We start from the raw sequence: 244,479 nt of genomic DNA, 5'->3' as shown, positions 1-244,479 counted from the left end.
AGAAGAGGCTTTTGATCTCTTAAAGGCCTGTTTCAAGGTGACCCATGGACGGCGGGTTTTTATTCTGACGCTATGCAGATCAAACGAGTCTGCGGAGGGGGTTCTTCAATTGAGTCTTGGCCATCCAGGGTGATGCTGGATGCAGTGATCTGTGCTCAGTGGAAAGCAAAAGGCAGAGCTGTGTCACTATCCCGGCGAAGTAATCTGACTTTTCACAAACGCTTACGGAATGAACAACTGGTCTAGGAGTAAAGTTTATCTGGCAGAGTTCATGCCAGATCGAGGCGAATACGCAGTCCTGAACGGTATACTCCAGCCATGTCGAGCTGCGCGGTTCATAGTGATCTGTACTGGAAGCCAACGCAGAGCGCACATAAGTTATGGACAGCTTGGGAACAAATGGGGTATATTCTCTTTTGTTTATCCGTATTCTAGTTGCCAAAAACCCATCCATCATATGCGCAAGACCACGCATTGCAACAGTTGCCCAACTTCGCCCGGCAGAGACGCGCAAAACCTCTCTCCCTCAGTGACACCACAACCTCACAGCCTTATCCTTTCCACCACTGCCAACGCGCTGCCCGTCTCTGGGACTCCAGTCAACGGCATACACCTCATCCTGATGCCCCGGAAGGTCTACAGCCAGCTTGTGCGTCGCCATGGACCACACCTTGAGCGTGGTATCCTTTGACGCCGTCACAAGCAGCCGCGAGTCGGCGGAAAAGGCGCACTGGTACACGGGCGCGACGTGTCCGCGTAGCGTGTTGATGAACTTGCCGTCCCTTGCGCTCCAGAGTTTGGTATGGTTATCCCAGCCGGCGCTGGCGATGAGGGTGCCATCCGGGGAGAAGGTAACGTGGTTGACCTGCTTCTGGTGACCCAGCATGCGCGCCACGGGCTTGGTGCCCTGTGACGGGTCCCAGAGATACATTGTGAAGTCGTCGCTAGCCGATACGATGCGCTCAGCCACCTTGCCCTGGATCTTGGCGGCCTTCTCGAAGCGTTCCTTAGCCTTGGCGCAGCGAGCCTCCTCCGTCTCCGGTGTGGGCGTGTGGTCGAAGAAGCCCGTTCTCAGGGCAAAGTCGGAGGAGAGGGCGAGGTGGTTCACCCAGTGAGCGTGCGAGGAGAGCGTGTGCACGAGAGTGCCCTTAACTGAGTCCCAAACCTTGACCGTCTTGTCGTGGCTGCCCGTGTAGACAAGCCCAGTGCCGCCCCATTTCACGCAGCTGACGCTGCTCTTGTGGCCCGAAAGGACGTGCTCCGTCCGCCCCGTGTTGACGACCCAGATGCGCACCGTCGCGTCCTTGCTGGCGGATGCCAGGCGCGGAGTGCCGTCGCGCCAGAGGTGGTAGGGTTCCCAGGCGATTCCAGTGACCCATTTCGCGTGGCCCGTCAGGGGTTGGCCGACAGCGACGCCTTTATCTGGGTCCCAGAGGCGGACAGTCTTGTCCATGCTGCCTGTCGCTAGGCGGCGACCGTCGGCGGACCACGCCACACAGAGCACCCAGCCGGTGTGGCCCGAGAGTGTGAACTTCGGAGTGCCCGTCTCTGTATCCCATATGCGCGCCGTCTTGTCGCCGCCGCCCGTTGCTAACCTCTTGCTAGTCTCGGGGGAGAACTGGGCTGAGAGGATGGCTTCGCCGTGACCTGGGATCCGATGGGCCATGCGGGTAACGGCTTGCACCTTGAATACGGCCTGTGGCTCGGCACTGAGAGTAACTGTTGTCTCGAAGGGGTTTGCGACGCCATGGCTGCGGAGGAGCTCGAGGAGGTTGGTGGGGTATTGGTCGACGATGATGTCTGTATCGGGGATGTGGATTCGGAACTTGTACGGGAGGAAGTCTTCTCTGTCCTGTCTTGGGCGTTAGATAAAGGCAGTATACGGCATTATTAATGAGAAAGATATGGCTGACCTTTCCTTGCAAGGTGTTGAGAAGGAGAGTCAAGTTCTTCTCAGAAGCGTCCGCGAGGGGCACCTCGATCACCTCAGCCAGCTGCTGTCCGTCGCCATCAACGAAGCGGGCCTTGAAGGAGCCCTCAAGGCCCGGGGCCATCGCTGTGACATCTTGCTGTGTCTGTGTCTTCTCGAGCGTCTCGCGCTTTTGACGCTTCGAGGGCGGGGGAAGTACCGTCGCCATGGTTGTTGCGTCGGTTGACCGCCTGCTCGAAGATTGTCCTTTTTTTTTTGGTCTTTGAAATTGTCAGAAATATTTCGACTACAGCGATGCGGGATGGTGGGGCAGAAATTTTGATGTGCAGACGGGACGGTGGACCAGGGACCATCGGTCAAAAATTGCCCGTGGTTGCGACGCCCCCACTACAACGGCCTAAAAAATGTCATCGCTAGCATTTGCAAGTGGAGAAACAATATGTTGTCTGTTAGTGCGGGCATTGATAAGATAAAAATGACCCCCAGTTCAGACGATGAACAAACTCCGAGAGCCATCCTGGCAGCTCTCTCCCGGAACTGTGCTTTTTCAGCGAGAAGAAAAATAAGTATGTCCGGGTCAGCTTGCTACGCTGGTATCCTTATGAACGCCATGCCCCATTTCCTCCGTCCGGTAGGGTATGTCGTAACCCTCTTACACATTACACACACACTGAGCCCTTCTCAAACTCATCATACACACTCTCTCCTCATCTTCTCCCAACGATCAACGGTACAAACGGCCACTATCTTCCCATGTGAAGGCTGGGGTCGAGGGTCTGGTCCATGGCTGTCTTCTTCGGCCGGCCACGCCTCTTTGAGCCCGGAGCCGACGAGGCACCTGCAGCTCCCTTTGACATTGCATTATTCGTAGGAGTCGCCGTGTACTGGTGGAACACTTGCGGCTGACCTTGAGCCGATTGCATGCCAAATTGGGGCACAGGAATGGGCGTCTGTTGGACAGCGTTCTGCTGCTGGAAGGTGTTAAGGTGCTGCCCGCGCATCTGCATCGTCCTCTGGTTGCGCTCCTCAATCTCCGCTTGCCGGTCTCTATACTGTGCGTGCTCGTCGTGGGTTGTCTGCTCAAACGGGTGCTTAGGCATACCAGCCATGCCATCCCGGGACATTTGGTTCATCTGCTGCTGAACCCGGTTGTGGTTATGGCCGTGATTGTGGCCAAGATTATGATTCTGTACTTGTTGCTGCTGGTGCTGTTGGGGATGTTGTTGATATTGTTGATGCTGCACTTGCTGATGCTGCTGCTGTTGCTGCGGTTGAGGGGGCTGCTGTTGTTGGTGCTGTTGCTGTTGCTGCGGCGGTGGTTGCGGCAGTTGTTGCTGTGGTGCCTGCTGCTGCTGCTGCTGCTGCTGCTGCGGTTGTTGTGTGCTTTGCGATTTGCGTCGACTTTCTTCAATCTCCTGATGCTTCTTTTCCTGCCGAGCCTGTCTTTCTTGTCTCTGCATATCCTCGTTCTCAACGGCGTATATGGCTGCGATTCGCAGTTGCATCTGGGCTAGTATTCCCAGGCGTTCAGGTTTCGACATCTTGCGATATTCGGACTTGAAGTTGTGAAAGGTCTCGCCGGTAAGTCGCATCGTATTGGGAGCGGCTCCCACCATAAGGAGAAGGGCGGCTGTTGTAGGATCTGGCGCCGGACCAGAGCTCTGTACTTCTGGGACTATGAGGGTTAGTGTGGAACGACGGATGGCAACGACGGAGACAAACCAATTGATACGTCCTGGGCGACGTCGGCATCTCCTTCTGCATCGGCATCCTCCTCATCCGTCGGCGGGTCAGGCGTGCGCGCCTCATGATTGTGTTCGCTGCATATGATGGTCAAGATCCATTTCCCCAGCGTCTTACGATTGACGGCTTTGGCCTTCCAAGGGCAATTGGTCTTCTTGGTGGATGTCTTCAGCTGCGTCGCTGTGCATTTGTAAGGCTGGCCACCACGATCGCAGACGAGATCACATCTGACGACCTCGCTGCCTTTTTCGTAGGTGCCACCGACTTTGTTTCGATGGGTACGTGACTTGACGACCTTGTACCCATCTTTTTGCATGCGCGTCTTCAGCGCCGCGAAGAGCTCGTCGAACGAGGCATATTCCTCGGTGCCGTCGCTGCGATCGCGGGCGCCCAGGATGCCAAACATGTTGACGGCGGGGCGGGGCGACTAAACACCAATGTCGCGATGGCTTCAAAAGCCTGGTCCCGGATCCGTGTCAGTTGAGAAGGGCGATTCGAGTCGTGGTGTCGCGGCGCGACGCGGTTCGGCTTCCTGTGCGGATTGGTTTTCCAAGCCTGTCGCAAACTCTTCCTGACGTGTTGGGGCCGTGGGGATGACGACTTGACTCCACCGGTCGACATCGCATTACCTTTGTGGCTGTGCACCCGTTGAATTTGTGGCTAGTGCATGTGGCTTCACTCTTCTCGGCCGGGACAACCCCGGCTCGTCCGTGTAAGTCAGGCAAGAGCTGTTGCCCGTTGCTGCGGTTTTGGTTCGAGGTCCCTCAATCATTCGCAACGACATCCCATCTGTCTTTTTCGAATGTAGCCGACTCACATTTGTTCTGTCTAACCTCAAACCTCACCTCCCACCACTGTAGTCGACCAGACATCCACCGGATTGCGTCACCGCCAACATCCCGGCTGGTGTAGTCCACGTAACCACAAGATGGATGCTCGATACTTGCGGCCCTCGAGACCTTCGACTGGCTACATGACCACTCCTTCTCAGACACCAGCACCATACAGAGGGGCGTCTCCTTACTTCCCCCAAATAATTCCAAGAACGGGCACAAGCTCAGCAAATCCGAGAGTCGGAGGCTCCTGCACGGCTACGCCGACGCCATCTTCAGCGGAAGACCCTGTCTCAAGTTCTTACTACACCTCAAGCTACGACTATGGTACTGATCCCAGTGGTACTATATCAAGATCCCGTACCACCCGGCCGAGCACTTCCCACACTAGTCGCTCGTCGCGAACCCCTTTTCTGCCCAACAGCGCCAAACACACCATTGTGTGCGCGCTGAGCGAGGCTCGCGGGATAACTCCTGCTGTTGGAATTGTGTTTTTCAACGTTGATACCGGGGAAGCCATTCTTAGCCAAATTTCCGACAACAGGTTCTTCGTTCGAACCCTTCACAAACTTCAGATCATGGAGCCAACTCATCTCTTAATCGTCAGCTCGTGCTGCCCCCCCAATCCCAAGTCGAGGCTCTACAGCCACATCGAGGAACATATGCCGGATCCGAAAATCACATCCCTTGATAGGAAGTACTGGTCAGAGATGGATGGGCTCAATCGCATTCAAACATTCGCGTTCCGTGAAGACGCAGAAGCTGTGAAGGTTGCCATTGAAGGCAGCTTTTATGCAACCTGCTCGTTTGCCGCGGTAGGAGCATCCTCAGGAAGCCATACCAGTGTGATAACTAACGTGTTTTAAAGGCTATGAGCTTCTTGGAGACCGAGTTCTCTGTGCGTGTTGTCCCACATTCTCTTCGCATTCGCTACCAACCCTCGGAAGATACCATGATGATTGATGTATCTGCCATCATGTCTCTCGAGATCCTACAAAATCGACGCCAAGCGAAGTCTAACGACAGCCTTTACGGTGTTCTGAAGCATACACTGACACCAATGGGCGGCCGAGTACTTCGAAGTAATCTACTGCAGCCGTCTACTCTCAAAGAGTCATACCTTGAGCCAAGGTATGCTGCCTTGGAGGAACTTCTTGCAAATCAAGACATGTTTGCAGAGGCTCGAACAGGTTTGACTATCCCATCTCCTCGCAGTCAGCAATTTGCTGATATTGTGCAGCTTTGAAGGCTTTTCCTGATGTCGAGAGCATGCTGACCAAGGTACCGAACCGAACCACAATAACACCTGGCCCCTGCAAGGCCCTGCTAACTGGGATAGCTCGTCATCATCCCTAACAAACCGTCCGTCGAGGCTTCAGAAAGAGCAATCAACCATATTCTTATGGTCAAGACATTTATAGATGCCGTTCCACCAGTATTCCAGGCGCTGGGCCCTGCCACGTGCCCCCTTCTCACCAAGATCAGAGATCTCTGCCGGCCAGAGTTGACTGCAGCCGTCAGAAAGCTTGTGTACCAGAATATCCATGAGGACGTCCACTACGTCAAAAGCGCTCTGGATCTACGAAATCAAAGAACTTTTGCGGTCAAAGCAAGTGAATGCTGGACAATGTTGCCGAAGGTTGGCTAATAATGCAGCAGCCTGGAATCAACGGGCTTCTCGATGTTGCCAGACAAGCCTACAAGGAAAATACCGATGACGTCCATAAACATGTCGAAGAGCTGAATCGTAATTGAGTTGAATCTCCACCACAATCCACTCCTCACTCTAACGAAAACCGCAGGCGAGTACGGCATCGAAGCTATCCTACGGTTCGACAACGGGCGCAAGTACAGCCTTCGAATGCGAGCGGTGGATTTCGAGGATCGGGCTGTACCTGCGGTGCTTGTCAACCAGACCATGAAGGGACGCTACATTGAATGTCTCACAATGCATCTCAAGAAACTGAACCAGAGAATCACCGACTCTGTTGCCGAGGTGGTCATGCTGAGTGACAAGGTTATTCAGGATCTCATAGACAGCATTCGAACCCAATTGCAGCCCCTCTACCGCGTCTGCGATTCAATCGCACTACTCGACATGATTGCATCATTTGCACACACAAGTTCGACGTACGATTGGAGGAGACCGGAGATATCAGATACTCTGGCGCTTAAAGCTGCTCGACATCCCATCATGGACAAGGTTTGGCCCATCCACTGGTTGCCCTGACGCATGCTGATCGTAAACAGACTCTGAAGGGTGGCTTCGTACCGAATGATTATTACGCTGCCGAGGAGCATCGTTTCCAGATTGTGACCGGATGCAACATGAGTGGGAAAAGCACTTACATCAAGAGCGTCTCTCTGCTTCAGATCATGGCACAAATTGGCTGCTTCGTGCCGGTTGAATACGCCAGTTTTCCCATCGTCCACAATATATTTGCTCGGGTGACCACTGACGATAATGTTGAGTCCAACATGTCAAGCTTCTCGCTCGAGATGAGAGAGATGGCTTTCATCCTTAGGTATATGCTTTTGACGCAGGAGACCTTCCAATACTGACATGCCTAAGCAATGTCACCCACAAGAGCATCGTCATCATCGATGAGCTAGGTCGAGCCACAAGCACCCGAGATGGACTTGCCATCGCGATCGCCATAGCCGAAGCCCTTATACAGAGCCGTGCCATTGTGTGGTTTGCAACTCACTTCACAGAGCTTGGTAGATCCCTTAGCACAATCCCTTGACTTAGCCCCAGGTGGATCTGGTCCGGAGCTGACTCAAAATGCCTTAGCCGACGTCCTAGCCGATCGCCCCGGAGTACTGAATCTTCGTCTCGTCACGCAGGTTTCGACGACGGACAATAATGTACCCAGGTTGACTATGATGTACAAAGTTGAGTCGGGAAAGACTGAGGAGTTGCTCTATGGCATCACTCTTGCGAAGGCCCTGGCATTTCCTAAACGGTTTCTTGAGGTTGCCGAGGAAGTCGCAGTATCTCTGCACAAACGAAGGGAACAGAATAAGCAGTCTTCTCAAGCGAGGAAGATGCTCAACCGACGCAAGCTAATACTCAATCTTCACGAACAGCTCAAACAGGTGAAAAATTCAGAAATGGGCGATTCATCGATGAGAAGCTACTTGATACGTCTCCGAGAGGAGTTCGTCTTGCGAATGGAGGCCATCGAGAGCGCTGGTAATCAAAGCAGCAGCAACACTAGTGAGGCTCTCGGAGACGAGGTGGAAGGAGGGGACGGAGAGTTCGATGACGAAGATGTCTTTGACACTGTTGATGCCGAGTCACTTTGGAGCAGCTGAGTGGAATACTTGAGGAAAAGTGATCTGAAGATGACTTTTGAAGCAAGATGGTGCTTTCATTGCTAGCTGGTGTTATAGTCATGGACTCGGCCGCCTACTTGCTGATGTTCATGACACAAACGTGTATCGTAGTTCACTTCTTCTGACAGGAACACAACAGATATAGTGAGAGGTCTGGTTCGCTCAGTAATTGATTTCGGTACCTCATTGAGCTTCTGGCATGTTCTATTCAAGAATGCGTACGAAGAGCCACGAGTACAATTGGTTCCGTATTGCTCTGAAAATGTGTATTCAAGCTTCTGGTGCGTAGAAGGAGCAAGATGCATCATCCCAGTGCTCTTGGATTGATGCCATTCGCAATTTCTACGGATTGAGCCTGGATTGAATCACCTAGGCAAGAAGCACCTACCGCTCTTTCTGATAGGGGCTTTGCCAAACAAACAGAAGGCGCCAATCACCTTTGAGCCTTGCATCTTTCCCTCGCCGCAACCTCCACGGTACCTCCCCGTCCACCCACCTCGCCGCGTCTATTCCGCTTCAGCGTTTTCTTTCATCAATCCACTTCACGCGCTGCCTTGCGGCCATTACCTTCACATATCCCGTTCAGATCTCACCTCTGAACTCGATTTTCTTGTGCACCGTACTACACACCGGCGGCCTTTTGCGCGCTATGCTTAGCCCGCCTCGCGAAGGTGGCGAAGAGGCCATGGAGGAGCCCGACCTCCCATCGTGAGTCCACACAAAATCTCCATTTATCTCCACCTCGCTGACGTCTCATAGCCTTTGGGAGACGAAGGAGAATGCCGATATTCTTCTCACAATGGGTGCCAGCCAATGGGAGCTTCATGACCAGGTGGTACGCGGAAAAAGCGGCCTGATCGACCACATCCTAGAAATGGTTCCGATGGTAAGCTCCTGTGCAATATATCGTCTCGCGAGGTCGATCATAACCTCTGAAGTGGCGTTGACTGCTAACGAACGTCTCTAGAAAGAAGGGATGAGAAAAATCCCGCTGAAGGAGCGCATGTTCCCCTATTCTGCTCTGAACACAGTCTTGAAGTACTTCTACTTTGGAGGTGAGTGATTCCTTCGGCTGTAGGAAGTTGGAGTGTGCTGACCATCAGCAGAAAGCCTGATCACGGAAAAGGATGAAGTGATAGACCTCCTCTCTTTGTACGAGGTTTCCGCGACACTCGCCATTCTACCGCTACAGGAGAGGATTGCTTTCCAGACAGGCAACTTGCTTGGCGAGATCCTCTCCGGTAATACCGACAGAATGGGAGACTTCTACATCGTCGTAGAGGTCATCGTTGCCGAGCAGGACAACTCGTGGGTATTCATGCACGAGGAGATGCAGCGAGCACTCGGCCTCTATCTTCTCAAGCTACTTCAACAGGACACCTTCGTGGACCTCACCAAACAGAACCCAGCATTCTGTTTGGAGGTTCTTTCCACTGCTGTTGATCGCATCGAGATACTCGAAGACGCTGCAAAGGAGGCAATCGATGTGGAGGACGCGAGTAACGTTGGCACCCAAGCTGTGGTTGAACAAAGCAGTGGCGTTTCGAGACGTTATGGTAGGTACCTGGCCATCAGTGACCAATGCCGCTTTTATTAACACAATGAAGTCGATGCAGGGGCACAATCAGATATTCCGATGCCGCACACTCCGAAAAAGTCCATCCTTAAGGCTACATGCAATGATGACCAGCTTACATGCTCTGTCGATGAGACGACTCCTCGGCCCAGAAAGCGCGAATCGGGCACGGAGATCACATATCGACTGGATGAACCCAACCGCTCTTCGCAGTCTATCCCTAGATTGGCCGGCACGGCCGGAACGGAGAACACTTCCAGCTCGACCTCCAAAGATGCCAGATGTGAGTACTTCCCCGCCATTTGCTACTTCTGATTCGATGTTCACAAGACTTGGATTTCTTTGCGCACATTTCGCGGGCTAATCGTGAGAAAGTGACACAAATTCCGCAAGACTTCAAGTTCGACTTTGAAGCGAAGATCGTCATGACCGAGGCTACCTCAACGAGTGCCAACCAGAACCAAGCACCCAGTCTTTCAGAGACGCTGAGGATGAACACTGCAAACGGGGCTGCCCCGCATATTCGCCCTCGATCTTCCGCATCACAAGTATCGACTCACTGGGAGTCTTGCAGTGAGGGCGATCAAAGAGCCGTCCCAGTCACCAGGACGAGCGAACCCACTGCTCCATCTGCCTCTGTCGAGCCTCTATCGCGCGTTGATGCAGCGCTGGAGGCTCAATCCCAAGATAAGAAGACACAAGCGAGCTGCGGAAACAAGAAAGGCGTAAGATTGGGGAGTCCGTCCTTGAATTCCTCCAGCCATATCCAAGGGGGAGACCTACCAACTCCTACGCCCCAAGGCTCTAGTACCTTTCCGACTAAGCAGACTGCTGTTTCCGCCATCTGTGAGCGGTCTAGTCGCTCATACACCTTCAACAGCGACAGCTTCCCCCAAGGCCTCCAGTTCTCTGGTGGACCGCAGCGAGAGCAGTCCAACGACTCTAGCAGCAAGGCTACTCCTAGCCACACGCAGGGGGGAAAGACAGCTGTTACGGGAGTAGTCGAAAGAGAGCGAAGAGAATACGTGTTGAGCGGGTCTGATGTCTTACAGACCAAGGGGACAACTGCTCCCGCCGTTCCCGAGCGGTCAAGTCGCTCATACACATTCAACAGCGAAAGCGTACCTCGAAGCTTTCAATTTTCTGGGGTCGCCCAAGGAGAGCACCCCAAAGAGCCAATTTTCAAGGCATCAAGCAGTAGGACAACCAACACAAAAGCCTCTACTAGCTGCGCTCAGCAGAGTTCCTCTTCGTCCTCCCACACCAGAGTGAAGCCGAGCCCTTGGAAAGCCGACAAAGCAACGGCGAAGCAAATAAGAAAAGGCCGGCTGATAGTCGAGCCCCCTGGTGAGTCGCCGAAGCCATTCAGTTTTTGGTGGTGCGTGGTTTTGCTTTGCCAGTGGCTGCTCTATTATCCGAAGGCCGCCTTCTTACCATCACCACAGAAACTTCCTCCAGCTCATCAAGAAACTTCAACCTCGAAGGGGACAATTTGGAGCAATGCTGCAAACCTTCTTGAAGTTGACAGGTCTCCCGAAGTTCCTCAGGGAACTCAGTAATCCAGCGTTATGCGAGTTCTCGGATGGAACCCAGCGTCTCAAGATACTGTATGAGTACTGGATGAGCGAGAGGAATGCTATGAGAGAATGCTTTCGAGCGACGAGGACAGAGGCATCCAGCACGTGTTTATCGGTACAAGGTATAGACTCCCTACAGCACGTCGCAGAGTATAACTGACATCGCCTCAGTACTGAAGGTATCCACCCAAGAAATCTACACTTATGGATCATGTGTCTCTGGACATGATGGTCCACAGGCATTGAAGTCTCAGAGGGCATGGTGGTGGAGGCAGCAAGTGAAATGTAGTAGCAGCCATCACAGAAGTCATGGAATGATACAGACCACCCAATGTCAGGGTAGTCTCGCAGATAGATCAAGACCACGAAGACTGAATGCAATTTACTGTCTTACAATTGAGCCTTCTCCGTCCGGTTACCCTGCTCGTCAAACCAGATCTTGGTACCCTTGATCATAGACTCCTGCAACGCCGCACCGATCTTGACGGCAGCCACCGCCGAAGTCAACTTAATCGGTACAGGCTTATCCTCTAACACGCTCTCGGTAAACTCAATTGCCTCAGTTGTGAAAGCAGCCCTAAACCGATCCCAGTACGTTTGCGGCAGCTCTTGCCGGATGCCTCCCGGCGTGTAAATCTTTACATGGTTCTCCGCAGGCAACAGGTTGACCGACAGCTTGCCCTTGGTACCAATGATTTCCGTAGAGTCCTCCTGGCCCGCGGCCATCATGCGTGAAGCATACAGATACGCTATCCGCCCATCGTAGAACTCGACCGTGCCAACGGCGTTGTCGCGATCATTGTGCTTCCGCAGGTCCGGCTCAACGGCCGTGATGCCGACGGCGTGGACGGACTTGACCTTGGTGGTCTCCTCGTCAAAGAACCAGAGGGCGAGGTCGATGTCGTGGATGCTGCAGTCGACAAAGATGCCGCCCGAGAACTGGGCGTAGGCGACGAAGAAGCCCGAGGGGTCAAGGACGTCGCACGTTTGGCTGCGGAGGATGGCGGGGCGGCCGATGAGGCCTTGTTGCATCTTCGCGTGGGCGTCGCGGTAGGAGGCGTCGAAGCGGCGGGAGAAGCCGCACATTACTTTCAGGTCTGGGCGTTTTGCGGCTGCGTCGACGACGGTTTGTGACTGTGATCGTATTGTTAGTCACACCCGCACATCTTCCAGATCGGACTGTTTAAGAGAGAAAACTTACAACTTCAACAGTGGTACCCAATGGCTTCTCACACAAGACGTGCTTGCCCTTCTCAATGGCCTTGTTGGCCTGCTCTGCGTGAACTGAGGTCGCGGACGCCACGCAGATGGCTTCCAGGTCCTTGTGGGCGAGCATGTCGTCGTAAGATTCGTATACGGTGACGCCGTGGGGGGCAAGGTTCTCGGCGGCCCATTGGCGTTCACCGGCGTCGGGCGAACTGACGGCCACGAGGGTCGCGCGGGGCACGTTCTGGTGGAAGTTGAGGGCGTGGCGCTTGCCCATGCGGCCGAGGCCTGCGACGCCTACTTGGAGCTTCTTGGTCGACATTGTTCTCTCTTTGCGGTGCTGGTGATGGTTTGTGTAGTTATGGGTGGTCGGAGCTGGGTCCGGTGTTCGGGGGTGGTTTTGGTCGCGGAAAGGGTAGTGCAAGGTCTATGTCTATGTCTATTTCTTCTGGTATGCGAATCGAACTGTAGCTGGAACGGTCGTAAGGGTATCAAAGATGGAAGAATGTACGAATAATGGCGGTGACGAGGACCGGTGGGATACTCCTCCTCTCTAGTCTGAGACAACTGACGCAAATGCACAAGCTGGGAGAAATCGAAAGGTACCGAGGACGTCTTAACATAGCTCTACAGACAATCAGGGACCTCTGGTGTCTTATATCCCATAGCTTTTCAAACGGAACCTCACCGTCCTCGGAGCTCTATCGGAAACCATTTCCCGACACGAGTAAAGAGCTCCATCGCGGGGCAGCTCTGACGCTGAGGAGGATACCAATTCATGCCAATTGACCAGTGGAAAGTGGAAGCGCATGTCAGAATCCCACAAAAGCGCACCCAGGAGTCAAGACGCGTCGAGATGCCCACGTGAACTTGCAGCAATGCTGAGTTGTAAGAAAGCTTTGAGGCATCTCGAAACTTGGCTTTGCAACCGGTGTAAGACAGCCCACTTTCCTGATTTTGCGAATAAGGCAGGTGGGGGGTTGGAAATGGACAAAGAAGAGCTTCGCATTGGTTGCTTAGTTTATCGGGGGAAATTTCCCCGATTCTCAATCAGGAGGCTTCAGCAATTTTGTCCGATAATCATGTCCTGCGGCTAGATTACGTGAACGAGACCGAGCTCCGCGTATGAGCTCGCCACCATGCGACTAAGTATGGTACACTACGAATATACCCCATTATCCCAAAGCTAAAGGAAAAGCTACGAAAAACTTGTTGAATGTCTCAGGAACCTGGGGTAGCCGACAAGTGTGCGTTCCAGAACTGGTCATGTCCTGCATGTGTCACAATCTCATGGGCAATATGCAACCCGCATTACGGATACGGGGTAATGTCCGTGTTCATTGAGTCTATCTGATCCTCCGCATTGCCTAGATCCGCTCTGTCGGGATCACCAGATTGCATCCCCGTACTTCCGCCCCCTCCTCTTTCCTTGTCCTTGGTGCCGGCTGGGTTTTCTGGGGTACGGGGTAATGGGGAAGACCAGATGACCGGAGATGAAGTCGTTTTAGTCCCTTCCTGCAGGTGTGTGCATTCCCATACTCGTGGCAGAATTAGCTCTGTGGTCATTGAGTGTCGACCGTCTGCAACAGTAGGCACACGCACAGGCAATTACCGGAATCCTAATCCCGATCTCTCCAGATGGTATGCTGTGACTCAAGACACGTAGGAAACCAACGTGGTATTTCTGCAAGATGCGGTAGGCAATTATGTGGATTTGGCATCTTATCAAGAGTATAGACATAATCAGTCATGAATCGTCCTCCCACCCCCACGCCCTCTTCAAGTGCGACTGTGCCGAAGCAGTGGGCCACATGTGCTCGACATCTGTCTTGACCAAAATATCCAATAGTGCTTTTTGCTCGGCATACTCGACGAACCTGTCCCCGCACGCTGTAACGCCCATACAGGCCGTAAACATGGCTGGTATCGTCTGTTTGTTTGAGAGCGCGGCGCCACAAAGTTCTCGGACTTGCATACGGATGTCGTTCTAGAGCCTCCGTTTTAGCTAAACCTTTAGTAGAGATCATGTAATGGAGAGTTCTTACATCTAGCTTTTTTCGGGCTCGGATTCGGCTGGGTCCTATCTTGGGGATGCTCTCGTCGTGGCACATCAAGAGCGCCCGCGCTAACGCCCCATGTACATTTCCGATTACTGGACCATGTTAGTGGGCTCGTTTGCTATAATCGCGGCAAGTAGAATAAGAGACACATCATCCTAGCCTCAGAGAAGGGGTAATACTAACCGACAGCATGGTTAATGTAAAAGATTTGCGGAAACACCAAGCCCGAAGCAAGATCCGGCTCAGAATACGCAATAGGCAGCCAAGAAAGCGGCCTAGCGCGTAGCCAGTTGTAGTCATACTCGAGCAGCCGCTGGTACTCGCTCTTACGGTTCTCTACCTCGCCAAAACAAAATTGCACCACCTCTGCGCAATGCACGACAATACGGTTCGCCCAGCAATCGTCATCGGCCGGCGAAAAAGAACGGTCGATGAAAAGGTGGTCAAGTTTGACCTTGATCGGCCGCTGCGTCGCAAACGCCATGGTGATTTCCTGCCGGAGCCCCACCCAGAACGAAGCCTGGCGGAGGGAGCTCGGCGGTTCGAGGGCAGATGCGTTTTGCGTGTTCATGAAGAGCTGGATGCCGAGGAGGTGGCCTTCGTGGTCAGTTCCTATGAGCGGGACATCGAGCTCTTCAAGGGTGCGGAGGAGGATCGTCGCCGCAAGAAGGTCATCGTTTGTGAGGGCCGACGAGTCGTTCGAGATTGTGGTGAGGTGTTTGAGGCATTCTTGGTGGTAGCGGTCCGAGGCATAGGGGTCATATTGTTCGTGGAGGCTGAGGTGGCGGGAAGAGAGGGCGAAGATTGCGTTGAGGAGGGTTGGACATGTCGTTGCTCTTCGCGGGACGACGATTGCAAAGTGTCGTCTTGCGTCGCATAGGTCGAACTAAGAGGATATTAGAACAGCCGTAGAGTTGCCAGGTATTAGTCTGAGGCAAATAGCGTGCGACAACTCACCCAAGTGCACATGTACTCTAGATAGTACTTCATCAACCTCACCTCATGAGGCTGCGTAAAAGGAAACACGACATCGTCATGATGCTCAAAGTTGGCCAACCCAAGAGTTGACCCAGATGGAATGGCGCTGTAAACAGAAGGCAGAGTCGTTGGTGTCTGCACCTGCACCTCTCTCCAACTTGCAGCCGGCGTAGAGGCGGGTTGGCTGTGAGGACTCGGAACTAGAAGCCGGGCATCACGGTAATCTCGGCTATGCGAGTCGATGATGGGAACCGGGGATGCGGATGCGGCGTCATCGGGTTGCCGTTGTCCTCGGCGTCGTTGTTGTTCTTGGTCCACTAACAGCGCGGATGATGATGATGAGCCAGGATCAGGATGTATCGCTGGCAGCCGTACCCGCTGACCCTCCACCGGTGCGAGCGGCGGCTGCAGTGCTGCCGGTGGATGGAGTTGCGATTGCGCTTGTAGTTGCGGCGGCGGGCTGCCGTGTTCAGACCAATAAAGAGCCTCAAGTTCCTGGGTTTCATCGACAAAGTGTACTATGTGACCGAGTTAGGCAATTTTGGCAGAAAAGAAATTGATGTCGGGATAAGCTTCGTTCCAAGAGGATTCCAAACAAGGCATTTCTCGCCGTTTTTGCTCGTAGATCTCCTCCTCATTTTCCCCAACTTCTCCAACTTGCAAGGTCTTGGAGGTGGGACTGTGAACTTACATCGCCGCGGATAGGGCACCCACGTCTGCTCCGTAGCGCTCGGCGTCCTAAATCAGCGAGACAAAACCCATAGTAAGCGATCAGCGTTCCCGCAAAAAAATCAGTACAATATGGCGCATTACGGAGTCTAGAGTTGCAGATTCGTTCCCGTGACGAAAACGAAATGGGGGTACGACGTATTGTAGTGGTAGACGGGGCGGGCGAGGCCATTATCTCGGTTCCGCTTTGCGTACATCTTGACTCTTGCTTCGCCAATGTCGCAACTCGCACATCGTGTAGTGTGGTTCGCAATTGGGCGGGGAACGACTGGGGTGCCATAGAGCCAAGTACAAGCTTGCCAGAGTTGATGGCAGAGATAGAGAAATTTGGCCGTCACTTACTCAGTGGCATGCTTGAATCGAATTGCGGGGGCCGGAACGCACTCCTTGCCAGTTGCTCTGCATCGAATACATGATCTCAAGTAGACGTCGGGCCGAGAAGAAGACAGAGACTCATCGTCATCTGTGCTCCACGCGCATTTGAGATGTTGCTTTTTGCAAGTCTATCATTCATGTTTATTAGCTTTGGAGTTGAGTATGCCCGTCAACGTGGGGACAGTGGGAGTCGGGATGGGATGCAAAGTCCGACAGACAGGCAGTCCAGTTTGATCATCTCATCCCACATATTCCACATCGCCAACCCCAGATTTCTAAGTAAGCAACAATTCCACAGCTTCTGATTGCTTAGGCGAAATCTGGGGTAGAACACGGATCACGGAGGGTCGGGCTTGGGTGTCAGACTCTGGGGAAACGGGGTGAAGAGCCAAAGCGAACAGGGCCGACTTACCAGACATGTCGCGGACATGATTTGACTCCCACCTCTTTCAGTCTCTTTTCATCCTGCCTTGTCGCAGTTTCGTGGAATTGAGACGATCACGACGATGTAGGGAAGTTGGGGGATAAAAGCATTTCCTCCTTGGTGAATTCAGGAAATCTGTGCATCGGGCCGAACTGCTTGAGACTCTGAAAGAGGAAGAAAACTCCTAGCCTCTCACCCTAGGCCTTACAGCTGTCGGTGAGGCTCCTTCGGTTCAAATTTCCACGTCAACCATGTCCCCGGCCTTCTCCTCCTAGCCTATGACGAAAGTGTTAATGCAGGTTGGAAATGGCCCCTGACTCGTGTTGGGGAGAGGCCACCCCCTGGTCTGCCAGCCCCCATCCAAATCCATAGAGGCTCGGCACTGCAAATCCACGGCCAGATTCCGGAGTATTCTGGTATTTCGAGACATAGCGTACAGACACCCCACCTAACCCGTCAATTCCCCACGGGCAACTCATGTGCGAGAATCTTCTGACAGACGGCCCCTGTACTGCGTGGAAACCGCGTTCTTATCAGCTTGGAAGTGCCAGAAGCACGCAGAAGACTGTAATCATGTGCAGTCTGTATCTTGACCTCTTCGACGCTCTTCCATAGTCCCACCCAGGCGCTCCGTGCTCGATTGTCGAACGGTGTCTGGAAGGGCGCACATCGTCTGTTGAGTTCTGTCATCGAACCTGATCTCGAACACGTCTTCAATTCCTCGCAAACACCCCCAAAACTCCAACTGCCAAGTTCTCCAAATACCGTGGGGCTGACGAGGGCGGGCATAACCCCGGCCGTATTCTATCTCTCGCTGGTTCGTCGTCAGTGCCTGAATTCGTCCTCTCTGCCGGACTGATGGCCGAGGGGTGCCCCATGCTCTCTGTGTCTGTCTCTCTTCCTTCCTCCCCCGTATTTGGTGTAGCGTGAGTCGTGATTGGCGTCTCCGTACAAGGAACGCTGGAAGCCTGACACGGTTTCCCCAATATCCCCAGAAAACCCATCTTTGAAGCACACCCCGCGATTTAGCGGCTCCTCCACGTCCATTCTTGACCAACTAGCATCCGGCCATTGGTCGTGGTACTCGTGGCGGCTATTGTGCGCAAGCGTATCCGTAGCGTTCCTCTTCCCCGTCCCGTCCTCTCCTCTTTCCCCCCGTGCCCACCCTCGTCACTCATCAAGGCTCGGCGTAAACAAGTATCTACGGCTTTCCAAAGGTGTGGATCCCCCCAACCGTGCCCCTAGACCGTCAATGAACTTACCTGACGGGCGTAGTCGGGATGGCTTGGCCATGGGCCAGGCGGTGGCCCGAAAGTCTCAGAGTTCTATAAAGACGACGTTGCGTGCCATGTTTGACGTTGATCTCGACTCCCTCTCGTGCGACTCAGGCGGGTTCGACCAAAGCTTCTTCCTTCTTCTTCAGTGATACCCCTTCCGATTTCTTCTTATATTTCAGTCTCATCAGACTGAACCGGTCTGTCGGATTCGTGTAACCTAACCTCGCCCCTGGCTCATCCAGTGCAACCCCAGTTCTTCAACTTCACGGCTCAGTCCAAGTGAGTTCATCCCAAAGACTCTTTTACACCAGCTTAGTCACGAACCTGTTTCACCACACCTCATTCACACAACAAACATTGAAAACCTTGTAAATCTCACCTTAAACTGACATTTAACAACAACAGCTCAAAGATGGGTGCCCGATCAACCTCCGCCTCCGAGGTGGAGAAATCATCAACCAACTATCCAGGCGTCTCTACCGAACAACAAGAGACTGTCCTCTCTGATGCCTCCCTCGAGCCCTACGGACCCTCTGGCTTCAGGGGAATCTTCGCATCCCACTATGTAGCTCTCTGCGCCGCCTTCTCAGCCATCGGTGGTCTCCTTTTTGGTTACGATCAGGGTGTTATCTCGGTCACCCTGGTCATGGACCAGTTCCTCGAGCGCTTCCCTGAGGTCTCTGACCACGCTGCTGGCTCTGGCTTCAAGAAGGGTCTCATGACTGCCATGATCACTTTGGGCGCCTTCATTGGTGCCATGAACCAGGGTTGGCTTGCCGACATGATTTCCCGAAAGCGCTCCATCATGGTTGCTGTTGTTATCTTCACTATTGGTTCCTCTATCCAGACTGCGGCTGTCAACTACGATATGCTGGTTGGAGGTCGTTTCATCGGTGGTTTGGGCATTGGCATGTAAGTTTTATCAACCTTTCCCTTTATGAACGTCTCAAATACTCATACTTTTAGGCTTTCCATGGTCGTTCCTCTTTACATCTCCGAAATCTCGCCTCCCGAAATTCGCGGCTCGCTCCTCGTCTTCGAACAGCTCTCCATCGTCTTCGGCATCGTCGTAGCATTCTGGATCACCTACGGCACAAAAGACATTCCCAACCACTGGTCTTGGCAGCTTCCCTTCCTCATTCAGATTCTCCCCGGTCTCTTGCTCGGATTCGGTGCCATCTTCCTCCCCTACTCCCCTCGCTGGTTGGCATCAAAGGGCCGCGAAGAAGAGGCCCTCTTCAACCTCGCAAAGCTCCGAGTTCTCCCCGAAACCGACCCGCGCGTTCGCCGTGAATGGATGGAGATTGTTTCCGAGGCTCGCTTCCAGGCTTCAATTCTTGCTGAGCGCCATCCTACCCTCGTCGGAGGCGGTAGCATTGCCAGCACTATCAAGCTCGAGTTTGTTGCTTGGGGCGATTGCTTCAAGAAGGGATGCCTGAGACGTACGCACGTTGGTGCTGGCCTCATGTTCTTCCAGCAGTAAGTTGCAGTGATGAAATCATTGTTTGAAATTTTACTAATAGTTCCACAGATTTGTCGGAATTAACGCCCTGATCTACTATTCACCTACTCTCTTCGCAACAATGGGACTTGACCACAACATGCAACTGATCATGTCCGGTGTTCTCAACTGTGTTCAGTTGGTCGGTGTTATTCCCAGTCTGTGGACCATGGACCGATTCGGACGTAGATCGCTCCTCTTGACGGGTGCCGTGGGCATGACAATCTCGCAAGCCGTCATCGCTATTCTTGTTGGACTGTACTCGAACGACTGGCCCAGCCATACCACTCAGGGCTGGGTCAGTGTGGCTTTCTTGCTGATTTACATGTTTGTCTTTGGCGCAACATGGGGACCTGTGCCCTGGGCATTGCCTTCCGAGGTGTTCCCCTCATCGCTCAGAGCCAAGGGTGTTGCCATCTCTACTTGCTCTAGTAAGTTGAAACTCGCTCTTCGATCACTGACCTCTATGACATTTGCTGACATGTGATCTTCCAGACTGGATCAACAACTTCATCATCGGTCTCGTCACCCCTCCTCTGGTTCAGGGCACCGGTTTCGGCGCATACGTCTTCTTTGCCGCTTTCTGCCTCTTGGCCTTCGTTTGGGTATGGTTCTGTGTTCCGGAGACGAACGGAAAGACTCTTGAACAGATGGACGAGGTGTTTGGTGACCGTACCGGGCTTGATGACGTGGCAAAGAAGAACCAGATCTTCCGGGAGGTTGTGGATGAACAGACCCATGCCACGGTTACTCTGTCAGCTTAGATGCTTCTGAGTTATAGAGAGAGGAAGCAACGATACTTTGTGTAATGATCAGTGGTACTACTTTTGGTACTCAAGAAGAGACCCACCATGCGATGATGTTGAAATCTATCCATGGCTTCTTCGTGTGGAGTGCAAGTTTGCATCGGCGTAAAAGATGGGAAATATGGTTGCATATGTGTGACAGAGCAGGTACATCCGTGCAGAATATCCATTCCACTCGTAAGTGAGTATACCACGGTCTTCCAGATTCTTGAAACATACGCAAGATGATTGCCCCGCTAGACTGGAAAACCAGGCAAGTTTGGCAAACACCTATGTTACTTCACCTGAGTGTCCTTACCCTTCACCTTGAGATGAAATGGCGTCCTGGTCATTCATTTATGACCCCCTTGAGTCGCCAAACTCCCGCAATCCCTCCCAAGTTATACTGGTGATGGCCTAACGATATGACTTCGGTTGTGAGGGCTACTGTTCGGGCCGGTGTTCCGTCACAGTTCGGCTTTACTTTTTCTGATCAAGGAAAACTACTTCTTTTCTTTTCTCGATATTTTGATGCCTTAAGTATTTCATTTGCAGTTTGAATCAAGACCGAGATCGGTAGGCTAATTCTCATTGGATGTCTCAAATGACAAAGATAGAACGAAAGTTGAGTATGTTGGCTTGCTTTAAAACTATAATACAGAGAAGTTTTGATATTGTACAAATGTGCCTTCCGCCTGATAAATCGGACCTGCCGTAGTGACAGCGCCAGGGACGATGTCATAAGTGAGTGGCTCATCTGCTCCTCCTCCGAACCCCTCCGCGCCGCTCCAGTTGCTCCGCTCTACCGTAGACATTGGAGCCTGTTGTGATATTGGTGAAGTGAGCTGGGATGAAGTTGGGGGGCCGAGCATCGGTGTGCTGTGGGTAATGACCTGCCTCGGCGTCGCGTCTTGGAATCCCGGCCAAGCTGGCAATGGTCTCTGAGAGACTGGCGCGTTTGTAGCGAATGAGTACGTCTGCGTCATGGGAGTGCTGTCTGAATAGGACCGTGAATGACCTTGAGTTGATCCCATTCGCTGCCCCATACTGGTGCTTGACGCCATGACTGGTATTTTGGCTCCGGCGTGGCTCGGGTTCGGCTGGCCCCACGTTCCCGATGGGATTCCTCTCTTTCTGGGACCACTGTCGGGGGTTTCCGGTGGATATGAGTGTGTGAGTATGCTTGATGGTAGCGGACTGGAATGAAAGCCTTGGATTCGCTGGCGTAATTCGATGGGGTATCTGTTGAAGAACTTGTTCGTTTGTGAGGGGATGTAGCCAGCTGCACCCTTCCCCAGCAACTTTGCATGCTCTTTCGTGAGCTCTTCGAGGTACGCTCTAGACGATCGGGAAGATTCGACCTCGTTGCCAATCGCCGATAATTGGTACAGACACTTGCTGACGAGTTCTGAAGAAGACGCAAAGGCCTCTGCTGCCATCGGGGAGCTGGAGAAAGAAGGAAGCCCAATCTCGGCTCCTTGGTCTTGGCGGTCGTTGATATAGTGCATGCCGTGGACGTGAATGGTTCCGGCCGTGAAGATGCAAAAAGAGATGAAGGCTGGGAGTTCCAGGAATTTTATCTGCATGGCGTGGTTGATCAACTCAATGATTGCTGTGGCGTGCCGAAAGGCAACTTCCGTAGCCTCGGCCACCCAGTGCTGTTTCATCAGGGCGTCGGTCGGCTCACTGAGGTGCAATGGAAGAAGCGGGCGGTAGACGAGGCAGTGCACCAGGTGGTAGATGATTTGGCACTCGAGCATGGTGTTTGTTTCTGTGCCTCTCGGGTCTTGGTACAGGTACTCCGGGTTGCGGCTGATGTCTGCCGCCCAGAGGTCGAGATCGTGTCGGATCTTATGCCGATGGGCGCACGCTGCTTGCGTTGTTGGATCCGTGACGAGCAGGTATCTGTTGGCGTCGGAGAGGATGTGGGCGACCCGTACCAGTTTCTGTAGCCCGTTGTCTGCGTTGTCTACGCGTTCGCTCGCTGGCTCGCATTCGACTGTCAAGGAGCACTCGTTGTTTGGTGGCCAGCCAGCCGGTGAGGCTTGTCTGGACGACTGCATGGTCGTCTTGACGAGAGCATCGTCGATTAGTGAGGGTCTCTCGAGCCACGTTGACACAAAAACATTCATTACGTAGCACGTCCAGAACAACCTCCTCCTCATCTTGCCTTGCGTATGGTTGTAGTCGTCGTGTTGTTCTGAATTTTGGTACAACTCGAGCGCCAGGACTGTGCCCACAGCTTGAGCTTCAGCCTTTTTATTAGTCCAGTGCGATAAACATGGTCAGAGTCTCTCTATACTCACAAAGCACGCTGTATGCTTTACGGCCGTTTCCCATTGCCGCAAAAGCTGTCACGAGCAACAGCAGAGCTTGGCAGTTCTCGATTGCAGTGTCTCCTACGTCTATGTCTTTGAGAGCCCAGGACGCGTAGGTTTCTGCAGAAACATGACTGCTTGGCCCTCTACCAGGCTGCTCTGAGAACCTAGTTCTATGTCAGGTTTACTTGATATTAGTTTCCCATGGTTTCATAAATACCTTGTGGACACTGCGCAAATAGCGTATAGCAGCGACTTGGGCATCTTGTTGTTTCTCAGCTTCTGTCGGGTGACCTCCTCATCCAGGATACGGTACGGATTGCGGTGGAAATGCATAAAGTAGGTGTCTACCAAGCCTTCTGCATTGATAATGAATGGGAATTCACTAGCTCTTTGTCAATTGGAGAGGTCTTAGGAAAAGTCGATGGATGTGAGATCGTTCTACATACTTATTGGCCCCAAAGCTTCCCTCGTGAAAGGCACTGTAGGGAGAAACATCTGATGATGCAGAGCCACAAGGGTCGGTACTGTTGTTGCTGTAGACATGCAGTTCATTGAAATCGGCTGGAATAGCATCTGAACCAGGCGGAGTCGGGGTCTTGTCGGATTTGAGAAGCTCTTCGAGACCATCGATTCGTTTAATCAAAGCACTTAGCGACTCTTTCTTGGGACCCCTTTTCTTTGGAACACCCTCTAGATTATGGATTAGCTGCTCTGATGCATGGCGACGGTGGCGATGGATGCTGTAGTTTACCATAGAAACATGACCTCTGATAGAGTTGGCAGACTCCACACGCTGGTAACGCTCTGTCGCATTTGATCTGCACGAGTGCGGGACGTCGATCAGAAAACAATCTTATTTACGGCAGTGGAAACAAAATACCTTGCGAACTTGACATGGCTTGCAGTTCATCACACCCCGCGATGTCTTGGTGGTTAGGCTGTCCTGAGGACTCTGCGATTGTTTGGTGCCCGACATGTTTGCACAAGATGTTGTCTGTTGTGCAATGAAGTGATCTCAAGAGCCAAAAAGTGCCAGCAGTCATCCCAATCAAATTCAAGAACGTGCCGACATGGTCGATAATAAGTGTGGCTGATGCTTGGCTTCCAGGCTGGTCCAAAATATCACATCCAGGCTGAATCGAGGGCAATGAAATCCATGGGTCATGTTCCGGCACCAACTTTCCCGGGTGGGACGCTTGTTTTATGAAGCCATGTATTGCCTTCGCGGTATTTTCTCCAAGTAGTTACTCAACCCCCTCGCTGTGATACCAATTGCACATGGGAAACTTCAGATGAGCTTATCCTCTCCCCTGAGCTTTCCTCGTTGAAACTGTCTTCACACCGCGGCCTGGTGGGGGTGGGCTTGGGAAAACAAACATGTTCGCTAGGGCCAGGGACCGCCCAGCACCGCATCGCCGTTCAAAGGTCGGGCCAGATGAAGTAGCCCCCTAGAAGAGCTCCAGAATCAAACGTTACCTTGTATGCAGTAGTGTTGTGTTCAGGACTTCAGAGGGGCTTGCGTCGCTAACCGCTGGGATGGCACAGACATGTCTACCATCTGTGACGACTGACGTCTTGTGACAAGTGGCTAAGTGTCAATCCATCAACTTCAGATGAAGCAGACTGAGACGAGTGTAAGGTGCCTAGTCTATCTACGGAACCATGATGAGGTACCCTTTTTCACGATTTGCGTCTTCTGGGAACCAGCGATGCCCTGGTGTCTGCCATCCCGTTGATTGCCGCGTCACCATGAACGCGGTTAGTGCACATCATCCCTCGGTTGTGCCCAGCAGTTCTTCTCCGCATGTGAGCAGATCATAACAATCGATAGCTAACGAAGTCAAAGTTGACACCGCGCGGGTGGGCAATCTACCGTTTGATAGTTTCACGGTAGATACTGTTGCAACGCCTCGTTGTATGCGGGGCTCAAGCGAAGTCTATGTCGAATTGGTAACCATTCAGAGATAGTTGTTAGTAAGATGAGGGGCAAAAATTACCCACCTAGGTTAGTAGTTAATAAGGGCACTGCTGTTGCTTAGACAAAATGCATCTCAGCCGGACCGATTGCGAGTTGACTCTTTGGTCTTTAGCCATAGCTTTGGTAAATTGCTGCCTGGATGAAGTCTTCTCAACAATCCAACATGACCTGATCTACAACCATGATTCCGTTCCGACGAGCGAGCTTTGGGCCTCTGTGGATCTCCTAAAAAGGTTGATTCACTTGTAGATCACGACCCAACCCTACGGACTGAGGCTTAGAGATCAACAAAAGGTCTTAACTGACAGTATTATTGAATCCGAGCACCAACCACATTGAGGCAGAGGCACCTAGTTTCAGTTCCCGTGTTCTAACACCACCTTGGGCGCGTGCAACCTCATGCTACTCGCACCGAATCTTGGCCCGCCCAAGAGTCAAAAGAAGTCGGTTGTTTCCGCTAACTGCGAAGAGAAGGGCTTCCTGTCAGCTGTCATCCTAAACTCGTGGCAGGTCTGGCGTATCGATTCACGAGACGCTTGGCAGAAAAAGAGTATTGGTCCCGAGGGATCAAATAAGCTTGTTGCAGGCTGAGAGCATGGAAGGTCCATGACCAGATTCATAAACCTGAGACAGGAACGCGGCGATCGGTCTGGGAGCTCCCGGCTATCGACCAGGGGCTCTGTGAGCTGTCTACCAATGTCTTCTCCGTCGGCGTTTTGGGGGGAGAAATTCCGATGTGATCCGGTTTTTGGTAGATTGCCCATTCCACTTGTAGTGTCGCACACTCCACTGTCGTCTCGAGGATTAGGTAAAACATGCTCACTCGCGCACTTGGGATGGCGTTGAGAGGGGAGCGCGGTATTCATTCGGGCACAACGCCCGAATGCGCCTGTGTTCAACGGATAGGCCGCCGGTCTTCGAGCTCCACCGTCGCCGAATATGGGGTATCATTGAAGTATGGACTCCGCCCCCGACCTGCTGTCCCTTCTTGTGCCGGATCATCCGCTTCGCAAGGAGGCCTCTCCGACCGCGCAACTACCTCGATCTACAGCTACCGGACGGTTTAAGACGTCTGGTGCATTCGGCCGAGCCACATTATATTGGCTTAAAATGCACGACTTCTGATGTCGTGCCTTTTGAGCCTGCATGTGGTGTATGCTCATACTAGTCATAAATTGAGCTTCCGGGTCTTTAAAACACCACAACATGGTAGGTGCATGTGTGATACCCCACGCAGTTGATCTATGAGTTTGGGCTGACATTGAGGCGCTCGACCAACCTCCTCGCCTTACTGACACACGCTCGGAACTGTGACCCGACGCAGATACCACATGGAATCAGCTTCTCCGCTTGTCTTCAAGGCTGTCATGTCAGTCCGGTACACTAAGGTATGTCAAGAACATGTTGGGATGAGGACGTTTGACATGCCAGACGCCAGTGCGTCGGGCCAAAAGGTACCGGAGCACTTCACATCGTGACTCCGACTAGTTTCGTCTCTTTTTTATAAGACATCCCACGGCTTGGCAAATTTATCATTTCTTTCTTCCAGCAATTGGGACTTCACGACTCTGATCGCAGAGGCGTTGGTGCTGCATATGGTCACTCAATATTGCCACCATCTCAGTTTCTGGGAAGGAAGGTTGCCATCGACGTTGCTAGCTGCTAGATTGAAGTCTCGACTAAAATGAAGAAGGACTTTAGCGGGTTCTCCCGGCGCCCTAGGGCCTTCAACTACAGGGAAAGAAAAACAGACCTTAGCGTCGCGTCCAGTAGTGTGATCTGCGTCAAAACTTGAGCAAAACTGTACTGGCAAGGGTTCAATCCTCGAGGGTCTTTCGGGCCTTCTCTTGCATCAATGATCATACGATCGTTAACACTTTTTGAAGCGGTTCCATCCTATGAAGAGTCTGTTCGCGGACTCAATATTTGGATGATTGGTTACGACATCAAAGGGCTGATGTTAAAGTTTGCCGCTAACGTCAAGTACCGTGGTGATCGAATGTGGATTCAAGAGAGCCTCACTCAGTGGTTGGCATTGCATGAAACGGCATTACCGATAATCTGCAGCGAGTTCTTACCTGCAGTCCATAGGGGTAGTTATTAGGGTCGTCGGACTCGGACATCGCATAGCGAGATGCGCATAGCGCTGTCCTCTCAACGCTCAGCCTTTCCTAATGTAGTAATTACATGTAAGCTGTCTATTAGAGCTAGCAAGGCAGGTCAACGCAAGCATTCAGCACATACACTTTGATCAAAATAACGCATTCGGGGCCTCGGGCCGAGGTGTTGAAAATTCGCAGATTGAATACACGAGCTCGCAGCTTCACTTAGATGTGAACTGACGATCACCATCTGCTCTTCGGCCTTCACGTTGCACTGCTTACTGCATTGACTTCTTACATGATGAGATTCATGCACTAGGTAGATCGCCAGCTCATCATGGATGAGAGAAAAGGGGAAGCAATAAGTATGAGGTATTTCTTTGGAAATTCGAGCGCCAATAGTAGCAGGGCACACCTCGGAGTTCTAGACCATGTTCACATTCAGTCAAGCTCAAGATTGTAACCAGATTGTTTACTTCTCTGGTTCTCCGGGCTTCGACCGAAAGTCTACTTCGTGTGACTGCGGGTTGCGGCGAAGCCGACGATGGTTCTAGGCTCTATCTTACACATCAAGTGACAGGATCATCAATTATGCCCGTAACGGGAGAGGCGTAAGTAGATTTGACAAAGACAGGAGACTAAACTTAGACCTTAATGTGGTCCGATGGAAGCGTCAGTACCAGCAAGAAACAATAACCCCTCATATGACTCAAGCTTTGTACTCATTTGCCATTCTGAACTTGGCTACATTAACGTCTGAGTCCACCGGACTACAAGCTATGATTCTCGAGAATAGGTCTCCAGAGTAGTGCATTGATTCTGGTTCCAACTGGAGATCGACTCATCCTGTGGCTAGAGGTAGGAACTCAACACAATGTGAGTCGAGCGTGAAGCCAAACCACGAGACGATAAGCACTTTAGCAACAATGGATGCTTCTAGATGCAATACGTACTTAGCGCAACGCGGGAAAAGGCTTAAGTCCGAGACTAAGAAATTGTAACTTGGAGTTTGTCACGCACCAATTACTATCTTCAAAATACCACTAGAAAGACAGATTTCGTGATCTGAACCAAACGTCACGCTGTTACATCAGAACGAGGTCCACCCAGAACAATATTTAGGTTGGAACCACAAGCATAAACAACAGAACACGTAATTGTTGACGTTTATTGCAATGAAAAAAGTGACCATTGCATTAAAATTCACTGCTTCTTACTAGGGTACGAGCGGTGAGCGGCCTTTCTCGCCAACCCACCAGCCAGTCGCTCCCACCATTAACGAGCTCAAATGTAGGATGAGAAGAGAGAGTATGCGTGCGTGTAAAACCTCGATTTATAATTTCAGATTGTTCTTTTGTTTAATCCGTGGAGAAGGACAAGATTTCCAATACTACCGTGAAACTTACCTGAGCGTGTTTGCTGCTTCAGTGATACTGGCCCAGTCAATACTATGGGGTCTACTTCTACGGAGTAGAAGCAGAATGCCACCAAGTCTATAAGGCCTGCAACAAGCTTGCTGTAAGCTTTTCAATAAAAACAAGTGTCTAATTCCTCAGATCTCACATCTTTAGATCATACTTGAGTATTGTTACAGGAAAGTTTGGAAGTCGATCCGATGGAATGTCGTCCGGCTTCCCCACCGGCCTGAAGTCATAGACGGATCCACCTTCCCCGGAGGCATAATACGTACTTCGCCGGAAGCTTCGGCGCGGAGACCCCGCAAGAGCCTTATACAACGGGACTTTGGCCCGTACTTGCCTCCTATGGAGTTTGGTTCACGGCAGATTATGGGTTGTGCGGGATCACAAGCAGTCTCGACCAAACTTTCGAACATTTAAATGCGGGCTATTGCAAATCATGCCGATCTGATGTTGGCCTGAAGATTACAAAGGGAGCATGGGAATCCATCTTTATTGAGCTCATCATGCTTGTAGCCACTGTCTCCAGTATATGCACTCGACGTACTGACAAAGGCATGTAGTTGAAAGATGTAATGGGATGTGTCTGGTCCTAAACGTTGGGCCTCAACATTGGGGAATAAGTTTTGAGCCCTGAGAAATCGAACCTTTCAAGTGAACGATCAAAGCCTTGAAAGTCTCGAATTTCGCAACAAATCGTCGTCATCAGAGGTGGCACCCGATTACCCTGGTTGATGAAACCAAGAGTTGGCTACATCTAACAGAGGGAATTGTTGATTACGAATGCATGGCCAAACATTCGCGTCCAAGACGTAGTGTGAAAAGACTTTTCACCAGCACCTCGGCAGCTTTCCGGCGTAGCGGTGCCACTATCGCGTCGTTGTAAGAAGTTTCATATCAAAGTCCATCTGCATCAGGTTAGAAGAGCAACCGGCAGAGTGGAACCCGTCTCTCAGAGACGACGTCATTTTCAAGATCTGAAGCCAAGACCCTGATCGAACGACCAGGGCCCAAAGAAAACCGTTCACCGTAGGTGTGGCGCTCGCGGCTCACGTTAAGCGGCCCCTCTCAGTCCCCTATCGCGGAAACTACTGCAGACCAATCTCGCGTGATGTTTTGTAGCGACGAAGGGCCGATATGCGCCCGCGCGGCTGACGTGAATTTTGAGGTCAATTTAGACACCTCGCCGCTGCATCACATGATGGTTCTTGTGTGCTTTAGATTGCTAGTGGTCCAAACATTGCAGGAAAGAATGGGAAAGGCTCCATTGTCTCGGAGCAGAACCACAGGACCACAGGTTCGTTTAACGTGTCACACCGTTCTATGACCCGAACCGTCGCCCCTCTTCCTTCTTTCTTCTTAGGTTCTCTATCAACTCCTCATCTCCAGTTTTTTCTTTCAGTGACAGCCAAAGGCTCACCGTGGGCTGCCTCTCAGTGCTCACCTTCAAGCCGGACTCCGACTCCGACGGTACAAAGTACTTCTGTTGCTTTTGACAGGCAGACAAGCCCTGCGTTCTTTTCCAGTTGCTCCCAGGATCTCGATCCACTCCAAGTACAAGAAACTTGGTTTCTCGGTGTGGGGCCGAATGTGCAGAATTTTCCGGCCCGGCGAATCGGCGATGCTATCGGCTTGGCGCTGCCGCCTCCCGTGCTCTGGTCAACAACACAGAAAACACTCAAAATTTGATGCTCGATTTGATCGGTCGGATCGAGTACTACTTACTTGATGAAAAGAGAAGACTTCCTTATTGACCCAGGATATGATTAGTCCCAAGCAAATCCAATATGTCCCGAGGTGGAGTTTTCATTGTGAGTCTTAATCTCCCTTCCAAAACTCACACGAGTTTACCCGATGTGTGAGACTCAGACTCCGACGTTGGATTCCACCGATGGATTTCTGGTCTGCGTATCAATCTTTCTGCCATTGGAGATACATCGTACACGCGCATATGAGGCCCCGGTTTTCCCATGCGCCAGGCATCACTCGTCTGATGTGTGGAGACGAGCGGTACACACAATCCGTCCAAGACGCCAAAGAGAATGCTCAGTCAGGGTCCTGCCTTCTTCGGTTAACGATTTGATGTCCCAAAAGCATGTGCTATTATGAAGATCTCTAGACAAAATTGCAGTGCTAGACGCTGCGTGTACGTTGTACGTCAACAAAGGGGCCTGAAACATAACATGGAAACCACGTTCTGCCAGGGGCCTCGACAGTTGACAACTTTGTCGAACCGAGTAGTTGGTAACGAGATCGGCAGAACTCTGGCCCGTCGTTGAGGCTGCCACCAAGATTAAACGCCTCGAGATGGCATTTGAGACTCTTAGAGAGAGCCTGGAGAGTGATCATCGACCGAGTCTACCAATACGTCAGCGTACATACAGATGCCTGACACAAGATGCAGAAGATTATTGCGCCAAGTAGGTCCAACATCGGCTTCATTGCCCATTTTGCGCAAATGTCAACCAACAGGCTGTTTGCTTGCGGGCCCCCGAGTCAGTTCATTTTGGGTTTGGGGGGAAATTTGACTGGACGTCCGAACCACACAGTCTCTGAGTCCACACAGGCCCGTTTCTCCAGTTCATGCGGGAATGCGGGTGAAAAACGGACTCAACACGAGGATACAAAGGCCCGTCAGTTTTTCCGTTCGTCTTCACCGGGTCTTTGAAGCCTTTCGTCGCCTTTGATTGGTGTTGGTGCGAAGTTTCAGCCGGCTTGCGGTGGGCTTGGCTCGTCTGCTGGTGCGCCTGGCGCGCCTCTTCGGATTGCCCAAATAGGTAATACCGAGCAGATGGAAACTCCTACAGTGTCGACGTCATCCCGAAATACTTGTGTACATGGATAGATCGGGGTTGAAATTCCCACCTTTAGCTCCAACAGACTCCACAGTTAGCCGCAATTGTGCTTGCAAGACTGGAGGCCACAAGAAATGAGGATTCATAATACCAAGGGATAGGCATTGGACAAGCAATTGACAAGAACATTGGCAGAGCTGCCAATGTCCGCGAATCGTCTTGTCAAGGCTTGTGCTTATAGTGCTTATTCTTAGCATCTAGTCAAGCTTTTGAGATTCTAACGACATGTGCTCGGTTCAGCATCTGGTTAATTGCTGACATGGGAATCACGAGTCGGAGAAAAAGACAAAACAAAAACTAAAGTCTAACTTCCAGAAATCAATATAGCCTGAACCAGTACGTCATGTGGTCCACCAATCTCGACGCACCTGGCTACCAACAACTGCCGACATTGACAAATCGCGTGCGAGTATTTTTCAACTTGAAACCTGGTTCTATCGCCTGTTGTCCCCACGACCGCGGGTCCAACTTAATCTGCCAAAGCAGCCAAAGAGAGAGATCACAATGGCTGGACGGGCAGACAACTGGGAGTCAGAATCCGCAGCTGCAAGCGCTCTCAGCGGCTACGATACTACCCTGGCTTCTCAATCCTTCCTCTACCCAAGTCCCGTGTCCTCGGCGCTTCTCGAGGGGGCGGGCGGCGGTGGTCAGCTCAAGGTTGCCGCAGGGTTCGCACAGGGCCCCCTGACTCGCAGACGGCGTCGCTCGGACAGGAATAGTTCCAACTCAAGTCTAACTGAGCCAACGGTATTGGCCCAAGTTTAGATGTGAGATGCACAAAGGCCACTCTTCATTCTCGGGGTACTTTTTCTCTTGCATTACTTATCAGTCTGCTATCAAAGTCTTCAAGGTATGACGTCGTAGTCTCCAGTACTTCTCCATCTAAACTCCACCGATAATGTACGGTTATGGACACAATTGCGGCTCTTTTGGGTACTTGTTGCTCCGCTTTCGCAATGGTGCTGCCTTATCCTTTGGTCAAGCACGGGCGCGATGGCAAAGGTACCATTCTCGCGTCGGTGTCTCTCCGAATTCTGCCGCGCGATGGGACGGAAACTCCACGAGCGTTCGCGTCTCAGAGCGGTGAAGCCACCGTATTGCAACGTCTAGTTATGTACGAACCCGCAAAACTCTTACCCTTCCCGGCGCCGTATTGGCTACAAGCGGCCCCGCGCGTTCCATGACGGCGTCTTGGCCGGGCCTGACGACATGTCACCAACCGTTCTTTGTGTCCTCCCCTTGGGCCCCCATTGTCCACCCCCGTGGAACCGGATGTGGAGTGGTTACCCCCCTCCTCAAGGTCGGAGAATGTCCCCTCCCCTCCAGAGGGATCTTGGATCGTACGGGGATTGGGGGAAATTGGGGCAGCCTTTCGTGGAACGGCTGGGGATTGGCCACTTGGGGTTTTCTGGGTTCGGTGTAAACAGCACCAACGCCAGGGTCCGAGGCTGGCACGAGTAGCCATGTTACCATGTCAGTGCAGGTTCGGGCATGTACTTGCGTCTTGTGGTATGAGCGTGAGTGGTGAGGAGAAAGAAGTAATTCCTGGCGGTCGCGCTGACGTTGCCGATCTTTACCCTGTCGCGGTAGGTTTGGGATTTTCATCTATAAGGTCGACACGCTCGCCATCTCAATTCGCATCTGATCTTCTTGTTGTTACCTCTCATCTCGGCCCAACCCCATTCCCTTCACCAACCGATCTGCGACCTACAGCCCTCGACATTGTTTGGAACACGTCGATCCAATACTGTCCGCTGTGATAGAGTCTTCAACATGGGCAAGCTCAACTACTTCGGCCTCAGAGGCAAGAGCCTTAACTGGGCTATCAGTATTATCGCAGGATGCGATTTCTTGCTTTTCGGATATGGTAGGTTCCAACATCACATCACAGACTTCACTCCGAAGTGATCGAACAACATCGACTTACTTAGCATTCTCATCCAGACCAGGGTGTTACTGGCGGTATTCTCACTCTGCCTGCCTTCCAGTCCCAATTCCCTTCTATCAACCCCGAAGAGACCGGCCTTCTCCCCCACGTCAAGAGTATGCGCTCTACCAACCAGGGTATTGCCGTCGCCTCTTACAACCTTGGCTGCTTCCTTGGTGCCATCATCACTATCTTCATCGGAAACCCTCTTGGTCGCAAGCGCATGATTATCCTCGGTACCGCCATTATGGTCATCGGAGCTGCTCTCCAGGCGTCTGCTTTCTCCATCGAGCACCTCATTATCGGACGTATCATCACTGGTCTTGGAAACGGCGGCAACACATCAACAGTCCCTACCTGGCAATCTGAGACCTGCTCATCGCACAAGCGCGGTAAGCTTGTGATGATCGAGGGTGCTCTCATCAGCGGTGGTATTATGATCTCGTACTGGATCGACCTTGGCATGTCATTCGCTCCCGGCTCCGTCGCATGGCGTTTCCCTCTGGCTCTGCAGATTCTCTTCTGTCTCTTCATCTTGGCCTTTGTCTGGAACCTGCCCGAGTCTCCTCGCTGGTTGATTCTCAAGAACCGCGACCAGGAGGCCAAGGAAGTCATCGCCGCCATCGCCGACCTGCCCGAGGATGATGAATACTGCAAGAACGAGTACATTGTCATGAAGGAGACGGTCGAAGAGATGTCCAAGGGAAGCTTCCGCGACCTCTTCACCATGGACAAGAACCGCAACTTCCACCGTGCCGCGCTCGGCTACGTCAACCAGATGTTCCAGCAGATTTGCGGTATCAACCTCATCACCTACTACGCCGCCGTCATCTACTCCAACCTCGGCATGACCCGCTTCATGGCCCATTTGCTGGCTGCTCTCAACGGTACTGAGTACTTCATTGCTTCTTGGCCTGCGGTCTTCCTCGTTGAGCGTGTCGGTCGCCGTAAGCTCATGCTTTTTGGCGCTGTTGGTCAGGCTGCTACGATGGCTATCCTCGCTGGAGTTAACTCCCAGAGCACCTACGCCTGCCAGATCACTGGTATTGTCTTCCTCTTCGTCTTCAACACCTTCTTCGCCGTTGGCTGGCTCGGCATGACCTGGCTCTACCCCGCCGAGATCGTTCCCCTGCGTATCCGTGCTCCCGCCAATGCTCTCTCCACTTCCGCTAACTGGATCTTTAACTTCATGGTGGGTTCTTATCTGAAGTCTACTTATCATTTCGACGCTAACCTTAGACTTCCAGGTCGTTATGATTACTCCCGTCGCCTTCGACTCCATCAAGCACCACACCTACACCATCTTCGCCATCATCAACGCTATCATTGTCCCCGTCACCTACTTCTTCTTCCCCGAGACCGCCTACCGCTCCCTCGAAGAGATGGACTCCATCTTTGCCAAGGCCTCCCCCGGACTCAAGGGTGCCTTCGATGTCGTCGATGTCGCCCGCAAAGAGCCCCACCGCTACGGCAAGAACGGCGAGCTCCTCATCACCTACGACGACGTCAAGGAGACCGGCCACGCCACCACCCGCGAGAACCGTCGCGAGGGCAGCACCAGCAGTGGTGAGCCCAACGGACTGTGGGCGCGTCAGGACGAGGAGACCCAAAACGTCGAGAAGGAGGAGAAGTCTTAATTGGCGGTTCATTCCCGCGTTCAAAATTGCGCATTTAGTCCCCTGGTCGGGATGAGGAACTCAGCCAGGGTGGCCTAAAACCGATATACCCCATCTCTACGAATTATGTCCTTTGCCGGGCAATTTCCGGCCTTCTCAAATTGGGCACGGATTGATATCCGATGTCATTAATTCCCGTTCTCTTATGAAGTCTGTAGTACTTCGCCTGTTGTTGAGATACCACTAGTTCATCTAGATTCAAGCATAGATACCACAACAAATCATTCAATCATCTAAATACCATGATTCCATGAATCTATGCCTTACCTGCTTTGACCGTGAACACCGTTCGTAAAGCCTCCTGATTGACCCCTGCTGTGTCTCGGGATTAATTATTGCCGTCGACGTCAGCTAGACCATCGCCACTCGAGCAAATTTGGTTCTAGTTTGCCTCCCGGACGTTGCCCGGAGTTGCCAACAGACTAAGGTAGCGCTTACAGCAACTCCCGGATTTGACTCGGAGGCAAAGCCAAACTTTACACTTTTGAATCCAGCAGTGGCCAAGATCCAACTTCACCCGTTCAGCAGACTGGTATTGCCGACTACAGGAATCCGACCATCAAATCAATCAGTCAGCCAGCGCGGAGTGTTGTCCGGCTTCGCGAGCCTCAGACACACTATTTGTTGATGGCTGCCCCCGTAAACTTTACCCCGCATGTCCCCCATGATTTTGCCGTCCCTGTCACCGGAATGCAAAAAAAGGCACCACTGCGACGCAACTGGACGGCCTGGACCAACATAAACCACACCATCTCATCTCTAACCGGGTCCTGACAAGAGCTTTTTTTTGCTTCTTTGCACGGTCTCAGTCCCGGCTTGCCCCAAAAGGAAATCCCGGACAGGAATGCGCAACCGCTCATACGCCGCTTCGGCCTCCCAACATGTATCCGTATGCGGCTGCGTTCCTGAATGAGCCCTTTTGTTGGTTGCATCTTTGCGGCTCCCAGGGGTCCAATCTCTTGCCGATTTTCCGCAACTCTTCATTCGTCTCTCCGGCCCCGGTAACACGCCACCGGAAAACTCTATCTGGGCCTTTTGATCAAGGATCGTGACGAACCCCATGGGGAACCACGTTGACTTGGGCCACCAAGAAACGGGGTTGGCGACGGATGGCGAATCCAGGTACCTTACTTCTGAGCAAGTAAGTCAGGATCCGCACAGGGTGTTCGTTCTAGACTCATGCACGTGAAGTCATTCCTCTTTAGTTTGCCCTTCGCCAGTAAGACCTTCTTAGACTGCTACTTTGTGCCTCTTGAATGAAGATGTACCAGATTGTCGTGGACTGACATGCATGGCATGTATGCCATAGAGGTATGGGAAAAGAGCAGAGAATCGATAAATCTGAACTGTCAATCTTCTACATGTCCTACACTAAAACCACAGGTTTCAAGTCTCTTGTACGCCCAGTGAGGAAGCTCACATGTCCCCAAGATTCCGAGTCTGAATCCTAGCCTTCTCGGCTATTTCATGCGCAGCTTCCAGCTTTTCAATGACTCCGTCAAAATGCGAGCGTCTCCCCACTGTCTCGTCATCCTCGCGAGCGAGCCTCTGAACTTCTTCATCAGTCAACGTGAAGACCCAGTCCGTGGACATTCCCAATAGGGGTCCCTTGGAGAAAGATACGAAATCCTCGACAATATCGTTGGTGATGTATCTGATGAAGGCCTCGAGAGAAAGCTGGAGGACGTGTTAGAAAATTTTGATAGATGTGGGATTGCAAGGAGCTCGGCATACTTCGTAGTAAACTTTGACAACGTCATGCACATCGTTAACCATGTTGCCCTCGATTGAGTGGTGTAACTGATGGAAGAGAATCTTGGAGCTGCTCAGGTCCAGACCTTTGAATGAAGAAAAGCTCGAGCCAATCGCTTTGAGAAGTCGAACAGTCCGTAGAGCCTGCAGCCTTTCGTGAAACCTTGCGTCTGTCGTCTGGAGGTGAGTCTCTCTCTCGCGTCGGCAATGCTCTTTGAGCTCTCGAAGAGCTTTCTGCTTGGCTTCTTGCTGAAAGTGGGTGAGGGCTCGAGCCAGCTCCTCGTACAGAATTTTCGAACAATTTTCATGCGAACAAACATCTTCGAGAATCGAATTAGAAGCCCTTTCTACATCGTCGGCAATATTCTCAATGTGCTGTTCTGCAATCCGTTGCCACTGCTCTGACTGCGCTTTGTAGAGAATCTGGATGACCTCTGTGTTTACCATCCCAGGGAGTTCTGTTGTCTGCCAGATGTGAAGCTGCTCACGGATTTCATCCACGAAAGGCGCGCCGCGGTGGGACTGGAAATTGGTAGGTTGTTGAGCCGGCGGTGCATGTCGCTTCTTTGGCGGTGTTGTCGGTGGCGTAGTAACTTGCTCGTGCCCGGTTGGTGTCGGAACTGTGGCTGGTTGTGGATTTGACAACAAGGTAATGGTGTCGGAGAGCTGGGTCATAGGGTCAACTCCATGGTCTTCAAAGGTGTGCGTATGCCCACGGGCAAGCATTTGACCGGTGAAGCTTTCGTTTGCGCGACGGACCAATCCCCTGACGCGTAGACTGTCCTTGGCCAACGATCCAGGGCTCTTGAGAGTCTTTGTCGCCACTGTGTGGTACTTCTCCACCACATCCCTGATGTATTGCTGACGAAGACTATGGCTTGGGCGAGGTTCCCCTAGACTCTTCCTGCTGTCTTTGGCATCCGAGAGCAACTTCCGGACGGACTCTTGAATCGCGGGAAAGTTTCCTCGAATCTGAGCGCAGAGAAGATTGCCGAGATACTTCTGAAGCTGTACGGAGCCTCGTCGATTCTCTGGGATCCTGTCCCAAGGCGAGCGACTGAAGAGTTTGCGTTCAGCTTCTTTGAAATCAAGCTCTTCATTGTCGGCATCGGATCGATTTCTCACTACAAACCAGCCGTCCTTCATAGATCTTGTAGAGTCTTTGCCATACCCACTGGCAATGTCAATTACCTTGTAAAGGTCAGCAGATTTTCAGCAACGCAATTTTCAGCCGTAACCCACCTCGTTCGGATTCTCCAACCTATCACACTTCGTGAAGACTCCAACAAGACGATGTTTGTCGACAAAATTGCCGGCCATCTTGAAGATCTCTTGAGTAGACAAATCAGCCGTAGCAGCGGCCACACATCTACTGCTCATTAGTCTCGTGAATGGCCGAGTTACGAGCTTCAACTAACATGACAATGTTCGCTGGTTGTCTCATGTACTCCTCGACCATCTGTCTTACACCATGCTCTTCGTCCTCGTTGACATCATGGGCGTAAGAGAAGATGCCAGGTACGTCGAGAATGCTGAAGTGCGATCGGGAAGGGCCGGATAGTTCAATCCGAAGAACTTGAGAAGCAAAGTTCTTCGTTGCATTTCCTTTACCTCTCTTGATTCCCATGTACTCGGTGGTGATCTACAGAGTTTGTAAGAGATAGCGTCATGAGAGAAAGGATTGGCCAGGGCCTACGGTTTCCATGAGCTGCTTAAACTCTTCGACGCCCAGATGATCAGTCACATAAGGCGGAAATTCCTTATACGTGTCATCCGGTGGATAGCCAAACTTGTCGGTAACATCAGGCTCTACGATTGTCACCTTGACGGAGCTACGACTTCCAGGCGCGGTTCTCCGAGACACGATCCTTGTCGCGAAGCGAGTGCAGCACCCAGAACCAACTGGAAAGGGAATGTCGGTCAAGCTCTGGAGTAATGAAGACTTTCCTGTAGATTGACCACCGACAATGACGAGCTGAGATACGGATCAACTTGTAAACTTTGGTCAGGTGTAAGGAGATAGGCTGGTCTTACCTGAGGAATCGCTAGCTCTTGGCTGACTCCACATGATTGAAGCTTGTCAATGGCATCGAACAGGACCCTGCTGCTCTCGCTGTCGAATGGATTCTCGGGAATTACATCAGCTTTGTCTTGATAGTGACCTTTGTCGTAGCATGGAGAGCCGGCTCCTGAGCTGGCGACATAGTCTACCTGCGACTCGGCATCCTGCAAATTGGGGCTGGTCGCGACTGGAGATAGGGGCAAACCTGGCGACTTGCGTTCGAACTCGAACAAGCCAGATGGGATTGAGAGCGTTGATGGTTGAGCCATGCTCAATCGAACAGGGTTATGGTAAAGTTCAAGGGAGTGATAAATTGCGGGTTGATGATAGCGAAAGATGAGAAGAGATACGAAGTTATCGATGCGATGTGAAGACTTGCTGCGCGTAATTATCAAACCGAAACACTGCGGGAACAGAACTCAAAACGAGTTATTCAGAGGCTTTTATACTAATGAAGAGAAAGAGAGCCTCAACTTCCATTCCCCTCTGACTGCCACAATTAGTAGGCCCAGGGATATGATTCTATCGCCAACACTCGGCATTTTGCGCCAACGGATATGACCCGACAAGGCAGATTTATCGCAGGTACGTGGCGTGAAGGCTGTGATCTTGGCATTGTGAGGCAATGTTGAGCAATCGAAGTTGACGTTGGTTGGATCATCAACTCAATTGAGATATAGCGCCCGATTCTGAATGCAGGGGTTGTTTGAAGTCGAATGGCACCATGTTGTTGGTAGCAGGTTGGAACAGGGGCCTTTGAGGAGGCCAGGAACAAACCAATCTAGTTCATCAACTGCATGTACGCTTATCTACCCCAAGAGACCCAAGATAGTGGTTGCGAAACGAGCTGAGCGCGATCCTGGCATCGGCCACGCCGATGTAACCACATTTTGAATGTAGTCAATAGAAATGGGTTCTTACCGCCGTGCCGGGCCGCCTCGGGCTGGACCGCAACGGGCAGGTCACTCCGCGTGGACCGAACCAACAGGACTCTAGAGTGAACTCTGCTGGTAATCCTTGAGGACGGAAATATCGAAACAATTCTCAAAGAGGTTCATGAGACCACATCATGAAACAACCTAGCCTTTCTGGCTACAGTCAACCACATTTTGCTACCAAATTTGGATGCTGGCTAGAAGCAATTCCCGACTAGTAAGGGAGAGTACCTGGCCTCTACATTGGGGCTGAGCCTCTCATCGGTTGATGAAGGGGCCGGCACAGCACAGCTTTGGGAAGTATTGAGATCTTGCAACGTAAGATATGTATGCCCCTGAGTTTCGCTCTTGGTCTAGGAATTGAGATCATCTAGTGACCGTTGGATCAAACACCTTGGGCTTCCTTCCGCGTTACGCCTTCTCCGTGTGCCTTGCGGTCACAACGACCCCGGCCTTTTCGCCGTCCTCAGGCGAAGCCTGAAACATATCCTCCGCCTTGTACTTGCCGAATTTGCGCAGCGGGACCCCCTCGTTGAACATCCGGTCGATCTGTTCGAGAGACTTGCCCTTGCATTCGGGGATGCAGAACCACGTAAAGACCAGCGCCAGGACCAGGATTCCCGCAAAGATGAAACCGACTTTCGAACCTAATCCTGCGCCGGGAGTGTAGAGCAGGTACGGGATGCTGAAGTTGACGAGGAAGTTGGCCAAGACATTGACCATTGACGCCGTTCGTTGAGAGGCGTCACGCAGTCGGAGGGCCGGAATCTCGGTAGTGACGACGTAGTTCAGAGGCGCCCATGCAAAGACGTAGCCGGCGGCAAAGATCGTCAGCATGGCCACGATGCTCGTCTTGACGGCGAATGATGGGTCAGCCACTGTTCCCAGGGAGCCCATAGTTATAATGGCGGCAAATTGCCAGACTGCACCGATCAAGAGAAGAGGTCTAATGAATTGTGAGGTTAGTACATGTATGGCTCGGAAGATACGACAGATACGGTCTGTAGTAGAGATTGACATACCGACGTCCCACGCGATCATTCAGGTAGAGTCCGACGAAGACCATGCAAAGGTTCACGACGGCGTTGATGATAGTCATGGTAAAGGGGTTAACGGTGCCAATGTCCTTGATGAAAATTGCACCGTAGGTAGAGGCAAAAGCCTGCCCGGTCGCCTGCTGGAAGAAGTTCATGGCCATTACGATACCAGTTCTCTTCAGGTTGACACCCTTGAATAGTTCCATATAATTCCCTTGTTCGACTTCCTGTTTCAAAGCGTACTGAAGGGCGGCGAACTGTTTATCGATCTCCGAGTCAGGGATGGTGCCAGCTCGGAGTTTCCTTAAAGAGATTTGGGCTTCTTCGACTCTGTCCTGGGTCAACAGCCAGCGAGGTGACTTAAACGAAAGTTAGTACGTGGAGTGTGTATCGTGAGGAGTTCGTGGTCGGCACAAGCTTACCTCGGGAATGAAGAAGATCAAGCCCATGACGATGACAGGAATAACGTAGAATAAGCCCATCGGAATCCGCCAAGATGCATTGCCCTCCAGGGTGCTAGTTCCTCTACAGATAGAGTTTACAATCAGAGTACCAAACTAAATAGAAAAGTGTCAGTTGATCAAGTTTGTTACCTTAGTACATTGACTGATTATAGAAATCATACCATCAGACTAAATTGGTAAGAGCCGACTGCAAATCCACGAATCTCCGAGGGGACAATCTCAGACTGATACACCGGAACCACAGCGAGTTCCATGCCAACGTAGATGTCTTGTTGCTCAAGTCAGCATTGGGAGTTGCAAGGCCGTGCCAGATCAGACTTACAGTTGAGAATGCGCGCTGCCATGATCTGCTCTCGGGTACTTGAGGTAATCGCGATGGTCGCAGGGATCACGGCCCACGCACTCATTCCAAACATGCACCACCGGCGCCCCCAGCGTGCACTGACGAGACTGCCAATAATGACGCCGGCCGCGAAGCCGATGTAGTTGAGACTGTTGAATAAGGCGAGCCAGCCAGTGGGAAGCTTCCACTTGCCAGTTGTGGGGTTCTGGTCGCCGAACTGGCGCTGGAACGCGTCCATCGCCTGGGTTGTCGAGTAGCCTGCATTATCGAAGCCATAGTTGAAGGTCGAGACGGCGATCACCGTGAAGGCGGCAGCTAGGGTGCCATTGAAGTGTTTAAGGATTCGATTGGGCGCCATCGCGAAAGGGCGACCTCAGAGTTCTTTGTGCGACTGTTCGAATAGCCTCAACTCCTTGCCTCAAGTGACAGGGTGCTTGGGGTAGATTTGGCGATGCATTCTCTGCCCGGTCTTTATGTATTCAGACGCGTTGAAGGAATCAAACTCTACGCCTCGTGGTTATTACGTTACTACGTCGTTCCCTGTCAAGTGGAGCCAGGACTCCCCGTTGATCTGAGCTAATCACCCCTTTCACTGGCAATAGAGTCGTCCGATCAGACGCACGAGACGAACCAACACATGGCGGAGGAGGTTTCCCCAACTTGGGGAACCCACTGGGGAAGCAAGCCGTTCACGGCGCTAGGGATGAATTCCTGGAGGTAAGTGGAGGAATGGAGAAAGCCACGCTGCGACGGAGCGATCCAGCGTACCAGCAAAGAGTCCAGAACGAAAATCTTTTGTGGGTGAGGAACCCGGTGACCGCCCGCTTGGGATTTTGGCGTTCGACTAGGGTGGCCCCGGGGCCCGGAACTCGGGCGGAGGCGAGAAAGTCAAAATCAACGCGGAACTCGGGCGGAAGACATGTCATCTCTTCTTCCCCCGACTTCCCACCTCGTCCCCCGACCTTATGCATCTTCACTCTTTTGATCAGAAAATACTGCGGGTAAGACTCGAACATGGAGACGCCTAATCCATATCGCGCTTCGGGTCGGCCCCGAAAGGGGTTGCAGATATGTTTCCAATGCCGGAACCGCAAGGTAAGTCGCGGTCAACTTGCACCCGGAGTTTCCCTGCCGCGGTCCTTCGGGAAGGGGGTCCCCTAACCCGTAGCCGATAGGTCCGATGTGACGGCGAACCTGGAGGATGCGAGAATTGTCGTCGGCTCAAGTTCCACTGCTCTTTTGCAGCACCTGATCAGTTGCCGGATGCTGCAAATTCTTCCACTCCCAGCAGCAGTGATCCAAGTCATTTGAGGCTAGAGAAGCGTCGTGTGCGCACTGCTTGCATACAATGTCGTGACAAGAAGACAAAGTGCTGCGGCACGCAGCCCTCATGTCGGCGATGCTCTCATCGAGGGGTGGACTGCCGGTACCCAGACGTGTCTAAATCTTCGTCAGCCAGAAATCCAAACTCGGATCTCCGATACCAGCCGCCTGCTACAGTGCGTGGTGGTTCGGAAAACAGCATGGAAAATAGGACTTCGTCCATGAATCGAGATTCCTCCGTTGCGCACTCTCCGGCCTCATCACTTGGGTTGTAAGTTGAGTCTCTTGCAAGCCTAGCAGCTACTTGTGCGCTGAAGTTTACTGAATGATATCCTGTTATGTAGCGAGTTGAACTCGAACAAGACAATCATCAAGCAACACATCGATGCTTTCTTCGACTTTGTCTATCCAATACCCTGCTATGGCTTCATCCATAAGGCAACCTTCTGCCAAAGTTGGGCACAGGACACATACAACCCGCGCCTTCTGAAGGCAATGTGTGGTCTTACAGCCCGCTATATCGCATCAGGGGACAGTAGCCGTCTGCAACAAGCGACAAGATGGATCCAAGAGTCGGAGATGCAGCTCCTTATGCGGCTCAGTGAGCCTTCAATGTCGGATATTGAGGCACTCATGCTCACTACACTGGACCACATCATCGCTCGTCGATTCAGTAAAATGCTAGTATCCGCTTGCCTTGCAGCAAGACTAGCATTCATGATGCGACTCAACTATGAGGATGGTCGCCTGAGCTTCCTTACTCAAGAGCGTCGCCGGCGCCTCATGTGGGGAATCTACACCATGGAGACGCTTTACTCCAGCGGCAGAACAGAATTCACCGGGTGTCCAAAGGAAACAATACATCTCCAACTTCCCTGCCACGAGCGATCTTTTACTCTAGATATTCCTGTAATGACAGAGCCCCTGAAGCCTCCAGAAAATCAATGTTCTTTGGAGCTAGGTCTAATGGCGTACAATATCCGAGTCCTCGACATTAGAGATCGGATACAAAGGTACAGTATCAAGACGTTCTTGCTACCTTGACGATCTACCAGAGCCCCAAGCTAACCAGTCTATCTAGGTTATCGCATACGATCACGCATCATCGGAAGTCATTAGTTGAATGTGTTTCACTCCTCAAAGGACTTGTGGACGAACTCGATGCGCTGCGTCGATCATTACCGCCGCAATTTGCATTCGACAAGAAGAACCTCTTTCTCCGAGCCTATACCCCACAACGTACCCCTTTTGTCATGTTCCATACATGGTGGCATCAGTGCCAATGCGATATGTACAGGTTTACGATACCAGGCTTTCGGGAAGGTCTCCCCGTGGAAGAGTTGCGAACTCTGCCGCAAGATTTGGTCTCTTTCTGCAGAGACAAGTGTCTCCAGCATGCGCTTGCGGTTGCGAACATTATGGCAACAGTGAATGAAATGGGGAAAGACATCTTCATCACAGATCCAGCCCTGGTGATGTGTACTTTCCACTCCGCCCGTGTTATATCGCGACTTGGATCAAGCCAGTTCGGCAACTTACCCAAGGATGTTTTGATATCCAAACTGAAGGCGTGCTCAGATGTTCTGGAGACCCCGGCTGAGATATACCCCACTACCAAGCTCTTGCGAGGTGGGATTGCAGACCTCATACACGATGCAGAGCGCGACTCTGGGGATTCCAGCCCGCTCAGATCAAATTGGGAGGCCGAACAGCCAGGATCCGACAACGAGGTGACCGGGGCTCAACAACCTGGTGTCCAGAGAGGTACGCAAGGCTCGGTAACGGAGGTCTATTCAAAATACAGTGTGACAGACGAGATTCGGAAACTCAAGTTCCAACAAGACGGCGAAGAGGACAGGGAAGAGTACCGGTCAGACGCGCCAGCATTGGAGGTTGGCGCAGATGGTGTCACACCTCAGCAGTTTCTGATGACCGATATGTCAAAGGAACATGGCCCGCAACCATACATGCCGATGCCTCAAGACATGACAGCCAACGGCTTTGGCTTTTCAGAAGCTGGCTTCGGCGCAAGCGCGGCGCCATATGATGTATCGATGACTCTGGGATTTGAGCCGAATTACGGGGAATGTCAACCAGACTTGTTTCTGGATACCTTCATGCCTCTCCAAAACGACTGGAATATGGCCGACTCTGGTTGTTTTTGATCCTTGATAGCAACGATCTCGAGATCTAAAGTCACGAATTCATAACGCCCTCGGCACTACTGGCATCTTTCAGCCGTTTTCAGTGACCTTGGTAGTGGGCTTCATGGAGCTGTCGATGAGAACCTAATACCCTTGAGAGCTTAGAGGCGTTGCGTAGAAACTTTGTCTGAAGTCTTCATATAGCAACGAATACTTAGGAACTGGGTATATGTACATATGGGTAGACCGGCTACACAAGCGTGCCCCTTAACTTAGAGACCATTCCAGAATGTCTCCTTCTCAATCTCAAAGGAGCCATCCAAAATCGCGCCTCCTGCAACAATTGAAGCAGTATACCGCCCTCTTTCACAACACCAACTATTCCTCTTCTCGTCCCAGACTGCGGTGCTATACCTATCGATAGGAATCGAGACGCTTTTTTTCTCGCCTGGCTGCAAAAATACTTTCTCGAATCCCGTGAGTGAGCGGACAGGACGCGAAAATCTTGACTTGGGTGACGTAGTCGAGTAGCTGATGTACAGGCGGGCAACTTCCGCGCCCACCATTCGTCCGGTATTCTCGATGCTAAAGTAAACTCTGGAAGACGATACCTGCATCTCCGAGATCTGGAAGGTAGTGTAACTCAGACCATGACTGGAAGAACTGTCAGCTTACAAGCTCCCCCTCCAATACAGGGGGGTTCAACTTACCCAAAAGGAAATGCAACCTCCATCTTTCTCGCCTCGTACCACCGGTACCCAACAAAGATATCTTCAGAGTAGTAGATCTTACCATTGTCGCTGCCGAATCCAAGGTAAGCAGGGTTGTCTTCGAGCCGAGCAGGGAATGTCATGGGCAGTTTGCCGCTGGGGTTGATGCGTCCAAAGATAACATCCGCTACGGCGTTGCCCGCCTCATTGCCGCCGTACCAGCTGTGAAGCATTGTACTGGCACTATGCCTCCAAGGCAGGCTAATGGGGTTTCCGGCTTGAGTGATCACGATGGTGTTTGGTTGCGCCTCTAGAACAGCTGCGATGAGGTTATTCACTTGTGGCGGCATATTCATCGTGTCTCTGTCTTTGCCTTCCTTCTCCAAGTCCGCCTATAGTAATTATCGTCAGCTTTCTGAGATGCAACAGTCGTTGAGGACTCCTTACGTTTAGTCCGGCAACCACAAAAGTGTACTTGCATCTATTTGCCAGTTCGACGGCCCTCTGGATACCCTCTTCAGGATTAATCTTACGGCAACCACCCAACCGGCACGCACCACCTGGGATCGCTAACAGTGAGCCGCCCTTTACCTTTGATGTTGCAGCACTGCCAGCCTCAACGCGTAGGTGATACCGCTTCCCAGCTGTCATATCATATGTTGCTCGCTTTTCGGCTGAGCCTTTGCCGAAGAACATGCCTCCCGGCGTCTGTTCTGTCGAGTTATTAATGACGAGCTCATCATTGATGAATAGGTCACCAATGCCGTAAGTCGCCAAACCGAATTCGTACGTGCCAGTGTGCTCTGGAACGAAATTTGCACGCATGGACATGAAAAATGTTTCTCCTTTTTGGGGATGCTCGTAGTCCATGAGTTGGTAGGTGGTGTCCGGTATCGTTACACGGTCAAACGCCCTCCGCTGTTTGTTGGTATGTGGTTCGTTAAATAGCTCGATCGTTACACCTTGCCGGCCTTCATCATTGCACACACTGTCCTCTGTGAAAGGCGGTAACAAGATGTGTCCGTATACACCCGGCTCATGGTGTACTTTAGCTGTGGGAGGTAAAGAGTCCCGAATGCCCTTGAGTACAGAACTGGTATAGTATGGCCGAAGACTTGCGCTACCCCCTCCACAAGCAGCTGCGAGCTCAGCATTTGGCCCGATGATGGCCACTTCACTGCAGTCTTCTGGTGATACTGGCAAGAGATTGGCAGAGTTCTTCAACAGCACAACACTTTCGCCTGCCAAACGGCGATTCAGGGTCCTGTCTTCTGGAATATCCCGCATGTTCTCTTCCTTCTCGACACGAGCTAATGCCGCGTCATTGACGAAATGCAAGACTTTTCGCGCTCGCTCGTCTATGGTGTGTTGGTGAACTTTGCCGGAAAAGACTGCGGCAAGGGCTTCTTTCTCTCTGTAACGACTAGGGCCGGGCATCTCGATATCAACGCCAGCGTTGAGCGCCGCCTCACAAGAGTAAGTGCCGTACCTGCATGTGTTAGCTGACACGCTGTGAAACGAAAAGAATTTGAGGCAGCGAGGCTTACCAGTCACTCATGATGAGTCCGTCGAACCCCCACTCTTTCCGCAAGATATCTTGAAGGATCATGGGGTTCTCAGAAACATGCAGGCCGCCAATTTTGTTGTAAGAAGACATTACCACTCTAGGGTTGCTATCTCTCAAAGCGATTTGAAAAGGTAAGAGATAGATCTCTCGGAGTGCTCTATCAGACATACGCACGTCAAGTGACATCTTCTCCGTCTCCTGATCATTAGCCACAAAGTGCTTCAGAGCTGCCAGAGTCCCCCGGGATTGGACGCCCCGGATGATTGCCGCTGCAAGCATCCCACTCAAGTGCGGGTCCTCGGAAAAAGACTCGAATCCACGACCGTTTAGTGGAGAGCGAATGATATTGACCGTTGGCCCAAGCCAGACATGGGCACCCTTAGCGTCGCATTCTTTGGAGAGCAGCTGGCCGGCTTGCTCGATCAGCGCAGCGTTCCACGTTGCTCCCAGGCCACTTCCGCAAGGAATACAAAGCGCGGGCACCGGGTTGAAGAATCGTGAGCCTCTGACGCCATTGGGTCCATCGGTGCATTTGATGGCCGGGACATTGTGCTGGGGAAGAGGGGTGGAGTGCCAAAAGTCGGAGCCTTTACCCATGAGCTGTTAGTACTAGGGACTCAGCTGGATGGGTTTCCTTTTTGGGGGACTCTCACCGGCAAGCAGCGAGACCTTCTCTGCGAGAGTGGCAGTTTCGATGATCCGATCAACATTGACAACCTTTCTTGGAGGAGGTTGCATGTTGGATGAAGGTAACTCGTGGTCTTGGGACACCATGTTCAAGACCAATTGGCAATGATTAAGATAGCATACAATCTAAGGAAGAGTCGAATGAAGAAACTATCGAAATCGAAAGGTGAAGTGAGCTCTCAAAACGAGACCTGAGAGGTATACGGAGAACTACCCGGATACCCGGGCGGCCGTTTCGGATGTCGGGAGCCGGAGCAGTCCGGAAGTCGCCGTATTTGGTGCGAATGTGGAGTGAGCTAAAATGAACTAGGGACATTTTGTAGTAAGAACAGCGCTGAGGGGCATGTAGATTGAACTTGTAATTGCATGTGATTAATAATTACTGCACTAAGATGACAATGTGAGGTCTCAGTCTTTCTCATGAATTCGGTCCACGGTGTTCGAAGAATTGGGCACTAAGACATGACTTACGACTTAAACGGCTCCGTGGCTTCTTATGATACGTAGCTTTGTGAAAATTGTTTTGCCGTCAAGTTATCGATCGCGGCGACTCCTTCAATAATAATTGAACTGTGGATATCTTAACATTCTATGGTAGAATGATGATATTCAACTGACAGAGGACGATGAATTGATAAGACCGTGGCTAGTGTTATGGAACATAAGAGGAGATAGGAAAGTCAGGTGAGTATTATTCATCAGTAGAATCAGTCCATCTACTGTGGTGAATTCATGTACACTATCGGAAAACGTCTATACAGGTGATCCGATACACTGAGCCGTAAAATCAGCCAAAATGAGCAAGAGTTTGGCGATGTCCACCGTTTGCGCTGACAGCAGCTCCGTTGACCCAACGTCCCTCCTCACTCGCAAGGAAACCCACGATGTAGGCGATATCGTCAGTGTTCCCAAGACGTGGACCAACAGTCATATACTCGAGCTGTTTGTCAATGAATTCCGCATGCAATTCCCTCGCCTTGGCCAGCGCATCAGTCTCCGTGGGTCCAACCGCGACGCTGTTGAAAGTGATTCCCTTCTCAGCAGCAAAGGTGTCTGCAAAAGACCTCGTGAAGCTGTCGAGAGCGGCTTTCGTGGCTCCATACGTCATGATAGGGTTCGGGTTGCCCGTTCTGCCAGCAATACTGGAAATGTTGATGACTCGACCACCATACTTGGGGGCATGTTCCATGAAAGCAGTTGTCAGGCTGACCGGGGTGTAGACGTTTGCGATCATAATGTCGTTGAAATCTTTGGCCTGGAGTGTCTTGACGTCCGAGGTGTTGGTAATGTCGGCTAGAATCGCATTGTTGACAAGGATATCAACAGTCGTAACCTTTAGTCCGTTCAAGGCGTCCTTAATGATCTTTGGGGCGATTGTGGGATCTGTTGAATCTGCTTTGATGGCAACGGCGTTCCTGACGCCCAGTTCGCGACATTGTGCGAGGGTATTATCTGCAGCGGCTTTGTTTGCCACGTACGTGATGGCGAGGTTTTCCAAGCCTTTGCGAGCAAAGTGTACGGCAATTCCACTGCCGATTCCTCGAGAGCCTCCGGTGACGATGGCAGTTTTGCCCTTCAAGGACCACGGCTCAGCTGGGGAGGCTGTGCTAGACATTCTTGACTAGTTGGCGATGTGTTATGGCGGGATAAGCTTGATTGTTGGTGGATAACTTGAATAGAACGCGAATGATGTTGGAAGAGACTGTCGTATTCACTTCCCCTAGACTTAAGGGTCCGACGGTTCTCATAAATAGTACGTACGAGGCATGTTCGCGAGTACGAGTGGTTTTAAAATTCAGACGGTGATATCACCGAAGCACAAGTAGGTTTGTCATCTTTGTTCGAGCATGGCGGACCGCGAAGTATGGATCCGGGGTACCTCAAACGTCCGAGCTGTGGACTGACTGCCAAGTCCGCAAGCGTAACGTTGATCGCCAGGGTATTTCTCATTGACTAGTAAAATTATGAGCATTATTCCCACTCAAGAGTATATATTCAATGACATGGATGAGTAATTCAAACCGAGCCAACCAATGTGTTGTCTAGGTACGGTGTAACGGCGCTGTACTTTACGCTTGCTGGAGAGGGAAGCTTTCGTCCGTTCTAATATTTCCCAAAATCGGATGAGTTTTGCGCAACACTTCTACACATGTCCATGGAGGTACCTTTGACCCAAATCTCCACACTTTCTAATCTTGCTATGCAGTCAGACATAGGTCATCTACAACTTTGTTCATTACACTTGTGCGTCAAACGAGACCTTGAGCGTTGGCCGCTTTCGTCGCTAGAAGTATGCATTCTTAGTGACGTTGCTTGCGGAATTCATGCGGACTTGACTAGTCCTAGTTCGATCTATTGAAAGTCGCAATAAGAAATGTTCTACCCAAGGTCACTGATGATTCGATGAACCATGCACAGCAGTCCAGCGGAGTGAGAACCATGCACAACAGTCCAGCGGAGTGATAACGTTGCACAACAACCGAGTTAAATCCACTTGACCTCAGCTCAGAAACATGCGCAATAGGCTATGCCGGCCTATATCCCGAAGACCTTCTCAAGGCCTTTGAGATCTTTGTCTCGGCATTGACCATTGGGATGTATCTCACCGCCACCTATAGTACCTTAGGTAGTACTCGTGACATGTCACTCGGCCCGCGACTTGGTTGGTGAATCGTCTAGCACTCCAGTTCTGCTCAATTTTAATAATTATGGATTACGTCAGTTGCTGATCCGGCCGGTCCAAGACTCGGACGAACAGGGTGGGACACGGAGTTTGCGGAGGTTAGTGCCGGCGCACCTTAGCGGAGCGGGTAGTCAGCTACCCCATGCCGATGACCAGAGTCTCAATCACGATTCAACGTTGTACTTCAGGCACATCCTTCTCCGGGAGGCGCGAGGGCTCCGCTTCGGGCGAAAAGCTGCATTTGATTACCATTCTAGCTGTCGGAGTTTCACGCCCCTATATTTAACAAATGGAAACTACTCAACTATCTGATTGGCCTACCGACTTGATAGGGCGTCCGTGAAAACCAAAGTGCTTCCATTTCGTTAGGGGTAGCACCCGGGCTCCTTGCGTGTTCTATGCCGGTTTCTATAATTATCTTCTAGGTGAAAGCTGCCGTCTTTCAAAATGTCTTCCATATAAACATCTCGATCTAATTCTTCTTCTGGCTGACGCCGAATGTTGTGAGATGCGGCCAATCTAAAAGGTTTCATCAGTAAAACATTTGGCTATTAAAGTTGAAGTGAGACTGAGGGTTTACCGAAAGTCGTTCTGTCCGAATTAACGTGGGAGATCCGCGCTTTCTGTCCCACGCTTAGTGTCTCGCCAACAGCTGACCCAAAGCAGTATCCGTAACGTCCAAAGACAGGGCTGTATTTGGCGCCCTTGTCCACTCGGCGATCTTTATTCAGCTTCTTCCATACCAACCCACGATCGTCGCTCGCAGTCTTGCCAGTGTCATAGTCAACAGTAATGCTTTGGCAGCGATAACAGTTGGCCGTCAGAGGCATCTGGACACCGCCGTCAAAAGTCAACTCGCCCCAAAAGTCCTCTGCAAAGGGACCGCTTGCGCCTTTGACGACGACATTCGGGCGGAACTTTCGAACGTCCATCGTCAAGTCGCCTTCTAGACGAGAAGAGACCTCCGCGGTGGACTCTTCAGTGACAACGAGGTAGTGTGCAAGATCGTTGAAGACAAGACGCTCCTCAGGAAACCGAGCAAACGGGATGAATGACCTGAGACGCTGCGCAAGTCTGGCCTTTCTCAGGCCTCCTTTGCTGTTTGGTGCCAAAGACCCCAGGACAGGCCGTGAGCCATTGCCAATGTAGGCGAGTCTTGCCTCAACCCCGAGGCGCTCCGAGAACCATGTCGCAAGTTCGTCGCCCATATCGTAGGCTTTAGCCTTACTTACGTGAAGGCTTGTGTCAATCACTTCCAGTCTCTCTGTGGTTGGCGATAGGGGGAATCCGATTTCATCAGTAGTGGTGATGTTCGCTTCGTTGATGGATTTGCCATGCTCCGTCCCCCGGCCGTGCCATTTTACTACCACTTCTCCTTGGGTCGCATTTTCTTGCCTTCCATCATGCTCGATCGAAGCCTGAAATAGTGCCATATAGAGGTAGTAGCCGATGAACATTGTCTCATATGTCTTTTTGGATGGGTCGGTTTTATCCCGGATGACCTTTTGCAGGGAAAACGTCCTATCTCCGATCAGGCCGTATTTGCCTAAATGCGCTCGTTGCACCGCGCATCCTCCAAGCCCTTTGATAGGATATATGTATAGCTATGAGATTTTATTAGAATCATTCACATTGACTACTTTACATGGGGGGGCCAAGTTGTACTTGTGTGATTTCTAGGGGTTTGGTCGCTGGTTGTGGTGACCGGGCTAGCCGGATGCCCAAAATAAGAGCTATGATCGAGCAAGCTACGAGAGCAACGGCAGTGCTCATAGTCGTCAGGGGATTGGGCGTCATCTGGACTTCAGCCCATGTCTTATTCGTTGCCGGCTCCATCGTTGACTTGTGTTGAAGAGCTCACTCTCTATTGGGGACGGTTGCTGTCTACTCAAAATTTTGCAGCAATTGGGTTCAAGGCGGATTATGACCGCCCACCGGGTGAGCTTCCGACGCGTTCTTTGATCTGCCAAACAAGGTTTGATCCCGGATAACAGTTACAGCTGTCACACAAAACAGCAAACCGGGGCATTTTAACTGCCGCTAAGCCCCTTGAGGAAACTAGATGGACCAAATCTTGCAAACTTTGGAGCTTCGTCAAGCCAATTCAGCCCGGATCCCATCCGTGCTCTTACCCCTTTTCCCCCGCACAGCTTCCCCATCTACCGAACCCTTCTCGAGCACTTGGGAGGAGGGGCCTTGATACCAGACGGGAATCCGAACCCTGCTGATAGCAAACGACAACATCAGGCTTAGATCTCCACTCGCTCGTCACTATCTGCTATCGCGAACATCGCCGAGAGCCTGCTAGTACCCAATTCGACATTGAGGCAGCCTTATAAAGTATCGAGCTAGCCGTCTCTTGACCGTTGAAGCCCCAAAGATGCCCACAAACAGAGTCAGGGTAGTCGAGGGATCATGTTGGCCCTGCAAGAAGCGGCGCATCAAGTGCGACCTGACAAAGCCCCGGTGCAATCGTTGCGCCAAGATCGGGGCGGATTGCGACTTCAACGCTCGCCGCCTGAAATGGAGCACGCGGCCCACGATCAAGGCTCCGGCCATCTACCAGATCGCCACCAGAGACGCGCAGCTCGCGTCCTGTCTGGCTTCAGACGAACGTCGCGCCCTGGACTACTTCCACCACCGCCTGTGGCCACTTCTCACGACGGCCCCGGAACCTTGCGCAGCCCCAATCTTACAGGCCCTCGAGCATCGAGTCGTACTTCTCGCGGCGTGCGTCATTGCGGATGCGCACCGGGTTCTCCAGGACGGAAGGAACAGCCGCAGTCTTCTCCGCATGAAGCGACTCGAGTGTCTCGCGGCCGTACGTGGTGAGGTCGGCGGCGCTCACATGGTTGATAAGAGTTCACTCATGACCCTGTTGCTCGCTGTGCTCTTACTCTATTTTCACGACGGATACCTTGAGTGCGCTCAGGCGTCTGCCTCAACGTCAAGTCACCACGGGGGCGTCAAGGCAATCATCGACAGTCTCGGAGGCATTCTCCCGGTTCTGGAGACGAGTCATGAATCGATCCACATGCTCCTCTCCGAATTCGCGTCAACAGATCTCACAACTATCATGCTCAAGGGAGGGAAACCCTCGTTCCCTCACGAAATATGGGATACGATTGAGAGGAGATCCGTATGGTGGGGAAGAGACATCCTTGGACGCTCATCCCTGGCCTCAGTTTTTCAGCAAATATCTCGGTTAACAGAGTACCGAGATGCTCTGAACAACGGCACCGAGCAACTATCAATGGAAACTATCCGCAACTTCGAGACGGCCTTGTCTCCGATGTATGCCAGGATCACAGACACATGTTCAGATACTGGAGACGTGGATCCGGATTCGGATGCGAATAACGATTTCACTCTAATTCGTGCCTTTCAGCATACGGCTCTCATCTACATGTATCGAGCCATTTGCGGTCTGCCAGTCTCCCATTCTCTCGTACAGCAGCACGTTTTACCGTGCTTAGAGTGCATCATCGATATGAAACAGCCATCAAAGGTGCTCAATTGTGTCATTTTTCCTTTGCTCGTTGCTGGTGCGCATGTTCAATCTCCAAGACACAGGAAAGCAGTTTTGGGTATACTTCATATTATTCGAGATGAGATGCGGTTTGCTACCTTGCATACTGTCTCTGAGGTCTTGTGTGGTGTATGGAAATCCGCTCGAGAGGACATAACTTGGTCAGAAATGTACTCCGAATTGGCGTCAGATGCCGTCGTGCTATAAATAATTCAATAAGGGAGTTTGGGGCTGAGAATAGGTTATGTGGCTATGAACTTTCAAGATTTCTTTACTCGACCAGTTCACAGTTTGAATCCCATGTTGACGTGCACTGCCTTCGTCTGTGAGTAAGCAGCGAGACCAGCTTCTCCCAGTTCGCGGCCAATGCCACTTTGCTTTACGCCGCCGAATGGAACACGAATATCAGAGTCATTTGAACTGTTGATCCAGACCATTCCGGATTCGAGGCGGGCGGCTACGCGATGGCATCGCTCGATGTCGCGTGAGAACAACGCAGCTCCAAGTCCATATGATGTGTTGTTGGCCAAAGAAACTGCCTCTTCCTCCGTCTTAAATGGTGTGATGGCAACGAAAGGACCAAAAACCTCTTCTTGAAAGATTCTCATGTCTTTCTTCACGTCGGAGAAGACTGTCGGCTCGATGAAGAATCCTTTGCCATCTCCGACATTCTTGTATGGAACCCCACCAGTCACAAGCTTGGCACCTTCATCCTTACCGGCCTGGATGTAGCCGAGAATCTTTTCATATTGGACCTTCGTGATCTGAGGTCCCTGGAATGTGTCGTCGTCGAAGGGATTGCCAACCTTGTTCTCAAGACATATCGCCTTGAACCGTGCAACATAGTCCTGGTAGACATCCTCATGAACTAGGATTCTGGATGTGGATGTGCAGATCTGGCCCTGGTTGCTCATGATGCCAACATGACCCCATTTTGCTGCTTGGTCGAGATCGGCATCGCTGAAGACCACAAGAGGTGACTTTCCGCCGGTCTCTAGCGTAATGTTTTTCAGGTTGACGCTCGCAGACTTCATAATCTGTCTTCCGGTTGCTGTGGAGCCAGTAAAGGCGATTTTATCAACATCGGTATGAGAAACCAGGGCGTTGCCGGCCTCCCTTCCAAGTCCATTGACAATGTTGATAACGCCTGGTGGAAATCCTGCTTCCTTGACCAGAGTCGCAAAGTACAGGACGGAGAGTGGCGTTTGTTCAGCAGGTTTCAAAACCACTGTGTTGCCACACGCCAGTGCCGGACCGAGCTTCCTAGTAGTTGAATTAGTTTGTGCTTTTTTCTTTGAAGAAGCGATTTCACTAACCATGCTGCCATCATGATGGGATAGTTCCACGGAATAATTTGTCCACAAACTCCAATCGGCTGCTTGATTGTGTATGCAAACTTTTGAGGCGTCGTCGGAATGGTCTCGCCATGGATCTTGTCCGCCCAGCCAGCGTAGTAGCGTAACGTTGAAATGGTTTCCGCAACGTCTTCCCCGAGGGCCACGCCATACGGCTTGCCGCCGTTCCACGTCTCGAGCGTGGCTAGAGTCTCTTGATTTGCCTCGACGAGGTCGGCGAGCTTAAACATCAATCTTCCCCGATCCGTAGCAGAGATGTCACCCCAGCCTGAGGCATTGAGAGCTGCTCGTGCTGCCTTCACAGCCTTGTCAACATCTTCGGGTGATGCGGCTTCAACTGCAGCAATCTCAGATTCATCACTATAATATGGTCAGTCTCATGGAATTGGATAGGTGACTTCAACTTCTGATCGTACCTTGGGTTGATGGCAGTGATCTTGGATCCTGAGCTAGCTTTCACGAACTCATTGTTGATGAAGAGCCCTGTAGGCAGGGAGATCTTCGTGCCATTCGGCGCTGTAAGGTCCAAGGTAGCAGCTGACATGGTGATGGAAAGTCCGAAGTGTGTGGGTAAGGGGAAGAAAAACAAGACACAGCGGGTCGAACAAATCAGCGCAGTGCGTCTTGGTTCAAGTCGAAGACGTGAGGCAGCCCGCCCTCTTATCCACGCAAACTGTCAATGCATATCGGACAGACTAGGCAATAAATGGGATCATTTAGTCTCCGCCATCAAAGTGTCCAGACAAGTGGGGAAGCGGATCTGTGAAATTCTGCAGATCGTAAGCGGCTAGCTATCAGACGGAGCCACACTGGCAGCTCGGAGATCCTGAAGCAGACAAAAGATGGACAAGATCCCGTTTCCTGGTCGTATGAGCCCACCGGGTTAACATGTGTACGGATACTTCTCCCCACCTTGGTTACTCCAAGTTGCGCAGCGTCAATTTTAACCATCCCAACGCCGATGAGAGGAGTGCGGGGCCTCCCGCAGGAGCTGTCCGAATTAGGCAACTTTTTTGACCATTGGCGCGGGGTTGTTGAGGTGCAGCAGCACAGGGTGGTCGGATAGCTTGAATCAGAGAGCCGGGAAAGTAGAAGCTCAAATCGGTGATTGCTTAATGTGATTCCAGGTTGCGGATACGAAGCATGAGACATTTTGACCAGTCCCAAGTCGGATCTCGACATCCGAGACGGGCAAGACACCACTACATGTAGTTACGCTCAAGTTGCAGGGTGGTCGCGTAGACCTCAACTTTGGCCGGGGCGGTCCATCACTACCCTGAGAAGGTTTCTCAACCGGAGCAACCAAGCTCAAATTACTTAAACTTACTTCAATTCTGCCAATCAAAATTCCGCCACCAGTGAGCTTAGCTGCGGGATGCGTCACTACTGCATGCGCAGCCGACTTTGTGTCAGGATGAACTTGCGTCTTGGCTTGGACCTTCTACCAAAGACATGGAAACTAACATTATCACTGTCAACTCGCAAGATAAGTCAGAGTATTACTGGTGGCTCATTGAGGTGAAGGTTTGAACTTTCTTTTACACTGTTGGTATTCTACGGCCTAGCCATGATCCCTTGGAGTTGACAAGATGGTCTAAGGGCTGTCTACAGTCACATAGTTACATTTACTTGAAAGTATCAGATTTGAGTGATTTTACAGAATCTCGCTCAGTTTATCAAAGTTAAGGATTCAAGGTGGAAGGCTACACGATGTTGTACTTGGCGACGAATGATGCTCTTAAGACAGATAGCCGACATGGTACATGAAGTACCCAAGATACCGCGCCAATGTTAATTGTGCCTAGACCACAAGGATGGGAAAGTTTCCCTCGAATCCTACATCCACGTCCCCTAGACGGGGATCAATGCTTCAACTTCGATTTCAACTTGCATCCCTTCCAGTCCAAGCTTGCCGATTTGGATGCACGTCCAGATTGGTCTATGATTCGGGAACAGTTTCTTGAATGTCGTCGTCATGACATCGAAACTCGAGTCCATATCAAGATGATAGGAGCGAATCGCGTAAATGTCTTTGAAGTTGAGGCGTGGGTGAACGGCTTGAAGAGCTTTGAGAGCGTTCTCGAATGCAATAGCGATCTGCTTTTCGAGGTCGGTTGTGATATTCCCTTTATCGTCCCAGCCGCCCTGACCCGATGTGCGAACGACGTTTCCGATCTTTACGGCTTGGGAGTAGTGGTATTGCTCAGCGTTGGACTCAGTCCCAGGATAGTTGAAAAATTGGGCAGAGGCCATGTTTGGGACTGTAGAGCGTTGTGATGGGCTCAGTCTGATGTGCTTGAAGAATTTAGGAGCAATATTGGTACATAAGGCTCGTCAGAGGGGCAACAGTACCACAGTTAAGCTACTTATCTACATGAAAGGCAGTCAAGAAGGGCAGCCAAGAGGCTCAAGTAGTTTGCATGCAGCTAGAGCGGGGATTCAAGCCCGGAGCGGGGGGTCTGTATGTTGAAGTAATGCCAAGCTCGTACCGCTTTAGTATTGCAGGATATGCTCTCGGGTTGCCGCTTTCAGATGACCTGCCTTACTCATTGATTGAGGAGCTAGGTGAATCAACACCGAGGGCTGGCTCCAGGGGTGTTACACAGCGTAAGTCTCGAATTGGTCCATCTTGTTACTTCTTTCGGAAGGATGATACTCGTAAAATGAAGGGTACGGCTAGATTTCCGGTTTAACAAAAGTAACAATTCACCTTTTCCTATCTACCTTAGACGCACTCACACAACTCGGCCGAACTACTGCCCGAAACGCAAGGGCTTGCAGTCGTATTCGTGTCTCGCCAAACCGGAGAACCGAGATAATGTCCCTGGCTTACCTCATGACTAGTACTAGAAAGAGAAGATCCTCTTTGGCACTTTGTCGACGTGACTGTCAGAACACTTGAATGTAGGGTAGGATCGTGAAAAACAGAAATATACGCGGGCAATCAAGGTGTCCTCCGCGGCCTACAATAATTAAACAGCGCGGTATTTAACGCTGACAAGTAGTATATGTAGGAAATAGACTTAAGCTTACCTAAGTAGGTGGAACTGCAAGTAGGTTTAACACAAACGCAATATGATCAAAAGATCTCCATTGCATGTGTCTAAAGAGCGAGAATTACTGCATTAAACTCTCCGGAAGACGTGGCTAATTTTATGTCGAGACTCAATGTCCTGAAAGGCTATGCTTTTCTACCATATCCCAGTAATGAGGCGCTGCCATGCGTCGCAACGGTTTCCCTAAGTACATCATGACCAGACACAGTGCCCAGAATGTCACTCCGAGAACAGCTGTGACTATGAAGGCATCGCGAAGACCAATGCTATTAATCATTGGCACTACAGCATAGCTGAAAGCAAAGCCTAGGTACGATTAGCTTTAAACATGACGCAAAGAGGAATGACGGCGTTGATTTACCCATCGTGTTGCGGATGAGGATAGCTGACACGAAGCCCTCGCCAGCAAGGTCCTTGAAGCTGTCAAGGATATATGTGAACGCCATGCTAGTTCCCAAGGGGAGGGTGACAGAGATCAAGGCCAACCCAAAAGCGATACCGACCCAGTGGATTTGGTATGAAGCCCCCACACCGTATAGAATGCAACCGACAGGATGGGCCACGATAGCCAGGAAGCATAACCAAAGACGATGCTCGGGTTCCATTACTCCCCCATGTCGGCGAGCCATCCACACTGACAAAGCATCGCTCGCCCAGCTTGATATCAGACATCCGATCGATACTCCAATCACCGAAGCAAGGTAAAAGAGACCGATGACGTTGGAACCGAAGTTGTATGGTGGGTTGCCGAGAATGAGGGCTAGAGAGCCGCCAACTACGTTGTACCAAGAGAGTATACCCCCAACCAGGATGCCTGCGAAAATGACGGAAGGGAAACGAAGGAGGTAAAATGGCAAAAGAGACTGCTTCAGCTGTTTTGATTTTCGGTCGTCTTGATAACCCCATAGCTTGAATTTCGACCAAAAAGCCTTTTCGAGCGCCACGTTGACGCGGTTCGGTAAAGTTCGTGTCTCGATATCGGAGTTGACACTAGCTGCACCTTCCGCAGGTTGAGGTTTTTGGTCTTCGGACCGCTCGGTGTCGATCGCGCTCTTGTCGCTACCAAAGAGACCCCGCTGCTGATCGGGGATGCCCCGAACATCGGTTTGTGAACTGGGCCTGTAGAACATGGTCTCTTCGAAGAAAAGGAAGGTCAAAATGGTAACTACGCCTCCTATAATGGACAGAATGTACTGGATCCAACGCCAACCCAGGTCTTCGGCGATGAATCCTGTAGCGACTGGGCAGAGGAAGGCACCGCACCACAGTGTCCAACTGTAGATCCCCATGTAGAAGCCTCGTTGGTGGACGAAATACAGGTCGTCAATGATGACTTCGATGAGGGTCTCCATTGGCGAAGAGACAATGCCGATAATAATGCGGTTCACAAAGAACTCGGCTCGAGACTTGACGTAGGCAGTCCAGAGACTGATAAAGGTCATCGTGACCATCGAATAAACGAGGGTCGGACGCCTTCCGTAATTGAGGGCGAAGTTCTGGGTGAGCAGAGTGCCCCAACCGAGGAAGAGAAACATGAGGCCATTGCCGGTGCTAAGGTCTGCTACAGAAATGCCGGTGTCTGCTTCGATCTGCAGGTAGGCGGGAGACAGGCCGGATATGATGGCAGCGCCGAAGAAGCACCATGTCATGACCCAGGAGATGTTGAACGTCTTGCGCTTTCGCGTCCATGAGAGCGGATCGTTCGGATCGCTGCTCGGTTGCGGAACAAGAACGATATTGGTGTGCTCCGAGCCATGCTTCACGTCGAGGACGCCTTGTGTGTCGACTAGCTGCACCGTGCCCGGGATATCGAACGTGATAGTCGTGTGTGTCATGATGGTTGCTGGCACGGCCCATACAGGAGACCATCAAGAGCACCAGCGGTGGCTCGACAATGATATACCAGCCGACCAAAATTCTGCTCTTCTTCTGACGACTGAAAATTCTACACTACCACCTCCTTTTCTGCTGGTTCAAAGCCAACGAGGCGGACTGGTAGGCCATCAAACTGCTGCATGGACCATCGGGCCCTTTTCCAAACTCTGAGGCCTCATCCATGCCGGCGCTAAACCGTACGAGGGTAGGAGATGGTCCAGGACTGCTAGGCCAGCCCCTCGAAGCATGTGCTAGGCGCAGATTAGTAGGCTGAGAATGCCACCTTTCCAAGCAGTCTTATCAATGCGGTATCTAAGTTCTGGAGATTTACTGCCCAAGGAGGCCGTGCACGCGCGAGGATTTCTGCGTCCGACGCAACGTGAAGACACAAGCCGGCCCCGCGAGGCTTCACTTCCGGGGGTTTGAACGTGGGGGGAATGCCTCCACTTGATTCCGCAGACACGGTAAGACGTGCACCTCTAGATAATGCAGGTCCTTTGGTGGACTCGACGTGCCCTGAATGGGGTTACAGATCTGGATGCCAAAGAAATGGTCCAACATGTTTCCGAATTTGGCTATGCCTACTTATCTAGCGACGCTCCGCGGGGTCGATAAGGTGAGATAACCGCATGAACTGGAAATCAGCATCTGTAATCTCTGTGCTAAGTATCCTGTGGTTGGATGGGAAAACGTGCATCATGCGATTTCTCATGGCATGGCATGGGGTATTGCAGCTTCAAGATGCGCGTGACATTGGATGCGAGGTGCGAAGCCATTACTAAAGAATGGAAACATTGGAGTCAAGCAATCAGGCCGGTGATACGATAACAACATGAAATACCGATATATACGTGGCAGTCAACAAGGTTATCACCAATAGTTGACGTCTGTAAAAAAGTGAAGAGAGGACGATTCTAACATGGGTTTCTCTCGCATTAATAAATGGCATCGGTGCAGATAGTAAAATTTGATATTCTGCAAGCTTGGATGCACCAATCAGGGTAAAACTCCAGCACCCGTCCGTATTGTCTTCTCCTCCATATTTCAAATAATCATGTACAATAGCTCCAATAGCTCTGTTCTTAACAAGTACCCGGTACCAATATTAAAACCTCCATATTTTCTCTTAGGCTCTCAATCTTTGACAACGTGCACCGTGACTTTTCAGCGGGATCAAAGTTGATCGAAACGTATGTTTTCCAAAACTTCAATCCACATCGATCACAACCTTCAAAGCTCCATGTTTGGACGCTTCTCCAAAGGTATCGTATGCCTTCTCCATGTCACCAAGGTTGAAGTCTGGAGCTCTTGTTAGTCATACTCTCCACGACAAGTCGCACGGTGCTAAGTAGTAAAAGTCCTTACGGTGAGTAATCAGTTGCGAGGGCTGCAATTTGCCAGACTGTACAAGCTTCAAAAGCATTGGTGTCGTTGTTGTGTCCACAAGTCTGGTCGTGATTGCTGTATGTTGAGTCAGAATTGGCGTCGACGCACGGCTTTGGCCATCCTAAAAGCTCGATTTTTTGAACTCACAAATATTCTTGTCCCAAAGATTTTGAAGGTGAAGGTCAACCTTGGTTCCATGAACTCCCACATTCGCTAGGACACCACCGGGTGCGAGCAAGCTTTGGCAGAGATCAAAGTGGCGGGTATTCCCACAGCTTCAATGACCGAGTCAGCGCCTTTACCCTCAGTCAACTCTTTAACTTTGGCAACAGCATCTGCCTTGGAGCTGTCAATAGTCTCGGTTGCGCCAAATTGCCTTGCGACGTCAAGTCTCTTCGGGTCCATATCGATGGCAATGATTTGAGACGGGGAGTACATCTGGGCAGTAATAATAGCCGCCAGACCAATCGGGCCTGAGCCGACAATAGCGACAGTACCGCCCGGCTGTACCTTTCCGTTCAGCACACCGCATTCGAGTCCTGTCGGAAAGATATCGCTTAACATCACTAGTGAGGAGTCATCGGCGCCGTCCGGGATCGGGTGGAGACTGGACTCGGCGTGGGGAATGCGGACGTACTCGGCCTGAGTGCCGTCAATGGTGTTTCCGAGGATCCACCCGCCCGACGTGCAGTGACTGTACATGCCCCGGCGGCAGTACTCGCACGTGGCGCAGCTGGAGATGCATGAGATGAGGACTCGGTCTCCTTCCTTAAATCGTGTGACCGAAGCCCCCGCTGAGTGGATGATACCTACACCTTCGTGACCCAATGTAGTGCCTGGTTGGCAAGTCGCTACGTCGCCCTTACGAATGTGGAGGTCAGTGCCGCAAATGGTTGTCTTGGTGACTTTGACGATGACATCGGTTGGTTTTGAGATGGTGGGGAGAGGTTTATCCTTCAATGATACTGAGTTTGAACCGTCGTAGACAAGGGCCTTCATTGTTGACAGATGCCTCATCAACAGCGAACCGGCAGGGCTCAAATTTGTGCGAGTGAAGACTGGGGAAAGGCAATTTGCTCGGCTTGAAGACGCCAGCGCAGGCAATGTTGATCTTGAAGCTCGAAGCATAAAAGATTTGGCCGCTCGTGTTGTTGCAGCCATGATGCACGATATCCTTTGATTACTGGCGAGTTAAAATGATCGAATTGAATTATATAATATTTGAGGTCAGACAGGTATAAATCAATCACACAACGAGGGAGTTGGATGATAGCTTGGTAAATATTATTGACAAATAATCCCGAGGTTCTGGACTGGGAATTGTCAGATCATATGAGTGACGAGCAGGCTGTGAGCTTATGGGCTGACGTTCCGTGACGTCTGGGGTCGATGTGGGGATATTGCCTGCAGAAGAGGGGAAGCACCTGATTCTGAGTCTCTGGTTCGTCTCGGCATGCACGGGAACCAGGACCAACTTCACGGAAAGCCTGTTAAATGCTAGAATATTCCCCCGCAATGGACTAACTGGACATCTTCGCTGATCATGGGGGACGATGTTCCCTTGTTGTCGCGTTGGTGACAAGGTACAACATCAGGAGTTGCGGTTCCGCAAAGTCCATGCGGTTCCGCTCCCAACAGGAAGTCATAGCCCTGTTATTCCCCAAAAGGCACAGCTTCCATATATTGTAACGTGATCAGCGTACCACAATTCAAGATTTAGAATAGAGAACTGCGAATTCTAGGCATCTCACGAATGGACTCATATTCACAAAGTCGCCCTGGAGCGAGGTTAGCTGCGTGGCGCCGAGCTGGTTTCCCAGCTGCTTCCTCTCGCGTCACGAATGAATGCGAAAGCAAATCAATGGCCGCAATGGCCCGTTATAGACTAGACCTGTACTTCTAGAGTTCTGAAAGAATCACTCGTCAACATCGAGGAGAGGTCATCGCACCGTTATGGCTGGTGTTAACATCCGCTTGGCATGAGCCAGAGAATTTGGTCTAATATGGCCTTTCATCTGTCGAGGTCTACATCTAATGCAGGCAGATCAATCATTTTCCTGGTGTGGTTCAAAAAGAGGCCGGTAACTCTATCCAATATCACAGGACACTGGGCCTTCATGCTTACTTGCGAGGAGCTGCCTTTGTGAGCCAATCCCGAACTCTTTCAGATGCCAGACGAGGAACGCCCTCGTACTTCTTGTCTTCGTATGTCGCGTCGATTTCTTTCGCCAGGCGCTGAGCCTTGGCAATGGTGATCCTCTTCGCGTTGGTCCAGTGTGTCGTCGAAACAAAGTCATCCGCGTCGTTGACCAGCATTTGGCGCTTTTGGCGCAACTTGGCGTCGTCCGTCTTTTCACCAGCGCAAAGCGCGCAGTTGCACTCGAAGCCCCATGTTGTTACGAGAGCCTTCTGTCTCGCCTCGTAGTTGCTCGATTCATCGTAGCTGTGGAAGATTTCCTCGCCCTTGGCAATTGGTCGCAGCGCACGAAGGACCATCAGGTCGCCGACGTAGTCCTTCTTGGCGTTGGCGATACAGGAGTGGTTGATGTAGGCCGCCCAGACCCAGAGACCGGTGCTTGCGTTCCTCGCGCCCTCCTCTCCGTACTGGCCGCCGGGTCCAAAAGCGTTGCGAGAGACAATATCGTGGATCCGGAAGACGTCGACCACCGGGCCCTCTGGGGTCTCTGACGTCGCCTTGCCCTCACCCTGATAATCTCCGTAAAGATCCAGCACCTTTGCAATCTGCGAAGGATTCCTAAGGAGCTTCTGAGAGATGGCCTTAGTCAGGCCGACGGGTGCCACCCTAATCTTATCGTCTCGGACATCGTAGGTCATCGCAGTCAAAACCTCGCTCTCATGACCCCAGACCACACAGAAAGCCTTCTCAGCCATGATTATCTCGCCAGCAGCGATATCGCAAGTCGCGAACAAGCCTCGGCCTCGCCCCTTACTGTCTTTGACCTCAGTCTTTGCCGTGAAGGTTGCCGCGTCGGCCCGTGGTGAGACTCTGGTGAGATTGGCCCTGATCTTCTGTAGGTCGTATGACCCCTTTTCCTGTTCGCGAAGCCGCATCTCCACCTTGCGCAGGTAGACTGCCGCGCCTCTCTCCGCAGGTGCGAGTTCGTGGGCCTTTTCAAAGTACTTTTTGGCCTCTTCGAAGTGGCCCAGGTTGTAAGCGCCGCTGCCGGCGCGGAAGTAGGCTTTGCTGTCAAGTTCCTTGGACTTCTGATCGTCGGCGCCAATGAGAGAGGCCTTGGCGTCAGCGATGGCTTCGTCTTGTCGGTCCAGAAGTAAATGCGCGTGAGCTCGATTCCGTGCAATGTCTCTTGCGATGTCTGGATTCGTCTTGTGGACAGGCTCTTGCCTGGCAACCTTGAGTCCTTGGCTGTAACTTGTCCGAGTGAGAGGGAGGTCCTTCTTTTGCAGTGCCGCGTTACCCTTGTCCTTGCACTTCTTTGCAATTCCATCCCCCTTGGTTCCATCTTCAACCTCGCCCAAGCTGCCTTTTACGATCTCCTCTCTGATAATGACGAGATCGGAGGGGTGGTCGATCCGCAGAGTAGCCTCGCCCTCTTCCGTCAAGGTGAAATACGGCTCCTTAATGATGAAACGCCGTGCCGATTCGAGAGTGTCTTCGCCGTCTGTTGTCTTATGTAAGACCATTTCCAAACGCTCCGTCTCCTTCTCTTGTTCATCTTGAACAACAGTCCATGAGCGAGCAGCAAGAGCCACCACCGGACAGCGTCTCGCACGTTGCACTGTCAAAGAACGCCCACGGTGATGAGTCTCTATTGTGAGTTCCGAAAATGCCATGGGCTTGAGTTCATCCAGGGATGCGGTGCTTGGGGGGTATGCCTGTCCAACTCCGAGAGCTGGGATTGTGTCCTTCTGACCCTGTCCAGTCATTTGACCCATGTCCATCATGAGTGAGGTACCAGTCGCCTGGCTGACAGTAGCGTGCGCATCCCGAAACACTCTGGCGTTGCCTTTTTGCGTTGAACATTTCTTCTGTGTCTCTTGTACAGTAGTCCGAATCCGCTGAGCCTCTTCTTCGGTCAGCAGGACCGTGTTTCCGCCGTTCTGGTGCGCCATTTTGGGGGACTGCTGTCGGTGCACGACCTTCGCGATGATGCGACTATGACAAGTGCTGGGCGATACAGCTGAAAATAGCAGTAGAGTTGGATATTCTCTTCGTCGTTCGTCGTAGAGAGACGGAAAAACTAGAGGTGCCGGAGCCAACAAGGCCGCAAAGTTAGATCAAGTTCTGTGTGCAGTTATTCCGAGCAAGCTTTAGGGTTCGATCTGCATGACAAAATATACGCATGCCACCTCCGACGTTGTTCCCACCGAAAAACTCAGAAACTAGTCGATTCGCCCAATGATTTCGTGTTTCCACAGACCTTTCCCGTGTCATGCTGCCCACTCATACCCCACCATCCTCAGTGTCGTCACTAGGATATCGTAAATAGAGTTGACGCGGTTAGAGGTTAACCGCAACAGAGATGGTGCCATGAATTGTTTCTTTTCGATACTTGTACTGTTACTCTCAAATACAACCACTTGCTAGCCATGAATATAAGACCAGAGTATCCTTCCGAGTAACATTTCATGAGGAGTACTCATTCCTAACACTTTGACTTACCGTGGCGCATCCTTTCATTGGTGCTCTCTGGGGTGCCAACATGTTGAACCGCCAAGTCTTTGAGGTACAACACTCGATGGCCGCAACCATGTTACTCCCAAGATAAATCAACGTGAAGGGGCCAAATTTCTTCTTGGGCCGGAGCTTACATTCTAACCAATTTAGTGCCCTCGGTGGGTAAACGCGTTCACCATGGCAGTCGGGCGCGAGTTGCACAGGCGTTTGTGATCTACGCGTGTTCCTCCGGCTTCTGCCTATTGGATCTGGCAACTATTCAATCTCTCCCATCGACATCCGCTATTTCATGAACAAATGGGCGTGCAAAATGACAATTTTACACTCTTTCGTTTTCCCTCTCTTTAATGAGGCGCTTTGTTGCAGCACGATTATGAGGAGACTGTCGCTGAAAGTGTCCGCGGAATCCAGGTGCAAGTCGGTGGTGTATTCGTCGTGCAATTTCCAACTTCAAGACTCCTCACGTTGACTTCACTGCACGCAGGATGAAGACGAATTTAACATTACCCATGATACGTGACATGCGATCTCCATTTGATTCAAAAATTGCCGACAACCTCGAGAGCCATCGTGGGATAAAGTGCCCTCCAGGCTTTCCGTCGACTTGCATGCATTCACGTTCATGAGCACACTCACTCGTAAGGGTTCTTTGGGTACCTACTGTTGTAGATTTGACCCATGATGGAATGAGGATCATGTGAGCTCGTGAGTTTTGCTAGGATGGCTCAGGTCGGCGTTGAATCATCGTCATACCCACCTACCTTATCTCAATCGAAGTCACATCAGCCTTGGCCACAGCGCCAATTGTTCCTTCGAAGCCAATTATTACCTCATAATTGTATTTGGCATTACGGCTTGATTGGTTCCAGGAGAAAGCCACCTACTTCTAAAGATGAGGGACTTTGGTAATAACCGGTGTGCCGATGTCAGAAAACGGCGGGTTTAGCATGAAGGCCTTGGTACCGTAGCTTATGCAGGTACGGACACAGCTCCGCTCCAAATCCAACCCCTGGCAAGAGTTGAGGCCAATCCTGACGGTCTAGCCCAAAATTAGCTGCCAATCCAATTCATGCCGTTTTTTCCCATTCTTTCTTGGTGTAACAGGGCGTGTGGTACTCACCCATGCTTCAACGCTGGCTGACGGGTGAACAACACGAGCGGCACAGTATTCTACCTTGGTCAATGGCCGTCTGACAATTTACCGTCGCTCGGGATGACAGTGCAATGCCACATGTATTCAGCCCCCGACATTCTCCTCGTGATCTTCCTCACCGCCCGAAGGCCGTATAAACGCTTGCTTTGTCGGCTGGTAACCTAGGCTGACAGGACCAGGGTCTTCGCTTGTGAGCGGAAATTCATTACGGGGTCAGACAACGGCCAACGGCGCTCTTCGGCCCTATCAAACGGCGCAAATTTCAACCCGCAATCAGCGCCAAGATGGGCTCTGTAGGCAGCCGGGCGGCACAGTGAGAAGCTTGTCCAGATTAATGTTGTTGGGTGCCATTGAGTTAACCCAGATGGGAAACTGGTTGACTTCGATTTCAGCTCGCCCTAGAAAATTCATTTCCTCGCCGGAGTCATCGGGCAAGGGTACCTTTGGTTGCTTGTAGGCATCAGCCCACGATGGATGAAAATGTTGCTTGTCTCCCGATGATAAATAGCTGTTCTGTTCCGGTTGCAAATAATTGCCTACGATCTGTAATTGCATCAATATTTTGAGGCCTCTGTCACTTTCGAAAGCACCAATAAAGCTCAGACCATCGAAAAATCCTCTTACTTCGTCCTTGTTACTGAATCAACATGCGTGTTGCCACCGTCATCTTCGGCGCTTTCGCCGCAACTGTTGCTGCCGCCGGCGACGTCCACCTCCAGCTCCACAAGAGAATCGAACCGACCAAGATCATCAAGGTCCTTGAAGCCCGCGGCACCCCTGAATGTACAAACGCCGTCTACGCCTTCGCCAGTGCCGTCACCGGCAGCGACCCCCTTCCCACGCCGAACTTCGCCCTTCAAGAGTGGGCCGCCACCGCATCCGTTGCCAACGGCACGGTAGACCCATGTAGCACCGTCTCCGTCACAGACTCAATGAGCGCCCAATACACCTCTTGGTCGAACGCCGTCGAGTCATGGCAGACCGCACATATGTCGGAGATGCGAGCCGTGTGGCATGAGTGCACCGATATTCCCATTATCGCGGCCGAGGTCAAGAGCCTTCTGGCCTCTGGAGGCTACTGCAGCACCAAGCTGGCAGCGCTTACCAGCGAGGGTGGGGCGGGAGCGACTGCCACCAGCAAGGGCGCCGCACCGAGAGAGACTGGAATGGCTGTTGCTGCTGCCGCTGCTGCCGGCTTCGTCTATGCTGCTATTCAGTAGCGAGAGCTCGATGCTGTTGGGTGGATGTTGCCATGGTCTGAATATCCGCGAAGCCCTTGGTGTTTGGTGTTGGGAATTGCCAGGATACAACACTTGGAACTTCCCCTGCTAGAATACACGCAGTGTATGGAAAGCCTGCGCTTCATGATGCGCCAATGATATTTGATACCGATAAGCTTTTTAATGATAATGGTTGTTTCCCGTCATATTCTTCGTCATGCCACTGTGTTCTATAGTGATAGTGCGTAACCATTTCGATTTCAACACTCATACAGTCCTTGATTTTCTGTGGGATCCACGGCGCTTCCGAAACTTCTGCCCAGCTTCTAGAATATGGCCAGGGCATTTGGCGGCGATCCTACGAGACAGGAGACATTCATAGGCGCAGAGGTCAAGAAGAAGGAGTACCTTTCTGTCTTTTGGCAGTATGCTGACAGGCGACTGAGATCCCATAGCTCGCCGATGGGCATGCCAAATAGGCTCAAGAAGTAGGGATGGAGAACTGCAGTAAGAGTTAGCCAGTCTCGTTCCGCCATAGTTTCCTTCCAGCTCATCACAATGACGTACCAAGATCAGTCATCTCTGCCAGAGTCCCGTCTGGCTTGACAGGTGGGAATGCCTCAAAGGCATTGGAGTCGCCAGCAACAGCGGCAAAGTGCTTGTTCCAGAACCACTTGGCCGTCTCCTCTGTGCCATGCACGCCGGACAACTTGTACTGTCCCAACTTTGTAAAATCCTCCGGCGTAGGCTTATCTAGGACCTCAGTGATGCCTGTTCTAAGCAAGAAAATATCGCCTTGCTTGAACTCCACGCCTTGATGTTTGGCTACAGCCTCGATGTCTTCGATAGTGATGCGGTAGCCTTTCATGGGATGGTAGTCTATCCCCTTCGCGTCGGCGTATGCCTTGTAGTCGATCAGGACCCCGCGACCCACTACGCCACCCCGCTCATGCCAGTGATCAATGGTTGGCATATTGTTTGTCGCCGTGGACGTCGCCGAAAGTTCTTCTTGTGTTGGCTTGAAGCCGTTATATGCGAGTCCCGTCGGTTGATGCTGCCAGTGGACAAGACTATCCCACTGACTGCTGCCTTGTGTGTTGAACTCCAGCTCGTCGTCCCAACCAATCCCTTGGCTGAGTCCGGCAGATTGCAGCGAGTGCACCTTGTGAATCGATTGCTTGCGTCCTGGGATAGCCAGCTTGTTCATGCTATCCAGAGGCCAACTAAGCACCCTTGTGTTAGCTTCGAACATCTCATTCCGACAACATACACTGATGATGGTGACGTCTCACTTCAACGAAATGGACACGCCATCCTGTATTTCAGCGCCTGCTGCCTTGACAACTGAAGGGGTGAGCAAGTTCAAGGTCCCGAAGAGATCTTTCTTTCCATCCTTGTCGAAAAGTCCCCAGGCACAGCCCTTAGGCATACCCTCGACAGGCGGAAGGTCATCATAGTCAGGAAGATTCAAGTCGTTCGTTTTGACAGAAGCCATGATCTCAAGATGCTTGAAGTTGAGGTCAGCTATAATGGGCGGAAACGTAAGGGATACCTCGAACTCACTTGCAGATATTTCTCGCGAATATGTGATGTGTCGGTCGATGCATACGTTCATTGAAGCAAACACCAAAGCGAACTGGTCTGGCAATGATGCACTAGCCTGGATTATCAGATATCTGGCTCCTCCATAGACCCTTCGCTTCGCTTGAGGGGTAAAGTTAGGGGGTCGAGGTGAACAGGGGGGCGCCAGTAGTGCGATGGGCATGTACGAAAGTGGGTAGAAATGTCAGTCGGTGGTCAGATCGCGGGCCGTCAATTCTTACTCCGTCGTTGCGTCCAATTTGAACGCACGTGGGGATCCAAACTTCAATCCTCGAACAGCGAATACGAGCAGAACGTTGCGCGAGACTGTTCTCCTATTCCCGAATGAAGACTGCAACCTTAGTTAAGTGATTCGCGTACATAGTTACTTACTTACGTACCTCGCCCAGGATTCCGATGGGCTCTCGGATCACTCAATGAATTGACATCAAGAGGGGTAATGTTTTTCTTGTTTTCACCGTACGGGTTGGAGCATCTGGTCCATGACCATGACTATACACCGATCCGCGCCGTATGAATGCAAGCATGAATGAAAAGTTGGTCAATCCGTGCTTCAGACACCGGCCTCAAGCTCATGCACAGACTAACTTACATCTGTCGCCAGCATGTGGTCAACATAGGCTCGGCCATCCCATACCTCGCTGCACTAGATTTGCGTTGACGCAAGCTTATTCCTAACTCTAATATCACATCACTATTAGACTTGTGTCTGAGGATGAGAAGCGCATAAACGTCAATGTCGCCTGTTAATCCTCACCTTATCTATGCTATTGCAGGTCAATTATGACACCGGGCGTGCTGGTTGTGGCACATGGCGGTCGCTCCCGCGTAGTCTAGCGGGAAATACCCGTTCATGGAGTCGTCTGATCGGTTTCGGTCTCGTAGCGGTGGGCCAGTCGCGTTGGAGTCTCGAAACCGAGCGTGCTGCATGGAGCAATGTGCATCGAGTCGTTAGACAATGACACCATAGATACATGATGCAGCAGATGCGCCACTCGCCAGGCCCCAGACGAGACACGCATGTTCATCTCTAACTTCTTGAAGTGTCGACCTATAACAGGACTCTCAGCCACGATAACCCACCAAGACATGCAGGTGGTGTTTGAGGCCAGACCACGCGGAGTTTGTCGCATCTGGCTGTCTTTGGACGACAGCTTCTCCGCAACGGTTACCCATGCAGCGGAGCAGGAGCCGGACCCTTAGAAGCCTGGCGGGTCTATGTAGATCCTGAGATCGTTTTAGTCCGGCAGAGGACAAGATCCACCATCAACTACCGCATCATTCTTTAAGCGACGTTGCTATGTTGCACTAGAAATGCGACGAACGAATACGAATACGTTTTTGCCGATCTGGAGGCACTGGTCCCTCTATTGAAGCGAGTAATGGCTCGTCGGGCTCCTAGTACTCCCCGACTAGCCATAGAATAAAGCTCTAATACGACGACCCGCAAACACGCCCCGGCTCAGAAATATCGTGGTAGGCGGGGATGCTTGGCCCCCTTCTAGGGAACCCCAATGGAGACCAGATGACAAGTGCGAGCATGGAATATGTCACTGGAGCTGTTTGAGGACACCGCTTGGACTGTCCTCAACGGACATGTACCCGCATATTTTGGCGACTCAAAACTAGACGATTCGCCTCCTCGTAGATGTGATAGAGAGGTCACCAAGCAGAATTCATTTACCTCAACTACACCTCAATTCGACCTGCAAGTCAAACGTCAAGATGGCTGCACCTCCACAGATCACGACAGACACCGCGGCCGGGGCTGCCGCGGCCGACTTCATGGCCCTCAACAAGAAGTACACCGAGGAGAAAGAGAAGCGCCAGCGGTCTGACGGCAACGCGCAGTACATCGAGATGGAGATAGATGCGAGGTTCAGCAAGCTGGCCCAAGACCCATGGGTCGATCACGAGAAGCTCAACGCCCAGACGCCGAGCCTCAAGGATGGCGACGAGGTGAAGTTCATCATCCTCGGCGCCGGCTACGGAGGGCTGCTGTTCGCAATTCGATTCATCCAAGCTGGCTTCAAGCCCGAGGATATTCGCCTTGTCGACGCTGCTGGTGGATTTGGCGGCACATGGTACTGGAACCGCTACCCGGGTCTGATGTGCGATGTCGAATCCTACACCTACATGCCGCTTCTCGAGGAAACTGGCTATATTCCGAAGCACCGATACTCATATGGCCACGAGTTGCGAGCCCATGCAGACCGAATGGCAGAGACTTGGGACCTGACGGACAAGGGTGTGTTCCGCTCGCAGATCAAGAGCTACGAGTGGGACGAGGACGCTAAGCGATGGGTCGTGGTTATCGAGCAGGTCCGCGGCCCGAGTGAGTCGCCCATCACGATGACGGTTCGATCACAGTTTGTCGTTCTCGCCAACGGCGTTTTAAACCATCCCAAAGCGGCCAAGAATCTCGAGGCCTTTGAGGGTGACATGTTCCATACTGCACGGTGGAACTATGAAGTCACTGGTGGAAGCCCGGAGGACCTCGAAAACGTCCAGCTCACTGGCCTTGAGGGAAAACGTGTTGGCATCATTGGTACTGGTGCGACCGCCATTCAACTCGTTCCGCAGCTCGCCAAGTGGGCAAAGGAGCTCTACGTCTTCCAAAGAACGCCGTCATCTGTAGATGAGAGAGGCCAGAGGCCTACTGATCCAGAAGAGTGGAAAGAAATTGCGGACGGCCCTGGCTGGCAGAGGCGTCGCCTTGACAACTTCAATACCTTTGTTTCTGGCGGCGACACAGAAGACAACTTGGTAGATGATGGCTGGACGAAGTTGAGAACCTACAAAGGCCTTGTCGGCGCACCACACGAGAAGCCTCTTGGATTAGAAGATATTCCGGGTCATATTGGAAACCTTCTTGCTTTGGATGCACCGAGGTCTGAGAGAATCCGACGACGCGTTGAGGAAATTGTGAAGGACAAGTCAGTTGCTGAGGCTTTGAAGCCATGGTACCCTGCATGGTGCAAGCGACCGACCTTCCATGACGATTACCTCCCGGCGTTCAACCTACCAAACGTCCGCCTTGTTGATACAAACGGCAAGGGAGTCGATCATGCCACCAAGAATTCACTAGTCGTGAACGGTTCAGACTATCCCCTCGACGTTATTGTGCTGAGCACGGGATACAGGCCGCCTGCAGCAGACATGGCCGAGCCATCAAGCAGGTCCAACATGACCATCAAGGGCCGGAACGGCGAGCTCCTGTCGGAGAAGTGGTCGGGCAAAGGCCCGTCTACCCTACATGGCGTCCTCACCAACGGTTTTCCAAACCTGTTCCTGACCGGCCCCTTGCAGATCGGCGCCGCGGCAAACTTTGCTTATGCCCAGGACGTCCTCTCTCAACACTGCGCATACATGGTAGTCGAAGCTATGAAGCGCGCGGGCAAAAGCACCAATAACGTGGTCATAGAGAGCACATTAGAGGGGGAAGAGACATATGTTGGTTTTATTATGCAGCATGCGGCTTGGTTCTCTAGCTTGTCTATATGCACACCTAGCTACATGAACAATGAGGGCGAAAAAGCCTCGCCTGAGGCGCAGATGAAGTTGGCGAGAGGAGCGCCGTTCCCACATGGAATAAATGCCTATGTAAAATTCCTGGAGGAATGGCGGGCCGGTGGCTCGATGAACGGTGTTCAGGTTACAGCATAGCAACAAGTTGTGTTGAAGGGATGTTCTCACAGAAAGGATGGGGAGTTTAAGTAGATGACAATATGTCAATAAATATGCAGAGTACCTTCAGTATACATAGCCTTTCGTCCAGCTTAAGAGAGAAGCTCAAGGAGTATTGTTACCCCTTTCCTAGCAATTGTCCGCCATTTTGCTTGCCGGCGTTACATTGATTGTAAAACAAAAATACGAGCATATTGAGATCTTGCGAACGAGTCTCAACTATGTTTTTATATCATAGACATTACATGTAAGCTTTCTTAGTCGCTCATCACGCAGAAGCGGTGCTAGCTGACCTCTACAGAAAATTTCAAGTTAGATGGGTCCATGTAGTTTTTGAATCCCGTGTAGTTCTTCATATGTCACCTTGGCTAGTCCATCAAATGATCAAATGCTACCATCATTCACTGGCCCAAGTTGAATATTCGGTTGAAGGATTCATGTGGCAGTCATGCCTTGGAACATGCGATACGCGGGGATTGTTATGAGTCCATACCCAACACCGTTGACAAACGATTAGTTTGGGCGCTGATATAGAAGCACTTGGAGAAGAAAGAAGCCCGCCATGGCAACTGAAACTTACTTAGGGGCAAGATAGCCTACGGAGTCTGCAACCGAGTGATTGCTTGATAGCGGCGCTGTTCTCGAGGCCACTTCATCAAATGACAAGACAGCGTGGGAAATCGCTATTGAGAATGGCGAGGAAGATACTGCCAGCTTCCTACTGTTCATTCGAAGGTCGCGTGGAATGAAGGTGCCTGGATGGTACACCTGGCCTGACGAGAGTGAGCTTTTCAGGTTGAAAGAGTAAGAGTTGGCTGAGATGTCTCATAATCAAAACTCAAGCTTTGATGCTTCGTATTCAGAGATTAATTGGATTTTGTATCTAACGACTTTAGAGGTGTGACATTTCCTTGTGCAGCTGGTGCTACGTGTAGCTCCTCGCCACTCGAAGAATCAAACATCCGACCGGTTCTCGATAGAGCTCTAACCGCAACTGGCACCGCGAACGTAAGCGTGATTTTGCTGGCCGCCTGCCGAGTTACCATAAGCAGAACCTTGGTAGCTGCTCAGCAAGCTACAACTTGTGCTACTGCCCTGGTAGAAAGAAGCAGCAACACAAGCCGAGTTTGCAGCACATTTTGAAATGCAATCGCCCAAGCTTGTGGCATCGACATAGCCAAGATAGTCTCCAGAAGCAAGCCTTCCGCAAATGATTTGGAACTTCTTTGAACTCAATGTCCAGCAATAGCCATTGTTTGCGGAGCAAGTTGGGTTGCTGGTCACCGTACCACCGCAAGCTGAGCCAGGGCAGGTTGAACACGTCCCCGGTGAAAAGGAAGTCTGGCATCCAAAGCCACAGAAGTCGTCTCCGGTGTTGCAGTATCCATTTTTTGAGCTGTAAGACGACTTGTAAATGGTCTGACGATGTGAGAAGATAGGAAGAAGTATAGTTGATGACTTACCAACATAACCCGGAAGGACATGTGTAGCCATTGGAGCCACCACAAGTGTTGTCTGGACTTGTCTTAACACCAGTGGATGCAGGCTGCGCTGCTGAGGAAGATGCGGCAGCCCCTCCGCCTGAAGAAGTAGAGCAGGTTCCAAAGGATGACTGACAGCCGGTGCTGCAGTGATCGATAGACGAGCCACAATATCCCCACTGGCTACAACAGTCACCGAAGTTGCTACCTCGACAGGTGTTTCCACCCGTTCCGCCACAGGTTCCATCCTGGCTGACCGTCTTGCCGCCGTTGGTGACGGAGCTACAATCACCAAACTTTGATTGGCAGGAGTTGAGGCAGTGGGCATCTGTGTTCCCGCAATATCCCCACTGGCTGCAACAGGTTCCGAAAGTGCTTCCCTTGCAGGTGTATCCCGCGGTGCCGCCGCAGGTGCCATCCGAGCTGACTTTGCCGTTGGTGCTGGTGCTGCCGCCTCCGCTGCTGCCAGAACTAGTTGTGCATTTGCCGAACTTGGACTGACATCCTGTTCCGCAGTGTGCGTCAGTTGTTCCGCTGGTATACCAGGTCAGCCTTGGTATTTCTTCGCAGTCTTGTCCGTCGTTATGGGGGTTAAAAATTACCACCAGTTGTATTGACTGCAGCATTGAGATCCCGGGCAGGTGTAACTATTGGAACCTCCGCAGGTCTGATCCGGAGAGGTGGCCGCTGCAGCTATTCCCGCCAGGGACAGAAGTCCAACAAGGGAAATTCTAACCATATTTTACAAAGATGACAAAGTATTGATGTTGATTCGCCTTTTGTGAAAGTAAGCCGTAGTCCGCGATAGAGGCTGACAGGTTTGACGCAATATCAACCTGGAGGACACGATACTTAAACCTCAATAAATTTGAAGCAGTCTCTAATTCAAGGTTTTGGTGCTACTTTGGCGGTCATCGCTTGCAGACGTGGCGGTCAAGCGAACATTCTCAGACTCCCCAGAGCAAGACTTTGAGATGAAATTTTGACTTCTAGCCTAACCCCAGTCAGCGCTTCATTCCGTTTCCGGTTATGAAGGATAAGAAACCCGCGACTTCGTGCACCTATCCGAAGAGAGTCAACATGGATTCTTCGGCCGGATCTGTTCAATCTACGTGGCCGGCCCGAGGAGATGGCATGACTATCGTCTCCACGATCGGATCTAGGAAATTAGTGCTACCGCTCACGCCGTTCTAGATTTCCGAGAGTTTGTCTTGCCTTCAACCGGCACTGCGGGGATGTGTGGGTGCAATCTGCTGTCGACTGAAAACGGAAACAGGCATCAATCCAAACGAAATGGCCTCAGTCTAGAATACGTGCCGCAGTAAAAGGAGAGATTCGCGCCCTCTAGGTGATCGAATGGATGTTGCTGTCTGTTGACATCGGGACCATGTAGTGAGCCAGCCAGCTGGGCCCCGCGTGCCTGCGCGCTTCGTCTGATGACAATCAGATGTCTCAAACCTTCGCTGTTGCTTTCTTCGGCTCGGCTACATCCCACCTCCACGCTTTGTGCAAATAAGGTTTGAGATCTCAATGTTAGTGGTGTCCAGCCTCATTTCCAACGTCAATGCCAATTTGGTGAGAATCAAGCGTTTTGTTTCTTTATCCCTTTTGACAATTGAGGGACATCCTCCCCGCCAACAATCCTTCTGAAAATCCAGATACAAACAAGGCACGCTGTAGTTCTCCGGGGACTGTGGCGCGAAGTCTGCATTTTTCAGGGCTCGACGGCGTAATATTGGCCTTCATAGGGCTCAATAGCGCTGGACGGTGCGACGGTGCTCTGGACAGGGCAAACATCTTCAGACCTCAATCCAATCACAGATACTCTCAGTGTCCAATATAGGTCTTCTTCTTATCTATACCATAAAACTGGTACTTCCGCCGTGGAGGATTTGTGCACGGAATGGTTGGATGCATCAGTATCTGCCTATGTGCAGGAATTTTAGTCGCGGGTCGATCGCTGCAGGCGCGTTCTCGTTCAACAATTCAATTCATGCCTCTGCTATGGAGTGTGACTATGCCGAACGCAAGTGACTGCCGCTGTTGTGCGACAAAACGCTCACAGCGGGTCATAAAACGAATTCGATGAGAAACCTCGATATCATTAGGCGATCGTGAGCGTAACAAATGGTCCAAACACACGTCAGGCTCACTAGCAAGCGGAATAGAAACATAGATATAAATCCGGCAGGAGGAGTTCATCAATCGGAAGGGTGGCCGAGTTGGTTATGGCGCCAGGTTAAGGTCAGCTTAACATCTGTTTCCTGGTGGGGCAACCCGCGCGAGTTCGAGTCTCGTCCCTTTCATTTTCAAGTTTTTGACGGGTCTAACAACTCATTGGTCTTCTACCAACAAGGTCCTACTACTCTTGGTCGTTCGTTATTCGAACCTTTTGATTCTAGATAGGTAGAGGGTTCATATCTTCTGCCGTCGAAAAAGTGCAATTGAGCGTTTTAGAGAGAAACTGGTCAGTGTCCAGACGTCTATTTCCATTTGCTTATGGGTGTTTGTTATTATTAGAACTCGACACATCTAAGTTCAGGATTCGCTTCACTTTGGCAGACTTCTATTGCTGCCTAATGTGTCTTATAATGACTGAATAAGTGGCATTCTCGATCTACGGCTGTGCTAAGTCTCCATCAGGGTCTCGGAGACATACAATGCCGCAGTCCTTAAGTATCAGACGCTACCAAGCAGGTTCCGACCCACGTGAGAATTTATTCCTTATGTCAAAAGAATAGAATTGAAGCCCCGTCGAGCAAAACTGTTCCAAGCAGTGAAACAGTAGACCTGCTTGCCAGCGCCAAGCTGCTGCCGTCATCGAGAATGCCCAATGATCCGGTCGGATTTTGAAAGAGAAGGAGGTGACTATTCCGCTCATGTTCAATCGCCAGCAGTCGATACTGTTTCAAGTGTATTTGCCAAGATGGAACGACAACTTGACGGGACCAATCTATTCTGTCAAGCCTCAAGGCTACGCAGGCAATGCATCGACATCACGGTAATTTACAGCCCCGGAAAGTGCACACTGACTCGAACGGTTGCCTGGAAACTAGTTAAGCTGAGTACCGGCATTCTTAGTGGCATTACTTTTCGAAGCGACTTCGGTATTATAATTTCCTGCCCCCTGAGTTCCAAGTTCGAGACACCGACTGCCTGTCCACCAGTCTAAATTCAACTCAGATCGAAAGGCATGTGCTTCTAATATTTTGGCTTGGTTTATGAGCCACCTTCCAAAACTCTTTTTCCACAAAAAGCACCTGGTAGTCCCCCATCGAGTCGTTGTGACGGGTACGATAATGAAACTCTTCTCAGGCTTTTTGGGCCTTGCTCTGGCTCAGTGTACGTTCTTGAACCCCCCAAGTCACACTACACAGCTGACGATTCACCAAGTATCGATGACATCACTTGCTGCGACTGTCCCCGATGATGCCTTTGACTATGTCGTTGTGGGTAGTGGTCCGGGAGGAATCGTCACTGCTGATAAGCTTTCTGCTAGCGGCAAGAATGTCCTTCTGATCGAAAGAGGACCTCCATCTTCTTTCAGATGGGGCGGGAGTGAGTCAATAAAGATAGCTGGGCTAACTACGGCACCAAGCTCTGACAGTTTTGTGTAGGGATGAGAGGGACATGGCTTGAGAATTCCAACCTCACAAGGTTTGACGTTCCCGGGCTTTACGGTTTCATATGGCAAGATAGCGTTGGCATCAAATGCCCAGATGTTGTTCCCATGGCAGGCTGCGTTCTTGGTGGTGGATCCGCCATCAACGCGGGCCTTTGGTTCAAGGTAAGTGTTTCTTTCTCTTTCTCTGATTCAATCTTCGTTGGCTACCGCTGAGACTCCGTAGCCTCAAAGATTGGACTGGGATACACAGTTTCCCCATGGCTGGAAAGCCGAGGACCTGTCTGCTGCCACAGACCGAGCCTTTCAGCGTGTCCCATGGACCAATATCCCTTCCAAAGATGGTATCTTGTACAACCGTGAGGCCAACGACTTAATAACGAAGGGGCTCGTTGAAAACGGATGGACCAGCGTTGAGGCCAACAATGAGCCAGATGCTAAGAGGAGAACCGTCTCTCAATCAGAGTACTTCTTCCAGCATGGTGAGCGAGGTGGGCTCTTGGAAACATACCTTGTGTCAGCAGCAGCTCGCGGTAACTTCAAGCTCTGGACGAACACGCTTGTCACTAGAGTGGAGAGAGGGGGAGAGAGTGTCACTGGTGTGCAAGTAGAGCCTGCTGGTGAGGGCGGTTACAACGGCACCGTCAAACTTGCTGCTGGTGGCCGAGTCATCCTTTCAGCGGGAGTATTTGGCTCAGCCAAGATTCTGTTTCGGAGCGAGTGTTCCCCTCTCAATTCAAGGGCGAGATGACTGCTAACAATCTCGATAGGTGGGATTGGCCCGAAGGATCAACTAGAGGTTGTCCAGACAGCCGAGGGCGACGCCCTCGTCGACTCTGCCCAGTGGATTGATCTTCCAGTCGGTTACAATCTCGACGACCATGTGAACGTAATACTTACTTGAAAGACACCGTCATAGTATAGTGAAATTAATTCTTCTTAGACAAATATTCTCTTCGAGCACCCGGACATAGTCAACTACGACTTCAATAGCGCTTACAACAACCCCATTCCGGATGACGCCGCAGCATACCTATGTGAGATAACAGACTTCCCTGTGCGAGATGGTTTGACTTTCTTGACTAACAGTAATCTTGCAGCCAATCGATCAGGCATACTGACCCAAGCAGCCCCGAACATCAACCCAATCTTCTGGGACGCGGTTCAAGGAGAGGATGGCATCGACAGATGGTTTCAATGGACGAGCTATGTTGGCGGACCACAAAGAGGCAGGAGACACAGTTCGTAGTCATCGCTCTGCTCTCGGATAACCATCGCTGATCGCCACAGATACATCCGGCATGGCAGCTGCCCTAGGACTAGGCAAGACTTCGAGGGGTCGCGTCACAATCAACCCGTTTCTCGTTATGGATGTCAGTGTACTTCCTTACTTCAACGATGAAGGGAACCACGACTTTGAGGCTGTTGTAACTACCGTTAGCGGAGTTGTCAAGGCGATTTCATCCATTCCTGGCGCTACAATGATCAATCCTGCCCCTGGCCAAGACATACGAGACTACGTCCAAAATGTGAGTAAATCATACTTTCCCCTCAGAGTTCGATATGAAAGTAAGCTGAACATATCGTGTGAATAGGTGGCTGTGGATATCGGCCGCACCGCTAATCACTGGGTTGGAACCACCCATCTTGGGACCGACTCTGCTCTCGAAGGTGGTAAATCCGTTGTTGATCTCAACGCACAAGTTTATGGAACGAAGAACTTGCACGTTGTTGACGCAGGGATACTCAATGGGATTTTCACTGCGAATCCGCAAGCTGGAATTGTTGTTGCTGCCGAGAAGGTGGCCGAAGACATCATCAAATTGCATGGATAAACGAGCACCCAGAGTTTTGGAGCGTGTCTACATTTAGCGGTGGTGGAGATTTAAGAGACTCGCACGATTGTTTTAGGTTAAGGTATCCTGGCCTAGTATACAAACCTCGGTAATTCTCTCCTGACAGACAAGCTTTCTGACCCGACGGGCTACTTCTGACTGATTACTTCGTACCTGGATGACACTTCTATATCGTGCCGCGATGATGGCAGTAGTTGACTGTCGACATGGTCTCTGTAGTCGTGAAGAGTTTAAAAAAACGCAATCACGCCCAGTCAAGGATAGCCTCAGCAATTAAGGTTCATCAATCCCTGAAAACTCGTAGCCAGACGCGCAGCTTGTACCCACGTCCGCGTTTCCCCAGGCTTGTCTGGCAGCAGCTTAAGCCCCAGAGGACTCAACCGGATCTCGGCACGAACGTCTGGAGCTTCGAAGTGACATCCTTAGCGCATTGCAATTCATTCCCACGTTCAGATGACCTTCCTGTTTGGTGATCGTTCTTACATTCGTCCCCTAATCTCGGGAGTCGCATTCAGCCGCCCGAACAAGCGCGAAGTCTCTATCCGTACAGCTTACCAAGATCAATGATTCAACGTGTAATTCGTGACCAACCCGAGAATCGATGATCAGGGCTCATCCAGTTGCTAGTGGCCCCGTGCTCTAGAAACAAATTTGGAAGTCTTGATGCCCTTTAGGCACTAGCAGCAGCACTGTCGCTACTGTCGCGGCAGAGTGCGAGTCATAGCTCGACTCGCAAGATTCCTCGCGTTCTGAAGCAGTATGAACCCTGACTCCGTGTGAACTTACGATAGTAAGCAAAACGCGCCGCTTAGGCACATCAAGGGACCCTTGGCTTAATTGGCAGCACCGCATAGTAAAACACTGGGCGAGTTCGTCCAACAAGAGGTTCTCAAACCATCGACTTGCAACTTTGTCAATCATCGCAGCGGCTATGGACAACTTCACGACCATCGCCGAATGCGAGGGGTCTTTCGGCCCCGCTGCAACCATATGCAGCAACCGATTCGACTTCACCCTCCTCTTCGAACAATCTATCCTGAACATTGGCCCGTCAGCTGTGTTGCTTCTGGCTCTTCCTTTCCGGCTTCAGCAGCTTCTTCATCAACGCCGCAAAGTCTTGCGACATCCCTCAAATGTCGCAAAGATCGCCACCTGCATCGTCTTTGGCGGACTTCAAATCGCCTCGCTCGCGCTATGGACGCAAGCACCGTTCTCTAACCGCGTCTCTGTCGCTGCCGCAGTTCTCGGCGTTCTAGATGCCTTGGCCCTCACTCTCCTCAGCCACGCAGAGCATCTCCGATCTATTCGACCATCCACCACGATCTGCGTCTACCTGGCGTTCTCGCTCATCTTTGACGCCGTGCAATGCCGCACGCTATGGCTGCTCCCCGGATTGCACAACCTGGCCAGCGTCTCCAGCGCAGCGCTAGCAATGAAGTTGGCAATGTTTCTTCTAGAAGTTCAAGGCAAACGCACATTCCTCCTCGCTGCTCTGCGCCACTTGAGCCCCGAGGCCACGAGCGGCATCATCAGTCGCGGTTTCTTTTGGTGGCTCAACAGCCTGCTGGGGAAAGGCTTCAAGGCCACCTTGTCTCCTTCAACTCTCTACGACATTGATGATGATATGCGGTCTGAATATCTGCTCCAGAACCTCGATAACGCGTGGAATCAACGGAGAGGGCATGGAAAGCGGGCCTTATTACGCTCGATCTTCAGCACGACGAAGATGGCTTTGCTGGTCACGGCGGTACCCAGACTCGTCTTAGTTGGACTCAAGTTTGCACAACCGTTTCTCATCAACCGAATCATCAAGTACGTCGATGGGGACCGAGGATCTGATTCTAAGTCTGTTGGTTACGGTCTGATAGCTGCGACAGGCTTAGTCTACCTGGGCAACGCGGTGGGTTACAGTAATGCTGCTTGATTGAGGTTCTCTCCACTAATAAGGCTTCTTTTGTGTTAGCTGTCGACAGGTTTTTACCAACACAAGCTCTTCCGTTACATCACGATGATCCGTGGATCTCTGGTTTCTCTCATCATGGCTAATAACCTCGAGCTAGACATAGCGAAAGCTAGCGATCCGTCTGCGTCATTGACTTTGGTCAGTACCGATGTGCGGACCATCTGTAGGTCGTTTGAAACGATCCATGAGGTGTGGGCAAACCCTATAGAGATAGGCATTGCCATATGGCTACTTCAAAGACAGCTTGGTCTCGGAAGCGTGGGGCCGGCTGTTACCATCATAGGTAAGCAACCGTAATCAACTCTAGACCAAAATATGATACTCTTGATCTAACATCGACTTGAGCTTGCACGATTGGAATGGCGAGGTTGTCGAAACTTATGCCTCGAGCTTCGAAGATTTGGAACGAAGAAATCCAAAAGCGAATCACAGTCACTTCGGAAGTTCTTCGTGCAATCAAGGAGACAAAGATGCTGGGAATGGTGGACTTCCTTCAGCGTGCTATCCAAGATCTGAGAGTCGCAGAGTTGCGCAGAGCCAAGCAGTATCGCCGCTTCATCACCTACATGAATATGTTAGGTAAGCTCAAGCCGCTGATCAATCGTTTTACCTCATAAGCTAAGATATGATATCCAGGCAACGCTCCGTCAATGATCGGTCCTGTTGTGACTTTTGGCCTTGCCATCATTGCGCAAAAGATCAATGCTGGGTTGTCACTCTCTATCGCCACGGTATTCACCTCGCTTACCATCATCGACCTGATTGCTGGGCCACTTGCGCAGCTAATTACCTCTGTACCGAGCTTGGTGGCATCTTTGGGAAGTTTCGAGAGGATCCAAGCCTTCCTCGAACAGGGTAGGCCATCAACGGTCACGAATCCTGATTACCTCGAAGCTGCAAATCACTCTCACGACCGTGGCTACACCGAAACTGATCATGGCATAGAAATGGGCACAATGCGACCGAAGACGTCGCTCGAGCCATTTTCCGAACAGAGAGACATTGCGACGGTCCAGAACGGTTCGTTCAGGCTCAAGGTGGACGAAGAGCCTATTCTACATGACATCAACCTCCGCATCGCCCCTTCAACTATGACTATCGTGATTGGCCGAATAGGCTCGGGAAAGACCACCCTCATTCGGGGACTTCTTGGCGAACTACCCACTACCGGATCGGTCAAGACTCTTGAAGGTCCTGTAGCGTACTGTGCTCAGACAACTTGGCTGACGACAGCAACCGTCAAGGAAAACATTCTTGGCGAAACACCGACCGATGAGGACTGGTACGAAAGGGTTGTACATGCTTGTGCTCTCGTACCCGACTTCTCTCAGCTAGCAAACGGAGATCACACAGTGGTAGGAAGCAAAGGCCAATCCCTCAGCGGAGGTCAAAAGCAGCGGGTTGTAAGTTGTACTCCTTCCTCTCGCTGGTAGCTATGCATAATCGCTCACTCGCTTTTATAGGCTCTGGCACGAGCAGTATTCTCGCAAAAGCCTGTTCTCGTTGTTGATGATGCGTTGAGCGGGCTGGACAATGCAACCCAGACTCAGATTTGGGACTGTCTTTTTAGCCCGCGAGGCCTTGTCCGCCAATATGGCGCAACCGTGATCTTGACAACACACTCACGTAAGTGGATACACAGATGCACATCGCAAATTTTCACAAATCAGGCCTTTGACTCACACCGCATGCAGTGAATAATCTCAAATTTGCGGACCAAATCCTCATTTTGGGCGATGACGGGCAGATTGCCAGCCAAGGCAATTTTGACGCTATTCGGGAAAGCGCTTATCTTCAGAGCCTTTCCTTCGAGGATCCGCAGGCCAAAGATGCGAAGGACGCTGAGACCATTTCAGTCGCAAAATCTCGACAGCAAAGTCGACCGCAAACCAAAGGAGTAGAAGCTGAATCAGAGCAGGACCTCTTGAGAAAGGCTGGCGACACTACGCTGTACTGGTACTACCTGAAATCCATTGGTTGGTGGTATGGCTCTGCTGGTGCGATATCCTTGATTCTCGACTGCTTCTTCCGAGTCTTCCCTCGTAAGTCTCTCTTTGAATGCTTGTATCGGCCATGATGTCTAACTTCTGCCAGAAATTTGGCTCAAGATCTGGACGGAAGAGGATGCGAGGGCCGGCTCATCAGACACAGGCTTCTACTTCGGAGTCTACTCTGCTATTTCTGTCGTGGGCTTGTTTGTCATTGGTGTCAATATCTGGTACGTTGCCAAAGCACATTTATGCGACTTAATTAGTCGGACGCCGCTCATAGAAACCGCAGGATCATGTTTGTTTTGATCGTACCTAGGTCTTCTCAAAGCCTGCACTGGACTCTTCTTCAGTCTGTCATGAGGTGGGTCGCACTTTGCTAGGCTGCATTGTACATCGTTCCTTACTATCTTGCAGGGCACCATTGTCATTCTTTGGATCAACAGACACCGGCGACTTGATCAATAGGTAATTATATCAGATTCGTGTTGGAAGCTGTAGGTGCCTAACATTTTACAGATTCAGTCAGGATCTGTCGCACATTGACCGAGATCTTCCTACAGCGTTGTTTATGACATCAATCGGTGAGTGACTCGTCCCGTGTATCAGCTGAAATACGCAGCTGATTCCTCTCAGCTGTTCTCGATTGCCTGGCAGGAGCCGCCCTCATTGTCATTGGTGCCAAGTACCTTGCAGCAGCCATTCCGTTCGCTTTGCTCGCCCTCTACTGCCTACAGGCTTTCTACCTGAGAACTTCTCGCCAGATGCGGTTCCTCGATCTCCAAGCCCAGGCTCCTCTTCTGACCAAGTTGATCGAGACCATCGATGGCTTAGCAACCATCCGCGCCTTTGGCTGGCAGACTGCCTTCCGGGAAACCTCACTTGAACTCTTGGATGAGTCCCAACGGCCGTATTACCTGATGTTCTGCATCCAACGCTGGCTCACTCTGGTTCTCGACATTCTTGTCGGTGCTATTGCAGTTTTTCTGGTCTCGATGGCCATGATGATACCAGACGCGACTAGCACTGGAGCCATTGCCATTGCGCTTTACAATGTGCTCAATTTCAATCAATCTCTGGCCACTTTGATTACCTCTTGGACGGAGCTTGAAACATCGCTAGGAGCAATCTCTCGTTTGCGAACCTTCGTATCTCGAACACCAATTGAACCGACGCCTATAGCTGAAAGACCTGACAATATCCCACGCCAATGGCCTTCTCAGGGTCAGGTTGAGATACAGAATATCACAGTATCTTACTCCGCGGAAACGAGGCCAGTACTCAAGGGAGTCTCGCTTTCTATCCAGCCGGGAGAGAAGGTTGCCATTTGTGGGCGCACAGGTAGTGGCAAATCGACTCTCACACTCGCCGTCTTTAAACTTCTTGGCCTCGATGCAGGCAGGATCCTGATCGACGGCGTCGACATTGGCAATGTTTCGAACGATGTGCTCCGCCGATCGCTTATTGCCATTCCACAGGAGCCGCTTCTCTTCCCAGGAAGCCTGCGTAAGAATCTATTCCCCTTCAGCGACGACTCAAGCGCAGATGAGGTGCCGTCCGATGATGGCCTCATAGATGCCCTGACTAAGGTCTCGCTATGGTCAGCCATCTCCTTGAGTGGTGGTCTCGACACGGATGTCTCCAACCTACCACTGTCCAAGGGCCAAAAGCAGCTGTTGTGTCTGGCCCGGGCCATTGTCAGGAAGAATTCTAGCAGGGTCCTGGTTCTCGATGAAGCCACCAGTGCCGTCGACCAAGAAACCGAAGAAATGATGGCTAGAATCATAGAGACCGAGTTTGTTGATCATACTATCATATCTGTGGTTCACCGTCCTCAGGCCCTCCGTGGCATCGACAAGATTGTCACCTTGCAAGACGGCCGAGTAGCAAGCGTAGGGTCGGCAGAGAACTAGTGAAAACGAGGGCTTGAGAATGCGGGAAAGTTGTATGTAGACAATAAGACAAGTTGGGTCCTTCAGCCAACGGCTGTTCATGTTTTTCTTTTGTCTTGGCTAACGATGGAAATCTGGCAATCAGCTCGTTTGGTTCTCGCGGTGGAACATAGGCCTGGCTCCTGTGTTTGCTATCATTTCTACAGCGGAACTCCTTGGCATTGCGTCTTCGGCACGATCCGCCGGGTGGCCATCCGCCCTGCGATGCCACGGAGGCTTTCTTTCGCATTGACCATCACGATGATGAACCAGGATGTGCAAGGGGGTCTTCAATGTTGATCGCTTTTCTATTTCCCCAGGTTTGCTCAACTGTTTACATCAAGGCTCCCGAGGACCTTAATCCGATGAAGATGACTTGAAGTCTAAGAAAAGGCGTTACTTCTTCACATAACTATGCATAATAATGCCTTCCGAATCCCTTTTATTCACCCCATGAACCTTGCTAACTCGCTAGTTGCTTGCGTACTTGCACACTGATAATCTATCATCTATATTGAGTTTCGTACGAGCTGAAGCCTCATTGTTTTGGGCTGTACTCCATCGTGATTGTCTTCGTTTGTACAATATTGTTTCCTCGCATGATGGCTTTCTCTGATGAATCATCCTCCGTTGGATCGCTCTCGCTATGACCAGTGGCAAAGGTCACCGGCTTATTGGGCCCCATGCTGGCCATCACGGATGCCTCGCCATTGTTGTCGCGATCGAATTGTGAATACTCGACCCTATTCCGAGTTCCATTTGTACCACCGATAGTCATTCGCGATATGGGCTTGCTTCCAGTGCCACCAAGAGTTTTGGTTCCCTCACCATATGTGCTTTCGCCGATGATTTTGGGTGCTACGTGCCGGAAGAACTTGCGCAACGTCGGAAGAGAGGCGCAAATGACGACCAGATTTGCTTCAACGATACTGGGAGACCGATTTGTCAGAGAAGGCAGCTATGAATTTCGAGATTGGGATCAAAGGAGGCCTAGCTTCACTTACATCCATAAACTGGCCCATGAGATGACCCAGCTTTGGTCCATGCTCGTGAGCATAGCTGGCAGAAGAGAAACACGGACGATCGAAGTCACGACTGTCCTATACGCCTTGTAAGCTTCACTAGAACCTTGTTACACGTACCATCATCTTCAAAGATAGCGGCGATGCCAACTTACAGCGACCCGACTGCGAAAATGAAGAATAGCCCAACTTTCTGTCTGGGCGGAATCTGTAGCTTCACGACGATGGGTATCGGAAGCGCAAAAAGTATCAAGTCTGAGATAATATTTGCCGCAGCAGTGGCAATGTATAGTGACGGTCGGTTGATACATGTGCCTTCCGTGATGGTAACGTCCCAGCTCATTGAGATTGGATCACAGGCGAATACCAGAGCAAAGAAAATACCAATGCTGTAGCCGGCAATGATCGCAAGAGAAATCCACACAGCTCGTTTGAACCATCTCTGAGGGGATAGTCGAAAGTAGAATATCAAGAGGGAGACTTTGGCGAAACTTCCACAGAGGGTATAGATGGCGGCGGCGAGAAAAACATCCTGCATTCACGATGACGTTAGTACACCGAGCTAACAAAATATAATCCTGACCTTCAAGAACAGAATGAATAGACTATGAGATTCTGTTCCACTTACCATCATGTATATATTGTACTTTTCGACGGAGATCTCCCATCCGTGGACACCTCCGGACCCATACGCAAACATATCTACCGAGGGCTTGTTAGCAACAACCTAGCCGACCATCTCAGCTTGGCGTATTCACTCACGAACACATAATCCAATGGTAGCGATGGAGGTGAACTATGATACAGTCAGCGAGACTGTTGCCCACAAGTTGATCAAGCTTGTCGACGTTGTGTGGGTGGGCTTGAGGCTGCAAGTTGCGGCAAGTCGCGACCCGGTGTCCGAGATACTGGAACCTACCCAAGCCAGAAGAAGAAAGACTGTCAAGACTGAAAGTTAGTCCACGCAGCTTGCCAAGTTGCTGCTGAGGATCTGATGGAAAGCAAATCGGGTTGATACACCATAGTATAGGAAAGGAATCTCATAGTGCTGTTTGCTGGGTATTCTTACCATCGTCCCACTGTAAACGACCGATCAGGAAGGCTTTCGTGTACAGCCTTTGCGCCATGAGCAGAAGACTCAGAAGGGTACCAAATCCAGCTACATAGTAGGCTTCGGGTACAGCTTGCCGCTGTGGGTTGTCAAAGTCGACCACATAGCCTTCAGGGGGCGGAAGAACCGTGACAACGCCGTTCACCACTGGCATGGCTTGGATACTGCGAGTCGAATGGCCAAAATGCTGATTTTTTGCTGATGTTTGCGGTAAAATGGGTCACTCAACAAAGTCGATCGAATGGCAGGAACACAGTATCATAAGTATGTGGGCGACCGGTGGCTTAAAGGAGATTGCATCCTTCGGGCGAAGGATATTTTCGGACACCATGGTCGTTATGTAACAAACAATATTAGAGTAACTGCAGAAGTATTAGTTTTAGCATGTATCATTCCCGACTCCTTGACACCAGCACTCTTTGCACATCATATCTAGAGTGATTCGCAAGCACGTACACGTTCATGTTAAACCTGTGAGCTATGAAGCGCGGAAGAAGGGAGTTCATGTCCTCGCTCCCCATACTTCCTGATGGAAAAGGCCCTGTTCTTGTTCCACCGTCTTGCAGTCACAAATTTCTCTTGGAACCAACGCCGGAATACCCTTGACTAGCGGTCGGCCAAGACAATTCTGCGCGATATCACTTCATCCGGCATTCTGGCCCGAAGAACAGCACGTAATTGTCGATGTTTCCACTTTTGCCTGTCGCTCAACAAGCCCGGTGACAGGGATGAGTTGTGTTGGAACTAGGGTCTTGTGAAGTTGAGACAAATCCTCCATCCTCTCTTTTGGCGAAGTGCACGAGGGATTTCAGCGACTGCGTGGCGAGAACCGACGGCCAGGTCGTTCGATTACTTGTTTCGAGGCTCAAATGCACTCGCATGAATACGCCTCATGCCTGCAGTTCTTGGCTGCAAGAGGCTGCATCTCAATTTAAAAAGTCTTGGGAGTGAGTTGCAGAATTTTCTCTCACTTGTCACCTGTCGGGACTTGATCTCCGGTCCAACCGCTTCCCGTCCCGCAATGTGAAAGGAAGCTGTGGCAAAGGCACGTTCGATCGATGCTTATTTTGTAAGGTCGCTGGATGAAGAGATATAAGCTGCTGAAGACTCCGGAGAACGAGGTAGCTTCAGCCTTCCGAATGGAGAACACCTATCATACTTTATCCTGGCATAACTTTAGCGCCTTGCATTGTGGTACTGTATCTCATGGCACCCGTACCGTCGATGAGCTACCCCGGATGATGGCGGGGACTAAATCGTTCGATGCGGCCTGCCCCTCGAGATCGGCTCAGTCCGTCGAAACGTGGGTCAGTAAGCATTTTCATCTGGTCCTGGCCGAGGCGATGTTGGTTGCTCGTTGTCGTCGGCGTGATGCCTGTAAGTTGTCAGGGTTTCTAGAAGGATGAGCTTGCGCGGAGGGCGCGGAATCGAATCCCAGTGCCCGGTAGCAAGTCAATTTCTTCCCCGACGGCAAGGCCCAGGATCTTGGGTAGGACAACGGAGCTTCGGTGACTGGGATGGTATTCGGTTACTTCCAACGACATCGAGCAACGTTGTGGAAATACATAGGATGGGAAGAGGGAAAAGAGCAACAGGGGTTGAAATCGCACCAACGATATTCTGTGCTGCCAGACAGGGGAAAGAAGCATGTTTGCCAAGTCTCCAACGCAAGGATTGCAGAAAACTTAGCCACATGCAATGGATACTACCCACCCTTGCCAGAACTGAAGACTGGACCGATAAACATCACATCAATGACAACTGGACGGTGCCAGCCGTGATGAGGGGGTATCTTGTTCTACCTCACTGCATCACGGCAGCAATGTCCCACCTTCATCTCAGTCCTACGTTTGTCCAGGCCCTTTCAAGGATCAATATTCCATTTCGGGCTTGTTACAATCCACCGTGCTGGATTGCAGCACCGAGGTTGCTTCAGTACAGGGTAATATAAGGACAAGCTGACGGCTCATTGTAGAAAGTCTGCTTCCGTGTTCACATCTGTCAGTGCAACCCGCTCGCGTCGGTCTTTTTCGCAAGTCACTCCTTGGCTTTGGTGCTCGGTCTTGCCACCAGACTCTCCACGTCCGTCCTATCAACCGACCTTGGCAATCTTCGATCCGGTCCAGCCTCCATGATGAAGTCTTCTATCATGGCGATGAGCACTGCAGCAGCTTTGTTTGAAGTTGCGTCGGCTGCGACTTGCTACTCGCAGTCAACGGCATGCGTGAGTTCCTCTGGCTACAGACACATCTCCATTGCAAATATTAATCGACGCATCTTGCTGACTTTGACCAGTGCTTGAAATTGAACAAGGCCCCAGGACTCGCTGGCAAGATCTACTTCCCCAACTCAACCGAGTATGTGGAACGTATGGACTCGTACTGGTCCATCACCGCTGCCCTGGACCCTTGGTGTGTCGCACAGCCCTCAACAGCCGAGGATGTCTCAACCATCATCACCACCCTCGCTGCGTCCAACTGCACATTCGGCGTTCGCGGCGGCGGCCACGGCTCCTTCGCTGGATCCAACAGTGTCAACGATGGTGTCACCATCGACTTTGGCTTCTTCAACAGCACCACCTACAACCCTAAAACGAAGATCGCCTCCATCGGACCCGGCGGTCACTGGCAGACTGTCTACGACACTCTCGCCCCGTATGGTGTTGTCGTCACAGGTGGCCGTGCTGGTACCGTCGGAACTGGAGGCTTCATCCTCGGCGGCGGCAACTCCTTCCACTCGGCGTCTCACGGTTTTGCCTGCGACCAAGTTGCCAACTTTGAGGTGGTCCTTGCTGATGGATCCATCGTCAATGCCAATGCCACTTCCAACCCGGATCTGTGGCAAGGTCTCAAGGGAACCGGTGCCAACCTCGGTCTTGTGACCCGCTTCGACATGTACGCCATTGACTTCCCCGACCCAACCAAGCCCGTAGTCTGGGGAGGCAACCTCATCTACGACCTGGAGTCCGGACCCAAAGTCATCGACGCCCTCGTTGAGTTCACAGAGAACGTCCACAAGGATGAGAACAGCTCTTCTATTGTCTACTGGGCTTACCTCCCCCAGCTCGGCGGTATGATCCTCAACGCCGCTATCGAGAACACCTTGGCCGAAGTTGCACCCCCTGCCTTTGACGCCTACTATGCCGCCGGCAACATTACCCAGGACACTACCAAGGTCGACTTAATCTCCATTGTCGCAAACGAACTCGGTTCCGGCCAGCCTGCCGGCTTCCGTAACGCCTGGTTCACTCTCGCATTCGACAACGATGCGAGGGTCATGAACTACGCCGTCGAAAAGTTCTACACCCTCAACGCGGATCTCGAGAAGGCCGTCGGTGCTGACTCGGGCTTCAACACCCTCTGCATGTTCCAGCCCATCACCAAGTCTATCGTCGACAAGGGCATCGCCATGGGTGGCAACAGCATGGGACTGGACCACTACATCACCCGAGGTAACGGCATCATGTTCCTCATTACCTTCGCCGTCAACGGGGCTGAGAATGAGACAATTTCTTTCCCGTACATCCAGGCTTACACGGAGGATGTTGAGGCTTATGCCGCGTCTCTGGACTTGAACTGGGGTTGGATCTTCCTCAACTATGCCCACAAGGTGCAAAATGTCATCTCGTCATACGGTGAGGCTTCCATCGAGAGGCTGAGGGCCGCTTCTACCAAGTATGATCCTACTGGTGTTTTCCAAAACCTGCGTCACTCGGGTTTCAAGATTCCCTTCTAGATGTCCCGTGTGACAGTTGGCGAAAGTAAAAGCCTCCAACATTAGAGACCTTTGATGCAGTTAGCACCTTAATGAACCAGACAATATGTTGGTTACGTAGACTCATAACGTTAAACAACACAACCTCACGCTTTGGATACCTGTCTACATCCCGTGCCCAGCCTGAAAGCTCGAATTTTTAATCATCTCAGCATATCATTGGGAACTTTGACAACACCCAGCATCGAAAGAGTTGGTATAAGGTATAAGCTAGGTGGTATAAAACTCGGAACTGCTAGAAGGAACGCTACGTTTGCTATGTACTCTATTCAGAAAGCGACCTCTATCGAACAAAATCGATCTTGGAAACGAATCCGACTATCAACAGGTGCAGCCACCGCTCAAGGCCACACACGGCAGCCAAGTGCAAAACTCCCAGAAAGACCCATCACCCGCCATGCAAGTACAGCAGTAGCAACCAGCGCAACAACAATCTGGACCCAGACTGCCACCCGCATTGGCACCACTCCTCAAAGGGTCCATCTGTTTTCCAGCCTCGTAAGCGCCGTACACTATTCCGGCACCCGCTCCCGCGGCCGCGACACCCCATAGCCCGTTTTGCATCGAATTCTGGAACCCCTTGACGGCCTTATCCGGTGTGATTTCGGTGAGTCTGTGAGTTGGCGTCTCGAGACTTTCCGTGAACCAGTTGTAGTCTAGAGCACATCCTTCAGGCTTCTGGATGATGCCGCCGAATTTCTTGAGTAGCTCCCGGCAGTCGTCGTATCCCAAGTCCTCGGCTACGATGGATGAGCGCGCGGCAGCCCATTCGGTGTTGACTTCGTCTTTCGTCAACGTCGTCCAGCCTATCTGACAAACGGTATAGTCGCGGGTGTGATAGCCCTTAGCCGGTGTCGAAAGCTTGAGTGCCCTGAGCTTATTCATCTCTTCCTTCAAGGACCATGCAACCACCCTCGCTTCATACACCCGAGCAGGCTCGAACGAACTGGTCTTTTCGCTCTCTGGCACCTTGTTCTTCGGGATACTGCCATTCGGTAGGCGTAGCTCGTACTTTTGGCCGTGCGTAATGATGGCCCAGTGTAAAAGACATCCGTCGTCGACGCGGCGAGAGTACCACACTTGTTCGCCCTTGGTTGTGTCCTGTCCCTGCTTGCCACGAAGGTCCACTTCTTCTTTCAACTTTTTCCTATCTTCTTCTTGTTGCTCTCTAGCCCTCAGGATCTCTGAATTTTTGAACATTGTGTGACGAGTTCGAGTCTTAGTGCAGAGTTATCGAGGCGTGTGGCGTAATGGTCTGTGAGAATTTGACGACGATAACCTCACAAATTGAGTCGGATCGTATGGCAACTTTTACTCTCAATAGATATTGGCATATTACACTCCATAAAATAAGCGTGGGATCCTGGTTTTCAATGCTTCAACGAAGCCGCTGACGGCATAAGCTGCAGCAGTGCAGCGTGTGCCCTGACATCGCCGCGTGGGCTGCGCGGACTGCGCCGCAGATAGCTACCAAGTCTTCCCCATCTCATAGGGCATTTCGCTCTCACGCATTCTCGGATTGGCCAATACCAGCCTACAATCAATGGGATCTTTTTGGGTAGGATCTTTTGTGTCTCTCTTTACCATAAGTAGGGGAGGCGCACCGCCTAAATGGACGACGAAGATGACATCACCCCCTAGTTACGGGAAGATCTTCCCTGCATCGCCTCTGCTAAGCTTTCGGGCGGTTAATGTGGGGCGGCCTAATACAGGTCCCCTTCCTTCGTCCGATCAGCGAAAGACTAAATGATGCTTGTCTGATATGCGCACCATGGGAGACACGTCAAACTACATGTAAGCTTCGCGTGCCACTCAGAGCAGGTGATGGGCCGTCCTCGGGGCGTGATCATTTCGCCTTCTTGATGGCTGGGGCCATCGGAAGACTTGCTCCCTTCAGTCCTGATAATACTGTGGCTCACTGCGCGTAGGTAGTCCTTTGGTCGTACCCTAGAATAGAGCCAAGCAGGCAAGCAAGGTACGCAAATTTGACACGAAGCATTGATTGTAATGCTCACCTCATAATGAGCATGCGACCTATCCAGATATAGGCAGCTGTGCTCTCCACGACCTGACGGAAGAGCTTCGTACTGCCCTCTCGTCTATGGTGTGCCTCTCGACGTCTAGTATTTGGGCCTTATTCTGGAAAGAATACTTGATGCATGGTCTCAAGCCAACGGCGACGGGTATCAGCGAAAGGACATTTCGTCACTTCATCCATAACGTTCTGATTCTCTTCGGGAGAGGGACTTCTTAATCGGTCGATACTTTGGATCCACAGCCATCATCATCCAGTACTCATCGACGGCGTGCAGCGATGGGTCGTAACCCGTTGACAGAGGGAAAAGGTCCACACACAATTTGGCAAACTATCGATATCTAGCCATTGTTCAAAGGTAGCCAGCTTGGAGGAAATTTGACTGCGTATCAAAGCCATCAAATACCCTCGCGCGCTGACGGAATCTCGGAGCAAGATTTCGTAAAAACCACAACACGCTGACCTCGTTCTCAGCTCATAAAGGTCCACCTCACCACTCCAAGAACTAGTTCAGACTGTTTTTCTTTTCTTATGTCCAAAAAAGCTTTGAGGACAGGATCACACAGCTCACGGACGTGGAGCTGTCGCCAAAAAAAAATCCGGCATGCCGCAGCGGGCTGCAAGTAACATCGCCATTACCCAGCCGAGACTCCACATCCAACTAATGGCAACATGGCCGAGTGGTCCAAGGCGATAGACTTGAATTGTTCACGATTCTGACATCTATTATCTTCGGATGCGCAGGTTCGAACCCTGCTGTTGTCGCAAATGTTTTGGTCTGGCAAATTTTCATGACCTTTTTTTTGTATTAATGGCCAGTCCAGTTGAGCGAGGATACCTAGATGACCAGTTATTGTGATTATGGCTTGGCATATCTGAGCTGACAAGTGTGAACCTGGATACAGAATGTACATGCGGCACATCAATGGACCAGCAATCTCATGGTGTAACTCCAGTTCCGCATCATTACAAAAAGCTTAAGCCGTTGCCGAATGTCAATAGATCTCTTGACTATGGCCTCGACAAAGTGTACGAAGCAATTAGCGACCCATTGTAGTTACGTAGCTAGTGTGCATTGAACCTGACATGACCTGGCACTCTTCCCAAAGCCGGAGTGCCCATTGGCATTAAATATTACAACCACGATCCAGAAAACTCCTCGCTCCCAAGTTCGTTCGTTACCTTGACAGACACAACAAAAAGTTAGCTCACAGGGTTCACGTGGCAAGCAGTCACGGGGTAAAGAAAAACAGAAAAGTCAGAAAACATACCACGATCAACAACCATCCGGTCGTTCAGAAAGGCACTGGTCCATGCAGTGATTGCCCACAATAGCACCATACACCTTGCCAGAGACGTAGCTGCGCATGATGTCACGGCAATTATCGTACACAATCTCCGCGGCGGGGACGAGCTCCGCAACGGGCGTCGGCTTGTCAATGAAGGCGGTCCAGCTGACGCAGCACCGCGCCGTCTCGATCTCGAGGCAGTAATCCTGCGGGGTGCCGCGGATCATATCGTTGGCCTTGTCCGTCTTGAGGACCTTGATGAGGCGGTAGCAGATGCTAGCCATGGCCTGGTGGCTCTTGTCGCAGACGAGCTCGTTCTCGCCGCACATGGCGGACGAGGGCTCGCCGGCGTTGTCGTTGGCGGTGCTGTCCTCACCGGCGCCGGCGGTTGTCTGGGTGATGGTGATGTCGGTGTAGTTCTTGCGACCCCAGACGGAGAAGGTGCCGATGTCGTTGGTGTAGAGGTCGAGGACGATGCGCGAGGGGAACTCGGCCTCCATGGCGAATACGGCGTCCGCTTTGGGGAGGAGATGAGGTGGCAGAGCTCTCGCGACCTGCATGCTGGCACTCAGCGCCGTGTTGGCCTCGGGGATGATCATCTTGACGACGGTGCGCTATCGATGATTAGTTGTCTGTGTGTTGCATCTGTTATACTTGATACGCCATGCCATGAGCTTACCTTGCAGGCGAGATTGCCTCGACTTGCTTGTGTGAAGGAAAGGCTATGAAAGAGGGAAAGATAGAGCTCCGAAGGGCAGTCCTTCCGCCGCTAGATTTATACACGCCGTAGGAGGGAAATCTTGTAACCTGTGTGTATGTGTGTGTGCGTGCGTGTGGCTGACAGAAAATTCGGACCCAGGAGGCAGACAGACAGAGGAACGAGAGACCGTGAGGGTAGAGCCCTCGAACCAAAGGAGTGCAGGAGATGAATATCTCGTGTACGGGAAGGACAGGATGCCGTCAAGGTCACGGTTCTTGTAAAAGCATACCAACTGGTAGACCACCCTGCTAGAAAGGAAATGGCCTTTCCGCGGACCGGGGCACGGGGGGTTGAGTTCTTTTCTAGTCAGGCTGTGTAATTGCGGGCTCCGGAATCTGCTCAGCAAGGCCCAAGGCAACGAATGATATGTCATGAATAGTAATGCCGGGAAGGAGCACATGTTGGGACAGTAATCAAATATTGTAAGTGGCTGCATCTTCTGCATTGTACACGAAACTCAATGTGTACTCGCCGCAAAGGTACTATCTGCCCTTGAACCTTCTCTTCCCAACAGAACCTGCCAGCTTTCCGCAATCCGATGGTGTATTGCTGCATATGTGATGCTTTGTGATGGAACCGCTTTCGCGAACGTCGGCGTCCCTCTAGGTTGATATTAGGTTGATATGAGCAGGCACCTGAATTCCAGACCGATAAATTGAGGCTGGAGAGTAGAAACTTAAAGGAGGGGTGTAGGTCAGGGAGCATGCCATAGAGGTAGGCCAATAGGAAGCGAATAGGCCAGAACACACGGCCGTTCAAGTCACTAAAGTATCGAGGCAAAGCAATAAGGTTCGAGGTCTTGACAAACTTGATATCACCCATAGGGTCCTCTGAGCCCGGAGTGGAAGTATCATCCCTATCCATCCACTAACACCGTTCGCCCAACGTGGAAAGCCACTAGATAAACCACACCAAGCAATCTACTTTTCCCTCACCATACAGGGAGGCATACTTCCAAGTCCCAGGCCGAATGATCATCAACATTTCTACGCCAACCACCATCGAATAGCGCCAACATGACCCTCTTATCCAGGGAAACAGACAACAGGTTGAAAGGACCATTATACAAGGTGAGGACGTATAGCCCCTTTAGTACTACAAGCCGCAGCAAATTCGTGAATGACAGAGGGGTATCGCAACTGCAGACCAATGACCGACCAGCTAGTAAAGCAAACAACAGGATTGGTTCACACGCAGAACGGTCACGAACAAGTCAACAACATGGCGAAAAAGCAAACTAAAAGCTAGGAAATCTCTGTTGGGGGAGTCCCGTGTGGAAGTAAGACGAATAGAAGGGGCAACCAAGTCGCAAAACCATCCGAACCCGACGCCCAAGACAAGCCCAGATGTCCAGAGAGGTAACTAAGGCCGCAAAGCATGCAATCGTCGTTCTCGTGATGTCTCACAATCGTATCCGCTATCCGTATGCCTAACATCAAACAAGTCCAAAGAAATATGTGTCATTCGCCCAGGTATCCATCGTGCAGCGTTAAGAGTCCAAGGCGGCGGCAGCGAACGAAGAACGATGAGAGAAGCTCGAGAAAGGGTGAAGCAATAAGACAGTTGAGAGCGCAACTCTCAATTTTTCCTCAAGTGCTCAACTTGAGCCCAGAGGCAATTGGGCCGTCCAGGAGACCCTTGAAACCTTCGATCTACTACAGAGGATGTTAGCCCAGGTGTGTTCTGACACATGATCCATGGATGCTTACCTGAGGAGGGGCACCAGGAGGGCCCTGAGGTCCCGGTGGGCCATGAGGACCCGGAGCACCGAAGTGAGCAGGTCCGTAGGCGCCAGGGCCGGGAGCCGGAGCGAAGTAGTGAGGTGGGGGAGGGGCAGGACGGTAGGGGGTACCAACACCAGAGTTGTTTTGGCTGCGGCCCCAGCTCAGACGGACACGGGAGTTTCCGATAGGGTATCCCTGCATCTGGTTGATGGCCATCTCCGCAGCGTGGCGGTGGACGAATTGGACGAAACCGCAGCCCTTTCCAGGCGGGATCTTGACGTAGGTGATCTCTCCGAATCCTTGGAAGAAGCTTCGGAGCTCATCCTCGGTGACGTAGCCAGACAGGCCACCGACGAAAACGGTCGTGTTGTTGGGATCGGTGAACTGGTTCATCTGCTGACCAGGAGGGTTGTAGGGGGCTCCGTAAGCACCGCCATACTGGGCAGGCGAGGGGACGCCGTAGAAGCCCTGCTGGTGAGGGGGGAGGCCAGGAGCCATCATCTGGTTGCCATGGTGCTGCTGGTAAGGGCCGCCGTGGTTGCTTCTGCTCTCCTTAGTTTCATTGATTCGAAATTTGCTAGGTATGCAGACTTACCGGTTCTTGGGGGTGGCAGTGGAGATACGCATGGGGCGGTTGCCGCAGTAAACTCCCTGCATCTCCACAAGAGCACGCTGCTGGTCCTGCTCGTCGGTGAAACGAACAAATCCGTAGCCACGCGACTGTCCCGACATGGCATCGGTCATGATCTTAGCAGACTTGCAGGAGGGGAATCGCGCCTGGAAGAGAGACACGAGAACGTATTCGTTGACCTCAGGGCCAAGGTCGCCAACGAAGATCGAGTACTCGGGACCACGATCGTCGCGACGGTCGTTGATGCCGCCACCAGAAGCCCAGTTGAGCTTGAAGGCGCGGTTGGAGTTGGGGACGGGGGATCCGTTCAGGGTGAGGGCCTTGCTGGCGGCCTCGGACGAGGTGAACTCGACGAAGCAGTATCCGGCATTTCCTGAAGTCTTGTCACGAATGACCTTGACGTTGACGGGCTCTCCGGTGGCGGTCAAGAAGACACCCTTGATGAAGTTCTCATCCATCCAGGGCTCGAGCTCGCCCATCCTGTTTGTGTCAGTCGAAGCCACACTACATATCATGAAGGGTCACTCACCAGAGAGTGTTCTTATTCGCGTCCTGCTGGATGGGGGCCTGGCCGCCGGGAATCTCTCCGGAACCGTTGTTGCCGGGGAAGGGCATACCGCCAGAGACGGGAGTACCGAAGCCATCGCCGTTAGCGTTGGGAGGGGGGGCACCGTTGCCCTGAGCGGGGTTGTAGGGGTTGATTCCGTCCATTTTGGTGGTGAAATAGTAGTGACAAGTTCAGAACTGTAGCTGTCCGCTTTCAAAAAATGGTTACTGGTTTCGAGAATCGAATCAGAACGACCTGTATTCAGACGCAAAACCTGGACTCCGAAGGGAATTTGGTAAAAAGCGGACTCTCTCTGACGCCTGCACGCCCCGTTGTGAAAACGAAAATTCGAGATGTCGCGGGATGTTCGTGCAAAAATGCTGTAGCCGCCGACTCAAAGAACCGAGCAATGCTTCAAATTCGACTTTTAGGTCTGTTTCGCCGTGGCCAACGTAAACTTTCAACCGTTCGAGAAAAGGTCAGAGGAAGAATCCGAAATGATTGGACCTAGCGAGGGTTAGCGTTCAGATACACATATGGCATCCCGTCAGCACATTGTGAAAAGTTGTAGTCGCAGTCGCAGTCAATCCGCAGTTGTTAATCCAGTGGCTGTGCCCAGGGGTGTATCTGTGTGGTGGTTGAGCGCCTAGTACAAGCGGCGTGTGTCCGACGTGGTCCCAGTTGTATCGCAGCATAGACGTCCCAAGCAATCCTTTTCAACGCAATACTTGAAGGCAAGCGTTGTGTAGAGAGCTTGCAAGCCCTTCAGTCGCATACCTGCTTGCGATTGTGCTGTAGCAGTTCTAGGTACGCGATCCTCGGGTAACTTGTCGAGGCAACTCATGGAGTAGGTAATCAGACCATCTGCCGCTGGCGAGACAGGCCATCTTCTCAGCAATGAGATTCCAGGTGACACAAGACTAGACGTTGCCATCTAGCGTGCTATTTCCTTCGTCATCGGTATGCAAAACTCTGGGGATCCAAACTTCGATCCTCTCCCACTATGTTGTTGCATTTCGGCTGGGCATTGGTCATCAGGACGAAAGAATCATGTCGTACGTCAAGACGACATTGCAAAAGCTCGAAATGAGACCATCCTTCCTTCTCCCAAGGCTGGAGAAAGCTGTGGGACACAGCGCCGCGGGCGAGGTAAGACGGGACTTGCGGAATTTTCGGGTGCCGGGGTGAGGAAGAGCTGGTTGCTGATGGTGCATATTGCTCTTCCTCGTGCGTCTGACGGTGACGACTCGTTGCAGGACACGTCGAGGCTGGAAGGCTTCGGCATTTGGTTGTCGATCTTCAACCACGATCCGGGATGATCCACGATGCATGGAGGGGTTCGGCGATGCGCCCAGAACTGCAATCCCAATCTTTCTCCGACCACCATCCTCCAGAATCGCTCTTGGGGTCAATTCGAGGCGAGGGACGTCGAGGTGCTCAGCAGAGGATTGCCGAGGATGCCGAAGGCCGGATGGTCGGACACGAGCGTACGATTTGCGACTATGGCTGCGGCTGCGGTTGCGTATGCGACGACGAGAATGCGACGGAGGGGAGGAAAGTATGGGCAGAGAGAGGTAGGAAGAGACAGTGAGGTATAGAGAGAACATTGATTACTTACTTTTGGGCGCCAACGAAAAGACTCTTTTTCCGGATGACCAGGAAGAAACGTCGTGCGACTCGTAAGGAGGGTGAGTGAGAGTGGTGAGGAGGAAGAATTACAGAGTAATTTTCGTGTCGAGGGAGGAATTTGGGAATGGGGGGGTTAAACGACGTGGGAGGAACCGGACAAGGAAGTTGCGCGCAGAGATTTTTTTTCGCAGCTGGTGAAGGCCGTGGATCTCGCTCTAGTCAGTGGTGACGTGAGGTGGACAGAAAAACGCGGCAGCTGGAGCAGCACGGATTTCTTTTGCAACAACCAAGACAATCGCTGAAAAGGATGCTTCGATTTTAGCAAAACCCGCAGAGCAACGCAGAGGAGCAGAGCAGATCGCAGAGAGCAGACAGAGATACGACAGAAGAGGCAGAGAGAGGTGCAACTCTAAAGAAAGAGGAAGAAGGAGAAATGGACGATGATGGGGGTAGAGGGGGGAGTGGGAAGAAGAAGGAACCAAGGGAAGGGAAAGTGGAAGGAAAAGGAAGAGAGCAACGGGAGACTACCTTACGAGAAACCACCAGCCAGAGACTCACGCCAGAAGCCAAACGGGGTAGGTAGGCAGGTACCTTCCTTACTCACTGGCGATGGGGGACGCAGGCGCAGACGCAGACTCGGGTAGGTAGAATGTGGATTTTTGGGCGAGGGGGGGAAAGGGAAAGCACGACCTGAACTCTAGGGGTGAGAGGGGTGTGCGAGGCGGAAGGAAGGCAGGCAGGTACCTTCCTGGGTATTGATTGAGTGTGTGCGTGTGTGCGCAAGAACCTAAGGTAAGGTTGTGTGTGTGTGTGTGTGTTTGTGTGTGTGGGTGTGGAAAGAACCTTGGGCCCTTAGGGTGAGCTAGGTAAGGTACCTACCTTGAGGTAAGGTAAGGTAGGAAAGGGCGAGGGCAGGTACGAAAGACAGTGGTGGGAAGTATCTGTAAGTATCTTTTCTTATTTATTTTTTCCCCGACGCACTTGTCTACATGCTTGGCTGTTCTCTCCGTCTGTTTCTCCCGTTTCTTCCGTCTCTGTTTTGCGTGTCTCTGGTGCTGTTGCTGAGGACGGCAAGTGCTGTGACCGGTACCAAAGGCAGCTAGAGGTATGGGTATCTGTCTGTGTGCATGTTGTGCTTTGCATGCCTCCCCAGCTCTTCGGAGCAAGCAGGGCAAGGTACCTCTTAGCTCAGACTCTACTTTTTTGCAAGGTACCGGTGGGAGCAGATAGGTACTTTTCCCAAAGGTAAGGAAGGTATGGAGTCGAGGTTGAGGTGCCTTGAAAGTTGAGGGCAGGTGGAGCATCAGCAGACGAGCCTGTTTCCTTACGTACCTACCTCAACTTAAGCCGCACTTTACTGCGTGTGTACTAGCCGGGTGCATCTCAGCATGCAAGCGCACCGGGTCAATCCAAGTCAGCCGCAGCAGAGAGAACCTAAGAAGCTCAGACTCCAAATCGACGAAGCAGCAAAGTGGACAGGTCTCCATGTGCCATAGGTCCATGGAGGGTTAGAGTGGGTCCGGTGTCGGTGCTGATGCCGTGCGTTGAAGCTGGGAAAGCCGTGGCTGCCACCAGCGAGCTTGAATAGAACGCCGGCAACAGGCGGACTGGCATCGCGTTTCTCAGGTCAGGTACGTGCATCTACGGAAACAGCACGAGGCGCCCCAAGATGACTTTCTTGGTCTCCCCTTATTTGACAAGATCCCCAGAGGAAGGTGTTTGTTTGGCTCCAGGACATTGAATATCTTCATGAGACTTTGTGGTAAGTTCTCTCAGGGTTGGCCTGGGGCATCCACCTCGTGACTCCGGAGCCAGGTGAACGAATGAGAAATGTGGTGTCGTGTGTGTGGGAAGGAATGAAAGGAAGGAAGCCGACAGGTACGGAATACAAGCACAGGTGCAGGCGCAGCTGACAACCCTCGCGGCAAGTGACAACCAACCTTCCTCGCGACAAGTTTTTTATGATCTGGGAAGGAGTTCGCGCTTCCCCTGTTCTTTCTACCTGGCAGGTTAACCTTCAATTCGATATACCGATGCAATGGGTAATAAGCTCCTTCCGTCCGTCCGTTCATGCCCAATTGATGATGAATTGGCGTGTGCCCTGTCCTTCCTACCCTGCCCCGGAAAAAGAGCGAATGAAGAGCGTCCCAATCCAATCCGGTCCAGCTTGTCCAGGTTCTTTGCACCTTGCAACTGGTAACTGTACGAAAAGGCAATGTCCGGGACTACGGGCAACAGATACTCAACCTCGGAGGCTCAGGCTGGCCGGGTCACTGCCAGCGTCAACGTGGACTTGCCCCGACAGGAAAGGTATCCCGGCTCCTGCCCTCGCGTCCCCCCGTCTGCCTGAAAACCTTGTTGTTGCTCATGGGCTCCATCTTTTGCATCCTTTTTGGACTCCGTGACTCCGTCCGGTTTCTTTCGTGGACCTACCTTATTCCGCTTCCCATGCGTCTCTGTATCTTTTTCCCCCCCAGCTGCATACTGTACCGTATTCGCAAGATGTAGATCGTCCCAAAGCAAAACGACAAAAAAAGAGACTTTTCAGTCACTTCTGATGCATGCCGCCGGCTATAGCCAATCTACGATCTTGCACCAAAACGACGGTACCTTAGGCCTCATTAGGGCGAGGTAGGGCAATCCTCCGGGCAGATCATACGGGGGCGGGAGAGACACGCTAAGCGGAAAACGCAGTTGCCCTACGTTGACGCCTCGTCTCGCCTGCCTTACCTTGCCGTGCTTGCCTTAGCTGGAGGGGAGCTCACAGCGCGAATCCCAGTACGTATCGGATCGAGACGCGAAATGGCGTCACGAAAAAGGGAGGAGCAGGGGGGTCACCGGATTGGGGAGGGGCACTTTCCGTGACCCTGCAGCCAGATTGTCGCCTTATCCCTGATGCCTCACCTCGAAATATCGAGGAAGGCACGAAGGAACCTTGGCAACCCAGGTAAGGTAGGTGCCGTGATGCCTCCATATCACACTTTGACACGGCAGTGGACTCTCGATTGAGCATCTGCGCGAAATGCAATACCCAGTCTGCCCAAAATCCATTCTCAACAGATAATACCCATCGTCGCATCAATCAGCCTCCACAAATGCAGCCAGCTTAGTTCATTGGCCTCATTAGCCTTATTCCAGCCACGTCCTCTCTCCACCTTCACGGTCGTCGGAAGCCCCAACCATGCCAGCCTCACCAACGGGAATGCGAGCTGTCCTTCTCTCACTGCGAGGACAATCATCTCAGCCTTTGCTTGCTTTTCCGGTTGAGGCCATGCGAATACACTCGCTATTTGCACCGCATCCAGCCGTATTCAAGCAATGTCGGCCCGGCAATGGTTCGCTTGAAATGCGCCGGCTTAGTCCTTCATTCCAGATGCCGCTCACCGATCGGGCCCTTCCCGCTCGCATGTCTCTCCCTAATCAGTCGCTGGCCGCTGGACGGGCACGAACGACGAAATGGTGGATGCGACAAACACCAAAGAGCGAGCCGCATACAAGACATGGGCCTCCTTTCATTTCTTTTTCCCGTCACTGGCTTCCTTCTACGGGAACCTCCTCGACAACTTCTACATGCGCCGGCCGACGTTGGTCTCGAGGCTTGTTAACTCGCCCCCAAACCTGTCCCAGAGCCAGCGTGACATGTCGTGATATTAACCTTTACAGCAGCTGTCTTCGAGCCTTAATTCGCTGACCGATTGTGCGCGCACCATGTTTCGAAACAGTTCGACGGTGTCAGTTACTGCTCCGATCCAAGGACAGTCCTCGCTCTTGGCCACCCGTTCGCTCCTACAACAGTGCAGAACACTCGGTTCTTCTGTCTGTGCAGCTGCCGCACGACCGTCCTCGTCGCCGAGGAACCCACTCTGCAGTTCTGTAAGCAGGCTTGAAAACCGGTTCCAGCCACGAGATCAACAAGTAACGCGCCAGAGGATTCTGTTCATAGACGGTGGACTTTGGGTTCGCGGCATATGACTCTTTTCTTCCAAGCCGTTACCACAGCCAGCTAGCAGGACCGACACCGAAGATGCCGGCCGAGTAGAGATCCTGGCCGACCGGCCAACCTTGACCATGAAAAGACACGTCAAAAGGCTCTGCTATCGGCAAGTCATGGCTGCCTTGCCTTCCTTGATACCCCCGTCCGGGAGGGGAGATGGTCAAATAGCAGCGTTGACGTTGCACGGTACTTGCACCTCACTTTACGCGATGCCCATCTCCTGAACAGGTTACCCCTGGCTTATGGGTGACGTTGACAGAGGCATTGATTAATTGTTCGTCTACGGATACCGCAGTCGTCAACTCCGAAAGCCCCAGCGGCCAGAACGGCCCCTCCTTTACGAAATCTGTTTAAAGTGCTGTCTCCGCGCCTCATTGACACGCTGGCATTCCGGCAGCTAAGGCACACGTCTCCTTGTCCGGAGCGGACGGCTTCGAGGTTCAACAAGGAGCCGAAGCCACGGGATTTGGACATCGTCTGCCGCTGTGCCGCCTCCACCCTGTCGGCTGATTGCTTAGGCGATGTCCAGTAGTGATGATATTCACGAATTCGAAACGACTGAAAGTCGAACGCGCGCGCGCGCGCCCCACAGATGGTCATCAGGATTATGCGTATCTTGGATTCAGTCCTGTTCGGATCTCTGAAGTTCTCATGAATCCAAAGGTCTGAAGCTGTCGGGCTTGGAGCATTTGTACAGCACCCAGTAGCACCCAGCACGACTCGCATGACTGTGAATTTCGGGTCTCCGTCGCATGCCGACTGACGCTTGTTAGGTACATCATTGGCTTGACAGTATTTTTTCCCTGAGAAATGAAATCATCGGTCGGACCAGGGTGGAAGGGGGTGGCCGCATGAAGGAGAGTTCCCACTGCAACCATGGATCGAGGTGTGGGAAGAGTTACCTAGATCTCTGGATTTTCTCGCCCTTCCCTCTGACTGGTCGCTGTCTCAACGCGCCATGTGGCCCGGCCGTACTCAGAGATGCTATGGGCTTGGATTGGTGGTAAGTCCAAATGACTCCCTTTCCCTCCTTCATTCCCACTCGTGGGCAATGGTATGCTATGCGGGAGCTGTCTATGTTAGTTACCCTGTAGGTCTCGGCCGATAATGGGCATCAAACATCGCCCGCCAATTGATGCCGTAGTCTGCCGTTGCTTGCTCCCGCGGCTCAAGTTGGGGCATGATTCAGCTCGCACTAGCAATCTCCGGCGCAACACCTTGGACCTCGTCTTTTCGAGCCGATTGATGGCACCGTTCCTTGTCGTTCGTGCAGGTCAGCCAGCACACGGATACAAAGCTCGAACCTCTCTCTCAATATCCATTTTCCCATGCGAGTCGTCGAAAGAGCCTTCCTCAGCGATTGCTCAAGACAAGCTTCGAAGAGTATCGTCGTCGCTGAACCATCAACTTATCCCCGCCGCAGTCGTTTAATATCTGCGATGCATCAACAACCATACGAAGACAAGTCCGTCAAAAAAGAATGTCGTTCCATGTACATCATGTCCTTGGAGGACATTAGTCTCGATGCTAGCCCTAGTTGGCGTGTTCCTCCTCCTAGCAGTGACTTGCGTCCTCATCAGCATGAAGACTAGCAGGGTTCGGCATGTCTCAACTGCATGTTATTGCGACGAATCATCAGGGGGCTTTTGCAATTCCACCAGGTTCGTGAATGCATGTTCTCCCTCATCAGGACACGTATAGCATCGTGACCTGCGCGCACATCTTCTAGCAGACAGGACTGGCGCGGGTGGGTGAGACGGGCACCTTGGTCCTCAGAGTACCCCCTCAAAGGCTCGGACCACATTACTTGATGATAGGGCTTCTCGAAGCCAAGCTGATGGGCACCTGACTGCTCACTCGGCCGTGTAGTCATTTCGTCTGATGATCCAGGGTCGCATAGCTCACGCATCATAGAGTACAGACTGCGAAGAAGCAATTTCCCTCCCTTTCTCGCACCCTTCAGTCGCATTCCCCAGCTTTTGGAGAGCTCTACCTACTGCGTACAGACATTGCATACCACAGGCACCCTCTGCCTCGTCCAACTCCTACGTTCCCTCGGTACTGGGCTAATTAGTCCGCAAATACATGGTCCCGGCGCCTACGGATTCAGCGCCTAATAAGCTAAGGAAGCTGAAGGGGCCAGGAATAGCTTGTCGCGGGACTTACGCCCTGACGTTGAGGCACCAGCAGTCTGCCAGCTCGCATTTGTTCGCACAGGATGAACTAGCTTCACACTTTTAACTCTTCTACGGTTGCTTTCGTCTATGGTACCCGACAGGGCGCATGCCTAATGGATCGATGAGCGACAAATTCCGCCCTTGACTCGCGTCTCCAACTTTTGGTCTCATTCTTGGGCGGAACCTGAGGTACTGGTCGTATTCTTTCTTCTTTCCATCCCTCACCGGCTACCCGGCCATTGCGCTCAGGCAATACAGCGGATACCGCTGCTGACTGCTTAAGACGACATCCAAGTATCCGATCGCAGCGCTTAGAATGACACTATCGATGCCAGCTTTTTGCATCAATCAAGGGAACGGGGTTTTTTTTTTGTTCCTACATACAGGCGAAATCAGGTTGAGCGCGTCTGATTTCTCAACGACTTCAGGGACTAGTCGCAACTGGGTGTCATTTGCAGCTCGCCAAACTTTCTGATCGTAACCTCGCCCGTCATAAAGCATGGCAACGTGAAGCCTCATGGACTCGGCAATCTGCCATTGATCGAAACTCAGTACCAAATGCTTTTGGGGGTCGATGAAAAAAAATTATCCCCTAGCCGCCCAACTTCTCTACTACCTACTCAGCTTCAAAAAGGGTTTGCTGGAGTACGTACGGGATACCGATATGGGGTTGGCTTGCAAGCCTGGTAAAGCCTGGAAAATCCGTACCTTCCAACCCACAAACTCTAAAAAATCAGTTTCGGAACAGGAGCTAGTTGGGAAGTAGCGTCTTCGATTAAGTATGGGTGTGTGGGAGTATCGATGTGATGTGATGAGGTACAGGAGGTCTTTGTCATGTGAAGCTGACTCTTTCCATGTTGCGGGGATGGTTTGGCGAGAGGGGAAGGGGAAGATGCAGTGTGATATCAGAAGGACAGATGTGAGTCCTTTTGAGTTTCTGCTACAGCTGCCAATGAGGCTTCTCCAATGGCACCTCACCTTTGTGAGGTGATGAAGGTGTCCTGGGATCATCTCTGTAGAGTTGTAGGACTCTCGGGGTTTCGCTGTGTGCGTTTGGTGGTGGTGAATCGATACCTAGTCGATGTTCGTATTTAGGCCGATCTCGGATCGTTGGAGAAGTGATGGGGTAAGGTAGGTAGACAACGTTGACGCGTCGATGTTGTACTCTATGGTAGGTTGTAATCTTCCCCCGGGGCCCCGGAGCGGGCGCGCTTAGCGGGCGACGGTACCTCACGCCGGCCGCACGGCGCGCATTCCACCAGCCAATACTGCAGACCTGAGCCCAGGAGTGATGTTTGTTCCTTTTGCCGCCAGACTAGATTTTCACTAGGTTTGACAAGCGGTTATCGTTTACCCGGCCGGAAAGGGGGGCGAAAGGCTTTTCTTGAGGTTTGAATGTACATTTGAGGCCTCTTGGGGTCGAGTTCTTTATGGTGGTAAAGTGATCTGCCGGGCGAAAGTCAATCAGACTATTTTTTCTGCAATGACTTTAGCTTAGTCACATCGTGAGCGGGGTTTGTGTCATTGAAGAGCAAGAGTTACCGACTGGCGATATGGTTCATGTAGACCATGGCGGGAGTTTGAGGCTGATTATTGAACCTATCGAGACCGTAGTGATCTAATGAGTTGAGTTCAACTGGAAGGATACTATGAGGTGAATGCTCACAACGATAGGGGGTCCCTCCAAAAGGTAACCACGCACATGCCCGCCAGGAGGTTGTGGTATCGTCTCATGTGGTGTAGCAAAAGCTGCTAGTTATCGAGGTCAAGGGGGTTAACCTGGTACGTACTAGTTGTTCCTCATATTCAGGTTTCGTCTGGGTGTGGTGTGAAGCCGTCGCCTGGGATCGGTAGCTGAGAGTGAAAGACAAGGAAGCTCGGAATTTGCGATTTGTTCCGGGTTGCTGATGTAGACCCGAGTTTGGCCGAATGGTATGTTTGAGAGGTACGATGTCGTTCAATTTTCTACGGAAAAAAGATTGCCTTCAGCGGTCTTTTGTATAGATGTCTTTTTTTCTCTCCTTGGTGTCTGCCAATGTTGATCAGAAATAGGTCATCTAGCAGGAGAATACGTGTGAGTTCGCTGAGAACTATTGGGCTCTTACAATAAGAAGTGGTGGCGTTACATGACGGCAGTGTAATAAAGTAAGTATCAAAATTTTGTCAATGTCTACGTTGTTGTGAGGTCGTCAAGATACCCTTGCCGCTGAAAGGCTCACAAGAATGAGGCATGATGAACGAGCTTCAGAACCTTTCGTTGAAATTGGCGCTCTCATTTTTTACATCCACCAGCAAGAAACTAATGCCAGGCTATTGCGGATCATCCAACTTAAATCCATGATCTAACCGGTCTCTAAAAAGTAGAATGCCGGGCTATGAGGTTTAAGGACCGTAGGTAGTTGTAGAACTTCGGTATGCTGTCAGACACCTCTAGACACCAATGACGCCTGACTACCCATCCAACTCTGATGGGTGATGATTCCAGTAATGGGTTGATTTGTCTTTGATCGCATCAATATAACTCGATGATTGATGGAAACACACACCATGAACCCGATATTGTTCATCAGATCAAACAAACTTCGTGGTTTATCTGACTCTGAATTTAAAACGGGAAACACAACTAAAGGTAGCAAATGGTGGGCTGGAGAATCATTCTATGCAGACGAGTAGTCTGTGCGGTTCAGGCTGAAAGGGGGAAGTTGATGTTATAACAAATTGAAGAACTTGGCTTTCGCGCGCGCGGCTTTATGACTTGTATCAGCAGACAGGTAAGCTTTCAGTGAACTCTGCCAAAGGTCTTCCTGATGGTACGGTTAAATACCCAACTGCACTCATCAGTGCTTACTTCCTCAAGCAAATCTCATGTTAAAACAGATGTTATGAGTTTAGAGTCTTACTATTCTTCGACGTCACTCCAAAGCTTACCCAACATGCCCAAACTTCATCAAAAGCTCAAGGCCATTTTTGTATACTTGGGCTCTTTCTTGAAGTAATCTTACCTATAAGTTCCCAACACTTTCTTGCCATGAAAGATTTTGGAAAAAAGGTCCCGGCTCCAATTTCCTTTGGCTCCAGCGCACGACTTGATTTAGCTTACTGTCGTCCACCTGCAGCAAAGTGCACATATCGAGGCCGCTACCAGTGCAAGCGATGTGACTTGACCAAACGGGTGTTTGACCATTTCTGTGACGAAGAAGTAATAAGGGACACTGAGGCAAGGTATAAAGAGCACCCGTCTGAAGCTTCGTTGCTGGATTTCATAGCACCTTTGTCCTCGCGAGCTGAGGGAGAAGTGGGATAGAATTCCCCTCCCCGTCGGATTTCCGTGATTCGCCTGGGATATACCTCATAGAGACTCCATCCATCTTCCTACTTCGCCTTGTTCGTTATGTCTAAGGTCTAGATCCCACATCACCTCGTCTCGCTCAACGTATACGTTACGGAATCGTATCGTGATAATTAAAGATAGATCAGGCTGGAGGTGAACTTCAGGAGGATAAAGTACACGCATGGTCTGTGTGATTAAGGGAAGACCACCCGGGAGATCCCCACTCCACTTTGCCTGCCTTGTTGATCTCTTACACATCCTGGAAAGAATATTCAACTGCGATGCTGCTGAACTGAAATAGCGAGGGCTTTTGCCTGTTGTGATTAAGAAAGACCAGCTTGTAGGTCTCAACTCACCTTTGTCTTGCTTATCTCTCTAACATACTCAGAAAAAAATCGAAAAAGGACGGTACAGACTTACGATAGCGAGAGCTCTCGCCTTCGATGATTAAGAGAAGGCTGCTTAGGAGAACTGTCCCAACTCCCCTGGACTTTGTTAACCTCTCTAGTCAGAACACTCCTGCGGGGAAACAACTTCATGGATTGCATTTAAACAGGACGGCGCAGAACTAAAAGAGCGAGAGCTCTCGCCTTGTGTGATTAAAAAGACTATTGAGTAGACCCGCCCCCAGCTCCACGTCTCCTTATCTACCTCTCCATGACACGCTGTACGGAACCATAACCTGGCAAGAAAATCAAAATAGGATGGTGCAGAAATTAAACAGCGAGAGCGCTCGCCTTGTGTGACCATACACATTGAAGCTGGGTAGCACCCGCCTTTCCAGTTTGTTTCTGTCTCGGAGTCTCTCGAAAACATCTCCGGCGTTTACTCGCTAAACCGGTTTCGGAGCAAACATTGGCCACATTGTGGCGGAGGTAAGTTGCCGCCCCCAACTGTTTCCCCCCTGTTCCGTTCCGTTTTCTGTGGAATTTCTGGAACCACTCGGACACCAAGCTTAATCAGCTCAGGCAACCGGAAGCAACGTCGACTCTTCCTACAGCACACGTCAGGTACATTTAGATGTACCCCCACATCTCTCTCTCTCCATCATCATCTCTCATCATCAACCCAAATTCGACGCCGCGACAGCTTCTTCAAGATGTCTGGCGAATCTCCCGAGGCCAAGGAGAAGCGCCTTGTGGGGACCGTTCAGATTCGGCTTCTCGAGGCGTCAAACAACGAGGCCAAGCTAACCGAATTGTTGGGCAAGTACCTGTGCGCGCTGCTACTCAAGGCCAAGAGTGACTATCCTGCAGTTCGCACTGAGGTGAGAATTCACCACAAGCTGAATAAAATTCTTTGCGATGCTGATATTTGATTAGGTGATCACATTTGCCGGCAAACTCAAAGGCTTGATCATTCACCCAAGGTATGATTTTCCTCGTCTTCCCCGTCTTCCATGATGTGAGCATGGGCATTGACAGTGTACATAGCATCATTCTCCCAGTTGAAAAGCTCATCGACCAATACCAAGAGGTTGACTCACCTATTCTTCGCGTCTTAGATATTTCCTTCATCCAGCATAGCATTCTGCGTCTCGAGGATTACGATAGACGCCATCTATTCCCCAAAGTGGCAAAGGGCATCTCAACACCCAGCCACGCCGCCACCCAATCATCCATGTTCAATGTTCTCTTGAAGATCATTCCCGATATCCAGGTACCATCACGCGGCAGCGAAGAAGACGCGACCTTGAGAGAAGCTAGTGGTCTTTCCAAAGATGCAGACGCCCTCTTCGTCGCAAGATGGCTGGGTAAAGTGTTGCTCCTCAGAATCCCGGGCGGCTCGAACCCAACTCGACAAGATTTTGAGAGGATGAACCCGGCCCTGCTTGCAGCGGACCTGGACTTCCTGAAGCCCGAGCAGCGCGATACTGCAGCTGCATTCCAGAACATGCAGGCCCTCCGGCGCAAGATTGCTCAGCTCTTGGCCAGCGGTGCGTTCAAAGATGAGGAAAGACTTTTGCCTGCCTTGTCTGCAGCAGCGAGTCCCGACTATCAAGTCTCACAAGCTGGAGAGGACATTCTGAAAAGGATTACAATCGACTTCGAGAAGGCGTCGGTTATAGAGGAGTTGTATAATGCACACGCCCGACTTCCCGCGCCTCACCGAATCAAGATTCTGCCTCTGCTTTCGAAATCGAAGCTCGCCACGACAATGCAGGATAACATCATGAATGTCGTGACGCTCGACTTTGGTACAGAGACTTCCTCCATTGCGCCAGCTCATTTGCAAGCAGCAGGCGGCCTGGAGCGTACCAGACTTCACAAAGCTCTGTTCTACTTCCTCAACTGGTGCGCCAATATCGGACCTACCCAGGCTCCCTTCACCATCGGCCCCAAGTTGATCGACAAGATGCGGACTTACGTTGAAGACCAGGGCTGGCCTGTTTCTCGCACGCTGACGGCAGACGAAGAGAAGCTTCGATCCATGGCTTACGACCTGCTTGGTGTTCTCGGCGCAGGAAGTGCATCCAGCAAACAAGACAAGCTGCACCTCGTCGGTTGGCTCTTCAGATCCATGTCCGAGGACCCGACTGTGGAGGCGGTCTCTGCTATTGAGGGCTCACTTTCGGGACTGACCAGAAGCTTCGACCCCAAGACAGTTAGTGGCGACGGCCGCGGCAGTGGCATGATTAGCCTCATCTCTCTGCTTCTGCACTACATGAATCTCCCCGAGGAAAACCCTGCTGTGCGAAGCGCAAGATTCTCGGCCGTCAAATGGGCGAACCAGACCATTGCATCATGGGATGTGCGAGGCAGATGGATTGATATCCTGGCCATTGCCGGCCGCAAGGCAGAGCGCACAGAGGTCGTCGAGGAAGGCAGAAAGGGCTTGGATCCCTGGACGTACCGGGACGCTGAGGCGCACAAGATGCCGGATTGGATTCAACTCATGACATACTTCTTCTGCGATAATATTTCTGATGAGATCTCAAGTGACGAATGGAGCAGCTCAGCGCCTCCCAAGTTGGACTTTGATGATGACCGCACGATGCAGAACTTCCAAGGCGAAAAGATGATGGCTTATTCTGTCGCCGTCGAGTACGTCAAGAGGGCTCTGTTCGTCGCTGCGCTTCCAGAGTTTCCTCTAGTCCCTGATTGGAGTTCGCAGCTCGATACTCTGGTCCGGAACGACGTTAAGACCCGGGAAACCATCAGAGCCTACTTCCGCTCGGTTGAGCCGGAGTATATTGGTCTCTTCATCAAGATTTGCTTCGATGGTGTTCGTTACCTGAAGAATCTGGATGGAACCGATCGCGTCGTTGAGAGCTGCCTGAAGTCAATGGTTGATGTCGCATCACTCGCACCTGCTGGCACTATCAACTACATCGCCCCCTCGGCATGGGTTCTGCAGAAGTGCATTGCATCTAACAACCGGCACACCCGAGCTGCCGCCGCGCAAGCCGTCGGAATTCTCCTTCCTCACCCCCTTAACAAGGTGGACCTGGCGATTCCCGAGGCGGTCCCCCACCAGACGAGGAACGAGAACATTCAGAAGTTCCTGAGAGATCTTAAGGCGATGATTTGGGGATGGGATAAGCATGTTGGAGCGGTCGCCAACGGCGTTGAAGGAGCCCTACAGGCATTCGGCCACACCTTTTCGAGAGCCGTGTACTACGGTCTTCCTATCCCTATCGATGTTCACCTTCCAGCAAAGATGCTCATGGACAAATCGCGCCACGGCCCGACTTTAGAGAATGCCATCCTCGAATGCTACGGAGAACTTTGGACCGCGGGGCTGTCACAGTACATTCCGGACAACGTTAACAACCTTACGGCGGACTATGTGATTGAGAGACTCACGGAGAACGCGAATGCAGGAAGCGACAAGTCCATCTTTGCTCTTGGCCGCCTTGCCTTGGCGTTCAACGAGCCAAATGAAGAGGCCTCCCCCGAGGACGGCCTGCTGTACCCATCTAGCAAGGCTTCGGGCATCGACAGCGTCCTCAAGAGCCTTTTTGGACTTCACGCAAGAAAGGAGACCGAGATCCAGTTCACCGTCGGCGAGGCCATCACTGCCGCTATTGCCTGCTGGGACTCTGACTTTGTCAAGCTCTCCATGAATGTCGACTGCACCGACGGTCCCTGGAGAAAGGGCAAGCGCAGCCAAAGAATCACCGCCGTGCTCGACAAGCTGTTCCGCGACTGTAAGACGACCAAACCCAGCTTACTCAAGGCCTCCGGCATCTGGCTCTTCTGCGTCGTTCAGTACTGCGGACATCTCGACGAAGTCCAGTCCCGTCTCCGCGAGGCCCAGGCCGCCTTCATGAGACTGCTGAGTGCGCGCGACGAGCTGGTGCAGGAGACGGCCTCCCGTGGTCTGTCCCTGGTGTATGAGAAGGGCGACGAAGGATTGAAGCAGGATCTTGTCAAAGACTTGGTCTCGGCCTTTACCGGGAACACCACGCAGATCAAGGTCGAGGACGAGACGGAGTTGTTCGAGCCCGGCGCTTTGCCTACTGGCGAGGGCAAGTCGGTCACATCCTACAAGGACATTGTCAGTCTGGCAAACGAAGTCGGAGACCAAAGTCTCGTTTACAAGTTCATGTCTCTTGCGACGAACGCTGCGACTTGGTCCACGAGATCCGCGTTTGGTCGCTTCGGTCTCAGCAACATCCTTTCCGAGTCGGAGGTCGATCCTAAGCTGTACCCTAAGCTGTTCCGATACCGCTTCGACCCGAACTCCAACGTCCAGCGATCCATGGACGACATCTGGAAGGCGTTGGTCAAGAACACCAACGAAACGATTGGCGAGCACTTTGACGCCATCATGCAGGATCTCCTGAAGAACGTCCTCGGCAAGGAGTGGCGCGTTCGACAGGCCAGCTGTGGTGCCATCTCCGACCTGATCTCTGGACAGCCTTTCCACAAGTATGAGAAGTATTATGCCGAGATCTGGACTGCGGCACTGAAGGTTCTCGACGATGTCAAGGGATCCGTTAGAGAATCGGCCCTGAAGCTGTGCATGGGTCTGACCAACACTATTGTCCGTCAACTCGAAGAGGGCGGGTCCTCGTCGTCAGCGCAGGCTATGCTGAAGCAAGCTCTTCGTTTCCTCCTCTCGCCCAGCGGTCTTGAGAGCGGTGTCGACGATGTCAAGATGTTCTCGCTCAAGACGATCATCGACATTACCAAGAAGGGTGGCCCCAACCTGAAGCCATTCATTGTTGACTTCATCCCTCCACTCCTGGGCCTTCATAGCACAATCGAGCCAGAACAGATCAATTACGCCTACCAGAAGGTTAGCGAGGATTCACGTGATCAGCTTGATAAGCTCCGAGCTAGATGGGTCAATCAATCGCCAATCTCGGAAGCCATCGACAACTGCCTCCGGCAGCTGGACGCCGATGGGATGAGGCAGCTTGCGCCGAAGCTCGAGGAGATCATCAAGACTGCCATCGGCATGCCTACCAAGATTGCGTGTGCTAGACTAATTGGTGACCTCGTCATGCGTCACGCCGTGGACTTCAAGCCGGTCTCGCCCAAGTTCATGCAGATCATGGAGAAGCAAGCACTCGACCGCAACGACGAAGTCAGCAAGGGCTACGCCAGAGCCGCGGGCTACCTGATGCGGATCGTTCCCGACGCATCCAAGGAGCGGCTCGTCGACAAGTTTACCGAATTCTACTTTGCTAGTGAAGACGAAGCCCGCCGCGCCAAGGTATCTGATGTTGTTCTCGGTGTGTCCAAGCTAGCCCCCGACCACTTCAACGCCTTGGCGGCCAAGTTCATCCCGTTCACCTACATGGGTATGCACGACACCGACGAGTATACCCGAAAGTGCTTCGACGAAGTCTGGAACCAGCACGGCGGCAGCTCCCGCACCGTCGCGCGATACGTTCCCGAGATTGTGGGCTTCATCAAGCGAGGCCTCGAGGCGCCGCGATGGAACCTCCAGCATACCGCCGCCTTCAGTATCGCGAGCATGATCAAGGCCGTCGTCGCCTCCAGCGATGCTACTGGCGGACAAATGTCCGAGGCGAACCTGAAGCTCATCTGGCCCGTTCTCGACAAGGCTCTCGCACTAAAGACTTTCCCCGGAAAGGAGAAGGTTCTCGAGTCATTCCCCCACTTCGTCGGAAAGGGCAAGGCTCTCTGGCAGAATGATTCGACCGTCGCTGCACAGCAGCAGAAGATTGCGATCCGCGAGGCAAAGAGGAACAACGAGGACTACCGCCCGCACGCCTTCAAAGCTCTCTGGCAATTTGCAGAGCAGCGCGACGACCTGGATCTTCTCGAGACCATCTCCACCATTGTTAGTGGACCTCTGGACGACTTTATCGACGAGGACCGGATGGACGTCGACAGCTCCGGCGACGCGACACGCAAGGCGGCGGTCAACGGTATCGAGACTGTCGCGCGGGGATACAACCGCAAGCAAATCAAGGAGAACCCCAGTGCCGTGCTCAAGAAGGTCTTTGAGCTTCTCAAGATGTACCTCGACAATGCCAAGTTCGAGGGTATCAAGCGGGAGGTGTGGTACGAGTCCGTCAGGGACCTGATGGAGGCTGCGCCTGCTCCCAGCACCTCTGCCGGCAACGAGAAGGAGGTCGCCTTGGCGTATCTCCGGAGCCTGGACCCTGAGTCTGTCGACAACGGCACCGAGGCCCAGCGTACGATGCGGGTCCTCGCCATTGGTGGGGTATTCAAGGCCATCCAGCGCGGGGTGTTTGGGGAGGGAGCGGCGGCGGCGGAGGAGAGGAAGGGCTTTGTGGAGATGGTGAAGAAAGCTTTGGGGGCAGAGAGGTCCCTTGAGGTACAAAAGCACCTCAAGGAGATCCTGGCGGAGCTGGAGAAGTAGGTGGGAGAGGAGAAGACCCTTCCCCCTACTTCTCCAGGGAAGACGGATGTTTTTTGGCCGCGTGGCGGCAGGATATGGCTTGTGGGGTGTTGATACCCCCTATATTAGAACTTGCTCTTTACTTGAATGACTGTTCCATGACCCTTACCTTCCTCACAATGTGCTATTGATCTCGTGGAAGTGATTCGTAGGCATACACACGAAAGATACTGAAGAGAGGGCAGAACCAAAGAGACACTCTAGGATGCAACCTTATCGGGGTTATCAATTTAGATTACCTATAGATGGATAACACCAGCCCAGAGTCGCAGGCTGGGGAGATACTTGTGCATCCCCGGTGCTGCTGTCTCGAGGTGTGAGTGAAAAACTCTAATTCATGTCAGACTCCCCCAGCCAGTTACCTTGAATAATTCAACGAACCCCAAAAAGCCTAGATGATGGTTCACCTTGACAGGGCTGCAGGTGGTTATATCCCTACATCCTCTTGCATAGAGTTAAATGAGGTCACAGGTCTCGTCATAAGAACTTGAACTCATTCCAGATGTCACAGGAGATACATCACGCGTTCCAAGGCAAATTTTGCATGGCAGCTTATGAAGCGATTGATTGACCATCTTGACCAAGTCTCAAGGGCTGACCACCAACTTGCGCGAAGGCGGAACTGAGAACGGGGCAACTTGCGGTTACTGAGAGGGCAAAAGTGAAAGCAAAAGCTACATGGTCATCTCTCAATGCCCAAAGGAACAGAAGGTTAAGACAAATTCAATCTAGAGACAGACCTATGCCTTTAGTCAATGTAAGAAAGCCGCAGGTTGCAATGCTCTGCCTGGGATGCTCTTGGAGACAAACAGCTTCATGTGTGGTTGATGACAAGCCACAAGGTCAGCCACATCAGAATGAGGGACCTTGGTGGCCGTGGCGCAGCAAATCACATCATCGCATCAACATTCCGCCATTTCTCCGAGACAGCCCAGAGCAGGAAGGATGGCTCCGAGGCCCAACCGGCGGTTGCGTCACAGAGTTGGACGCCTTGAGGGTGGCACTGGCCCGATAGCAGCACCTGCCCTGCGCTTCCACCCGTCCCTGCACTCAGTAAGGTAAGGTAAGGTACCTTAACACGCGCCGGGACAAGCCCGCAACACCATCCCGTCCTCAGATCAGTGGCGGCGCAAACCAACCAAATCAGCCTTGCCTTTTCCTCCCAACAAGAAAAGCTGAACCTGAAGCTACCGACTTTCTTTCAAGTTGTCTGTTTGGAAATCGCCTTGGACTTCTTCACTTGACGGGGCTAGACAATTCGGACTCAAAGACCAACGCGCCCGACGGTGACCTGCAGCTACCCCTCCGCCCCGTGCCAGACTCCAGTACCTTCGGTTCAAGGTGGGGCAGAGGTGCCATCCGTCTCCCACCTTCAGCGACCCTTCTGCATTCACTCTTCTGACCGCCACCAGAAAAAAAGATATCTTTTGACTGATTGCTGGCCAGTATTAACTGCTGGAGGATATATCACGGAGCCACGCATTAAGCCAAACCCTTTTTTAGCGACCTCAACACCGCCAAGCGCAGACCTTCGCCATGGACGAGGATATCTCCAACTTCGTCGCCATCACGGCAGCCAGCCCGGAGGCCGCTCGCGGCTTCCTGGAGATGACCAACAACAATCTCGAGCAGGCCATTCAGCTGTTCTTCGAGAACCCCGACATTCAGAGCAGTTTCAACCAGCCGCCCGCCACTTCCTCGACAGCGCCGCCAGTGCCCTCGAGCACCCGACCGAATGTTGGACGGCAGGACGAGCGCGGTGTCATTCACATAGATAGTGATGACGATGGCGATACTGCCATGACGGTGGACGATATGGACGATAACTTTGGACACGACGACTCCGAGATCGCGGCAAACGAACAGGTGGCGGCCATTGCCCGAAGTGCCCAAGAGGAAGAGGATGCCGCCATGGCCAAGAGATTACAAGAAGAACTTTACGGTGGTGGCCCTGGAGGTGCTGGTGGCGGCGCTGGAATCGTCGGTGGTCAAGATGATGTCAGATCGCCCATCGCCAGAACCACCGAGACGCTGGTTGGAGGCTACGAAGGTGACGATGGTATGGACATGGACACCATCATCCGGGCACAGATGAGACAGAGAGAAGCCGCCAGGGCAGCTCGAGGTATGTACTGGGCTATGCCTGCTTCCTTGGGTTTGGTATGCTAATATTCTGGACATCAGCTGGCGGTGGAAACCCCTTTGCTCATAACCTGTCTATTTGGGATGATGACAGTCCAGCGGCAGCCCAGCCCGCCCAACCCGCTTCAACGGAAGGCGGCACGCGAGCCCAGAGACTGGCAGAGCTGTTCCGGCCGCCCTACGACATCATGTCCAGACTAGAATGGGACGAGGCAAGGCAGGAGGGTAAGGACGAGAAGAAGTGGATTCTGGTTAACCTCCAGGACATGAGCGACTTCAACTGCCAAGCCCTGAATCGGGATATCTGGAAAGATGCGGCCATCCGGAGACTGTTGGACGATGCTTTCATCTTCCTGCAGTACGACAAGGATGCTATGGCGGCACAACAGTACATCAACTTTTACTTCCACGGCACCGGCCACGAGAACCCAGACAACTACCCGCATGTCGCCATCATCGATCCGAGAACAGGAGAGCAGGTCAAGGTCTGGAGTGGAAGACCGTTCCCCAGCGCATCTGACTTCCACGCGCAGCTGGCCGAATTCCTGGACCGTTATAGCTTGGCGGCGAACAGCAAGAACCCCGTAGTGGACCAAGCAGCGCCCCGCCCCAAGACCGTCGATGTGGACCGAATGACGGAGGATGAAATGTTGGAGATGGCATTGCAAAACAGTCTCGCAGCGTCCAACGGCGGCGGCGGCAGCAGCAGCTCCAAGCCTAAGACGAGCGTATTCGATCCCGATGCGCTCACCAAGTCGGACTCATCCAGCGGTCAAGGCAAGGGCATGTCTCCAGGCGAGGAGGCAGCAGGCAGCATTACACCCCCTGCTGAGCCGGCAGCGGCGCAGAGCGCCTGGGCCAGGATTGCGGGTGACAAGCCGCACACGGAGCCAGAGAACAACCCAGCAACGACAACACGGATACAATTCCGACACCCTACTGGACGAGTTATCCGTCGGTTTAACCTGGAGGACCCTGTCAGACGCATCTACGAGTGGCTCAAGGCCGAACCCCTCGAGGGCAAGGAAGGGGTTGAGGTTGAGCTGAAGCGTATGCCGCAGGGCCAGGACTTGAGTGATGGATTGGACATGACCATCCTGGAGGCCGGGCTCAAAAACGGCACCGTCATGATTGAGTTCATTGAGGACTGAAGCTCGCGACGGTTCCACTCAGCGACTGAAGATTCGGGCGGGAAACGTCGGTTACGGGCAAGGTGCATTTATTGAGCAGGGCCAGGGCCAGGGCATGGCCGATAGAATCGGAACTGGACAGGCGGAAGGAAGCCTTCTTTCAACATTGTTCGTTTGGGCTCTTCTCATACATACCACGATATCCGGCGAGGGCAGGCAGGCATGGAAGGACGCAGTTTATCGAGGGCCACAGGTAGCCAGACAGACAGAGTCAAATAGCGGGCCAGAAGATTCGGACGGCCAACCAACGTAGGTAGACGCTTGTTAACACAGAGACGGCATCAATAGACACGGGAAATGAAAGCAATACTGGTCGCGTTGTGATATAAGTTGGACCCCTGAGACGCGCATTTAGAGAATGACTTGACGCGCGTGTCTCCCTATCGCGTGTAAGGACTATCGCGTGTAAGGAATCGAGTATCAACGTCCAACGATCCAATGCCAATCATGTCCATCCTCTGCTGTAGTGGTGCTGGTGGAAACCCACACTCAGGGCTGAACGGAATCGACGGCACCTTCTTTGCATAGATGTTTCCTGGACAAGGAGGTAGGTAGGTAGGTAGGTAGGTACCTAGACCGTAACCTACCAAAACGGCAAGACGAACCAAAAGAAGAAGCCCACGGAACAAAGATAGGACGACGGTAGATGTCTTGGGCTGAGAGATGTGGGTGTTTCACTAGGCTGGAGCATGAACTATCTTGGGTGTGTGTGTGTGTGTGCTTGGCTCACCTGGGCATCGGTGGTGGCGCCGGTTGGAGGGGAACCAATCAGAGAGGCACGGCGGACGGGTTCCTGGACGGGACGTGTCACTGCATGCGAGATGAATGGAGGGGTGATTGGATGTGGTGGGTTGCTCTCGGTCTATTAGATATGGTGCTAGTGCCTACATTGATATATTGACGGTGGTGTTGTCGATGGTGAGATGGTGAAATGAGAGGTGGGAGATGGGTGTCTGGTTGGCAGCGTTTGAGTCGATTCCGTGAGGTGCAATGCTATTTGATAAGCAGGACGTGATCTGTGCACGCTCGCTTAACGTGGCGATAATGCATTGCGCAGTATTGGATTCCATTGTTTTGGCTGCCAGAGGTCGCTGACATTTTTACTGGACAGGGCCACCTCAAGGACCATACGGATAGCAGGGGGAGACTTGAGGTGGGATGAGGGGAACCTTGGAACTTGTGCCTGGGAGACTCCAATTGACACCAACAGCAGTGGTTGCTGGTGAACCGACCCCTCGGTTACCATTTCAGATCATGGCATAAACAACGGGCAATGCGAGGTCCAATTCCTAGACATCTTCCTGCTTCTGTTTCTACTTTAGCCGTTCCAACCTGCTTTACGGATACCTTGGATACCTTGGATTTCGATACTTCTTTACGTTGGGGCGTCGCATTTCCGTTTAGATTTATTTGAAGAGTCGATCTTACCAAAACAGTCCAAATCTCAAGGTACCTACCTACCTTACCTACCTGGGTATGTACCAAAGTCCAAGCCCCGAACTAAGGTAGCACCAACACCAAGACCTCACCCAAAACATTGACAACATCCCAAGACAACATTGAAGAAAGCGACGACGACGCAAAGACAGCCACACCGCCCGCCCTCTTCTTTGTGGCCTTTCACGCCTTTCAACCGTCCAGAGTCTGCCAGCCTGGTCTTGCTTTGGCTTGGTACCGTCTCTTTTTTACCCCACACTCTGCCTCGTGTGCCCAAACATCAGATTCTCGTCCATCGTTCCTTTGGACCAAAGCACAGGTACCAACCGCAACCCCACGACACTTTCTTTTTTTGCGCGGCTCTTCCTTGCCATACTTTGGAGATTGCCCATCTCTACCCGCACTCCGTAGGTCTCTTGAAAGTCCCCTGCTGCTTAATATGCCTATGGACTTTTATCTAGTCCTACCGTGGCACTGACGTCTTCCCTTCCCTCTGCCTTTGCTTTGGCTCTGCCAATCCACCGACTCGCGAGGAACGCGAATTACTGCGGCCCGCTACAGTGTCTCACCACCACCTCTGGAACTTTTTTTTCTCTCACCCTCACCTACCTGTCTAATTGTTTTCCCCTCCCCTTGTTTACCTCGTCGTTCTGTCTCTGCATCTTGAAGAAAAAGAGAGACGAGACATTAGACACGCGACAAGAGCCCACGTACGATTGACGCCGCCCCCTTGGGAACTAATCACCGTTAGGCTCCGGCCGACTTTGTCTCTAGCACCTTTTTGCTAACCGCTCGCCTTGAACCAGATCGCTTTCTTTCTCTCCTTAGTTTGGGCCTTCAAAACCATCCTTCTTGGGGACCAACTGCGACCACCTAGCCCGGCTTCAATCGCTTCTACCTCAGCTCGACGACAAGCCGTATCCGTCGTCCCCCACCGCCTCTGTCCCTCTCCAGGTCGCTCGCCCTCAACTCTAGGATCCCCCTCTTCAACCAGCTGCCCGCTTCTCGCTGCCCGCTACCCAAGCACGAGGGAAAAAGAGACTTTCCAGCCTGAGAAGTCAGTTTCCCGCCAACCGAACATTTCTCTGCCTGACGACAGCAGGCATCGGATCAGAGACGAACCACCACCGCCCCGACACCGAACTATCGCCAATCCCACTGCGCTGACGAACTTTCGGACCCCTCGCAACCCCGCGATCCTCTCCTCTGCGACGGACGACAGTTGTCGACGGCACAGCCCCCTGTTGTTGCGCGGCGTCAATTGAAAGACCGATTCTTTCTGCAGGGAACACCCCACCCTCCTTTCGCAGTGCTAGATCGCAATCATGGGCGACCGCGATAGGGATATCGAGGAGGGCAATGAGGCACTTGATCCCGAGATGCTCTACACCAAGGAGTACTGCATCGGTATGCGCCGCTGCTTCCGTGCTTGAGGTGGCATGTTGCTAATACGCTGGATTTGTCTAGGTGGAGGAAGCTTTGGCAAGGTCTACAAGGGGTAAGTACCGTCCGGTTCCCTTCCCCTCTCCAGCAAGAAGCACAAGAGGACTGACCGCAACTCGTGCAGAGTCGACAAGCGCACCGGTCACGCTGTAGCCATTAAGATCATCGACATCGAGAGCGCCGAGGACGAGGTAGAAGACATTATCCAGGAAATCGCCATCCTGTCCGAACTGCAGTCTCCCTATGTTACGAAATACTACGGCTCGTATGCCAAGGGGGCAGAGCTATGGATTGTCATGGAGTTTTGTTCCGGCGGAAGTTGCGCAGACCTTATGAAGCCAGGTCTCATTGGCGAAGACTACATTGCCATCGTTATTCGCGAGCTGCTACTTGGTCTCGATTACTTACACACGGACAAGAAGCTGCACCGCGATGTCAAAGGTCGGTTGGTCACTTCGCCGTACGCTCCGACAGCGACAGTCCCCTAAAGCTAACACACGTATGCAGCTGCCAATGTGCTCCTCAGCTCTAACGGGCAAGTCAAACTTGCGGATTTTGGCGTCTCGGGGCAGCTCTCGGCTACCATGACGAAAAAGAACACTTTTGTCGGCACGCCCTTCTGGATGGCCCCAGAGGTTATCAAGCAGTCAGGCTACGATCACAAAGCCGACGTCTGGTCTCTTGGTATCACGGCGCTGGAGCTTGCCAATGGCGAGCCACCCTACGCTGATATCCACCCCATGAAGGTGTTATTTTTGATCCCCAAGAACCCTCCACCACGGCTGGAAGGAAACTTTACAAAAGCATTCAAGGATTTCATCGAGGTGTGTTTGCAGAGAGATCCCAAGGACCGACCTACGGCCAAGGACCTGCTCAAGCATCCCTTTATACGCCGCGCAAAGAAGACGAGCTACCTGACCGAGCTCATCGAGCGCCACAGCCGGTGGGCCGCGACGCACAAGGGTGACGACGATGAAAGTGACCAGGGTGGTGAAGAGTACTACGAGCGCCGGCAGGTCGACGAGGATATGTGGGATTTCGGCACAGTCAGGCTTGTGGGAGATCGTGGCGGCGTCGTTCCTCGTCCCGGACTTGGTGCTCTGGACGAGTCTGCCACCAACGCCAGAGCCGCTAGATCTACGGAAAGCATTGATGATTACGGAGAGCGTTCGAGAGACAGCAGTCCGACCAAGATTCGCGACTTTGGCCGCGACCTCGCCATCGCTTCTGATACCCTCAAGGCTGCTAGTGCCAACACGGGGACCTCTCGACAGGCATCGCCGCAACGGAAGCCAGTGCCGTCAGTCGCGCCCCAGTCGCCAGCCAAGGTGCCTCTTCCAACGTCGCCGGAAAAGTTGCAAAGAGGAGGAGGAGGGGGCCCAGAGACACCACGACCCATCTCTCGATTGATTCCACCTGCCGTCCCAGTCAGTCAATCTCCGGACTACGACCGAGAATTGCAGGTTCAGTTGCAGAAGGACATGGGCTTGATGAGTCTAGGCCCTGTGATCCAGCCCGCCGACTTGCACAACGTCGACGATGCTACACCCCCGCGACCCCCTCTCCATGGGCCTCGGCCAAACAATAACAAGTTTGCACCGATTACTCTTCCGGAAATCCCTCCATACCGCGGCAGCCCGCAGGCGCAACAAACGCCGGTTAGGATACCGAGCCAATCTCCGAATGGGCAATATCGCCAACCGTCTGGTCAGGTGCCACCTCCCCCGCCAAAGGGATACGCGCTGCCATCAAAGACGCAGACACCCACTCCTGAACCCGCGGCCCCTTCATCCTTTCCCCCGCCAGCGCCGTCTAACCCCAACGGGGAGCTAGACGCCTTGAACGATGTCATTTTCCCTGCACTCGAGGAGGCGCTAAAGAGGAGACAAATTAGACTGCAACAGGCATTCCGACCTCAACAGGGTTCGTCTAGCCTCGTGGCCATGAACCAGGTGACTCCAAAGCAGCAACGAGCGGAGGCGGCTCATGAAAAGCTACGGAAGCTCGTATATAAGCTCGCTCATGTGTGCAAAGAGATTGACCACTATGACAAGGCGGAGCCCGTGGGTATGGGTAGGGACGTTGGAACCTTCCTGGAGGGGCTGTTGGAGGAAATCCTCGTCAGGGTTGAACCCCTCGACGAGGAGGATGTTGCGGCGTGAACCGTCTGATGGTCCAGGCGGCTGTGTGTGAGGCGGAACGATGGACAGGGGGGATGCTTGGTGGGGCACCAGTCGAGCACATGCTCGGATGCTCGCGAGTCGTCGCCGCCTGACCGGTGAGGTGGGATGGAAGATGGGAACAAGCTGCCCCGTTGACGACACGACAATACACGGGGTTCTGGAGGATACCTACCGCCCCTATGCGAAAACGAAGAGACTTATTACATACGATGCAAAGGGCCAAAGGGAGGAAAATCGGATTTGTTGGGAATGCTGGAAACGACAAAGATGACAAGACGACAGATATGACATGATGGACAGGACACAAACACATACACACACTTGGCCCGTTACCCTTCTCTTCCTTTGACTCGGGACTGGGAAGGAAACAACGGGTGGCAAGTCCGGGGCTTGAGGAATAGAGGGGATGGGATGCGATGGGAGGGGAAGGGGGAATGATTCACAAGACGCCTATTTCGTTTTCTACAATTCCGCATGTATTATACCCAGCATTTACCAAGAATAGAGTGCGTGCTCTTTCTCTGAGACCCGCCGGGCCACGCCCCCGGAGAAACCGATGCAAGGCTGAAGAGGGAGGATTTTGGTGCACTAAGCCGTGTGGGGAAGAGAGAGGAATGGTATTTGTGTGGTTACTGATCACGGATACTGTTACCCTCGAGTCGAGGGGCTCCTTTTTCTGCCCAGTGGCAGTGGCTGTTCCCGTCTCTTGCTGGGTATGGGTCTATCCGTATGGGAATCGTTAGATGTTGCCGAGGGTTAATACTTTATCATAAGCGAGCGAACCTTGGGCTTTGCCGCTGCTGCAGAGACAAGACAAGGCCTAGGGAGAAAGTCTCGCTCTTTCTTCGGGCCTGTCCTGGTTCTCCTGAAGTTCCTGAAGAGCGCTCGCTTGGGGGAAGGGAGGGCTGAGGGGGAGGGGAAAAGGATAGACCGGTGGATTCGACCGTGGAGTTTATATGGTATACGGACGCCAAGCTCCGTATGTGTGCGGGTGGTGTTGAACCATGACTCTATCTACGACGGACCCATGTCCGGCGCGGCTGAAGAGGATGGAGGGGGGGCCTGTACTCTCGTACGGGGGCCTGGAGAAAGGATAGGTAGGAATCGATCGAATGAGGATAAAAAAGTGCGAGAGGGGAACGAGGAATATGAGTCTTTTGAGGTTTCCGATGGCGGGATTTTTTGGGTGTGCTGTTTGACGCTGTCTGTGTGTCTTTTCTGCTGGGAGAGAAAGGCCCGTGGAATCCTTGTTGGAGGATGAGATTCCGACCAAGTTTACAAGACAGGACAGGGCAGGGCCAGGCTACAAGATATCCGTCCCCGATCTCCAGACTCCATCAAGGTATGTGTGATTTATCTGTACTCCGTACGGATGGATATCCGTAGCGTGAGTATGAAATAAGCTGGCAAGAAAGCAGGTTCGTTCAGCCCAGGTTCGGCCGGCCTTATGTTGGCGCAAACTTGGGAACTTTTGAGTCTTTTGAGAGAAGGTCGCAGCGGCAAATAACCTGAAACCAGACGCGCGCGTGGGGCGGATGGCTGCGGTGCTGGGCAGCCAGGAAACCCTGCGGCGAGTCATGGACCCTGAAAAAATAAATGCCACAATTACAGATACACTAACAACGGCATGCCCAGATTCTGGTGCGAGAGAAGAAGCAGGTGGGAAGAGAGAGGGAAAAGCTGCTAAAGCCCTGAAGGAACGGCATTGACGATGGCTGGCCTTGCTGGGCAGAAACTAGGCCATGGACCTGGGTGTTAGTTCCCACAGATAGCGCTACGGCGTTACCCGTTGCTGGCACCATGATCCCTGGTCACTGGCCTTCTCTTTCTGTCTTTCTACGGATAGACCCAGGCAGACCATGTTCTTCTGAGTCTTCTTCAGGCCAAGTCCGGGGGGGGGCCTCTTCTTGGGACGAGTCAATCGAGTCAATCGTCTGCCCTCCACCCCAGTCTTTCCCTCAAAGTTGGGACGCTGGGCGCTGCAGGACGAGCAACACGGCTTGGCTCTTGGAGGACGGGATCCACCATCTTTTGTATGTGGTCTGTATGGTCTTGTCTGGGTGCGGCTGCGGCTGCGGCTGGGCTGGGCTGGGCTGGCTTACCTACACATTACATAGAATCTGTGAAGAGTTGTAAGTGGCATGGTAGCATGACCCCCCCGGGTCGGCGTGCTGCCGGCGAGATGTTCATGGAGACCGGGACTTTTCCTTTCCCCCCTACTTCCCTCCTCCTGGGCAGCTTTTCTTCACGAGACCGATCCAAGAGGCGAACTCTGGGTGGAGAGGAAGCACGGATCCAAACTGCCGTGGAGGGAGTTTGGGATATGTGACTTCTCTTAAGGCCTGGCTGCGCCGCCCTTCTCTTGTTCGTATGGGAGGAAGGTTTTCGGACTTTCTTTGCAACTTCTTCTCGCTCCTTTTTTGTTTGCTTCTTGCTTCCTACTTTCCTTCTCCCCCCTCTTCCCCCCTCCTCTGAAGATGAGAACGTGTTGATTACGTTTTCTCTCCCTCTCCATCTCTACGAAACCCGAGCAGAAAGAAACTCTACCCCCTCACGCTCATTTTCAGTTCATCTGCTTATACTACTACGCCTTCTCGTGGAGGTAATCTTAATCCTACGGGGGAAGATCGAAGAGCCATCTACTCATCTTTGCCCTTCTCTCTCTGCTGACTGCCCTGGTCCGTCTGGTCTTTCTGTGTTCTCGAAGTTGGTTCCTGTTTCGAAATCCCTTGGAAGAGAAAGAGCGAAGGTTGTCGCCTTACCTCAAACACGTTGCACACCACCACCCATAGCCCAGCTATTACCCGGCAGAGCGTCTTATTACTCTTCCTCTCACATTCACCCACCCCTCCCCTCTTCTACCACATACCACCACCACCCTTCGTCTCATAATCAACCTACTTGCCGACGGACTTTCTCTTCCCTTTTCGAATTCCTTTCCCCGAGCAAACATACCAGCCTTTTGGGGGCCGGAGCCTCAGACTCGTTCCCTTTCGTCATCAAGCATCCCCGCCTTGTACGATCGACGCACTGCGGCTATTTTGAACGATTGTTTACGACTGTTTCGCAACAACAGAGGCTGGTTCTCTCGACTACACATCTTATTATCGAATCGACTTCTGTCCGCTATTCGTATAAACTAGGTCGAGTGTATTTGGGGGAAAACGGAATCAGCTGGATCAGCCATCTCTCCCGGCCTCTCTTACCAGGCTCAGGCCATTCTGAACAACAGCAACCATGAAGACGACGACAACAAAGGCAGTGCTGCTCACGCTGCTCAGCAGCAGTGGCTTCGTGGCAGGCGTCCGGGCCGCGGCGAACCTGTGCTTCTTCCCCGGCGGCGTGCAGAGTCTAGACGTGCCGTGCGATCCCAAGGCCGAGGTCAGCATGTGTTGCGGAAGCGTGAACGCGTGTCTGAGCAACGGGTTGTGCAAGCTTGAGGATACATCGAATAACACGGGTATTGCGTATGCGAGAGGGACGTGTTCGGATCCGACATGGCAGAGTCCGATTTGCCCGCAGCATTGCGTGTTGAGTAAGTCTTTTACAACTCCTTTCCGGGTATACGGGAGAAAAGTTGGTCAGGGAAGACCATGAACCAATACTGGCGAATCCAAGATATGGGTGTGTTTTGATTCAGGAAGGAACAGGAGTACTAACATGAAAACAACAGACCCCGACACGAGGAAAAACAACACGGCATATGACTTTAGATTCAACGGTGTCCAGGTATGGCAATGCGACAGCCAAGGCTTCGGCGTACCGGGCAAGTTCTGCTGCGAATCCGCCGCCGAGAAGACGAGATGCTGCTCCACGCCGCCCGCCATCTTCGGACCCCTCATCGCTGCGACACCCGGCAACGCCGTCGCCGTGCAGACCCTCAACACGGGCGCCAAATCCACGCCCACGCCCTCAGGATCGGGACGCGCCGGTGTCACGGGCGGTAGCAATTACCCCTCGCAGCAGACGCCCGAGATGACGGCCGTGCCGACGATGACGAGCAAGATTCCCGCCACGCCGGGTGGGGCAGAGGCCAGCCAGCCGACGGCGGATACGAATTCCGGTAGCAGTGGAGATAGCGGGCAAAAGGGCATCGGGAACGTGGCTGTCGTGGGACTGGGTGTTGGCGCCAGTGTGGGTGGTGCGCTGCTCGTGGCGGTGGGCGTGATGTGGTACCTCCGCAAGGAGAGGTCTCGTCGGGGACCCGTGGAGCTTGATGGGTCGAGTATCAATGGCGGGTACGGCGGTGGCAGCGGAGTGAGCGATCTGTCGAGGTCCAATACCGGACATACCGGGCGGATCGCGTATGGGGGCATGAATGTTCACAATATGAATCACAACGGGGGCACGGGGACGATTAGCTCCATGGGGACGGGGACGTATAACATGTCGGCGACGCCTGGGATGATGACTGTGAGGAGGGCGAGTAGTGAGTGGGATGGGAGTCCCGGCGGGTTGGGCGGGAATTATCAGATGGCGGAGATTGATGGCAAGGAGGCGATTGTGGTTGCGGAGCCGCAAGGGAGGAAGAAGAGTCTCTATGAGCTGCCGTAGCCCGGTGGTCTTTAGGGATGAAGGCGAAGTGGTTGAGAGATGGAAAGGACCTTGGAGATAGAGGTTTGGCATGAGACGAACCAAACAGAGAGATGGCATTTGTATAAAAAAGATCAATAGGGACGGGATGGTGTATGGCGGTGTGATACCTTGACACTTTTTGATAGCGGAGTGTTTCTTTCCTCACTCCCCCTTTTCTTTTTAGTTAACGGCTCATGAGAAATCAACTTTTATGAACTTTAGACGCCATTCCTTCTTCTCGTTTCTCATCCTATGTGACAGGTGACAGTTTCAACCACCTAGTCAAGACTTGATCTGACGTGACTTAAGCTTATCCCTCATCTATCTGTGATTTACAAGTCTGTCGGATGGGTTGAGAAAACAAGAGCTTGGACGGGGAACGACGACGCTAGCGTGGGAAACAACGATGATGGGCACCAGGGCCCCTTTACTGACAGCAGCACATTACGAGCATCTCAACCTTCATGAAAGACAACAGTAGAAGACACATGGAAGACGCTAATGAAGTGCGGTGGTATGGAGAGGAAAGGAAGGGTGCTGCTACCAGCACTCTGGAACCTGTCATGATCGGAAGCGCATCCGACCGGATCAGCGACCACCCAAACGGTATTATGGTGTGTCGTGAAAGGCCCATCAGAGACTGGAAGGGGGAGGGAGGGAGTGGAAGGAGGTGGTTTACCGGCCTTCTCGATCCGGTCACCAACACGTGCTTGCGCCCTATGGCCTTGTTGTCGGGTAGTACTGTAAGTGGATGTCAACTTCCAAGGAGTGCAGGGGCACACTTGAGGGGCTGAGGGGCTTGAGGGATCGGGGACGTCTTCAGCCGTTGCTTCATGGTAGGGTAGTGATCGGCAGGGGGAGTGCTCTGCGGCTCTCTCGTTTGCGCTTTGATGTGACGTTGGAGGGGATAGAGGTACGGCTGGCCTTGGATTTCACGCGTAAGTACTACTCAGATTTGCTGCAAGGTCAGAGTATCGTTCGGTTGTCTTCCCTCTGGATTTCTTTGTCATAGTCGCTATTACTCCGCGAATTAGACGCGGGGAGAGAAAGGATTGCCTTGGTCTTGTCTTCATACCAGACCCTGGGATACGTCGATCATTCGCCATCTTCCATGCTGGGAACGGGTAAATGATCGAGCAGAAATGCGGAGTAGCGAGAAGAGAGCATAGCAGACTTTGATGTCATAACATTGGCGCGCATTATAGATCAGAGGCCTTGTTGCTCGTACAAGACAGACTCTGGGATGGTGTTCTGAAGGGCGTTTGTCGTGTGTGAGTGGGCGGATTAGACGCAGGGACCTCGATGAGACTCGAGTGAGTGATCGGGGAGGGGATGTCATTGCCGACGGCCCTGTCTTCGTGTGTGAGGAATCGTACAGGGATACAGGGGGTTGAAGGGGATAGAGTTTGCCGCGACGTCTCATGAGGTATGATTGTCCATGACAAGAGAGCGATGGAGTCGGATTTTGCAGCACACATTTATTGCAGTTCTGATTGGTGCGTCTGGGACAGACTCAGTGTACACATCTAGTTGTCTTGGTGAATTTTGGTGGAGGCATTGGTGATGTTGGAATATCCGTATCTAGCTGGCTTGTCGACCACGCTGATCTGCTTTAAATCAGCAACTTTGATGAGCTTGGAGCTACAAAGAAAAGCTCCTGGAAGTTTGACTTGGCGTGTCCTTCTTGACATGTCTTGGAGTTCGGGTGGTGCCTTTCGGATATGGGTGTGAAGGGTGCCGAGAGACGAGATGAGTGGCAAAATGTATGTCTACCCAACACACGCTCATCAATGTAACTTTTAGACAGATTCAGATATCCGAAGAATTCGGCACCAGCGATGGTTGCATTCAATATTCAGCCACAAATCACACGCATCACATAGTCCGAAGAAATCGGACCCGGAAAGAGTACGAAAAAGATTGCATTCGATGATCGAGTTCTTTTGGTTGGACGCAACACGTAATAGCGGACGGATGAGTATAGGTTATATGGAACATTATATGATACGGATCTGCGAGCCCAAGGATAAAAGCCGCAACTGCGAGGACCTTGAGGGTGAAGTAGAACAGGTAATCAGTGAGCCAGGGGAAGCCGGGCGAGAACGGAGTGCGGGAGGACTGCGCCCCCTAGACAACGAACATCCCCGGCCACGCCGGCCCCGGGGTCAACCCACCACCGCACCGGGGCCTTTGAGAAGAAAGTGGGGATGCGGTTCTGTCATCGGCTCGCGTAACTAGTAAGCAGAAGCGTGTGCCCACGACGGACCACTGACTGCCGGAACATCGCTTACTTGAGAACATACATTGCCGATAATGGCTGGTGTGCCTGTGCCGTGTTTCCACTGCGGCGGGCGCAAGATGGGAAGTTTGGGGGCTGATCTTATGTTTCTTGCTTCAGACGTTATAGGGGCCGCCCACATACTATGATACTGCGTGGCGGCAAACGGGGGCCCTTTTTGGGGAGCTACGTGCGGATGGAGATTTTCTGCAAGATTGTCTCTTGACTATGCCGGTACGTGTGTGTGGGGAGGTTGTGTCGCTTCTGGGGGCCGTTTCGAGGGGAGATGGGATGATGCGCTATTCTTGTCAGTCAGTTGCTTCGAGAATATTGAGGAATCTGGGAGCGCATGAGTTTTGGGCTTTTGTGATCTGCTGCACCAGGTGCTTATCTTGCTGATCGGTCATTAGTGGGTGATCATGGTCCTTCTACTCGGTATCGCTGCCGGTAAATCTTTAATTGTAGTCACATGTGCGATTGATCGACGTGATGTTGAATGAAGCATTATACCCTATCGAAAGGGTTCGTAACCAAAGAAAACCGTAATATGAAAGTGCACATGTGACAACTTACACCTTAATGCTTACGTTCATGTTGATCGCTAGCTTTAGCAAGCGGGAAATTTGGCCGAGATTGGGCGTTTGACTTCTTGACTTCCATTTAAATGAGATGTCTATGTGCAGCTACGAAGGCTCTTCATTTAAAGTATTAATAGCAGTGAGAGTTAAGATGAAGTGCGCGGCAGTTGTGGCAGGTATGGCAGTATCGTCCTGCTAGTGACGTGTGGATTTGTCACCTCAAACACGAGAATGCGTATCCTATACGCGTAGTTTTGATCTGATCCAAAATTCTCGATAGAGATTATCTGCCCACAACACGGGTTGTTTGAAGTTCAACAGATCGAGAAGGGGAGCGTGGATGCCGCGGGGAGGCAAAAACTCCCCGAACACGAACGAACCCTTTGATGAACCGCCCCCAACGATATGCATGAAGTTATTGACGAGTGCCAGCCCGTTCCTGGAGTCTAAAGTCTCCTTATAAGGCCAGCAGAGGTATCGAGTCTCTGATGGGCCTTAGTAAGTGATTCAGGGGTTTGCCTGGATGAGTCTAGAAGGACCGTGATATTATGACACCAATTAATGTCCCGTATTCGGCCGGATACATTCTGCACCAATTCTCTGCAACACAGATTCATCTTTGACATACACAGCACTATGACCAACAGAAGAATACCAGATAATTACATAAAGATTACAACTGTATACGCGAAATAGGGGGTTCAATCCTGTAAAGACAGAGAATTGGCTTCCTCCAATTCATGGCTTCGATATCTCATACCCGCACCTGAATGGGTATTCTAGGCCTGAGATGATGAACATACACAAACTGGGTCGTTCGAAGCCACGCTGCCAATGTAAACCACCTCCACAGCCGCAAAAGCGGCCGTCGCCGCGAAAATTTCAGCCTTTTTTGCCCTAGTGAGAAGTGCGAACAAGACTGAGAAAACCATGGTAAGAACAATAACAAGTCCTATTCTATGCACCATGTTCTGCACGAAGTACAAGATGAGGATTGCAAGAGTTGGCTGTGCAGCGGACAGAGTTGCAAGAACGATGTCGCCGAAGCGCGAGATCTTTTCCTCGTTGTAAGTACGCGTATCGTCCAGCCTCACCTTTCCGTTGGACTGGGGGAAATGAATGTTAGTTGAAGTATTCCGGGACACGAAACGCGACAGAGGGAGCTTAGTACAAAATGGATACTGACTGAGCTGTGCTGTCCAATCACTTTGTGATATAAATTGAGAACTTTGCCGCTCATGATCTTAGTAAATCTGTCTATTGCGACCGCTGAGCCCCCAAGACTGAAGGCGTTATCTTGGTTGCTTTGATTTCAAATCATTGCTTCTATGGCTGTTATATCAAGAAGCCCATTTCCTTCTTTGGACTTTTGTAACCATGTTGCGAGAAACTCCCATTCGTCGTTAGACGGCCGAGTCATCTTGCTCAAGAAAGAGGCATGTTGGAGTGCCTGATCTAGACTCCGGGTTAATAGTAGACCATGAAAAGGCAAGAAGGAGTCCTACAGTATTCCTCTAGCTTGTTGCCAATCTCAAGTAGAAGCTCGTACTGTATCGAGTCTGGGTCTTCCGCGTATTGCTTCATCACCCGGAAACTGAATTCGTATTCCTTCCGTATGGGATCTGTGGAGTTTCTGTCCTCTTCTCTGGTATCTTCGAGCTGCTGCTCAAGATCTTGGAGTTCGGACTGAAGTCGAAGGAGATTCATCATACTGAGATGGTTGAATTTTCGAAATATTGCCACCTCGGGTGATCTGGCGAAGAGACCGGCCAGGTTTCCATACCCTCTCTCAGGCAGATAGCCTGGTATCTGAAAGCCGCACCCGATCGGAAAATCATCGATCTGATTCGTATCCATCTTCAACGGACGTACTGCGTATACGATGTAGTCGGTCCTGAAGTCGTGAAGCTCGGCGATAAAAGTGATAGGAACGGCTGCTGACTTAACGAAATTAGAGATATGATAAATAACTCCCAGTCGAGTTGAGTGAGCTCCCCAGGACCCCGCAGTTCAATCGTACCCAAGTTGAATCAGGCTGCATCTGACCGCATATCACGAACAAGTACGGGCGTTCGTGCCAAGGCCAATCTCACGTCACGCCGCATAACCGCAACGAAAGGGGTGGCCACATGACATGCAGGGGCCTGTTTCCACGCGCTCATTAATTCTTGCGTCAGTGTGAAGCCGGCTTAACTTCTAGCCTGGCCCTGATAAATCCAAACTCGCTAGTATCGCTCCCGCAACTTGCAAAATCTTATTGTGCCCTCCACTTTCACATCTCAGTATGGAGCCCTTGGGCGTAGCCGCATCGGTCTATGGGGTCATATCTTCTGTTTCTAATGCTCAAAGTGCTTTGCGGACGGCACTGAGTCTCTCTCGTGGAAATGCCGACGCGCAAAAGAGTTTAAGGCGGCTGGACGACTCGATGACGATGCTCAAGGTCATGTATCTAGAGATTCTGGATCTTAACCCGGGCAATCTCTCCGAGTTAACAGGAGGCGAGCCTGCCACTCATATCCTAAAGCAAATTGGAGAAATTCACCTAGCCGAACTGAATTTCAGTCCCACTTATCCGAATAACAAGGACTTACTGAAAAAGTATGCTAGTCACGTAGCAGAATCAGCTGAAAGACTCGAAAAGGCTTTGCAGCGGCTCAGGGACATTGAACAACTGTAAGTCAAACCTCCGGCCATGGCACTTTGAGAAGGGGTTGACAGGCAACATAGCTTCACGTTGCGACGCATTGAGAAAATTATCATCAAATCCGAAGATCTCTACCTGAGGCGTGATGCGGAGAGTATCAAAACTCAACAAGCGGTAGTTGAGATTGGCCAGGCTCTTTCACTCCTCAAGTCACATATGTTAACGGACGGGAGAACATTGGACAATGGAATTCGACAGACATTGGCCGACATTGGTCAGAAATTGTCAGAAATCAATTGTTTGTGGAGGATGATACTTCGGATCGAAAATTAGACGAGCTACGCGCAGCACTACAATCGGCCATGGGCAGGTCCCAAGGATTTGATCGGAACCAGGTTGTTTTCCCCTTCGTCATACCAAAACAAGGATCTGAGGATGTCATGGCTAGAGTGATACTCGACACTGGCGTCCAGGACAACTGGATCAATACGAGAATACTGAAACGAGCGAATGTGACATACGATGAGGTTGAAGGGGTAGGGAATTACATTGGGGCTGGAGGATCGCACTTCACACCTCTTGGCCAGGTCAAGCTGACTTGGTATTCTGAAAACCAAGCACTAAGCAAGGTCTCGCATTTTCTGGTACATGATAACCTGCCATGTGATGTTATCCTTGGTACAAGTACATTTTAGCAAGCGTGGATGAGCTTCTGGAACCAGCCCTCCCCATAAGAAACACCAACTTAACCAAAGGCCAGTCTTCCCAGTATTACAACGCACTCAAATATGGTTGCTGACACTGAATAGAGGATTATTTCAACCTTCAACGGACTGGGAAGGAACATGGCGCCAAGAATGAGAGAATCATTGCACTCCAGAGAGAGCAGAACAGAGCCGAGAGGGCAAAGAGAAGAGCACGGAAGGCTGATTCTCAAATGTCAACGTCAAGGTTTTCGGCACCGTATATGGAAGCAGAAAGCTCCCACCCTTGGACTCCCGAAGCCTTGTCGAGACGTCAAAGTACGCTTTCTTCGAGGCAGTTGTCGCTCTTAAGCGACAGTCACTCAAACAGGTCGCGACCCTTTCCTTCCACAATGACATTCCATGCGTCCACAGCTCAGGGGTATGCAGTAGATTCTCCCCTAGAAGCTTATTCTTCTGGAGTTTCTTCCAATGCCTCTGTATATGAAGCAGCAGGAGAACTTGGACAAAGTGGGTGAAGCTGAATTTTGGGCATCTGGTTAGAACTTCCATCTGCTAAAACATGTCATTACAATCATCTTTTCTTTGCTTGTGCTGCGTTCTCGTGGTTGAGAATTTCCTAGAATGAGCGGCCTGCCTCAGGGGTTTTACTCTGAAATAGCAGGTTCAGTTGTTGAATAAGATCGGACAAAAAGGTCGGGGGAAATGAGAAGCTACGTTGCCAGGGCGTGACCTCTACTAGCTCATATCCCAATTACCTCGCTGAAAGCAATGGCTACATGTATGTTTGAAGATGAGAAAACATGAGACATGATGACAATCGGGCCTTTAGATGCCCAAACGTTGATAACTCGCACTCAGCCTCGGGACCAGAACTCGTCCAAGAGGTTCGAGAGTGATCTGCATTATCCGTATCAGGCCACAATGTCAAGCTTACACTTTCAAACCTATTCTATACTAAGAGATCGTGAGATCACAAGTTCCCTGCTCACACAATTGCTGAGCGCTCTGCGTCGACCTGATATCGGCCCGCCGCATTGACTAAGGTGGGAGCAATGCCCGAATGGGAACTCCTTGAGGGTTTTTTCGCCAAGAGTTGATACTCAGAGCAGACATGTCAACTTCATACTACATTTCACTACAGAGAATGCCATGGGCAGCTGCGGGAGGCATTCTTGTCGTCCGAGCTAGGCGCTAGAGTGCCCGTGTACCGTGTTTACCGGCAACCGTGGGCTTATCAGCAAAGTTCGGACCAAGGGTTGCCAGGACGCCATCGGATGGTTTAGCACCGGGTTTACGACGTACGAAGAATCAGCAAATATAGATTCGGGATGCTGAGCTTATTTCTCGTCAATATTTGCAAGCAGTTGAAGTTGAGGCAAGAGTATGGTAGTATTAAAATCTAGCTTATAGGGTGAAACCAGAGCATACTCCGGGACCCAAAAAGAGGCAAACAGTTATACCGAAGCAATTGGCAAGCGTCAGCGACTCTTCGAATCATTCTTTGTGCGGGGGAACGAGTAAGTTGGCAACCACATTGTGCTTGGCGTGCTGTTGTGGCGCTTTGATAAAGCTAAGATGGCATCCCGCGGGCTTCCATTGAAGACCCCAAACAAAGCCAGCTTACATTATGGGCCGGGATAGACTTCAACGGTGCCTTGGGTGGGATGTATAATGGCTAAGAATGTTCGGACAATTTCACTCGAGCGTTGGACTTTGGGATGGATCAAACGGGAGGAACTTGGGTCTTGCGCTAGATACCCTACGATTCCTATTGAAGTAAGCCTAGCAGCACTACCGAACTCTAAGATCAACGCGACATACAATAGCACCGAGAATTGGGCATTTCCATTCGTTCCCCCACCTGAAGATCGACAAAGAATCCCCCAGAGCTGGCTGATCGTCAAGCTCTCCAGCTCTCCCCAGAGCGTGCTCACAACGCCTTGCCTAAATCCGCCAAAAACGTCGTCAGGCGTGTTGTCACGGATCCGCTCCAGGACCTTCAATGCCGTTAGCTTCGGACACGTTGTGGCGTGCACACTTTCCACGGTTGGTTCTACTTCTTTTTCTCATTTCAGTCCGAAGTTCCTTTAGATATAAGTAGCTCCGGATCCTGATCCGAAATTGAGATCTTGAACTCTCCAAGTCATCAGCTTCCAACAGACAATCTCGTTCACTCTCTCGCAAGTCTTCAGTCTTTTCTTTCCTACTTAATCATTGATAACAGTACATTCCTAATTTTATAATCACTCACATAATTATCACAATGCGCTCACAGGTTCAGCAACTCGTCTTGGCCGCGGCTCTGCTGCAGTCCGCCGATGCCGCCCCGGCCGGCCTTCTCGACGGTCTTGGAGTCGTAACCCAGCTGCTGGCTCTTCCGACCGACTATGTTTCTAGCTTGACAGGGGTCCTTGGCACGAAGCCCGGAAGCGGCGTCGGCGCCGGAGTTCTCAACGTCGGAGACCTCCAAACGAAGCTCGGGTCGATTTGGAACACGGGCAGCACTGGCGACTTTTACGGAAAACTGCAAAAGCAGATCGGCCAAGGTCTCGTGCCGAACAATCTACTCTCCAGCTTCCAGGGACTTCTCGGCACTGGCCTTCTGGGCAGCTTAGACCTGGCCAACAATGCCAACAAGCTCATTGCTCCTCTGAACGGCATCGATTCGACAAGCAACAATAACCCGGTGAACCCGGCTAAGCCTGTCTACCCCAAGAAAGATGCTTCCGATGCATCATACACCCTCTCCGAGCAGCAGCTTCGCCAGGCCATCTACATCCCCCAGACTTTCACCTACGGCCAAAAGCCTCCTGTTATCTTCATTCCCGGCACTGGTGTCTACGGAGGAGAGACCTTTAGCCCCAACTTGTTGAAGCTCCTCACGAACGTCCCTTACGCAGACCCCGTCTGGCTCAACATTCCCGGCGCTCTCCTTGGCGACGCTCAGGTCAACTCCGAGTACGTCGCCTATGCCATTAATTACATCAACGGCATCAGCAACAAGAACTCGAGCATCATTTCCTGGTCTCAGGGTGGTTTGGACACCCAGTGGGCTTTCACCTTTTGGCCTTCTACCCGCAATGCTGTCGCCAACTTCTTCCCCGTGTCTCCCGACTTCCACGGAACCGTTCTTGCCAACGTCCTTTGCCTTTCACCCGGCAACGGTGCCCTCAACGCTCCCTGCGACCCTTCCGTAATTCAACAGCAATACACCTCCGTCTTCGTTAACACCCTTCGTTCCCGTGGAGGCGCCGACGCCTACGTTCCCACGACAACTTTCTACAGTGCTATTCTCGATGAGGTTGTTGAGCCCCAGCAAGGCACCGCTGCTTCCGCCTACCTGACTGATGCCCGCCGTGTCGGGGTCACCAACATTGAGGTCCAGTCTGTCTGCCCTGGCCGCCCCGCTGGTAGTGTCTACGGCCACGCGACGATGCTCTTCAATCCCCTGACCGCCGCACTGATCAAGGATGTTCTTCAGAAAGGCCCAGGACCCGCCAAGATTAGCAACATCAACCTCAACGACGTTTGCAAGGACTTCATCGCCCCTGGCTTGAATCTCGAGGATGGCATTGCTACTGCTGGTTCAATTGTTGCTGCTGGCATTCGCTTGTTGGCCTACCTCCCGAAGCTCATTGCCGAGCCTACCCTCATGGCCTACGCCCGTTCCTGAGCACTTTTTTGTGTAAACAAGATATATCTTCTGGAGAAGCTATACTTCTCATTACAATGAGTACGCGGTTAATGCGGGTGCTTGGGACGAAGTAATGGAGATGAAGATGAAGATGAAGATGGGAATGAAGTGAATGTAAATCTTCTCTGTAACACTGTAATTAGATGTATAGTTGGGTATATATAGACGTAAGCAGAATAGGTGAATACCGCATTTTCAACCTTGAGGCACTCATTCCACACGTGCATCAACGCCATGTGAATGAAGAAATCTGTGGACTCCATGGCTATTTGAGTCTTGATTGATGTGTGAAGGTATGAATATGATCTGCAAACGATCGATTCTGAAAACCAGAAAGTCCCAGAAGGCAAGATTACATCTTCGCATCTCTCCCAATGCCCGTCTGCCCCACAGCAAATTCCTTTCGCTCGTCCACCGACAACCTCGTCTCGGCTAGCTCACCGGTTTGTGACTGTTCCTCTACAGTTGCCAGTCTGTCGGTCTCTTCGACTGGGACGTGATCTCTGACCACCAGCCACGTCGGATAAACGGCCAAACCTACATCGGTTAGCATCATCTTTAACTTCATAATGGACTGTGCTTGGCTTACCCAGGAGTATAGTGTTGACGGCAAGTGGCACTCGGCCTCCCTTCCACTTCTGTGTGTTCAACCCAAACGAGACGGCCTGAGAAAAGCTCTCCTGACCTCTAAGAATACCGGAGAAGCGAGTGAGCTCGGAGATGTTGTCCGTCTTGGTGGCGAGAAGGTAGTAAAGCCAGCTCTGCAGTGCTTGACGGGCGAAATCCCACAATAAGAGCACAAAGAAACCCTCAGTGAATCCCTTATCTTCCCAGTCGTACGCAGGTGGGTTGCGTGTGTACTTCTCTTGAATGACCCAACCGTAAACCCACGCAATGACGTGCCATACAATGACGTAGTAGAAGCCAATAGTGATGCGTTTCTTTACACTGAATTTCTTGTAGTCGAGGAGGGTGCTAATCAGTTGCGATGAGAGAAGTGTGCCAAAGTTGCTGACGAAACCGATGAGTGCGCGAGCTCTGATACCGAAATAGTAGGCTTGGAAGTTTCCGCTGTACTGGTTGAAGTAGGCAGCCCAGAAGATGGGGAGAAGCAGCAGGATGTCCTTGCGCTTCGATACGCGGAGAAGCTCTCTGAACTCGGCCTTGAACGACTTCTCGGCCTTGATAATGACCTTGCTACCGTCGGATCTTTGGACCTTTTCCGGGGGAGATAGAGCGAGTGCGAGGGGCACGCTAAGACATTGCAGAGCAACGAAGACCAGGTAGGTCTGATATCCAACCTTGCCCTTCTTCTTCGCAGCCGCATCGTTGTTGAGAGCCAAAACAATGGCTCCGCCGACAAGAGGACCACCGGTTCTGAACCAGAGCCAGATGTTCATATACTTGCCACGCTTAGATGGCTCTGGGTATCCCAACGCAACAGCGCCCTCGGAAGCCCAGAACAAGCCGGCAGAAATACCGCAAGCGGCAGCTCCAACAAGAACGAGCCAAACGTTGCCATAACGGTTGTTGGTGTATAGTCCAGCAGAATAAAGTGGGTAGCCAACGGCTCCCAGCAACAGCGTTCTCGAAAGCCCAATGCGGTTCGCGATGGGCCCACCGAATAAGCACAGGAATGCCATGAGTCCGAAGACAAGCGCATTGGCGGCGTTGACGAGGAATGGTTCCTGGGCACCACCTGCACCGAGGGCGTTCATCGCGTTCCACAGACCAGGGGCCATGAAGCCTGGGTGATGTTAGTGATTGTCACTCAGACAGTGCACTTGATTTCGTACCGACTCCTCCGATCACGAAGGCATTGAACAAGGTGCTATGGTACCACACCCGCTTCACTGGTGGGTCAGAGGCCGCATCGTGGACATCCGACGACACGGACTTGGGTGATTCTTCCGCCATCTTCACAGGTTCTTGGACTCAAGGTTGACGAGTTTCATTCGCATAGATTGCTGAGAGCCATCATTGACTTATATGATAGCTCGTGCCTCGGCTACCATCGCCACTTTGGCGATGTTCTAGCCACCTTACGTTAAAAAGTCCCTCCAAATTTTTCCCATAGAATGAACTCCTCATTCTCTACATGAATGACGAATATGCTAGTGCAACGTTGAACCCACCGTTCAAAGGACAACCGTGCAGCTCATTCGGCAGTTGATCATCGAGGTCCACTAAACTCCGCGTGGGTTCCTACCCCTCGGTCGAACTCCGTCGGAAAATTAACCGCAACGGGTAGGTCTATCGCGAATTCGGCTGGGAATAACACGCAAAATCGCCTGTAGATCTCGCGTAGGAACTGGCGTCTTGGCAATGAGAAAAGATGAAAAACAGCTCTGGTTAGAAAGTCGCGCTTATGAGCGGGACATTACTTGTCAAACTAGGGGAAATCTCCCTCTGTAATTCTAACACGTGAATCTAGTGGTTGAAGTCGACTCGAAGCCGAAGCAACAAGGTCCTATATGCCCCTACGAAGCGAGCCTACAACTTGGCTTGAATCCGCTTTGTCTCCTCTTCCTTCCTCTTCAACTCCTTCCACCACTTTTGCTTCAGTGCCAAAACGCCGAAGCCCAGCAATGCCCATTCGTCTTCCCACGCAGGCAACTCATAAGCATCAGTACCCGGTGCAGGAGGTCCGGCAACACCTCGCAGAAACTCGAAATATTCTGAAAAGTCGGGCTTGATTTCGTGAAACTGGGACGTAGGCCCCTTGTACTGCAATCGCTTCACTTCCCACTCGTCCTGCTCTCGCGGAGAAGGCAGACCACCTCCCCGGTTCGCGAAATAGCGAGCCACGGCAACGGCCTGATACTCGTAGACGCGGAACGAGATGGCCGCTTTGACTTGTCCGACGACTGTGAGTGAAGGATTCGCGATGTTAAAGACGTGTTGGTAAAACCCTGAGAGGCGTCCACTCGGCGTCACGGGATCGGGACGCAGAAAAGGGTAGGAAAGTCGATAGCCGGTACCAAAGTGGACTTTCTCGATGCCGTCGACTTCACTTCCGTCCGAGAATTTGACTTTGACGGTGTTTCCTGATCCAACGGATACGCGTGTGATTTGCGGCTTGAGAACGACGTTGGGAAGTTCCCATGCATCCTGGAGAATTTCATTAGAGCCTCGCTGCGAGACGTAAAGGGGCCCAGAAACGATGCTGTGAATTTCGGAGACGGTGTCAGATGCGGAGACGTTGCCGCCGACGACAACGACTTTCTAAACTCTCGCGTTAGTTACATGTATACATTTAATCGACGGAGAAGGATGGAGGTACCTTGCCAACGTAGTCTTCAGGAGACCTGTAAGCCTTTGAGTGCTCAAATCTTTGAGGCAAAGCAGCAAAGGTGTCTTTAAGGCCGTCAATATTCGGCACGAATGGTACGCCGTAGTGCCCGGTGGCCACGACAACAGCATCAAATGTGTCCTGCCACCAGTAATCTCTCTTCTGGCTCTTCAGATAATACTGAGTCTTTCTGAGAGTTAATCGCCATTTTTGGCCCACTTTCTCTACACGCTCGACATGTGTATTGAAAGTGAACAAGTGCGAAAACGGCTCTGCAATCTCTTCGAGGTAGCCTGCGACTTGCGCGTAGGGATGCGTCGGGTTTCTCTTGCCAAAGCGGTTGATAGACGAGGCCGAGTTCACATGAGGAAACGGCTTGTACGTGAATGCCATTACTTGGGAACCGACATTGCTATCCAAGGCAGGATAGAGACCTGTTCGAGCTGTGACGTTCTCAGATGCAGGTGGCAATGACTGTGGTAGCTTGATTGGGATCTCTCGCACAGGCTGTGCCGAGGATGGTGAGAACGGTTCTGGCTGCTCGTCGTAGATCCTGGAGGCGTATGTCAGTATGAGGTCAAGCATTCTATGAAGATGGCATACCATGTGCCACCAATTCCTTCTCTTCTGTCGAATAATTGAATTCTTTCAAAGGCATTCTCCTCGCTCAAGGCCTTCACAGCGGAGATACCAGAAGGCCCAGCACCGATTACTGCAACACTGGAATATCTGGGAGCCATGGTCTGACGTCAAATTTGAGGGTGTCTTTGATTGAAGCTGAGAAACTAAGAAGATTTGTGAGTTTATTGACGGTTCACGCCAAGTGAAGGACATATAGCCACGAAAGTTCTGACGAATTGGTGTTGCATATGACGTGCTTGCACAACACACCGAACAAGACGGAGATAGTGAAAGTCCCACTGAAGGCTTATCGTTGATATTTGACGTGGAATGTCGACTTGCATGCATTTGTCGGGCACCGATTGATAGGAAATGTATCTAAATGGGATTTCGTTTTACGTTGAGATCTGGACCGAGAGTCGAATGGCCTCAAAAGCCAGGATTCCAACTTGCGCATTAACTGGACAATTGAAAGGCGCCTCTTATTCCATAGAACAGAAAATTCAGCTAGCAAATGTTCAACATTGTTTCGCTTCAAACCGTTATCTGAGTGACGTGATTGATGGATGCTTGCCAGCACCACTTTGCGCCATTCTTCCTTGCTATGTCGCGAAAGACCCAAAAGACGGCAACAGAATTATAGGGGCCTTTTCATATCTAAATGATACAGTAAAGTGAATTAGTTAGCAATTTTCCATCAATTACTACATAAAGGCCTATCCAATCAACTCCTCGGCCATCTTCGTGTTCGCATGGCAGGCCTCGTCATGCTGCATCCAAATCAGGTAGACACTTCTTGGTTTACATACTAGAAGATCTTTAGAACATGTTTTATTGTCTTTCCGCAGAATAATGAATGTTGATTGAACAAGAGTCTCGCGAATATCGTCTAGGATTTGCAATTCCTTGGGCACTCAGATGTCAGTGTCTACAGCGGTTGAAGAGAGACTAGATAGACGGCTCGTTGGTGGGAAAGACATGAAGTCTTTACATGACCCAATGAGTGATGTCCTCATAGTTCTATGCAAAATTGCTTTCAGCTGTCAAGCTATCTAGGAACTCGGGGGGGAGGGGGAGCTGTGTGTGTGACCGTGATAGAAGGTACATCTTCACTTGCAATTGTCAAATTAGTGTCAGTTGTCGTCCGGCTCAAGTGAATACAGTATTGAAAAGAACAGAACTAAGAAAGAAACCAAAAAGTTTTGCATGATGCTGAATCACGCGCAAGCCTGCATTGAATGAGATCAACCAGAAGGTGCATTGGAGCTTACAGTGGGCTTCACTCTGGAGAAGCTTTCTGATCATTGCGCTGTTATGTATTATGTGATCCAAATTACTAACAATCAACATAAAGCTCATGGAACTGTATTTTGCACAACGACTTATAGAAACATGCTTGCATGTAATAGGTGTACCCTGGGGACTTAAGCACAAGGCTTAGCCGGACCCTCGACAAGACAAGTCAAGATGCGACTCAAGTTCTCAATTTATGATCGTATCACACACACCTGGAGTTGATGAAATTGAAATCGAGCTTGGTCACATCCTGCTCAACCTCTATCGGGCGCTAAACCAGCAATTCTTGACAATTTGTTGGTGAGATCAGAAATCCAAGGGGCTCTCACGTCATAAAGGCATGAGCAGCAGCAAGATTTAGGCTTGCAATACATAGAGCCTCTGATGGATCATTCTCAAACTCAAAACCAGTACGTCGAGGAATAGGATCCAACCACGAAGCGCTCAACTGTTCCGAAAGGACATGCAGTGAGCCAAAACGAAGGGGCGGCGGCTGCTGGGCCCAGCATCGGCAGCTTTCGGAAAGGCAATGCTCCACCAACACGTGGCAGCCCGAACGGATGTGCCCCGCTCCAGCTCCTGCTACCGGCGTCGACCCGGGCTTGCGGTCTGCGGGGCAAACAGCTGATTCGATTCTTCAACGGCTAAGAGGTCGATGGAGTCTGGGGCGGCGCTGGAGGATCTCCCGTCCGAGTTAGGTACCGAGCCTTGCTTTAGTCCATAGTCTCTCCTGCGAGGCTGTGTGAGATTGAAATTTGATGACCCTTCTGTCTGGGCAACTGAGAGACCTCAAGTGGCGGATCGTCACTGTTTCTACTGTGTAAGTACGTTCCGATGGAGATAAATTGGATAGAGAAACATTACTCATCATTTTGCCAGGTTGTCAAAGTCAAACGCGATCAATGTGACTTATCGTAACCAATTTTTGTACTTATTAGTAGTGAGATTGCTTTCAGTGGCCTCTGCGAGAGAATTTTCGTTGCAGTTGGCTCGTTCACACCTAGGAAGGCTTTCACATGCGTCATTCGTCCCCTGCAGACGCATGTTTTCTGCCCCGATGAACCCCCCCGTCAAATCCTCAAAAAAGGTCCCCGGCTGAACCAAACAAAGAAGCCGAGAGACCAGGGGTACATTCTCAAGGTCACATTGTCACTCCGAATTACTGTCTACGGGATAGGGCCCTTGGTGAAAAGCTGCAGGACTGCGTTGTGCGAGAGAAGGGCGTTGGACGCCGCAAGCCAGTCGGGGAGGCCCGTTGGTTTTGGGCCCAAGTGCCCCTCGGTCTCCCGGCTCCACCCCGGGAAGTTCTCTAGTTTTCATTAGGCAGTTCTGACGGCAAAGACGGGCTCCATAAAAGTCAGGCCACCTCGACCCCATCCGCCTTGAATCATTCCCTCCTTTCTCGGGGCTTCCAGCCGTCACTTGACATGCTTTCGTTTGCGATTTTGCGGTACCTGGACATGGTTGCCGAGCATTCGGATACGCTTGATACGCTTGACCAGCTGTTGCTTTGCTATTCTTCTCTCCTGGTGCTGATGTTGGGGCTATTCAAGGCTCGGGCCAGCGACGAGATCAAGCAGAAGAGTCATAGTTACAACTAACTTACATGAACACCCCCACGTAAGACGGTAAGGTACTTGGCAGGCGGATGTACCACAACAATAATTGTTGCTCGTGTTACTCGGCGTGATCCTTTCCAAGCCCTGTGCCTCCCTCCATGTCGTGGGAGCCAACCAACCCGTCCAAGTCCGAGCGTGCTCGTCGGAGGTCCCACCTAGCCGCCGGGCCGCTGTCGGTGAGGTAATCACCTGGGGAGGTTCCCATTGTCCCAAAAGGGTCTTTCAGGTATCATCCCCGGGTTGCCTCTTGAATAATAATTTCTGCCCGTTTCTTTGCCGTCAATCATCGAACTTCCTCTCCTACACAACACTTTTTTCCCTTTTTCCTTAATCGTTTTCCTTCCTCAATAGATCAATCTGCTCTCTCTTTACGTTTTGTTTACGACAGATCGACCACGTATAGATACAGGCTATTACATCAACAGAATCATACAACCAAGTAAGCCGTGATCATTCCTTACCCAATTTTCGCTCGGGCCAAGATACCCCGCGAAGTCGCAGTCGCATTCGTTGACCGAGCCCGCGTGAATCCAGATTCCGAGCAAACCGAACACTTCACAGCAGAGAAGTGAGAATAAACAACACTCAAAGCACGCATAAACGCCAACGAACAACCCGCCACAATGGTCCTCATCACGCGAGCCATCTCCCCTCACCAACTTCCTCGTCGCTTCGTCGGCACTCGGCTTCCAGGTCTTCGTCCTGTACCCATGGCACGAGCAGCTGTCCCACGACTTTGAGGAGCTTAAGAAGGAACACATCCGCGTTCTCGACTACGTCAAGGGTGTCGACGCCGGCCTGAGAAAGGGACAAGGCGGCGCTCCCGCCGGACAATCTATTCTGGAGAGACTGGGCTACAAATGAGCGGGGTTAATCGCCCTCTTTCAGTAGCCCTCGGACTTTTCCTTCTTTTTTCTTTTTGGGGTTCAATAAGGGTCGGTCGGTCTGTCTATCTGTCCAAGTTGTCTTTCATTTCCACGATTGCATGCGATACTCCCTGAGAGCGAATTTTAAAAGAGCTTAATCCCCCAACTCGCAGCAGCCTTATTTGGTGATAATTTCACAACTTTTCAGACCGTCTAATGAGTCGCCAATCTCTGAGTACTCACATTTGATTGGCAACAACCTCATTCAGATGCTTCTATTGGCGCGATATTCTCGCAGGAGTGAGTAGACGTAATTGAGATGCCTCAAACTCCTATGTTTCAGTCAAGCGATCGAAAGAACCGGAGAAAAGTGCACCTCACTGAATGAGATTGCCCGCCGTAGCAGAACTCACTCAAGCCATCGATCGAACACCACCAAGCATCACGTGGGGCGAGACCCGCTTCACCGCCGGCAGATGCAGCAGCTCCGGAGCCCACTCCGGAACCGCGCCAGCGAATTGACGCGCCGATAAGCGATTCAAGCGACTCGATGCATCACAGATGCCTCACTCAGATACCTTGAGCGATAAGACCTGGAGCGTCATAAAGCTTACCTGGCCCGGATTTGGCTCATTCGGAACGGTCAAGAGGGAGCACACAGCACGTGGTTCTATTGATCTCACCCATCTCCAAGTTTGATGAGCGTGGCTCTCATCTTACACATGCCCAGAAAGCTCTAGCTCGTTTCCAGGAGGCAGGAGTTGGACTGAAGAACAGCACAGTCATTCTTCATTACGATGGGTTCACGAGGCTCATAAAAGCACATGGTGTCTCATTTGATTTCATTCAGCCTGACCAAGCCGTAGTGCTCGCGCAACTTAGCAAGTCTCAGCTACCTGTGCTAGGGTATCGCGAATTCCAGAGTAAAGCATCGGTTTTCATGGGCCTCTCTCCTGTCCTTGCCCTTCCATATCAGCATTGTAATGCCCAAAGTTTCTGCTTCTTCGATCCAGCCCAATTTCGTCACGCGACTTGTAACTCCTCAATTGGCAAATCACTTCGAACGTGTCGCTCAAAGAAATCGCCATCGTGGCAATGCTATGTTGCTCGACTAGGCGTAGCTTTCGGCCTCGGGGGGCCAGGTAGCGACCCAGGCGACGCCGAAGATGAGCAGCCACATGATGAGCCAAGTGGCGTAACGGCCGCCGCTGCCAAAGCCGATAATGCTGCCGACGAGAATGGCGGCGTGAATGAAGGCGGTGACGAGCAGAAAGATGTCGAAGTGCCAGCGACCCTGGGAAAAACCAAAAGCTCATTAGCTGTGGTCCTCTCATCTCACCAGACCCCACCTCATCTCAGAAGAGTACTCACAACCATGACGCCCAGAACCTTACGGCGACCCTCGGCCTGACCGATGACGGCAAGGGCCCAGGCGATGAACAAGAATCCCAGGATTCCAAGAACAATGTCGAGAATCAGACTGACGATCTGATTGTGGATAACATCGTAGACGATGCCGAAGATGGAGATGGCGGTCCGGATACCGAGAATGATGATCATGCAGATACGGCGAAGGAGGACAGCCTTGTCGGAGGTCTTGAGGTTGTACGACTCCCAGGAGAATGCCCAGCAAGTACGCATGTTGGGGCACATGCGGTTCTGAATGCCGCTTTGGCCGGTGGTAGTACCAGCGGCGGCGCCGCCCTGCTGATCGCCGTAGGCCATGATCTCGCTGCTGCTTAGGCCGAGGAGGGGCTCAAGCTCGTCGTCCGTGTCGGATGTGAGGTCGCCGGGCTCGAGGGTGGTACGGTAGGTGATCTCGGGCCAACCGCCAAAGTAGAGAAGAGCAGGATCGGTGCCGGGGGCCGGGGGAAAGATGAGCTGCGAAGGGTGAGGCATGGTGGGCGCTTCTTATATTCTTCTCCCCCATACAGACGGGTAACGGCCGTAAGCGAGATGGGGAGAAAAGAATATTGCCTTGGTGTTTGCGGATGGGGATCCTTGTGCTACGTGGCGTAGCGGAGGTTGTGCGAGGGTGGATGATTTGGGGGTGGTGATGGGTGGAAGAAGAGGATCGTTGGTTTCACTGCAGGGGAGGCTTGCTAGCTTCGCCCAGAAAATCCATGGTGGGTTTGTTTATCATTATTTTTTCTCGATTGGGCGAGAGCTATCATGGTCTTCTTCTTGAATAGGCGGGTGCAATGACTCGAGAGTCCAGTTGCTCTCGCCCTTTGGTGTTGTTGACGATAGCATCACGACTAAGCGATGTCGTGAGTTTTGCGCGGGAGTCGAGTTTTGTTCAAGATGACTTGTGACTGCTCGACGTGGGACTCGGCGGAATAGCAAATACTTCCTTCATTCAGACAAAGAACTCAAGTTTACCAAATGGCTGCAGAGTAAAATGTTTCATGCAGGATCACAGCACCTACAATCTTTACCACAATCATCACAGACAAAGACTTTTTTAATCTGTTCGTTATCTTTGAGAGTTGGACTCGGTGTTGACTTTACCCGTGTAAGCCACGAAACTGCATCCACATGGACAACCACAGACAGCATGGGACCATGGCTCTCCAACAGATTTTAAGCTTAATCCAAGTATCAATAGACAAGCCACCGCGGATCACTTGTTGCCTCTATGAATAGGCACCTGTCTGGCAGCTCATAGTCATGGGTTAGGCGAATAAGGATTGCAACAGCTATGAAAACCCCTCCATCGCGACCCTTGATGTTGAGAATTGGGGTTATGCGACGCTTTGATTTCAGGGGATCGGACCCTCCATTGAGCGGCTTCAGCCCTGTCCACTGTGGAGGCTTGTAATTAGGCAACGGCTTTCGGAAGCTCTGGCGTCTTGGCATACGATCCTCATACCAGGCAAGGTTTGTAATTGCCTACACCAGCCACATCCTGAATCCTTTGAGGAAGGCTTCCGAGAAAATGTTTTCCGGCCTTATAGTGGAAGAGTGCTGCCTAGGTTTTCACAAGTCCTAGAAGGGAACCTGTAACGAAAAGAGAATGAGTCACACAAAGTTCTAGCCCAGGATTACAATCTCGGCGACGGGAATTTGCAGCGCATTCAACAAAAAGCTCTTATGCCCCTGTCACGGAGATGGACTCCGATTGATAGTCTGAATCTGCCTCAATTAGACTTCATCGCGGCCAGGATGTGTCGAGCCAAAGGGGTAAGCCGGCCGACTTCAAAATGCCCAGGATAGGTCCGCACGGGGACAGCCCCCGGTAGACGGCAGCGGGATTCCGGTTCTCATTCCCCGCCCTGCTTCTCGGGGCCCGGAGAGCGTGCTTGCTGAATGCTGATTCCGTTGGATAGTGCTTCTTCTCTTCCGCTGGTTGTAACCCCTTCAAGTTCACAGTGCAGTATAACGACACTGCAGATAAGAACTATTTCGAAAAATGAAGGATGGGTGCGTTCCGTATGTAGAACCTCATATCTTCGGCGAATACTGATATCTGTAAAGTATAGTGTCTTGAATCCATCATCTGAAGGTCTCCGTAGTCAGCAGGTTATTGACTGCCACGGGAGGCATTCACAGACTGGACACGATGCGCCGAATATGGAACGATAAGAGTTACGAAATTCATGAGATTATTCTTTGATAGAAATCTAAAGACGATATATGTGCGAAATGCTTGTTGCTGAAAATCAAACCCTTCTCTGATCCAATGGTATACGTAAGCTCAACCCAAAATAATAACATTCTCCTCCAATTTCTCACAGGCCTCTATGCTGAGGCAGTCTTCTCAATCTGGCTGACGGCCGCCATGGACTCCTTCTCGGAGAGTCTGTCAGTGGACTGAGCTCCGTGGGTGAGACCGGCAATCTCGGTCTTCCTGAACTTGCGTGCCGGAATGCGCTGGTCAAAGAGAATCTCGAGCTCGCCGTAGGTGCGGCCTCTGGGCTCGGGCAGACGGAACCAGGTCCAGACGAAGCAGATGGCGCAGCTGACCGCCCAGAAGAAACCGCTCTTGGCGCCCCAGTTCCACGCAGAAGGGTTCAGCATCAGCGGGGTGAGAATGTTGGTCGTGATGCCAGTGATGTTGTACAAGTTACGCGCAAGCACAACAGTCTTGGTCCTCAGACGGGTCGAGCTGAGTTCGGAGACGAGGGAGTAGCAGACGGGGCCGACGGTGCAGTCGTACATGAAGGTGTAGACGAGGAGCAAGCTGCCGATGGCCCACTGCGCGGCGACGTTGGACTTTCCGGCCAAAGAGGCGAACCCAATGGCTGCCAGGATGGCGCACATGATGCCCTGGCCAGAGAGGTAGAGAGTGCGTCTGCCAAAGTGCTGCATCAGGAACCACGAGAAGACTGTGCCGAGAGCGCCGAGAGCGTACTGGGCCAAGGACATGGTGAATGCGTTCTCCTTGGCCATGCCGGCTTGCTGGTAGAAGTATGTCGAATATCCCATGAATGTCGAGCCGCAAAGAGTCTGGATGGCCCATGTGACACAGACAATCTCGGTGCGGCGAAGATCGGTGCCCTTGAAGCAGTCGATGTAGCTTGTTCCGCTCTGCGCTGCCTTCTCAAGCTCGTTGGTGTGGACCATCATGGAGATAGTCTCGTCGGCGTTGAAGTTTTGCTGCTGGTTGCGGCTGGTGAGGCGGATGAGAGACTTCTTGGCGTCGTCGAGGCGCTCCTTGCGGATGAGCCACCAGGGAGACTCAGGGGCGAAGAAGATGCCGATGATGAGGGGGACGGGCCACATCCACTGAAGGGCAAAGGGAATCTTGTATCCCCACTCGTCGGTACGGCTGATGACACCTCGAAGAACACCGCTGGCAATGAGTTGACCAATAACCCAGCAGAGGTTGACGTAGGTAGTCTGAATAGAGAGTTAGTGATTAGCCCAAAAAGGGATTTGGTGGGAATATTGGGACTCACAAGGTAGGCTCGCAGATGTGTGGGGCAGACTTCGGAGGCGTAGGTGACAGTCAGGGTCTGGAAGATACCCCATGGAATACCAATGAGCATCTCTCCGATCAGGAGCTGGACAAGTGTCTCGGAGAAGAAGATGATGAAGATGAAAGCCGTGACGCCAACAAGGCCACCAATCATGGTCTTGCGGTATCCGAATCTCTCGGCAATGATACCGTTGAGGAACAGACCGGTGATCTCACCAACAAGCGCGCCGTTGCTGAGACCAGCCTGCCACGCCGCAGTCAACTGATAGCTGCCGTCGGGCTGGATTTCACCAAACTTGCGCTGGAAAACGTCGTAGGCGTAGAGGTTGCCGATGAGGGTCTTGTCGAAACCCTCCATGATGACGGCGGTGCTGAAGAAGAGCGACCACATGACGGCCCTGGGGTAAAGCTTGATCGATGCCATGAGGCCCATACTGAGCTCGGCTTCGGTCGCTTTGGCCGCCTCACGGGCGAGCCCGGCGGCGTCGGCATCGGCGATGGACATGCGGCGAGTGGCCTCCGAGTCGATCTGGATGGTCTCGGTCGGCGCCCTGCCCGCGGATGATCCGATGTGCACCATGGTTGCGGTGTACTGGGGTAAAATATGGGGATAGGTAGAGTGTTGATAAACCGGGGTGAATGTGGGTTTGAGCTCGATCTTATAAGATCAGAGCGTGTGTTCTGAGACTCCTGTCAAGGGGAGTCGAAGATGCTCGAGCTTGAATTGTTGTCAATCCCAATGAAGCTGCTGAAGATGATGTTCTGAGGATGTATTGAGACTGGGGATATCAGATCATCTTATATCTTCCCTGGATGTTTGCTCGATCAACCTGATGCTATGCGCCAAGGAGGTGGTGGTGATAGTTCTTCCCGGAGAAGCAAGGTAGTCGATTAAGCGGCGCGGCTTCTCACTGGCTCGCTCAAATTCAATTCCAAGGTGGCGGAAAGAAGGTATGTATGATGTTGACGTTATGGACCATCCGTGTCTTAAGTCGCCGCACTTCAATGCGAGAAGACAGAACCAAAGACCCCAAGGCTTCCTTTTCGCCCGTCCCCCCCTAGCAGTCTAGGACCCAAGGCTTGGAATCCGGGACTAAGGACCACGCTATGCTCCACTTTCTCCGCGACCCATTGGCTCGCGCGGGGAAAGTCGAGGGATGGATGGTCTGGGGTTGGAGATGCAGTGTGGTTGGTACGTGTTTGCTGGTTGGGGATTGACAGCGAGATGTCTCGAACGGCTGGGTCGCATATGGATGTGGATGGGTCAAGTATTGAGAAAGGAAAGGGGTGGGAGGGTCACGGCAAAAGGAGAAAGAAACCCACATCGCACAGAGTACGGGATAGCATTGCTTAGGCGTTAGCGGACACTTCTCGCCTCACCCAAAAGATGAGAAAATCTGTCAGCCCAAAACTCAAAAAGACAAGACCACAGAGTGAGACGGTAGTGCCAGCTGGATGTCTATACTTGCCGTACCGTACACTAGAAGTGTTCGCCGGCGACACCGCGTACATCCCTGCGCACATGTGGCGTACCTGATGCTGCTTCGGGTCAGCGAGCCTTTCCCATCAGGGAGTAGCTTGGCAGAGATCCTGTGCAAGAATCCATGTCTGACGAATGGCGGCGCAGAGAACATTCGGCGTTTCCACCCACCGGCAATTGGGGCGAAGATTTCTGCGAGATTTCGTATGGCGGCTCGGCCAATAGGTCTTTTTACCTGACGTCGCTGAAACTAGGCATCCCTGCCACAAACACTTGCAGATGGGATGACTGTTGCTGTGGGTGTTCTGGGGTTGGCGTTGGTTGCTCCTGTTGGTTCAATTCTCTTTCTTTACGGTCCTGACAGTTGGGGGCTGCGAGTGAGAAGAGAGATCTGGCAGCGATCGACCCCCATCAAGTTATCCCACTATTGCCGTACACTACTGCGTACGTGTGCCGTATCCGTACCAACTCCCAACAGACAAGCGTCTTTCCTTAGCAAACCGCCTGATGATCGAACGGCGAACGGCAGCGTTCTTCCCCGCGTAGCCTCCCGCAGATACATCAACAATATTGCGGGACTTTAGGCGGGGATTGGCGCCAGAGTTCCAGCGATTGGTCCGTACCGTCTTTACGCAACGTTGAAGGTTCGTTGGTCTGGTCTCTGGTCTCTTGTCTGAGTCTCTGGCTGGGGCATGGTGGAGTGAGGAAACTTGGGATTTCGGGAAGAAGGTTGGGCGGGTGAGCGCCCCAGACCGAACGAGTTCCAGGTCCGCGAAACTCAAAAAAGCACTCGGGCGTATCACGCGCGTGCAGAATTTCGCTGAAATTAGGAGCTCCTCTCAACCATTCCCTAATCTTTCTGCCCAATTTTGTTCGGCGCGATCCCGGCCTCACCTGGATTCCTGGGTCATCATCGAGGCCCGACCAAGTCGACAGCTTCTCTCCCCACGGGGGCACTGTGGAACAGCAGGTCGAGTCTGGGGATTGGAACTTGTGGTGGACACAAGATCAAGCAAGCATCCGAGTGAACCAATAAATTCCCTTTCCCACCTGCCACGTTGTCGTCATTGCTCCATGTCGCTTGTGCGACATACCCCCCCGCAGCCTTTCGTGATCATCCCGAGTCTTGGCCCTCCAATCATCTCCAGATGTGGAAACCAAGCTTCACCGGATAGATCTTACACGTGCCTCGTATATCTATGGGCAGTCAGCAGCTGATCGAATCTCCTGCCCAAATCCATCGTATCTATGTGACACGACAGGATACATGATATATCTCGATTTCTTCAGGGCAATGCATAATGCGGCTCTGTCAGATCTATAGTCAGATCTTTAGACAGACAACCGCAAATCTAACCAACCCAGATTTTAAGGCGGATTAGGGCGAACTCACTATCGTGTCAATGAGAAGTGAACCTAGGAAATGACTAGCGATTGAGGCTGACGAAGGCTACCACACAAGACTGCCGACGGGAGTGACAGGGATGGCAGGAGTATCCCGCTGTACGATCCGGATAGGACCATCGCGAGTCACGAGTCACGGCTCCGTTCGATGTGCGCCGTAAGTGGAGCTATAATCGGGTTCGGACCTTAGCACATCGTTACCGCAGCATCAAAACGGGGCAGCACCAAGTGGCCGGGTCCGTCTCATCTCCACTGCTCCGATTATCACATGCTAGGCCCGCCGCCTGTCTTCCGAAGTTTTCGGAACCCTTGAGCCCGGACCCGTTCCCTGGCACACAAGCTCTGCTCCGCATCCGCAACGGAACCGGCGCAAAGAGTAGAATGCCCCGCCATCGGAGACTACAGCAGAGGGTGGCCAGCATAGGCATAGAAATAGCTAAGCCCATATTCCCGTCTGTTCCTGTCGCAACCTCCTCGCCCCTTAAGTACAAACTGTCTGAGGAAAGCCAATTTACCTTTACCATACGCACCCAAGATCATACTATTATCATATTGTTTTGGCTTGGCAGTATAGACGTGTGCCAGAAAACCACACAATGGCTTCATGACTTGGGGTGTGAGAATGAATATTAGAAGTTGAACGCCACAGCCATTTCAAGTACTAAGGTACGGGCAAGTCGGCCTGAGCAGGTTGCACTTCAGTCATGGGCACGGATGGAGCCTACTATGAGCCTGTCGCTGCAATGTTCCACGCTGCGCCATTGAGTGGATACTCCAGAGTTTTCAATAGTAGCAGGAAGTGTGAAAACCAGATTAACAAAAGTTCAATCATTTCGATTTTTATGAATGCCTACGATATACCAGCATCCGGTGTCGCTCTGTGCCGACTATCTAACTATCAACATCAAGACAAGGAGTGGTGAATCCGGCCGTTCTTCGTATTCGTGTCCATGGCTCTGAGAGCGGCACGGACAGGTCAGACCGGCGCTTTTCCTCAATAGGCTCGAAATATGGGTCTCTTTAAGACCAGCAATTTCATCAGGAAGCATGGCAAAGCGAGAAGATGCCTGCAGAAAAGACAGAACATCTCGAGAGGTATCCACAAATTTCAATCAAGATCCTCGATTGAGTGAAGACACGGATCTGCGGGAGCGAACGGGTTGTTGCATCATCTTCGTGATCCACCGTCTTTCCCATTTGGGCAGCGTCGACGAATCAGAGAGACTCCTAAGTAGTGCCCGAGGTGACGGTTCTGACATCCGCAGGGGGGGGGGGGGCAGAGAAGCGCATTCGTATTCGGATTTAACTCACATTAAAGAGCTTATCACGTATTCGTGTCTGGGATCTCAGCCTTCTTTACTTTGTAAGTGATAGAAGCAATACGTTGAATTGATGGATGGAAGTAGCATTGAAGAGAAAAAAACATTTAAAAGCCAGAGAAGACGCTCTTGTTGAGAAGAAAGGACAACAACACCTCGAGAACTACGTCTTCCAATAAGTTCTGCCGGCTTCTCATCAGCTCTAGGCACCGCAAAAACAGTCGTTTCAACTCAATCACAAGTCACCATCATTTGCAAAATTCACCTCGTTTTTCATCACCATGGTTGGAACAATTCCAGAGGAAGGGCAGATGCTCTTAGCCAAAGATGCCACATTTGAGAAGATTCTTCACAAGGGAACGTCCAAAGATGTCGGCATGTCAGCGATGTTGAAGAAGGACTACGAGGCCCAGAAGGCTGCCACAGACGAGTATTTCAGTCATTGGGACAACAAGAGCGCACAAAAAGAAACCAAAGAAGACCGTGATGTACGTCAAAGATTGCTATCTAACTTCCACCCAACTTTGCCTAACTATTGGTGTCACACAGGCTCGTACAGCAGACTACGCTTCTCTTACCCGACAGTAGGCTCTCGAATCTCTCACCAAAAAGTAATTCGATGATCTAACTATTGGCTTTCCAGATACTACAATTTGGCGACCGATTTCTACGAGTATGGCTTCGGCCAGAGCTTCCATTTTGCTCGGCCTTCTGCGGGCGAATCCTTTAAGCAGAGCATCGCAAGACACGAACACTACCTCGCCCATGTCATCGATATCAAGAAGGGTATGAAGGTGCTGGACGTTGGCTGCGGTGTGGGCGGACCTGCTCGGGAGATTGCCAAGTTCACGGGGGCGTACATCACTGGTCTCAACATCAACGAGTACCAGGTGGAACGGGCCACGAGATATGCCGTGAAATCAAAGTTGGATAAGCAGCTCCAATTCGTCCAAGGTGACTTCATGGTATGAAACTTCACTTTCAACAAAACACACCTGCAACCGCCACTGATAACAAATGTTTCACAGAGAATCCCCTTCGAAGACAACACCTTTGACGCGGTCTACGCTATCGAGGCCACAGTCCACGCCCCGTCCCTGCAAGACGTGTACTCCGAAATCTTCAGAGTCCTCAAGCCCGGCGGCGTCTTTGGCGTCTACGAATGGGTCATGACGGAAAAGTACGACAACGAAGATCTCCGTCTGCGCAAGATCCGCATCGACATCGAACAAGGAGACGGCATCGCAAATATGGTCAAGGCATCCGAAGCCGTGCGCGCCTTCCAGGCAGCCGGGTTCGAGATGATCCAAAACGAAGACATGGCCGAACGACCAGATCCGAGCCCGTGGTATTGGCCGTTGGACGCGGGTAGCTGGAGACACGCGCAGACGATGGGCGACTTGCTCTACACCTTCCGCATGACTGGGCTGGGACGGGCGTTCACGCATGGATTCCTTGGACTTATGGAGACTTTGAGACTTGCACCTCCTGGGATGATGAAGATGTCGGACAGCCTTTGTGTTGCCGCTGATGCGCTTGTTCTTGGTGGGAAGGAGAAGATTTTCACACCCATGTACCTGATGGTTGGACGCAAGCCCGCGGAATAAGAGTAGGCATTTGCCAAGTCATATCATTTTCTCACTTCCTCTTGTAGCAAATTTAGACATAGATAGATAGACCTTTTAACTCGGCAAGCTTATAGTACCGACTTTATGGCAAGCTGTGTCAACCTTCTTCCATCCGATAGACGCCATGGGAATGAATGCTTCGAATAGAACCATGGTAGGGAGCAGAGAAAGGCAAGGAGTAGCCAAATAAAGCCAAAAAGGCAAACGCAAAAGTAACTACAGCTTAAGAGAGCAAAAGAATGGACGATCTGGGAATCGAACCCAGGACCTACCGCATGCTAAGCGGTCATTATACCACTAAACCAATCGCCCACGATGATCTAGCCCGGACTTGAACCGGAGACCTTCAGTGTGCTCAGTTCGAGTTGCCTCAAACCTGTTAGACTGACGTGATAACCAACTACACCACCAGACCATTTGAATTATTGAAAGGGTAGACGAGAATTGTGTAATAGGAATCGTTGGAGTGGGGGACAGAGGATGTGTGGGATTTGAGTCGTGAAGCGAGGGAGGCAAGCCCTGGTGGGGCCGTGTCGGCGGGGCGGAGTCTAGACCGGCTGTCGGGCCGGAGCTGAGGTCCCGAAGCAGACGGGTTTGGCCGAAAGGGCTGAAGTGAGACCGTAAGCGCCTTGAAAGCCCCTTGCGTAAAGTTCTCTGCATGTGGGAAGAATGTATGGAACAATTTTTTTCGAGACAATAACCGAGTTGTCTCAAAAGCCTTCGAGACTCTCCTGGAAATCGTTGAGAGATATCATGATTATGGGCTGATAGAGAATCAACCGGATTCTTGAGCTCGACCAGGATGCAGAGAGTGTGGCCCACTTCCTGGAATAACGAGCACGTGAATCAAGAGGAATCGGTTGGCCAGACGCAGTGTCACTCGACAACGTGGTTCATGGAAGAATCTGGACAAGGGCTCCGCGTGGCTTGTATTCCCGAACGCCTCCGAATTCAAAAACGACAGGATGATTGAGTCTGACAGCGTCATCGGAGACTCAGCGCCAGATTCATGAATTTCGCAGGCTGGTTCAGCCTGGGCGTCACGGCATCGCATATGCGCCCTGCATTATGTGCATTTCGTGAGGGGTAATATTTCTCTAGTCTCCGGAGTAATGTTCAAAAGTCTAGGCATCAGACTTCGGACAGCAAGACGCGAACATTACCCTGGGCAATGCAAGAAGTGTGCAAGCTCAATCCGTATATCACTGCTTTCTCCCAGCAATTGAAACTCCACACAAAGGTCGTTGGACCATTCATATGGTTCCCGATCGGGGCCACCTGGAGTCTCTTTTTGACTTCCGGGAAGTCCATAAGCTTATTCCACGGGATGATGGATCTTACCAACGTCACATATTCTTGTTGCATTGAAGCAAGGTTTACCCCATCTTCCGCAGATTAGGCTTTAATATCAGTCAACTGCATTTCCCACCTGTCCCTGCAGCCTGCCCTATCGCACCTGCAGATACCCTCTAATAACCCCCATTACGCACCATCATCTCAGGCAAAATGCTCTCCATTTCGTTTGATTTTCAGCAGATGGAGTCATTCTTGGCTGCGTCCAACACCTTGTCTTTCCCAACAGGCAAATGCTCTGCAACAACCCGTGCCATTTCTGCTGCATCCCATCAAGGCCCGGAGTCTCCATTTTCCACCACTGGCAGCGGAGCGCCATCGCTAGCCGGATCTTGGCATAGCCTTTCCGTGGTTGTGTGACTTGGCCAAGATTCTCGACCTGGTATCTTGAGTGATTATCATTGGTGACGGCTTCTGCAATTTCTGCAAGGCATACAGGGTTCTACGCATGCTCGTGGTAAAATGTTCATGACGTTAATAGAATCGCGGAATAGCTACAGATCCAATGGCTTTGAGGTTCGCGCTCGAGGCTCGGTTCGGGGTATGGAGGGACGTCGATTTCCCACCAGGTCATGAGCTCATAGCTGCAATGGATTGTGTATAAGTAGGACCAGGCACTGACCTTTAAACTTAATGAACCATTCCTGTGGATAACGCGGTTTACCGTCAGTTCTAATCGTTCCTCAGTCTGCGCGGTTCTCTGTTCTTCTTTTCCGGCCCCGGTTCCTTCTCAAGACGATTGCCATCATGAGAGTCAACGTCCCGGTAATTTTGTGCGCCTTCATGGGCTTGTCTACAGCCAATCCCCTCGACTGGCTCGGCCTTGCCTCCTGGGAAGTTGAAGGCTTCGCCAAAGACAACCCAATTGGCAAGACTACAGGAGGCAAAGGAGGCCCAACTGTAACAGTCTCAAGTGTTGCCGAGCTCCAGACCGCGGTGACTGGCAGTGATCCCAAGATCGTGGTCCTGAAGGGCGAATTCGTTTTGCCTGCACGCCTCAATATCGGATCAAACAAGAGCTTGGTTGGCTACAAGAACACAGCACACATTACCGGCAAGGGACTCAATGTCTACAACGCAACCAACGTTATCTTGCAGAATCTAAAGATCAGTCACATCCTGGACAATGACTGCATTACGATCCGTAACTCTACTAGGGTCTGGGTGGACCACAACGAATTCACCTCAGATATCACCAAAGGCCCGGACTTCTATGCAAGTAGATTTTTTCCGCATGGGCTTTCTGATTGAGAATGTTGCTAACTTAACTTCAATGGAACAGGACGGTCAGGTTGATATCATCCGAGCCTCGGACTGGATCACCGTTTCCTGGAACTATTTCCACGATCACTGGAAGTCATCCCTTGTTGGGAACGATGCCACATTCCGCGATCTCGACTTTGGCCATCTTCACGTCACATACCACCACAATTACTGGAAAAACGAAGGCACTCGTGGGCCTGCCGGGCGCTTCGGGCACCAACATATCTACAGCAACCTTTACGAAGACTTCCTCTACCAGGCCATCCACTCTCGCTCCGACAACCAGGTTCTGGTCGAGGGCAATGTCTTCCGTGGAAACACTCGTGAGGCGCTCAGCACTTACGGCCTCGTCATCCCCAATGATTCGCCAAACACTTGTGTCTGTGGTGACGAGGAATTGGATGGCTTTGCTAATCTTGGTGCACGTAAGGATTTACTTGTCCCGTCACTTGTTCGTGTCCATCTTAGGACATGCTAACATGGTAATAGCCAATGACTGGGGAAAAGCTGGTGTCAACATCACCCAAAAGGGTACCTTCTACAAGGCGCCCTACCAATTTAAGCTTACTCCTTTGCCTTTGGTAGCACCCATAGTCAAACTTGGGGCAGGGATTGGCAGGATTTGAAGTACCAGACCCGATAGAGTGAGAGCCATACAAGTACACAGAGTATAATCCAGGAAAATCAGAAAAGATTGTGGTGTGTGGCTGTTATTATGTTGGCGCGGGATCTTGGGTGACAGATCGCATCGATTCGCTTCTTTGAGCTTAGGCGGACGTTTGTGTCATCGCAAGTTGTTATCAGACGGCAACCACAACAGCCACACTAACACCGACTATGGGTGTGGCCAGTGCGACCACATACATTCTCCATGGAACAACAAGCATAGAACTATAGGGAATTGATTTTGTCGAGTATTGACTGATAAGAGCGGCGCTATAGACGCGCCTAGCACAAACGCAAGAGGTGTCACTGCGAAGGACCATGTCTCCAACCCCCAGACTTCACAAGACCATGGAAGCCAGCTCCAAGTCCGAGACGAACCATACCATCTCCCACAAGATTAGAAGCGTAACTTCTCTACATTGTTCAACAAAAAGTTGAAGCTGTCCTGTCTGAAGTCATCATCTATTAAGTCCGCACTCTTGGCCATCATGTGAAGCATTTTGTTCCCGTCTTTCCATTTGGGCCAGTGAATTAACTTCACCTGAGCCTTTCCCGTGCCTCCAGAAGAGTCGTTGGGGTCCAGATTGTAAGCAAAGTTGAAGTAGTACGCCCGCGTCGCCGAAGCAGCGTAGTTCGGCTTGATCCCGTAAAATACCTGGAGAAGGTCCGATCCGTGAAATGTTCCGAGGACAGGAGTACCGTAGTCGTAGCTGGCAAGGTAGCTCCAGGTGTTGACTTCGGGTTGGACTGTTTGAGAGATGTTGAATACAGCTCGACGGGTAAGAGTGAAGACTGTGTCACCTAAAATGGCAGCCAACCTCTTGAATTGGGGTCTCACTTCGTTGAAACCTGCGGTTCTGAACGGCGATCCTTCAGAAGGGCGGGCAGCGTAAGTGCCTACTAGTTCCTTGATTTGCTGTGGGGAGGCATTGTTGAAGTAGAGTTCACCGAGATATTCTTCAACTTCTCGAGTCCTGGTGATATTCGGTTGGAACAAAGCGAAAAGAGTGCCTTCGTCTTCTTGATCTCCTAAAATGAAGGGCACCTTGGGTAACTTCCCAGAAGTTGCGAATACCTCTGGGCTTGACACTATATTCTTCCCATCAGGTCTCGGAAGGTAGGAAAGAGCCACTGAGCTGTAACTCAGAAGGCCTGGTACGGAGTTTGCAGCTTTCCGCATGTCCTAGCCGCATACGTCAGCCATTACCTTCAAAGATAGAGGTAAACGAGATAGTCTTACATCGTAAGAGAGGTCTCGTAGGCACTTCAAACGATCAGGTGCTCCACCACATCCGGCAGCAGACAGGACCGTATCATAAACCTTCGTGGCTTTCGGGGAGTCCATTGGGTCAGTCGGAACAGCAGATCCCGAGTTCATTATGGCGCCGCGGAAGAGGGCTTTGCCATTGCGTGTGATGTTGCCGTTGTAGAGCGAGAGTTGACTGAAGATCGATATAGCACCGGCCGACTCTCCCCAGAGAGTGACCTTGTCCGGGTCGCCACTGGACGTCAAGTAGTCAACATCTTTGATCTCTTCTTTCTGGCTCGTAGGACTTCGAGACTTACCCAAAGCTCGCAATGTTATCTTGGACCCATTCCAGTCCCATCCTTTGGTCCAGAAGACCAGCATTAGAGCTACCCTCCTGCATGAGGTCCTTGCCTGGCATAAATCCCCAAGCACCCACACGATAGTTGACTGCCACGAAAATAAACGGCTTACCCGTAGACATTCCTTCTTCGATGAGTCCAGCTCCGTTGTACATGGAGGTGCTACCTAGTTCGAACCCGCCGCCAAAGATCCAATACATCACCGGTAGCTTATCTCCCTCTTTGGTCCCAGCGGGACGTTGCACATTAATAGTGAGACAGTCCTCTTGCCCAACGGCTAGATTCTTGAGAATGGGTAGATTAAGTACTTTGTCGAGAAGGTCTGGAGGGATGAGAGGCGAGCCAAAATCAGGTTGTAGGATGAACTGCGGGCATGACTCTGGTTGTTCTGTAGTGGCATCGACTTCGCCCATGGTTTCGGTAAGACGTACAGGCGGCTTGAACCTCAACTCCCCGACGGGAGGTTTGGCAAATGGGATTCCATTGAATGATTCAACTTCACCAGCCTTGGCTCCGAGAAACCCCTTCGTTGTGCCTTTCAGGTTTGCTTGAGGTGCCTTGATGGTGACTCGGGGGGTTCCGCCGCCCCCTTGCTGCGGTGCAGCCCATGTCTGAGCACATAGGGAGACGAAGACCAGCGTCGAGATAATCATGATGAGGGGGCAAAATAATGAAAAAACTGAGAAAGGCTCATTCAGTTTGTTCTGAACCTTCAACTAGGACAAGTCCATCAATCCAAATGGGGTTGTGGCGACAGCGTGGGATCGATATATGACGCGAGAGTCATTCTGTCCAAGGCTCGTCTTCGGAATGAATGGAAAGGCAATGACCTCATTACGATCGATGAACCAAGATCCCATCGCTGCCGTCTGGGTTTGTCCAATGAGCTTATTTCCAGATGAACCAGGGAGCGCCGCGCGGGAGGTAGCGATATGGCGGACGCTGTGGGTGATTCTTCGCATCGCATGGCCCGAAACGGAAGTGTTCCTATATTTTGACAGCATGTCAAGGTTGATACTACTTCTTGAATCTCTCAAGAACTGCAGCAAGGAGCTCTCCCTACAGTCGGACCCTATGAGTGGAAGCACGTTTCTTTCCACCCTCGGCAGCGAGATCACATATGATGGGTCGGCAGGTGTCATGCGATTATGCTTTCAGATGGCTGCGACTTGAGATACGACCCTGGATGAATGAGAAGTGTATTGCCAGCGGGGGAAAGAACAGCAAGAGCTCAAATCGGCCTGTTGCCTGCATCGCCTACGTTGGAGGTCATGTTGGTTAGGGTCCGGTCGCCGAATCAGGCAAAAATTCATGTTCTGCGACGGTCTGTGTTGCGAGGATTTGAGGGAGATCAGACGAAGACCGCTTCAGCCAATCTAGGGTCCGAATCTTCATACCTTCGAATTCGTGTTCGGCACCGTAATTCAAGGTAGTACTGGGAGACAGATCTCGGGGAGCGCTGATAGCTTGACCGAAGCTTCGTCGATGTCTTGGAAGAGTCAATCGTTGCCAGCTTCCGGGGAGATGCTGGACAACTTATGCACACTGGATGCTATACAGACTCATTTTGAGGAGGCTAAATGAAAGATCCGATTGGCTCTACTTTAAATATTGTTCAAAGGCTAGCTAGATCCTTCCCCGCGCGGCCGACTTACGCATGTCCCGAGATGGCCTTGGGTTGATACAGTTCCTCAAGGTACTTCTCCTCCTCATCGGTTAGGACTTTTCCATCAGCAGTGATTGCTTGGTCGATTCTCTCAACGCTACTAAAGCCAATGATGGGGCTCGTGATTCGTTTGTTGATCCATGCAAGAGCCACGTGGGACATGGGCCAGTCCCGCTTCTCCGCGATCTCCTGAACTCGCTTGATGATGGTGAGGTCCGGCTCTACTGTTCCATGGCTTCCAGGCTGACCCTCCTTCTCTGTCTTGCTGCGGGAGGTGGAGCCGAAGTCCTTCGGTGGTCGGGCTAGGTGGCCACGGCCTGGTTGATGTCATCGATTAGCATGAGCCGAATCCGGATGTGAAGGTCATTGACTTACAAAGAGGAGCCCATGGAATGAGTCCGACTCCAGTGTCGTCACAGAATCGGTTCATCTCCCTCTCTTCTTCGCGATACAACAGATTGTACTGGTTCTGCATGCTCACGAATTTCGTCCAGCCATTCTTCTCGGCAGTGAACTGCATCTGGGCAAACTGAGTACCCCACATGCTGCTGGCACCGATATACCGAACCTTTCCTGTCTGCACCAAATCATGCAGCGCCTTCATCGTCTCTTCTACGGGTGTTCTGGGATCGAACCTATGGATCTGGAGAAGGTCGATGTACGGGGTGTCCAGCCTCTTCAGTGATGCCTCTACCTGGTTGAAGATAGAAGCTCTGGATAAACCCCATTGGTTCTGGTAGTCCTTCGACTTGTTGATCTCCTCGCGGAAGTTGAAGTGACGAGTCTCTGCAAAGTGAGTAGGTCATCAGCAATGCGACCCATGATTGTCACAGCCTACCAAATAACGTACCAGGCTCTTCGCCGACAGCGAAGAAACACTTGGTCAGAATGACCACCTTCTCGCGGGGGATGTTGTATTTCTTTAGCGCCTTGCCAATCGTCCGCTCGGATGCGCCATTAGAGTATACGTTGGCGGTATCCCAAGTGTTCAATCCCCGATCGTAAGCCGCCTTTAGCAGCGGAAGTGCCTATATCACAGTCTTAGCCACGCTAGTCCATGATCATGGCATATGTGTACCAAGGAAAGTCGGTTCAGTATACCTCATCCTCATCTAGAGCCCAGCCAATGGTGCGTGAGTCTCCAAAACTCATACAGCCAAAGATGGGAACTGAAACACGCAATCCGGACTTTCCGAGCTGGCGGTATTCGACCTTTGTGCTCTCGATGCCTTCCTTCAGGCGTGCTGGGAGCTCCTTAGATGCCATTGTTGCGAGTTGCGCTGAGTACTTGATGAATAAGACGTTGTAAGGGGAAATATGATCTGCTGAGACCGGCTAGCAGGCAATTTGTTGGCGAAATAGATATGGCTGGTTGTAAAGGGTAGAGAGGTGGTCTAAATAGTAGCTAGATTAACGGCGCAAACGTCATCAAGCCCGATCGCGACATACTTTGGAGGGGTCACAGCGCGGGTCAGTGATGGAACCGAAAGGCGAAGAGCTACCCCGCACTGCGCTGATCACTGGCCTACCTCTCAAAGCCCACCAATTGTTGGTGCAGCTTGCTGACCATCAGAGCATTTGTGATTCGGAATTAGCTCTTAAGGTGAGCTTGAGCTGTGGTCAATTATGCAAGGGCAATGCTTTCAATGGCTGACCCGGAGTAAGCTCCTTTACCCCTGATTTGGAGCCGGACTTAGGATACATAAACTCCGCCGCTCTATCATGAAGACTGACAACAGAATATCGCATCTGTCTTGCTGAGGGCTGTGGCTGTTAGTAGAGGCCACACTGTCAAACAAAGTTGAAGGGTTGGTTGTATTGAACGAAGAAGTAACCAACTCTACTTGAAGCACTCCTCAAAAGTTCCCACAAATGGTCCAGCGCCGCTGGGGTCATTGTTGGGTTCACAAGCACCGCGAGCGCTGCAGGTTCCTCTACCATTGTTACAAGCAGCGCCAGCATTGACTTGAGCGTCCTGATTACCACCTCCCAAGATGAAGTCGTCAACTTGAGATCGTGCGTTTCCAGTCTGACATTCTTTGAAGTTACCGACAAATGGGCCAGCGCCGCTCGGGTCGTTATTGGGCTCGCATCGTCCGCCTTTGCAAAACCCTCGGCCATTGTTACAACTTTCTAGAAGCTTCATTAGTTTTGGCTTATTTCAACTTCCATCTACATGGTTCCATGGTTCGCATCGACCACGTGAGTGAAATCAAGCAAGTTAGGCACCAAGTGATAGTCAGTTTTCCTCTTCCAGCGAATGAGGACACCAAAGGGTCGCACTTGCTACAGATAGAAGGCTAAGTACCTACGGGCAAATACCGGGCTCACAAGAAGCGTCAGGCAAGCTGTCAGAGTGATGATCTGCATTTTGAAGGATGAATAGAGGTAGACGAGGTGAGTGGGTATTTGACAATGGATTGTCGAGTAGGTGCTAACGAGATGGTACGAAATATGGCTATGCGATCGTACTTGAAACTGAGATTCTGTACCAGACAGGATGGGAATAATAGAATATAAGTCGAATCGAGGGACGAATGAAACATTTTCTCTTCGTACGAGGGAAGCGACGGCCATATTTAACTCAAGTTTTTGATGCCGGACTTGTCCTTTAGTGGGTTCTTGCAATTCCCTGAACATCCCAATGTTCCAGAACCTTTCCAAATTCGAGGTTGACTTGGGGCATGATTCAGGAGATCTTAGTCTGTCATCCCATTTTTTTCTCGGCGTGATCGCTGTCAACGCGATTCATAGCCTCATTTTACGTATTCGGTATCGTAAAAGGCTCCCTTTGACCTGTCTGACACGTTGCCCCGTCACATAGTCACCTTGTGGGGCTCGGGCGGATTCACGCGATGTTGTAGGTCAGTCTGATCGTCGTTAAAACGACATGCTATGATCCGCCTGTCATGGAGTTTCCAGTATTTTCATTGGACCGTCCATATGAAACCTCCAAAGAAGCTCGTGGAGCTCAAATTAGCTTTGCTACTATGGTTGAAGATACGCTGTTTCAGTGATCAGGAGCTGTTGCACATCGAAACCGCAGCATTCGGACTACTCCGTCGACGATCTCACCTGCAAACAACTACGTGTTAGAATAATGTGCTCAAACCCTCCCACGGCGAATATCATCTCGCTAATGGCATGCGTCGAAATCTGTTTGCCACGACGCGTTGCACCAGCTGAATACACACGAATACCTAATCAGGCCTCGGCTTTTACGACCAAGATTTGTTCTAACGCCCTCAACTGGAAATCCGTTCAATACGAACTGCGTGCAAGAAATGCAGTTCACCTCTTCAAAGAGATACATAGGTTCTGTAAGCTAAGTGATCGTTTTACACCTCAACTCAGGGTAGCAGCGACTGTAAGAATATGAACTTGCCTTTGAACCCGACACAAAGAGTAATAGCAGGGAGACCATCACAGACCTCGACATTTCGGCTTCAACTTTGCCCGTTTTTATCTGCACCTGGACGCCTTTTCGCAAAGCTTTCTAATATATCAAAACACCATAGCTGGTCATTGGACTTCATAGGCCCTGGCCGAAGCGTTGCCATTGCCAGTGCCAGTGGGCAGATGTGCACAAAACTAACGGAAAGCACTTCTCCGTCATACTAGCCCTATCAAAGCTAGGAAACCAGCACTGGGCACATTCTCTCGTCGATGCTGAATTCATGCAGTTGCAATGACAGGCAGAACACGATATGTTTGTTGCCAACACGGCTGCTTCTGAGCTCGAATCTGGCACTGTAGGGAAGTGACGAGAGGTCTGTTGTTGGATCACTTCCTGCTAACATAGACTGGTGAATACGTGGCAAAGGGGCGCCGGCAATGCCCCGGTAGTGCCACGGCAACTCTGCGGAGCCGTAGCGTTGTACTATCCTGGCTCTGGCAACTAGCTACTAGCAACGAGCATTTTACAACCTCTACCACCAGAACAATAAGGTAGAACGGATGTCATATCGTTTATCTCTGCAGCAATTTTTTCAATGCAGAGCTGCATCAATACATGAACGTTGGCATTCGTCACATGGCCCTCAATCGCTGTCCTAGACTAGAAGGCAAAGCTCATTTCGAGAGTACTACTTCATCTATCGTTGGTGTGCCAGCCAGCCAGCCTCCACTTTTCACGAAACCTAATAACTCACCCCCCTTTCTTCCCTGAATTTCCATGCACGCATTTCCATCTCCATCTTCCACCGTGGTTTTTCTTTTGGCCTTTCATATCCACCGGCCAAGATGCCTCCAATCCGGACAGAAAAATCTTCCGCAGCGAAGAAGTCTAGCTTTCTTGCAGCCTTCTTTGTAAAGGTAGACAGGAACGAAGCTCTAGCCCGCGCTATCAAAGTCCAGCCAAAGGCACCAAAGACGCCAGAAGCACCTCAACATGCAGAACCCTCGCCAACCTCACATCGGCCACACCGCCGGCCTCTTCAATGGTCGCAACGCCGACGGACTCGAAGAGCCTACCTGAGGAAGGAGACGGAGTCATCGACTTGGTAACGACGGACAAAGTGGTCTTGCCTGTCATAGTGCCTCAGAGAGTCGCTACTCCCTATGAGCCCCAGCCGTCGAACTCAATAGCATCATCGACCCAGCCGTTGAGACGTCTCAGGCGCCCAGATACTGAGAAGGGTACTAAGAATATTCTTTTCCAAAGCAATCGGGATTGGGGAACGGATCATCTGTACAAACTGGGCTCATCGACAAGACAAATTGTTTTCGGAACCGAAACGCAATTGACACCGTAAGTTAATGTCTCAAGACGCATAGCCCATTCACCCTCGGCCAGATCGGTGATAGAAGAAGTCGAATTTGCTTTCACACTCACCGCACTGCTTGACTCAATAGCATTGCATCGGCTTACCATTCTCCGCAGCGAAATCATCGACGAGCTCATCTCTTTTACCAAAGTTTGTCGTAGCCTGTGGTCCATTGAATTCCTACACTTGGACGATGGCTATCATCCCAATAACCACGCCCGAGACTTGACGGACGACATTATTGTGAGGCTGGCGGCAGCGTGCCCTAATCTTCGTTCTGTCAAATTGCGGGCTGCCACCCAATTGGGCCACAGATCCTTGATTGCATTCTGTCAATATTGTCCAGGATTGAAGCACTTGCAGATAACCGGCGAAGCTGCCAATCAGACATACTTAGTGCACGAAGAATTCTTTGATGAGGTGGCAAGACAGCCTAGCTGGGCTCCTCAGCTCAAGAAGGTTGTGCTCTACGCTCATCGTGACTCTTATCAGGATCGGCTTCACGAACCTTACCTAAAGCACGTACGTGCATTATCCAGGGCGAGACCAAAAATGGTCATAGAGTTCCATGAAATTTTGTTGGACAGGAAGCCGAGATGGACGGATCCAAGGTCTTATCTGAATACGGTCGTCAAGACTGGGTACGTGAAGGGGAGAAAGAGTTATGAGAAATACAGTGAATACACTCCCGACATGTGATGTCCTCGGCACGCCGCTGGTCATAACATGCATTGCAGAAAATCTTCTATCAACCTGTTCTCTAGATCTAACGGTGATTACATGTAAGCTCAATATAGTTTTGAGATAATTGACGTGACAGCGTTGATGCACTCAAGACTTTTGGTCATTGGTGCGGCTATGTCTTTGCTACATGTACCCCCGAAGTCTAGGGTGGGAAGCGAGCAGATATTTCCGACGCTCTTATAGCGCTTTGCGAATGATTATGCTATTCCATCGAGTGCGGAATGGCGTCAGTACATTGACCCTTGCGGTAGTAACCAGTCATCTACTTTATTATTCCATGATAATCCGTTTTAATGCCGTGTTGTTGCCTATCAATGTACTTCATCGAAAAGTTCAATAAGGGATCAGCGTTAGAGAAGACTGGAGTTGCATGTACTGAGGCCATGCCGTAGTTGACGGGATAGCCAGTGAATCCGATCAAAACATCTCATCTTTTACAATGATGCTTGTCTAAACGTCTAACTCCTTGCGACCTGATTTGGGTACAAGTACGGTTGCTTTTGCCAGCGAGACACTTGAGCCCCTGAACGGGAGTTGGGTATTCCTCTAACAAAACGACTAACCACTCTTATCAATCAAGTATTGTCTGTACGCCTTCCACACTGCCAACACGATTCGAGTCACTAGGTCCGGACAGATGGGGATGGTGGCACATCTCAACAACTCATGAGCAGAGTTTGAAGAGAGACTTTATTACTCAACGCCATACGGCAGATTTCACAGTGATAATGATGTTGACCATACGTCTGAGCCGAAGGCATCTGATTACGAGTCCCATTGGAGGACGATTCTCTATCTTGGCTCGAATTACGGATGGCGAGCAAAGGTGAATAGACCCTCTGGATTCTTGCATTGGAATGCCGCTTCTCGCTCCAATTATGATTATCCAAGGCTCAATACTTTCCAAGAAGCATCAAAAGACTCTTCCGCAGAAAGGTGGCGGCCCTCCATGAGCGCCGGTCTCCCTAATTTTATAAACGGCGGAACAATCAGAATCCTGCGTTGGTATCCGAATTAAGAATTGAGTATAGTCACTCGAGAATGGCAGAGAACGATGAGTGTGTTTCTTCTTGGCGAGTTATTCAAAGTAAATGACCACTGTTGATGCAAGTGTTGTATCGAGGCATAACAGCCAAAAGGGCATCCGCTATATTCTGTCAGGAGATACCTTAGTCCTTGATCTAGGCACTTTGCCATACCTCCGACACGCGCAATGAGCCCTCAATTCAAGACATGAACCACCCGTTACTCCTTGTACGGATATGTTGTTTGTTTGTCCTTGCTGCAACTATAGGAATAATCGCCCTCAATCAAGGTGAAATAGGTATCACAGTGAAGTGGCGAACCGAAGTCGAGTACCGTTGATAGCCATGATTGGGTACCTCAACCGATGTTGATAGGCGATGGGTTGGGTTGACTTTGAGCTTGGACACCAGCAATTAGAAATGAGACAGGCCACGCCACTCCTGGTAGGGATGACCGCATGAAACGAAGGAGCCGCCGCCAAAGGGCCTAGCAAGTCAACAAGTCCACATAAGCATCTGACAACCGAAAGTATGGGACGAAGTTAGCCCTGGAAAGAACAGTGCATGTTTTGGATAACCTTATGGGCTACAGCAATATGCGGACCGCTCCAGGCCGCCTTTTGGCTCATGAGAACAAGGTGGTGCGGTAGTTAAAAAGACAAAAGTGACGACGGTTAGACGTCAAGTGTGGCAGAAGATGGGAAGGTGTAGCTTAGTTAATCTTGATCCAAGTAGCAGATCCTCTCTGATCCATGGAGCAGTTTCATCGTATTGACAACTCACACACTCATCATATCTCTCCGCTGGTGATGAGTCCACGACGTAACCACACCTTGGAGCCACAGCTGAGCCACAAATGGCGAAACACAAGCGGCCGCAATGACCTCTGGAGCCCTCGCCATTTCACCGGCGCTTCATGTCCGCTTTAACCACATAGCTCCTGCCACATCAGCCCTATCGCGACGAACGCGGGATCCGCGTGCCATGCCGAACGTGCTTAATAAAGTGCTTTAAATTGGGGCCAAACAGGGAGGATTTGGGCTTTGATAATGATCCACCGGGAGTAAGCCGGTCAAGAGAACAACGAAATTTTGGAAGCCATGCAGAGAGCGCCACAATGACGTCGAAATGCAACGAATACACACGCACAACGAATGGAGAACAGCGGGACAGAGGAGCCAATGCACAAGGGCAAATAAGAGAGAGGCGTAAAACGCGATGCAACGGCGGATGTTGTTGCAAGGCGGTAGAGTCTAGACAAGGGCAGGACCTTTACAGTTACACACGCCCACCGGAGGACAAGTTCTTTATCGAACAATCAGGTGGCCCCGGAGGTGACTCAGCGCGTAAGCCAGGGGTCAAGTCCGTCCGCTGTGTCCGCTGCCCGCGGATTTTCCCTTCCCTCTCCCTCTATCTTAATGTGCTCGGAGCTTTCCAAGGTGATGCTTTTTCCGGCCCGTTGTATTATTAGCTGATGATGGGCTGGCTGCTAGCCCCAGCGCTGGAGCTCCCGTCCTTTTTGAGTGGTCTGGTGATTGTTGACCCCAGTCGGAATCATCGGACATACCTCCGTCCATCCCGAGCAGCGTCACGAGAGATTAGAAAGCAATCCGGTTTGCGGCTCCGTCAGATCTTTCTCCGTTCTTTGACTGGGTGGTTTGCCATTTGGTCATCGATGATTGATCGAATGCCAAATAGACGAGTAAAGAAAATGAGAGTACCGTGTATAAAGGACTTTGGCTCGCCCATCACCTGTCCCCTTTCGCTTCTCCATCATTTTTTGGATGCACACTGTGATACCCAGCTTGCTTGCTTTCCTGCCTCTCCTAATTTCCTCTCTCTTGTCGGTTGTCTAACTTCTCACTTGCGGATTTCAACCACAAGCCCCCCGAAGCCCCTACAGACGCACGTCATCTGTCATCCCACCAGCAGTCATGTCAGCAGCGGCAGCGATTGCGCAACCGCCATCGGCGACAACAATATCTCACGTCGGTGATACGAGTCCCCGTCCCAGTGAGACCTCAGATGACGTCTCAACATTGAAGCCCGTCGCTCAGGCATCGTGGAAGAAGAAGCATGGTCTGCATCTTGGCCGCAGCAATAGTGACCACAACGACAGCGCAAAACATGAAATCAACCGCACAGCATCGCCCAAGCGGTCCAAGACGTTCTGGAAGTCCTTCAAGTACCTCCTCGACTTGACGCCAAAACAAGTTGACGATTTTATGGCATCTTATGTCATTTACAGCCTTGACTGGGCAGATGAGGAGCAAATGGTCAAAACGCTCGGCCCGGATTACAAGACCAAAGTCGGCGACTGCTTGCAAGCTTACTATGGAGTCCTGAATCATCTCTGCGCGCTGGGCGACGTGGAGAAGATGTACATCCCGCCCCTGATGGACAAGAAATCATCCGTTCTCGATAACCAGATGCTGTACGAGGAGTCCATCGCCCAGGATATTGGTCTCAAACCGGGAGACAGGGTCCTCGATCTCGGATGCGGTCGCGGAAGAGTCGCGGCCCACATGGCGGCCGTCACCGGCGCCGTGGTCACCGGTCTCAACATCGACCCGAACCAGGTCGTCCAGGCTAGGGAGTTCACCGAGCAGATGGGTTTGCAAAATAGCTTCACGATTCAGGACATGAACGAGCTGCCGCTGCCCTTTGAGGACAACTCCTTTGATGCATTCTACCAGATACAAGCACTCAGCCTGTGCAAAGACCTCCCGAAACTTTTCAGCGAGCTGCGCCGCGTCCTCAAGCCTGGCGCCAAGATTTCGCTGCTGGATTGGGTTAGCCTACCGGCGTACGATGCGACGAACCCGGAGCACGCGGAGTTGATGCGACGGACAAAGCCGCTGATCGGAGCTGTGGGAACACCGACGCCCGAAACTTTTGCAAAGGCCTTGACAGACGCCGGTTTCGCGATTTTGAAGTCCGACAACGCGAGTATTGATGGATTACAGGCGCCACTCATCGACAAGGCCGACGTCTACTTCCGCAGCCTGCGACAGGTTATTCTTGGTCTGGTCAAGGTTCACCTGTTGCCGCCCCACTTCAAGACGCTCATCAACCGGCTTTGTCTGGATGGGCAGGCCTTTGTCAAGATGGATACCATGCGGTTGGTAACAACAAGTTATAGGATCATTGCGCAGAAGCAATGATTGTTTTTGTATTGCTTGGGGAGTCTGGATGGTTGTTCAAATGGCATGGCGTTGATTTCAGTGCTAGGTTGCTTTGAAAGCGTGGCCTAGGGTGGGTGCACGCTCTCGATGGTCGTTTAGAATACGGAACATACGTCCTTTCGAAACCTAGGCCGTGGATTCATAATAGACCATAAATGGTGAGATATCATAATGAAACTATGACTCATGATGCATTGACTGAGATCACAACATTGAACGGTCATGAAAAACAATTTGAATGGACACTCCATACATGCAGTGTTCCTGAGTGGCGATAAAACTTAAACAACACACCCATGATCAATGAGTTGATAGAAGCGAAAGCTTCGTCAAAATGTGCGCATGGCTGCGTCACCAACATAGCACGATGTGAAGGAACCTAAGAGCTAGACTAACGGGAAGGATGTTACAGTGACTACTGGCTTGGCTCGCTAACACATCGCGTAACACAGCCCCAAACGCATAAGCCGGCCGGAATCAACCCTGACCATTCTGCCTTTGAAGTTCACAATGCCAGACCCCTTTTGGGCTGTCTAGGTACCACTTTACTCATAGATCCCGGATTTAACTTAATGATCGACTCCGTACGTTTCAGTATCAGAAGCTCCAGAGCTAGCAAAGTATCTATGATTAAAGCATAGCCTGGTATTTGATGTTGCCTTCTTTTATAGATCGTGACTTTATCATGTTAGTGTAGCAGACTTTTCTATGACAAGCCCCGGAATCTAGATGTTAGACAAGCTAGCGCCGAGCTAACCAACATCTGCATCAAATTGCTGATCTCGTTCACGAGCCAACCTGACACCCGACCCCAATGTTTGCATTTCATCTACGTTTGGTAGAACGCAAGCATACCTGAAGGCTTTCCTCCACAACTTTCGGTTGGAAGTCAAAAGTCTAATCTTTACCGCCTCATCTTTGGAGGTTCACATTCGAGAGAGTCACGAGATATCAAAGCCAGGTGATACGATATCGACTCGCTTTACCGATTGGAGACGCTTGGTGTTGCCCCGCGGAGAAAAGCCCGGGGATTTCAGCGTGTGGCGGTGTCCTCCCGGGTTCCTGCCGGTACCCGGGACGAGGACTATAACCTCGAACACAACAGACCACCTCCTTTGGGCCGGAATCACTACAAATGTATCCGCGGTGCCTTGTGCCAGATACACAGATTCGGCTGGGTGCTTTGATGCTCTTCATCGAGGTCACATGTCACCTAGAAGTAGTGGTAAATGCCACGATAGTTGCTCAAAGTCCACTGTTCCACTTTACGGGCGCCTAAGAATAGTCATTCTAGACCCAAAGAGATAAGCGAGACAAGGCATTGGATTACTTCCAACTCGTCGCTTTGAGACGCTCAAAATTGCACGGCGTCAGACAAACGTGGAATCGTGAGAAACGGTTGCCTGATACCACGATGACCATGCTGCTTTGGCATAATGTCCGCAACACTGCCAGCCATTACGTTGTCGAATTACAATTTAGCGTGTCTCAGTTCTCGGTGGTTTCGGACTTATTCATTGTACGATGTATGACTATTTCGTTAGAAACTCGCTCTTTCACGCTTCGTACAGACTTTAGGCAATAGCATTGTTTTGGTGGAATTTCGCCTTAAGGTCTATTGCCTGAAGCTCGTTTAATCTCATGGTAAATGACGCGTAAGCTTACAGTCCCATAACTCTGGAACTCGGGAAAGAACCTTGGAGCTGGAACTGTATCTGTATAATCATCCAGTCGGGCTCCAGGCATGAGCTGTGACGGCCCGGCTCGAGAATCCCGAGCGTCCATCAGTTCCGGACCTGGCACTGACTCGGTGATCTGAATAATCCAGGTTGCGAGAGATGGGTTCCCACATTTCGGATTGAAATCATGGTATGCAGCACCATGCCGTGCCTCCTGATGTGGCTGTGCGTTAGCCATCCTAGATCAGCTGAACACCGTTTATTTGCTTCTATGTCGTTTCGATATCATCAGATTTCGTCTCATCGGAGTTGCGCGTGCGATCTCGAGTTTGACCGGAAGATGAGATGTCTTGAGATGGAGACAAAGGCCTTGTTTGCGGTTACACTGCAACGACACGGATCGAAAGGCATGCATCCCTATTGGATTCTCTTTCGATGGTGGGACGAGCTTTGTAGAGGCAAAAGATAATATCGTGTTTGAAAGTTTTCATTCTTGCCACCTCGAGGAACTTTGCTATCGTGTCCAGCGTTTTGGTAGTATCACAGGTCATCAGGGACGATGTCTCCTGAGCACACGATGATTGACGATACTCGGTGATATTGAAGCGTTGCTGAGGGTTTTGAGACTATACGGCCAAAGATAAAAGGGGCAGTGACAAGACCAATTTTCTCACGACCTCTGCCCTTCCACCTCTCAGTCATACAGATTCATCACAGTCGCCAGATAATTATTCTCAAGTTCTTCTTTATCCAAAGGCTTTCGTTCTCGCTTTTAGGCATCACGCTTCCCATTACGCCCCTTCCTCGTCAAACAGGATCTTGACCTCGCCCACAATGCTGACCCTTCTGAGCCTCCTCTGGGCGCTCACCGTTGTACTCGGCGTCGCCCAGGCCTCCCCAACGAACGTCGTCGACGTCGATCTCCCCGAGGCCGCAAAGCCCGCAGCTCCGACGAAGACTTTCATCCTCACTCAGGAGGACGTCGACGCCTACTACGAGGAGACCGGCATGACTGATGTAATGGGAATAAACGGAATGGATGAGGTCTCGCTCTCAGACTTGGATGACCCTCCCGTCTATAACATCACCTGCCCCGACAAATGGCAAGTCTACTATTATAATTGGTGGCCGTAGGACTCCCTGTCTCCTGATCATAATGCTGAATGAGCATACTAAAGCAAACACGTCGCAGTTTACTCAACGCGATGTGCGGCACAGTAGCCAAGATGGGAGGAGCTTGGACGGACGGGCCATGGACTGGCGTCTTCGGCGGTAATCAGGCAAAGATAGACAGAGCTAGAAAAGTCACCTTCGACTGGGCGCAGACGGGTGAGAATTGTCAAGGAAGCTGCGTACAAGTCTTCAGCACTTTACGCAATGCGGGTCCGTGTAAGTGAATTTGTCCCCTAATCAGCTTACTTTGGGTCTTACTACAGCTCCATACGAACAACTAGACGAGCAAAAATACTGACGGTATTTACATAGGTCGCGGCGATGAGTTCTGGATGAAGGAAAAGATCAGCATGGATTACGAGGGCTGCGGAATAGCCAAATTCGAGTATCAGTACCAGCAACAAGCGATACTGGAGAACGGAAGAGGAGAATGTTGGAATACCAAAGACTACCGGCCGACATACCTGCCCGTGAAAGCGATTGTCAAGGATTTCTGCGAACAATCCATCAAGGTGATCCGACAGCAAGGAGCCGATCAGTTCATCAAGGATGTTTCACGGGGCAAGGACGGACTCTATTTCACGAGTTATAACCGCCAGGTCGACGATGCTTTGAACAGGACCAGGCTGTACGATGTCGGCATGATTCACTTCTGGATCAAGCCGAGGAACAATACCATTGCTTGTCCTGCGGGCAAGACCGTTCAAGACATCATTGAGGATAAAGTGGACGGACTCAACGAGGCGCTGTGCCAGCAGCGTATCTTGTCTATTGAGAACATGGACTGTAAGTACCCACTGCGCGCGCGACAGTGAAGACTGAACATTGGCTGATTCTGAGATATACCATAGGTGGAGCTCCTTTGGGCAAAAGCGATGGCGGACGCTTGTTTGCAGACTGTTTCGAATGGGGAGTCGAAGCATCTGGTTACAATGGGATCGACATTCTTGGGTAAGCTGTCGGGAAGGGACTGTACTCGCTTATCTTGTACGGGTTCACGTTCATTGGCAGTGTGAGGGCTGGCTGGACTAGCCGTTGTAATGGTTTGGGGAGGATATCTCCGCGATTTCGCAGCCATAGCAATCTTCGATTGAGAATGCCGGCCATATGCTACATCTCTTTTCTCATTTTGACGAAATTGGATCACGTTGCATGCTCGGATTGATATTGTCGAGACGATGACTGCTGTTCCCATTCTGCTGTTATTCGTGCTGTTGTGAGCGAAGGTCGCGCGCTCGGCCGAATGAAGTCGCATCATCGCAGATACGGCCAGGGAGGTCTAAGACCGACTTGGCGGTATCACAAAATGAGTGGAGAGGTGGGCTGGCGGGGATTTCTCCGGCAAGAATGGGCAGGCGCGGCTCTTTGAAGATGTGAGATAGCCGACATTGACCGAAAGCGCCCGTATGAGAACTAAATGAGATGAAGCCCCAAATGAATCCATGAGGCTTCATATGAGCACTCAATGAGAAGTCAAAGTGAGTTTGATAGCATAGATGAGGATGAGCCAGTAACAACCGGATACAGACACGTGACGTTATGGGGATGCTGTGAGCCCAGATCCGAGGCTCAACCGAGAAGAAAGAGAATATAGGCGCTAAGACCGAAAAGAGCAAGGTGCCCCACGTTTGGTTCCTTCCCTTCCCGAGTGACAGAACTGCTGCACTGGCACGACTGGCTGAACATTGAAGCAGGCGCGGGCACTGCGCAGTCTCTCTTTCCCGCGGATGTCGTCCTCCATTCTTCCGACCGCCCGGAAAAGAATTAAGCGGGTCTGATTGTTCCTTCCAGCCATTCAGACGGCTGGAAACAGCAGAGAACTGGAGACCAGCCACTTACGGAATCCCCATGGTGCCCCACCTGCGCAGGCGTTGGTGAGAAAGAACGGAAAGCACGAAGGCCAGCCGAGAAAGAGCAGGAGCAAAAAAAAAAAAAAAAAAAAAGCCTGCCTCAGTGCCACCTTCGGTCTGTACTTTGACCGTGTACCGTTCCCAGTTACCGTCCCGTCTGTCGCCGTGGTACCTTGCTCTTGCGGCATTTGACAGCCAGCAACTCTGCCTTTCTCGAATTCCACTCTTTTTCTTGAATTCTTCCACTCCCCAACTCCTCCGATCCCGAACAACATCTATTGCTCCGCGAATACCCTCACGAGGCACCAACGACCGTCACGATGCTTTCCCGAGGATCCGCCCGCACTGCGCAGGTACGTTGCCTCTTTTCCAACTCTCAATTGAGTCCCTTTTCTGCTGTGCAAGCCGCGACGTGGTTTTTCTTTTCTCGGTGTGTGTCTGTGCATCGTGATCGCAGAGGCAAGGCTGCGATGTAAGAGGGGGGGAGAAACAACAACAAACACCAAATTGCGACCCAGTCGATAACGCAGAGAACACGACGACGTCAGCCAGGATGGGAGACTAGGAAAGGAATACACGAGAAGCAGACATAGCCACAAGCACACAAAGCACACGGCCATCAGACAATGGCCACACATGGAGCCAGATATGCCACGATAACCCACGGACAAATGGCTAACAATCCTCCCCCACGCAGATTCTGCGCACCGCGCAGCCCGCGCGCGCCTACGCCACGGTCGGCTCTGACATCTTCAAGCCTACCAAGTTTGGCGGCAAGTACACGGTCACGTTGATCCCTGGTGACGGTATCGGTGCCGAGGTCGCCGAGAGCGTCAAGACCATCTTCAAGGCCGACAACGTCCCCATTGAGTGGGAGCAGGTCGAGGTCTCTGGTCTCAACACCACTACCCCCGAGAAGACTGAGGACCTCTTCCGCGAGTCCGTCGCCTCTCTCCGCCGCAACAAGCTCGGCCTCAAGGGTATCCTGCACACTCCCATTGAGCGCTCCGGCCACCAGTCCTTCAACGTCGCCATGCGCCAGGAGCTCGACATCTACGCCTCCATCTCCCTCATCAAGAACATCCCCGGCTACCAGACCCGCCACGAGGGTGTCGATCTCGCCATCATCCGTGAGAACACCGAGGGTGAGTACTCTGGCCTGGAGCACCAGTCTGTCCCCGGTGTCGTCGAGTCCCTTAAGATCATCACCCGCGCCAAGTCTGAGCGCATCGCCAAGTTCGCCTTCAACTTCGCTCTGGCCAACAACCGTAAGAAGGTCACCTGCATTCACAAGGCCAACATCATGAAGTTGGCTGACGGTCTCTTCCGTTCCACCTTCCACCGTGTCGCCAACGACTACCCCACCCTCGAGGTCAACGACATGATTGTCGACAACGCCTCCATGCAGGCTGTTAGCAAGCCCCAGCAGTTCGACGTCATGGTCATGCCTAACCTTTACGGTGGCATTCTGTCCAACATTGGCGCTGCCCTCGTCGGTGGTGCTGGTATCGTCCCCGGCTGCAACATGGGCCGTGATGTTGCTGTCTTCGAGCCCGGTTGCCGTCACGTCGGTCTCGACATCAAGGGCAAGGACCAGGCCAACCCCACTGCCCTGATCCTGTCCGGTGCCATGCTTCTCCGTCACCTTGGCCTCGACGACCACGCCAACCGCATCTCCCAGGCCATCTACGGCGTCATTGCCGAGGGGTAAGTTCTTTCGTATCTCCTAGGATTGTAATGAGAATAGCTGCTAACAACCCAACAGCCAGGTCCGCACCCGTGACATGGGCGGTGAGGCCACCACCCACCAGTTCACCAAGGCCATCCTCGACAAGATGGACACCTTGTAAATACAGCTACAGACACACAAACCACCATCCCTGTAGCTATACGATAAGCCAACCACAGCGGGCGGCTTCCCACCTTCCTCAAAACGACCCCCTATTTACCTACCTTTTTCCCCCGACAACGCGATTAGACTCGAAATGAGGCGAGACTGGGACGGAGATAGATACCACCGACGCGGTCGAATTGCATAAACAAGCGGAGGAAATAGATTTCTGTTTTGGACACTGGGAGGAAGGCTCGGTCTTGCTGGGAGATTGTAGTTGTACCAGTTGTACGTAGCATAGGAGTCACGCAAAGCATATGAGTTCCTTTTTCGTTGTTTGAACAATACCTTACCCAGAACCGCTCGCCCCATGTGCTCTCTTTTATATGTTCCAGGTGACAATTGCCCCGGATTCTAAACTTAGTCCATTATCTGTTGATGACGAATACCCACGCTGCCATTCGACGACGCGTGTCCCCTCAAACCAGTTTCGCATGGTCATCAGGTATCTACTATCACCGACGTTTCTCGGAGTACATATAGCCCTGCGCCGAACGAAACACCATCATTTTCGTGAAGTTCTCAGCCTCGCCTCATGCGTGGGGCATTTGCACGCTGCATCAACGAATCAGCAGCCCTGCTGGCTGCACGTCCTCGGAGGTGAGTTTGTCTTCGGCTCGGAGGGCTGGCGGCGTGCTGACTCGGATAACATCGGCAATCCGAGGTGGTGCTCGGCGGCCGATTTCTCGGCCGTTTGGTTGGTGGGCTATTCGGATTTGCCGAGGTTAACCCTTTTGGATGGTGCTTTCTTCAGTCTTGAAGATGAGTGAAGAATGCGGGTCTAGTTGGGGTAAGAGACAACTTGATTGCTTTTGTTGCTCTTGTTGCAGCAACGAGGAGTGTTTTGGAGGCAATTTAATTGACATTTTTTTTTTAGTCTGGCACTGCAAAAGCGAGAGTTATATGGTGACAGTTTGGGTTGAAGATCAGCTGCAATCGCATAGCGTGACTGTTTGCTCTCCAAGACTGAGAGTTACCTGGTGTCCGACTTGGTTGAGTGGCAATTGCCAAATCAGTGATGGACTGAGTTGCCATTAACAGAGTCAGCCACGCAAACAACAAAGCCGAATCTAGAACGTAGGTAAGTAGTTCAATGATTCCCCCTGTGCGTTTGTGGTCCAAGAAGTTTCTGTTGCTGTCAACAAATTACGAGCGCCTCTACGTCTAGACTCGAATAATTTCACTTTGTTTCATTGAGCTGTGAATACCTCTTACATGCATCCCTGTATGCCTGGTTCTCAGCACATCCGTCTCCAGTCTTTTTCTAACTTTTACTTCATTTCTAAACTATTCATGGATAGATGTAAGAGAAGTAGGGACGGATGGATGAGTAATTCGTGATTACCTCGGAGGAAGATACGTATACATGTATTGAAGCCATTTGGCAGTTGATGGGATAGCAAGCAATACAAGTAGCTTGTATGGCCCATTACCTTCGGAATTCAAAAATTATTCTGAAAGAAGGAACATAACACAATCATCAGGAAAGCCATACTTTGCCGCACCCTCTTGGTAAGCGAGCTGATGATTGACAAACCTCTAGTAGAAAACACAGATGATTGTCAATGCCTGATCTCAGCAGGCTAAGCAAGCCTCGCACACGCGTACTTGGTCAGTATTTCAGCTCTTCCCCATCATTCCCACTAGACAAATTCTCTGTACACATTGAAAGCCTAATAGTGCCAGGACGTATAACTTCCCCATTTGAGTCAACGAGGACAAGATCGATAGTCCGTTCATCTCATGTCTAACAAGCTTAATTTGCTTACCCAAAATAGCAGCTCAGGTCTGACAATCAGCCTCTCGAGGGAGTTACGCATACACGACCGATCTAGCAGCCCGGCTTCTGGGAAGACCCAGATTACGCTCGCAGTGTCTCGTGCCACATCTCGCACCTAGGGGCTCAGTAATCTCTGATGACAATCTGCATCTACCCCGTAGCTATCTAGCCGGGGCGTAAACAGGGGTATGAGGTGATGGATGAGAGACATTTGGGATCTTAAGAGGGGTCGAAGACTCAAAGTTGAGACAGCATGTCATCTCTGACGAGCTTCCCCTTTTTTTTTTTTTTGTGCGACTTGCGATGTTCTCTTTGGATGGGGAGGGTACTTGACTACCTCCTACAGCCCACTCACAGAGTCATACAGCTCTTTACGAGGGTCTGAAGACTCGACCGACGTGCCACCCTTGATTTATCGTCCTCCCATCACAAACCTACTGAACCACATCACCGGATGTTAGAGAAACCCTGAACAGACATCTTGAGGAAATGCAGTCGCCAAAGAAGCAAAACAAGCGCGAATCGCCTCCATATCGCCTCATCTCTACGCTTGAGAAACAGCAAAACAGCCCACACTGGCCTCGAAGCGCCGCGTCAGGGGGGTTTATCATACAGGGTCCGCGGAAGTCAAGCACACAAGTCCCCATTGGCCGAGTTTCAGCCACCCAATTTGTGTAAGCGATTCTTGGGAATCGAAGACGGCCGTAATTCTGGGTCCTCTGGTAGATCTCTGTACGATCGATCGCAGGTGCTCCGCCGGATCAGAAACAGAGACAGAATCATGGGAACCGACATCCAGTCACTTACATGAGCGCGCGATATGTCGGTATCCAGAAACCAGATCTGACAGACTATCCTTGCGATGCAAGGCAGTCTCGACGGAAGCACTACCTGTAACGTCGAATCACACACGCCCTCTTTCCTACGTCTTCGCTGCGTGGGCGCATCTGTCGGCTTTGTTGCACAGAAAAGTAAACGGAGAGCGCATATATCCACCAATCGCGAGCCGAGGGAATCAGTTCAGACTCGGAACATCTCGAAGTATACATGAGATTTACTCCATATCGAGCAGAGCATGCACGTCGCGTGCATCTCAAAAATGACGATGCAGCAATAACCCGTCTTGCAGAGGAGGCCTCGAAGAGCAAAAACCCGAGTTCGCCCTGGAAGGTGAGGGGACGGAACTGGACAGGCGTCTACCCAAGAGCCAACCGCTCAAGAGGCCAAGAGAACACCAAGCTCGCAAGAATTTCCCAACTCGTTACGCCGGCATCAATAGTTTTCCCTTTTTTCTCTCTCAATGTCTCTACCCTAGAATGATTGGATGGTCGGGAACTTTCAAAAGTTGGCATACGGCGAATCAGCACGTCTTGAATTCAGGTGTCTCTGCAGGCAGACGCAATCTCTGATGTCTTATTCGACCTGGGGAACGAGCTGCCGAGAGAAGGGGGGGCCCTGTTCCAAAGATCCGGGACCCGTGTAACCTCGCGGCAGCATCCGCCGTGGCCGGCACACATTGTATGCCATATGGCCTTTACCCTGTTGCAGAGGTCATGCTTTCCAGCGGGCGTTTGCGGTTCTTTTCACTTTCCCCGCTCCAACGGCACAATCCTAAGGAGTTCAATGGTCGGCAGGATGCTCTCTCTGTCCAGGCAGTCATGGAAGAAGAGTTTGTTTGCCTGTCCTCTTGGCGCATGTGCTTCCTTTTTACCCCCTTGCACTACACGTTGCTTACCTACCGGTACCTTCTCGTGGGAGGTTTGCGGATCGGCTCTTCTAGCGTGGGCGTCAGCCATGCGGGAGCAAGGATCAGTCTCACTCTCGAAAATCCTGAGATCCTCTATTACACTCCCCCACCCCTCGCCAACGTCAGGCCCATCGTCGACAAAGATGTAAACAGCGGAACAGGCGCCCATGTCATTCCGGACATCCAGATCCAGTGGCTTGTTTTCTGTGTTACAACAGAACTTGAGTTATCGTTGTCTTGTGATCAAAGAAGTGCGGATGCGGGCCGGGGTTATCCTGTCGAACATTGTTGCGAGTTGCAGTTGGTGGCGTTTTGACTTGGGTGGGAGTTGTTTGCCTGTATTGTCTTCGACACCGTTGGTCCGGACATGGCTTGGAACATCCCTGGCGAAGGATTGTGATGGCTTTATGGGGGGGTAAGCATCGTGGTTGCATATTCGGTCTAGGAAGAAGTCCATTTTGGGTGACATGTTTGGCGGGTCAAAGGCCCGGTAGAAAATGGAGGCAAAGGTGAAAGGAGGAATATCGACAATAGCTTGCTTTTTCTTCTCCTCTGTGGGTGTTGCTATTCCTTCCTTAAAGATGGGTATTCGCTCCTTCTCGAGGAGTGTCATCCGATCTTTTGGGAATTCTCAATATTTACAAAAAGGCTTACTTCAAAATCCAATCTCCAGACTTCACCCCTTCACCTTTCCACTCTTCCACCAACTTCGCCTTTCGACCCACCACCTCCCCTTTCTACCCGACCTATCCATTGTTCGTTAGGGGTTTTGGCACCGACTCTTCTTTACCTTAGTTTTGGCTCATCATCGATCACTCCATTAATATTTTTCCATTCGACCTGAGCGTTACGCCATCTTCGTTCTTGCCTCTTGCCCTCGAACCATGGCTTTTAAGCTCTGCACAGGCATATCGCTTCTACTTGCAATCATTGGCATCAGATATTTGTACCTGGATCTTTCTAATGCATTGAAGATCTTCTTGGCCTCATTCACCTTGCAATGTGTTGTTCTTCTAGGATATAATGCTTTCCTCTATCCTTTTTTTCTCTCACCGCTACGACACCTTCCCGGACCAAAGGTAAGAACGTTCATTCTTGCTCACAGATACAACGGAAGGATCGACACAACCATCAATAGTTACGAAGTATTGCAGGAGCGCTAATTCACGATGCTTATAGGGCGGCCATTTCCTGATCGGTCAGATGCTCAACCAGATCAGAACCCCGGGGCCAGCCGATATATTCATCTCCTGGACAAAGCAGTGGCCCGAAGCGCCTTTCGTGCGCTACCTTTCTATGCTCAATGCTGAGACTCTTATGGTCAACAACCTGGCAGCTTTCAAGGAGGTCCAACAGACCAAGGCATTCTCGTTCCGAAAGTCACAGCTGGCAGCACGCATGTTCTCACCAATCACCGGACATGGACTCATGTTCTCAGAGGGTGAGGAAAGAAAGAAGCAGCGAACCCAGCTGGCTCGTGAGTTCTTCATGCCAAGTTGTTCCAAGCTTCGTTTCTCTCACTGACGTTGCTACACAGGGGCGTTCTCGAATCAAAACACGCGCAAGATGCTACCAGTCTTCCAGCTCAAGGCCAACCAAATGTGCGAAGCAATCTTCCGAGACATGGGTGGAGAAGATGTTAAGCTTGTTGATGGTATGCTACAGTATTTCTCATTTCCGGAACTGTTGCTGACTTCTATCTCAAGTCGAACCCTACGTCCGAAAGGCGACTCTCGACGTCTTTGTCATTGGTTCGATCGGCTGTGATCTTGACGGCATCTCCATCCCTGAAGCCCACTTCTACGACGTGTACGAACGCATCATCCGCCAGCCTCCTTCCGGCCACGTTCTCACCTTCATCGATGGCCATATCCCTGTTCGCTCATGGCTTCCTCTCCCTAGCAACAAGAGATGGCTGAAGGATGTTGCCCTGATTCGGACAATGCTCCTCACCTGTGTTGAGAACCGCCGTGCCGAGATGATTGCCGAGAAGAAGCTTGGTCTCAACGAGAAAATGACTGAGCATCGAGACATCTTAACGTTCATCTTGGAGGACTGCCAGTTCGACGCTACTCAGACCAACTGGACTGACTTGGAGCTCTTGGAATACGTAAGACTATCCGATACTTCAAGTTTCCGATCCTTGCTGACTCAAATTCCACAGATGCTGAACTTCATTGCTGGAGGTATGAATGATAAGAACAGGAACATCCGAAAGGCTTTCGCTGACACTGTGTCATAGGCCACGAAACCACTGGATCCATCACCATGTGGATAGCCCATATTCTTGCGACGGAGCCCAAGGTGCAGGAAAGGCTCAAGCAAGAAGTGCTCGGTCTCTGCGCCGGAAAGCCTCGAGACTGGAATCCGACCTACGAGGAAACCGAGCATTTGGTCTACGTTAACAACTTCCTCAAGGAGATGCTGCGCTTCTACTCCCCTGGTAAGGAAGGCTCATAGAAACTACCCAGGTCAACTTGAATTTTGCTGACAAAAGTCCATGGATAGGAATCTTTCTCCCGCGCGAGGCAGCAGAAGACGTCACCGTCTGCGGAATCTTCGTTCCCAAGGGCACGCAAGTGACTCTCTGCCCGGCCGTAGCACACTTCAATCCTCTAGTATGGGGTGAGACCGCCGACATCTTTGACCCCGACCGCTGGTCCGACGGCCGCGCATCCAAGGACTCGTACGCCATGGAGTCATTTCTCCAGGGCCCGGCTGGCTGCATCGCTAAGAACATGGCTTTGCTGAACGTCAAAAGCGTAATCTTTGCTCTTGTGCGGAATTTCAAGTTCTCGCCACGTCCCGGATATACTGGCGTGGTGGAGCTTGCGAATCCCAACTTTACCCTGCGGCCCAAGGGTAGTATGGGTGTCACGATGGAGAGAGAGACGAGATAAACGGCGCTTATAGAATGCTGCGCTAGAGTCTAGAGGGTGCTGAAGCATGTGTATGCTGGCACCACGTACGATGAGGTCCTCACAACTGGACCATTCTACTATACATAATTTGGACGAGGGGCAAGGTAGATTAGAATTCGCTCGTAAATACACTTAATAGTTATGAACCCAGCACCTTCTTCTATTCTTCTCATGATGCGTCAGCTGGGCTTTATGCTTAAATAATAGTCAGAGAAGCCTCAGGAAGCATCACTATGTGTCTGTTGACAGATGCCTGAAGATCTACCTTAGTCTCCCTTCAGACACATATCACCTGACTGACTCATTCTCATTGAGGATTCAGATTCCTAGCTGTTATACTTTTTCTTTCCGTTCGGAAAGAAGGGGTTTAGACACATCGATCTGGTTGCTCCTGCCTTCTTAGATGATTTTGAAACCCCAATTATACCTGGAAGGCACGTCAAACAATTTCGCTCTCGAACGCCCCTTCCTATACTCGCCTTAGACCTCTACTCGAATCCCCTTCTTACCGCCTGCCTTGGACACCTCGTCTTTTCCCTCCACCACACCTTTCCACCACTTTACGCATTCAGCCCTCTCTGTAATACCCAACCCAAACACCATGATATTTCTCACGGCTACCTACTTACCACTACTGGCATCGCGTGAGAAAAGTTCTTTTGGTTTCCTTCTGTGGTTGCTAATTCTACGTTGTCGTCATCACATGCAACTTTACATCTTTCATCAATACCAGCATCAACACAAAAGATAAGGCCCCAAGTCTGATCAGCGATTCACATCATCGTCATCACAGTAAGACCCCATTTCATTTCTTCATCTCCTGCTTCCCAAAACAATCTGACACATTTAGCACATCTTATCGTTCTCTCCAAACGCTTGTCACAATGGCGGCTTCATCCAAGGTGATGCTTGAGTCTGACTCCGACATGGAGCACAGTGCCCTCAAGATGGCAGCTGCTTCGGAGACTTTCGACCTGCTACAAGGCACGCTTCATGAGAATCACACTGCCTTCCCTATCATGCTCACACTTAATCCTGACGATATTCCCATCTACAAGATCGACATGGGCAAGCCTGCTGAAGAGCGCTACATTGAGCTCGCCAAGGATCTTGCTCCCAAGATAAGAGATGTGAGCCCCCCTCTTTGATGAGGTGATTGAGGCGATCTTTCCTTCAGGTCTGTCTGGTTTTGCCAAAGTCACTTCTCGGTTGACCCTCCGCAAGGTCTTTGACCCTGAGCAGACCAAGGAGATTAAGTCCATCGCTGAGGCTGCTGGCATCCCCGTTCACCAGCTCATGGCCCTCAACACCTTTCTTGACCTGATGCTTGGTTGTACATCAGGAGCTGCCCTGGTAAAGGGTGACTGGAAGCGCAAGGCTGGTGGTGATGATCCTGACCATCTGATGCATTTTCGCACTCTTGAGGTATGGTTTCCCCCCCTACTCTACAAAGAATGTCTGGCACTAACGACTCATCACAGTGGGGTATGGATATCCTGCGTGATATCCTTGTCATCATTGAGTACGTCAACACGAGCAATGGCTCGAATGAGGTGATTGCCAGATCCGTCACCTATGCTGGCTTCGTCGGCATGCTGACTGGGGTCCGGTAAGCTGCCTTTTCCCGTCCATTGCAGATCGGCCTAGGCTAACATCTATCTTAGCAAGGGCCTATCAGTCTCTCTCAACTTCCGCCCAAGCCATTGGTGTGGTTCGGGCTGCCTTCTGAAGCACCGAATTATGGTCCTTTTTGGCTTGCGCGAGTCTGTCCCCTCAATGCTCCGCCGTATCATCCTCAATGAGAATATCTCCATCAAGAATGCCAAGGCCTATGGTACCAAGGGCCCCAACCCCACTGAGGACAGCAGAAAGCTCACTCTCATAACGTCCATCGGCAAGAAGCTTGCCTCTTCCAAGGCGTCGCCCTGCTACCTGACCCTCTGCGATGGAAAACAGGTAGTAAACATCCTCAAGGACCTTCATGGCGGCAAGATCAAGACGAGCAGTGTCTTCCAAATTCAGTGCAACCACGACCCCGACCATCGACACTGTTGTAGCCGCATGACTGTACGCCACGGCGCCGACCCTGTCCAGGCAAAGCTCATGGAATCTGAGGACTGGATCGAGGTGTCTGCGGATCGTCAGAATGCCTTCCACGACAAGTGGATTGAACATGTCCGAGCTATCACCAACGGAAATGACATCACCTGGGCCAAGCAGAATAGTTGCTGCACGGATCTTGAGCTTGATGCCGAGGCTAGCAAATATGGTGAGATACCTGGCGTTGATGAGGCCAAGCTCCGCGAGTGGATCGCTACCTATCCTACCACCAACGAGTCGACTCACTTCATGTGCATAATGGATCCCCTGACTGGTGAGATCCGCTGGATCTCTCGTGGCCCTGACCCTCTCGCAATGTTTGTGTGTGACGACGAATTTTAGTCGTTGGCCCTTATGCAATCAAGAGAGGAAGCGGCTGGAGTTTGCGCCGTAATCTTTCTCTCGTCTGACTGTGCTAGGATAGGAGGATACCAAGGAAATGAGTTATTGTGCTTCCGGGAGGCACCGCATCAACACCTGGTTTTTTTTGTATCTGCACATGAGCACAACAAAAAGCTGGCAGTGTGAGGAAGTGGTATGCATGGGCACAGGGTATGGTCACATAGGAATAGCGACGAGTAACGATGACAAGAGTCATGAGAAAAGAGCATGCCACCAAGAAAGGCCACTCAAGGCTGTGATGATGGGGTGGTGATTAAGAATTGTGCCTTCAGAAAGGCCTTGGTGTAAGTGAAAGGTGCTCGGACTCAACTTAGACGTTGTAGGCGACGCTGGGTGGGGAATACCTGCAGCGTACTTTAGCTTCTTCAGCGCCTTCGCAGAGAGCCAGTACAGCATTGCCCTCCAAGACAAGGAGGAAGGAACGGTGATCCGACACCACAAATCCAACTTCATGATTAGAATCTTGACACTTCCACACACAACGGCCACAAACCACTCCATGTCGACTTCATTCCATCCTAGCTCCTATCGAAACCGAACAGAATGACCGCAGAAATGCCAGCATCAGCACCAGCCCCTCATCTAAACCAGTGCCCAATGACCGACGAAGTCCTCAAGGGCATCTTCGCGTCCGACCAAGACATGTACCCCGCGCCGCTGACATGGGACCGCCTCCGGAGCTGGACGACAGCGGCGCCCGAGCTGGCCACTTGCTTCTACCTCCCTGCCGATGCCGGGGACAACGGCAGCACCCAGACACTGGTCGGCGCCGTCATTGCACTTCCGATCCTCGCGTCTGCTTGGCGCGATTTGCTGACCGGTGAGGTCAAGGAAGTGGATGTGGATGCCGAGACCATGTTCCCTCGCGATGGTGACGAGCGTTCAGAGGTTGGGCTGCATGTCTTTCACGTCGAGAGGTTCGATGTGCCTGAGGCGCGTGGCAAGGTGCGAGGATTCGCCGAGACCTCTATGCGGGCTGTCATAACCGCTGCAGAGAGGAAGGGATGGTCGATCATCGGCTATTCAGGTAAGTAATTCATGGTGGCTGGCTATGCTTGCATTGCAGGTTTTCGATTGACACCCATCCATTCGGGAGAGGCTTATCGATTGATCTGACATTGTGACAGCACTCACAGCGACGCCAGAAGGACGAAGATGCTTTGAGAAAATGGGCTTCGAGGCGACAGGCTACAAGGAGTTCTGGGTTGACGATGGCCGCAAAGGTGTCCAACTGGTTACGATTACAGCGGATACCGCGCCCGAGGAACGCGAAGTGCGAGAACCGGCGACAGTCCGAGGCCACGCGAGGATGCTAGCAAAACACTTGCATCCCGTCACCGATGCTTAGCTGCGGTCTGCCCAAAGATCAAGGGAGGACCCCTGGCCAGCTTTACCGCCGACAAGTTGAGGTTGAGAGCGATCGGAGATTTCGAGACTTCGAGAACAATCAATGAATGATCGACGATGCGGAGGGAGGGGTCTCCCGTTTGAGTACAACGCAAGGAGTGGAATTCAAGCGGAAATTTGGCTTTGAAATCAGAAATCCCATCACAAAGAGAAAGCTGGGTCGAAGCTCCTTGACGCTGGGGCAATTATTCAACCGAACATAGCAACAAGCCAACAATTGCCCCGGACCCCGTTTTCTTTGCCAGAATCCCGTTGCTGTCCATCAACAAAGTGCGAAACGAACCTCGGCTCTCGTCACGTAGCAGACGTGGTCCAGACTCTTTGCGGATACCTACGATTCTACGAATTACCCAGTTGGCAGCAGCACCATACGGTGTACCAAGCCTCGGCCGTCCGCCCCGCGGACCTGGCAACCGGCACGGCTCAAGCGACTACCGATGTTTTCTGCGCTGTTCTTATTTTATCGGGGCCCTCCTCCACCAAAAGGGGCAGCCAGCTCCGGGTGATCGAGCGCCAGAACAATAACGGCATTGAACTTGTGCTTTGTCATCATTGCTTCATTGGTACGGAGTAAAGATTTTCTAGTGGCACGTTTTGGAGAATGGAGAGGCGACTGCAAGGAAGGTTGGGTCAAGACTAGTCAGTGATGAACCTCACCCTGACTCGAGTTCCCTGGGCCGCGGCCATCCCGTTGAATCGCCAATTCTCCAAACCATGAAGAAGGACACAGCAAGGCAGGCCCACCGAACAACAATGGCGGGAGCTGTGCAAGTCAAAGCCCACGACGATTAACGGAACCGATCTTGACCGCAGATCAGGGAATCTGGGAGGCCCTGGTCTCGAACACCTTTATGGTGATATCGATGAGCTTGATTGGACCTCTCAGACACACCGCCTACCCAAGCGATATCTGGTATGTGTTTCCACATCTCAAAGAGGGATATGCCCCGCCATGAACCGCGGCATCTTTCACTGAGAAAGAATGGAGGGGCAAACGGAAAGGAAGAAAAAATCTAGCGCCCTTGTTTGAGTGCTGTTGCTGACAGATCAAAAGGAAGGGTCCGTGGGGGCAACAGCGGCCAAGTCCCGTTTGACAATTCCGCTATCCTCTTTCCAGGAACCACCTCACAGAACACGACCCGATGAGCATGGCCAATGCCGGCGACCCCCGCTGTTGAACAATCTCCACCGGTCGAACAAGCAAAGTGGATGCCCCTCCTGGCAGTCCTTCCATCATGACGTTGCCGTTTCCAATGCCTTCCGTCGCCCCGTGTTTGCTAGAGAGCTGGAGGAAACCTGAACATTGAACCGTTCCAAGCGGACCGCAAGGTCGGACCCGGCGCGGGCCCGATGGACCCTTTGACGGGATTCGTCATGACATGGAGCAGGTGGTCTCTACGTTATATTTAACACCAAGACAATCCCAGATCTTTCAGCTGGAGTTTGAAAGAATCACTCACATATCTTCCCTATATCTATTCACTACTAAATATTACAGTTTCTTGATACCCCGTCACTTGGACACTCACACTTAACACATCTACAATGGCTCCTACTCCCAACAAGTCTTTCATCTTCAAGCAGGTCCCCAAGGGCCTGCCTGTTGCCGGCCAGGACCTCGTCACCGAGGATCGGCCCATCGACCTCGAGCAGGACCTTAACGGCGGCATCCTCATCAAGGTCCTCTACTCTTCCTTCGACCCCTATATGCGCGGCCGCATGCGCCCCGCCGAGGCCGGCAAGTCCTACATCCCTCCCTTCGAGCAGGGCGCCGTTATCGTTTCCTCTATCGTCGCCCGCGTTGAGCGCTCCGACGCCGGCCAGTTCGCCGCCGGTGATCTCGTCACCTCCTTCATGGGCCCTAACGCCGAGTACGCCGCGATCCCCGCCAAGTTCCTTCCCGGCTTCTTCAAGGTCCCCAACACCCACAACGTCGACCTCCCCCTGTTCGTCGGCGCTCTCGGCATGCCCGGTATGACCGCCTACGAGGGCTTCTACGACATCGGCAAGCCCAAGAAGGGTGAAACCATCTTCGTCTCCTCCGCCGCCGGCGCTGTCGGCCAGATTGTCGGCCAGCTCGCCAAGGCTGAGGGCGTCAAGGTCATTGGCTCCGTCGGCAGCGACGAGAAGCTGGACTTCATCCTCAACGAGCTTGGCTTCGACGCCGGCTTCAACTACAAGACCGAGTCCCCTCATGACGCCCTCAAGCGCCTCGCACCCCAGGGTATCGACATGTACTTTGAGAACGTTGGCGGCGATCACCTCGAGGCCGCCCTCGAATCCTTCAACCAGCAGGGCCGCATTATCGGCTGCGGCATGATCTCCGACTACAACACCCCTCGCGAGCAGCAGAAGGGCGTTCGCGGCCTCTTCCACCTCGTCGCTAAGAAGCTCTCCTTCCAGGGCTTCCTCGTCAACCTGTCGCCCGAGAAGTACAAGCCTTTCCAGGAGAAGGTGCAGCCCATGATTGCCAACGGCGAGCTTAAGGTCAAGATCCACCAGACGGATAGCATTGACCAGGCTGCTGAGGGTTTCATTGGTATGCTTACCGGCCAGAACTTTGGCAAGGCTGTCCTGAAGATTGCCCAGGAGTAAGAGAGTCAAGAAGGGATGGATGGAAATATTGCATTGCATAACAGGATGGGAAAAGCATGTTAGATGTATACTATGATGACAATTGATGACCAATGAACCAAAAAATGAAAGTTGTAATGTGACCATGAACTTCCCATCTAATAACAGTTTGACTCTACTTGCGTGCCGCCTCCAATCACCGGAAAGGCCTCGGGCTGCCTTCTTCTCTCAAGCGATGCCGAGCAAGGACACGAGAAACAAGTTGCACATGTTGCTAAATGGCATCGCTTTCATTCACAATGCTGAAGAAATGGCTACGTTGTCAGTCTTCCCCTTACGGCAGATTGCTATCTTACAGCTTGTAAGTTACGTCTGTGAAGGTACATTGTCGATTGCAATTGTGTTTAATTCTAAAAAATGGTATCATACGAAGTACTATATAAATCCAAGCCAGTGCGTATGGCAAGTTTACATCCCATGTTCACCCCATGTCCCATAGATCACTTTCTAAAGAGAGAAATCCGGATCATCGGATCATCCTACCAAACGCCAACAAACCGCGTCGCTAAATCCTAATCCCATGCCCAAGCTGAAGTCTGTGTCTCTGTCTACTCCATCTTAACCTCTACCAAACAGCTTCTTAGCAGTCACACGTCTCGTAGACGAGGGCGTATGCTCATTGGCATCATAGTACCCTCCATAACCATTAGCATGCTGCTGCTCCGAAATCGACGACTGCGAGCGGTGGCTGTACGCATCCGACGCCGCATCCTCAGGTCTCAGCTTCTGGGGGCGAGGAGGCGGGGGAGGTGCCTGGGCCGGCGCGGAAGCCTGTTGTGAGGAAGGAGCTCTGTAGTATTCTTCCTCCTCCCACTGGGACGTGCTGGTGTTTGTCCTAGCGGGCTCGGCGCGCTCCGGTCGCGAGGTCGGAACAGGGGGTGCTTGCGCGGGTGCTTGATGACCGCCGTAGGAGTATCCGTTGGTTGCCGACTCAGTAGACTGTATTCTCGCCGACGGACGCTCTTCACGCTCATCGCGGGAGCGTGTTGAGCGGTGAGTAGTTTCACGGTTGGGGCTAGCGTTGTTGCTGACGGGCTTGCGTGTGGTTGTCTGCTTTGGCTTGTCGTCGTCTGAGTCGGAGCTATTGTCCTCTAGATCACGGTCTTCGTCGGCGTACTGTGAGGCAAAAGTTAGCATAGTTGATTGTGATGAGGGGAAACAGCTGTAGCTTACCATTCTCAACTCCTTGCGCATGGCCAAGCTGGCGCAAATGTCGCGGGCCTCCTCAATCGCAGTCTTCTGCGTCTTGAGCGTCATTCTGCGGTCGCGCGTCTCCTTATTCTCCGCAGCAATGGCTTCAACCGTCTCTGCAGGCATGCCGAGAATCTCAACAGAGTTGAAGATGCTGTACATGCCCTGCAATAAGTGTCTCTCCACTACCTGGGTAATCGTGTTGCGGATGAAGGTCTTGGCTGCAAGCTCGTAGAAGATCAACATCTTCTCGCAGACTTCTTGCGCCTCGGTATATGTAGCGCCATCCTTCGTGGTCTCCATCTGCCACTTGCGAAGACGCTCCTCGTATTCGGGGTCGTACGGCTGAATTTCGAGGTTCATGTCTTGCGTCAGGTGCTCAAGCTCGACCTGTGCGTCCGCCAGCAGCTTCTTCATCTGAACATCGAGGAATTGGTAACGCAGGGGCTCGCGCATGCGCTGAGGCCACGCGAAGTCGATGACCTCACTGAGGAACTCATTGCACACGACACCGAGATTGTCCTTGTGCTCTTGGGCGAGCTTCGGCCAGTTCTCCGAGTAGCTCTGGAAGAGCATGTAGACAGCGCGAGGCTTGGGGTCCATGGGGAATTCGGAACCGCGAATCTGTCGCAGAAGCATCTCGACTTCTCTGCCGACAAATTCTCTCTTACTGCTGTCACTGATGGTAACACCGTCTGCGGTACCGGGAGCAGTGGATGACGAGAAGCCGAATTTGCGACCGTTCTGGCGAATGCGGTGGGAGAACTTCTCGTTCTCCTCGATGGCGCGGGCACGTAAATTCTGAGCGGGTGTGCCGCGAGGATCGGCTGTGGCGCGGAAGAAGTTCTTGCGGGGAGGGTTCTTGTAGAAACCGTAGACTGCGGGGATAACCAGTTCCTTCGAGCTGGAGAAGAGCTCAACGAGCTCGATGCGCATCTCCTCAACGGTATCTTTGCCAGTGCCCATGGACTTGAGCTCTGTGTCGCAGTCGTCGAGCGCCTTCTGGATCTGCTTGCGAAGTGTCTTGACGTGACGGCCAATATGACGTTGCAGCTGAACACTCAGCTTTTGCTTGAGTGCATTGGCACCGCACATAGAGCTGGGAAGAGCACGCCATTTTCCGCGGCCGAAGAACTCCTCCTCACGTTGGCGACGTTCGCGGGCTGAAGGCCAAGGCTGGCCTTGATCGCGGGGACCAGGGTTTAGCAGGACGTACCAGCCGAGCTTGAAGTAGTTTTGCTTGTCTCTGTTCTGGACGAGCTCGATGAACTTGTCTTCCAGGCCGATCGATTCGCACAGATCGGGTTTTGTCAGTACACCGATGGTACGGCTGCCGGATGGGTCGAAGTGGCGTGCCTTTGTGAGAATAGGCGCCTGGACATAATCGGTGTTGCCGCCAACGACAGCAAGGATTATGGTTCGGGAGCTCTTCATGTATCGATCGCAAAGAGTCTCAATCGTCTTGATGTCGTCCATCGACTGGTCATTATTGGCGTTCTTGACGAGACCGGGAAGGTCGACGAGAGTAAGCAGAGGCATGTCGGGACCTCTCTTCTCAACCACCAAAATGTCGCGGGCGGCGAATCTGCCCGGAATGTTCTTGGGGGCAATCATTTCCACCGCAGATCTCATCAGGGACTCGAAGGACATGTCGGTGTCGACGGCGCCGCCAAATTGCTTCAGCCGTTCCTGATCTCTGAAAGGTTTGTTCTTGTCGGGGATGATGGAGACATTGAGACTCGCTTCAGCCGACCTGCGCAGGCGGATTTCGGTTGCGAATCGCGTGCAGGCGCCGGCATCGCGAGGGAATGGAGTGCCAGTGATGGCCTCGAGGACAGAACTCTTTCCCGCCGACTGGTCGCCGACAACGACGATCTGGGGCAGCTTGACATCGTCGAGCTGGGCAAACTGCAGCTTGTCGATGAGCTCGAGAAGGCCGCGCTGCTCATTCGCCATGTCCGCCGTCCCCAGCGCCGAGTCGATATTCGGAGCCATGTCGCGTTCGGGTCTGAGAGAGACGTTAGTTTGGCGGTGATGACTGGTTTCTGGAACCTCGTACAATGATCCCATCACAGTCGGGTCTCGATTTATGTGTGATGTAGGCGATTGCGCAAGGAGAAGTCTTGGACCTCGAGAATAGGGTGCAAGCACAGCACTGGGAAGGGAGAACCTTTTAAAGAGGAGACTACTGTTCGCCCAGCCCAAAGACCAAAGAACAAGCTTATGTGGGATTACGCAGTTACGCAGTGCAAGCCTGCATTGCGGCGCAAGACGTGTCTCGACCGAACATCACATGCCCTCCAGGTGTGAGTGTGTCCAATAGCCATGAAGGTATGCCTGGATCTGGGCTCCAAGTCGTCGCAAAGCCGCGTCGTCAGCCCCCAGTGACGACCTTGGGGCGTGGGGAAAAGGGCAAAGCTTCGCCTACTTCTGCGTCGCCACCGGGGAATACGGCGGTACGGCGACATTAGAGTTGGCATTCCATGGATGTTGCTTGGCTTGAGGCAGCCCAGGTGCCCAGCAAACAAGAGGCGTCCGTTTGGGCCCTTTTTCGCCCGCCTAGGGCAATACGGATACTGCAATTTCGTCTGTCACTCGGCGTCGGATAGCAAAGCCGAGACCAGTCAAGGAGACTGGCAGACTGGATACTGTGGGCTAGAAGACCACCCGGCCTCCGTTATGCAGGGCGAAAAAGACTTTGAACAACAGCGAGAAAGATGAAAGCAATCCCATGTGCGCAAAGCCACCGAACTTTGGGACGGGGACCAACGCGTTTGTGTCGAGGTTGGACGAATGACGTCGGTAGCTCGGCAGTGGCACAGCCTCATTTTCCCTGTCTGGCACGCCCAGAAAGCCCGCCGTGTGAGGTGGGGAGCCATGGAGGCACACTTTTCCTGTCAAGCTTGTTGACTCGGTTGCCGCAAATTCGCATTTCGTCTCGCTTCTTCGCCTGGTCTCGCACTATGCATGACGAGCGTACGCGTCGGAAGGCACTCGAAGCCCCAATCAGAACTCGGGTATGTCCGTCTAGGCCGGTGTGAGAAGGATTTTGAGCCAGCCAACGTGGTGCTAGAGACGACGACGTTTAACGCCAAGATGTTGCTGGTGGTTGATTTTTCGCCACTCGTTGGACTGCAAGGATCTGCCGGTGAAACAATTGGAGTACGGTGGCTGTGCAAAGAAAACTGTGGCTCAGCGGTTTGGTTGCGCAGAGTGAATGATTAGGTAAGTTGCGTTACCCCTCTATGTGGCTGTGCTACGAGCTTTCTGGAAGTGTGGCGAGTGTTCCGGAGATGTGGCTGAAGCTAGGTACTCTCCACCTCCAAGGTCCGCCGAGGCCCTCAAATATCCCGTCATCAACCACTCTTGATATTACTTGCCTGCGGGCCTACGTAGCTACCTGAGGTCCCGTCACGATTTCTATATGATCATCTAGAATTCAGTGCAGATTTAGCCTCACGATTATCCCTCTCTTCAGCAAACATGGTTTGCTGGCCATGCCCCCCAAATTGCAAGGCCACAGGAACGACCGCGTTCAAGCGTTCTCGTGGGTAGCAGAGGACAAGGAAGTATAAGGGAGCGAAGGCTGGGGATGGATTCATGAGAAAAGTCAAAAGTTCAGAATTCGAACTTGTGAGGTTCGAATTCCTATGAATCTCGGTCGTTGTGCCACGTCCTGATTCTAGCGGTTAAATACCGCTCGGCTACTGCGGATGAGTGGACTTAACCATGAAAAATATGCAATCGGAGTCCGCAGGGGGTATTCCCAAACTCAGGCTCTGCTGCATCGGCCGACGAGGTTACGGCGTGTGTGTTGCCAACATGTCCTCGCGGAAAATCCTCCCACTCCATGGCCCGGGTTCCTGCCGCAATCAGTCAGCTTCGCAGCGCTCATTCAAACACGAGGGGCTCGTCAACAAAACTCGAGAGATTCAAGGTCCAATTCAAAACAAAAGTTCAGCATCCGAACCTGCGAGGTTTGAATCCCTATGAAACCTTGTGGGTTTCTACCAGTTGTATACCGCTCGGCTAATGCGGTTGATAATTTTGGAATGAAAGTTGTATTATATACGACCGCATTCCAGCGGATATGAGCAGAATACACATGGGCCATCTTAGTATTTAAAACCCTGTCCAACAAGCTTCTCGCTGAGAGCCCACAACATCTCCGCGTCAACCTTACTCCTAGCCCACGGGTACACCTCCTCCTTCCAAGGATCAGCAACACGACAATCAGTAAGAAACTCCCCATTCTTCTCCTTCAGCTCCGGATCAAACGCGGCAAACACGTGCGTCGCCGCGCCCTGATCCATATCTTTAGGCTGGATATCCCCCATCCCCCACATATACTTGCTTCCCACCACCACATCAGCCTTGCGCAGGGCCTCCAAAAACCCGGGGAAATCGTGCGCCTCGTGTGCGGCAAGGTTCGTGGGGACATACCCCGGGCAGAGACTAAACGCCGTCAAACCCCTCGACGGGCCGCCCAGCCTCTCAGCAAGGGCGATGGAGAAGAGGCTATTGGCCGTCTTGGACTGCCCGTAGGCCATCCACTTGTCGTAGTGGATGCCCTCGTTGAAGTTGTAGTCTGTCCAGCGGACGTGGCCGAGTCTGTGGGCGTTGCTGCTGACGTTGACGACGCGCGGGGAGGAGGGGGAGGCAAGGATCTTGGGCATGATGAGGTTTGTGAAGAGGAAGTGGCCTAGGTGGTTTGTCTGGAACTGGCTTTCGAAGCCGTCTTCTGTGAGGCTGTATGCTGAGGCCATGATACCTGCATTGTTGACGAGGAGATCTATGTGAAGGACGTCTGGCCATGAGTTTACCGTCTCTGCTGCCTTGCGGACGTTGGTGAAGGAGGTGAGGTCTAAAGCTAAAGGCTTGACGTTGATTTCGGGGTGTGCGGCTGCGAGCTCGTCGACGAGGGGCTGGAACTTGGAGGGTGAGCGGCCGGCCAGGATGAACGTGGCTGGTTTGGCTACGGCGACTTGCTGGACGAAGCTGTCGCCGATGCTGCCTGGGGAGACTCCCGTGATGAGTATCGTCTTGCCGGCGATGTGGGGAGCATAGACGGGCACCAGCTCGCTTGCTTTGGTTTCGTTGTTGAAAGAAGGAGCCATGGTATGTTCGTTCTGCGCTGTACTGACGAGTATGGTCGTGCTTAGCTTTTAATACGGAAGAGAGTGCCAGGTATTGCTTACAACTGCCTGGCCACTCGAATGAGATGACGAGAACGCAGGGAGGGCGCCTTTATACCCACCGGTCCTCATTCAATGTCAAAGATGAACACTAAACAAGCACATCAGACGCAAAGCGGCCCGCATTCAGTGTAAGCATGCCTTGTAATGGATAGTCTTCGAATTAGTCCACCCGCCTATTACGACGGATGAGATCGGTGGGCTGCTTCATGTTGCTTCGGGGCTATAACTACCCGTTCTGCTACACGCTAAAGCCTCAAGAATTCGGTACAAATGATGTGGTGCCGGAGATAGGTATACTTTATTGGGGGTTGGGAGTCTTGCTTTTCCTATATGGGAGACCTCAAGCACGGAGTTAACGGTCCTAAGAGATCATACCACCGCCAACAAGCATCGTAAATGGGCTATGTTGGCACTGTCGGTGAAGCTCCTGCGGCACGGGTCATCTTCAATCATCTTGGAACATGCAGACAAAATATGTGGTAATATTGCCTGTTCTGACAACTTGCGGTGGCATCCCGAGAAAACCACAACCTGGAGATAAACCATCCTGTTTCGCAAGCCTCCTCGCTTATACAATTGGGTGACGCTATTTTACCCCAAACGCCCATCTATTCATCCCAGATTCCACCTTTGGAACACCCGAAAATAACATTGACTCAAGCTGTCGACAGACATCTGCTGCTGTCCGGCATTCGGCGCGGCCGGCTCCGCGCTCAGTTCTGCCGGCCGTGCCCGCTACCCCACGTCGCGCCGTTGCTACTCGGAGCCGGTGCGGGGCCCCGCCCGCCGCCGGAAGCCGAGGTCGACGATCGGTAGGCGGCAATGTTGTGAAAGGGCGCCGCCGAAGGAGGGGCCGTCAGCCAGGTGTTGAGATTATCGGAGCCGTTAGGTTGAGTGTGGGTGAATGCGTTTGAGAATTGTCCTTGTCGGGGCCGGGGGATGGTGGTGTATTGAAAGGGGGAATGAGCTTGATTGGAAGACATCTTGGCGGCTTTGGGAGCGGTGGACTTGTGTGCTTTTTTTGCCTTGACCGCGATTGAGATGAGATGTGTGAAATGCAATGAGAGATTGAGCGACCGAATGAAGGGAAAATGGGCTCGACAGGCCAGCTTTTGTATTCATGATCAATGTTCCTCATAACCCTCGCTCCTCACCACCATGAGGAGCGAAGCGAAACGGTCCTCCTCCTCCTCTTCCTCTTCTTCTTCCTCGCCCTCCTCCTCAACGACAAAAATACCAGGGGCTTTTCAGCGGGGTCTTTTGCGGCTGGATTCTAGGTATAGACGGGAAGGAAAAGTCTAGATGTTGTCGCCCATGATGATAGTGAGGTCCGGGAGCCGACGACGATTGCCTCCTATCACCACCTAAAAGTCGCGGGACTGGGCCGCTGCTCAAAAGAACCTTGCAAAATCAAAGGCAAAAGTACGCAGGTACTTTTGACTCCCGAGTACTACTGCAAGGCACGGCCGCTCATCCTTAGTACCAAATTGTCCGTCATATCAGAAGGAGTTTGGACACATGGCAGACAGGCATCGCAAAAAGACCATGACAGAGTGCGAGCGGAAAGAAAGGTTCGATGATCGACCGCCAAAGGTCTGGCACCTTGTCACCGAGTTTGTGCTTGATCCTTCTGGTGTGGACTTTTGCCGCTTGGCCGCCCGTACGGGTCAAATCCCAGCCAACAAGGACCTCGCTTGCAGTGGTCATGCAGAGTACTTTTGCGTGTGGTTTGACTTGATTGGCCGCCTCACCGACGCCGCAGTCCGAGAACACTATATTTCAGAGATGGTCGCTTGCGTGGCAGGTCATGGCTAACAGGTCAGTACGAGCATACTGAGCCAACTGGGCAGCCTTCTTCAGGGTGAGGTGTTGGAGAATCGATCCGCAACTCGTCCTTATGTTGGGACAAAAGCCGGCTGAGCTTCAGTGCAAGAGAGCCGCACAGGCAGCACAGCGCCAAGCGGGGCTTTTTGGTTGGAGAAGATCTCCGGGTATCTATTCTCTCGCTCATCTTCAGGGTTGACAATTCTGTCGTTATCGTAGTCTACCGACATATTGTACACACCGCATGCTTCGCATGTGACATTCGTCAATGTTCCGCTGACGCCATGAGAAGATCAACTCCGCTCCCAGCCAACTGTTCTGAAAACTTCTGCGAGCGCACCCAGAACGGTATCGACGATAGACTTAACGAATCCTTGGCGCTTGCTCTTGCCAGAGGAGTCCCGCAGGGGATCTTCGCTGCCCATCGTAGGCAGAACATTGTCGCTAGCAGACAAGCTCACGAAAAGAGCAAATGGAATGAGCCAAACGCACAGCCCAAAGTATGAGGCGATCTCGGTGAAGCTTGGGACGTCGGGTTGATCGTAGTAGGAGTGCATGTTGGAGTACGATCTTTGCTGCGCGGCAGAGAAGTGGCGGAACCAAAGGTAGTGATTGACGAGGACCAGGACTGGGAAGGGAAACGTTAGTTCTCAAGGGGCATGCATAGAGCAATTGCCCAGCTCTCAAGACGGCGACATACCACAAGAAGCCAGGAACAGAGGATCAGTCAGTCTGACGAAAGGGAACCGGCGCATGTTGCCGAGGTAGACGACATGGGAGACAACTCCCATGAGGGTCAACTTGAACGGGAACCGGTCGACGATGCATAGCAAAAGCTGGAGTACAATGACCGAGTAAATTAACTTTGTAAGAAGGCGCTTCGCAAAGACGGTATGCTCCTCGACAAGCTCCGACAAGTAATACAGACCGGACGCTGGACACAGGCGTGTTAGCAAGAGACCACCCTCAACCTGAATGCCAAGGGAGAGCCGAGATCAAGACGAACCGATGGCGAGGGTCAGAAAGCAGAAGCCCACGATGGAGCCAAGGTAGCCGACCAAAGGTAGAATCCACATGGTGACGGACGTTATATTTATGATATCGTCGTGGTACGTGGCATGAAGTGAAGTGAAGTGAGAAGTGAAAATAGAGAGCGTGTGAAGTTGTTGAATTAGAGGTCTGCCGGGGGGAGGAGGGTTGTGCACAGAAGCTCCCTACATTGTCTCTTGAAGCTATGACGGAGCTGGCCAGGGCGCGTCGTGAAATCCACTTTGCGAAAGCGTGGCCTTTGCGCGTCGAATTAGGTATTACCTAGCGGACACTCGGGGGATTTCTTGATCCGCGGCGGATGAGATAAGCGATCGTTCCATTGGACGCATCGTGGCATCTCCTCGTCTTTGGCCCCACCAACCTGTCCATTCTGCCCGCGCCGGGGGGAAAATATCTTTATCGATAAGACCGCGAATGAAGTTCACAGTCTCCTTATCGATAACTATCCGTGACCCCCCAGTTGCGAATTTTTGAGGATTTCCCATGACACACAATTCACCGCCCAATTCATCGATGCGCCGGCGTGACGACAGACTGCTCTGAAGCAAATATTGAAGGGAGCCTCCATTCACTATTGTCCGAGGTCAATCTTCTATCAGAACACTGCCCAACATGTCGCGCCCTGAGGATACCCTGTAGGCTACAGACCCCCCCTTCAACCCCGCCATGTGCCTCTAGTTGACCAAATCTCTCTGCTCTCAGTGCGGCCGACATCCACTACAATGACTCCGAAGCCCGCAAGTACACGACAAGTTCCCGTATCCAAAACATCCAGGCATCCATGACCCGTCGTGCCCTCGAGCTTCTCGACCTCAAGCAACCCTCCTTCATCCTCGACGTCGGCTGCGGCAGCGGTCTTTCAGGGGAAATCCTCACCGCTGAGGGCCCCGAAGATGGTGGGCCACACACCTGGGTTGGCATGGACGTGTCCCCCTCCATGCTCGACATTGCTCTCCAAAGAGATGTAGAGGGCGATCTACTCCTCGCGGATATCGGACAGGGCGTACCCTTCCGCGCCGGTTCCTTCGACGCAGCTATCAGCATTTCCGCAATCCAATGGCTCTGCAACGCCGAGAGCAGCGATACCTCGCCCGAGGGTCGCCTCACCAGATTCTTCAACGGTCTTTACGCATCATTACGCAGAGGCGGTCGCGCCGTGTGCCAATTCTACCCTAAGAACGACACCCAGCGCAACATGATCACCCAGGCCGCGGTCAAGGCCGGCTTCGGCGCCGGTCTTCTCGAGGATGACCCCGAGACGAAGAACGTCAAGCTCTACCTTGTGCTGACTGTCGGTGGTACCGCGGAGGGTGGTCGCGGAGGCGACATCACAAACGTTGTGGACGGCATGGACAACGTCGATGTCGAGGATGCGAGGAGGAAGGCTAGCCAGCAGAGTGGTAAGGGTGACATCAAGAAGGGAAGCAAGGCGTGGATCGTCAAGAAAAAGGAGCAGATGGAGAGGAAAGGAAAGGTTGTCAAGTCTACCTCAAAGTACACTGGACGCAAGCGCAGAACCGCCTTCTAAGCGGACAGTACTTGGGCGAGTTCTCGGGGATATCGCATGGCATGGCGTTCAGGGTTACAATGGAAAACTTGCTTTTAGAGATCGAAAATCAAATCAGATACCCTCATTTACGTCTCAGAGCCTTTCTGCTTCATCTGGTTCTGTCTTCTTTACGAGTCTTGAGCGTGGAGTGATCAATGGTCTTAGGTCTTGCGAAACAGAAAAGAAAAAGCCATCTGGCCACACCATGAATTGAACAACAGATATAGTAATACCTCAGGAAACTTCACCGAAGTAGACAACAGCTCAAGTATCCAACTGATGATGTGACAGATGACAGATGAGGCGGCATTGGATCCTGTTAACCCTTTCCTCTTCGTCTAATGTTCGAATTTACCAAGGTACCCATCCTAATACAGCTTCCGTGAATATTATCTAAAGCACTTGTTTATTTTCTAAATTCTACCTTACCTTTTCATCCCAACCATGTATTTGATGAGATCTACTCCTCCTTTAATCATTTGTGGGATGAGAACTACGGCAACTGGCAAGTGTAGATAACAGATCAATAGAATTATTTCTGCCGCTCATTTGCGATACCACATTCTCGACTTTCTTCCCTGTCGCATCTTCCGTTGTAATTGCAACATCCCATAGAGCAGCGCCTCGCTCGTCGGCGGGCATCCAGGAACATAGATATCTACCGGCACCAAGCGATCACAACCACGGACTACAGAGTAACTGTAATGGTAATACCCCCCGCCGTTGGCGCAGCTACCCATACTAATGACCCAACGCGGTTCCGGCATCTGATCATAGACCTGGCGGAAAGCGGGCGCCATCTTATTGGTGACGGTACCCGCGACTATCATCACATCTGACTGGCGCGGTGATGCTCGAAACATGAAGCCGAATCGGTCTTGATCGTATCGTGGTCCGGCAATGTGCATCATCTCTACGGCACAGCATGCAAGGCCGAATGTCATTGGGTACATTGATGACTGACGGCCCCAGTTGGCAAGTTTGTCGAGGGTGGTTCTGGTCAGAGAGTACTTAGAAATTACCCATGGGTGATCCATCCGGGACGGGGTTACTTACACGGCATATTCCACCAGAGATTTGGGCTGAGATTGTGTAGGTAGCGCAACTTCGCGACGAGTCGGGCGTGGAGAGACGGATTTCTGGCTGGTAGGAGAAGTTGCAAGGCACCGAACGCTAGCTGGTGGAAGTATCGATCTCTGCGCGACTCCCATGACGCGGGGCACCCGGGCTGCTAGAGTATTTGACATATCGTATGGAAGAGAGGAATTCTTGCCCAAGAGGTAGGAGTGAAGGTCTTTGGAATAAATGGAGGAACGAAAGGGGCACCGGTGCTTCTTAAAGCTCGGGAAGTATGCATGGGTCTCGAGCTCGAATACTCAGGGCCAGAGGGGACCAGCATAGAGAGACTGAAAGAGAAACGGAGGATAAGGCTTTAAGTCTTTACCAGCTACCTACCTTAGTTTCGATGAGATTTCGTAGAGAGCAAGATACTTAACCAACTGCTTAACGAGAGCTTCGGCGGGTGCTTGTCATGCTCTCCATGGTCCAAGTCTTCGCATTTTGGTGAGGTCTCGGTCGAGTTTGCCAGGACCAACGCAAAATATCTTGAAGGAAAATGAGAGACTTCTACAGAAAGAAATAGGCCAATGTAAAATCATGAGATCTCATCAAATTGTTCTTTGATCATGAGCTTGTAGGCCCTTTGCGCAATTTGTTGATCGTGATTGGTCCTCCGTCTAAGTCGAAGCGAAACCCCACATCGGACTCGCGACGAGAACGAAGTGGGACCAACTGATCCGAGCCCGCCTGCCCGGGCCCCGTAAGTCCGTCGTCAGTAACACAACCGCAAAGGCTACCCGACCGCTTCAGTCCTTTCACGGAACACACAATCCGATCATCATAACTCTTTATTCGTTCTGCCAGCTTCTGGTCTCGCCGGTATCGATGCAGCTAGACCCCTCAAGCAGCGACCCCTGACCTTGGTTGCAACCTGCTGAAGCTTGCGTCTGAGCCCCTGTCTCCCAAGTGCCCACCGGAGCTGTGGACGACAGACCTTGGCATGGAAAGCCTTCCTTCCTTGAGACATGGGCCTAAAAGAGCTCATAAAAAGGTTCGAACGGGATGTATTGCCTGTAAGGCGAGGCACGTAAAAGTAGGCGGCCACCCCAAGTCAGGTTGAGCCCATATCTGACTTCTATTCGGGACAGTGTGATGAACGAAGACCCCAATGCAGCCAATGCACCAAGCAAGCTATAGCCTGCAATTTCCCTTTACCAAAACTATATCCTCCAACAGAGGCTACAGCACCAGATCTGTCTCATGGTCTTTCCTTCAGGGGCGGAGCACTTGACCTCAATATGCTTGATCTCGAACTCATACATCACTGGACACTCTTTACCTACGACAGCTTGACAGTCAGCCCCGTAATTAAAACATTCTGGCTTAGGAACGCGGCGAAAATCGGGTTTCGCTGTGACTTTGTCATGCGGAGCTTACTGGCCCTTTCCGCCGTTCATTTGGCACATCTCAATCCGGCGCGAGAAGAAGCACTATTTCAACATGCACTGAAGCACCACAACACATCGACAGCGGCAACTATTGCATCGATCCATCATATAGACCAAGTGGAAGATGTCGTAATGCGAGAAAACCTTTTCCTATACTCAATGTTCATCATGTTTTATAGTACGCATCACCTAACTTCCCTTCTCGACCGATGTGTGGCGCTAATATCTCCGGTACTCCTGTAGTCATCTCGCAGACGGAACACCCCCAAGATGCCTTCTTTGGCCGTCCAAGTCGAAAAGAAACATCATCCCCAGACTGGATGGTGTTCTTCCACGGATCAAGGTCAATCGCGCTGGCGTCAATGGCACTGCATACCACGACCAGTCTAACCCATCCAATAATTGGATACACAATGGGCATGCTCGCAGACCGTGAGAGGACATCAAAAAGGCAATACCTCGGTACTTTACTTGCCCGCATAAAAGAAACTGAGTCGAATGAACATTACGAAACGTATCTGCATGCCGCGGAAGAGCTTGAAGCAACTTTTGCGGTACTGGCCGAGTTCCCAGAAAGCAGAGACATCTTCCACGGGTTCCTTTGGATCAGCAACGTATCGGACCACAGGGGAGATCTGATAGCCTTGATTCAGGGTCGTGATGCGTCACAAGAAGCGTTGGTTGTGTACACATACTTTTGTAAGATCATCCAGAGGCTTCCGGCACGGTGGTGGTCTGAAAAATGGGTCCGGGGGCTGAAGGATGGTGCCTTTGCCTCCCTTGATGAAGAGCATCGAGCTTGGGTCGTTGAGTTACCAAGTTGGACCTGATTCGTCCCCAAGCACACATATTTATTCACTTATCTTGGCCGTCTGGAAGTACCCGTAGACGTACTGGTATGATCTCCATATTCTCCGACGTTGACTCACCCTTTGCGAGCATCCCTGTTGACCCGAATGGTTTGCGGAAAAGCCCTAGCGGGCAGTCGATTGCAACCCCTTGGCATGCAGATGGCACAAGATGGGTAAAGAGCATCGCATTCCCAAAGCCGAGATCTAGGAGAATTAGCATCATGCACTAGGATGAACGAAATAAATCGGCTTTTATTGGAGGACCCCTACGATGGACTTCGCTACGATAGGTGAGGAGGAGTCGAGACAAGGGCCGCCGCTCGGGAAACGGCCCCCGGCTTGGAAACTGGAACCCGAGCTTCGGGAGATCGGCGGGCCGGGCTGCATTACGCAACCGAGCCGGAGCCAGGGGCCGGACTGATATGGTAGAATTGTACTTTTAGGCCGTCGTTCGGCGGACGACTCAAGTTGACCTTATGGCGACAGAAATGAAATAGAAATATCTTTATCGAAGCCTTCGGCATTTGTGCTCGTGGTTCTACCAGCAAGAGTCAGCACACCGAGCTACAATCTCCGTTGCAATATTCCAATCAATACCAGTATTCATCCTATATTTTGGCAGCTACGACAGCTACATCCGTCATCACATTTGCGATGCCTTCAGTCGTGCTATCGCTGCTTGTTTCAGCGGCCGCGGTATACCAGTCAAAACGACAGAAGCTGACCCAAGCTAACCACCTTCTCAGCTGAGTATCTACGGAGTGGCAACGGTCATCTACAATCTCTTCTTCCATCCCTTACGCCGCTATCCGGGGCCTAAGCTATGGGCAGCTACGCCTCTGCCCGCAGCCATCAGCATCCTCCGAGGCACTCCTCACCTAACCATTCTGGAACTGCATAAGCGCTACGGCGACGTCGTTCGCGTGGGACCCAACGAGCTGGCACTTGCGCACGCCGATGCATGGAAAGATGTCTGCGGACATCTTAAGCGCGGACAAGACGAGAATCGGAAAGACCCAAAGTACGGCAACGAAGAAATGGATAAGAGCCTTATCTCGGCATCGCGAGGGAGACACGGGCCCGCACGACGACTTCTGTCTCACGCGTTCTCTGCTCGCGCAATGGCGGAGCAACAGCCCCTGATGGACAGATGGATCAGCCTCTTCATCCAAAGAGTACACGAACACAGCAAAGGTGGAACAGTGGCCATGGATGCCTCCAAGTGGTTCGAGTGGACGACGTTTGATATTATTGGGGATCTGGCTTTTGGAGAACCCTTTGGATGTTTGCAAAACTCCGCCTCGCATCCATGGGTGGATAGCTTCTTCGCGTCTATGAAGATCATTCCGTGGATCCAGGCCATTAGCGACTTTCCTCTCTTCTCCGTGTTGAAACCTCTCTACTTTATCCTCTTTGTTCCCAAGGATGTGTTGAAGCAACGGGCTTTAAGCCAGGTCATGGCCGAGGAGAACCTAAAGAAACGGCTTGCTATTGGAGGTGACCGACCAGACTTTGTTCAAGCTTTGTTGAAAAGCGGCGAGAAACACGTGAGTATCAAGTACATGGTCCTGATATCCTCCGTTTTCTTTCTCACAAACATGATGTATAGGAAATGTCCCCAATCGAGATGAGGGACAACATGGTCCTTCTCACGACAGCCGGCTCCGAGACAACTGCAACTACTCTCGCGGCGACCACATACTTCCTCGGCAAGCATCCCGAAATTCTCTCCAAGCTGAAAGCTGAAGTACGCTCGGCATTCAAGAGCGAGCAAGACATTGATGTCAACAGCGTCCAGAGCCTCCCTTACATGCTTGCTATCCTCAAAGAGTCTATGCGAGTTTATCCTGCTGTCGCTGTTGCCTTGTTGCGTCAGACGCCTCCGAGCGGCGCGCAGATTGCCGGTAACTGGGTAAATGGAGGGGTGAGTCTACCTCTGTGACGACGGGGCTTACTTGAGGTTCACGCTGACGTGGTATGCAGACGACTCTGGGTATCTGGCAGTATGCTGCATATCACGATCCCACCAAGTTTCTTTACCCGGACGCGTTCATCCCGGAGCGTTGGCTGGATGATAAGCGCTTTGATGGCGATCAGAAGAACTTGCATCAGCCGTTTTCTTACGGCCCTCGCAATTGCTTAGGCATGAAGTATGTTTTCTAGTACTTGATCGTGCTCTTTCTCGTCCTGGGACCTTGATCAAGATGGTTACTAACATGATGCGTATCTAGCCTTGCGTTTGCTGAGATGAGATTAATTCTTGCCCGAATCATCTGGAATTTTGACTTGGAGCTGGCGCCAGAGAGTGGATCTTGGGCAGAAGGTCAAAAAGTTTTCTTCTTCTGGGACAAACCTCCCTTGTGGGTGTACTTCAAGCCTCGAAAAGAGCGATAAACCAGTTGGCAGCTTCCTTCGAAACGTCATACGGTAATCGGATAAGTGCTTGAGGAAAGGGATAAAGCTCAAGACCAGTATTATGCCTGGAAGAGGTAAATTTAGCAAGGCCGCGGTATTGTATCCTAGATGGATCAGTTCCGTGCTTCAACTTCGCGTTGGCCAAACTTTCAGTCCGCTTCAATAGTGAAACTCTTTCTGCAGGAGGCCGACAAGAAAAGCATTCCTGTGATGCAAACTACTTTTCCGAGCCCGTGACAGTTGCGTCAACGGGAAAAGTCTAAGAACCATATCCCCTATATATCTAATTGGATTGTCGATTCATGGAAATTACTTGAAGCTAAGTGACTCACTTGCAGAAAGTCTTTGCTATTTTACATAGCACGAAATATCATCCTTACCAACGGCTCCAAGACAGACACCAAATCACAATGAAGCCTCACTCAGTGGTACCTTCATTGTTCCCTCTTTTTCCTCACAGCACATATTCCTGTTGCATGTGCCGGCCCTCTGGCTTACGGCACTTGCCAGGCTGGGTGCGCGGGCTTGGTCACAGCTTGCTATTCCGCTGCTGGCTGTGTCTGGGGTGCCACTGCTGGTAGTGAAAAGCGAGGAAACCATAATTACGCAGGCTAGAGACCAGCCAGAAAGATTCTAATACTTGCAGTTCTTGTTCATCGTCTTAGGCATGGAGAGCACTCGGAAGATTTGCTTCAAAATTTTGAAATTTGTTTTTTCTTTGTATGACTCGAAGTAAGTACGTAGGAGCATTAACATCACGGTGTCATTATTCCATATTATCGAGTACTGGAAACGCCAAGCGTGGACACATGCTTCTGTGCATCCTATACTTTGCTGAAACAGAGTTAGCCATTAAGATACGAATAGGGCCATCCCGGAGCAACTTACTTGAACGCTACTCCCGCGTCACTTGAACTGATACCGGTTTGGATAAAGGTATCAGACCACACCCTATTGTACCTAAGGCGTTGGATGTTAGGTTTTCGTTTATTGTGTATACAGCGACGCTTCAACAGAGAGGACGAACCTGTTGCAGATATAATAAGGGTTGTAGGCACCACGGTTAAATTGAAGAACTCTGTAAAGGAAGACCGAGGCGCATTGATCTTCGGGAAAAAGCTGTTAGACGTAAATTATGGCTTGTGGATGGTTTGAACTTACTTGTGCACTTAGAGAGACACCACTGCTCTATTCCGCTCGTCACCCCTTCACTTGCACTGTCAGAAGTGGCATCGTAGTCGGCACTAGCTACTCCATCCCGCTCCCAAAACCTTAGTAAAGCCTTGGGGAGCATCACTCCATGTAGGTTTTGGCGGTGGGTAAGGCTGTGCAGATGCCGATGAAGAGGGCGCAGCCGAGGTTGCAGCTGGACCAGTGGTCGAAGTCGGAGCTTCTGGGGCAGAGGTGCTGGTAGGAGCTGCAGAGGCAACGGAAGTTGCTTGACACGCACCGGCGCCGCCCGAAGGCGCTGCTTGGCGACGTCTGCCTGCAGAAGATCCAGGGGCCGAACATGCTAGACCACGAGGGTCAATGCCGTTCCAGATGACGGCGGGTTCGCCCTCAACTCTTGAGTATGCGAGAGATTTGACCATCTCCTTGACGTTTGTTGCAACTGAGCCCGGAACCTGGAGACGGGCCTTGTGCTCGTCTTGAGATAGCCAGACTGCAATCACGCCAGCGACTGCAGGCGCGGCTAGGAGTTTAATGTCAGTTAGCAATTCTCCTACAAGTAAAACGTTTGCGAAAATAATTGGCAATTGCTCACCGAAGGAAGTTCCGTAAAGCTCCTGCGAGCCGGCAGATCTGCCAGAAGCACAATCAACGAAACCGGGGGCGGAAACAGTCAGTTGATCTCCAGTGCCTTGAGAGAAGAATGCGCGGTAGCCGTCATTCTCAGTTGCGCCAACGACGATGATGTCCGTGGTAGGCCCGAAGAGAGCAGGGTACTCCGTCACATCATCGACGCCGTATTGCTGAACGACAAAACATGATTAGCAAGATGAAAGTTCAAAGATAGAAGGCACGATGTTGGAAGACTCACAGCATCGTTTCCAGAAGCCGTGACGATGACGATATCTTCCGCCATAAGGGCCACAAGAAGTAGCTTATACGCGGTAGTGGTAGACGACAGCTTGTCGGGGATGCCTACCATAGGCGAATGGTTAGTGTACCAGCCAGGCTGATGGAGAACGAGGCGCAAGGTGAGACTTACGAGACCCTAGCGACATGTTGATGACAGCTTTGCCTTCCAGCTTCTTCTGGAAGACATCGTTGCTAATCTCAATCAAAGCCGTGAAGATAGCCGAAAGCGAGAGAGTACCTGGCAGCTTGACAGCTATCAAATCGGCTCCCTTCGCGGTGCCGTATGCTGGCCCAGCTGCTTTTGAAGCTACGCACGAGCCGTGGTTCAAGAAATCGGTCTCGTCTTTTGTCGCGCCAGGGGCGTACATAAAGCCTTTTGTTCCTATCATGCCCGTCCATTCCTGCCATGAGTTAGCAATTATCACGGACGGGGGTATGCTGTTGAAAGATGTCATACCGAGTTCTCAGCGTTAGCGCCGGTGTCAATGACATAGATCGTGACTCCCTTTCCTGCTTCTGAAGCATATCCAAACCCAGGCAAGTCCGCAATGCTTGCTCCAGCTGGCTGCGAAATTGCCTTGAGTTCATCAACTGCGTCCGATTGCAACGCAATGTCAGCGGGGTTAGGAACACTTGTTTTTGGCGAACCAGGTGGGCCAGTGGCTGTTGGTTGGCGCGATGCAGATGAGGGTGGCGCAGAAGATGATGGCGGTTGCTCTTCTTCCAGCCTCTCATCGGGAGTAACACCGGCAACCTATGTGTTTATTTAGTACTGTGAAGTCTCGCGGCAGAAGAAAGAGTCAGACTTACACCAGGGCGCTTTGACATGGCGTCTGCCTGCTCAGTGGTGATGTTCGCCTTGAACATGGCCACCAAGCCAGTGCGGTCACTAATGACCTCCTCCAGTGACTTGGGTGCAGCATCTCTTGAGAGTGTGCTGTTAAGGTCTTGAATCTCTTCCTTTGTGGAGTTTTGCGAAGTGAGAATGATGTAGGGCGTTGGCACAGCCGTGGATGATGGCGTGGAAGACGATGTTGCAGATGTTGAAGTAGGGGCTGCGGAGGTAGAGCTGGGGACAGATGGAGCAGAAGAAGGAGGCTTGGATTCTGCCGGATCTGAGGTTTTCGGATTTTGTGATGGGACCGGATTCGAGATGTTTTCAATCTCAGGAGTATCACCATTCGCTCCAGTGCCGATGATTGACACAACAGCTCCAGGAGCTAGTGCGTGAGTGACACCGGCAACCACAAGAGACCCGCCGCCCGCACCGGCTACATAGGTTGCTCCGATAACTGCTACGACGACCTCTCCACCAGAGATTGTCTGCGTTGTCGGTGCTGAGCTAGACGTTCCGATGGTTGTCCAAGTTGACGATACGCGAGTGGATGTTCTAGGGTCGGGAGTGATTAGGGGTTGTGTGGAGGAAGCCTTAGTGCTAGCTGGTCTCGTCGTGTTTGAGACGGGAGCTTGTCTCGCGATCAGATGGCGTCTGCTGTGCATCAGATCGTTCCGGGTGTCCTGGTGCGGGAGTGAGACGGCCCCGCTGCTGAGTAGCAGCAGGGCAAGCCCGCGGACTAGGCCGTTGAGATGCATGTGAACGAAGGGCAGGTAAAGAATGACTATGCTCAAAGAGCGAAGGTAAAGATTGAATGAGTGTCAAAGAATAGTGAGCGATGAACATTTGCAATCGACGTGGAACAGATCATATTTGGTTGCTAGAATATATAGAATTCCTACCTTATGAGACAAGGGAACAAGCCTTCTGTCAGGCTTCAGTGGCCGATGAACTGCAGCCATAGCTGCCATATCAACTTTCCCGTCTTGGCGTAAAGTTTAGTTGATCAATCTACTTTCAGGAGAACTTTGCGCCATGTTAACGAGCGAAATCGCGAGGAAGCTTGCCTACGTGCCTAGGGCTCACTGCTGGCTGTTGATGCTGTTATTCTTAGCAATGGTACAAGTCGCTTACACGATGCCGATAATTTAAACCATACCGAGATAAACTTTAATAATGTTTGGACTGACAGCTCCAGCAGCGTGGCAGCCCTACGAGTACATGACTCAAGAACGTAGAGTCCAGACCCAGTTGCCCCTCCTTCAGGAATCCGCGGCTTTACGTGAAGCATGGATATTGGTTGCGTAGTAATAAGAGGCTGTGTGCCGCGCGCCCTTTCGACCAAAATAAGCCGACTTAGCCGTCAAAGTCATGTTTCGGAATACGCGGTGCCTTGGCTTGCGGATAAACTTGGAAATTCGTGGCCGAGCCCGAATCGACTGTGGGTTGATCTGGTGACAAGGCACCAGATTATGACGCGGTCAAACCAGTTATGAATGAAGAAGTGCAGGGTCCATCTTGCAAGTTCTCGTTATCGCGTTCGAGGAGAAGTATAGCTCTGATTACGTCCTGTGGGCTCCTAGTAATGGCTGTCTTGGAAAGTGTTCAGGCGCGTGTGGTGCGCACTGCGGCATCGGAGGATTCGAAATGAATTTGGGACGCTCTCCGTGCCTTTTGATTGATTACGAACAAGAGGCGAATTATGAGACCTGCTCGATATTTACGTCGGCCTAGAACCACATATCCCATCAACTGCTAGATGACAAGAATATTTATGTACGTACTTCTTTCCTAAAAGGCAATGATGAATCATACCTCTGACAACGCTCCATTTCCTTTCCTATTCCTTAACATGTATCCGTCGAGTGCGAGTGATTGAGTTTTGGAGATGACAAGATGAGATCAACGGCTCTTAGCATGCGTTGATGAGTTTCAAGGCGATACTACGTGGCCGGTTGTTTCTCATCATTCTGTGCCTGATCTTGACGCTTCCTCTACCTATCACTGCTGCTTTGTGATTGCATTTCCTATTTTGTGGCGCTCCTGTTCTCATTCTTTACGCAAGTCCCCGGATTTCTACACGAAACATTGGAAAATATATGAGATATCGTTTGCGACGCACATCTACCCACGTCAAGTATTGAAATAGGGAAATAGCATACAGAACAGTAAATATTGCGAAGGTCTTTTTTTTAACTTCCAAAGGGTTTCTCAAAAGCATCTCGCCTCTGAACCATTCTCCAAGCTCTGAGTAGTCGGGCAAGAGAGCACGATTCAGGGATACGGAAGTCCAAACTCTTCGGACTAATTTCAATAACATTCTGCGCACTCTTATTTAAGGACTGAAAGACGACAAGATCTTCAATTTGCAGATGACACAATGAGAAACTGTTTTACTTAGAATGCCGGCTTGGCTGAGTTTCAAGTACTAATGTTATGTTCAAGTCAAGTGAAAGGACACTGGAGAACAAAATCAAGTCTAAGCAGAACACATAAATTTATGCTGGGTGGAGTATCAAGAAGTTCGACATCATAAAGTATCCAAATGCCAAAATCCCTGAACTCAGGAGATCCTGTTGTTAATTTAAGATATTCCCAGGTCCTTCTCATATTCAGGTCGTCGATAAAGGCTGCATCGCTCTAATTACAATTGAAATGATAGCTGAACTTCTGGGTGGCGCCGCCTACCAAGGGGCCTAGCGACGCTGACCATTCGACTCCGACGAGCCAATTGGGAAGAGACGCTAAGCCCTGGTCAATACACGGCACTCCTTTCCCCTCCTTCACGTTTCTCTTTTCAACATCGCCTGGCTACCGGCCAAGAGAAGTCTGCCGCGCTTTATGCATCGGGTATGATCGCTACATTACCCTCATTCTACATGCACCCGTCAACTTTATACCTTTGGCCTCCTCGCCTTCCGACAGCATAGCCCAACAATGGCCCTATTCTCGACGTTGAAGGATGCTGAACCAGAAGGATCTGCACCACAGGAGTTCGCCTATGCTCTCCGATGCGTTCAGTTGCGCGCAGGCGATGGATCTCAGCCGATCATTTGCAAATTGAAGCCATCTATATTGGGACAAATCCAGCACAGCTATGAGGCCTTATCATACGCATGGGGCGACACAACGAAAAAAGTCGAGATTCTTCTAGATGGACAGCCATACAAGATCACTAAAAATCTCGAAACGGCTTTACGTCGTCTGCGGTTGGCAAAAGAAGATCGCTTGTTGTGGATTGATGCAGTATGCATCAATCAACAGGATCGCCTCGAAGTCAATCTTCAGGTCAAGAGGATGTGGTCAGTGTACAAATATGCTTCGAAGGTCATTGTGTTCCTAGGCGAGGGGACGACTGATACTCACCACGCTGTCGAACTGATACAGACCTTAGCAGAAGAAGGCTTAGGGCTTGGCCATCGACACGTTACGGCTTTACTATTCACCAAGGATGCTCAGCCCACGAAGCGGGCTCTACAAAGCTTAATGGGCAGTCCGTGGTGGAGCAGAGCCTGGGTTATCCAAGAGTTCTCAGTTGCGACCGAAGTTGCTTTCGTCTGTGGTAACCTTCAGTGGTCTGGTGAATCCTTTTCCGAAGCACTGCGGACCCTGGTAGACGTCAGATTCAACGCAGCTCTACCGCGCGGACAGGAATATTTTATGAGAGAAATCGCGTCGACACCGATAAGTCATCTGATGACAGCACGCAAAGACTACCAGGGTAGCCATTCGGAACCGTCCAAACGCGCCCCTAAAAGAGACCCGCTCAGTCTTCTCTACAGGTTTCGGAGTTTCAAAGCTTCAGACCCCAGAGATAAGGTATACAGCTTGTTCCATCTAATCGGAGAGGTCTCGATGCTGCAACCGGACTACAACCGCCATGTTAGAGACCTATTCATAGATGTAGTCAAAGCCTCCATCGCCTCGTCAGGAACTCTCGAGATTCTCTGCCATCACAACAGGACAGAGAGCTGCATGCCGGACCTGCCAACCTGGTGTCCTGACTGGACCGTGCAACGAGGCCAGAGGATTCTGCTATGGCAGAATGACTATACAGCTGGAGGTGATGGGGGTAAGCCTTCAGCTAAATTTGAAGGAGACGAGCTACACTTGCAAGGCAAGGTTGTGGATAAGATTGAGTGGGCAGTCTCATTTGACCCTAAGATGTTCAGGAAACCGGGTTTGGTCTTTGACCAGATCATGACAATCCAAGCTCAGGTACTAGAACGGGCGCATGCATTCCCAAAAGAGAGCCAGATGGCTATATCGATAGTCGACTCATTCCGAAGAACCTTGGTGGGATCCCGCGTCAGGGAAAGAGGGCCGCGTCACGAGGCGACGGTTCTCGGCCAACGTGAAGCTGACAAGTTCTGGGATGCCTGGTATTTTTCGATGACCAACCAAGAGTCTTCGGGAATGCATGGAGCTGCGAAAACCTATAATGACGCTCTTTACAGCGCATTAGCTGGAAGAGTCTTCTTCATTTCTGAGAAGAGTCGCATGGGGCTGGCTGATAACCCGGCAAAAGCCGGCGATGTCGTTGGCATTTTTGCTGGTAGCCGTGTTCTCTTCTGCTTGCGGGAGAAGACGAGGGATAAGTCAAGGAGCGATGAAGATTCGAGACGCACATACAGTCTAGTAGGTGAATGGTAAGTTATTTCCTAAGCTTGTATGAAGTTGACACCTACTTGATTACTTACTAACAGTATTGAATGGAAGCTACTTGCAAGACTTCATGCAAGGCGAAGGTGTCCCTGCTGAAGAGACAATGTCGCCAATTTGTCTGATTTGATCACGTATTTAAGTGACTTTTAAGTCTGTTTGTCATCCACCCATGGTGGAGGGGAAGGGTTTCAAGAAGGCCTACGTCTCGGATCACTAGAGAAACCTTCATGCTCCAAAATGCAAGTGGTTGACTATGAAGAGAACGCATTTATTCCGGTGGTTAAAGGTAGTTTTATGTGAGGTACCTAGATAAGGGAGACCCCAATTTAGGAACAAAACAACAAGAGAGAAAAAAACGATGAAAAGCGCGCTTCGAAGACTTGACGAGATTTCCTAGTTCGCTATTGGCATACTAGAAATTATCAGATGGTTCCTTACCTCTTCCGAAGAAGGCAATTCAATCGCCGGTGTAACGCCAAGCACCGAGGCCCCTTGTGATTGCGGCCCGGAGCTTAACCCCGCAAGAAGGGATTCGACTACACTACGAATAGTCTAGCCTCAACAATGGATAGGTAGATGCAACATGCCACGATTGTCCTAGGCTGGGGGCTGGGGACAGAAAGTGTTGCCAGGGCATTCTACTCCCCACAAATAGTCGAAGCCCGTTCTTGCGCCGGCAAGCTGCTCGTCTTTACTCTTCCCAGCTTTGAGTGTTCTCTTCTTTAACGTTCCTAGTCACGCCTAGATATTCTATCCATTACATCCAGTCTTCCCATTTCTCTCCACTCTAGCAGCGGCGTCTTGTCAAATTCTATCATTGTTGGCTTACTCATAACCCCCGAAAGCCCACGGCAGGAAAGCTCGTGTCGTCATGATGTTAAGCGAAATCACCCCTGTCCCTGCACCATGGAAGCTCAAGGGCGACGTCTACGTCTTCAGCTTCTGGGTACCCAGAAAGCAGGCAGAACATCCTCCAACAATCACGTACTCTCCACTCGAAGCGAATTCTCCATTTATACGCCCAGATGGTAGTCGCCCTCTTGGAGGGATCAGCATGATCCAGATCATCCGTTACACTGAAAGTCCAGTCGGTCCCTATGACGAACTGATCTTGAGTCCGGGATTTCATGAGTACACGGTTGAGGAGAACGGCAAGCGCATCAAAAAGAAGAATGCAAGAATCACAAGGATTTACGTTTCTCAAAAGTACACATGCTGGAATGGGCGAAAAAGTGAGATTTCTGTGTTATTTCCCACACCACTATGCTTGTTGCTCACACAAAGGAAGATTGGAACATTCCTAAACATCTAGCAACCTTCGACTGGGAAACAAATTCAGATGGCGGCACTTCTGTGAGAGTGTTCCCTCACGACACATCCGGTGACATCAAAGAGTCGACGGCAAGCACCACGGCGCTGTTCCAAGCCACATTCAAGCCTATGCCATATGTGCCGTCTTTCCCCCTCTCTCTTGACATTCTAAAGTACGTCGGTGTGGATGCAACTCTTGTTCAGCCCCCATTGCCCGAGGGAAGTGGAAGCCAGGGGGAACTACCAGGGACCGATCGCTGGTGCAGCATTGCGCCAGGCCAAAGCTCCAAGAAGACGAGTCTAGGTTGGTTCGATATCCGACAAGCTGATGAGAACGGCCGCATCATCGGGGAACACGAGAACTTTTGGCCTGGGCTTGGAAGGTGGCAAATTGGTATGAAGATGGAAGATTCGGTTGTCTCCTTTCCCGAACCAAAACATTGGGATGCACCCAAATCGGTCCTGTAATCCAGTATCATGCCAAAGGGTTCTTGACTTGTCACTTGGTTATGACACGCTTGGTGATGAAGATTTGATTGTTGAAGTGAAAAGGTATGCGTAGGAGGGAATACTGCGACGCTCGTGAATCAATTACGTTATCTACCCGTTCACACTACTTAAAATGCATTCTCTCTTTGACCAATAAACCGTGGTTCACTGCCTTTATAGCCTCACCCTTCATCAGACCCTGTACACACGACTCGCCCACCAAAAGCCAGTAGTCTCCCTCCTTGCGCACACAGTACGGCACATCACCGCCCGCAAGCACCACAACAGCATCTCCCTGCCGAGTATTCGATGGACCAATGCCCATCCTTCCGTCTGCAGTAACCAAGAAGGCCCTATCAAAACCATAGTTGTGAACTAGGCTCTTGTAGTAGTCTGCAGCCCCACCGGAAGATAGTTCCTGGAGTACGAAAAGAGCATTCGAATCCCCGCTCTGCTCTACGCACAAGGACAAAAGTGATACGTCGTTTAGGAGCAGATGATGGATATAGGCCGCGCCGTCCGCGACAGACTGCTCCCAGTCCCGGCCGACAAATGAATGCTGCTTGACCGTAGTGGCGCTGACAAAGTGTCTCGTCCAGGTGGGTATGGAATCCTTCTTGAGTGTCTTCAGCGCCTCTGACAAGATACGCATCATCTGTTCTGTAAAAGGCTGCTCGGGATCAACCTTGCGAGAAGGATTGACGCCAAACGGCACAGCCACCTCAACTGTGCACACTCTGATACCCATGAGTGAGAGTACCCGCGGGTCGTCTTCGTGACGGATCTCAAGTTCAAGCCCTGAGGCTGCAGAGAACTGTTCAAGGAAACCGAGTCTGGCTGGGCTGGACTTGTCTCCGACATGCACCCATGAGAGAGTTGTAGCGATGCCTTCGTTGGGATTCTTCAAATCGCTCCAGTCGGGGCACCACGAAGGTATATCTAGACTCATCTCCCGCTGTCTTCTGGTAATGCTGCCATCGACACAGCGTCCTCGGTTCAAGAACGCAAGTGACCGACTCTGTTTCAGCATATATCGCCCAACCCTCAGGTATACATCCGTCACATCAATTTGATAGTCTGGTCTCAACTCGGGAGGTATAGTAGCCAGATCCTGACATTCGCGAGCAAGTCCCATGAGTCCGTAGATCTTGTCCCTCTGGTCGCTGGCGTTGAATTTGACCTGCGTGATCGAGACTAGTGCGTCAAGGGGCCACAACGTCTGCGCCCGCTGGAGGTTAGCCATGGTGTCGATATTGCGTAGCTTCTCGGGCACTTGAGAGAGACGCATGTAGCCATTTTTGCGCAGCCAGGCCGCCGCCCAGCCAAAGTGACTCCAGGGGAAATACTGCTCCCCATGGAGGAAGATGGGATCCAGCGTCGACAAGGCGACCTCCTGAACGACCCAGATCCTAGAAAACCACCGTCTTGCCATGAGGTTCTTGAGATGCGACCACCGAAAGTCTTCCCACGGCGGCAGACCGGAGGCTTCATGTGCAGAGGGACGGTACATGCAGGTTGGTATGTCACTCGGCTCCGTGGCTCCAGGATTCTGCTGCCTAAAGACGCGGTATATGCTGTCCAGCAGCTCCCACGCACCATAACAGTCGCTCGACTCGGGACCGAGCCAGATAAGCGTTCTGATGGCGCCGCGATACAGCTGTCCCATGAGGGAGACTTGGGATTCGCGCTCGGCGAGATTGGACTGATCGATGCAGATGCTATCGATCCAGATGTGACGGACGGGAGGGTCGAGCTCGGAGTTGCTTCCTGCCAGTTGCGAGAGCCTGTGAACGCAGGCGGCGAGATCAGCTCCAAGTGTGACGACTCGGCTGTTTATGAGGACGTCCCGGTAGCTGTGCTGGCTCGTCCAGCTATGACTAACGGCGTAATATGGAGAAGCATCGCGCAATTCCACTACTTCTAGACTGCCCACTTCATCTGAGGCGGGGTCTGGATTCAGCCGCAGGAGTCGGACTTGGTTGGTCTTGAGAGGGCTGTATAGGCCGGCCTCTTTCGGGCCCTGCTGCGTGTTCATATTTGGTTGCCGTTGGAAAGATTTGAAGAAAGGCGGCGGGATTTGGCTAACGTCCGTGATTTGTACAAATTTCTACGGAGAATAAACCCTGGGATGCAATTCTCGTTGCATTCAGCCTGACGTGCCTGTCCCCCGCCTTCTTGGAGAGGGATCTCACGTCATGCTAGGCTGACTAGGCTGACACGTGGCGGCATACAGCCACAAACGGCTACTACATAGGAGCTCAGCCTTCAATAGTCTTCATTATACATATACTTTTTCTACCAGGAAGGTGAAATTCGTGCAAGTTGAATGAACTGGGGAACACTCTTGTGCATCCATGCTTGTATAGCGCACTTAAGGCTGGGCTTAGGGACTTCTCAGGATAGCCACCCGAAAAAATAAGCAGGACCCATGAGACAAATGGGGTTGTGACTCAAGCTCCTAGTCTGGCTCCGACCACAGTGATCCCGCCAATTCTCGTGAGGCAAGGTACCATTGCAGCACGCTCGGACGCAGGAAACGTGGGTGTTCATCTAAGCTTCTCATGTCGTACATGACGATATGGGCAGGAGTGGGACCCTGCTGCTTGGGACGGCCCGAAGCGAGTGCCAGCGGTTTGACGGACGCCAAACTGTAAAGACCTGGTCACCAGAGCCCGACATGAGTCAAGACGACCTCTCTGACCTGGTACATTCGCCGAGGAATGTGCTTGGCCTCATCCGCGTTCGAGGTTACATTGCGACTCTACGTGGAGATGGAAGACTCTGGGTATCTGGGCTTTCACTGAGCAAAATCATTTGCTGTGAGCCATTCGGAGTCGAACGATTTTACAATATAACAAGATCTACGAGAGAATGAAGACTAAAATTGGGGCGCTTAGAGTTTCATGTGATCACTTTTGAGGCTCATACTTGGCCTTCACACTCAGTCGGGAAACCCTTCATGGCCATGTCACCGGTAACAATGGAGGATGTGGTCATGAATCGTCAATTTTACAGGATATCTAATATGCCGAGCTCTCTACATGAATGGCGAAATTTATCAAACTCTAAGCCCTGACTCTCTCCTGTCCGACCTTGGCAGCAAGCTCCAAGCCCTCAGCGACGTCGCTTGGCTGGGATAGGAAGGGGGAGTGGGAGGCCTTAGAAGAGTAGGTAATGGCAGTAGGGCCGAGAAGAGTGGCCATACCCTGCTGAACGGCGAGGGGAATTGCCTTGTCCTCGTCGCAGAAGAAGAACATGGAGTCAATCTCGTGCCACGGCTCGTAGGTCACAACATCGTCGAAGACCTGGGCAGACTGGTGCTGCAGCTGCTCGATAGCCTTGGCGCGAGTCTCGGGCTCAACATCGTGGTAGAAGACCTCCTCGGGAGTCTGGGCGTAGACGTAGTTGCCCTATAAAAGTGTAAGTATCGGGAATGCAGCATAAACTTGCGCAAAATCTTTCAGCGTCATCTTACCTCGAACTTCATCCACGGGAGAAACTGGCCACCAAGCATCTCTCTGATGCACTTGCCCTTGGGCACAACGAAGGCGGTGAGGTAGACGAAAGTGATGACACCACCCTTCTTGCCCTCCTTAGCGCGCTGCTTGTAGCCAAGACCCTCGACGGCGTTGGCTCCGACAAGGCCACCGTAGGAGTGCACAACGAGAACAATCTCCTTGCCCTCATCGGCGAGTCTCTGGAGGACAGCTCTGACGGCGTTGGCGTCGTCTGTGAGGCCCTTGGTGGGGGGCTCAGCGCCGACAGAAGGGTACTCAACGGCCTCAACAGGGTAGCCGCGAGACTCGAGGAGTTGCTGAGCAGGCGAGTAGCAGGTTTCCTTGTGCCACGCACCAGGTGCGAGGACGAAAGTGGGCTTGGTGGTAGACATGATTGGTTGTGTGTGGGTTGTGTTGAAGAGTTAAGCGAGGATGGTGAGCTCGGCAGGGGAATTTCCAGAAAAGTCGAAAGCTTGAATCATTGACGGGCAGAGGGAAGAAGTCGCCATGTTATTAAATATGAGTGATATATGATCGTTGGAGCCGACGCTCAAATCGCGTCTGCCCCTCGCCTCACCGCAATCCATCCTTTCCCCTCTCCTTTGTAAAACGGTAACCTTGCGGCCCCGGTGATATCCCTGAAAGACGCGCCGTTAGCACGCCTTTAGCTCTCCGGAATCCCAACCCGGAACTCGGGAAACCCTGGAAAGAGTCCACTAACGTACGGCAACTGCCACATCTCTCGCGAGAGCTACGAAGCTGCGTGCGGGTCGAGCGACTCATGAGCTTCATTGCGTCGCACTCAATGCGGAGCATTCTTTAGCGGCAATTCCCAATGAGGTCGCATTGTCCAGTAATGGGCCGAATTCAGATTGATAGGGGTCTTGTCAAGAGGTGCGTGCGCACGTCAAGAGGGGGCTTCAGGGATAGTGTTCCCGAACGACTTTCCCTGGGACTTCTCTTTTTCAGGAGTCCTTGACTGGGGACAATTCCGATGATTGCCTTGCCAAGTTGACTTCCGCAACGATTTCTGACAACAGCGTCGTAATAGGCGACCCTTGTGTCATTTTGCAGGCTTTCTTTGGAATGTTTGACCCTCAGTCCACGTGTAAAACGAGAGGGTCTTCGGAAGCAGGGTAGTGATGGAGGGGTTGCGCGACGATCAATGACCTGGGTCTGTCTTTGTTGGGGTGACGTTGGGCAGAAGCACTGTTCAATTCACAACGCCCGAAAGCTGACATCGCCGTTGCTCGCTGCCTCTTTCGTTTAGAATGTCTTTGTTATGAAATTACCTAGCTAACTCACGTCACGTTGGCCGCTGTCGCGAAATCTGGAAGGTTAAGAGTATTATTCCTTCTCCCGTTGATAGAGGCCACATGATCGACCATCGTATCGAACTCATGAGAAAAAGGATACTCCACGAGGCAGCAAGTTCTACGAGGCTACTCATGGCCGGAAGTTGCGCGCGTCATCAGCCATCATCAAAGACATAGTATTGATTCGCAACGAACATTGTTGCCGTTGGTCTACTTGGAGATAGTCAGAATGACCTCTAACGTCATTGAGAAGGTCTAGGAGTAGTCAGCATCGTCCCAGTGCCGCCTTCATGTAGTTTTGGTCGCAAACTTTTCATGCGACTGTAAGCAGAACGCATAGCTGAGCGAGTTTGACGAAGGCTGACATCTTTGAATTGTCCGCATCCGGTTTACCCTAAGCTACTGTAATCAAGTGGCACGGGTGCTGACGAGCCTTTCGGGAAGGAATAGGGCTGAGTGTGACGCAGGTCATCCTCAAAATGGTTAGATATTACCGACGAAGTGGTCACTCGCGAGAGGACTCTAGTAGACAATGACCAATAATCTCACTCCGCCTTGCGGTGGCAGACTTTTGCGTTTCCTGCTAGGCAGAAAGGCGGGCGGGCGGAGACCTCGAGTCATCGTAGATCTGACTTTAGTTCCACTGTGTAGTCTGGCACACACACTACGTTCATTGGCTTAACGTCTAAGCCGCGAAACCAAGTTTGTGACCACATGCGAAAACCTTCACGAAAACCTCAAAGATCTGTGCTATCTGATGAACTTACAAACATTTACTGAACACTAGTCGTACTAAACTAATGCTTAAGAGTTATGCGACATGATGCAGATGATCTGAAGCCTGTCCAGCCTCAAACATGACTCACAAATGTAAAACAACAAGCAAGGTATTGACAACTAGCAAAGTAAGCACTGACTTGTTGATTTGGCTCATAGTCAAGAACAAAGCCCCGAGCCTGAACGTCATAAGACGATTCAGGATATCCACGGCTATATATAGGCGAAGAGATGCATTGAGAATGTCCTACGAGGAGCCATGTCAAACTTAGTTGCTGCATCTTGACCAAGAATGAGTGGAGATTTCTACGCTTTTGAGGATGTAGTTGGCCAATAGAGTACTTCCTGACTTCGCCAATTTGTCAAGATGACTTCGTCTCATGGGTACTCTCAAAGACGAAAATATCCCAACTCATGCGTATAAACTTATCGACAATGCCAAAACTCGTTTAACAGTGCAAACCTGCCCACCTTACCTATGACAATGGTACAATTTACCATTCTGGTGGGAACGGTTATCGGTTGTTACGACATGAACACAATCATGAGTGCATATGCACGATCTTGTGAGCAAAGCCGCAGCCAAGACTGACTGTCTCACTGTGTCACAGATCAAGGCGCTTCCATCCAACGATTGGCTCCAATAAGCGGCGTCAGCTTTCGATCTAGAATCAGCGAATTGGACTATGCCACATTCCGTCATGCGTCACGCTGATTCTTGGATCCATTTGGCTAGCGCCGCATACCGATTTCAGTTGAGTTCCAGGGTAAGCGGACATCGGTGAGACGACCCAGTCAGCCTCGTTTCTGCCTGAAGCTTCATGCGGCTCCATAAAGTACGTTGCCGCACAAGACATTGTCAAAGACTCTTAAAGCCAAGGCTGGCACCCAATTTGTTATCATCATCGGAATTTTACTGCTCAATTACGGTTGGAAAGTAAACATGAGCGAACTCTTTAGGCTCACCAAAGCCTCTCTACTCACCAGCGCTACTGGAGCTACTGATGCAACGTCCCAAAAGTTATACCAGGGACTCAACGACTTTTTGGAACGTACTGCACCAGGCTTCAAATTCTTTACAACTTGGCTCAAACTCGACATCACCACAATCATCCTCCTGATAACACTGGGAGGGGAATTGCCAAGGGCGTTGACGGGCATTCAGAAGCTGGGGACTCAAATCTACTGGTGGATTACCCGTTTCTTCACCGCTTCCATCTCAATCGGGAGTAACGACAAACTTAACAGAGAAGTTCTCAACTGGCTAGGAGCACACGTCCTCACTCGTCAAGGTACACGTGTCTTGACAGCTCGAACCGAAGTTATCCAGAATGAGGCGTGGTATTATCGAAAGCCCATCGAACGAGATGACCTCCACCATGAGAAGAGGGTACCAGTGCAGTATTTGCCAACCTTCGGCACTACCTGGTTTATCTATGAGGGAGGGTTTTTCATGGTCCGAAGAGTGTCTACGGTTCGCGTCGGCTCTGCCTACACCGGTGTTCCTGATGAATACTCTGCTGCCCCGGAGGGCGATGAGCCGCTCGTTGTGATGCGCTTGGGGCGCGCTGTCCAACCTGTCAAAGACTTCCTGAACAATTGTCGGCTTTTTGCGGACAAGCAGCGCGAAGCTTTCATCACGGTGAGAGCAACAAAGAACCAGTACAATCAGGAGAGTTGGGACACCACTATCCTCCGACCGATAAGACCATTAGAAACCGTGCACTTTGACGAGAAGACGAAGACTGAGCTTGTCAATGATATCGAGACGTATCTCAACCAGAAAACCAGGAAGTTCTACACGGAAAGAGGGATTCCGTACCGGAGAGGCTACCTCTTCTACGGACCGCCCGGTACAGGCAAGACGTCTCTTTCTCTTGCACTAGCAAGCTACTTCAATCTTGAGCTCTACCTACTCCATATCCCCAGCATTAGGGATGACAACGACTTGGAGAACCTGTTCACCGCGCTGCCGCCGAAATGCATCGTTTTGCTGGAGGACATCGACGCGATTGGAATTCAGCATCGCAAGAAGTTCGAGCCGGACGATTCGTCATCGGAAGACAGCGACAGCAGCGCTAGTAGCGCAAGGTCTTTCGGGCGATGCCGCTGCACTTTGTCAGGTCTTCTGAACGTCTTGGATGGAGTTGCGTCCCAAGAAGGCCGCATCGTCTTGATGACGTCTAATGTGGCTCACAAACTTGATAGAGCACTCGTAAGACCAGGGCGCATCGATAGAATGATCTATCTAGGAAACATCTCAAAGGGAAGCGCCAAGGGAATGTTTGAGCGCATGTATCGACCTCACTTGTCAACCGAGACTCTCCTAACGGACAAAGATGACGAAGCTCTGAGGAAGCAAAATTCGGAATTCGACGAATTGGCAGAAGGATTCAGCTCTCATGTCCCTGACGACATATTTACCCCGGCGCAATTGCAGGGATTCCTGCTCAATCACCGAAATGCACCGGAACAGGCCGTCAAGAGTATTGCTGCATGGGTCGTAGAAGAGAAAGCTGCGATGGATGAAGCGCAGCGGCGGAAGAAAGCGGCAAGCGAGCGGAAGGCGAGGAAGAAGAAAGCCCTCAAGATGAAGGCGCTTAAGGCACTGGCTTCGGAGTCTGACAGTGAAGTAGCCAATGAGAAATCTGACGGAAAGGAAATTAAGAAGGCCAAAGGGGCTGTCGGAAGGAATACCAAAGTCGCTAGCGGCCAACCCCAAAGTCCTCCGGTCAACGAGAAAGAAACAGAGAAGATCCCTGAGCAGGCAGGTTCGCAAGTTGAAGGCAAGGAACCAGCTAAATAATTGATGATAGAAGTAGATGTGAAGTTAGCGAACGGCATCTAGCATAGCATCGGAGTTACGTCAACTTCAAGTTCTGAGTAGAGACCGTACTTGAATCAGAGTTGCTATAGTCATCAGTAATCGCCAAATAACTACAAGCAAGGCAGCAGCTTACTTATTGACATAACAGGCCTAGTGCTGGTGCTGCCAAGGGGATTTCGATCGAAGGGGGCTAGCCGATGCGGCACAGCAGGGGTAAACAGCGCCCGACTTTAATGGAAGCGATACGTGGAACTCCGCGAGAATATTTCAGCTTCACTTTCTTCCTTTCATCTATGCGACTTCGAGTCTTGTCGTAGGTAGTGATGTCCTTGCTGATGTCACTGTCTTTCTCACCGGAATACGAGGGGAAACGTCAAATACCCAACTACCTTAGTCCGCAGGGAGGTTGGTTCCCTGTGACCTTAAACGCGCTTTTCCGACTCACTTGCCTACACTCGTTGATATTCTAGCTGGCCTCGATCATCGCGTGGAGATATTCAACTTGACTTCACCATATCAAGACTCTATTTGCGCAATTGCATCATGCGATCCTCAATCTTTCCAACCCTCTCAGGGGCTCTTCTGCTTCTGGGTCACCTCCCCAACGTCGTCGCAGAACTTGATATCAGCAGCCCAGACGGCATCAAGGAGTCATCAAAGTCGCTTGCTAAGGACCTTATGACGTTCTACAAAGGCGACGAGCCTGGAGAGACTCCGGGAATACTACCATGGTCGTCCGAGGGCAAGAACCAATACTGGTGGTACTTGAGTGGCAGTTTCTTCGCCACCTATCTCGACTACTGGCACTTGACAGGGGACGACAGCTATGCGGCTACAGTTAGCAAGGCACTACAGTTCCAGGTTGGACCCAACGACGATTACATGCCCCCAAATCAGACAGCTAGCCTTGGAAATGAGGATCAGTGTTTCTGGGGCACGGCTGCTCTCATGGCTGCCGAGTATGGGTTTCCCGAGGTGAATGGAAAAGTCAAGTGGATCAATCTTGCGGAGAATGTGTGGACGACTCAAGCATCGCCTGATCGCTATGATGAAACCTGCAATGGTGGCCTTCGCTGGCAGATTCCCTTTTCCAATAATGGTTATGAATGGAAGCATAGTGAGTTATGGTGTTTCTTTGATAAGATTAAATACAGTTAAAGCTAACTTTATGCAGCGGCCTCCAACGCGTGTTTCTTCAATTTAGGAGCTCGGCTTGCTCGGTTTACTGGCAATACAACTTACTCGGAATACTCTAATAAGAGATGGGACTGGCTCACTGGAGTCGGCTTTGTTGACACCAGTAACTGGAAGGTGTATGACGGGGCACTTGCAGAGAATAACTGCACCAATATCAGCAAAGCCCAGTGGTCGTATACGCCAGCCATGCTCATTCAAGGTGCAGCGTTCATGTACAACAATGTAAGCCTTCCTATCCGAGCATAAGGCTCGAGACTCAGAGAATCATATGACTAATATCGTTGTAGACAAACGGCTCCGAAATCTGGCGTGACCGTGCCGTGGGTCTCTCTGATACTTTGTTGAAAGACTTCTTTCCTGACGGCGTCATTTTTGAATCGGCTTGCGAATCAGCCGAGGGTCGCTGTCCCACCGACGCCCTTTTCTTCAAAGGATTTGTGCATCGGTGGCTGTCGTCAGCCACTCAACTCGCCCCTTTCCTGGCAGACACGTGGCTTCCGGTCTTAAAAACTTCTGCTGAAGCTGCAGTCAACCAATGCGAGCCTGAAAATTCGGAGGTCAACAATCGCTGCGGCTTCTATTGGACCAGCGGCAAATTTGTCGACCCCATGACGGCCGACAACACTACGGGCATTGGTGAAGGACTGAGCGTTCTAGCTGCTATTTCCAATCTACTCATCAAGGATTCCAAGGCACCGATCGTTGGGGCTGCTGCAAGTGGCGGAAGCTCTGGCAGCTCTCCTAGCGGCACGTCAGGAGGATCTTCGCCGACCTCGACTACCTCGACGACAGCTACGCCAGGATCAGGAGCTGGTCAACTTGGAATGGACTTAAGGATGTCTTTCATCCTCGGCTCAATCGTGGTTCTAGCTTGGAATCTCTAATTCTTAGGTGACGGATTCAGGGGCTCAAAACACGCACATATGGCGTCAGCTGAAGCTTGGGCGAGCGACAGAGCAGTGCGATGACATAAGCGAAGGCGTAGGATTCAAACAGAATATGAAGAAGAAGGAAGATGTAGAGATTACGATAGCAAAATACTAGTTTGCCACTCATACATAGTAAAATACGGCCCCGTTTAGCCGTTGCGCCCAACCCAGTCAGTTCCGTGACATTATGCATCATTCCGTCGTAAGCGTCGTAAGTGTAGCCCAATCCCCCTCCTATCTATGAGACCTCCTAGCTTGACCAGCAAAGCCCAAATATTCTTGAGTATCCTGCAGTATGATACCAGAATCTTCTTCGTTATCCATGAGATACCTCGGCATTGTCGCCGATCCCATTCCGATCAGAGTATTGTGTATATCCTTGGGGTTGATTGTGTCTTTTGAGTAGTGACCTTGAGTAGGGTAGTCAAAGGGGAGGACTTGGTCAGTGTCCATAGTGTAAGAGTGGTAGTCGGATGGCACAGTTGATACGACGTCAAAAACGGGCTCAAAAGCCTCAAAGCCTGAGGCGTCGAGGTTGTCAAAGTCGTCCACTGTGCCGGAGTGGGAGTAAGTTTGGTAGTCAGCTGGGAGCTGCATGCCCGCGTAGTTGGCCTCGACGGGCCGACTCTTCGATCGGGTCTTCCGAGAGTCGTGTGATGAGGTGACACCAGACGTTGTAACGTGTTGTGTAGAGCCTGTGGCAAGAGACATGTTGTCCATGCCCCAGTTCTGGTCTTGGTAGCCAGAGTTGTGATAAGTATGCGAGCTGTATCCGTTGCCGTTTCCAATAGTGCGGCTGTATCCACCGGAGCTCGCAGAAGGGTATGCGCTCGAGGCATCTGTTGATGATGCACTCGGGCTGGACCCGGAGAGTCTCCGGTACTCGCGAGACCTCTCCGAGTCCGCATCGCTTCCGTCAGAGTCGTAGTGCGTGGCGTACCCCCTTTCCCATCTATCCACAGCCTTTTCCATCGCATCAAACATGAGCTGCGTAGGCAAAAGACAGGGAGAATAGGCGTCGTGGTCTGTGCCATTGAGTTAGCTTGCTATGTCAACTACTTGTAAGTGCACTTGAATCAACTCACAAATCTCCACTTTCTTCGCCCAGTCCTCCTGACCGGGGTAAAGCTTCATCAAAAGCTTGTGGCGATACTTGTAGTCAAGCGATTGCCCACTTGCTCGCACCGAAATGTTCTCCAGAACACGTTGTTGGTCCTCCGAGAGCAATGGGGGTTCATGAGGCGACCACACCTTAGTACAACTGCGCGAGTGCGATGACTTGGATTCTGCTGGCTTTGAGCCGAATCGGGCTCCACAGTGATGGCACTGCTTGTCACTTCTCAGATGAACTCGCTTGATGTGCTCGCTGGGTTGGGTAAGTCAGTACGCCATACCTGCATGACTTGGACAGGGGTCATAAACTCACATCAATTTACCGATCCCACCCTTGATGTTTCCATCAGTACAGGAGTTTCGGACATGAGTGAAAGCTGCCGGGTTTTTGATAAAAAGAGGGCAGGCCAAGTTGACGCTCTTCTCGTCGACATTGTCCTTGGATTGGTGACGGTGCAGGGGTAGCCCCATCTCCCTCCTGAGCTCCGTCATGAGGAAGTCCTTCATGCTAGACCAGCCCATTGGTGACTGGGGAGTAGGTTGTTGGATGACATCGACAGGCACATTGGTGCTAAGTTTGGGTCGCTTGACCTCCAAGACCTGGCTGGACTTGCCGTGAGCGACAGACTCACGGCTTCGCTGCCGGACTCGCTTGCTGTTCTCGCCCATGATTGCTAGATGGCCAAAAGTGTGGTTTTCTTGGCTCCTGAAACGCTGCGAGGTTCTCTGTGACCTCTTCTCCTATTTGGTAAATGCGCTGAACACGATGTTCAGTGACTTTGGCCTCCGTTTTGAATCCTTGCTCGGAGAGCTTGATGAGGTTTGCCGGAAATGTGGCTTGCTGCTCCCGAACCCAGGCTTCTGTGAGTCTGTTGCTTGGTCCAATGTACTTTGGGTCGCTGCTGACAACCGAGCCGAGTGAAAATGAGGGCTGTTGCTGCCGAGTAAAATGACCCTGCGATCTTGTAGATCTACCATCGACCAAATCGCCAAAGTTAGTTCAACTCTCAATGATTCTAGCGTAGTTCCATGGCCAAGGATATGGTCCGGCTTACACCCGATTGGGGATAACTCACCTCTTTGGCGTGTTGTTGAGCACCATTCGGTTCAAGTCAGATAGACATAGAGAGCAGCCATCAACCCGGAACTACACACAAACGCGCAAATACCGGATTCTAGATGATGGGAAAAGACAAGAAAGAGTCGTGAACAACTTGAGAACACTCTTGAATGTGAATTCAGAATGAGAGAAGAAGAGGGAGTCGATACATGGCTCAACGGGGCGGCTTACGACTAAGAAGCAATCTTCGATCGCAATTGCGATCAGGGCATCCCGGCCCCGTCCGCCACCGCCAACAAGTGCCGTTGGTCGCAATTGAGAATGTGAAAGGGGTCCAAAATAAAGCAAACATGTTGCTTGAAGCTGCGGATTGATTTCCAATCGTTTTGAGGCGATTTGGGTGGGTTGTGGTCGTTCGACATGGCTTCAAGGGTGGTATGGGACGGGATTTTGGCATCGGATCTCACTACGTGGGTAGCTTGAACCCAGTAACGATGTTCAACTCAGCGTTTTTGATATGCAAAGACTGTTCAATATTGTTTCTGAATAGTCTCTTTGTGATTGGTCGTGAAAGAACGAGTATTGATTTGCTCTGGCAACTTGCGCACTCGCTTGGCGTCGAAGGGGAGGTCTGGGAGCCAACCGTCCGCGCTTGCATCAAAGAAACCCACGACTACATGTACCCGAACAACACGCAAAAGGATTTCGATCTTTTCTACCACGAATTTGGAAACTCTGAAACTAGTGCAATTACTTCAAATCGAGCCACAATGAGCCCTAGATCATCGTCCAGGGTCGTTTAACTGGTGATCCTATGGACGTGCCCTCGGAGAATTAGCTCAATAGCGCTAGACTCATCCAGGGACCAGGAGTCTGGAATGCTTCTACGGATATTCTACTAGGTGGAAAGGCCAGCGTTGCATCGGCAAGCTTCAAGAGAACGATGATAGACTTCTTCACCGCCTGATTTAAGGTTTTTTACGGGAGTTCTCAATGGACGAACACTCTCTATGTGGAACAGCCGATGGATTCCTGTTCCGAGCCTACGGTCTCGTGACAAGGGGTTCATGCGGGCGATCTTGGATCAGGGTTGACGACCTGACCATCACGAAGGGTGATCGCAAAGTCGCAGAAGAGTAGGAGCAGTTGCACGGATTCTGGAGATGTGAGAGAGTCCTCCAACCCGGGGTTTCGGCAGAGTAGCGGTCAGAAACTGTATTCCCCTGGCAGAAACGGCCGTGTGAAGGGCGCGTTTGTGCAGGCCTACTACTAGTGGCCAAGCGGACTGGATCTCTGCTGTTCCGGCCGTCGCCATTTTGGCTGCTTCTAATGCTTCGACGCGGGGTGGTGTTCCCAACGACGGGGGGAAACATCTGCCCTGCCCTCCATCTCTCTACCACACGAATTACATAAACCAACCACTCGTTTCGATTGTTTCGACATGGATGCCCAGTAGGATGATTGCCACACCCTTGCTTGAATCCGATCCACCAAAGGCCGATTTGCTCCGTGTCCCTGGATCTGTGCTCCGCTGGTCCCATACCCATCGATTCCGAGTCGCTGGGTCGAGGTAGGACAAGACGCCTCGCCATTGGAAGAGGCGCAGCAACCTGCGACGCTGCCCCTGATTCCGATGGGGACTTCGAAGCGGTGTGAGCACGCTTGGAGCAGTCTACCCATGACCGCGGTACCAACAACCAGGTTTGCCAACGACAAGATTGGCATCCTGGATCCTTCAAACCCCAGTCTTCAATCCGCGGCGTAGTGTTGCTCGTAATTCGCGCTGGAGTCGTTACTTGTCAGTTACAAAGACCTCCACGAGAAGTGTTCAACCTACCTTGACGAGACGAGCAATTGCAGGATCGGACGCGCAAGATCATGCACGCGCCATCTCTTGAACCAACAAACTGTTGCACGACTCCGGCACCAATCTCTGTCGTCGAAAGCAGACGCCGCAATATGGACCAGAAGCGGTGCAGAGAACCCAGCCTGCACCCTATCCTCGATGCATTCGTCTGGTCACCTGCTCTTCCTTCGATGGGGTCGATGCTGATCGGGCCTGGCGCTCTCGCATCCTTGGAGAAGTGCTATCGGACGGTCGCCGAGAGGCTGATGAGGGCTCGCTGACTGTAGCCCAATAGACCGCCGCGCTTGGCCGATAACGAGCATCGATACGTTAGATAGTGTTGTGTGATACGTAAAGTAGGTATAGCATCAATCAATCATCTTTTGAACTGAAAGTACGCCGTGATCGATGGACCCCGGCTTCTTGATCTGCTCAGCTGGCCATTGAAGCCATTGAGCGTACTGAGATGGTAGAGTAAGGAAGAGCCCCTTCATGAGATGCTCCGACCAGCCTTGTATGAACCAGAAATGTTCGAGGGTTTGGACCAAAACATTGAAGTGCCCTAACAAGATCAGGGACAGCGCTTCCCGATGCTGAATGCGTATGACGAAGTCGTCGCTCATGCTATACAGCCAGCGCATTACGACCTCAAATCGGCCCTGGACGTGCGCCTCCGGCTCAGCTTCGGTGCCAAACGTTTGCTTATAGCAGTCCTTGAGCAAGTCGAGTGAGCTCGTGTACATTTGCCGTTCCGGCTCAGGCGTTGTGGCTACTAGATCGGCGAGCTCTTCGAACCGTTGCTCCCATAACACCATTTTGTGCACGGGGTCGGGCAGTGGTGGACATTGAGTCCAGGTGTGTTCGAAAGATATGTTTCCGTCCTCCCAGCCCGCGATGATGGCCTGTATGCCCATCTTCTGGACGACTATGCGGACGCCTCGGAGTAAACCCCACCAAGGGACCTCGCCGTCCTCTGCCACGACCAACAGATGCCCTGGGCTTGGCTTCTTCGCAAACGTCGAGAGGCAGACGAGCACAGTGGTATGGTAAAGCGCTTGACAGTTGTCTGTGTTGATATTCGGCATGAGGTTCGTGATCGCTGGCAATGCACTTGTGGAGTGCCGCTCTGCTAGGGTCTCGTAGCGTGTGGCTTCTGATGGCCGGAGTCTGGCCAGGTGCTGTGCTGATACCGCCAGAACCATGTGAAAGACGTATGGATGTTGGAAGCCTAGTCGGGGGACATACTCTCGCCACACACGTGCTTCTCCGAGCGTAATTGCTGTATGGCACATGTAGTGGTGTAGGAGTTCGAGATCGTCCCGGTTCAATACCGCAGGAGCGATGGAGGAGAAGGAGGGCTCGGCAGACATCGTAGGGGCCGGCGTACGCGGTGTCTTGGTCGCATCGGATTCGGAGGCAGTCGGTGTCGGTAACTTCCGGACGGCGTCCCAATCCTTTCGAGGACGGCCCCGTTTCCGCGGTGCCGGTGGCGGCCCCGGTGGCGACAGGTCGGTAGGAGATTGGGTGAGTAGGTTCGTGGGCGGAGGGGCGAAGTCGCAGTGCATCGAGAATCTCAGACAGTTGCCACATTCGGGCTTGGTCTCGTCGCACTGGCAGGTCCATTACAGTCAGTCTTGGTTACTATTCAAAGTCCAATTGCGCGTAATGCGTGAGTGAACAGCGATTCAACTTCGCGAGGAATCTGGAGAGACACGCCTTGACTTTTCTCCTTTTACAATTGTGGCACCCATTGCGAGACTTCTTATGAGATCTTCTCTTGTTCTTGCGACACGTCCCGCAGCAGCATCCACTACTGCTCGTGTGTTTGTCCGACGCCGTGCATACTGATGCTGTCGGGCCGGTCTCGTCATGGCCCTCGTTCATGGTTCGCGATCGTGGGGCGGCGCTCGTCGAGCGTAGATTCGGTTAGGCTGAGTACTCCGTAGCGGCTAGGTATGGGACGGTAGCTCGAGTGGGACGGCCTCGTCCATTCCTACGAGCGCATTCCGCATATGACGTCGCTTGGCATCAGTTTGGGGTAGCCGGGGTTCAGCATTGAGTTAGTCGACACATAATCCAGCGCCTCACAGAGATGGAAGAATTGCAGAATCTCGACGGGACTTGCTCAGAGCTGTTCGGCAGCCTCCCCGCACGTGGGTCCCACGGCCTCGCTCTCGGGATCTCGGATGATTTATCGTATTTGATCCGAGAATTGATCCGGTTTGATTGGCCGAGCGGCACTTACTCTGCCGATGGGATGAATCCCTGTTCTTCAAGATCTCATCGATTGGAACTTTTCTTTTTGCAACTTGCTGCAGGTTGCTGTTCGGCTTGGAGTGTGGGAGTTGAATGAATAGATCCAATGACGTTGTTTCAAGTAGGCTTTGACTTCTCATATCAGATATGACAGCAAGATATCTTCACCCATTGAACTTAAGGCCCGAGCTACCTTACCTAGAATTAGGTCTTCATGGACCTCTTGAATCCTGCCGCAAAATGAACACAATTGACGGTTTTCCGCGGAGTTGGCGCGAAAGACATGAAGGTTTTATCACAGATGCTATCCGAAATATCGCTTTCGCGTCTAGTTCTGTGTTGAGCAGGATGGTGAGAAACTTCGACTTCTTTCTCGAATTTCGGCACTTAAAGACAATTGAGACAACTGAGACAACTGTTTCTAACGAAATTGATGTTCTATTTAATGTAAGATAACTTCTATGTCAAAACTGGGGTATCAACCTCTATCCTTATGTATCAAATGGGTATCTCTAAGTCATGCTCGCGTTCTACATCCAGGTCTTCGTATTAACGACACCTCTCAAGTCTAACTCGTACTCTGCATTTGCCTCTCTTCGGAAACTCCTAATGCTCATCGGGGTCATCGGGGTCCTAGGAGCCTGCAATGTGGCGCTATCTCTCCACGGGGGCTGGTAACTAAGCGGCTGCAATGGCGCCGGTGGCAGTGGCTTCATTCTCGGGTCGAGATGCTCCGAAATATGAACCTTGATCATGAATGAGTCCTCTGAGGGAGAGGGCTCAGGGGACGGTACGGATCGATGTCCAGACGTGATGACGGGAGCTGGAACAACAGGCTTCTTGTCTCCGAATGAAAGCCGGCTGTTTGCCCTGTTCAAAGTTTCCTTAACTTCAACCGTCGGCCTCGTGCCTCGTATGGTCGTGAGAAGCCCGGGAATCTTCTTGAGAAGGGGTCGTAGTGCAGGAAGACTACCGCACATTAAGGCGCACGAGATCTCGGCCATGCTCCATGTCACCACATCGACGTTATCCCCTGGCGATGTCAGTTCTCTGCTTGGGATATAGTCTAGCGCTTGAACTAACATGTGGTGTCATAAGACTCAGCAAACAATACGAGCCAGCGTAGTCGCACAATTGAAGTGATGCATGCGCTGAGGAAGAAATGAGTCAGCTGAATGATCCAGATGTTCAATACAGACATGGAAACTTACAATGATCCTAGACTCAGCATGAAGCCAACCGCAATCTTCTTCTTGAAACCCAATTGGAGCCTGCTCAGTTGTTGGATGGGCATAGCAAAAATGACGATATCCTCAACGATGCTGAGAATGGCGCTGGCCATAGCAACGGCGTTGACGTTGACGCACTTTCGCTCGAGGGTCCGATCCCAAATTCCAGCGATGGGTGTGCATTCAAACATGATGACAAAGAGAAAGACCAGTCCATGGCCAACAAGGAAAACAAATACTAGTTTGTTGATGATTTGAAATTTTCGATCGGGGAATACGCGGGCGAAGAGGGCGATGATGGACAGCTTCGCCAGAATCAGGACAACAACGTAAAGCATTTGCACCGCGTAGTAGAGCTAGGATTAATCCATTAGTCACATTGACCTGAGTAGATGCACAAAGATTTCCACTGTTCGGCCTCTGTGTTCGACTTACTTGAAGGATTTTCTGGGCATTTTCTGGATTCACGTTCCAGTAATGAAGCCCGAAACCAAGATCCGCAGCTGCGCAAAGTCAGTTACTGAGTTGATTCCAAAGCGTTGAAGATCACAGCATGGAATACTTACTCGCAACTACGCAACCAAGAGTAGTGGCTAGTATAGCCTAGGGTAATTGTCAGTTGCCGAGGACCAGTAGAAAATAGTTGGGGCATCCATCAAACTTACGGCAGTGACTATGGTCATCCAATCATCAAGCTCTAAGCGGCTGGCTATAATCCATCTTGAAACCAATCTCAATATCACAATCGGAAAGGTTATCACAGCCAACACCGCAACAACCAACTTAATTTCGGTGTCTCGAGATGGGTGGGGGTAAGGACGGCACAGGTCATCTGTCATGTAAGACAATGCTAGAAATCATCAGTGAAACCCAAGCCAGGTACCTCAGGCTGAGAACTCACAAAGCTGATCTTGCCATGTACACGATGTCTGCACGCATCCGGATAATCCATCTAGGAGGGTGACGTTGGTGCAAACACATGAGGCGATGTTATCCAGTCCGCATCCTGAGCTGAAGAACGCTGTCGTAACACAAGAGACCTGCCATAGGATGAGATGAAGTTGACTAGAGGCTGAAGGTATCAACACTTACGGCGCATTGAGGGATCTGAGACATAAGCTCCAACGGAGAAGTTGCTGCATTGGTGATGTCTTGGCCGAGGACGGTACCTGCTACCCAAGGTAGCAGTGCAAGCAACCACCGCACGTGGTTCTTCATAGTTAGGTGAAACGTAGAGGAACCAGAATACTGGGGACCTATCGAGTTGAGGTCTTGTTTATCTGAAGAATGTTATCCAGCCCGAATATACGTCTCGGGAGACTCGGGGCATCGTTCCTAAATGCGGCTTTCGGCGTCTCCAGGAAGCACGCATAAGACGAAAGTCGAACCAGAGTAGAGCTTGGCCTTGAGATAAGTATATTGAATCATCGTACTTCGGACGGACTTGACAGCCCGGATCCAAGATTCGAATGACCTTGGATATCCGCAAACCGTTGGTCAATGTCTGTTTCCGACTAGGTTATCTTGTACACGAGCCCTGCGAGTCTGTCATCTGCATCTTGGCAGAGAGCCCAGAAATACTACACATGCATGCAAAGCGTCTGATATTGATTCGACCCACGCGAGTATTCTTGAGTTGGGGTTGCAATAGTCTCCGAACAAGGCAAAACGCTATGAGCCTCGCAGCTTAATTCGGCATGAGCGACCACTATGGTAGGCAGGGTGAATCCAAGTCTGAATCATGAACCCTGGTGCCGGCAACGAGGTCCATTGGTTCGTCCGATGTCCGCTGGGTCGGGGTTTCAAGTTGACATGCCGTCTAGTGAGCCCGTGCAACCTTTCCGGCCATCTCTCTGGGTCGCTGAGAAACGGATGGGCAGATCATATTGCTTGATCAATATAAAGAAACTCAAATCTCGTGGTGGTTTTTGGCGGTTTGCTGCAAGCAGCACTGTACAAACCTATCCACTCTGGCGCAAGCGGCCCTGCCTTTGCCTCATGCACCCGCACGAGTTGACAACCACCCCGCCCGCTATCACATTTCGGCTCCATGTGGCTAACCACGTGTAGAGCGCGTGCGATTCAAGTCCGCGCGCGCTGATGCCCTCACATGGGGTTGGTTGTGGAGCAATCGAGTTGAATCACGTCAAAGTCCCCACGCGATAGTCTCAAACGCGGGCCCGGACATTGAAGAAGAAGCGATAAAGAATCAGGATGTTGACGTAACCCGGAGGCGGGAAGTTGATTGAGCTATCCGCAGCCACATCCGGAAATATGACAAGTCATATCCTCTCGCTCAAAGTTGAGGTTCTCAAAGGTCATGTGCGATGGTGCGACCTTGCGGAACCACGAGAACGAGGAGCTCGGGTCGGCGTGAATTGGCCAGTTACGCTAACGCCACAGCCGCGCTTCTCTAACGAGGTGTTCCCTGAGTCAAGCGCCCGCCTTAAGCCACGCCAAGTGCTGCAGATTACCTGGAGTAATCAAGGGGTTCTGGAACCAAGCTTTAGCTCATCATCGTAAGGTGCGATGGAAGAGACGGATACCGTTGGTCGGCATTCCGCGTACTCCGGACTTCTTCGGCCGGGACCTCTACCATGGGATGGCCACATGTCGCACACCGGTGTGACAATGGATGCTTAGCGTGCTCCAAACCCATGGCAAAGACGTGCTGCCGCATTCCTATTTTGCATTTAGACTTTGAGGCAAGGGCCGTACCCAGCTGTGGCAGCCGTTATCTTGTGTGGATTGAGCTTCCCAATCCTCAGCAATTTAGCACTCAGCTTGCGCCCACCTTTAGGCTTGGCTTGCCTTGCCTTGCGTTACGATCGTGAGAGTTTACTAGCTCAGGCAAGTCATTAACCTTAGCCAATCCGGGGTTGCACAATGTTTGGTCTTGGGAAATGCTCGCTGTTTCTGGTAAAATGAAAACTCGCCCAGACGGAATAATAATCAATTGACTTATGAAGACAGCCGAGGAATGAAGATACGCTTGCCACCGACAAGATTGTAAACATTCAGCCAGCACAATAGATTGCTCAAATGAAAGAGACAGCGTTGCATAATAATCGTAAAAGGAGAGCCAAGCGAAACCAGTCTTGGCACTGTGCCGCCACGCCGTAGCCCTCCCACGCCGATAGCGTAGCAACGACATTGAAAGCTGCAGGAAACGAGGATTTGACACTTGCGTAACCCTATCGGTCATATCCGCAATCTGACAGACGATGTGACAAGAAGACAGAATAACATTATCTTCATCCCCGCGGTGTTTGAGTATGTGCCTCTTCCGACATTACCTTGATTTGTTAAATCACCACAAGCAGTTGACCGGGCTTTCCCCCAGTGATGCACTCCCGTCATGCCGAATCCACTCTATGGACCTCTCCCGCCGGCGGGAAGCATCCAGGTCCTCAGTGCCAGACCAGGCGGTGAATCGAGCGTCCTGGAGGCGGGTTTCGAGTCATTAACCCCCGAGACTCCTCACGACTGCGTCTTTCCTGCACGTGGAACAACTCGCCATCTACACGATGAACATGATTCGAGGTCAGCAGTGGAACCATGATGATAGATGTCTTGAATCAGTAGCAATTCGCCGATTACGCCATGTGCTCATAAATCCACAGATTCCTTGCGCCAATATTGGTTGATGTGATCTGAATCAGTCCGAATGATGTCGATGATCGAAATGACTAATCCCACAACTAGAACGCGAGACTTTCATCCATGTTCGAATTGGGTACGTCCCGAGAGCGATTAGATCAGTGCGTGGGAGAGTATCGACACAGTTGATTTAAATGACAAACATGGCCGTTGAAAAAAGGCATCCAGTAGATATCGGTAATATTCAGATGGACTCCACTGAGGGTGGAAGTGTCTCTCAGTCACTTCTACGTCGATGTATACAGCAGGCCTTTTTCGATCTCACCGCCCGTCCCGTGCGAGAGTTGCCCTCGATAAAAGCGTGTTGCGTGATGAAATGGAATTCAGATTTACAGATTTGCGAAAATGTGGCATTGCACGTATTCAAGTCATGACCACTCATTTTGTGTCTCATTTAGAAGAACCAAGGGGCACGTCAACGGAGTGACATAACTAATACGGCCACTTGTATTCTATGAAAGCATCTAAATGATCAAGTTTCTTCCCAAGTTGAAGCTGCCAATCACTAATATCACCTGCATCGAAGTAAGAAGGCTATACTGTAGCATCCTGACATACAGTAGGTAGTTGTCAAGTTTCTCATTGTATCGCTAAGCTTACCCAGGTTATCAACAAGTGTCCCCTCATTGACGCAGGGGACCATCATTGCTGGATCATTGCATAGCGTCGTCATTATGAATTGTTTAGACCAAGATCTAGCCATCAGAAAGCAAGATCCATGCAGGTATACCTGCTGTGCTGACCAATTCCCCCAACGATGCGATGTTGGAACGAGGCTACAATTTGACCAGCTGAGTGATATGATGGTCTTGTTGCTAAATGAACGTTGCAGAAGCTCATAAGATCTTGGTCTGAAGCAAGCTGCTATCTGGTCTTATGACTGGGACAAACCAATTAGTGCAATAGTTGGACTGAGGTGAATCATTCACTCTTCGTTACTCGGTCGATCTTAAAGAATATTATAAGATATACCTCCGGGAGGCACCCAGCTTTCAGAAGCCAAGATTCAGACATAGTGGAACATGTCAGATCTGAGCCCCGGCACTTCAACTGCCACGGGATCTCGATCAGAGTGAAATTTAATTCTAAGTATTGAGCTGCGCTCTCGAGGGAAACAAGGCTGTCTCTGTGCACTGAACATGAACATGAATTTAGTATCCACTCCAAGCAGTGAGGTACCGTACCAAACGCAAGCCTCGTCGGCATGCTCGCCAGCGTCGATGAAGAAGTTCCTCCAAGTGTAGTCCTCAGCCTTTAACGCTACCATACCTCAATCTGCATCAAACTCACCAATAAGGTACTCAGCTCGAAGACTTATCAGAGAGGCACACATCGTCGAGTCTGGGACTATAGGGAAGACTGAGTTCGAGTTTGATCAATAAACTCGCGGACACAGGAAGGGGCTGTTGTGAATGCCTTGGTATGATGTCCTGAGTCTTTGTGAATGTTTTTTTATTCAAGAAATGTTGGCCAACTTGGAGAAAGCTCAAAAGGATTGAGTGAAGATCAAATTTCAGCAAGCAGCTTTCATTCTTTCAACGCGACTTTTCTGCGTCACCCGGCCCCTGTCCTGCGAAATCTATATCACCAAAATATCGGTAACAGAAAGCAGGTCGTATGTACAACCTGGGTGAGCATCTACGGTGTTGTCGTCAGCATCAAAGCACCAACACCGCCATGGTAGCTGTCTTCATAGGTCATGTCATGAACGCGTCAAAGGCGCGAAGTTGTACCGCAAAGGGTCTACCCGAAACGCCTCTTGAAGGGTGGAAGAGTATCGCATATACCATGGGATTTTGATGTGGGTGGGATTCTTTGAAGTTACACTCAGCGAACCATCTTGTTGACGTGGACTGAAAATGAAGTGATGACTGGTGACCTCAGCATTAAAGAGTGATAGAGCTTATGTATATGCCCGGTTCATTTTCCTGGTATAGGGAAGACATGCACTCAAATCGGATCGTGAACGAGTAATCGAACACGGCGAAATGGTGACCAGCATAATCTTCCTATCGGCAACATGAACCTGGTACTCCTCTATTCTCCCAAGGTAAGATCGTGCATTTAATTTCGTGTACCACAA

The 244,479-nt window shown here is 51.6% G+C and overlaps 65 protein-coding genes and 4 non-coding genes across 69 annotated transcripts; 32 read left to right on the top strand and 37 right to left on the bottom strand.

Annotated features, from left to right (window-relative positions):
- Positions 1-526: 526 nt before the first annotated feature.
- Positions 527-2,138, bottom strand: RSA4 (ribosome assembly; the record flags this gene model as incomplete). The annotated part of the gene is made up of 2 exons (XM_053188586.2): positions 527-1,852; positions 1,914-2,138. 2 exons carry the CDS (start codon positions 2,136-2,138, stop codon positions 527-529), a joined length of 1,551 nt encoding a protein of 516 aa, XP_053054548.2.
- A 535-nt stretch (positions 2,139-2,673) lies between these two features.
- On the bottom strand, positions 2,674-4,079 carry N0V96_004519 (uncharacterized protein; the record flags this gene model as incomplete). The annotated part of the gene is made up of 2 exons (XM_065757134.1): positions 2,674-3,599; positions 3,653-4,079. The coding sequence occupies 2 exons, from the start codon at positions 4,077-4,079 to the stop codon at positions 2,674-2,676; spliced, it is 1,353 nt and encodes a 450-aa protein (XP_065614347.1).
- A 2,077-nt stretch (positions 4,080-6,156) lies between these two features.
- MSH4 (MutS protein msh4) lies at positions 6,157-7,824 on the top strand (the record flags this gene model as incomplete). The annotated part of the gene is made up of 5 exons (XM_065757133.1): positions 6,157-6,253; positions 6,309-6,577; positions 6,757-7,031; positions 7,079-7,227; positions 7,301-7,824. 5 exons carry the CDS (start codon positions 6,157-6,159, stop codon positions 7,822-7,824), a joined length of 1,314 nt encoding a protein of 437 aa, XP_065614346.1.
- An 820-nt stretch (positions 7,825-8,644) lies between these two features.
- On the top strand, positions 8,645-9,736 carry N0V96_004517 (uncharacterized protein; the record flags this gene model as incomplete). The annotated part of the gene is made up of 4 exons (XM_053188583.2): positions 8,645-8,731; positions 8,813-8,900; positions 8,952-9,401; positions 9,462-9,736. 4 exons carry the CDS (start codon positions 8,645-8,647, stop codon positions 9,734-9,736), a joined length of 900 nt encoding a protein of 299 aa, XP_053054545.2.
- Positions 9,737-11,388: 1,652 nt separating this feature from the next.
- N0V96_004516 (uncharacterized protein) lies at positions 11,389-12,526 on the bottom strand (the record flags this gene model as incomplete). The annotated part of the gene is made up of 2 exons (XM_053188582.2): positions 11,389-12,132; positions 12,200-12,526. 2 exons carry the CDS (start codon positions 12,524-12,526, stop codon positions 11,389-11,391), a joined length of 1,071 nt encoding a protein of 356 aa, XP_053054544.2.
- A 1,916-nt stretch (positions 12,527-14,442) lies between these two features.
- N0V96_004515 (uncharacterized protein) lies at positions 14,443-15,295 on the bottom strand (the record flags this gene model as incomplete). The annotated part of the gene is made up of 2 exons (XM_065757132.1): positions 14,443-15,040; positions 15,291-15,295. The coding sequence occupies 2 exons, from the start codon at positions 15,293-15,295 to the stop codon at positions 14,443-14,445; spliced, it is 603 nt and encodes a 200-aa protein (XP_065614345.1).
- A 3,164-nt stretch (positions 15,296-18,459) lies between these two features.
- On the top strand, positions 18,460-20,312 carry N0V96_004514 (uncharacterized protein; the record flags this gene model as incomplete). The annotated part of the gene is made up of 4 exons (XM_053188580.2): positions 18,460-18,959; positions 19,014-19,526; positions 19,579-19,979; positions 20,044-20,312. 4 exons carry the CDS (start codon positions 18,460-18,462, stop codon positions 20,310-20,312), a joined length of 1,683 nt encoding a protein of 560 aa, XP_053054542.2.
- Positions 20,313-20,983: 671 nt separating this feature from the next.
- N0V96_004513 (uncharacterized protein) lies at positions 20,984-22,465 on the bottom strand (the record flags this gene model as incomplete). The annotated part of the gene is made up of 1 exon (XM_065757131.1): positions 20,984-22,465. One exon carries the CDS (start codon positions 22,463-22,465, stop codon positions 20,984-20,986), a length of 1,482 nt encoding a protein of 493 aa, XP_065614344.1.
- Positions 22,466-32,780: 10,315 nt separating this feature from the next.
- On the top strand, positions 32,781-34,571 carry N0V96_004512 (uncharacterized protein; the record flags this gene model as incomplete). Its single annotated transcript, XM_053188579.2, has 3 exons — positions 32,781-32,874; positions 32,952-34,126; positions 34,182-34,571. 3 exons carry the CDS (start codon positions 32,781-32,783, stop codon positions 34,569-34,571), a joined length of 1,659 nt encoding a protein of 552 aa, XP_053054541.1.
- A 1,455-nt stretch (positions 34,572-36,026) lies between these two features.
- N0V96_004511 (uncharacterized protein) lies at positions 36,027-38,693 on the bottom strand (the record flags this gene model as incomplete). The annotated part of the gene is made up of 5 exons (XM_053188577.2): positions 36,027-36,287; positions 36,345-37,512; positions 37,781-38,004; positions 38,059-38,337; positions 38,397-38,693. The coding sequence occupies 5 exons, from the start codon at positions 38,691-38,693 to the stop codon at positions 36,027-36,029; spliced, it is 2,229 nt and encodes a 742-aa protein (XP_053054539.2).
- A 1,077-nt stretch (positions 38,694-39,770) lies between these two features.
- On the bottom strand, positions 39,771-41,561 carry N0V96_004510 (uncharacterized protein; the record flags this gene model as incomplete). Its single annotated transcript, XM_053188576.2, has 5 exons — positions 39,771-40,305; positions 40,382-40,755; positions 40,819-40,953; positions 41,022-41,128; positions 41,183-41,561. 5 exons carry the CDS (start codon positions 41,559-41,561, stop codon positions 39,771-39,773), a joined length of 1,530 nt encoding a protein of 509 aa, XP_053054538.2.
- A 3,381-nt stretch (positions 41,562-44,942) lies between these two features.
- On the bottom strand, positions 44,943-47,544 carry N0V96_004509 (uncharacterized protein; the record flags this gene model as incomplete). Its single annotated transcript, XM_065757130.1, has 6 exons — positions 44,943-45,004; positions 45,167-45,324; positions 45,381-45,772; positions 45,828-46,183; positions 46,802-46,869; positions 46,928-47,544. 6 exons carry the CDS (start codon positions 47,542-47,544, stop codon positions 44,943-44,945), a joined length of 1,653 nt encoding a protein of 550 aa, XP_065614343.1.
- An 877-nt stretch (positions 47,545-48,421) lies between these two features.
- On the bottom strand, positions 48,422-49,249 carry N0V96_004508 (uncharacterized protein; the record flags this gene model as incomplete). The annotated part of the gene is made up of 1 exon (XM_053188574.2): positions 48,422-49,249. The coding sequence occupies one exon, from the start codon at positions 49,247-49,249 to the stop codon at positions 48,422-48,424; it is 828 nt and encodes a 275-aa protein (XP_053054536.1).
- Positions 49,250-50,868: 1,619 nt separating this feature from the next.
- On the bottom strand, positions 50,869-51,525 carry N0V96_004507 (uncharacterized protein; the record flags this gene model as incomplete). The annotated part of the gene is made up of 1 exon (XM_053188573.2): positions 50,869-51,525. The coding sequence occupies one exon, from the start codon at positions 51,523-51,525 to the stop codon at positions 50,869-50,871; it is 657 nt and encodes a 218-aa protein (XP_053054535.2).
- A 1,172-nt stretch (positions 51,526-52,697) lies between these two features.
- Positions 52,698-53,547, top strand: N0V96_004506 (uncharacterized protein; the record flags this gene model as incomplete). Its single annotated transcript, XM_065757129.1, has 2 exons — positions 52,698-53,456; positions 53,530-53,547. 2 exons carry the CDS (start codon positions 52,698-52,700, stop codon positions 53,545-53,547), a joined length of 777 nt encoding a protein of 258 aa, XP_065614342.1.
- Positions 53,548-54,130: 583 nt separating this feature from the next.
- On the bottom strand, positions 54,131-55,745 carry ALD2_2 (mitochondrial aldehyde dehydrogenase; the record flags this gene model as incomplete). The annotated part of the gene is made up of 3 exons (XM_053188571.2): positions 54,131-55,109; positions 55,163-55,561; positions 55,618-55,745. The coding sequence occupies 3 exons, from the start codon at positions 55,743-55,745 to the stop codon at positions 54,131-54,133; spliced, it is 1,506 nt and encodes a 501-aa protein (XP_053054533.1).
- A 1,307-nt stretch (positions 55,746-57,052) lies between these two features.
- Positions 57,053-57,454, bottom strand: N0V96_004504 (uncharacterized protein; the record flags this gene model as incomplete). The annotated part of the gene is made up of 1 exon (XM_053188570.2): positions 57,053-57,454. The coding sequence occupies one exon, from the start codon at positions 57,452-57,454 to the stop codon at positions 57,053-57,055; it is 402 nt and encodes a 133-aa protein (XP_053054532.1).
- Positions 57,455-58,497: 1,043 nt separating this feature from the next.
- Positions 58,498-60,092, bottom strand: N0V96_004503 (uncharacterized protein; the record flags this gene model as incomplete). The annotated part of the gene is made up of 2 exons (XM_065757128.1): positions 58,498-58,523; positions 58,619-60,092. The coding sequence occupies 2 exons, from the start codon at positions 60,090-60,092 to the stop codon at positions 58,498-58,500; spliced, it is 1,500 nt and encodes a 499-aa protein (XP_065614341.1).
- Positions 60,093-61,731: 1,639 nt separating this feature from the next.
- Positions 61,732-62,517, bottom strand: N0V96_004502 (uncharacterized protein; the record flags this gene model as incomplete). Its single annotated transcript, XM_053188568.2, has 1 exon — positions 61,732-62,517. The coding sequence occupies one exon, from the start codon at positions 62,515-62,517 to the stop codon at positions 61,732-61,734; it is 786 nt and encodes a 261-aa protein (XP_053054530.2).
- A 1,122-nt stretch (positions 62,518-63,639) lies between these two features.
- On the bottom strand, positions 63,640-65,610 carry N0V96_004501 (uncharacterized protein; the record flags this gene model as incomplete). Its single annotated transcript, XM_053188567.2, has 1 exon — positions 63,640-65,610. The coding sequence occupies one exon, from the start codon at positions 65,608-65,610 to the stop codon at positions 63,640-63,642; it is 1,971 nt and encodes a 656-aa protein (XP_053054529.2).
- A 2,365-nt stretch (positions 65,611-67,975) lies between these two features.
- Positions 67,976-68,548, top strand: N0V96_004500 (uncharacterized protein; the record flags this gene model as incomplete). The annotated part of the gene is made up of 1 exon (XM_053188566.2): positions 67,976-68,548. One exon carries the CDS (start codon positions 67,976-67,978, stop codon positions 68,546-68,548), a length of 573 nt encoding a protein of 190 aa, XP_053054528.1.
- Positions 68,549-68,874: 326 nt separating this feature from the next.
- Positions 68,875-70,043, bottom strand: N0V96_004499 (uncharacterized protein; the record flags this gene model as incomplete). Its single annotated transcript, XM_053188565.2, has 3 exons — positions 68,875-69,050; positions 69,116-69,771; positions 69,841-70,043. 3 exons carry the CDS (start codon positions 70,041-70,043, stop codon positions 68,875-68,877), a joined length of 1,035 nt encoding a protein of 344 aa, XP_053054527.2.
- Positions 70,044-71,875: 1,832 nt separating this feature from the next.
- N0V96_004498 (uncharacterized protein) lies at positions 71,876-73,816 on the top strand (the record flags this gene model as incomplete). Its single annotated transcript, XM_053188564.2, has 1 exon — positions 71,876-73,816. The coding sequence occupies one exon, from the start codon at positions 71,876-71,878 to the stop codon at positions 73,814-73,816; it is 1,941 nt and encodes a 646-aa protein (XP_053054526.1).
- Positions 73,817-77,525: 3,709 nt separating this feature from the next.
- On the top strand, positions 77,526-77,624 carry N0V96_004497. The gene has a single exon. It is a non-coding gene; the product is annotated as a tRNA-Leu (tRNA).
- Positions 77,625-79,048: 1,424 nt separating this feature from the next.
- N0V96_004496 (uncharacterized protein) lies at positions 79,049-79,844 on the top strand (the record flags this gene model as incomplete). The annotated part of the gene is made up of 3 exons (XM_065757127.1): positions 79,049-79,105; positions 79,167-79,422; positions 79,711-79,844. The coding sequence occupies 3 exons, from the start codon at positions 79,049-79,051 to the stop codon at positions 79,842-79,844; spliced, it is 447 nt and encodes a 148-aa protein (XP_065614340.1).
- Positions 79,845-81,727: 1,883 nt separating this feature from the next.
- N0V96_004495 (uncharacterized protein) lies at positions 81,728-82,720 on the top strand (the record flags this gene model as incomplete). The annotated part of the gene is made up of 1 exon (XM_065757126.1): positions 81,728-82,720. The coding sequence occupies one exon, from the start codon at positions 81,728-81,730 to the stop codon at positions 82,718-82,720; it is 993 nt and encodes a 330-aa protein (XP_065614339.1).
- A 398-nt stretch (positions 82,721-83,118) lies between these two features.
- N0V96_004494 (uncharacterized protein) lies at positions 83,119-86,660 on the top strand (the record flags this gene model as incomplete). Its single annotated transcript, XM_065757125.1, has 6 exons — positions 83,119-83,338; positions 83,396-84,162; positions 84,223-84,385; positions 84,454-84,801; positions 84,854-84,964; positions 85,384-86,660. 6 exons carry the CDS (start codon positions 83,119-83,121, stop codon positions 86,658-86,660), a joined length of 2,886 nt encoding a protein of 961 aa, XP_065614338.1.
- Positions 86,661-91,031: 4,371 nt separating this feature from the next.
- On the top strand, positions 91,032-92,546 carry N0V96_004493 (uncharacterized protein; the record flags this gene model as incomplete). Its single annotated transcript, XM_065757124.1, has 2 exons — positions 91,032-91,035; positions 91,132-92,546. 2 exons carry the CDS (start codon positions 91,032-91,034, stop codon positions 92,544-92,546), a joined length of 1,419 nt encoding a protein of 472 aa, XP_065614337.1.
- A 322-nt stretch (positions 92,547-92,868) lies between these two features.
- Positions 92,869-93,785, bottom strand: N0V96_004492 (uncharacterized protein; the record flags this gene model as incomplete). The annotated part of the gene is made up of 2 exons (XM_053188559.1): positions 92,869-92,903; positions 93,026-93,785. The coding sequence occupies 2 exons, from the start codon at positions 93,783-93,785 to the stop codon at positions 92,869-92,871; spliced, it is 795 nt and encodes a 264-aa protein (XP_053054521.1).
- Positions 93,786-95,286: 1,501 nt separating this feature from the next.
- N0V96_004491 lies at positions 95,287-95,385 on the top strand. The gene has a single exon. It is a non-coding gene; the product is annotated as a tRNA-Ser (tRNA).
- A 511-nt stretch (positions 95,386-95,896) lies between these two features.
- N0V96_004490 (uncharacterized protein) lies at positions 95,897-96,508 on the bottom strand (the record flags this gene model as incomplete). The annotated part of the gene is made up of 1 exon (XM_053188558.2): positions 95,897-96,508. One exon carries the CDS (start codon positions 96,506-96,508, stop codon positions 95,897-95,899), a length of 612 nt encoding a protein of 203 aa, XP_053054520.2.
- A 1,750-nt stretch (positions 96,509-98,258) lies between these two features.
- N0V96_004489 (uncharacterized protein) lies at positions 98,259-99,735 on the bottom strand (the record flags this gene model as incomplete). The annotated part of the gene is made up of 4 exons (XM_065757123.1): positions 98,259-98,321; positions 98,379-98,934; positions 98,989-99,504; positions 99,554-99,735. The coding sequence occupies 4 exons, from the start codon at positions 99,733-99,735 to the stop codon at positions 98,259-98,261; spliced, it is 1,317 nt and encodes a 438-aa protein (XP_065614336.1).
- A 12,066-nt stretch (positions 99,736-111,801) lies between these two features.
- Positions 111,802-117,506, top strand: ECM29 (proteasome component M29; the record flags this gene model as incomplete). Its single annotated transcript, XM_053188556.2, has 3 exons — positions 111,802-111,969; positions 112,025-112,071; positions 112,136-117,506. 3 exons carry the CDS (start codon positions 111,802-111,804, stop codon positions 117,504-117,506), a joined length of 5,586 nt encoding a protein of 1,861 aa, XP_053054518.2.
- Positions 117,507-119,081: 1,575 nt separating this feature from the next.
- ubx2 (UBX domain protein Ubx2) lies at positions 119,082-120,838 on the top strand (the record flags this gene model as incomplete). The annotated part of the gene is made up of 2 exons (XM_053188555.2): positions 119,082-119,670; positions 119,730-120,838. 2 exons carry the CDS (start codon positions 119,082-119,084, stop codon positions 120,836-120,838), a joined length of 1,698 nt encoding a protein of 565 aa, XP_053054517.2.
- A 2,801-nt stretch (positions 120,839-123,639) lies between these two features.
- Positions 123,640-125,919, top strand: PAK6 (Serine/threonine-protein kinase PAK 6; the record flags this gene model as incomplete). Its single annotated transcript, XM_053188554.2, has 4 exons — positions 123,640-123,721; positions 123,782-123,812; positions 123,882-124,198; positions 124,265-125,919. The coding sequence occupies 4 exons, from the start codon at positions 123,640-123,642 to the stop codon at positions 125,917-125,919; spliced, it is 2,085 nt and encodes a 694-aa protein (XP_053054516.2).
- Positions 125,920-129,177: 3,258 nt separating this feature from the next.
- N0V96_004485 (uncharacterized protein) lies at positions 129,178-130,494 on the top strand (the record flags this gene model as incomplete). Its single annotated transcript, XM_065757122.1, has 2 exons — positions 129,178-129,352; positions 129,614-130,494. 2 exons carry the CDS (start codon positions 129,178-129,180, stop codon positions 130,492-130,494), a joined length of 1,056 nt encoding a protein of 351 aa, XP_065614335.1.
- A 3,656-nt stretch (positions 130,495-134,150) lies between these two features.
- N0V96_004484 (uncharacterized protein) lies at positions 134,151-135,081 on the bottom strand (the record flags this gene model as incomplete). The annotated part of the gene is made up of 3 exons (XM_065757121.1): positions 134,151-134,477; positions 134,558-134,577; positions 134,877-135,081. 3 exons carry the CDS (start codon positions 135,079-135,081, stop codon positions 134,151-134,153), a joined length of 552 nt encoding a protein of 183 aa, XP_065614334.1.
- A 3,904-nt stretch (positions 135,082-138,985) lies between these two features.
- N0V96_004483 (uncharacterized protein) lies at positions 138,986-140,395 on the top strand (the record flags this gene model as incomplete). The annotated part of the gene is made up of 1 exon (XM_053188552.2): positions 138,986-140,395. The coding sequence occupies one exon, from the start codon at positions 138,986-138,988 to the stop codon at positions 140,393-140,395; it is 1,410 nt and encodes a 469-aa protein (XP_053054514.1).
- Positions 140,396-140,768: 373 nt separating this feature from the next.
- N0V96_004482 (uncharacterized protein) lies at positions 140,769-142,333 on the bottom strand (the record flags this gene model as incomplete). Its single annotated transcript, XM_053188551.1, has 3 exons — positions 140,769-140,953; positions 141,006-142,163; positions 142,213-142,333. 3 exons carry the CDS (start codon positions 142,331-142,333, stop codon positions 140,769-140,771), a joined length of 1,464 nt encoding a protein of 487 aa, XP_053054513.1.
- Positions 142,334-142,909: 576 nt separating this feature from the next.
- N0V96_004481 (uncharacterized protein) lies at positions 142,910-144,293 on the bottom strand (the record flags this gene model as incomplete). Its single annotated transcript, XM_053188550.2, has 2 exons — positions 142,910-143,641; positions 143,700-144,293. 2 exons carry the CDS (start codon positions 144,291-144,293, stop codon positions 142,910-142,912), a joined length of 1,326 nt encoding a protein of 441 aa, XP_053054512.2.
- Positions 144,294-147,867: 3,574 nt separating this feature from the next.
- N0V96_004480 (uncharacterized protein) lies at positions 147,868-148,108 on the top strand (the record flags this gene model as incomplete). The annotated part of the gene is made up of 2 exons (XM_065757120.1): positions 147,868-147,870; positions 147,938-148,108. The coding sequence occupies 2 exons, from the start codon at positions 147,868-147,870 to the stop codon at positions 148,106-148,108; spliced, it is 174 nt and encodes a 57-aa protein (XP_065614333.1).
- A 1,113-nt stretch (positions 148,109-149,221) lies between these two features.
- Positions 149,222-150,009, bottom strand: N0V96_004479 (uncharacterized protein; the record flags this gene model as incomplete). The annotated part of the gene is made up of 2 exons (XM_053188548.2): positions 149,222-149,404; positions 149,482-150,009. The coding sequence occupies 2 exons, from the start codon at positions 150,007-150,009 to the stop codon at positions 149,222-149,224; spliced, it is 711 nt and encodes a 236-aa protein (XP_053054510.2).
- Positions 150,010-151,851: 1,842 nt separating this feature from the next.
- Positions 151,852-153,611, bottom strand: N0V96_004478 (uncharacterized protein; the record flags this gene model as incomplete). Its single annotated transcript, XM_053188547.1, has 2 exons — positions 151,852-152,952; positions 153,012-153,611. 2 exons carry the CDS (start codon positions 153,609-153,611, stop codon positions 151,852-151,854), a joined length of 1,701 nt encoding a protein of 566 aa, XP_053054509.1.
- Positions 153,612-157,515: 3,904 nt separating this feature from the next.
- On the top strand, positions 157,516-158,841 carry N0V96_004477 (uncharacterized protein; the record flags this gene model as incomplete). Its single annotated transcript, XM_053188546.1, has 4 exons — positions 157,516-157,722; positions 157,784-157,818; positions 157,878-158,199; positions 158,263-158,841. 4 exons carry the CDS (start codon positions 157,516-157,518, stop codon positions 158,839-158,841), a joined length of 1,143 nt encoding a protein of 380 aa, XP_053054508.1.
- Positions 158,842-159,102: 261 nt separating this feature from the next.
- N0V96_004476 lies at positions 159,103-159,174 on the bottom strand. The gene has a single exon. It is a non-coding gene; the product is annotated as a tRNA-Ala (tRNA).
- A 4-nt stretch (positions 159,175-159,178) lies between these two features.
- N0V96_004475 lies at positions 159,179-159,277 on the bottom strand. The gene has a single exon. It is a non-coding gene; the product is annotated as a tRNA-Val (tRNA).
- Positions 159,278-160,962: 1,685 nt separating this feature from the next.
- Positions 160,963-162,104, top strand: N0V96_004474 (uncharacterized protein; the record flags this gene model as incomplete). The annotated part of the gene is made up of 3 exons (XM_065757119.1): positions 160,963-161,430; positions 161,498-161,903; positions 161,968-162,104. The coding sequence occupies 3 exons, from the start codon at positions 160,963-160,965 to the stop codon at positions 162,102-162,104; spliced, it is 1,011 nt and encodes a 336-aa protein (XP_065614332.1).
- Positions 162,105-162,541: 437 nt separating this feature from the next.
- N0V96_004473 (uncharacterized protein) lies at positions 162,542-164,165 on the bottom strand (the record flags this gene model as incomplete). Its single annotated transcript, XM_053188544.2, has 3 exons — positions 162,542-163,327; positions 163,385-163,646; positions 163,711-164,165. 3 exons carry the CDS (start codon positions 164,163-164,165, stop codon positions 162,542-162,544), a joined length of 1,503 nt encoding a protein of 500 aa, XP_053054506.2.
- A 1,238-nt stretch (positions 164,166-165,403) lies between these two features.
- Positions 165,404-166,684, bottom strand: N0V96_004472 (uncharacterized protein; the record flags this gene model as incomplete). The annotated part of the gene is made up of 4 exons (XM_053188543.2): positions 165,404-165,735; positions 165,794-166,204; positions 166,269-166,446; positions 166,520-166,684. The coding sequence occupies 4 exons, from the start codon at positions 166,682-166,684 to the stop codon at positions 165,404-165,406; spliced, it is 1,086 nt and encodes a 361-aa protein (XP_053054505.2).
- Positions 166,685-173,887: 7,203 nt separating this feature from the next.
- N0V96_004471 (uncharacterized protein) lies at positions 173,888-175,117 on the top strand (the record flags this gene model as incomplete). The annotated part of the gene is made up of 1 exon (XM_053188542.1): positions 173,888-175,117. The coding sequence occupies one exon, from the start codon at positions 173,888-173,890 to the stop codon at positions 175,115-175,117; it is 1,230 nt and encodes a 409-aa protein (XP_053054504.1).
- A 2,534-nt stretch (positions 175,118-177,651) lies between these two features.
- Positions 177,652-178,945, top strand: N0V96_004470 (uncharacterized protein; the record flags this gene model as incomplete). Its single annotated transcript, XM_053188541.2, has 4 exons — positions 177,652-177,947; positions 178,010-178,146; positions 178,303-178,776; positions 178,842-178,945. The coding sequence occupies 4 exons, from the start codon at positions 177,652-177,654 to the stop codon at positions 178,943-178,945; spliced, it is 1,011 nt and encodes a 336-aa protein (XP_053054503.1).
- Positions 178,946-180,160: 1,215 nt separating this feature from the next.
- Positions 180,161-181,690, top strand: IDH1 (isocitrate dehydrogenase (NAD(+)) idh1; the record flags this gene model as incomplete). The annotated part of the gene is made up of 3 exons (XM_053188540.1): positions 180,161-180,193; positions 180,538-181,547; positions 181,606-181,690. 3 exons carry the CDS (start codon positions 180,161-180,163, stop codon positions 181,688-181,690), a joined length of 1,128 nt encoding a protein of 375 aa, XP_053054502.1.
- A 4,771-nt stretch (positions 181,691-186,461) lies between these two features.
- On the top strand, positions 186,462-188,158 carry N0V96_004468 (uncharacterized protein; the record flags this gene model as incomplete). Its single annotated transcript, XM_053188539.2, has 6 exons — positions 186,462-186,735; positions 186,796-186,912; positions 186,965-187,368; positions 187,423-187,444; positions 187,501-187,701; positions 187,767-188,158. 6 exons carry the CDS (start codon positions 186,462-186,464, stop codon positions 188,156-188,158), a joined length of 1,410 nt encoding a protein of 469 aa, XP_053054501.1.
- A 905-nt stretch (positions 188,159-189,063) lies between these two features.
- Positions 189,064-190,621, top strand: N0V96_004467 (uncharacterized protein; the record flags this gene model as incomplete). Its single annotated transcript, XM_065757118.1, has 4 exons — positions 189,064-189,309; positions 189,332-189,604; positions 189,661-189,788; positions 189,844-190,621. 4 exons carry the CDS (start codon positions 189,064-189,066, stop codon positions 190,619-190,621), a joined length of 1,425 nt encoding a protein of 474 aa, XP_065614331.1.
- A 657-nt stretch (positions 190,622-191,278) lies between these two features.
- Positions 191,279-192,029, top strand: N0V96_004466 (uncharacterized protein; the record flags this gene model as incomplete). Its single annotated transcript, XM_053188537.2, has 2 exons — positions 191,279-191,708; positions 191,809-192,029. The coding sequence occupies 2 exons, from the start codon at positions 191,279-191,281 to the stop codon at positions 192,027-192,029; spliced, it is 651 nt and encodes a 216-aa protein (XP_053054499.2).
- Positions 192,030-193,633: 1,604 nt separating this feature from the next.
- Positions 193,634-194,683, top strand: N0V96_004465 (uncharacterized protein; the record flags this gene model as incomplete). Its single annotated transcript, XM_053188536.2, has 1 exon — positions 193,634-194,683. The coding sequence occupies one exon, from the start codon at positions 193,634-193,636 to the stop codon at positions 194,681-194,683; it is 1,050 nt and encodes a 349-aa protein (XP_053054498.2).
- A 597-nt stretch (positions 194,684-195,280) lies between these two features.
- Positions 195,281-197,908, bottom strand: N0V96_004464 (uncharacterized protein; the record flags this gene model as incomplete). The annotated part of the gene is made up of 2 exons (XM_053188535.2): positions 195,281-195,838; positions 195,896-197,908. The coding sequence occupies 2 exons, from the start codon at positions 197,906-197,908 to the stop codon at positions 195,281-195,283; spliced, it is 2,571 nt and encodes an 856-aa protein (XP_053054497.2).
- A 2,120-nt stretch (positions 197,909-200,028) lies between these two features.
- Positions 200,029-201,030, bottom strand: N0V96_004463 (uncharacterized protein; the record flags this gene model as incomplete). The annotated part of the gene is made up of 1 exon (XM_053188534.2): positions 200,029-201,030. One exon carries the CDS (start codon positions 201,028-201,030, stop codon positions 200,029-200,031), a length of 1,002 nt encoding a protein of 333 aa, XP_053054496.2.
- Positions 201,031-203,228: 2,198 nt separating this feature from the next.
- SVP26 (erv26 superfamily protein) lies at positions 203,229-204,011 on the bottom strand (the record flags this gene model as incomplete). Its single annotated transcript, XM_053188533.1, has 3 exons — positions 203,229-203,563; positions 203,636-203,869; positions 203,942-204,011. 3 exons carry the CDS (start codon positions 204,009-204,011, stop codon positions 203,229-203,231), a joined length of 639 nt encoding a protein of 212 aa, XP_053054495.1.
- Positions 204,012-204,597: 586 nt separating this feature from the next.
- On the top strand, positions 204,598-205,513 carry BUD23 (18S rRNA (guanine1575-N7)-methyltransferase; the record flags this gene model as incomplete). Its single annotated transcript, XM_053188532.1, has 2 exons — positions 204,598-204,620; positions 204,688-205,513. The coding sequence occupies 2 exons, from the start codon at positions 204,598-204,600 to the stop codon at positions 205,511-205,513; spliced, it is 849 nt and encodes a 282-aa protein (XP_053054494.1).
- A 4,033-nt stretch (positions 205,514-209,546) lies between these two features.
- Positions 209,547-211,055, top strand: N0V96_004460 (uncharacterized protein; the record flags this gene model as incomplete). Its single annotated transcript, XM_053188531.1, has 4 exons — positions 209,547-209,588; positions 209,639-210,439; positions 210,502-210,816; positions 210,876-211,055. 4 exons carry the CDS (start codon positions 209,547-209,549, stop codon positions 211,053-211,055), a joined length of 1,338 nt encoding a protein of 445 aa, XP_053054493.1.
- A 1,496-nt stretch (positions 211,056-212,551) lies between these two features.
- On the bottom strand, positions 212,552-214,982 carry N0V96_004459 (uncharacterized protein; the record flags this gene model as incomplete). Its single annotated transcript, XM_065757117.1, has 6 exons — positions 212,552-213,000; positions 213,073-213,280; positions 213,349-213,452; positions 213,520-213,790; positions 213,847-214,143; positions 214,200-214,982. The coding sequence occupies 6 exons, from the start codon at positions 214,980-214,982 to the stop codon at positions 212,552-212,554; spliced, it is 2,112 nt and encodes a 703-aa protein (XP_065614330.1).
- Positions 214,983-220,813: 5,831 nt separating this feature from the next.
- N0V96_004458 (uncharacterized protein) lies at positions 220,814-222,724 on the bottom strand (the record flags this gene model as incomplete). The annotated part of the gene is made up of 1 exon (XM_053188529.1): positions 220,814-222,724. The coding sequence occupies one exon, from the start codon at positions 222,722-222,724 to the stop codon at positions 220,814-220,816; it is 1,911 nt and encodes a 636-aa protein (XP_053054491.1).
- Positions 222,725-223,754: 1,030 nt separating this feature from the next.
- Positions 223,755-224,578, bottom strand: N0V96_004457 (uncharacterized protein; the record flags this gene model as incomplete). Its single annotated transcript, XM_053188528.1, has 2 exons — positions 223,755-224,099; positions 224,165-224,578. 2 exons carry the CDS (start codon positions 224,576-224,578, stop codon positions 223,755-223,757), a joined length of 759 nt encoding a protein of 252 aa, XP_053054490.1.
- A 2,644-nt stretch (positions 224,579-227,222) lies between these two features.
- N0V96_004456 (uncharacterized protein) lies at positions 227,223-229,085 on the top strand (the record flags this gene model as incomplete). Its single annotated transcript, XM_053188527.2, has 1 exon — positions 227,223-229,085. The coding sequence occupies one exon, from the start codon at positions 227,223-227,225 to the stop codon at positions 229,083-229,085; it is 1,863 nt and encodes a 620-aa protein (XP_053054489.2).
- A 564-nt stretch (positions 229,086-229,649) lies between these two features.
- Positions 229,650-231,187, top strand: N0V96_004455 (uncharacterized protein; the record flags this gene model as incomplete). Its single annotated transcript, XM_065757116.1, has 3 exons — positions 229,650-230,223; positions 230,281-230,525; positions 230,591-231,187. 3 exons carry the CDS (start codon positions 229,650-229,652, stop codon positions 231,185-231,187), a joined length of 1,416 nt encoding a protein of 471 aa, XP_065614329.1.
- Positions 231,188-231,466: 279 nt separating this feature from the next.
- N0V96_004454 (uncharacterized protein) lies at positions 231,467-233,014 on the bottom strand (the record flags this gene model as incomplete). The annotated part of the gene is made up of 3 exons (XM_053188525.1): positions 231,467-232,257; positions 232,318-232,598; positions 232,659-233,014. 3 exons carry the CDS (start codon positions 233,012-233,014, stop codon positions 231,467-231,469), a joined length of 1,428 nt encoding a protein of 475 aa, XP_053054487.1.
- A 2,605-nt stretch (positions 233,015-235,619) lies between these two features.
- On the bottom strand, positions 235,620-237,135 carry N0V96_004453 (uncharacterized protein; the record flags this gene model as incomplete). Its single annotated transcript, XM_053188524.2, has 2 exons — positions 235,620-236,861; positions 237,097-237,135. The coding sequence occupies 2 exons, from the start codon at positions 237,133-237,135 to the stop codon at positions 235,620-235,622; spliced, it is 1,281 nt and encodes a 426-aa protein (XP_053054486.2).
- Positions 237,136-238,037: 902 nt separating this feature from the next.
- N0V96_004452 (uncharacterized protein) lies at positions 238,038-239,688 on the bottom strand (the record flags this gene model as incomplete). Its single annotated transcript, XM_065757115.1, has 6 exons — positions 238,038-238,540; positions 238,591-238,658; positions 238,719-239,092; positions 239,172-239,239; positions 239,303-239,339; positions 239,638-239,688. 6 exons carry the CDS (start codon positions 239,686-239,688, stop codon positions 238,038-238,040), a joined length of 1,101 nt encoding a protein of 366 aa, XP_065614328.1.
- Between the last annotated feature and the right edge of the window lie 4,791 nt (positions 239,689-244,479).

Source organism: Colletotrichum fioriniae (genome assembly GCF_027942845.1).
Source record: "Colletotrichum fioriniae strain IMI 355084 chromosome Unknown scaffold_4, whole genome shotgun sequence".
NCBI lineage: Eukaryota > Fungi > Ascomycota > Sordariomycetes > Glomerellales > Glomerellaceae > Colletotrichum > Colletotrichum fioriniae.
This window is presented reverse-complemented; position numbering and strand designations above follow the sequence as displayed.